This window comes from Onychostoma macrolepis, chromosome 20, assembly GCF_012432095.1.
Source record: "Onychostoma macrolepis isolate SWU-2019 chromosome 20, ASM1243209v1, whole genome shotgun sequence".
Lineage (NCBI taxonomy): Eukaryota > Metazoa > Chordata > Actinopteri > Cypriniformes > Cyprinidae > Onychostoma > Onychostoma macrolepis.
Window position 1 is genome coordinate 28396586 of NC_081174.1, and position 233926 is coordinate 28630511.

Sequence of the window (233926 nt, forward strand, 5' to 3'; positions counted from 1 at the left end):
TGTGTGTGTGTGTGTGTGTGTGGCCTGACAGCGGTCTGAAGTTTTGCCGCGCTCCCAGGGATGGCGAGTGTAAAGTGGGTTGCCGGGGGCGACGGCGATATGAAAGGTGGCTAATGAAGCACTTAGCATTTGAAGGCTAGCAGCGGACCGCGCCCGAGTTCCGTCAGTCCTGATTGGCCGACGGGAGGGCTAACGCGAGCTGAGTGGTCTTTTGTTGCTCGGCGACGAGCCCTGAGGCGACGCCCCAACCCTGACCCCTCCCCCCCATCAGCGCGGATGCGATGTGACAAGTTTAGCGGGAGGAGAGAGCCGCTCTTTTCTTTCTGTCTGTACAGCCGGAGAGGTCGCGTGTGTGTTTATCAGATCTGCTCTGAATGAATGAGAATGAGAGAATATCTGTCTCTCTACCTGCTCCCCGTCTGTCTCACCTCATGTTTCATACGCTTGCTCTTTGCCAGCACCTGTCTCCCTGCATTTCACTTCTCCCACGCTTCTCCTCGTTCTCTTAAACGCAATAACCGTTTTAAGACAGACAACGCCAGCTCCTCTTATTATACCGAACCGATGCAAACACGCTCATCCGGATAATGAGGACTAACCATAGGCTTGCATTGTTATTAATGCAGGGGAACTGGGGCTAGCTGTCACGTGTGGATTTCCTAGTGTGGGTTTATTGTTGAAAACCAGTTTCTGTATAGACTGAAAACCCTTTTCATCGTTTTGCTCAAGAAAAACATACAGTTCTTCTTTTAACATGCTAAATTACTATTAATAGTAAAAACCATTCTGAAAAAAGATCAAATTAAAAGGAAAAACATACAAAAAATATATTGTTTTGGCCAACATAAATTAACATACAAATATTTAGAAAGTATTTATACATGCAAAATATATGGGGGAAAAAAGACAAAACAAATTAATACTTATTATTCACGAAGGATGCATTAAATTGATCATTAACATTTGTAATGTTACAAAACATTTCTATTTCAAATAAATGCTGGTGTTTTGAACTTTCTATCCATCTAAGAATCCTTGTTTCCACAAAAATATGAGGCAGCACAAATGTTTTCAACATTGATCATGAGCTGAAATATTTCTTGAGCAGCAAATCAGAATGATTTCTGAAGATCATGTGACACTGAAGACTGGAGTAATGATGCTGAAAATTCAGCTTTGCATCACATTAATTTCTTATATTTTTAAATATATTCAAATAGAAGACAGTTCTGTAAAACTGTAATAATATTTCACAATATTACTGTTTTTACCGTATTTTATTTTATTTTTTTAAATAAAATAAATGCAGCTTTGAGACGTCTTTCAGAAACATCTTACCAACCCCAAACTTGAATGGCAGTTGACTTTTGTCTGAATATATGCCAGTGTGGTTTTACTGTGTTCATTTGTTAGTTTGCAAAAATATTAATATTTTAATTCTGAATTCTGAAAAATATATATATATTTCAGCAAAACATGGATTTGAAATACTGACTTCTGACTCAAAACAGCCACTGTGACAGCTTCCTCGTGTGACAACTAGCCCCGGTCTCTCATAAAGCCAATTATGACCCGAGACAAACCCTATGTTATTATTTAACATTTTTGCCTTGAAGGCCAGTTTTGTGAGATTTAATATAGCGAAGTAAGCCCAAACTTAAATAAACTCACATTTTATGTGCAGTTGCATGTGTTTGTTTTGTCAGACAGGCAGTGACAGTGAAGCCCAGTGCAGGTCCTTCACTGTGTGTCAGGGCAGAGGAGTGGAAAATTAAAGCCATTGACAGAAGGAGTAATGAACCACGAAAACAAACGAGTGTGATGGACAAACAACAGTAAAAATAAAGAGAATGGCCCGTTCCTCCCGCGTGAGGCACTTATTTATCTGAAGACTTTCTGTTTTATTGTTATTGAGCTGAAAAAGAGAGCATTCACAATGTCTTGAGACACTGCAGACTAGCAAAGAGCAATCAATTTCTGCACACACACACACACAGGACATAGAGTTGTGTGTTTTTTTAGGTTACGTCCCTTACCCTAAAACACTTTCTCTGTCTTTTATGTTTATTTGTTTCTCTTGTACTCGTGTTTTATTGAGTTTGTTATCGTCGCGTCTTTATTTCCACGACAGAGCAGAGCACCGTCCCAGCAGAGTCGACTTCATTTGAACGTCACAGTGAATTTGTTTGCATGTGTGTCTGAACCACTCTGATGTCTGTTTCCATTTGAAATCAGTTTCACACTCATTTCACTTTAGGTCTGAGATTTTTAAAAAAAACAACATTTTATCGATCAAGATCCCGCTCGAGCCTTGATTTCGGTCTAATTTGTAGTCTAATTGGTCAGCTACACATTTCAGGCGATGCACAAACACACACATGCTGAAGAGGCACTTTTGTGAAGTTTGCTGCTCCTCCCGTTTGTTTAGATTTGTGGATATTGATGTCGTCAGCCAGTTCTGTTTATACTTAAGGGCAAAAATCATCAGTGCTTTCATCTTTATGATTACAAAAAATTACAGACATTGAGAAGAGAGCAAGAGGATAAGAGAAGTTATAAATTAAACATAAAGATCTCTCCTCATCTATAAATCTATACATCTGCATTAGAATGGACAGTGACAGGAGTCGACGTAATGACAAGTCGATCCGTTGGCAAAACAAACACATTCATTGACCTAAATGACCTTCAAACTCTAGCCATTATACAGTCACAAAAATGACTAAATATGATAAACTACAGTGATTTTAGCATGTTTAAAAATGATCTTAATCACTATGGAAAGCTTTAGATTAGGTGTTTTGGCCAGTTTATTTTTCCTAAAAATGCTAATATTATGACATTGAACTTACTGACTTGCCCCCAAAATTATGATTTTTATACTTTTTTTCCCCCCCGGACCTTGTTACACATGTGCTGTTTCCAATCAAAAATGACTGGCCAAAAAATTGCTTGTTATGCTATATCGTTAACAAATATTTGTATAATAGTAATACAAATATAATAATACAAATATCGTATAATATTTGTATTAAATCTTTTTGTCAGCTTATTTTCTTTCAATGAAACGAAGCAGCACAGGTTTTGTATTTGTATTTATTTTTTTTTATACCTGGTTATAGGCCTCACTGATCTGACTTCATGCACCTCAGTTTTTGAGTTTTTGAACATTGCAAAAAATAAAAAATAATAATTTCACTTAAAAACTGAGGTGCATAAGCTCAGATCAATGAGGCCTACAATCAATCAGTTCCAAAAAGAAAGCATTGCAAGCATTTCTTTTTAAAATGCTGGTCATTTTTTTTTTTACTTGGAAAACCACAGTACAAGGGTTAAAATTGTTTTATGCAAATGTACTTTTTGTGCACATATTGTTGAATAAACCGTTAAATGCATTATTAATAATAATCAAAATAAATCATTTTCACTAATATAGTTGGTTGTTTATCATTTAACATGCATGGTGCATCAATACAGAATTAATATAGAATCTCTGATTCATCTAATTTTTCTGGTTTTCTTAAAGTGTTTTTAAGATTCCGTATGTGTTCAGCATGATGCATGTGTTGAGAATAATAAAGGTTTGTGCGAGCGTGTCTGAACGTATTTGTGAGTGTGTGTTTGTGTTTACTGAGGAGCAATGGCACAGCGATGTCTCCTCAGCAGATGAGATCGGAGATGACAGGCCAACACTGCTCTTTGTCAGAACATGAGAGGGAGAGAGTGTGTAAAATTTTAATCTGTAGTTATTTAGGGTATGGAGGCGTAGTGAGTTTGTCTCTGGGGTCACGGGGGCTTATGGAAGAAAGTTGTTGCAGCAAACGGCACGAAAGTAAACGTCTGTGACAGCTTCCTGTAGCAAAACGAGTCTTAAAACTCTCGCTCGCTCGCTCGCTCCTTCTCATTTGGGGCATTCTGGATTAATAGTCCCTGTTTTATCCATCCCGTCATGCTTTGCTGTGTGCAACGCAACTCTCTCCACAGAAATCGCAGACTGCAGCGTCTCTCAAGAGCAAGTTTAATCATATTACAATGATACTGATTAGAGTACATGAGTATAATAACGTCTACGGATTCATGCTGTAAAACAAGGTACAGCAGTAGGGTTTAAAATAACTTTTTCTTGTTCAGTCAGTGTGTAAAAATGAATTTTTAAGAAAGGATTTAAAAATAAAAATTCAAAAATGAAAACACAAATTGGACCTCACTGAATTTCATTGTATGGATACACACAAAAAAGATACATTTTTCAAAACCTGAAAAAAAATTAAAGAATTAAAAGACAAAAAATTATAAATTGAATTATATAGAAACGATAAAATTGTGTAAATTATAAAAACATACCCAATATTTAATCACATCGATGTTTAATTGCAGATGTCCCCCCAAAAATAAATAAATATATATATATATATATATATATAAACATATATATATATATATATAAACATATATATATAAACTATTAAAAAATAATATAATCACGTTTAATAATCACTTTTAATTTACTTTTTAATTTAATTTTACATATATAAAAAAAAAAAAAAAAAAAAATATATATATATATATATATATATATATATATATATATATAGGCAACAATATAATGACAAAACTCGAATAACACACACACACAAATACATACATTTTTGGAATGTAAAATCAAATAGTTGTTTATTTTGTATTTTATTCTATTCTAATGCTTCCATTATTTGAATGGCTAATTGACTTTGGATGATTTTGGAATTTAAGGGAGTTTGGAATGTTTGGAATGAGGGTCATGTGAAGATCAGACACTGCATTTCCCCTCGGTGACCTTTGAACTTTAAAGGAAAAATTAGAAAACAACAATGATTGGAACGATGACAAATCTGTGATATATTTTGGCAGGTAGATGGCGAGTTAAACTGGTTTGTTAGTACTAATGGGTGAGTTAAAGGTGATGAACCAAATGTTTTGATGATACAATACATTTTCCAACAAGCAGATAGGGACTGAGACACAAACAAACACACACACATATCAGTGATGGATTATTTTACGGGTCGGGGAACAAACCTTTCAAACACCGCTGAGGTTTATGGGTAATCACTAATTAGATTCACCCAATTAGCAGCTGTTCAGAGCGGGAAACAGGTGCAAAGCGAGAGGAGAGAGAGAGAGACCAGAAAATATGGAGGAGGGAGAGAAAAAGAGAGTTACAGACTATAAAGGAAGGAGAGGAACAGAATCTGGGAGCATTTCAAATACAAACTCCAGAGGGACGGAAACAATTCAAAGAAACCTGAGATAACAGACATGCAAATTAGGAAATGTGCACACACACACACACACACACACAACAAAGATATGCACACATGCTTTTATGAACATTTTTCAGTGTCTAATTAATAATTGTGATTTTAAACTAGAAATAGTGTAAATTATACCAGTGAGTACACTGAAAATCAGATGTTACTGAATAAATGGTCATATAGCCACATAATTCATTCTCAAAGTAATCCTTAGTATCCATATTCACTGAAATCATCAACATGTTGAGTGATAAACAACACCCGTGGTTACCTGTGGACACCTGTGTGAACTTGACTTCATGTGTGTGTGTATATATATAAATATATATAAATTGCCTCTTGTACATTGTAAGCTGTAAATAAAAAGGTAAGTGGACTAAATTAAAAAAAATATATTATTTCATTTTTTTACTTAAAAAATTCACAATTAATTCAATGCATTACTTGTCATTTCTTTGTAATTGCTAAATTTACTAGCAATTTCTGAGTGAAAATCATTTCTACACCTTTTTCAATACTATATTAGTTTATTATATATATATATATATATATATATATGTATGAATATATATATGTGTGTGTGTGTGTGTGTGTGTAAATATACTAATGCTTTAATAATACTATTGCCAATAATACTATAACTCCAATCGAGAAGACAGACTGACAGACAGACAGTAAAAGGGTAAAGAGGGGTAAAGCAAGAATGTAAAAGAAAGAGAAAAGGCAGAAAAACAGAAAAAGGACAGCGCAGGATGACAGCAGGTATCAGGTGGGGGGAATTATCCTCCATCCTCTAATTGAGGCCCCCTGAGTGTGTCCATCCCAGTGTGTGTGTGTGTGTGACCCTCTGCTCTTTGCCTGAGGCAGTGGCTGACCCCGCCCACCCTGGCCACACCCCCTCATTAAAACACTAATCCCTCTATAACACCACATGCTCTCCTCACAATACACACACACACACACACACACACTCATTCATACTTCAGTGAGTGTGAGTTATGAATGTTAACAGCAGCATATACCTCAGTCTATCAGATCAAAATACACAACCATTCAAAACACATTTCAATGATTGTCTGTTTAACACAATAAGCAAATAAATACATAAACTCCAAGAGTCTGAAAAGTGAGTTTCAAAAAAAGGCTGAATTACTTTTGTTATCACTGTTCAATGCATTTTGTTTTACTAGTATATATACGTATATATATTCCCCCAAAGCATCTTATGCCTGTTGCATTGGATTATTTATCAATCTTCTTATTAAATGTATTAATTTTTTATTATTATTAATTATTAATAATTACTATTATAACACCAAAATAATAAAACAATAGATTTAATAATAATAAAAATACATTAATACATCAATTTATCATTAATAATAATCATCATCACCATCAGTCATCATAAATTTGCATACATTTACAATAAACAAATATACTGTTATGCATATATTTATTTAAAAAATACATAGAATTAATAATTTAAATGATACATTTACATTTATGTATTTAGCAGAAACTTTTATCCAAAATGACTGATTACAGAGGAACATATATTTATTTATATTTTTTAAATAATTTGTAATATAATTATAACAAATTTGTAATAGAATTTGTAAATGACATGCAACAGGCATAAAATGCTTTTAAATTGATATAAATAGTGAATCATGAATTAGATTTTAAATGTTTGTATATAATGTAATTATTTGCCAATTTACTGGGGTTTTTTTACCATGTCAATAAAGGTACTTTTATCTTGAGAGAGATTGAGAGTTAGATCATGTAAGACCTATGGAAAAACTCAGACCTAAGATCTAAGATGGCCGAGCAAATCGATTACACACGACAATAACCAGCACCAGATTGTCCGTGTCTCCTAAATGACTCGTGCGTGCGTGTGTGTGTATGTGTGTGTGTGTACACTGGGCTGGATATCACTATAGTTCTCTTAGTTTTAATATTCTTGCTCGCAGGCATATGCCGCAGCCTCTCTCCTCTCATCGCCATATATATTAATAGCTTTATCTCCCCAACCGAAGAGCGCAAATAAAACACAAATGAAAGAATCCTCATGCATATAAAACACATGCACACACACACAGGAGCAAATGCCAGTCAAGGTTATTGGTCTCATTTCCTATTTGCTGCTTCAGATGGAAATTCAAATCTCTGTTTGCAATAACACCTTCAAATTCAATCCAAACTCCTGCAAACTCAATCAGTGTGTGTTCATGTGTGTTTGTTAGCCGAAACCTGTAAGAATTTCACATGGAGATGGCGATCCATTTCACAAGCTCAAACACTGATGTATTATCAAGTTTGTGTTTGCAACATTGTTATGATGGTTGTTATATTAGTGTTGTTTGCTACTGTGATTAGATACACAGTTTTTGCTAGGTGGGTGATAAAATGGCAAAAGAAATTCCTTGAGGGAAAAAATATTTTGACTTGGGCCAGTAAACAACGACATAGCAACACCCTAGCAACCACTCAGAACACCTCAGAAACTACATAGCAACCCCTATGTGATGATTCACATAGCAACACCCTAGCAACCACTCAGAACACCTCAGACATTACATAGCAACGCCCAGGTAAAGATTCAGATAGCAACACCCTAGCAACCACTCAGAACACCTCAGAAACTACATAGCAACACTCTGGCAACAATTCACATAGTAACATGCAAGCAACCACTCAGAACACCTCAGAAACTACATAGCATCACCCTGACAACCACTCAGAACACCTCAGAAACTACATGGCAATACTCTAGCAACAATTCAGCTAGCAACACCCTAGCAACCACTCAGAACACCTCAGAAACTACATAGCAACACCCAGGTAAAGATTCAGATAGCAACACCCTAGCAACCACTCAGAACACATCCAAAACTACATAGCAACACTCCTGGCAACAATTCACATTGTAACACCGTAGCAACCACTCAGAACACCTTAGAAACTACATAGGAACACCCTAGTTACGATTCATATAGCAACACCATAGCAACCACTCAGAACACCTCAGAAACTGCATAGCAACACCCTGGTAACTAATCAGAACACCTCAGAAACCACATAGCAACACCATGGCAACAATTCAGATAGCAACACCCTAGCAACCATTCAGAACACCTCAGAAACTACATAGTAACAACACCCTGAAAACCACCCATAAGCATCATTGCAGTGAAATTTGCATCCAAACACCACTTATGTTTTTTTTTTTCAGAAAACAAAGTTCCAAAAAATATATTCCAAATCTCTCTCTCACACACACACACACACACACACACACCTAAATACAAGCACACAGAGAAGAAAAACTGCCTCATTCTCTTTGGTGCAGATACACACACGTTCCATGTTTATTTGAGCACGGTGTTTGTGTGTGTGTGTGTGTGTGTGTGTGCGCTGAGTATTTGGTATCCCACAGTGCATCTGTCTTTGTTCTGTTGCCCTACTGCAGTGCTGCCCAGAGCAGCAGCCCAGCTAATTGAGAATCTGCACAACAAACCTTCACAACACCTGATCTACAGCTTTCACAGGGTCTGCTAAGAAAGATCAGTCACACACAAGCTTTATATCTCGAATACCTCGACTGTTGCCACTCAACAGCAATATTTAATGGAGAGCAATTTAATTTTCCTCAGGAGAAACTGAAGATCTCTTGAAGAGTTTCACAAGAGATCTCAACAGTGTCTCAAACTGTGCTCAGATTTGCTCGGATACCAATGCCTGCAATTTCAATATGAACTCAAAGATTTCTCCTCACATTCTAAAATGATCAAATGAGCGATTCAAATCAAATTCATTTTTATGCCTCTGTAATCTTACTGCATGTCATACCGCATCATGTTTATTAAATTATGAGAAACATCTGAGACAAAATTGATACTGAAATTAAACATAATGGAAATAAAACACAAATTCACTGAGTCTACATCAAAAAGCAAATTCTAAACATTAAAAATGTTATGTGGAAAAGACTGCAGCTAAATGGCATAGGTCTCAATATAACCTCAAATATTTCTCATCAACATCTACCAAGACCAAATTCACATTAATTTCATCCTCTCTATACTCATGCAGTACACCAAAATGTCATCAAAAAAGTAAGCTGAATTTCCAGCATCATTACTCCAGTCTTCAGTGTCACATGATCCTTCAGAAATCATTCTAATATGCTGATTTGCTGCACAAGAAACATTTCTGATTATTATCAATGTTGAAAACGGTTGTTGTGCTGCTGCTTTTTTTTTTTTGGAAACTGATACATCCATGCAAAAATAAAATGTTTTAAGAACAGTTTGCTACATATGTTATGGAAACATATGGAAATATTCCATCTGATCATTTTGCAAACATTTCTGGAATGTTATTTTTGAATGTTCTCTGAAAAACATTAACAATTAAACAATTTAAATGTCTCATGAACAATGTATAGATCATTTTTTGTGCTAATGTTTTAAGAACATTGAACAAATGCTCTATTAAGGTTACTGGAATAACGTTTCTTCATAACTTGGAGAGAGATGTTCTGAAACTTGCCAGAATGTTCTGAAAACAATCCTTGTTGCTGGGATTTTTACTCAGGATTCTTAAATTAATAGAAATTTGACGAAGAGCACTTATTTGAAACAGAAATCGTAACATTATAAATGCCTTTATTGTCAATTTAATGCACCCTTTCGGGATATTAACTTCTTTAAAAGAAAAATGACATTGTCATGTCAACATTTGACTAATCTGCATTTGTCCTAAGTAACTTTAAGCGAACAATCTGAGACTAAATTTGATACTTAAGAACTCCATTAAATCTCCCAATCAATAAAAACACAACCGCTGCTCAATTCCACAGCACAACGAATCACTGATTCACACACTCAATTAAAGGGTCAACCATGTTGGACTCGTTATGGACTTAAATATTTCTGCTCCTCTCCTCTTCTCTGGCTGGCCGGTTCTCTCTGAAGTGTTAGATGAAGGCATTTGTCTGGAGGGTGGGTGAGGTACAGCCGGCGTGTGTGTATGAGTCAGTCACAGAGATCTCTTCTCAGGCATTCTGACAGGTACAGACGCTCCGTCCGGCTTTAAAGGGAATTCCAAACGAGCCTCTGACAGGAGGCCTATTCCGTCTGTGAGCATGTGTGTATGTGTGTGTGTGTGTGTGTGTGCGGTTTGCACACTACTGTGAGGGAGGGGGGACCTGCAGGGCAACACAAATACTGACAGCCAGATCAACCAATCAAGTCAGACCCCCCCGAATCCACCCAGCCAACCCACGAGCACGATGCCACGCAAAGGCCCGCCTCCACTGCTGATTTATGCAAAAGAGAACACTGATTAATCCACCGATGCATGCTGGGTAACTGCAGCATAAATTGGCCGTCTGTCAGCACAAACGGGAGAGGAACTCGCACACACACACACACACACACACACACACATATAAATTCTCTCCATGACACACCATCAAGGCCTGGCCGATCAACAAGAAACAATGGAGGAAGCAGTAATTGGAGACCAGTGCTGTGTGTGTGTGTGTGTGTGTGTGAGACTAACTATGGCAGCGAGGATGTAACCCGGACCGTGTGTGTGTGTCTCTTCAAAGCTCAGGCATGTTGTTGAGCAGCATTAGCTGCCTCTCAGAGCGCTTTTAACACAGAGCGAGGGATGACAGGCCTGCCACAGGAGGAGGGAGAGGAAAACGAGTAAACATGCGTATGCAGCAAAACAACAGTTACCTGAACAGCGAGATCTGAGCGAGCGCACGCACACACACAAACAGGAGAGCGGCAGAGGAACATGTCGCTTACTGCCAGGTGTGTGTGTGTGTTTGTGAGTAGTTTGGTGGCGGTTTTTAAACGCAGACATTTAGTGCATTTCTGTTCTAGTGTGTGTGTGTTTTATCTGGTATTTTTGATAACTAATCACACATAGAAGAGAGATAACATCATTTAAACAGGCCAAATCAAAGATCATACATGCAATAGTGATAGTTATGGTTGGGTTAGTTTTATTATGATTTTTTATTATTGAATTCATTTTTATTTTCCTTTATAATTTTCAATTTAATTTTCAGTTTGTCAATTTTTTTTTATTTTTTTTTTTATATATATATGTCTGTATAGTTTTTATTTAATTTTTATTTGAGTTTTAGTTTCAGTCATTTTTAGTACAAAAATGAAAATGAGAAATGTTGCTTTGGCATATTTTGTTTTATCTCAGTTAATGTTTTTTCATTTTAAGTACCTTTTTTTAAGGTTTAGATTTAAGTTTTAGGTTTAGCTAACTATAATAACCCTGGTTGGGAATTGAGATAATTAAAAAATCAGTCAAATTTGCAATCAAATGATTCTCATGAACTGGTTCTTTTAAATCATTCAGTCAAAATGACTCACAATTGAGCATCAATCTTTTCAAAACATTTACTTATTTATACCAGAGCAATAGTTCTATGAAAACATATACATACACATGCATGCGCGCGCACATACACACACACACACAATTGTTATTCTTATTTAGGAAAATATTTATATATAATTAAAAAATTAAAATGTAAACAAAAACTTAATGTCACAAAATATTTTTTTTTATTTGTATTTTTGCCTGTGAAGTATCTAAATAAAATCTAGAATTATTTGGTATTATGTGCAATCAGTTGTTCAGAATCAAGAGTAGTCCTATGTCGTGCACTTGGATGTTACACATCATGTCCCAAATGATGATGTGCATGCTGGATGCGGTTTGGGTCTAGTTTGTAAACATCTGATTTCATGTGGTTTATTGCTGTTCAAGCTACAACCAACTAAAGAGATTTTAATCAGATATGTCAGAAAAAAGAATCTGCCTGTCTGAACAAGGGGCCTCATTCGAAACTTTCAAAGACTTGATGTCGTGAACCCCCCAAACTTTGGCAAATCCAGCAAGTAGGTCTTCCTCAGAAGGCTCATTTTAGCAACCTGGGAACTTGCGCAGACAACTTTTCCAGACGGACTGATGTAAACCAGCACACCCTGCCTTGTGTAAATCAGCCAATCGGCTTCAAGCGTGTGATTGCGAAAAGCGCTTGCCATTTTTACATGCAACACACATCAGACGACACATAGGCAACTCCGTACCATGTGACACAGCAGGTGGATCAGATATATGCCATCACTGTCCTCCCTTGAACGTGCACACACAGAAACACACACACACACACACACACACTCCTGTGAGGCCGCTGGCAGTGTGCTTGGGTTGGATTAACCGCAGGATTTGTTCCCTGTAGCTGAAGTCAAACAGAGGAAACTCTCCTACATTACACTTTTAATTAGAATCATCGTCTTACACGGCTCAGAGACAAACCGGCTCACACACTAATAACCCACACACAGGCACAGAGCATTAAGTAATATCACACTAAACAATTAAACGTTAATATTGACATTTTAGACAGTCTTAAATATGGGGGTTTTCCCAGCGATTCCATAGAAGAACTATTTTCCCATAGAATCTTTCAGTGAACAGTTCTTAAAAAGAAAAGAATCATTTTTTTCTTAATGCATTTCAAACATTTCAAAATCTTAAGAATACTTTGATGCAATAGAAGAACCATTTTGGGTTCCTCACAGAACCTTTCAGAGACCAGTTAACAGAATAAAGAATCTTTATTTTGAAGTGAAGTCGTCACCTTTATTTATATAGTGCTTTGTACAAAAGCGGTGCAGTTTCACAGTAATCAAATCGTTGATGAAAAATTCATCAAATATCAGGCAAATCCAAATTCTGCTATAAAGCAGCTCTACAGAATGTGTCAACATCGTGTTTCAACTCAATTCAGCTCAATATTTGTTCTCATGCGATAGTGCTGTCAAATTCTGAAAACAGCAGTCAAATGCAACTCGAGTCAGTTCAATGTTGTCGATGTTGCAAAATTTGTCAATTATGAATGAATTCGATTTAAAGCATGCAGCTCTAAAGAAGACAATAGTGTCGATATTCAACTCAGTTCAGTTCAAGTTTTGTTTTCACCCGATAGTGTCAGTACAGTCAAATCGTAAATATTACTGAATATAAAGTGTCTTTGAGAGTGTATGGCCAGATATTTGATTTGTATTTGTTCCGCCAAAGAAAATAGTTCCAAAAGAAGTGAAGTTTATGAAATATCCATGCTCTCAGAATGCCGCTCATCCCATCAAATGAACGGAGCGGAACTAACTAGCATCAGCCAAACCTTGCTCATTTCTTGACTCTTCCCTAACAATGTTTTTTTGCTAAAACAGGTGAAATCCAAAATGTGGCCATTGTGTCTGTCGTGTGACCCATTGTGTGGGTTTGGTGGGTTCCTGTGGCTTTCAGATGGGAGTGCGCCTGCCATTCCAAACTCTCCTCTGGAACAACGCATTCCGTTTGAAGTGCTGATCCCTGCTTCACCTGTGAGATCAATACGCTCCCGTTCAAAGCCAGATCGGCTTCATACAGCACCAGATCTTTATTAATTTATAGAAACTTCTTGAAACTTTCTCTAAAGGGAAGCTGGAAAAAAACACAGAGAAGGAAGAGAAAGAGAGAGAGAAAAAAAGAAGAAACCAGCATGGAGAGGGTGATTAACTCAGAGATGCCTTTGACGGACAGCGAGGTCACATGATCGGCCTGCTGCAGCCATTAATGAGAATGTGTGGATATTTAAATGAGCAATATGTAAATGAGAAGACATGCGATTGAATTTGCGACTGATTTGTGTTGGAATTTTTGGATCAGAAATGAATTGAATTATTTTTGCAATATGGGTGCAACAGTTGCCTCCTAAACTATTAAACATGAAGGTTCTTAATTGACATCGATGCTTCCATGAAGAACCTTTTAAAATCTATGGAATCTTTCCATTCCACACATTTTTTAGGTCCTTTGAGGAACCAAATATGGCTCCTCTATGAAATCACTGCCAAAAAAAAAAAAAAAAAACCCTGTATAAGATTTCCAGGGACATTTTACTTTTACATAAGAATTATTTTCAGATGGGCCAATTTCTTCATGTAAACACGGACTGTAATTGTTGTACATAGACACATGATTTAAGCATTTGCAGATGATAATCTACAATTCTGAGTTTTTGCCATTGTAATGGGAATCAGTCTATGTTTTTCTCCACCAGCCAGGAGAAAATTCCCAGCTGAATTATCTACTGTTTGGTAATTGAATTTCTGCCCGAATCGCCATCTCTGTGTTAACATGGAGGAATTGGCCCAAAAGTCATTTTAAAAATCTTTATTTGACCACTACTAAACGCCGTAGGGCTGCTCTCTGACATTTTTGCACGTAATGAGCATTTGGGAAATGAAATACTGGCCTACTTCCCTAAATGATCATTCCCATATGGAATCACTCCTGAAACCATTATGGTTGACCGTGATAACCAAGAAATATAGATGACAAGCAGATTTTACAGACACCCTAACAAACAAGCACAAGAGCATATTTTAATACAATTATATTGAAACCTATAACATTATGAAGTATTACAAATGTTAAGAAATGTTTCCTTAGCAGCAAATCAAAATATCAGAATGATTTCTGAAGGATCATGTGACACTGAAGACTGGAGTAATGATGCTGAAAAATCAGCTTTGCATCACAGGAATAAATGACATTTTACAATATATTCAAATAGAAAAGAGTTATTTTAAATTGTTATAATATTTGACAATTTTACAGTTTTACAAAAAAATGCAGACTTGGTGAGCATAATTTTACAGAATTTTATAATTTACTCACTCCACATGCCTTTCTTTTTTTCTGAGAAACAAACAAGAAAATATATTTAAATGTCTCTGTTTTTTTTTTTTTAATGTCCAAACAATGAAAGTCAGTGTTGTTTCATTCCAAACATTCTTCAAAATATCTTTTGTCTTGTGCAGCAGAGAGCAAATCATACAGGGTGGGAAAGACATGAGGCTTTTTGGGTGACGCATCTCTCTAATTTCTGACCCTAATTTTCAGAGCTGTGATTTTAGAGCCCAATTTGGAAGCGTTTTAAGGCCTCTGTGAATGTTTGAGTGTGTGCGAGAGAGAGAAAAGTGTAACTGTGAAAGAGAGAGAGAGAGAAACCCGTATGCGCAGCGCTGGAGATCTTCATTTCTTTGTTGTCAGATTTGATGATTTTAGAGAAATTACCATCCCTGCATTCAAAGGAAATCTACCTCACACTTCCATGGCCTGCGGCACGGAGGGAAATAGAAGGTTTATATTTATTTTTAATTATATCAGTTTATCAGGAGGCGTAACATCAGAGCCACATCTGATTTTATCTCTTCTCTTTCACACCTGAGGGAATATTAATACAAACAGCCATTCCAGCTCTGATCGTTGCCTCACACACTCACACACACACCGGCACTTTTATGATATAATTTCATCATCCCAGTCGTTCTCGCAAATAAAAACAAACCGCAAGATCTGTGTTTATATTCGGAGCTTATAAAACACACTGATGTAAACAAAACAGCACACCTCAAGACAGAATGTGTGTATGTGTGTGCAAAGGAAAGAAATATCACAGACGAGATCTCTTTAGTGTCTCACTTGTTGCTCCTCAACAGCAATGAGATTTTATGGAGAGCAAGTTTCTCCTAAAAGGCCACAGTAATCTCACATGCATCTCCTCGAGCATTTCAAAAGAGATCTTTTTAATGTCTCAACTGTTGCTCAACAGATTTTTTGGAGAGCCAACTGAGACATGAAATCAAAATCTCCTGCTTTTTAGATGTTTCGCCTAACAGACTGAAATTTTTAAAATACAGCAAGAGTATAGCACTATAAAATGTTTTATCTGGTGTCATTTAATGTTATGAGAAATGTTTGAATTCATACTCAACTTTGATTTCAGGATTTAAGTCTGAGTATGCGTTTTTTTCATATTCGTCATCCTAAAAATGTGTCATGCACAGAAACCTTGCACACTGAGTCTGATGCATATTAATTAATCCGTTGTGAAAAAATTCGCAAAACAGTACTAAATGGAGTCTTCGAGCAGTGAGGATGATTTTGTTGTCCTCTCACTTTTAAAAAGAGAAAAAGAAAGGAATTATCGGGTCCATTCAATCCTGAGATATAGAGAGGAAGGAGCAGAGGGATTATCCCGGCGATTCAAAGTTTTCTTCAGGATGTCAGTGGCTCAGTTTGATGCTTTGCTAGCGATACTACAGCCACATATTAAAAAGAAGACCACCAATTTCAGGGAACTCAGTGTACAAGGATCTTTACGGTGCTTTGTGCTGCGAGACGAAGTGGATGAACCTCTCAAAACGCAGAAAATCGAACCCGATCCAAATTTTTTAATGACAGACAAAAGTTTCGGAGGCAGTGTGTAAACGTGATTGACACAACGTGAGGTCGTATTTATTTTTCAACGTCCGAAAATTTTGGCAACAGGCAACAGCATTCAAGCACCATTCACACATCAGTTTTAAATTACCGGTAAATTCTGTGACATCATAAAACGGAAATGACCTCTAAACGGCTGCGCCTCACGGTGTTGTGTTTGTAAACATGGAGGGGTAAACGCAATCAGTGTTTTTGTTGATGTTTTCATTTTTGTGCCAAATGTTCACGTTCATGCTGCTTCTTTTGGCCCAGAGACATCGCACGACTTCAAACACAGCGCGGAGTAAATGCGTCATCTGCATCAGAATGTTATGATTGGCCCAGAGCTGTTTAATTTTGAATTTCAACTCGTACGTGCTCATACCGGTAATTTTCCTTCTGCGTTCACACACAGCAGAATTCCGGCAATTTACTGGTAATGTTACAACCTCTCATACCGCTAAATTGCCGGAACGAATTTACCGGTATTTTTGAAAAGGTCCTGTTCACACATGATCTCTTTACGGCAATTTACCGGTAATTTTCCGCAAAAGTCTGTATGTGTGAAAGGGCTTAATGTCTCAATTGCTGCTCCACGACAACAATGTGATTTTATGGAGAGCAAATCAAGACTTGAAATCTTTTACTTCTCAAATATTTCTCCTAAGAAAAATACCACAGTAATCTCACATATATCTCCTCTACAGTTTCAAAAAAAGACCTCAACAATGTCTCAATTGTTGCTCCTCAACAGCAATGAGATTTTATAGAGAGCAAACTGAGGCTTGAAATTAAAACCACCTGCTTCTCAGAAATTTCTCCTGAGAAAATAACTCACATACATCAATTGTTGCTCCTCGACAGAAATGAGATTTCATGGAGAGCAAATGGAGACTTGCGATCTCCAACTTTACAGATGTTTCTCCTAAGAAAAAGACCACACTAATCTCACTTGCATCTCCTCCAGAGTTTCGAAAGAGATCTCAACAATGTCTCAGACTGAAATCAAAGCTCATTATGAACTCAAACATTTCTTGTCAAGGTAAATCACAAGATTTTCCATGTTATAGCTCACACTCCTACTGTATTTCAACAGTTTGAGTCTGTTAGGAGAAACATCTGAGACAAAGCTGATCCCTAAAATCTAATACCTTAAAGTCTCCTGAGTTATAAAAGAGCAACCTCTGAGCAATAACACTTTCCTGTGGGTGCTTTTCGAGGTTTGTACTGCTACATTCAGTATTCTGGATGGCCACAACACCCACAATCCCTTGCTGAAGAGGATCCCTGTGAAGATGATTTTCCCAGATGAGATGAAGGTGACCTCTGTGTCAAACGCTCGCTCTTTCTCTCTCCATCTCCAGCCTCAGTGTATAAAATAACTTATGCACACAGACACAGTGTCTTTATGTCTGTTACAGCAGTGCATTCACATGCTAGCAGTGTCTCATGATTTCCTGCATTCCCTCTCTCTCATTGCTTTCATCTCTGTGGCCATGTATCTCTTTTCCACAGGCTTAAGAGTTACACAGATTACAACATAACTGACCATTTCTCCATAACCTGCCCACAAACAAACATGGTGTACTGTGCCCTGTTAAAAAAACAGCATACACTGGTTAGGTATGTTTTAAAGCAGGCATCCTCAAATCTGGCCCACTCCTGCAGAGTTCAGCTGTAACCCTAGTCAAACACACCTGAGCATGCTAATCAGTGTCTTCAAGATCATCAGAAAATCACAGGTAGGTGAGTTTGATCAGGGTTGGAGCTAAACTATGCAGCAGATTGGCCCTCCAGGGAAAGATTAGAGGAACCCTGTTTTAAAGCATGGCAGCTGGTTTGGTCCTTAGTTGGTCATGAGCTGGTTATGAGCTAGTCCTGAGCAGGAGCTACCAGCACATGACCAGCTTAAACCAGCTCAAACCAGCTGCCATGCTTCACAAAATAACTACCATGCTGTTTTTTTCAACAGGGTGGTCTGTGATTACATGTCTTATTCAAAGTTTTGAGAACATCTTTATGCCATCATGAGCTGCTATTGAGTCAGAAGTCAAATATAAAACAAATATGATTCACAGCAATCAATTCACACACATTTGTAAATATATATTTCAGTTAGCGAAGGTAAATAACGTGACTGGAATCGATCGAGGTGTGCGTCCTTCTGAACTGAATTAAGAATGACTTTTAAAGTTAAGTTTAGTTCCTGAATTTGAATTGAAGTAGCAAACAAGATGCAGAATTGCTAATTGAAATTAAATGTAAGGAAGTATAATTAAAATGAATTTAATTCATTCAAAGAAATTCATGTAAATGTATTGGCTGTAATGTATTTTATAAAGAGAAATGTAAAGTTTGTCAAAAACCTCAGATGTTGATTTGACAAAACCTTGTTTGAAGTTAGAATCATAGAGCGATAGACATGATAGATAGATAAATATATAGGTAGAATGAACGATAGATAGATAGATAGATAGACAGACAGACAGACAGACAGACAGACAGACAGACAGACAGACAGACAGACAGACAGATAGACAGATAGACAGATAGATAGATAGATAGATAGATAGATAGATAGATAGATAGATAGATAGATAGATAGATAGATCGATAGAACGATAGAACGATAGATAGATAGATAGATAGATAGATAGATAGATAGATAGATAGAACGATAGATAGATAGATAGATAGATAGATAGATAGATAGATAGATAGATAGATAGATAGATAGATAGAACGATAGAACGATAGATAGATAGATAGATAGATAGATAGATAGATAGATAGATAGATAGATAGATAGATAGATAGAACGATAGAATGATAGATAGATAGATAGATAGATAGATAGATAGACAGATAGATAGATAGATAGATAGATAGATAGATAGATAGATAGATAGATAGATGAAATGTAGATTAGTTTGTTGGGTTTGTGTGTTTTGGGCCTCACAGAATGATCCCGTAGAAGAAAGTTATTTCTCAACACATCAAGGAAAATCCAGCAATTTGATTTCTGGGTAAAATTCACCTTTAAAGCCCCAGCGTCCGTCCGTCTGTCCATCCGTCTGTCTGTCTGTCTGTCTGATGAAGGCTCTCTCGGCTCACTCCAGTGCTCCCAGAATGCCGAGCGCAGTGACATGGCTTTGCTATTCCACACGTCGCCGCGACCCGGCACCGACGCTTCTTGGCTTTTTCTTGGTTTTCCCCGCGGCGCTTTTCTGGGGGGCGGTGAAACGGGGCAAAGAGCGTGAACCGGCGTGTGTTTGTGTCTGTGGGGAGAGCGGGTGACATTTAGAAGCTGCTTGGGGTTTCGTCCCGTTAATATCCAAACTAATTAGCCTCAAAACGCAGCGGCGTGGAAATCGCTACCCAGCCTAGCGGCTAAAGCACTCCCGTACAGACCAGCACACCCCCACAAGCTCCACAAGAACCACAGTCCACAGGATCCGTGTGTGTGTGTGTGTGTGCGCTTAGATTACAAATGTCAGAGAGAGATCGTAATTATAACTTCTCAGCTGGTATATCAGTCAAAACGCTGACACCCTCTCGCTGTCTCTCTCTGGCCTGTCTGCTGTGCGGTGAGGGACGATTGTCATGATGTTTTGACAGGCTGGTCAGAGCTGCAGTCCCTGCGGTTTCACAATTATGCAGCAGATCTCAGCTCACACCCCACTGCCAGCAGATACAGGCCAAGAATCTCAATGCAGCTCACACTCGTTCCCTTCTCCACCCCGTGGCCTCTGCTCACATTATCAATTTTGCAATTTTCTCATCTGTCTTTTATTGTTTCTTTCACACTGTTCTGTTTCACACAATCTCTTTTATATTTATCACCCATTCGCTTTTTCATAATTCTGTCTGAGCCTCTTTGGATGTGCATTTTCACCATTTAAGGTGAAATAGGTTTGCCTATCTATCTATCTATCTATCTATCTATCTATCTATCTATCTATCTATCGTAAACTAAAATAAACTATTCATTTTAATTAACAAAAATATTTTCATATAATCTATTATATATATTATATATTAGATGAATTAGATGAATACACACTCTCAAGAAAAAAACCTGAACACAAAATTTTGAAATGTTTCCTTTGCAACTAAACTGAAAGTACTAAAATAACTAAAACAGAAATAAATTATTTTTAGAAGTTAATGTAAATATGAAATAAAAACATAAAATATTAAATAATTATATAAAACATTACATATTTATAAAAATATAAAATAGTAAATAATTACATTCATAAAATATTAAATAATTCTATAAAAAAGACAAAAATTGGAAATTAAATTACTAAACTACTTAAACTAAAACTAAAATTAAAATGAAATGAAAATTTAAAATAGCATTGAAAGTCACACTAAAATGTCTGAAAGTCACTGTTTGATACAAAATATAAATTATTTAATATTTCATAAGAAAGCAGTTTGTTAGGTTTTTCAGTCTAAAAAGTTTATTTTGCTTGTCAAATACTGACTAAAGTTTTATGACAAACTACAGAATATAATACTATTAAACCCAGGAGAATATGACAGGTTAATAGGAATATTATTGTCCTGTAAGCCCAAAGTTTAAAATACGATTGGTTAGAAATCAGAAAAACCAGTCACTGGGAAATTGAGGGGAACTTCACACATTCGCTTAAAACGATTGTGAGAGGAGCTGTAAAAACAGCTCAAAAAGTGAAATTAGTTCTAAAAGAAAAAACCCTCCTTCTGAGTTTGAGCGCTGATGACACTTGCTTTGATATTTTGTTATTTAATGCAATGATATCCAAACATTTTATCTGTAAAATCGCAGCTGTGTTCTTAAGTAAAAACATCTACATTTTGGCGTGAGTCTGAACAGCTCTGAAGTTTAACAACAGCCAGTGAAGCCGGTTCTGCTGAGACGTTCCTCTACCATGTGCTGTATTAAGCATAGATGGTTATGAAGGCAGATGCCCTACGAACAGAAGTGTGTGTGTGTGTGTGTGTGTGTGTGTTTTAGAGGGTGGGGGAAGAAAGCGAGAGACAGTGAAAGAGAGAGCAGGGTAGAACCTTGCCTCAAGCAAAAGCCACTGAACAGTTAAGAACTTCCTGTTTCACTTCAGGCTACGAAGAAAACGCTAACCACACATGATGGAATGATGGCCTTTCATCCGTCCGAAGAAAAGAGGGAGAGAAAGCGAGGGAGCCGACGGAAGAGAGATGTTCTAAGACAGATCCTATTTTCTTGCTGTCTGTGTCAATTAGTCCGGCGCTTTTGTGTTAAGCGCAGGTAACCGTTTAAATGCCTCAGTGCAGCGTTTGGACTCAATCTGTCCGGCTCGCTTTGGGTGGTTTGAGAGAGACGCAGGAGAACAAAAGGAACGTACATGCGTGTCGATCTGCGCAGCGCCGCAGCTGATCACAGACGTTCAGATGACTGCATGCGGTCGGGTTTTGGTTTGATTGATTGCTGGATGATGATCATTTTGCAAATACTAGAGACTCAGGCTGTATCCGTATATTGTGAACAAATTTAGCCACTAGCAAGGGCCTTGATTCACTGAACATTGGGACACTGACGATTCTGTTACGGTTGCACAATACAGATCATGCATCTTAACTGGTAAGCTGTTAAAAGCACAATATGCACTTAAATAAATACACACTACCATTCAAAAGTTTGGGGTCTGTAAGATTTTATAAGTCTCTGATGCTCATCGAGGCTGCAATTATTTGTGCAAATATACACTACAATTAAAAACAGTAATATTGTGAAATATTATTACATTTTAAAATAAAGTTTTCTATTTCAATACTGTATATATTAGAAGATCATTTTTTCCTGTGATGCGCAGCTGAATTTTCAGCATCATTACTCCAGTCTTCAGTGTCACATGATCCTTCAGAAATCATTCTAATATGCTGATTTGCTGCTCAAGAAACATTTCTGATTATTATCAGTCAGCATTTCTTTGAAATAGAAACACTTAATAACATTATAAATGTCTTTACTCCCACTTTAGATCAATTTAATGCATCTTTGCGGAATAAAATTTACTGTGTAACTACTTCACTTGCATATTTATACTTCAAAATACATAAATGCACAAACAACTTTCATTTTCCTCTAAAAACTCTATAAAATGCATGCAGGTATTAATAATGTGCAGGGCAACTACTATGGAAACAATGTTTACAAAAAAAAAAAAAAATGAAAGACAGAAGACTAGCAACATTCATCTAAAATGAAAATGTAGCCTATTTTTATTTTTCATTTCATTGATTCACCCTCATGTAGTATATTTCTCCTGCCAAACACAAAATGAAAAAAAAAATTGACTGCTTTCCATGCAGTTAAACTGAAAGGGGGCTGAAGTTTTCATGCATCAGAAAGGACTCAAAAGCACCATAAACATGAAGTAAAAGTAGTTCAAATAACTTATTATACTATCAGAAAACTGTCTGAAACGAATGATGTTATTCACTGATAATCTTTCTCTCCAGTGAGCCAGTGAGTTGAACTCCAGAACTGAATCAGTTCAATTCATGAACAAATCAATCAGACTGCTTTTTTGAACTGCACCAACTGATTCACAGAAAATATTTGACTCAAAAGAATGATTCATTCATGATTTAGATCTAGTGCAGATGTTAAAGTGCCCCTATTATGGGTTATGAAAGGTTCATATTTTGGTTTTGGGAGTCCCCAACAACAGGTTGACATGCATGCAAGGTCAAAAAAGACTTTCATTTTCTTATAATATGCATTTATTTTCATAGAAATGTATAAGTAGATGCCTCATTTGCGACTGTTTCTATGGCCCGCTATATGTAAGCCGTCCGCCATATTGTAATGGTCAACTTGACGTCATTCACCATAGTAATCACTGAATATTCGAAAGATGCCACAATCCTGCACAGAACGGCTCAACGGCTCTGTGCGAACGTACAGTATGGTGAATGACGTCAAGGTGACTGTTCCAAGATGGCGGAAACGTCTACATTCTTGGAGCAGTCGAATGGGGCGTTTATACATTTCTATATTTATTTTTACCTTATTTGCTCAACGACTCCCAAACGATTCGCTCAACGATTCATTTTTCCAAACCCCTCCTTTGTGTGATTCTAATCTGCGGTGATTGGTCGATTTCATTTAAAGCCGTGTTTGTGAGCGCAGTGCTGCTTTGTGTACAGCCGTTACCAGGAAACAGTTATTTTTAACGCTCCAAAAGCGGCATCTAGTGGCAAAGAATAAATTAGCATTTTCATTCAGACCAACGCGAAAATCACGTTTTCCCAGGTCTGCGCACGCAACTAGTGGGCGGGCAAAATGCTAATGTTTCATGTTGATGTCAACATGAAACGGCTTGGGATTCGTTTTAAAAACGACTCTTTTCAATGATTCAGAGTCGACTCTTTCTTTTGAGAGACGATAACTTTATACACGGTGCACTTTCAGATTTAAAACATTGCAGGATGTTTTCATTCACTTAGAGCTCTGTTACACACTTCATGAAAGGTACTTTTCAAAAATCCATAATAGGGGCACTTTAAGATTTTTAGCCAATACATTTTGGTCTGTTCCTCCCTTTAAAATTCCTGCATGACTAGGAATATGGTGCACGATTCATATAAACCATTTATGATTCTTTTATGCTGCTTTTGCATCTTTTTGATGTCTGAAATCTTTAATACACATTCATTGTAAATGCGTAGAAAAAAGCATGCTAGCGAGTAAATGATGAGTAAATGTTCATTTGGGGTGAACTTTTGCTTTAATTTAGCATTAAACAGCTGTGAAGGGTGCGATGCGCTGCTGCTTTAAGCAGTCGTGTAATACATGTTTGTCTGTACGGCCTCTAATAAAGCAGCAGCTGATATCTGAATCCAGACCCTACGATAGCTGTTCACTCGCATTTCAGAAGCTAAATGTTTAGCTATTAGTGGAGCGCTTTGATGTGTCAAACAGGTTAACAGGTACATTTTCTGCTTCATGAAATGGTGTTTAAAAATACGCACACACACACACACACACACACAGTGGTTTAAGGCAGATGCTTAGAAGTGCAAATTGGCCGCGTCTGTGTCTCTGATCAGCGGATTGCGCGAGTGTGTGTGTTTGCCGTGTATTTCCCAGTGATGCTGTGACAGGGCTTTTACACGATGCCTCCAACCCGGCTCAGGGACGAGTTTCAGGCACTACATGCAACCTCTGCCTCTCTCTCTTTTCATTTAAAGGTGCTGTATGTCATTTTTTCACTGTATTAAGCATAAAATACCATGTTTGCAGACTAGGAAACATGATAAGTTCACATACTTGTTCCCCCGAAAAAAAAATCAGACAGCCAATATTAATATTAATTTTGTGTTGGAATGTCTGTTTTTGTTTTGGTCCGTGTGACTCCGCCCACTGCCAGTTTACCCAATAGTATTTTAACAATTTATTTATTTATTTAGTTTCTGTACACATGTTCCAGGTCTTTTTTTAAATTATTCATCAGTGCACCTTATTTCAAAGAAAAAAGGTATTTGTAACCTTAAATCACAATATAATTGTATAAACTTGCTCTTCTGAATCAACTTCAATTAGGTCTTTTACTGTTTCACTCTCAATAAAGAAATAAAATAAGTCCCAAATGACAATTCATGTGGATCTCATAAGCAAGTCTAAAGTCCTATAAGATCCCACTGCTATAGTTCTTAGATACAGTGTGTCAGTGGGCGGGTCTAAGTGAGGCACCTCCCTCTCAGCATACAGTGTGTTGGTGGGCGGGTCTAAGTGAGGCCCCTCCCTTCAAGCATTACAGTGTGCTGATGGGCGGTGCCAGATCAGGCTCAGGCTCCTCCCTCTCCCCGACAGCAGTGTCAGGTTTCATTATGTGGTTTTTTGGTGCGGTGGCGAATCCTCCCACTCGACACACACAATCGCCCACAGTCAGGCTGAGCGTGTTGTATGTGTGTGTGATGTCAGTGCCACAGGCGACTACTGCTTATGGGCCAATCTACCCAACCTGTCACTCCACATCTGTCTCCCACACACACGCGCACAGCGATTCTGCCTGAAGCGTCTGGGCGGACACATGGAAAGTGGATTTTTGTACAACACTTAACAATATTAGCAGACTCAAGACGGGTCGTGTTTGTGTGTGTGTTTTTGGGGGTGCATCTGAATTGTCATGAATTGGCAATATGAGCTAAAAGTACATGTGTGTGGGTATTTCACTTACCTGCTTCCCTTAAAGCTGAAATGCGTCATTTTTTGCTGTTTCATTCCAGGTTAATATGCAGAATATGCCAGTGGGGTGAGATTATCTGTTTTGTTGGCCAGTAAATGAAGGAGGGAAGTTTCTGTAAACCTGTTTGAAAACAATCCCATTATTTTTACAATTCAGTTTAGTGATAATAAATGACACACTTTGGCTTTAAATACATTTACATTGTTTACTAAAAACAGTAGAGACCTACTAAAATTGACAAATGAACCCTCTCTGTATAGATCAATATATTTGACTAAACCCAAGGTTTTTTGGATCACGGTAGTCAAGTATTATCTCCTCATGTTTAAACACTGATGTGAATAACACATCATTATCAGTGCTTACAAGTTTAAATACTATATATTAACAAAATATAAATATAATATAAGTAGATTTTCTACTGAAGACTGACATAACATTAACATTGAAATAAAACTAAGTATTAAAAATATTTAAAACATATTCATTTTTTTAGCCCATAAACTGATTAAAATTAAACTCTCTCTCTCTCTCTCTCTCTCTATATATATTATTTGATAAAAATAATTGGATCCCCTGCTGATTTTGTACGTTTGCCCACTAACAAAGAAATGATCAGTCTATAATTTTAATGTTATGTTTATTTGAACAGTGAGAGACAGAATAACAACAAAATAACTGTCCGCAAATGGAAGAAACACAAAATAACTGTCAATCTGCCTCAGACTGGGGCTCCATGCAAGATCTCACCTCGTGGAGTTTCAATGATCGTGAGAACGGTGAGGAATCAGCCCAGAACTACACGAGAGGATCTTGTCAATGATCTCAAGGCAGCTGGGACCATAGTCACCAAGAAAACAATTGGTAACACACTACGCCGTGAAGGACTGAAATCCTGCAGCGCCCGCAAGGTCCCCCTGCTCAAGAAAGCACATGTACAGCCCGTCTGAAGTTTGCCAGTGATTCAGAGGAGAACTGGGTGAAAGTGTTGTGGTCAGATGAGACCAAACTCGAGCTCTTTGGCATCAACTCAACTGGGCATGTTTGGAGGAGGAGGAATGCTGCCTGTGACCCCAAGAACACCATCATCGTCAAACATGGAGATGAAAACATTATGCTTTGGGGGTGTTTTCCTGCTAAGGGGACAGGACAACTGCACCGCATTAAAGGGACGATGGACGGGGCCATGTACCGTCAGGGCCAGGGCATTGAAAAAGGGTCGTGGATGGGTATTCCAGCATGACAATGACCCAAAACACACGGCCAAGGCAACAAAGGAGTGGCTCAAGAAGAAGCACATTAAGGTCCTGGAGTGGCCGAGCTAGTCTCCAGTCCTTAATCCCATAGAACATCTGTGGAGGAGCTGAAGGTTCGAGTTGCCAAACGTCAGCCTCGAAACCTTAATGACTTGGAGAGGATCTGCAAAGAATCCCTCCTGAGATGTGTGCCTGGTGTGTACCTGGTGGCCAACTACAAGAAACGACTGACCTCTGTGATTGCCAACAAGGGTTTTGCCACCAAGTACTAAATCATGTTTTGCGAAGGGGTCAAATACTTATTTGACTCATTAAAATGCAAATCAATTTATAACTTTTTTGAAATGCGTTTTTCTGGATTTTTTTGTTGTTATTCTGTCTCTCACTGTTGAAATAAACCTACCATTAAAATCCTTTTGATCTTTTATTTAAAAAAATTTAAAAAATTTTTTAAATCACAAAAATCTAACCTTTCATTGGATAATAAGAATTTAAAATGGGGGGAAATTTCATTATGAAATAAATGTTTTTCTCTAATACACATTGGACACAATTAACGGCACCCTTTTATTCAATACTTTTTGAAACCTCCATTTGCCAGTTGAACAGCTCTAAATTTTCCCCTATAAGGCCTGATGAGGTTAGAGACACCTGACAAGAGATCAGAGACCATTCCTTCATCCAGAATCACTCCAGACCCTTTAGATTCCCAGCTCCATGTTGCTGCTTCTTCTCTTCAGTTCACTCATTTTCTACAGGGTTCAGGTCAGAGGACTGGAATGGCCAGCAGAAGCTTGGTTTTGTGCTCAGTGACCCATTTCTGTGTTGTTTTTGAAGTTTGTGTTTGGATTATTGTCCGGTTGGAAGATCCAAACATGACCCATTATAAGATTTCTAACAGAGTCAGTCACTTATTGATTTTTTATCTGATGGTATTTGATAGAATCCATGATGCCATGTGTCTAAACAAGATGTCCAGGACCTCCAGCAGAAATATAGGCCCACAACATCAAAAATACAGCAGTATATTTCATTGTTCACATGGGGTACATTTTATCCCTGTGTTCACCAAACCCATCTTGAGTGTTTGCTGCTAAAAAGCTAATTTTTTAGTTTCATCTGACCATAGAAGCCAGTCCCATTTGAAGTTCCAGTCGTGTCTGATAACTGAATATGCTGGAGTTTGTTTTTGGATGAGCAAGGAGAATTTTTCTTGAAACCCTCCCAAACAACATGTGCTGATGTAGGTGCTGTTTGACAATTTATTTTAAAGGTTTTCTGACACCGAAACTTAACTATTTACTACAATTCTCCAGCTGTGGTCCTTGGAGAGTCTTTAGCCACTCAAACTCTCCTTCTCACCGTGCATTAGGACGATATAGACACATGTCCTCTTCTAGGCAGTTTCGTAACATTTTCTGTTGATTGGAAATTCTTAATTATTGCCCTGACGGTGTAAATAGAATTTTCACTGCTCTAGCTCTTTTCTTAAAGCCACTTCACTAATTTGTGAAGCTCAATTATCTTTTGCTGCACATCACAAATATATTCTTTGGTTTTTCTCATTGTGATGGATGATTAAGGGAATTTGGACTTTTGGACTCAAAATTGTAAATATGAATGGGAATATACTTCAGAGATATTTAACTCATAATAATTTCTAGGGGTGTCAATAATTGTGTCCAACGTGTGAAAAAACATTTCTTTCAAAATGAGATTTCCTCCCATTTTCAATTGTTTTAGTTCAATGAAAGGTTACATTTTTGTGAATTTTTTTAATGAAAGATCAAAAGGATTAATGATGCAGATTAATTTTTACAGGCTTTTTTGTTCACATTTATCAAGGGTGTCAATAATTATGTCCACCACTGTATATATAAAATATTATTTTTAATTTGAGAAAATTTTTATATAAAAGAGATATTCTTAAAAAAAACAATTCTATATAGCCAATAAGCAAAAATGTGCTCATAAAAAAGTATATTCCAAAAATATTAAAACGTGTTTTATACTTAAAAAGTATTCTACTTAAGATGCTTTTTTATAGCCAATAAACCAAGAACTGAATAAAAATGTAATTCAATTAAAAGTATTAAATATATTTAAAATAAAATACATATAAAATAATTTAAAAAGTGTTTTTCTATAATGGGGTCATCGGATGCCTGAAAAGTCTATAACATACTTTGGTGAAAATTTCTCAATGGTAGTGTAAAAAACACCCTTTTTACCCTGTCAAAATCTGCTCTGTTTTCATCAAGCCATTATAGTCCATGTTGCTTTAAATGCTAATGAGCTATGCTGACCCCGCCCCTCTCTTCCGTGGAGTGACGAGCAGACTGTAAACTTCAGCCGCAAAACTGGCTAACTAGCATGTTATTAGGAAAGGCGATTTGCAAAGATTCCCAAAGATTAAAACTCTTATACTCACTTCTGTAGATGAAGCTGGATCATGATTGATTCACACGAACATAGATGCATTTAGGCAGATCGGGGATCGGCGCATTCCCTTCAAAACGAAAGTATCATTAATCTTCTGTGTCTTCAGCGGCTCAGATGTCGGGAGTAAATGACGACTGCTATATTCATTATTACATCCAACAACTAAACACTTAAAGCGCTTAATCGGAGACATTCTTGTCTTCCCCTGCACTGGAGTCGACACAATGGCAGACAGATGACAGCTCATTCAGGGCGGGTCTAAGGTAAGACGGTCTTGTCAATCAACTATCGTGGGAGTGGCCTGTACAGAACTACGTCATTCTGACAGGAACCTCAGAACAGCCTGATTTGAGAAAGGGGATTTTAAAACAGGGATTTTTATCATTGTAGGATGGATGTGTACACACACTTCCGACACACATTTATGTTCAAACAACTTATAAAGTGAATTTAGCATCCGATGACCCCTTTAAGATCTTTTTCCTCTGGCCAAGAAACAAATGACTGAACAAAACCAAAATAAAATGAAAGTATTAAACTTATTTCTAAAATGCGGATAAATATTTGTAAAATATGAAAACATAAAAAATAAAAATTAACTAATACATACATTTAAAAATCATTTAGTGTTTCTCTTTAAAAAGTATTGTTTTTCCCTGGCCATAAACTAAGGATTGAATTCTAATAATGCACACTGTTGAAAACTGGAACTCTCATTACCAGGAGGTAAGGACACACACACACACACACACACACACACACAGCACATTAATTTAAGCCAAGACTCTACCTGAGTTTAACTACTCACCACCAGTCATTCCCAAAACTACAGCTCGACCTCATTGCCCCAGGATATATATCTCACACACATACACACACAGGAGAGCAGCTCCTCTCACACTCCCATTAATTAACCACATTAACATACGAGCACAATGACCCAGTCAAATGACCCGGGGCGAGAGCCGTTCAACTTCATTAAATGTGAAGCCGTCACCCTCCGCGGTCTCTCAGCGGCGCTATCATCTCATTCTCACCGCCACATAACTTCACACGTCACTCTCAGTTTCAGTGCGAGACATAAACAGGCCAGCTAATTAGAAGCGGTTTAATAATGACCTGCAATAAACCAAAGACTGTTCATAACAGTTTCTAAAGAGCTGACATGGGTTTATTGTAAGTTTTTTTGGTTGTTTTCAGTTCTACGCCTCCCTGACCTTCATATCACATGCCTGAAGGCGATTCAGAGCACTTTAAACTGATTTCAAAGCAAGAAAGAAAACAACTAAATTTGTGGTTGAACTCTGATAGTTTTCGTGAACTCTCAGATAGATGCTCGTTCAACATCTTCCTCACATCTGAACACTTACACATAACTGAAACTTTTGCACGACGTGTCATTATTAGCACTTCAGACCAGCTTCTGTACGAAAACTAAAAACATGATGCACTGTCAACATTAAGAAGTTGGAAATGAATGCAATATAGCCCACAAATACATGCTAAACAAAGAAATGAATTAGTCCAAATCACGTGAGCTTGTGGGCCCAATGTCATAATTCAGAGCAAACAATCTGAACAATTACTGTAATACTAAAAAGTGCAATTTTCATTTACTTAATGTGAAAAAAAAATCTCATTGTCATTAATGTAATGGGGAAAAAAGATGTATTATTTAATTTATCTGTTGTACTGCCCTAAATTATGCTGATTTTTAATGTAAATGTGTCCAAACAGGATATTTTTTAATACTGTATTACAGAAATGAAAATGAGAGCTTTGCATTACAATAATGAGAATTTAATTTATTTAACTGTCATGAAAATAATATCAGTGCAAAAAACTGAATTGTCCTACAAATAGGCCTAGTTTTCTTTATGCAAAATCTAATTTCTAATTGCTTCAATTCGATTTTTTGGGTGAACTATGACCCAGATATTTATAAGATTCACCTACAAATATACACGGCTGTGCAAAAGTTTGGGGTTCGTAAGATTTTTAATGTTTTTTTAAAGAAGTCTCTTCTGCTCACCAAGGCTGCATTTATTGAATCAAAAATGCAGTAAAATTGTGAAATATTATTGCAATTTAAAATAAAAGTTTTCTATTGTACTATATTTTTAAATGTAATTTATTCCTTGGATCAAAGCTGAATTTTCAGCATCATTACTCCAGTCTTCAGTGTCACATGATCCTTCAGAAATCATTATAATATGCTGATTTGATGCTCATGAAACATGTATTATCATCCATGTTGAAAACTGTTTTGCTGCTTTTCTTTTTCTTTTTTTCAGGATTCTCTGATTAATAAAAAGTTAATAAGAACAGCATTTATTTCAAATAAAATGTATTTTGAAATTTGGAAACCCCAAACTTTTACACTTTACAATGCATTGCCGCTAAAGCCTTTTTCTACAACAAACTAAATTGTTTTTTTTACAAAATCACAACCAAGTAGACTTGATTAAAAAAAATAAAAAATTCAAGACAAAACAAAGTGGGGTTTTTGTTGTTGTTTTTTTTGATAAAAGCTATTGGGCAGTGATTAATTTATAGGAGGTTTCTGAATCACTTTACTGGTTTTAGTAGCTGTTCCTTCTCAACTGCTTCATGTGAACTCTCATTTAGTTGCCACACCTCATCACCATTATTTGCTTAAAGTTAAACTCTGTTCAACTTTGTTGTCACTAACAGTTGCTGTCGCTCACGTCGCCTCAAACCGCCAGCTCTCAGAAAACAAATGACTTCTGGTGGTTTTGCCGCTGCAAATCGCTGTCAGTATGAATGACCCTAAAGCCTTTTCATGACATAACAAATGCGATATTCAGTATACTGTGATATACAATATGTGACCCTGGACCACAAAACCAGTCTTAAGTCGCTGGGGTATATTTGTAGCAATAGCCAAAAATACATTGTATGGGTCAAAATTATAATTTTTTCTTTTATGCCAAAAATCATTAGGATATTAAGTAAAGATCATGTTCCATGAAGATATTTTATAAATTTCTTACCGTAAATACATCAAAACTTAATTTTTGATTAGTAACATGCATTGCCAAGAACTTCATTTGGATAACTTTAAAGGCCATTTTCTCAATATTTAGAGATTTTTGCACCCTCAGATTCCAGATTTTCAAATAGTTGTATCTCGGCCAAGACTGGTTTTGTGGTCCAGGGTCACATATTGCTCTCCATCACAAATAAACATCACCTCAAAAGTGATTCCTATCACTCTGCAAATGTGTTTGAGTATCATATTGGATACATCAGGCTTTTATGTTTTATATAGTATGATACTGTATAGTGAAAATATGGTGATCATATATAGTACAAAGTGGAAAAGCACCTCAGTTTTAATTCAGAGGCCCGAACTGAGCAAAAATATGCAGTTTGGTGCATATGCTGATATTTATGGCCAAAAAGTGAGATGAAATTCTAATATCTTGTAATGTAAATCAGTGAGACCTTCATAAGAGTATAGCAGATACTTACAGATAAAATGATAGAAATATGAGTTTTCAATCTATATCTCCCAATAATAGGTCTTAGTAAGATGATATTTAGATGTATGATCAAAGCTCTGTAGATTCAAAACATATAATGCAAGGCAATACAATGATAATTGAGAGATGAACAAATAAACGTTCCTCAAAAGCCTGATGATCATATTTGATACTCACATTTAAACATGATTTTTCAAAAAAATTATGCATGGATAATCAAGTAAACTTAAGTTGCTTCATTCCATTGAGTGTTCATAATGAAATATTACTGACAATATAAAAGTTATTCCTATGCTTACTCACATGGAGACTTGTGAACCACAACCTAAAAGGCATGAATTATTAGGGACGTTTACTTGCTAAAAAGTATAAACTATCAATCAGATGACAAAAGGCATGTAACAGATTGTGTACAACAGGTTTTTCAGCAAAGATTTGATCATGTTGATCATTTAGAGCCCTTCGCAATGTGCGCATCAAATTTGACACAAGCTTTATTGGGTTAATATTTTTGTGGAACCTGTGATGCATTCTTTCATGAATCAAATATTTTAGAACATTCTAAATGTCTTTACTGTCACTTTTGATCAATTAAAGAAATGCATTATTTGATTTCTATTGATTTCTTGCACTCGGTCAATCAAAAACAGTGTGTGTGTGTATTAGTAAGGCAGTATGATGTGTATGCATCTGTTAGTGGTCACTGCGGTGGCCGTTAACGCTAACCATACGATTAACAGCGCGGTCATGACACACACACACACACACACACACACACTGAGTTTTGGAGTGGTCTGCTGCGGTCACTGCTCATTTCCTGCCCCCCAGCTCTGTTCCCAGGGTTCCTTGGGGCAACCTGTCTGGCCAATTACCTGCTGAGCTGTAATGAGCTGCCAAGAGCCAAACACACACACACAAGCACACATTCCTACTGTATCCACATGAATTATTTTCTCAATCCTCACATAAATGCAAACACTAATTCAGTGTTCCTCACACACAGCAGAAAGCGCTTGACTCTAATTCTCCAGTGGTCCGGTTTAATGAAGCCGAGTTGAATTAATGCAGGCAAGCTGTGCTCCACGGACGGATATAGAGTGAACGTATAGAGCTGAGGAGATGTATAGAGAATGACAGAGAGACAGGATGAGCTGAGAATGATGCTGGCAGAGAGACGAGAGCCGTGTATAAACAGAGCCGCTGAAACGGAGCGGTGCCTCGATCAGCTCCAAATCTGACATTATTGACAACTCGAGACCCCCGCACACACACACACTCTCATACATACATGTATCTAGACCCGTGAATCTCATGAAACCATATCCAGGTCACATTTCAGCTCGACATCAAAATGCTAAGAAATTACATTTTTTTATAAATTAAATGAAGCCTGTTTTTAGGACATTTTTAGTAAAATAAGGCATCTGGGTATTTTACTTTTGACTTTCTGGTCACATTTTTGTCAGTGATTTCATTAGATTCTGTTACACAATATACATATATTTTTTTATTTTAAAATCGCATACAGCAATTACAACAAACACTACCATGGTGTATAAACACTCGATAATCACATTTTTGTTTCTGAAGTACAGTAATAAGATTTTATTTTGCATTAAAATGTAAAAATGTATTTAAAATTTAAAGTGTGCTTACAATTAAAAGTAAACAGGCTTCATATTTGTATTACCAAATTCTCATTTCCATAATTTAAAAACTTTGCTTCCATTAATCTCATGATGATTGTAATCAGATTTTTTTACTATATAGTCCAAAATATATAAAGAAAAATCATTATAATTATAGTTTAATACATATAATATATATCATTAATGTAATGAGTATGGAAATGGTGTAACTCTCATAAATAATTATTAATTATTTAATTAATTTCATTAATCACATAATTTCTTTCTCTCTTGCTATCTCTCTATATATTTGTATGTATGTGTGTGTGTGTGTGTGTGTGTGCGTCTATATATATATATATATATATATATATAAAAACGATATAACTCATGAAAATACTTACCTGAATTACAGTCCAATCTTGTATATTAATAATACTATTACTACTAATAATATAAAAATATTAATTATAAAAATATTAATATATATATATATATATATATATATATATATATATATATATATATATATGTTTAACTCTTATGTAAATATGGACCTGAATGGTCCTTAAAATAATCAAATCTTTTATCATTTCTTTGGATTTTGGGGAAACATGAGCTGGACATGATCTTGACACGACAGCCTTCAAGAGATTCACCAATACATCAAACACACATATAGAGACAGACTTTTTTCCCAGACAGACATTGACACATTTACATGATGATTCACAACTACTTACACAAATATCGTTCGCTATGTGAAATGTCACACAAACACTCTTCGAGACACACTAAAAACACTGAACTCGTGCAAAGGATGATGGGTACGCTCTGACAGACAGCAGGCCATTTAGCATCCAGCTCACCCAGACAACACACACACACGCACACACACACACACACACACCCCCACTGCTACAGTGCCTGGGGGGGTTTCCACGGTGACGGGCCGTGTCAGCGTCAGCCGCTCAAATCTGCCAGTCTGCGCTACGGCCCTGCCATCTGATTGGCCGCTGCATGCTGCTATGGAAACTCAGGCGGAAGGAAGCAGGAAAAGGGGAGCATTGACGCCGAGCGGAGTGTGTGTGTAAATGTGTGTGTTCTGGTCTTTCCTGGACGTCCCTGCCCTCGTGGGACCCCTGATGCAGATGTTTATAAAAACCTGAAAACTGGTGAAGTTTGAAAAATGCACGACAGAGACTAAGATCAGCTTGTACGGTCTGTTTATGTCTAAGAGAATCAGTGTCTAATCAGCTACTGTAATGCTTCAGTCGGCTGAGATACAGCAGCTAGTGACCAGCCTAAATGACCAGTTAAATCCATCATGTCGCTGGATAACAGCATACGGTATGTTTTAGGTACTTTTATGCTGGCCTACATGTAATAACCATCTAAAAAAAAGACAAACTTGTGCCAGTAACAGACCAACATTGCACATCTAAACCAGTTGGGACATTCATTTCATTTCATAAAACATATATACTTATATAAATAAAATTACTTCGTCAGCTAACCTAATTTGAGTTACACAGTTCATTTTGTACAATAAATGTTTTAAAAATGTTTAAAAATCTTATGTAGTGAAAATCTGAATCAAACACAATAAAGTCAATAAATCCTAGATAGCAATGGCACATTTTAAACATAACTTTTTCTCAATATATGAAATGCATGGGATGAATAACTGTAACAGCGCGAGCACAAAAACTCATCTAAATCTCCACCATAACATGGACTCTAAATCTCTGAACAATAAACACTGACAAGCCTTATACTCAAAAACACATAAAACACTTTATATTTCTATAAATGTAAATATTATTTGTTTTGCTGATCTGTTTTACAGATACAAGTAGAATAAACATAATGAAATTGTGAGAAAATGTTCATAAATTCTGTTGAATCAGCTCATTTTAACAAAGTAAATTAAGTAGCAAAAATACTTAAAAATAATTGACTTTATTAATTAAAACTAATTGACTAATATAAGTAAAGTTAGTCCACTGAAAACTAATACACTTTCTAAATTAATAATTGACTAATATAACTAAAGCTAATGCAAACGTCAACTTATTTTTAACCAGCTTTTGAAATTTTGATAGTGCCAAACAGTATTGCAAGTGAGACAAACCAAATATCAAAAAAAAAGAAAAGAAAATACATATAATATATATCATATATATATATGTATTTTCAAAGTTGTTCAAAGTTGATTTCCCTCCAGAATGACGTCAAATTTGTTTTGGTTTGTTGAAGAAATTTTACAGAAGACTGGAAAGAGAAAACGGAATGAAAAGTGATATTGAGGGCATAGGAAAATTACTTGTAATCTAAATTCTAAAATTATATAAATTCTATTCAATTTAATATGTTTAAATATTTAATTTATAAATCAATTTTTTTTTCTATTAAAGAGGAAAAAAGAAGAAACAAACATTTAGTAAATTACATCTAAGAAGTACTGAAATCATTTAAAATTCATGACCTTTTTATTATAAAAGAAAACAATATGATTGCAATTGTAATTTTTATATTTTATTTTGCCTATTAAGATAACGTGGAATGAAAATGTACTTAATAGTAGAAAACACCCAAACTTTTCTAAACTGAATTTTTTCCCCACACAGCCAATCACAGTATCATCTGTCCCTTTACTACAATAAATACAGCTTTACACGAGTAACCACAAATTCACCCAGTCTTAATTCATCCGTGAAGGCTTGGGTTATGGAGACTGTGGTTGAGAACGGGTGAAATTTCCTAACCGATATCCAATCCAGGGAAAACTGACCTAAGGAAGCTACAGGGGTCAATTTGTGTCTAAAGGAGTTTGTGTGTGTGTGTGTGTGTGTGTGTGTGTGTGTATTTCTGGGCTGATGCGGGCTGGTTAACCCTTAAGTGTTTTGCCCTGAGGACGTCATTAAATGTTCAGCAGCACACCTGGGAGGAGCTGCAGCTAATATGAGCGAGAGAGAGTGTCTAAATGCTACACACACATATATATAACTCCAGTCGGGAAGGAGGGTCATATCCATAATTGATGGTTGCTTTTTATTTGAGGTGCTGTGGGACACAGGACTGCAGCCTAATTTGATGAGAAATCGTTTTTTAAGGTTGTTACTTTGGTTTGACACGTCTGCTTTGAGCCTCCTGCCTCCCTCTCAACTCAAACAGCACTCCGCTCTGATGGACGAATTAAAGATACATGTGAGAATAAATCTTACATGCAGGAGAGAACAGTGCACTGTAGCACATAAAGGTGCATGTGAGTGTGCATTTTGCCGGACGGGACCAAAAAAATGGTAAACTGATGAAAAAGTCAAAGCAAGAGAAAAAACAGGAAATTAAATTCAAAGCAGTTATTTATTATTCATATTATTATTTGTGGTCGTGTTAATTAAAGTTAAAGAAACTGTAAATTATGCGTGCATGCTCATTATGATAATGACATATGCAGTGCGAGCGGCTGTCGAGGGAGGGTTCAGACCTTGACTCCACAATCGCAGCATCTGAATGTCTAATATCACGCTTCATATAGTGCATAAAAACACACTTTTAAAATTTGTGCTTGGCCCTACAAAGCTGAGCTGTGTTTTGAGTGGTTGCTAAGTTTCTTTCTTGGAACACAAGAAAAATGTCTTAGTGTTTAGTTTTGTTTAACATGAAGATGAGTAAATGACAAAATTTTCATTTTTAAGTCTCTATAACCATTTTTTGCAGGTAAAATCCAATTAAATTACAATAAAAACGCCCAAAATATTCTACATTTTACAACATGCAACAACAGTCTGATCTCTTTGAAAAGTAAAAGCACACCTCACCTCAAGAAGTTGCATAGTTTAAGGCATCAATTCTGTTGCACAAATGCAAAAAAAGTGCAATGGTACAGCATTTCTGTAGCTCAAACAGAAAAACCTCACACTAATAACAGCAAGGTCATGGGTTCGATTGCCAGAGGATGGATGAAATAAAAAAAAAAGCTTATTTTTTGAATGCTTTGCATGAAAATGTCTGCTAATGTAAATGCATTTGTCAAAAGCTGAACAATTTAGAATCATTTACACAGTAGAAAATGATTTTTGAAATTAAACATAAAACAAAGATTGTAAGTATCTTTTACAAGAAACACTATTTCAGTATTTAACTTCAAACTTCATTTAATTCAAGGCATTGTTTGCTGTTTGTTTGTAATTGGTTGTGAAATTAGCTAGCAATGAAAAATGTTTCTACACAACTTTTTTTTCAGTGTAGGAGGTTGTTCAAACTACTTAACCTAATTAGGAACAATAGATGCTCTTAACAAGCCCTACTAATTACTTAATAATGAGTGCATGTGTTCATTGGATGGATTTACTGCCAAATCAATTTTTTCACATCTACAGAACATGCTTTGTGCCTCAGTTTTTCTTTAAATTAAATACATTCAGATTTCAGAGACAGTCTATCTAAAGAAATTAGAGGATTTCTTTAGTGCTGAGGTTTCCTCACAGACACTTTGACATTGTCCATCAATATTTAAGATCTCTGTAATCGGCATTCAGAAAGATTTTTTTTAAATCAGCCCTTTCAGGTTTGAGGAAATCCTGTGTTTATCTTGTAAAAACTACCTGCTTAAGTTCACAATCCAGTGCGTTCCTCAAACAACGCTCTCCTAAAGCTCACAGACGAATCGGTAGATAAACAAGCATCTCTCATGCATGTCAGGGGATTGGATATGCTCACCTCATGGGTTTACCAGCTCAACCACAGCACAAACCCAAGCCGCAGAGCTCATCCTGTGGAGAAACATGCATTTATGAGCCACATGACCGTGTCAGCTAACAAATTTCATAGAGTGAATTTAATGAGATCTCTGTAATATTGTTTTCCTTATACTGCAATGAAATTCAATAGACAGCAATTGGAGAGCAGTGTTGTTGTTAACTAAAAATAAAATACATTTTTGATAATTGAAATAAAGCTGAAATAAAATATAAATATCAGTAAAAAATGTAAAATAAAAAACGTTCCATTAAGTTTTGTGTAAAAAAATAATAATAATAATAAATAAATAAATAAATATATATATATATATATATTTTTTTTTTTTTTTTTGTGTACTATATCCATATTATAATTATAAATGTTGCCTTGGCAAATAACGTCTCAGGTTACATATGTAACCATGGTTCCCTGAGTAGGAACGAGACACTGCGTCCTCTAGGGGTCGCTATGGGGAACGCCGTCAGCGTGACCCGTGTCTGAAGCATATATACAACAACACCACATGTTGGCGGCGACAGCCTATGACGCCACTACCGGCACGACCACAGTATAAAGGCGCCGGAAAATACGTCATTCACTTCTTCGCCTGAAGCTTGCGTCCGAAGCATGGCACCGAGCCTAGAGGACGCGGTGGCTCGTTCCTACTCAGGGAACCATGGTTACATATGTAACCTGAGACGTTCCCTTTCGAACTGCGTCCTCTAGGGGTCGCTATGGGGAATGGAATACCCACGCCACCATGCTGAGGGGAGTGCAAGCCAGCACAAAAAGGCGAGCACTAAGTATCAACTCTACCCGGCTAAGGAGTTGCCCTGGGACGGTTCGGACGGCTTTCAGTGATATTATCCCCTTCGGCCAAAAACCTGAGCTGCATACCCCAGAACTTACCTGTTAGGGGCCAGGCCTCCTGGACCCAGGGTAGAGCTCAAAGGCTTGGAATCAGAAAATAAAGATTCCTTTAAGGGGATACGACCAAGTGCCTAGGATAGTAACTAGGCCTTGGCCTGTCACCCAGGGGCTACTGCTTGCTCTGCATGAGCTCGCTGAAGGAATCGTCTCAACAGATCCTTGGTAGCAACACCCTGTTCAAGTCAGTATCACTGGGGATACATAGGTAGAGTGGGGCCCAAGGTGAAAACCGGGACCTGACCGACTCAAAGAAAGGGCACGAAGCCGCAGCGCCGTAACCCATACCATACAGGATTTTAGAAAGATCGCAAAACACTTGGTGTGCGATCTTACCACAACGTGGCTTTCAGAAAGTGCACAGAGACTAGCGTGCGCACTTACCATAACATGGATTTGAAACACCGCTCTGGAGAGCGGAGAACCCAACTCTCATCATGAGAGGGAACTCAGACGCTCAGAAGGGAGCGGCATGCTCATAGGTGACCCTCTAAGGTGAGGGGAGCAATGCTAGCTCGACCAACAACATAGCTCTGGAGGCGGCGAACCCAACTCTCAGCATGAGAGGGAACTCAGGACGCTCAGAAGGGAGCGGCATGCTCATAGGTGACCCTCTAAGGTGAGGGGAGCAATGCTAGCTCAACCAACAACATAGCTCTGGAGGCGGAGAACCCAACTCTCAGCATGAGAGGGAACTCAGGCAGCTCAGAAGGGAGCGGCATGCTCATAGGTGACCCTCTAAGGTGAGGGGAGCAATGCCAGCTCGACCAACAACATAGCTCTGGAGGCGGAGAACCCAACTCTCAGCATGAGAGGGAACTCAGACGCTCAGGAGGGAGCGGCATGCTCATAGGTGACCCTCTAAGGTGAGGGGAGCAATGCTAGCTCGACCAACAACATAGCTCTGGAGGCGGAGAACCCAACTCTCAGCATGAGAGGGAACTCAGGCAGCTCAGAAGGGAGCTGCATGCTCATAGGTGACCCTCTAAGGTGAGGGGAGCAATGCTAGCTCGACCAACAACATAGCTCTGGAGAGCGGAGAACCCAACTCTCAGCATGAGAGGGAACTCAGACGCTCAGAAGTGAGCGGCATGCTCATAGGTGACCCTCATGGTGAGGGGAGCAATGCTAACTCTACCAACAAGGAGAGCAACCCAACAGGGAGGCATAGAGACCTAACAACCTGAAGCTGCTGATGACAGAGCTCTGGAGGCGGAGAACTCAACTCTCAGCCTGAGAGGAATCTCAGACGCTCAGATGGGAGCAGCATGCTCATAGGTGACCCTCAATGGTGAGGGGAGCGATGCCAGCTCAACCAACAACATAGCTCTGGAGAGGAGAACCCAACTCTCAGCATGAGAGGGAACTCAGACGCTCAGAAGGGAGCGGCATACTCATAGGTGACCCTCTAAGGTGAGGGGAGCAATGCCAGCTCGACCAACAAGGAGAGCATATGGGACACAGAGCTCTAGGGGAGCGGAGAACCCAACTCTCATCATGAGAGGGAACTCAGACGCTCAGGAGGGAGCGGCATGCTCATAGGTGACCCTCTAAGGTGAGGGGAGCAACGCTAGCTCGACCAACAACATAGCTCTGGAGAGCGGAGAACCCAACTCTCAGCATGAGAGGGAACTCAGACGCTCAGAAGGGAGCTGCATGCTCATAGGTGACCCTCTAAGGTGAGGGGAGCAATGTTAGCTCGACCAACAACATAGCTCTGGAGAGCGGAGAACCCAACTCTCAGCATGAGAGGGAACTCAGACGCTCAGAAGTGAGCGGCATGCTCATAGGTGACCCTCATGGTGAGGGGAGCAATGCTAACTCTACCAACAAGGAGAGCAACCCAACAGGGAGGCATAGAGAGACCTAACAACCTGAAGCTGCTGATGACAGAGCTCTGGAGAGCGGAGAACTCAACTCTCAGCCTGAGAGGAATCTCAGACGCTCAGATGGGAGCAGCATGCTCATAGGTGACCCTCAATGGTGAGGGGAGCGATGCCAGCTCAACCAACAACATAGCTCTGGAGAGCGGAGAACCCAACTCTCAGCATGAGAGGAATCTCAGACGCTCAGATAGGAGCAGCATGCTCATAGGTGACCCTCAATGGTGAGGGGAGCAATGCCAGCTCGTACTTAAACCCTAACAGGGGAGACGCACACTCTAGGCAAAGGCTCAGGGAGATTGCTACTTAAAAACCCTCGGAAGGAGAGCAGTCCCTAAGCTAGCACATGGATATCCTCAGATAGCCATGCACCTTCTCCAAAGAAACTGAAGTAAAAAAGACCCGCAGGTCCTGGAACTGCAGTGTTGCCAGTGTGGAACACATAAATACCAGTGAACAGTAGAACTGGATCGTACTCACCCATCCATGGTTCCTGCGCATGAGATCAGTCCCGGAGGTGAAATCCGAAGAGTCGGGTCCGGACCATCAGTAAGGTAGTTTCTATGAAGCATAGAACTTAACCAAAACATCATAAGTCCAGCATGGAGACTGCAATGATTTTAAAGCGCAGGTTTCTATCTTGGTCCCCACCCAACCTCGGTCAGGTGGAATAAAAGCGGTGGTTGCAGGGGAATTAGAGAGGGAAGATAAGGGCAGATGACACGCCCCTCGAGGAAAGGGAGTAGATGTTCAATTTTTACTCTGGTCCGGACGAGGCGTTGAGAACGCTTTGTCTGAATCACCTCCCTCAGATCTTGCCTACCTCTGTCTGACCCGCGCCTCCTCTAGCCCTACCCGCAGGCGGGGAGGGGCACGAGTCGCGACACTAGCCTTCTGTGCCCATCTCTGATCCCCAGATGGAGATGGGCCAGGACCCCGTTGTTCGGGCTCAGACCTGGACCTTCTTGGAATGAAGGTTTTGAAGGCCGCTGAGCACGTCTTCGCCTCCTAAATTTCTCGACCACCGTCTCGACGGAGGTACCAGCTCGGAAGGCGAGACTGGAGCATCGAGAAGAAAGCCCTTCTCTTTCTTCCCAACATCTGCCAGATTCACCCACAGATGTCTCTCCGTTACCACCATGGCCGCCATAGACCTGCCCATAGCAGTGGCGGCCTGCTTAGCGGCACGGAGAGCCAAATCCGTGGTGCGGCGCAGCTCAGCTACTTCATCAGGTGACAAGCCCTGACCCTTATCCAGGTCCTTCAGCAGATCAGCCTGGTGTGCCTGAAGCACCGCCATCGTGTGCAACGAAGCGACAGCCTGACCTGCTGCTGCGTATGCCCTGCCATTTAAGCGAGATGTTTCCTGAAGGGGCTTAGATGGCAAGGAGGGAGCCTTGAGAGAGGATGTCTCGCCCACAGAGAGATAGCTGGCCAGCGTCTCTTCCACAGGGGGCATCCCCTCATAGCCGTTTTCACGCATCCCCTCAATGTCAGCATAACTAGTATGCTGAAACCTATGAATGCGAGAGGAAAACGGCTTTTTCCATTCCCTCTCAACCTCCGCATGGAGATCAGGAAGAAATGGAAGGCTCACTCGAGCTGGGGGGCTATGGCCAGAAAGATAACGCTCATCGAGACGACCCCTCGGCGCCACCATCTTGGCACGCTTCCACGGCAAGTCAAGCCTCGCCGTGGCACGTTCCATAACCTCCAACAGTTCGTCATACGCAGGGCAGGAGGATTGAGAGAGCTCAGTCTCAACTTCTTCGCCCTAAAACATCTCCTGCTCTTCCTGGGCATAACCCAGCAGAGCACTAGCTGCTGGATCAGATGATGTCAGAGAGATCACATCATCGTCATCCCGCGACTCACTCTCGTTCGCGGCCGACGAGCGCGAGAGGGAAAGCCCCCTCTCTAACTCATGAGCCAGCTCCGCCTGCGAGCCCCACGAGCTCATCCTCCTCCGTGCCTCAGCAGCAGTGGGTCTCGAGCCGCGGGAAGCAGACGGCTGTCCCTCCTTCCTCGAAAAGAGAGACAGACGAGAGCAGAGCTTTCTCATAGAAAAAAGCTCACAGTGCACGCAGATTGCCTCCTCGATGACATTGCGTGTGTGCTCCTTGCCCAAACAAAAGACGCAAAGATCGTGTGTGTCATCAGGTGTCAAATAACGAGGACACGGATGCACACATCTCTTAAACGCCTTGCTAGTGCTCACCATAGTAGAAAAATAGTTTCTTACCTGTAGAATACACGCTTCAAACAAAACAGTCACTGAAGACGAAGAAGAGAATGACGTATTTTCCGGCGCCTTTATACTGTGGTCGTGCGGTAGTGACGTCATAGGCTGTCGCCGGCCAACATGTGGTGTTTTTGTATATATGCTTCAGACACGGGTCACGCTGACGGCGTTCCCCATAGCGACCCCTAGAGGACGCAGTTCGAAGTTCCCTCGAAAGGGAACTAAAATGAGTCAATTTAAAATTTTAAGGCAACCAGCTTCAGCAGATTTCTCAACTTTTCTCAACTTGTCGTTTTAAGTTCATACAACAAAAATTTGAGAATTTTTGCTCCAGGAAAACTTTGTAAACTGCTATTGACAATTTAAAAAATGGCTCTTCGACATGTTTTACCAAAATATCCTGTTTAAACACAAAATACATTAACAGAGAAATAGGGAATCGAAACAACTATCTTGGTGATGCTTGATTTTAATTTTTTGCTCTGTTGTTGAATTTCCTGTTAAAACAACATTTCTCAAAGTGCTTTTTAACTACCAGTCTTTACATAATTTCACATATTTGCATGCTCGAAACTACAACCTGAGACTACTACCATATTCCAATAATCTACAGACAACACACACAAAAAAAAAAAAACAATTTTACAGTGTAGCCTTTCTGAAGTTATCGTGTCACACAAAAAGTCAGTATAATGCTTATATGAGCTGCTCATAAGGCTTCATGAAAGATGGAGATATTTAGCATCTTGTAAATACTTCTGAAGCCAGCGCTAAGGGTGTATAATGATGTTTATAGCAGCCGTATTAAAACTGCATGCGCTCACCTGTGTTAGCAGAGGCTAGTCCCTCTTCCCTTAGGCAGGTTACGGTTCTCGCTCTCAGAATGGCCCGAGGCCTCGGTTCTAACACACTCATCCAGACATATCTCCTATCCCTTAGTTCAGCTCTCCCTCTACTGCTGTCTGCCGCTCTTCATCTGCCTCTTTCTTTTGCTTTGTTTTCTTTATAACCAATTATACCTTCCTTTCAAGCTATTACCGCTTGTTGTCTCATCCCTTGACCACGGTGATCCCCTCAGGTTGTGGTTTCCAGCATGCTAATGGTGCTATGATTACGTAAAGACTGATAGTTACTCACATTTTTGTTTCTTGTATTGCTGTATTTCCTATTTAAAAAAGAAGATGGGGTTGGAATGTCAAAAAGGCCTTTTTTTGTTAAATGCACAACAGCCTTTTTAGTTCATATCAAAGCCATTTACCAAGACTTGCTATTGCTAGTGAAAGCACATTCTCATTTTAGAGCAAACAAATTAGATGCATTAGTGCAAGATGAGCCATCAGCACTTAAATATTGTACAGTATAAATGTGTTTATCAGCCTGATTAGTGTTATTTTATATACTATCATTTTTATTTATTAGCTTTTATTTTTATATTTTCACATTTCATTTTCATCTTAGTTTAAGTTTCAGTAAATTTGTTGTGCATTTGTCATTTTATTCGTTTTTAAATATTTCTATTTCTATTTAAATTTAATTTATTTTCATTTCAGTTTTAGTTTTAGCAATTTTAGTACTTAAATGTATTTTATTTCAATTAGCTGATGAAGCAACTATTTTGTAATTTCAATATTTCTATTTATTTATATATATATATATATATATATATATATATATATATATTTTTTTTTTTTTTTTTTTTTTGGATTTCTTTTAAAGTTTAAGTACTTAAACGTATTTTATTTCAATTAGCCGCCAAGTCAACATTTCTCATTTTTCTTTAAGTTTAAGCATTTCAGTAGAATCAAACATGGACAAACATTTTTTTGCACATATGCACTTTACTGTAGCTTAATCTAGAAGGTGTAAATTCTGGAGCATTTGCTAATCTGCAAAACATTGCTTAAATGTTTCCTGTCAAACGTTTGAACAACGTTCAGCAGATGTAATGCTAATGAATAAGGTGTCTGCTCTCTGTAAGACATTTATCAGAACACAAATATAATGCTTAAAACATGTAATGCTTTTCAGATGATGCACTCTTTCACAGACATGTTAGGACGTAGACGTGTCATTGGAGAAATAAATACATGACAAGTTTTGAAAAATAAGAGAGAAACCAAACCCTGTTCACTTTTTAAAAACATCAAATGCAAGTGTTACTGAGAGAGGGCATTTGTGCATCTGTTGCAGCCAAATTCATTTCAGAGTGGCTCGCCCTCAGAGAGCTTTGATCATCATATTCAAGAGTTGTTTGCACAACAAAATAATATAGAATTTTTAATGTCTTCTTAAATATTCAGTTTATTTACATTATTCTGTTCTTCTTTTATTTGTTTACATGTATTTTATTTTTATTAGTGCTGGCAACCAATTTAAATACTTCAAGTTAAAAGGGCAAATTCACCCATAAATAAAAATTCTGTCATTATTTATAGGTAGGCCGCATGTTGTTCCAAACCTATATGACTGACTTTCTTCTGTGGAAAAATATTAATAAATTATAACAGTCTCTCAATACTAAAATAACACTGAATTGAATGCATTAAAAAATGAAAAGCATTTCATTAAATCATATGTTAACCTTCATTATTTAAAAAAATATATTTTATTACTAATTTTGACACTTTATTCGTGCATGCGTATAGATTTTTTGGCAATACAGTATGCAAAAACAATCATGCCTAAATGAAGTACTTTGAAATGTTGAAGCTGTGACAGAATTCCAGGCGTTAGTGCTATCAGTGACAGAAGCGCCGCACAGACCCGTGTTTATGTTACGATCATACGCGGCTTTAGGGAGCAGGGCCTGACGGGTCACGATCCCGACGTCCCGCTCGTGGCGATCCGAGATAGAGCAACACACTCACTTCAGACGCTAGTCTTGTCTCTTGCCTCGCACTGGCGTATGATGCTAAAGGGCTAATCCACATATTAAAGCTAATTTATGGAGATCCGGTAAGCACTGCCTTTAAACATGCAGTCAAATTAATATTCAAATGTAATTCCTCACCTAAAGAAATAAAACATGCTAATGGCATACTAATTTAGTTGCAGCTGCTGTTGCTCAGAGGCTGATGGTCTGATTTCTCAAGGCCGGGTATTTAACACCGCAGCCAGAGAGTAAAGAGAGAAATTTTCTTGCCGCAAATGAATTAGTAAACAGCGAGTACGTGTTTGTAGAAGCGTGTGTCGGCGGTTGTAAACGTACGCTGCTGGATGTATCGTGTCAAATAGTTTGTTCGTAACCACGTACGTCCTCTCGGGCCAGAAAAGGGTCATGTTTTAACTTCAACCTCGTCTCATGCAGGGAAACTATTTTTTATGCGAACCTGATTTAATTACGACTTATAGATGAGAGGGAAAAAGCACAAAAGCGTTGGATCGTTCGGATTGGCGGGGAAGTTGCGCATTAGCCATCACCACCTGTGGCTGTTTTCGGTATCGGCTATGTCTACGGGGGATGAATAAAACAAATGAAAATATGAAAATATAGACATTGGTTTGTCATTGTGTGCTGTCCTCCAGGGGTTGCATTTGCATATTCATATTTTCGACCGGATACATGAATAATTTCCCTCTCTCCAAAGGTTAGGGCTCATTAATTAAAGCCCAACAATTAGAGAGAATATTTTCTATTATTAATTGTTTTGGTGTGTGTATGTGGCGCCACATGGAGCTGTTATAATTTATAACTGACCTGAACTCGTCTTTCTAGTTTCCACCCGGTTACCACTGAAAGCCAGTTCACCTTGGGCAATGACAATCTCCAGCTTAACCTCTCAAAGAGCCGCCACAGGGCAGTTCCTCCAGCCCAACAAACAGCTCCTCTAGATCTTCCACAGGGAATTGACTCTGCACAAATGAATCGGACCAGAGAACGAGTGCTTACTGAGAGCAGCCGCTTAAACAAACCGTTTAGGTGAACTAGAAACAGACTGAGGTGGACAAATCGCGAGTGTTTGTGATCAAGAACGGATTTAAAGGTGAAGACTGCTAACGTCAGCAAACAGAAAGCCCCGCCCCCAAACTCACGCCATTGGTTGAGCCAGTGTCACTGCATATAATTCAAATTAGAAAAGGATGCACTTCAGGCAGCTTTAAAAATAAAGAAGAAAAATTTAAAGTCACCAACCTGTAGTTTTCCAAGTTGAGGCCTGCATTATCAAACAAACTGAATGAAAATTAGCTTAAAGCTCTCATATTAATGCATGCTATTGTAATGGGGTTGGTACAATTTTTTAATATTTCTGGAAGATGTCTATTCTGCTCACCAAGGCTGCATTTATTGGACCAGAAATGCAGTGAAACAGTAATATTGTGAAATATTATTACAATTTAAATTACCGTTTCCATTTGAATATATTGTAAAATGTAATTTATTCCTGTGATCAAAGCTGAAATTTCAGCATCATTTCTCCAGTCTTCAGTGTCACATTATTCTTCAGAAATTATTTTAATATGCTGATTTGCTGCTCAAGAAACATTTATTATTATTATCAATGTTAAAACCAGTTGTGCTGCTTCGTATGTTTGTGTAAACCATGAAAACGAAAAAAAGAATTTTTTTTTCCCCCATTGGATTCTTTAATGTCTAGAAAGTTCAAAAGAACAACATTTATTTGAAATAGAAATATTTTCTAACACTGTAAATCTTTTACTGTTACTTTTGGTCAATTTAATCTGCATATTTAATATGCATATGTATTTAATAATTGAATATATTTATATGTATTAAAAATTATTAAAATAAAATATATTTAAATATATTTAGTTGAATATATTTGTATATATAATATTAAATGTTAGTGTAAAAATAAAATAAATTATATATAGTAAATTATATATATATATATATATATATATATATATACATACATATATACATTATTTATTTCTATATACATTATTCAACATTTCTGATTATTATCAATGTTGAAAATATTTTTTTCATGATTATTTGATAAATAGTATGTTCAAAAGAACAGTGTTTATTTGAAATATAATTTTAAAGGTGAATAAATATTAAAATATTATTACATTATTACCACAATAACAGACCGATCATGATGGTTCACATGGTTATGGGAGCCTGAAGTTTTGGCAATGTGGAAATATCTGAGAGAGAGAAAAAAAAGTGCCTGGTCAATTCCATGAGATTTTTAATCAGCTGATTCAAAAACATTTTTACAAAGGCACATTAGTGTTTTAGTTCACTGAAAACAGCATTAAAAACAAGTAACTGTTTCTAAAGCCACGACAAAAAGCAAATCACCAAACAAACATCAAATCCACTTTAGCAAGATTACTTCTACACCATGCCGCCAAATAAAGATTAAGTCATTTGGTGGCACTAATGCACAGAAAGATGTTTTGCAAACCGGCATGAAAACACCAAAGAATGAAGCATCTAGAACAAACTTGACAGCTTGAAATAAGATGTTCAATTAATTTTGAAGGGTACAAATTCAGTTTGTGTTGAGTGAAATAACATCTGGCATGCGAGTGTGTGGGCAACAAGTTTCTGGATGTGTGCGTCTGAATATTTGTCCATTTCTGTCTCCACGTTTTGAATATATTTGTTGATTTCGGGGCGAATAATGACGGTAAATCAACTCGGTCCAGACTGCTTTAATCGTAATTAATTACCTCCCAGTTTCTCTGTCTGGAATAAAAAGTTGTGCAATATTTATTAAATCACACCAAAAAATTTTGAATGTTGAGGGGGGGGAAAAATCCTTGAAATTTTCATCAAACGTATTCTAATCAGGCAGTCGTCAGGTCAACTAATGAGATGGCAGGAGTGAGGGCCTGACACTGCAGGCTCTGCCAGATGACTACCTCCCTCTCTCTCGTTCTATCAGTCCGTATCCCTCGCTCTCTCTCACGCATGCTTTCATCATCGCTGAAGCTCATTAGTCCATCTTTCAGGCTTCCATTTGATTATAGTTTCACTTTTTAAAAGTGAAAAATATTTCACTCATTTACTCTCATTAGTCCTCAAGGTCATCGTTTGAAGCCGCTCCTGTCAATATAAGATAAATCGACCCTTCGCTTCCTCTCCCTCTCTCGTGCGCGTATCTCCTTCAACGCTTCAGAAACGTCTCTCGCTGTCCTTTTGCTCCAAAGTTACTCTGCTGTAATCATCTCTTCCTCCCATCCCTCCGTTTCGCTCACACCATCCTGACAGAAACTAACAGAAAGGCAAAGTGGAAGACAAAGACGCAGAAAGAGAGATGAAGTGAGAGAGACTGGCTAAGCATACTACTATTCCTGCAATATCTTTATATGGCATAGATGGTAAGAGTAGCATGCTAGTATGCAGGATACAAACTGAGCCAGAGACTCAACATTTAGTGTCTAGTCTTACAGGCAGCATCCTAAATGAAATAAAACCTCATAAGTGAGTATGTATACTTTCTATGTATAGGAACTCTGTCATACAAATAGTCCAAAAATAGAGAGCACACAAAAATATATTGCATAAATGTCATCTTGAATAGATTTTATTGCTACGTATAAATATATACACACATATACGCTACAGTTCAAAATATTTTTTTCTGAAACAACTCTCTTCTGCTCACCAAGGCTGCATATAGTTGATCAAAAATGCAGTAATATTATGAAATATTATTACAATTTAAAATAATTGTTTTCTGATTTGAATATATTTCAAAATGTAATTTATTGCTGTGATCAAAGCTGAATTTTCAGCATCATTACTCCAGTCCTCAGTGTCACATGGTCCTTCAGAAATCATTCTAATGTTCTGATTTGCCGATCAAAAACATTTATTTTTATCAATGATCATATTTATTATCTTCATATTTTTGTCAGGATCATTTGATGAATAACAGTATTTGAAACTGAAATCTTTTGTAACATTATAAATGTCTTTACTCTCTCTTTTGATCAATTTTATGTGTCCTTGGTGAATAAAAGTATTAAATTATTTCAAAAAGAAACCCCAAACATGTATACAGTAGCAATAAACAAATCATCATGATAAAAGCCACTCACTTTAAAGGTGCACGGTGACATACTAATAGCAGTGATAAATAATGAATTAAATAATTATTATATTACTACCTACTAAAAGTTTGGTTTTAAAGAAATTTATTTTTCACATTTATTTTTAAAAATTTATTTCAAATAAATGCTTTCTTTTAAACTTTCTATTCGTCAATGAATTCTAAAAAATGTTTTTGTCAGTTCCTTTCAACATTAAAACAAAACAAAAAGAAACTAATGCACTGAATAATGGTAATAATCTGACACATCACATGAGTGTGTGTTTCTGCTAAGCTCCTGTGTAAATGTAGTGTGTTTGTGTGTCTTTAGTTGTAAACGTGGTGTGTGATTGAGGCCTAAGGCTGACTGCAGAAATTAAAGCACAATCGATACTGACTGATGTTTCTTCCTCTGACGAGTCTCCACCAGTCACACTGTCTGTGTGTGTGTGTGTGTGTGTGTGTGCTGTCACACACTCATTAGTACGCCTGTTTCATGGATTACCAACTTCTGTATTAATTGCTCTTAATGACATTAATGACTGTCAGTCGGTCCAAGTCCCGCCCCCTCAACCTGTCAATCAAACTCTCCCAGGTGAATTACTGCAGCACAAACACAGGTTTGCTTTTCTTTTCTATTGGCTTCTACTGTTTTTACCCTGAGCTATGAAGTTTTCTATTTTCACTCTGCACAAACTGTCCCTTAGTGGAACAAACTACCAGCCTTCACCTGCTCGGTAGAGAAATCATCAAAAAAAAAAAAAGTATAATATAATATACCAGACATACAATTTTTCTTGGGTAAAAAAAAGAAAAAGAAGAAGAAAAACAAAATAGGAAAATAAAGAAATATTGCACTTACATTTGTTATATTTTCATTTAGACGATATTATTTTGAATAATAATACATTTAATTTGTTTATTGAGCCATTTACCTCAAAGGTGCTGTTGGCGCTAAAAATAAAACCAACATTAAACTAATCCCAAGCAATATAAAATAATATATATATATATATATATATATATATATATATATATATATATATATATATGTGTGTGTGTGTGTGTGTGTGTATATATATGCAGAGATAATTTATATAAATATATAGATATTGACTATATCAATGTATAAATGTATAGATATGTAGTATAAATGTATAATAATATAAAATATAATGTCAAATAATGTATTTTTTTTAAAAACTAGTCAATAAATATCAAAGTTGATTTTATTTATAGTACTGCCATTTTTGACTCAATCACATCATTCACAGTCCTAATATGGGATGAGTATTGAATTGCATCTTTAAATATGTTTTCCCTATGATTTTCAAATACTTTTTGCATCAAATCAAAGTATGTAATGTCAGTTTCTGAGCTTGTTGATCTGGTTTATTATTTTGAATCCTCATGGAGAAAATGAATGTGAAAAATACTTCTGGAGCCAAAGCCACTAAAAAATGGGTGGTTACAATTGCGCTCTGTAGTCTCTTATTTATATGTGTGTGTTTGTTCTGAGGCTCCGCCCCTGACCGGGGTCTCAACCTCATATTTAAAATATCAGACAAAGTGCTGTGATGTCACAAAGCATCAGTGTCCAGCAAACCCGCTCTGTGTGAGTGTGTGTGTGTGTATTAGAGAAAGAGCTTAACTGAACACTTTTTCCTGTTATGCACTCTTTTCTTTTCTTCCTCCATCTTCCTGTCACTCTTTGCTGTGTCCCTTCCTTTCCAGCCTCGCTGTCTCTCCCGGTGTCTTTAAGCTATTGAATGCAGGATGCTCTACACAATCTATAGGCCTCAGGGATACAGCAGAGAAGAGAGAGACAGAGAGAGAGAGAGAGAGACAGGACACTCCGTCAGTGTCTGCAGATGAACATGGTGCCCAGAGCGAGACAAACAGGAAGCTCATTGAGCATCTCGAACCCTGACAGCACAATCAGCCTGACACTGCAGCCATGCACACACATGCTCACATATAACATGCTGCTTTTTTTCATTTGAAGTCCATGCCATGTGAGGACACACACAAAGTGTCCGTTTACTAAACCTTAGCCAACCCATAAACTTAATTTTCATTTTTAAAAAAGAATGCTATTTAAAATGATTTGTGAATATTTTTCCAAATAAAGATTCCCAAAGCGAGCTCAGAATAGATTTTTTTTTCTCAAAATTTTAAATAAAGATTATTGGAATATGTAGAAAATACTATTTTCATCTTTCTACAACAAAACTTGACATTTTATTCAAGGTGTTACAAGCCAAATACAATAACTACCGACTAACTCAAATCCTAAAGGAATAAACCCACCAACGCAAAAATATTTAGGCCTAAATTGAACTGTATATAAAATTTTCATAACACAATTTTAACAAACAATTTATAAATCTTAATATGATGCATATTTGTCAAGTCATACATGAATGAAATGGGTTAAGAAACAATGCATAAAATTAAATCCAGTTGCATTTATTGATGATACATACGTAAACCTGTTATATTAAATATGTATTTAATATAATTCTGTTTATTACTATTATTACAAAATTCTGACCTGTATCACATTTAGTATAATAGTTTGTTCATGTGAAAACGGTGTAATTTTAATCATCTTAAATTTAGGCCTAAATATTTTTTTTTTTTTACAGACACACTCTAATCCATCAAAACACATTAACACAGTTATAGTTAAACTGATCCTGTCTGAGATGTTCAGAAACAGATACACACTGAAATAACGACCCTGACTCTCACACACACACACACACACACACACACGGGCCTCAGAATAAGAGCGAGGACTGCAGTGTGGCAGAAATTTCAGAGGGATGAGTGAGTGTGTGTGTGTACATTTGGAGGTGGGGTCTGAGGGGAGTGTGTGTGTGTGTGTGTGTGTGTCTTTGGGGTGGGGGGGGGAATGGTGTCAGCTGCACAGGCAGCAGAAAGCAACATCTTAATAAAACAGCCCGAGGCAAAATCCCATTAAAGACTTCACAGAGCAGCCAGGTATACACACACATACACACACACTCACAATATACAATACATCTGTCTGTCTTTGTGTATGACAGTGTGTGAATTCATTTGGACTGTGTAAGTCTGTGTGTGTGTGTGTGTGTGTGTGTGTGTGTGTGTGTGTGTGTGTGTGAGGGGTTACAGACCTCACTGCGACCTCAGTACCTTCAGAGACGTTCAGAGAATACCAATAAGAAAGAGCAATACTTTGATGTATTTTGTGTGTTGGTGAGAGATAGAAAACTTTTTTTCAGTGTGCGTGTATTTTTTGTGCTGCTGGATTGTTCAATATTTCACTATATTTACCTTTACAACAAGTCATAGAAGGAGACAGTTCTGTGAAAGCAACCCGAATCAATCTGGCCAAATAAACACGCGTGGCATTTACAAATAACAATCGCAGTATTAGCATTTTATGTATGGAGGCAGATGAGATCACGGAGCATTAGCACACATAAAAACACCCGCAACTGTCAGAGCGCAAATGGGATGTCGCGAGAGGGAGAGAGAGAAAAAAGAGACAGACGCAGAAGTTAAAACTCCCTGGCTTTTTCTGCCCAAACGCAGAACTTCACGTTTTTGTAAACTATTGTTATGACAGCATGTCACTTCGGTTTGAGCGTCAGCGGTTAGCGCGCCGAGCGCAGCGGTGCGGGCTGAGCAGGGCGGTGCAGCGATCTTTAGCGAGACCCTAAGGCTATTGTCATAAAGCTCAACGGCGCTAACAGCCAACTCTAATTCACTTGTCAACTGCCTGATAAAATACTGCACAAATGCCATTTTAACTGAAGCAGCTAATAGGGAAGTTTATAGGTCTTCTAGTGCGGCGTGTGCGTGAGAGCGAGAGTCTTCACACCAGTCGTCATCTAAAGCATATTAGAATAATCAGGCGGAAATAAATCCTCTGCATTATCTGGTTAAGTTGATTTGGTTAAGTCGCCTGTTAACCCTTGTAATCCAGACAGCCAGCGAGTCCTGACCTGCGCGTTAGACTTTGAATGCTAAACTAACCCTTTAATCTGAGTCGAGATGCGTTAAGAGCTGCTATTGACTCCGGCGCTAATGAACACGGCTCTGCTGCCAAGACAAACAAGTACAGAATTGACTTCACTGGATTTCAAACTAACAACAAAAAGATTGGTAAAAAGGTTTCAGTCATGTGATGTGATGATGAGAGGTGTTTAATTAAAATGAAAGTATCGTACGCACGCAGGATGTTCAGGTGTTTGTCTGCACCTGGAGGCAGGAAGCGAAGGATGAAGCTTGACTTGTTATTTCAATCACTAAAATATATGAACGCTTATGCTTAACACATAAAACTGTGATTTGTGAATGCTGAACTCACTTGTAACCCATTTCAGATTTTACAGATTGTAAAGACACCGAGGTGTAACGGAAGCCCATGGCTGCTGAAACGTAGAGTATGGTATTTTATGATTACTATATTCATATAACATTTTTGTAGGCTGTGATAAATTCACAGAAACAGTCATAATGTTAATGTGAGTTACATTCAACAGAAACATTTCGAAGAAATAAGGACACTTGGGTTTGTAATATGTGACCCTGGACCACAAAACCAGTCATAAGGGTCAATTGAATAAATAAGCTTTCCATCAAAATAAAAAATAAAAATATTGAGAAAATCGCCTTTAAAGTTGTCCGAATGAAGTTCTTAGCACTGCATATTACTAATCAAAAATTACATTTTGATATATTTATGGTAGGAAATTTACAAAATATCTTAATGCACATGATCTTTACTTAATATCCTGATAGTTTTTGGCATAAAAGAAAATTCGATAATTTTGACCCATACAATGTATTGTTGCTACTTAAGACTGGTTTTGTGGTCCATGATGTATTATATCAAAATAAAATGTTTTTAATGTGATATCATCCCTTGGTGGTTCTATGTCTTTTTTTTTTTTTTTTGCCAAGTTTCTTAAAGAATACCATGGTAATACCATCATGCCACTGTCAAAAGTATAGAACAAAACAATAATGGCATTATCATGGTACATATCAACAAAAACAAAGTCATTCACCAGCCAATATGAACGATAAAAACACTATTTGCATATACATGTTAAGTCTAAATTTACTTACAGAATACCATGGTAATACCACAGTACTTTTTTGTTAGTGTCAAGTTGGGTTGTTCACGGTGTGCTCGTAACGCCCCCTGCTGGCGCGAGCCGCTGCAGCTTCAGAAGAGCGCGGCGGCTCGAGACAGGTGAGGCCTGGTGAAGCTCACGGTGGCGCGAAGCCCGCGGAAGCGCCTCTGCGCTGCACTGATACTGTCTCTATCGTTCAGAACGTCTGTTTACAATCGTTTTACCGGGAAATCTACCAGCAGAACCAGTAAAAAATTTAATATACGTGGAGAAAAAAAAAGAGCGTGCGTTCAATATTACTATGGCAACAGCGACATCTGCTGAGAACTCACGATCACTCTCCCTTTGCCACAGTGCCCACAGTTCCCGCCAAAACACCAGTTACCTTTATTACAACACAACTGTGGTGATTTTGCATGATTTAACACTATAATAAGATGTTGTGTTAAATAAAATGACAAAGATTCTAAAAGCTTCTTATCTGTTGAAAGGAGATCCCATATTAATTCATTATTAAGCAGACTTATCAATACAGCATTTTAGGCATGCTAAATTACACCATACAGGGAAAATGAGGTAGAGAACATAACTATGCTCTGCTCATTACTGTCATGCCCTACAGGCATATGTGTAAACACCATACATGAAGGCATAATGCCTTGTTTTGGGATGCTACCTTGATAATATAACAGCAAAATTTAAAAATATTGTTGCAAATTTTCATTAATGTAGACTGTACTGTACAGGCCTACATATTTAAATATAGCCTATTTCTTGAGTACTGTCTGGTGCAGTTCCTGTTGGGTTTAAATCCCATAGGCTAAATTTCTTCAAATTGTATAACAAGAATGTGCCACCCAGGATCACGTGATCATAAACAGTAATATTTTTTTTAAATTATGATAGCACTCGTAACAGTGAAAGTGCTATCTGAAGGGATTCAGTTGCTCTTTGTTTACGACAACCCTTTGAAAAGCATAAAGCTGCCTAAAACTACCACAATGCAAAATAAAACCACTGATTATCTGCTGCTCACTATAATAACTAATAATAGAGGAAACTAATATTTACTGTAAAGCTGCTTTGAAGCCATTTGAATTGTATAAAGTGTTATAGTAATAAAATTAACTTGGACTGATACTATTTCATCATGACACTCTTAACAGTTACAACAAAAATGAACATCATAATCAAAAACAAAACATGACAAATGGATATCGGTGGCGCAATGATAACGATTTCGCTGGAAAGTCATCAGAATCCCAATTCAAAGTTTTGCTGTTATGGAGAACCTGTCATTAATACAGTCAGAAGAAAAATAAATTATCATGATTGCAGTTCATTATAGTTAACAAAGCCTACAAAAACCAATAATCATTCACAGAGAGCCACTAAAAAGATCAATTTGATAAAATGTTGTGTTCATGAAGTTGTGAAGTCAATCACATTATTTACATCTGAGATGTGTGTGAGGTGATTTACACATATGCATTTCTGCGTGTGTGTATGTGTGTGTAACATACATGTAAGGTGTTGTTTTGATTGTGAGAGATGCTAAAGAGCGACTTCGTTGTGTGTTCATGTGCACATTCTGGCTGGTGTGTGTGTGTGTTTGAGTAATGGTACCTGTCTGGAATGATTGACTCTCAGGAGACAGATGAGTGGTGTCAGGCTGTCAGCGTGAACTCTATCACACCAGCGCGTCTCTTTCAGACGCAGAGAACAGAGAGGAGAGACAGACAGACTGAAGGAGTGCAGCTCTGTCTCTCTGTTTGCTTTTCGCTCTGCTCGCGATCTTTTCCCTCCAGCCTTGCACATTAAACAATTTACCCAAACTTTCCTCGCAGTGCCGGAGCGAACACAGGCGCTAAATGTTTTAGCTCGACAGTAAACAGGATCTCAGATCAGATTTTAAACTCATTTAAATTCACATTCTGCACTTGCTCTGTACGGCAGGCACTAATAATATGCTAAAAACATCAGATATTCAAAACAGCTCAAAACACTTTCAAAATTATTCATTTCTGACAGCGAGAAAACAAAGGCTGTGAAGAGCTATGACAGCGGATGGAGGGATGAACTCGAGAGATGGTGGAGTGAGGTGGAGGCCGGGCGATGAGGGGTGAACGGTCAGACGGCCCGGAGCAGACGATGCTCCGAATGAACAGAACCGTCTCAACAGAGGGTACGGACGGGTCAGAACCACAGGGACACATGGAGAGACAGAGAGAGAGAATGTTATCTCTAATACTGCTACTTCTGGCACCTAATTATTTTTGGTCATTGTTTTTTCTGTAATGATGCTTTGCCAAAACAGTATGTAAAACAATCATGCCAGTAAAGAGAATAGAGAGTGAGAGTCAGGACCACCCATCAGAAAATGACAAAAATAGATAGATAGATAGATAGATAGAGAGAGAGAGATAGAGATAGAGAGATAGATAGAGAGAGAGAGAGAGAGAGGTGAGAAAACGCTTTTATTTTCAATGTGTTATTTACGTGAAAAATTATTTTGAAAAATTTCTGACTGTCTAAAAATGATCATGTTCTCCAGCATGATTTGAGATGTTCAAAAGAGCATCTTGAGCTTCAAAGGAAAGAAAAACATCTGTCCAACTAAAGAGTCACGTGATCAATCATGACACTTGTTTACTTACATTTATATCTAAAAAATAGCAGCCAATCTTAAATATTGCTTCTCTAATTTTGTCATAACTTGTCTTTGTTTAAAATCTTAGGATTTGAAATCCTAAATCTGTTCATTTCCAGGTTCATATAAAAAAAAAATCCCTGATTTCTAACGTGGTCTCAGACCTTTGGATCCCACTGTATAATGTGACTTTTTAAGGGAGACAGAGAAATGGAGAAAATGTGGGGAACATAGGAAGGGTTTTGACTTAACAGAGTACGGCAAGGTTACAGGAGTGATGGAGAAGTGTATTTGAGAGCTAAAGTGTGTGTGAGTGAGACAGAGAGCAGCTCTGAGACTAATTAAACGAGCAGAAGGCAGAGAGTGTTCTGAAGAGAAGCCATCGCTGGGCCGGGACTGAGGTAATGATGGAAAAAAGGATTTAGTCTATCCACCATCGCTCCATCCTCTCCTCCCTTTCCCTCGTTATTGAGCAGGTGTCCGTGTCCCAGCGCAGTGTGTATGTGCGTGTGCATGTCCCGACGGAGGCTTTCACAGCTCTTGGCTCTTGTGACTGTATCTTCTTCACCGGGGCTCAAACTCCCATTTACTGACAGATATCGTATGTACAACATAAACCACAACCAACCGGCAGTTCACACATAAAATCATCTCAAGCAATGCTGGGGAAACTACTTTGAGGATGATTTCACACTAGAGCTTTAGGACTTGAGGTCAGCTCGTTTGGTTTGAAGTGAAAGTGCTTTTTTGTTTCATCTGAGCTTGCATAAAAACTTTTGAAGTTTGGTATGGTTTACAGTTGGCTTAAATGCAATCCATCCTCAAGTATAGAAATGCACCGCTATGTACGACTGTTTGCTTAATTGCATGTTCCAGGTCACGTTTATTATAGCAAAAATACACATTTTACTATAATATTTTTCTATAATAAGGCATTTCTGAAAGCTGCATGTCAAATAAATTGCCCTCCTGCAATACATCAGCAGCAGACAAATGCTAGTGCGCGTAAAGTTCCGGTGGTAAATCCAAAGCTACAAAACATGAATAAAACAGTGATGCTGACATCTCGTCCTGAGGGGTTACCTAGTTACAGTGGTAAAAAGCCTGTACTAGTATTCGGCAATATACCCAATAGTACAATGGGGACAGAGAAGTGAAATAAAGCTGAGGAAGAAACTGCCTGAAACTAGTTTTTCCAGGCCACAAGCTACTCATACTTTAACTAAACCTATCAGATATTTAAGATCTGGGAGCAAAAGCTTAAGAATTGGTAACTGAACATGCCTTGATCTGAATAATCATTCAATCTGGGATGTGTTCAACTAAACATCTATAGTGGTTACGGCCTTTAAGTTTAGCAAAAATGAAGCTAGACTTCAGGAAAAATATAAGCAACTACACTACTGACACAAAGGAGTCTTACTACAATGAAGCTACATATAGGATAGATAATAGATAATAATACTATAAATAAAAGGTATTAAAATAATACATATAACACTGAATGTACAATATACACAACTCATAAAACTACAAACCGAACTGAAAAAGTTCTGAATTAAAAACAAAATATTTACACTACTATTTAAAGGTTTGGGGTCAGTAAGATATTAGGGTTATTACAAGGTTAAATAAAATTTAAAAAAAGTCACAGTAAAGACATTTATAATGTTACAAAAGATTTGTTACAAATAATCAGAAGTGAGAGCAGCAAATCAGCATATTAGAATGATTTCTGAAGGATCATGTGACACTAAAGACTGGAGTAATGATGCTGAAAATTCAGGTTTGCATCACTGGAATAAAATACAATTTAAAATCATTCAAATATTAAACAGTTATTTTGAATTGTAAATAATATTTCATAATGTTACTGTATTTTTGATCCAATAAATGCAGCCTTGGTGAGCAGAAGAGATCTCTTTAAAAAAATCTTACTGACCGCAAACGTTTGTTATGTTGCTACCAAAAAAAGTCAAATGGTACACTGGTACCAAAATAAACCATTTCACTAAAACAAACTGAAATGAATAAGATTTCCCAACACTTCTTAAGAATAAAAGGAACATTCAACAAGAGTATGTTTCATATAATGTGACACTGAAGACAAACAACAATAAAAACTGTGAGTTTTGTCAAGTTACATCACTACTAAAATTAGCATGTTTCTAAAAAAGAAAAGAGCTGTCACACCACAAATTTAAGACAGTAGCATGGTTACTTTTATTTGACTATACTCCAAACGCTGGCCTCAACATATTCAGCAACAAACAATGCCCAGTTATTTCTTACTGGCCTTATACTTCTGTTGCTGAAAACAAATTTTATACTTGTATAACAGTGTCACCGTCCTCCTGACAGGTGTCGTTGTGCTATCTAAAATCCTTTTACATTCTCTACAGACAGGGAAGGACTAGACTGGCACAGGCATCTCATTCAGGCCAGATAAGGCTTGAAACAAATCAAGTGTTTTTAGTATTGCCATCTTTCAGTTGTGTTCTGCAGTCACAGAGCAAATAAACCCTGCTGTCTGTCCGTTTCCTCTTGTTAATCACTCAGCAGAGCTCCTCATGACGGCTGCTCCTCCGTCTACTTCTGCTTTTCATAAAATCTTATTAACAGCAAACCTGCTTTCATTCGTTCATTCTCCTGGCGCAGACGGGCTGCCCTTCTCAAATATACCGAACGGTATTGTGTGTATAATAGCCCCAGAGGGCCACAAAACCCAGTGCTCATTCACATACACCACCTTCTCTGTGCATGCTGCCTGATAATGTCTAGATGGTAAACTTCATTTGAAGGTGCTGTAAAATCTTTCACAAATGAGGGTCTACGACCCGATGCCTGTGTTAGGCCACAAACATAGTCTCAAGTCAACAACTGCCCATTTTATTTTAAAAGCCACATGATTGACATTTAAAGTGTCCAACAACCTCCCCCCCCCAAAAAATCACATATGTGGGTAAATCAAAAAAATCAGATATAGTCTACATTGCTGTTCAAAAGGTCAGTAAGATTTTTAATGCTTTTGAAAGAAATCTCTTCTGCTCACCAAAGCTGCGTTTATTTGATCAAAAATAAAGTAAAATCAGTAATATTGAGAAATATTATTACAATTCAAAATAACACTTTTCTATGTGAATATATTTTAAAATGTAATTTATTCCTGTGATCAAAGCTGAATTTTCAGCATCATTACTCCAGTCCTCAGTGTCACATGATCCTTCAGAAATCATTCTAATATGCAGATTTGCTGCTCAAGAAACATTTCTGATTAGGGATGCTCATTTCAGTTAATTTTCCTGACCGACAACTGCTGCTCGTTATCCGAACATTAACCGTTAACTGATAAAATTAGAATAATAAATTAGCATTTAATAAAAATACAACCCGAATTCCAGAAATGTTGGGATGTTTTTAAATTGGAATAAAATGAACTAAACTAAAAGAATTTCAAATCACATGAGCCAATATTTTATTCACAATAGAACATAAATAACATAAATGTTTAAACTGAGAAATTTTACAATTTCATGCACAAAATGAGCTCATTTTAAATTTGATGCCTGCTACAGGTCTCAAAATTGGGACGGGGACGTTTACCATGGTGTAGCATCTCCTCTTTTTTTCAAAACAGTTTGAAGACGTCTGGGCATCGAGGTTATGAGTTTCTGGAGGTTTGGTGTTGGAATTTGGTCCCATTCTTGCCTGATATAGGTTTCCAGCTGCTGAAGAGTTCGTGGTCATCTTTGACGTATTTTTCATTTAATGATGCACCAAATGTTCTCTATAAGTGAAAGATCTGGACTGCAGGCACTCTTCCACTATGAAACCATGCTGTTGTAATAGCTGCAGTATGTGGTTTTGAATCGTTAGGGTTAGGGATAGGCCTTCCCTGAAACAGACTTCGTCTGGACGGGAGCATATGTTGCTCTAAAACCTTTACATACTTTTCAGCATTCATAGTGCCTTCCAAAACATGCAAGCTGCCCATCTTTACTTCTGAGAGACTCTGTCCTCTCTAAGACATCTCTTTTATAGCTAATCGTGTTACAGACCTGATGTCAATTAACTTAATTAGTTGCTAGTTGTTCTCCCAGCTGAATATTTTCAAAATGTCTTGCTTTTTCAGCCCTTTGTTGCCCCTTGCCAACTTTTTTGAGCCATGTAGCAGGCATCAAATTTGGAATGAGCTCATTTAGTGGATAAAAGTGTAAAATTTCTCCGTTTAAACATTTATGTTATCTATGTTCTATTCTCTGTTCACCAGCAGCGCTTCTGAGAACAGAGAAAAACAGAATAAAATAATATAAATAAAGTAACGTGTTGACATGCTTTACGGATAGACTGGAACACTGCCTGCTAACTGTTAGACCCACAGCAAAAACACCATCACAAAACTATACTGTGTGTATAGCATTATTTTTTCTTTTACCATGCAGCAAACGTAAAAATATTTGTCAAAAAAAAAAACGTAGCCAAAAAAATATTAATCGGTTAAAATTCTTACTTTCGGGTTAATGGTTAAACGGTCAATATGAGCATCCCTATTTCTGATTATTATCAGTGTTGAAAACAGTTGTGCTGCCTAATATTTTTGTGGAAACTGTGATGCATAAATTTTTCAGGATTTTTAGATGAGCAGAAAGTTCAAAAGCTTCTTTATATATCGCTTACTTTAGTTGGGAGGCAAAACAAATACAGGTTACCATAGTAGCCCATCAATTTATATATGAAAAATAACAGAAATGTTTTATAGATTTGGCTTTTTAAAAAATAGAAACATGCCTAAACATTGTTATGCATTTTTCACAATGAATAAAATAAGCTCTAATAAGACAGTGGAATCAAGGATTTCAGTGACAACATGATAAGAGAAGCCTGTGGAAAGCAACATCTAAACATGCGTACGTCTGGAGCAGATCTTGTTTTGCAGATTATATTACAGGTAAAATAATAAATAAGAAAATTCAGTCTCTTATCACCTTGTCAGTGATCTGCTTGCATTCACAGTCTTCTTTTAGCATATTTTATTCAACTGACTGCTGAAGTAAAAAAGCAGTTGTTGCTTTTTTAGCCTTATTTGAGCTATAAAAAACAGACATAACTTTTTGTTTGTCTTTTTAAAAATAGCTAAATCAGTATGTTTTCATTTCCTCAACTTTCCCGCTTTTAAAAAATAGGGAAAGTTGGTGAAATGAAGAAAACTTAATCTGAAAGCAAAATGCATCAAGACAAACAGACACACTGTACCTTCCAGCTCAAATGTGCAGCGTTTTCCGTTTGGCTTGTTTTGTCACATTTTGGCTTCCAGTACAGAAACTGAGGAGGAATCATTACTGAAAGAGATAAATTGGCATACATGACTTCAAATTTCTATAACAAAAGTAAATGCATACAAAATTAACCAGCTAAAAACCTCTGAAGTATAGTTCTTCCTCAGACAAACTCATTGAAGCAGCCTGGAAACTTTACTTTGCTTTCTGGTGGACTGATAAAAATCTAAAAAATAAATGTAAAATCAAGTGTTTTTTATATTATTGAAATACCATTGTAGTTTTATCTTTATAGTTTAATTTGAATTTTATTTACATTTTTAGTAATTTTTCTAGTTTTCCGTATAATACATGAAGTTAAACTAAATAAAAATGAGAAATGTTTCTGAGGAAGATGTCATTTGCATGTTCTGGCAATGTACCCACACACGGAAATTTTGGTCAGATGTTTTTTTTATGTTCATCTAATCTCATTTTGTAAATGACTTTTCTCTCTGTGTTGAAGACATCTTCTTTGCATTGGTACGCTAACCACAAATTAACCATGGTTTAAGCATGATTAATTTTCTTAAGGGATTTGTATTTGTATTCTTTCTTTGTTTTGTTTTTTATAACTACTGCCTTATGGTTTGATGCTTTGTACTGTTTAAGAAGAAAATAAGAAAAAAGATTAGCGATAGAAAGATCTGTGCGCACACTTGAAGAATCAAATGATTCGTGATCCGCAATGCAGTTTGCAGCGCTTCGAAACAGTGAATCATTTTGATACGCGATGGTTGAACTGTTTCGAAGTTTAGAAAAGCTCTGTTTCGCCCATCATGTACTTTTTAAAATTAAAAGCAACTGATGTCAAAATTTAAAAATGAACGGCTCTTTTGATCTGGTTTTTGCTAGTGAATCACTTGAACTGAATGATCAAAGTCACAAGTTTGAATCAGTCGGAGCATTTCCAGCGTACATTACTCACTCATTGAATCAGTTTGTCTGCTCCTTTGGTTTTCGCATCTTCAGCCATGTTTATACGACACTGTCAGTACTACTACTACTGTCTTAGCTCGCTAGTTTTACATTAACTGAATTACAAGAAAAAAAGTATGATGATTACAAATAAAATATCAATATTTCCAGTCCAAAGATTACATCCAACATAAATTAACTAATGAAACCACTCTATTAATATGATGAGCCGCACCTCAAAAGTTAATGTTCATTTTATTACAAGTAATGAAAATGTTTTTTTGTCTATAGTATTAATTTTAACTATAATAACCCTGGTAAAGTCATACTGGCACTTAAGCTCTTGCCATTTTAGTGTGCAGCACAGCTCAGACAGCCTGTCAGGGTCAAAGGTCACGACGGTATACTCTACTCAGGTCTATTCTACAGGGGATTTCTCTCCCTCATACCGTAGTGCTTCATTTATTCAAATCAGCCTCTAAAAACCCAGTCAAAAGCACACAGAAAAAGACTTGTTAGAGCTCCAAAGTCTGTCGATGGCCGAACTGTCTGCCAGCAGCCCAGCGAAGTATTGCAGCTTTGAGTATCTCCTGTGCTGGTGATGCTCTCTCACCAAACACACCGGCCCTCTCAATGTTCCCTTCATCTTGTCAGCTCACAGAGACTGCCGGTGTTTTGATGCTGCTAGCAGTATGACGCCACCGCCAGTAAAATGCCAGAGGGAAAAATGCCCTTAAGGTGTAGTATCCGCACTCCTCCCTCCGTTCACTAGCTTAACGTCTATAAACAGACACTAAACGCTGGGTCTCCCTGTCTGACAGCCATTTTGAACCAGACCTCACACGGACCTGCGCTCTGTCAGTTCTGCTGACACGCTTCACTGTGCTCAGCAAAAATGCTCTTTTGAAGTAATTGCCTCATTCTTGTGCGAAACTTCACATTCAGAAGGGATGCTTAGAAATGTCTTGTTTGAAAACATGGTGTACATAATGTAACACATTTATTGATCAAAACTAGGGCTGTCAAAGTTGTATGATTTGTTAAATACTGTTAATGCATTTAATCAGTTTCACACTATAACTATTCTGCTGTATGTGATTTCTAACTTTCAGAGATGATGGCAGCTGAACGGTACATCAACACACAAACCTTTTTAGCGGTAAATTATAGAGAAAAACCCTTTTTATAGGTTGCTTATTTATAAATCAAATCCAGATGGCATGTTTCCCACAAGAAAGTTATTTCATCATTCACTGACTTCCATGTTTGCATTTACAGTGCATTTTAATGACATTGAATAGGAGTATAAACTAAAAACAATTTGTCCAAGTGAGACAAATTACATGCACTGTAGATTCACGCAAATTGCAGAAGCTAATAATACCACATGGGCCTTTTTTTAGTTTTCTTCGAATCATTAACTTGTTAAAAAAATGACAAAAGTGGAAATTAAACATGTTTTTTTAATCAATTAATGAAGTGCAAATTAAAACCTATTACTTTTAATCGCAATTGTTTCTGGGCATCCATCAGTCTTGGGTTACAAATCAAGCCTCAGGTAGACGCTCTCTTTAATTTAACATGAATGAACACATGGGACTTACTGTCTGTTCAATGGGCTGTACTGTTTTCTTAGTGCCAGTCATGCAGCTGATCCATCATTAGGTATGTTTCATTACTAATTTTCATCAATCTGAATGAATCCAATCTGATTTCAGATTTCAACTTTGTAATCCGTTTCAAATATTCATTTACTGTACATGTATTCTGAACAAATCTTAAGTGCATGAGCAGCGCCTTGTCGCCACTTTCAGTACTGGAGAGAGCCACCACAATAATGTCAGCAGATGACATATCTTTAAAGAAAGCTGACATAAATGTCAGAAGAGATTTTTTAGCAAATATTCAGTAAAAACTTTGTCTGACCAGCTCGTATTATGTGAGAAATAAATGAATATACGCATGTTTATAAGATGTAAACTGCATTTAAACATATGCATTACTGTGCACGTGTGCGAGCTGTATTTGAATCTGACTGAAAAAAAATAGTCGGATTCAAGCATTTACACGCTTAATTTTTTCTTATTGATTGGATTATTTCAGGTCTACGCTGCCCTTTTCAATCGTATTGAAATTCAACTCAGATCGAGCTCAGTTAGATCGATTTCTGATTAAATGAATGCTTTTCAATCAAATTGAGTCATTCATCTGATTACTACTTAATTCGATTAGCAGATTATTTGGTTGCATGTAAACGTAGCTATCGAAAACAGTTCTGAAAGCCAAAAATTAGATGTGACATGAGACCTTAATACAGCACAACCTATTACACAGACTGTTGTTTTCATATGTGCCAGTTCCTACACTCAGAAACAAAAGTACAAAAGCTGTCACTGGGGTGGTATCTTTTTCAAAAGGTACACTTTTGTACCTTATTTACCCCAGGGTGAATATTAGTACCTTAAAGGTACATCATATTACCTAAAGTGTACATATTAGTACCTTTTGAAAAGGTACCGGCCCAGTGACAAATTTTGTACCTTTTTTCCTGAAAATGTATAGATATTTATTTTCATTCTAACCATATTAGGACTGGAGTCATACGATATGTATGTGGCTGAAATGATCTCTTGGATGGTACAGCCAGAGACACATTATGATTTATCGTATCACACCGAACTCTGCAGGACATCTGCGGTTCAGTGAAAGTTTACGCTCGCGCCAGGATTTGATCTCGACGTGAATTCTGCCCAAAAGAGTACATCTGACCTATTGAAGAATCAGAATCATTATTTAACAGTTCCAACTGTTGAGAGACGTCTCCTTGCGTCGATTCGGTCAAGACCTTTTGTCAGTTCACAGGCGCAAACCATGCACTCACATGATTGTTACACGGCCCTCGGCATCCTAAATGATGCCTACAAACAGATCCGGGGAAACACTTAATGTAGCTGCTACGCCAGTTCGCTCTCATCCTTCGAGGGCGGAGGAGAGAGGGGAAGGTACAAAAGAAGACTCGGACTCGCCACAAAGGGTTTGGATGAGAGCAAGACAGACAGGATGGGAAGTGCACAAAGCCGCGACGGCGCAGGACGATCTCGGGCCCGCGCATGCATGGGAACGGGCGCGTGTTTGAGGCCGAGCCGAGCACAGCGGCATTAATGTAGAGTGGGACTCAGGTAGCAGCCTGCTGTCAATCATTCATCCATCCACCTGACTAATTGGCTTCTTACCCTCTCTCCACCCGGCTCCTGTGCTAACCGCTCGCCTCTGGCAAAAATGCAGATGAGCGCTGGAGAAGGCGTCTGGCGGAGGGAGGGAGAGGAGAGGAGGAAAACTGCAGCTTTAGTTAATTATCTCTCTGAGTCAGTCTGTCCGACAGCAGCCCACACAGCGCACTTATGCTAAACAGCAAAGCATCCTGGGAATTGGAGTGACAGCTCATTTTCCTCCTGCAATTTTATATGAAAGGTGCACCAGAGACCTGCACCCCTCCTTCTATCCATCCATCCATCCATCTATCTATCTCTCCCTCTTCTCCTCCTCCATCCGTTCTTGTCTTTCTCCCTTCGCACTCTTTCTGGGTGGCGAGGACTCATGGGATGTTGGTGTGGTAGCTGTCAGTGACACTGTGTATGCCTTCTCTCTCCTGCTCGCTCTTTCTCTCTCTCCGCGCTGACAGCGGCTTGTTGACAAACGCCAGCAGTCATCTCGGCACCCTGGGAAATCTCTGCTACCATTTTGTCAGCAGAATGACAGAAGCTGTTAATGTCTCAAATTCTCCCCGTGACAGAGAGCCATCTTGTTGACAGTGTTTGACATTCGGCGCTCAATTCATGTCGTCCATTTTAATTTATTATATTTTTTTTTTCACACCAGATCCAACCCCCCCTTTTCACTTTCCCTCTCTCTCTCTCACACATACACATGGATCCCATGGCTCCTTGGCGGAAAAATTAACAGTTACTCGATTTGTCTGAATGTAGCTGTGGAGCTGCTAATGATTTTTGTCCAGTAATGAGAATTGTGTCAGTGCCCTGTTAAAAATGAAATAAATCCTTCGCTCCGTATGAATCCACCGGCATATCTCCTGCCAGCCAGGATCGATGCAATTTACAAATTAGAGTCGGGGAAAAAAAAATCGTTTATTCCCTCTCTGGGGTGTTTAAGGCAAACATGCCAAAGACAGGAAGTTCCAAAGTAAGAGCAAAACGAAACAATGCGCAAAACACGGCGGTATGTCAAACATATAAACCATACAGGACTACTTCTGGATAAAATGCACAATCGACTGCAAATAAATGTGCATGAGATGCAGTACATGTCACAGACTTTGAAAAGTGGTATAAACAATATTAATATCATAACAGTACTGTAAATACTGTCAGAAACAGCAAAACTAGATTTTTAATGACTAGGAAGTTCATCAGCATTCTGGTTAAGCCTAGTGTTGCTTATACGTTAAATCTGAACGTTTATTGCATTTTCTGTGCAGATTTGGACATAAAATTTAAATCTAAACGTTGCTTTTAACCAAATTAGCCAAAAAAAACAAAATAATAATTACGGCCTAGTTAAAATAATTATGGTAACAAGAAGGAGCTGATCTTGTTCTAATAGTTTGAGAGGATACAAATAAACCAAGCGAGTGAGTTGAGTGTCAAAGTGCTGCTCTTGTAGTGTAATAAAAAACTGATTAGGATAACAAACTGATCTGAGTTCACACTAACCCATCTTGTTGAACAAAAGACCCGTCCATTTAAGACTCGAATCCCTGCAAGGAAAGTGAAAACAATTTGGAGGTGTTAAAATTAAGCATATTTTTGCAAACATACACATAAATAGTATATATGTGACCACAAAACCAGTCATAAGGGTCAATTTTTCGAAACATCACCTGAAAGCTGAATAAATCAGCTTTCCATTGATGTATGGTTTGTTAGGATCGGACAATATTTGGCCGAGATGCAACTGTTTGAAAATCTGGAATCTGAGAGTGCAAAAAAATCTAAATATTGAGAAAATCACCTTTAAAGTTGTCCAAATGAAGCTCTTAGCAATGCATATTACTAATCAAAAATTAGGTTTTGATATATTTACAGTAGAAAATTTACAAAATATCTTCATGGAACATGATCTTTACTTAATGTCCTAATGATTTTTGGCATAAAAGAAAAATCAATAATTTTGACCCATACAGTGTATTTTTGGCTATTGCTACAAATATACCCCAGTGACTTAAGACTGGTTTTGTGGTCCAGGGTCACATATATACTATATACTATAAGTATATACACATTTCAATATGTTGTCAAACGTTTCAGTAACAACAAAAGTTATAGGCTATTAAAATCAAGTGAAAAGAAGTTAGCAAAAAGAAGGTTATAATAACAACAGTAGTTGCTGTTAAGTATTTCTGTTAGAATTAGCAACAACTTTCACAATCAATGTCATAAAAACTTGTCTTGAACAAAAATGTCTTGAGACAGTTGTACCAAAAGGCTTATTGGGTTGTGTGAGACAAACCTCAATGAATGACTCTAGGGGAAAACACTGAAAAATGACTTTTAAGGGTCAAAGACCACTAATTCACACATTGTAGCCAGGCTGTGGACATATGCGTGACCCTGGACCACAAAACCAGTCATAAGTCGCCCGGGTAAACTTGTAGCAATAGCCAAAAATACACTGTATGGGTCAAAATTATCGATTTTTCTTTTATGCCAAAAATCTGGATATTAAGTAAAGATCATGTTCCATGAAGATATTTTGTAAATTTTCTACCGTAAATATATCAAAACTTAATTTTGATTAGTGCATTATAAGAACTTCATTTAGACAACTTTAAAGGCGATTATCTCAATATTTATTTATTTATTTTTGCACCCTTGGATTCCACATCTTCAAATAGTTGTATCTCAGCCAAATATTGTCCTATCCTAACAAACCATACATTATTTATCTAAATTTTTTTTTTTAAATTGACCCTTATGACTGATTTTGTGGTCCAGGGTCACATGTGTTGGCCTATAAAATCACTTGTTTACAAAGGCTAGTTGACTTTAAGTAATTACTTGACAGAATACCATAGTACATTTTGTTAAAACCCTGCCAAAACAAATGAAAACAAAATATTGAGAAAGTGAGTCATGAAACTACAAAATCAGCATCTGAGCCTAACAATTTTCTTTATATTCTCCGCCAGTTCACTATCGGAAAATTCCCCCAAAACGTTTAGAATACAGATTTATCCTATATGAACAATTACCTTCGGTTCCCAAGAGCCTGAGCAGGAGGCTTTTAAAATGGTATAATATTCTCTTCACAGCTTGTGTTTGTTATTATGGCCTCGCAGCGGCAGCCGGTAACCGGGCGCGTTAAACTCGTGGAGGCGCGCGGGGGCCGCACGCGCACCTCTTTCAAGCGCGCGAGAGAGGTTCTGCAGGTGCGAGCGCGAGCAGAAGGACGAGATTAAAGTGTCTCCCTCCACCTGTCTCTCTCTCTCTCTCTCTTTCACCTCCATCTCTCCGTTTGACGGGGTGAGGAGTGTGAGGCAGATTTGTACCGACAGCACCGCGCGCATTCTCCAGTCAAACGGCATAAAAGGCGCGCGGTTGATCAAAGCGCGCGCTGCGGCGCCCGTCTCGCGGGTTCACGACGTTTGAAGGTTAAAACAAAAAACCGACACGCAACCGCTATTTACATTTTACTCCGTTTTGCATCTGGATAAAAACATTTTTTTTCTCTCCATCTCACTCCTGTTCAAAATCTCTGAAGCGCTCCAAAAAACTTTTCTGCACAAATAACAACATTAATACGCAAATATAGAAGTAGGCTAGAGGCGTGACGCTTGTTTGGAATAATATTGGAATTAATTCGTTTAAAAATATTTTAATGAAGCCGACGTTTTACGGAATGTGAAATGATGGCAAACGAGCAATTTGAGGGAAAACAACTTGCGTCGTGAAGGGGGCGGGATGAAACGGAGCCGCGCGGCGCGGTTGTGAGGGGGCGTTCAGATGGGATCGTGGCACCGTTGCGGTTCAGTCCAACGGCGATATTTGTAGTTCATCTTCTGAGGAGTTGAAACGCTCCTATTTACACACCAAGGGATTCGCGACGGAGTAGGATGATCCTCTGGGTGCTTATGAATACAATTACACACTCGGTAAACAGCGCGCGCGCCGCTTATGAATGTGCGCAAAACTTGCGCTACGCGTGACGTAACGCTGCGCCAATACGAGGCAATCCGTCGCTAGAGCGCCTTTTATTCTGCTTATGACTGAGGGCTATGTTATTATTTCTAGAATATAATATAACAATAGCATTACTAATAAAAAATAGGCTACTGTTATTTTATATTCATAGAAACAAAGTGCCTCAAATAGAATAAAATAATTATATATATATATATATATATATATATATATATATATATATATATATATATATATATATATATATATATATATATATATATATATATATATATATATTTACACATACATATACATGTGAAAGTTTAAAATTTTTAAACTGAAAAATGGAAAAAGCTCCCATTTTGTGGAATTATACCATTCATTTTTTACAAGAAACTAAGGAAAAACAATGTATAACAAAAGGCATTTCATACAACTTATGCCGATTTCAAATAATATTTATTTGTACAAACTGCTAGAAAATGGAGAAAGCGATCACAGAGTTCTCCCGAGGTTCACTTGCTTGAATCTGAGGCACACATGTGTTTAAGTGCGTAACCTTTGTCTATATGGTTAATACAGAATCAGTCCTTCTTTCAATACAATCCTTAAGAGCTACCGGCATAAACTGTCAATGGATCAGCTAATGTTGCCGTATGAAACAATACCAGCGAGAAGAAATCCCAGTTGCTTAACTTCATAGATGAAAAAAAAGCATTATCTGGAGATTAGAATGCTTAGAATTAGGACAAAAAAATCTAGAATTATCGATTTAAAAATCAAATGTGAATTTTACCCTTCTGTAAAATCAGAATCTAACTGGCCTGTTTTAAGTGCTATATTTAGCATGGAAAAATACCATATTTTTACCTTGTAGAGCATCTTCTGATCTTTCTCAAGTAAAGCTACGTTAACATTTACATCCACATCTCAAGCATCATTTCAAATCAAGAACCTCCATATAATGAATAGATAATGAGCATTTCAAGGCATTACGGCACGTTAGTATTTACAGAATCTATGTGTGTGCGTGTGCGATGTGTTACAGTCTGTGGAAGTATGAAGGTTACTGAGGATAAGCTTCGATCACCATAGCATGACCCTGCAACACACATACAAGAGAGTGTTATAAGGATAACTCCACATGAGCAAATGTTTTGTTGGTTCTGTAGTGTCACACACCTGTCCTCCAGCGGCACACGCTGCCACCAGGCCGTACTGACCACCCTCCTTCTGCAGTCTGTGTGCGACGGTGGTCACCAGTCTACAGCCGGTGGCCGCAAACGGATGTCCAAGAGACAGAGAACCTCCCCATGAGTTAAACTTCTCCATCGGAGGGGCACCAACCTGAGAAAACAGGAAAGTAATGTACATGAGCTTTCATTATCATGAGCTATCTTCACCATCATCAGCATTACAAGATTTCCTACCAAATATTTCACAGGCTTACATCTTGAAAAAATTCTGGTCTTTTCAAAAAATGGCCTAATGCCTAATTTTAAAAGTACCAATAAAAACTTTCCATCACGTACAGTTCCCCCAGTTAGGGTCATGTTTGCATATTCTTCTGTCACTGGCCATAATTATATACTTGAAATCAGGATTAGGCATAAAATAATGTTTTCATAATCATTCATAAACTTGAAAATGGGCTGAAAATTTTAAATATAGTTGTAACCTGTTTCAAAGAAAGACAGGAATCATGGTCTTTGTGGCAGTTATTCTGCTGATCAAGGGATAATACAAGACTTCTTCACCTTACAAATGGTTGTTGGAAGCAAAAATGCTACGAAATGCATCATATTTTGTGAGGAATTGTGACATGCTTGAGCAAAACAGGCACTATTTTTTAAATCAGATCCCCAAAATTAGTAAGAAACAAGTTTTGGATTTCATTTAGCAAATACGACAAAGGGCAACTCATATTTTCTTCGTTAAAACCTAGTTTTTGTAATTATGTTTTGTTTAGTTGATGATTTCTTACCCAGTGGGACATGTAGTATATTTATTACCACTCAAATCCCCTTGGAGTATCCTGAGGTTTAGTGTTTTGCTCAAGGGCAATATGGTGATAGGTCATGAATCAAGCCCTCCTGAATTTTGAACACACAACCTTGGGGTTGATCATTAAGCACTATTTCACACCCACCTTCGTTTTTCTGCCCATATATGTTTGGGCGAACCAGTCAGATTCCATTGCCTTCAGGTTTGCCATGATCTGACCCTGTAAAAAAATAAATAGGTAGACAACTAAAGTATTTGCACACACAATCACTACTAAATGTAGTAAGTGTTCCGCATAGGATTTTTAACGCCATATCAGTGGAAAACTGGAAGGTGATGCTTACAGCAAAAGCTTCATGGAACTCAAACACATCAATGTCATTAAAGGTCAGACCGCTCTTCTCCAGGACCTTTGGAGTGGCATACGTCGGCCTGAGAGAGAAAACAACCCAGACATGAGTGTGTGTCATGAGAGAGATAGATATAAAAGAGAGAGAGAGAGAAAATGCACGTTTACACATTTAAATCTCACTTAATATTAGATATTGAATGATGAGAGATTATTATGTCTGATAGCTGATTTGGACAAAGTATAATTTTAGTTTTGTTTCTGCCTTTAGACACCATAATAATCAATCATAAATTTAGAACAGCAAAACATATTTCAACAACAATAACAATAATTAAAATAATATGTAGGGCATTACGTAAAATTGTTTTATGATGTAACGGTTTACCTTAAAATTATATGCATTTATCATGAATGAATACTGAAATTAATACTTTTATTTAGCAAGGATGTGCTTAAATTAAAAATTTATATTTCAAATAAATGCTGTATTTTTAAACTTTCTATTCATCAAGGAATCCTGAAAAACATGATCAAGGTTTCTACAAAAACAGTTTTAACATTGATAATAATAATAATAATAATAATAATAATGTAAGAAATGTTTCTCGAGCAGCAAATCAGCTGGTTGGACTGATTTCTGAAGGATCATGTGACACTGAAGACTGGAGTAATGATGCTGAAAGGAATAAATTAAATTTTAATTACATTACATTAGAAAACATCTATTTTATTTTGTAATCATTTTTCACAATATTACTGTTTTATTGTATTTTTGGTTAAATTAATGCAGTCGTGGTGAGCACAAGAGGCTTCTTTCAAAAAGATTTGAAAAACTTTACCCCTGTTTTGAATTCTTTGTATTAAGAATGACAACTAGGGAACAGTGTATATCTTTATATGAGTTAAAGAAGATGAAGCATATAAAAAGAGGACAGAAAATGTTTCAAACAGGAATCTAAACCACAGTGTCTCATTTTTCTGCAGTCTATATGAATGCGAGTCACAAACTCACACGCCACAACACAACCAAACCACAACAAAAACAAAACCCACGGCACAAAACCTCACAGGCCTGAAAGAGAAAGACAAGAAGAAAAGAGGCAGGAACTCACCCGAGAAGGAGCTGGTCTTTTGGGTCTTGAGACACGTAGACAAAATCTCTGAAGGTAAAAACACACAGACGTAATATCAACATCAGCATCAGCAGCATGAGCCGCTGTTTGCTGTAGAAATGATGTCTGTCTGCTGTAATGGGACACTATAAACTACACATGACACCAACAGCTTCAGGAAACTGTAAGCTTGATTAGCTGGAAAATGGAAAGACTTTACTATAATTTGTTAAACAACTACATTTACTGAAATGCAAGTTGCATCTTTTTTAAATGTGAAAATACTTCATCCTTGACGAATATAATGTGCAGCAACAGTTCTGTGGTAAACACTGATGTTTTTTAAAAAATGATTTGGTTTTCAGAGCCGTTTTTGCAGCCTAAATTCAATACATTCATGGGTAAATTTTGACAGATCAGCTAAATTGTTTAGGAAAACACAGATGATGTTGTCAGTGAGATGCTGCTGGTGGTAGTTTTTAATGTAAGGCATTATTTTTGTTTTGTACCTGAGATACGCTTTAGGCTTGTAACCCATAGCAAGAGCTTTCTCCTCTGACATGATCAAAACCGCAGACGCTCCATCAGTCTGAATGAACAAACACACACACACAGAGCAAAGCTCATGACAAATCTGACAGATATTCCTTAAATTAAAAGTCTGGTAAAAACAAATTGGATAAACCAGAAACTCAAATAAACTGACCAGGAAGGAGGAGTTTGCGGCCGTCACTGTGCCGTGAGGCTTGATGAAGGCAGGTTTCAGTTTGGCCATCTGTTCCATGGTGGAAGGACGGATCCCGTTGTCTTTAGACACAATATCCCTCCCTGTGACAATCACATCACCACATTTAAACAACAATCTGAACTGCTCAAAAAACAATTAGACTTTTACTCATTTGTAACATTTGAATGCAATACTGTTGCTTGGTCCATACAGTCTTGAGTGTGAAAGCACCCCAGAAGTGTTAATAAAAGTCTTATTTTTGTTCAAATCATTTGCTTACTGCACTTTCATAATTTGCCTGCAAGCTGAATCAATAAAATAATCTAAACTATGGAAGACTGTTTCCACCACAGGATAAAAAAAAAACAAACAGGGTAATTGCGACTCTCTCTTTCCCCCCATCACAATTTTGAGTTTATCTCTCACAATTCTGCCTTGTTTCATTCAGAAAAGTCATATGTTATATGCCTAAACGTAGAATTGTGAGACATAAAGTCACCATTCTGATAAAAGAGAATAGAATAGAATTATGCAATGTAATCTCAAAAATGCGAAAAGGAAATTCTGCCCTTTTTTCCAGTCATAAAAGTCAGAATTGAGAGATATAAACTCAGAAAAGTGAGAATTCTGAGAAAAAATATCTGGTCACAATTTCAAAATATAAACTTAAAACTTTAATAAGAAAAACTCTAAACTGTAAGATATAAACTCAAAATTGCGAGATTGTGTGAACTGTGAGATGCTAAGTCGCAATTATATATATTTCTTTATTCCACAGCAATTGTGAGATGTAAACTCAGAATTCTGAAAAAAGGTCCCAATTCTGAGTTTATATCCTAGAATTCTGCCTTTTTCCCACAAATCGAGATATAAACTTGATGAAAAAATAGATGAAAAGTTCCAATTGTAAGATGTGAACACACAATTCACAGAAAAAAACCTGAATTATGAGAATTGCGAGAAAAAAAGTTGAAACCTCTTTCTGGCAGAGGCTGAAATACTGTGGATTTGCTGATGTGATTGTGTTAATTGTTCACCTGGCACTTTAAAGCTGATGACGTCACTGAGCAGTCCGCTGTCTTGAGCTTTCTTTGCGAGCGTGTGAGATCGCAGAGCAAATTCATCCTGCTCTAAACGTGTCACACCGAATGCAGCCGCCAGACGGTCCGCGGAGTGTCCCATTGTCTCGGCTGTGGAGAACTCGGCCACAGCTGGCAGCTAAACACACACACACACAGAGACATTTAATAGCTTTTAAAGAAGGGAACCAACAATACCATATGGACTGTAGTTAAATAGAGTAAAACACTGAAATATAGATGTTCTAGTGATATATTACATTTTATTAAACAAATAGCTCTGGCTATAATGTCTGACCAGACATGTGATTGACTTGTGACAGCATCAGTAAGAATGGGTTGAGAATTATAAACAATCAGTGATGTTGTGTCATATACTGTATGTCAATTTTTCCCTCAAAATTGTTTTTGAATTTATAGCTATATGTTTTCCGGATAATATCCAGCTATTTTGCTAATAACCTTTGTAAATAATAACAATAATATTTATATAATGATATAAATAATAATGACATTGATAATAATATTATGTGTTTATATATATTAATATTTTTAGTAAGCGTTTTTGATTAGTTAATTTATAGCTGTCTATATAGGTATTAGGTGTTATAGATGTTTTCTGTATTTTCAGATATTTTTGCTAGATATTTTCAGATATTTTATCCGTGTAAAGAATAAATAATAATGGTATTTATATAGTAATGATAACCACAACAACAATAACTATTATTATTATTATTATTATTATTATATAAAAATAATGTAAAATGCCTAATAATAATAATAATAATATATAAATATTTATTAATAAATGTGTAAGGATCTTTTTCTTTTTTACAATTTAGAAATGCTAAATTTGCATAACAAAATGCTGATATACTGCTGCATACCTCAGCAGTTACAAGGGTGTTCTCAATGTCTCTAAAATATTCAGTTTCTAGATATGACGTGAGTCCTTTTGCACAAAGATTGCTTTATGCCGAGTTCACACTGAACGGTTTTCAAAGTCATCGGATCACCGTTGTTTTCGCACTGCACGATTATCTGGGGTAGCATTCAGTCGCTGCTGTGTTCACACTGCACGATGGATCGGCGACAGGAGGTTACACACTGCATGACTTTACCATAGGAAGAATCGTCAACAACTCTGTCTGGTCCGCAAACTACAGCCAAACGCATGCGAGAAGTGATAAGGTAATAACGCAAGATCACGCTGATATCATGGTCTATAAGTCCTCCTCGAACACACAATAATTAACAAAGATGACTTGTTAACAAACATACTTCTGCTGGGAAATTGTTATATACACAAATCTAAGTAGCCTACTTGAAAATGAAACCAACATGTTGTGCATTTTATAACGAGTTTATTTCTTATAGCCTGTAAAAGCCCTCAAAGTGATGAAAAATAAAAAATGCAATAAATCTCTTGTACTTTATAGAAGAATATTATTTACAGGAAAAACCCTAGCCCTTCTTCATCTTCATGTAGCCTACCTGTTCTGTATATTCTAATGCAAAAATGTAGGCACATTGTTTGTAAATGGCTGGCCTTGTTAAAAAAAAAAAAAAAAATTATAAAAAAAAAAAAAGTCCTCCCCGAACTTCCCGCTGCCCTGCATCTTGCTCTCTCATTGGCTGCAGGTCATCACCGAGTCATATTTTTCAGTCAGAACTCATTCACACAGCAAGATTTTGAATCGCAGACAGCTCCAGATATTTAGCATGCCAAATATTTCACGGGCGCCGGCGACGCATCTGCGATTCCCTCAGATCGCATCTTTGATAATTCACACTGCACGATTGTCACTCTCGTGAACGAGCACCGATTTGCCTCCGATTTCGGGCATTTGTCGGCGATTTATCAAAACCTGTCGGCGAGTGAAAAATCGAGCTGAAATCGTGCAGTGTGCACTTGACATTAATAATACGTCTTTCGGAGTAATATGTCATTTGGAGTGATAAATGCACTATGCATAAATTGGTTTCTGTGATTTGGGCAATGTACCTAGAAATTCAAACTGAGGTACGCTGGGGGCAATAAGTGGGGTGTATTTTGGGTAGTGTAGTACCTCAGGTGAAAGGTGAGCGAGGCGGATGGAGCCCAGCAGAGAGAGCCGAGCCCCGAGGGTCTTTGCCTTGTTGAGTGACAGCATCGTCTTCCTCATCTTGCGGCTGTGACGAATGGGAACGTCGGACATAAACTCAACCCCACCGGCGACAACGGCATCACACTGACCGGCAGCGATTAAACCAACAGCTAGAAAACAAATTAATAATCAATAATTCAGTGTATTAACTACCTTCTGTTTTAGTGCCTTCTGCTGAAGAATGTTAGAGTATAATCCAATTACATTCTGTTAATGTGCTAAGGGAAAGTGATTAGTTGTATAGAATGTTGTGTTTGCATATATATATATATATATATATATATATATATATATGTATATGTATGTATATGTATGTATGTGTGTGTGTGTGTGTTTTGTATTTAATAACCACCATCATCACAAGTATTCAGTACCTGTGGTCATTGCTTGGTTGGAGGAAATACACGCCATAGTCACAGTGTGAGCGGGAGTCTTATCTGAGAATCCAGCACCAAGTGCTGCCTACAAAAAACATAAAAAAAATAATTATTTCCAAATTAACATCATAAATAATTGTATAATCAAAAACCATGTAGCAAATGCAACGCTTCTAAGAAATGGTCCTTTCACTAATGATGGGACCAGAGTTATTATAGTTAACTGAAAAAACATACAACAAAACACTTCAGTTACATTAAATAAAATAAACCTAAACTAAAACGAAAAAAAATATATAAAACATTTTTTTTTAGTTAGTTAAGGCATCATATTTTTTTTTCCATTTAATTTTAATTTGATGTACTAACATAACTAAAATATGAATAAAAACTAGACATATTTGAAAAAAAGATAAAAACAAAAATGCTAAAATTTTAAATAAAAATAAAATGAAAACTGCAAAATATAAAAATAAGAACCAATTCAAAATATTTATAAAAACTATAAATGTCTTTTTCACAAATATAAAATTGCATAGGAAAAACTAAATAAAAAAATATATTTACAAAAACAGAAATGGATATCTATATAAAATAATGCACATAATTTATAGTTTGATTTCAATGTGTGATTTAAATGTTTCAATGTCAAGTCTGATGTGAACCAATGTGAATATATAAAGTACAAAGCAAAATCATTTTTGTGGCCACAAAAGAGATAATTACTACCAAAAAAAACCCAGTAAAGTTCCTTTGAAATATTTACATATTTAAACCTTTTAATTACATTTTGAATTTATGTTGTGAATAAGTTCCTGATTCAGAAAAAAAAGCCATTGCATTAAATTGAACTGATAGACAGGTGTGGAAAAAGGTTAATTCAACATCCTGCTGTACCCAATTTACAAACAAACACCGTCACTGCAGTAATACTTTGCGGTCAGATGAAATCTCTATGCAGATGCCTGACCTCTCATTGGTCAGCATGTTTCTCAGCAGCCAATCATTATACACAGATCAGACAAACTAAAAATAGCTTCAACATCCAAATTCTATTTTAGAAATCATAGACTAGAGGACAGACTGACCTCTCTGGCCACATTACTGGTCTTCACTTCCTGAATAACAGATCCATACACAATATAATCAACAGCATCTTTAGGGAGACCGGTTCTGTTCAGCAGACCTCTGATAAAAACACAGACAGACAGTTAGTCCTGAACATTACAGTAACGAGTGAATCTTTATGCGTGTGTGTGTGGGGTGACTTACTGTAATGCAGCTCTGGCCAGATCGTGGGGCATCAGATCCGCATATCTAATAACAAAGACAGAGAGAGCACAGACACAAAGAAAGATTTCTTCAGTTTTTCGCAAGGCAGCACTGCATTTATATTCCTAAAATTTTCTGGTTAGAGTTTGTCTTAAATCTGCAATTAATTCAGCCTAAAACTTTCATTTGTAAATAATTTCAGCATAATGCGTGCCATAGAGTTTTAATATACTTTAATATACAAAAATGTCCTGTTGTCTTAAATGTTTTGTTGTTTGGCATTTACCAACAGGTAAAAAACTATCAGCATAATCCATAATAACGCTTCCTCCAGTGAAAAAGTTTCTGCACTCAACAAACTATTGTGTTATTTAAACAATTGCTTTTATTTCAGTTCACAAAGTCTGATGTGAATTTCACATAAGCAATGAGTGCAACTTGTCAGGCCACGTCTCTGACTTCATGCTCATCTGAATCCCAGAATCCCAAACACATTCTCACTTACGTTGTGCCAGACAGGAGGAAAGGAGTTCGGACGCCATCAACCAGAACAATGTTCTTTACCCCTGGTTTGGCCAGAGTCTTCTTGCTCTTTGCTGTGTGATTACAAAACACAACAGAAAGGACAAGATCAACAAACATTATTTACAGTTTTATTGGGAAAATGGAATGCGCATTTTCCTTTTTTACTCTAAATCAACATCAATGTATTTATTTATTATGATAGATATTACTCAACAGAGATTTGTAGAATATAGCAAAATGGATAATAACTGGTAAGCATTACACCAGACACATTACCTTGAGCTTGCAGATGAACAGATGTGCTGAAAGAACGAGCAGCTAAAGAGAAAGAGAATGCAGTTAGTCATACAGTTATAATACGTGATGGTGACATGTTAAACGTTCAGTGATCTGTATAATGTGAAGTATTCTGTAGCTCTGCTGAGACCCAGGACGCCTTACCGAACTGAGCAGCCTGCACAGATGTCAATGGGCTGCTCCTCAGTGAAGTCAACAGCATGGATGCCATCTTTGATTATCTGGAAGACTTGAACCAAAAGTATGAATGATTATTCAAAACCATCAATCATTTCTCTGTCTAACAAAGCAGGTGCGCTCATAATCTGGATGAAAATACAAAGGAATAAAGTAAAGGAATAATACTTTTAGTTTCCATTCATGAGGTAATTAAAGATCAGCGAAAATAAATCTTGGAAGAAATTAGTTAAGCATAACAAAAGAATGTTTTATTGTCATACTGAATGGACTGTTATCACACAGTGATTTAAGTGTTGCATACTAAAATATATATAGGACTGATTTATATATTTATATTTGATCTGGAGTGTATGAGTGGCCTTCAAAAGTGTTAAACATTAAGTAACAAAATATCAAAAAACTAAGTGTCATCTGCACTCAAATGCTGCAGGTTATTTTCTGTTCACTAGCTTCACATTTCTTCATTATTTTTAAGGCCCAATATATTTGAATCAGCAGTTTTGGTGATTTTTAGTGGATGTACAAACTACGAAGGTGTCCTAGCATTGGAAGCACAGGTGTATATCATTACATTAACTATAAACACGCTGCACTAACCACAAACAAACAGTCAAGCAACACTGATTGTCTTCATGTTTAAAATCATATCTACTGCTGTGCTGTATCATTAAAGCCCTATCTTTCTTTGAAATAATTACACTTGCTTTTGATATTTCGCATTTTATAGGTAGTAGTTTTTAAATGCTCTTAATGTTGCTATCCATTTTTGACATTAATATGTTAAGTATGTAGTAATGATAATACAGTAACATAGATCATAACACTGATCTGGTTAGTGTTAGTGTTAGTGTGTGTGTGTGTGTGTGTGTGTGTGTGTGTGTGTGTGTTAGTGTGTGTGTGTGTGTTAGTGTGTGTGTGTGACCCTTTACCTACTTCTGTCACTAGACAGGACAAGGACAAATATGCAAAGGTATTAAACAGCAACTTGCGATCTTGACATCATTATAAAAGAACACTAATCATGATATAACCACACATGACAGTGAAATCACAGTAATGAGACGTAATAAAACACTTTAACGCACATGAACGAGCAGACGGATTCATTCTTCCGCATATCTAAAAACACGGTTTAAGACATTCATCAAGAATCATCATATAAACACAATGTGTGTTATAATATAAGCGGATAAATCATATTTTACCTGTTATTGTTGTGAATGTAGAGCGAGTGTGATGTTTAACGTCTCGCTTCTGTCTAATGACTACAGCAGTGCACGATCCGCAGGACCCCGCGTCCCTGGCAACCCAAATCACTGCCTGAGCGAAAAAAGAAAAAAATACCCGCGGCGGATTCTTACATTATTTATTAAAAAGTGACTTTGTGTTAACATATATACACATACATACATAAATAAATCTACAAGTGTGTTACATACACTAAGTGAGATAAGATTTTTTACTTTTATTTAAAGGCGCTAAGTTGGCTGCCATAATGGCTGCTGCACCGGCTCGCGCTTGTCTGTGTGTGCGCGCGTTCACAGTAAAGTTTTGAGAAGGATGGCGAGCACGAGATTGCTGTTGACGCGGAGCGGCTGCACAGCTTTAAAAACTATCACAGGTGACAAACTTATTTATAAACTTCATGAAGTTGGTGTACATATATATTTTATTAAATTATACTGTACTTGTATATATCCGCTTTTGAGTAAGATTAGGAGAGGTTGAATGAGGTGACCTGCAGGAATGAACTTTCACCTAGTTTTGACAGTTCAGCTCAGTGAGCCTCAGGTGAGTCAGTACAGGTATAATAATAACAGTGTAAATTATACCATGTTTAATTATAATTATATATACATGATTAATAATATAAAATCACTAGTAATACAGGTCCAATGGCAACTGCAGTATCCAAAATATTACTGTTGTGAGTGACTGTAAAATCATAAAAAGTGATACTTTTTAATTTATACAGTGTAAGATATTTCTACTTATTTGCTTTATTTTTGTTTTATTTACAATTAAGTTTAATGTCAAGTTAGCATAGTATAGCATAGCATAGTAAACCATACACAGATCTTTGTCTGCTGGTTCAAAACATGATACAAAAAATATAAATATCAGTGTGTAGCAACAGTAAAAGTTACTATGGTACTTAGCACGATTTACCACGTAGCATAATTACTGTTTCTCATATTCTTCTACAGAACATTTCGAATTTGTAGTATATATATATATATATATATAATGTTTTCTTTTATAATTTTATTTTTAATTTTATAATGTAATTGCTATGTTCATTGTTATACTATATTATATTATATTTAGTGCTGTCAAACGATTAATCGCAAAAGTTTTGTTTACATAATATCTGTGTACTGTGTATATTTATTATGTATATATAAATACACACACATGCATGTATATATTTAAGAAAAATTTATATTTGTATATTACATATGTTTATATATAATATAAATGATATACATGTAATACATGTAAATATTTTCAAAATATGTACTGTATGTGTGTGTTTATATATACATAATAAATATACACAGTACACACAGATATATTACGTAAACAAAAGCGTTTATTTTGGATGTGATTAATCATTTGACAGCACTGATTATATTATATTATGCATCATTCCATGAATCTTGATGTATTTAGGTTCAATATTTGTTGTAAGTTTATGATTTCTTGTATTATTTTAACTTCCTGTGACCTGCTGACCTCTGATTGGACACTGGCAGACACGTGTACTCACACGCAGTGTGTGTTTGGTCATGTGAATGTGACAGGTGGGGTTGAATGGGGCGACTGGGGCAGACAACAGGATTCTGGGCCAAAAGTCACTGTGTCACCTGTTACATGCATTTCAAAAGAGATCCAAAATTTGATAAAGTATATTAGATTTAAAACTGCTGTGTGATGTGCAACATAGCGATGTTATCATTTATTCTGTAATATACAGTCTGTTTGGGCTGAAATGAGCTTATTCAGAGGTATTAACATAACACAGGTTGTGTTTATTATTAACTTGGATTATTTCATATTTACAGCTGCATTTTGCAAGATAAGATACAGATTAAGAGTTAATAAATCGCTTATTTAATCATAAACATAAACCAGGCTTGTGAATTACAATATTCATAAGTATTACTTTGTTAAAAGAAAATTACCTCTGTGTATGAAGGACTGTTTGACTTTGCATTAAAGGTTCACATGGAACTGTAGACGTGTGTGATCGTGTTTATTTTTGTATTGGGTCAAAGGTCATGGACAGAGGAGTCTTTCCGTATCATCTGCTGTGCTGGGTAACTATTAAAATTAGAATAGATGAATAGAGACATGTTTAATGTTTTCTTTTTAATCACTTCTTCGTCTCTCTCTGTCTGCAGCTCGCACTCATGTCAGTTATGAGGTCAAGGATAATGTTGCTGTGGTACGAATCAATGATCCGACCTCAAAGGTGTGTTGTGTTCTTCCCTTGATTCCTCTGATGTAATAATGTCAATGTTTATTGATTTAAAATAAATACTTTTATTCAGCAAGGATGCATGTGAAGACATGTATAATGTTGCAAAAAAAGTTACATTTCAAATAAATGCTGTTCTTTTGAACTTTCTATTCATGATCCTGAAAAATGTGTCACGGTTTCCACAAAAATATTAATTAGCACAATTGTTTTCAACATTGATAATAATAAGAAATGTTTCTTGAATGGCAAATCAGCATATTAGAATGTAGGGCTGCCAAACGATTAATTGCATTCAAAATAAAACTTTATGTTTACATACTGTATGTGTGTGTACTGTGTTTATTTATTATGTATATATAAATACACACATATGTATATATTTTAAAAGAATATTTCTATGTGTATATATATTTATACTTATATATTATATATAAATATTTTATATGTAAATCTAACATATTTTTCCTTAATATATACATGTATGTGTGTGTATTTATATATACATAATAAATAAACACAGTACACACACATATAATATGTAAACTTTTATTTTGAATGTGATTAATCGTTTTGCAGCCCTTTTAGAATGATTTCTGAAGGATCATGTGACACTGAAGACTGAAGTAATGATGCTGAAAATTCAGCTTTGCATCACAGGAATAAATTACATTTCAAAGTACATTCAAATAGAATGCAGTTCTTTAAATTGTAATACATTTTCATAATATTACTGCTTTTACTGTTACTTTTTTTAAACAAATGCGGCCTTGGTGAGCATAAAATACTTTTTTCACAAAAAAAAAAGAACACATTGTACTTTTAAATGATATTATTATATGGATGTTATATGTAATTTTGTGTGTTGCAGGTGAATACTCTTGGCAGGCACATGCAGGCAGAGCTGGTGGAGGTGATCAATGAGATTTGGGGGAATTCGGCGGTAAAGAGCGCCGTCCTCATCTCCAGTAAACCAGGAAGCTTCATCGCAGGAGCCGATCTCAAGTAACACACACTCTCACACACACACACACACAGATTGTTCAAACCATTTATAGAGACTCGCGTTCATCGTCATCTCCATCTTTAAGTATGTTTCAGGCCTGCAAGACAGCAGAGGAAGTGACAAAAATGTTACAGGCAGGACAGAAGATGTTTGAGCAGATAGAGAAATCTCCCATCCCTTTTGTGGCTGCTATTAACGGCTCCTGCCTTGGCGGTGGACTAGAGGTGATCATATTATCTTTAATTATTCACTTTTATTATTTCTCTCTTATTTGTTTTTAATTCATCATTAAATCCCTTCTGAGATGTCTTTTCAACTACTGTGAACTGCAGTGCTGTTACTGTTAACTACAACTATAAACATTTTTCCAAAATTGAAGGAAAGCTTAAATAAAAGAAAGGAAAATATAAATAATAAAATATTAGAGGAAAACATATAAAGCTGAAATAAGTTTAGGTTGAAGTACTCAAATTACTACAGCTAAAACTGAAATAAAAATAAAGCTAAATAGAAATGTGCAAAACATAGAAAAATGATTAAAAGTAAAAAAATTATTAATACATAAACTAAAATTTTAAATTAAACCTGAAGATGAAAAAGTTGAAAAATAAAAAACTAATTCAAAATATTATAATAATATATAAATAATAGTGATAAAAAAATAAAAAGTGTATAAATGATGAAAAACAATAATAATAAAAAGGTATTACAATTAACTATAATTTCTCTCTGTTGTCTCACAATTTCCTTTATGGTTATATTTAGGGTAACAGTTTAGATTAGGGAACACATACTGACTATTAACTAGTTGCTTATTAGCATGCATTTTTACTAGCATACTGGTTGTTTATTAATACTAATACACCCCATATTAATGCCTTATACTGCATGACCATATTTTAGATCCTGTAACTCTACCGCATACCTGAACATTACTACAACAACAACTACCTTACTTACTATCAATAAGCAGTAATTAAGAGTTTATTAAGAGGAGAAGTCTTAAGGTGTTCTCTATTTAAATTTTAATTTCTATCTAAGGTGTTACCATATTTAATAAAACAGAACAATGCAATATGATACATGCATTATATGAGACAGTAAACCCTTTAAATTCCCCCATGGTTCTCATTTCTTCTGTTCTTTCAGTTTGCTATTGCATGTCAGTACCGTATTGCCACTAAGAATAAGAAGACGATTCTGGGGACCCCAGAGGTGATGCTGGGACTGCTGCCCGGGGCCGGAGGGACTCAAAGACTGCCTAAAATGGTGAGTAGTTTACTGGCTCAGATGGTCAGGGATATGTAGACACTCCCTAAATCTAAACAGAATTTTTCATCAGTATTTTTCATAATGTGTGTCTTAGGTTGGCCTTCCCGCTGCGTTTGATATGATGCTGACCGGCAGGAACATAAAGGCAGAGAAAGCCAAAAAAATGGGGCTCGTCCATCAGCTGGTGGATCCTCTGGGTGACTTGATCAATTATAATAAATAATAAATAGTCCCTCGATCTCAAGCAAATCATGTAACTAGATTAAAGAGGCTTATCTTGGAAAACCGGATTTTTCCTGCTTTTTAAAAAAATTATTATAAAGTTTAAAATAGTATCTACTCTGATGTTCATAGTGCAAAACTCCCTTTCCAAAATTAAATTAAATTAAAATAAATTACTATAACATTTTAATTAAATTAAAAATATTTGATGAAAAAACTGAAATAAGTTTAAGTGAAAGTATTAAAATAAATAAAACTAAAATTTAAATAAAATATATTAACACTAAATCGTAATATTTTTTAAAAACTAATAGAAATAACAAAACACAAATTACTAGTAAAACTAAAATTATTACAGTTAAAAATATAAAAATAAAAGCCAATTCAAAATTAAAACAGCACTGCTCCAGACCATTTATTGAGACCAAATTGCATAAACAGCTTGGCAAAGGCATTGCTACTCATTTAGCATGCACATAAAAAAATAAAATAAAATAAAATGTTGTCATGAAAATAAGAGAAATCATAACATTTACTTACAGAAGTCTTAAAGGTTTCAGTAGCAACAGGCCAGTTAATAAAAAAAGAGAAAAAATGATCACGAAAATGTTTTTGATGCAAGAAACCTTTACTAGCATTTTAAGTGGACTTTCGAGGAAAGATTAAAATTCTACACAGGTGCAGATTTGGACCCCTATAACTAATAGGTTTTTGTGTTTTGTGTGATAAGGTCCAGGACTAAAGAGTCCAGAAGAGAGGACCATCGAGTATCTGGAGGAAGTGGCTGTTGATTTTGCTAAAGGTCTTGCTGGTAAAAAAGTCACAGTGGAAAAGAAGAAAGGACTCATGCAGAGTAAGACAAGCACATTAGTGTCAAGATAAGACAGACTGTTGACTTGTCTGTTTATTAAAGGATTTAAATGTTTTATAATCTGTTTTTCCAGAGGTGCAGGATTTCGTAATGGGTCTGCCGCCGGTCAGGAAACAGATCTACAAAACTGTCCACAGTAAAGTCATGAAACAAAGTAAAGGGCTTTATCCTGCGCCACTGAAGATTATAGAGGTAAACACACACACGAACAGGACACGCATATGCTCATACCCTCATGAACTCACACGTTTTTGTGTTTTTAGTGTGTTCAGACGGGCATTGAGAAAGGAAACGCTGCTGGATACCTGGCTGAATCTGAGGTTAGTATCATCACTCTCACTATATGTTTAACCCTATAAAGCCTACTGTATCATAATTGATACACACATTTCTACAAGGCATCAACTGATCAACATTATAAAATCTTTGCTGGAAAAACATTTTGTATGCAATCTTCTGTTAATTAAATAAAACCGCATATTTCAGCATTATCAGTTTGTTTGACCTACGTCTGTTTTCTAGAACTTTGGCAAGCTGGCAATGACATCAGTGTCCAGAGCTCTGATTGGCCTTTTTTATGGTCAGGTGGCCTGCAAAAAGAACCACTTTGGGCAGCCGGAGAGAGAAGTGAAGTAAGTCTGGTGGGAGGGGCTGAGTGATATGATGTCATTAGGACCTGAATGTAACAACTGATTGTGCTTTTGACTTTTTTTAGAAAGCTGGCTGTCCTGGGGGCGGGGCTTATGGGAGCAGGTATTGCTCAGGTAACGATAGACAAGGGTGTGGCCATCATCTTAAAAGACACGACAGAGGAAGGACTTGCCAGAGGCCAACAACAGGTGTTCAAAGGGTTGGTGAAGCACATGCACATATAGACATCAAAATGGTAGAAATATGCAGCAGTTTTGTTTTCCAAACCCACTTTGCAGTCTCATCAGCTGCAGGTCATAGTGTGAGACGGCAGAGGGCGCTGCCCTCTGAAGCATTAGAAAGAAACGATTAGAGCTGAGAGCCACCAGATGTCAGCGCTGTGATCTTTCTGTGCATAGACACCTGATAAAATCCAAACACAAATCAATAAAAATATCAAAATGTCCAACTGTTGAAGGTCTCCTGCTATGATTCCTACAGTCAGGGCAAGCCTCAAAATGCCAGGCCTGGAAAAATCATGGAAATTCTATTGCGAATCATTTTTTGTAGATATTTTGGCTAGATATGTTGGTTTCTTTGTAAATCCGTTTTCTATTAATTTATTTTAAAAATATAATTTTTTTTTTCAAGTTGATTTTAGTTTCAAGTATTTAAGTTAAAACTTGTTTTTATTAAATTTTTAATATATTTTATTACTCTTTTTTTTTTTTTTTTTTTTTTTTTTTTTTACTGGTTTTTAACAGTTTAAATTCAATATGGAAAAATGATAAATAATTTTTATAAATTAGTTAATTAATTTATTTGTTGTAAAATCTTTTATTTTATTTAAATTCAACCAGGGGGAAAATATTGATTTGTTATATGGTGGATATTTTTCTATACTTTAAAATAATTGTCAGCGTGGACAAAAGGTTGAATAAAAAAAAAGATTTAATATACTAAATCCATTTAAGTATATGAAATCCATGTATATATATATATAATATTTTAAATATTTAAACTTATGTTAAACCTAATAAATATATTTTACTGTTTTTTTCCTCAGCCTTAATGACAAAACAAAAAAGAAGAATCTGACAACATTTGAGAGAGATAGGATTATGTCGATGCTGTCAGGACAGCTGGACTACCGTGGCTTTGAGAATGCTGACATGGTCATTGAAGCCGTGTTTGAAGACCTGTCAATCAAACATAAAGTGATGAAGGAGGTTGAGGCCGTAAGTTCAAGTTATGTTATATACAGTACAGCCCTCCCGATATATACACTACTGATCATACTTGTCCTGTGTGCAGGTGATTCCTCCTCACTGTATCTTTGCCACCAACACATCCGCTCTGCCGATCAAAGACATCGCAGCAGCCAGTAAGAGACCTGAAAAGGTGTGTGTGTGTTTGTGTCTGTGTTTTAAATGGGTTTGATTGTTATTAGTCAGTACTGAAGGAGTGATTGATTGTGAAAGTCTTTATGCTGAACTACGTGTGTGTTATGTAGGTGATAGGGATGCACTATTTCTCTCCGGTGGATAAAATGCAACTGCTGGAAATCATCACCACCAATAAAACCTCCAAAGACACAACAGCATCTGCTGTGGCTGTTGGGCTTAAACAGGGAAAGGTCATCATAGTCGTGGGGGTACGAAGACGTTCTGCTTTTATATTTTCAGATTTTTCGGTGCGACAGCAAGTGATTATATTGTATGTGTATTTCATCAGGATGGTCCAGGGTTTTACACCACTCGTTGTCTAGGGCCTATGTTAGCCGAGGCCATTCGAGTACTGCAGGTAAATTCCTACATGTTTGAATGGCTTATGCAGGGAAAAACCATCTTTATTTGTTCCAATTAAAGATTGAATGCTTGTTTATGGTTAAAATGTGTATTTGTGAAGAACCACACAACTTGGACTGTTTGTTCAAAACTGTTTTTATTATATGAGCCAAATCTTTTTTCTTTTTTTTTCTGTCTCATAACAAATTTTCAGAAAACATTCTAATATACTGATTTGCTGCTTAAATCAATTTTTCTTGTTATTATCATCATCAGTGTTCTTTGAGGAATAGAAAGTTCAAAAGAAGAGCATTTATATGATACAGAAATTGTTTTTAACATTTATAAAAGGTACAATTTAGGTACAATTTATTTAAACTTGGACTGCTTGTTCACAACTATTTTTATTACATGAGACAACTCTAATCTTCCTATCTCATCACTTTGGCTAAAGGAAGGAGTTGGGCCCAAGAAACTGGATTCCCTGACAACAGGATTCGGGTTTCCTGTCGGCACGGCGACACTTGCTGACGAGGTCGGTATTGACGTGGCGGCTCATGTTGCAGAGGATCTTGGCAAGGCTTTTGGAACGCGATTCGGAGGAGGAAATGTTGAGGTCTTGAAGATGATGATCCAAAAAGGGTTCAAAGGTGCATCTGTTAAACCACATACAGCGTTGTGTTCATAAAATGTCAGTTCGGTCTTACAGAACATTCAATGGCAAGTTAAAGGGATAGTTCACCCAAACATAAATGTGCATTTGACTTTTCAGAGAATAATGCCTTAAATTTCAGAAACTGTATCATCACTTTAACAAAAAAGGCAGAGCTATTCTTGTCATATTTGAATTCAGTAGTCAGATTGTTATTGCATATGTATATATGCACTTCAGGACGCAAGTCTGGAAAGGGTTGTTACGTGTACGGAGCAAAGTCGAAAGAAAAGAAGGTGAACTCGGGAGCTGAAGATATTCTCAAGAGCTTCAAGCTAACAGCACCCCCTGCTGTGTAAGTTGATTTTCATGATTTACAAGCATCTTAAACCCTCAGAAGAAACCCTTAATATTTCTCCTATTTGTCTCTTTAGCTCTGCCGATGAGGACATTCAGTACAGACTCGTGTCCCGTTTCGTAAATGAGGCCATACTGTGTCTACAGGAAGGCATCCTGCCCGACCCCGTGCAGGGAGACATCGGAGCTGTGTTTGGACTTGGCTTCCCACCATGCTTGGGAGGTAACAAACACATTACACACCTTGTAATTAAAGTGATTTATCATAACTGATGCAGGCCTAGCACTTAACCCTGAGGCACACCACATTGTGCCTGGGGATAATTAAGGATTTGCAAAGTAAACTTTCACAGCCCACTTTTTCCCCACATTTCAGGCCCATTCCGTTTTGTTGATTCATACGGAGCTGACAAACTTGTCCAGAAAATGAAGCGCTTTGAGGAGGCATATGGTAATCAGTTCACTCCCTGCCAGCTGCTCCTTGACCACGCCAAAGACTCCAGCAAGAGGTTCCACAAGTAAAAATTTGCCGCTGTTATAATTTTCTGACCTCAATGTTTGGGATCTTATAAAATGTCACATTCACTCACTTAAAATAGTGCATTATTTGCAAATACTCGATTTTATGTTTTATCATTTGTGGGTTACAAAGCAGATATTTTCTAACTTGGCCTGTACATAATTTGTCCGTTTATTTATGTGATTAAAGAAAGGGTATCTATGTAAAATCCCTGTAAAGATGAGGTTTGCGCTCTCTCAACAACATAAACTCTTTTTTAAAAGAATTTAACGGTAGCATATTTATTGGCATTATTCATAACATCACTTCCCTGTAGAAACATTTCTGAATGGTGCAGCTTCATTTTTGTTCTAACCAACGTGCCTCTGATTATGTCCAGGTTGAGCTGAGACACAGACTTTTGCAGTTATTATTTGATTTAATTTTTGTATAGCATTGTAGTTTGTATGTTTGCATATGGTTCTGCTATAATAAACTTGCAACCTTTTGTTCTGAGTATTATCTCAAAGGATTTAATTCTCACTATATATTTAATTCACAATATTTTATTGCTTCTGTGAGCAAACGAGATAGCATTAAAGTATAATTGTTCCTTCATCTCATTTTTTTCTATCATCCTGTCCCTTTAGAGCAGGGGTCATCAAACTTGGTCCTGGAGGGCCGGTGTCCTACAGAGTTTAGCTCCAACTTGCCTCAACACACCTGCCTGGAAGTTTCAAGTATACCTAATAAGACCTTGATTAGCTGGTTCAGGTGTGTTTGATTAGGGTTGGAGCTAAACTCTGCAGGACACCGGCCCTTGGTGACCCCTGCTTTAGAGCCACCGTAATTCTGTTAAAAACAGTATTCAAACAAATTTGCAGCTATTTGTCAAGCCTAATATGCATTAGCAAGAACAAGTACCGTTCAAAATTTAAAACTTCAAATGGAAGAACTTCGATTGTTTCTGACATCACTACAACCGTCTTCTCTCTGCAGCAACGAAACCAATGCACACCGCTCACTAAGGTATGGATATAACTATGTGGGCATATTAGTCGAAGTATTTATATTTTAGCTTTGTTAGGTTTTTTTTTTATCCTGACTGTTTGACTGGGATAAAGTTATGGTTAGCCAATGGTCAAAAATAATGTGCGTTTAGGGCAAATACACTTGTAAATATCGACAAAAAAAAATTTTTTTTCTATTAAAAATATATATTTAATCAATCTTATATGGTCAAGAGTGCTGTTCTTCCAAATATCAGCAAGACTGCAAATTTGATTCAACAATATGAAGTTAATATTAAGACAAAATATTGTCTTTTTTATCTGTTTCGCCAACGAAAATAGTCCCAAACAATAACTTACAACTATTTTTAAATGGAGTATGCAGTAAGCAAATTCTAGTATTCCAGAAATGATTTAGGCCTACCTAACAAACAAAAAAGACGCTTCGTTCAGTTGAGCACTATTGATTTATTCTTTTCTGTAGTTGATCCATCAGGATTAAATCATACATGGTGAAATTACAGTACAAATGAAACACACTACCATTGTTAAATATTATTCAAAGTACAAATGCACCTACAGAGGGGGAAGCTGTTAAATAAGCATTCCAGAAACGTTCCCGAAATGCTGATAAAATATTTTTTTAAACAGTGAGATAAGGCTAAAACCTCATTTCAGCAGCTCTGACTCACCTCACACACATCCTCCATCAGCGTGGGCTGTAGTAGTTAGTAAACTCTTAATTACTGTCACCTAATTACAGCGTGTTCTTTAGACTGTAAACTCTTGCTGCTCTTATTAGCGTGTACATCACAAACTAAACTCTTTATTTTTAAGTCCCTAAAAAGTCTCACTTCCTGTGTGCATAATATGAGCTCCATATGAGAGCAGAAGGAAAGAACATTGTGCTCTACATGAGTGAATCTCATCAAACCTGTCAAGGAAAATATATTTATCTATATTTTTCCCTCAGAATTCTTTCATGAACATTTTGCCAAAATTCTTGAAACAATGTTTTCACAAGTTTTACTTTTACTTGAGATTTGTTTGTTTTTGTTTATTCTGATTATTCTCAATTATCCTCTTTAGATCCTGTTTTATTAAGAAAAATAAAACACATTGTTTTATTTAAAATTATTTTCCACATTACAGTAATGAGAATGAGTATTAAATTCAAACATTAATAATGTTTAGGGCTTAAATATCAAGAAAATAATGACACAATCCAAAATAATAATAATAATAATGATCTTAATGTAATTACTGGTCTTAATTACTTTAAAATTAGAATTTTCTTTAAGCTAAATTTGATGATTAATTAATTCATTTTTATTTATTTTATTTTATTTTTTTGTGAAATATGACCTGTTTCATGAGATTCATCCAAGTCCCAAATCCAACTGACAAACATGTCAGGTTACCAGAAAACAGACAAAAGAGGTCAAAACACAGTCAGTAAACCCTTGAAAGACAGCAGAACAGCCACACCATAAGTTCTGACTTTCTACTGAAGGCACACAAAATCATCCCACCCCAGAAATTAAAATATTCATAACAAAAACATCAAATAGTGCTCCATAATATATTAGTCACGATCTGTCAGTCCTTCGATTAGAGAGGTGTATTTCAAACACACACACACACACACACACACATTTATAAAACATCTGAAATGGTCTGAGCAGAAGCACTCATTGTGGCTGGAGTGCTCTTGTGTCTCTCAAACAAAAACATTCCTTCAATTCACAAGGATGCTGCCCTCATATCTTGGGTCTCCATCCCTTGATGAACTGCATGATTTTTTTGACCTGTAGTTTGGTGAGTTTAAAGTCCTCCGACAAGATTTCCTCCGTCAGCTGAGTGAAAATAGAGCCGTCGATCCTCTCTCGGCTGAAAAGACCAATCACGTCGTCCGAAAGGCCGATGAACCGCAGACTGGATGAAACCTCCTCCACAGAGAGCCAGCACAGCTCTGCTGGGGGTCGCCAAGATGATCCGGCCCCGCCCTCTGCTCCCTTCGCCATGGCAACCGATCCGGAGGCGGGATCTGTGACGACCGCGTCCTCCTCTAAACTCTTGACTGGTCTGGGCGGAGTCTCAGGGCCGCCTTCTGAACCTCCATGATTGGCTTGAGGCTCCTTGGGGGTGGAGCTAATGAGGTCAGGTATCAGAGTGGGAGAGTTCCTACCAGTGGTGAGCCAATCGGAGGAGGCGTGGGCGTGTCCTGGATTGGCAAAGGGGTTTAGGGCACCAAACGGTGCAAAGCGGTTTTGCGCCACCGGCCGCGGTCTAGGGCAGGTGGAGTAGTTCTTTTGGGCGGAGTCTGTACTGAGAAGAGGTGTATTGAGGATGCTGGAGGTGTAGGCCCCGCCTCCTCGTGGGTGGGACCAACAGGCCTGCGCAGGTTGAGCAGGATCAGGGCTCACGCTGGGGTCGGAGGTCACGCAGTCGGCCCAGGTGCAGGGGTAACAATACAGAGAATAAGAGTCTGGCGATGGAGAGTTGCTGCCACTACGAGGAGCAGAACTGATAGAGAGAGAGAGGTGTGTTATAATGAAGAAATCACCAAAAACTCAAAAAAAGATACAGCCACAATAATCAAAACAGCCGAAAAGTTGCAAAAAAGCATGCTAGAAAGGTGAAAATGCAGAATAAAAAAGCGAATACGAGTGTTTAGCGTGTTGAAGAAGGTCATGTCGAGCTGTGGTTTTTATCTCGCATTTGCTTTTTTGTTGTCTTTTTTTACCTTTAGTGTGTGGGCCTTTTTGCAACTTTAATAATAAATGAATGCAAAAATAATATTGTTTTTGTTCTTTAGGTATTTTGTTTCGTAGTTTTTGTTGTAGTTCAATTATCAGTGCTGCCAAGGGGGAATATTTCCTCAAAAGCACTAAAAAAAATATTAATGGATTAATTAACTTACTCTTGATTCCCATTCCAACTTAATCCCAACCAATAAGTATTTAAAACGGCTCTATTTAAATCCCTCCAACAGTCATGTTTACCTTTCTTGCAGTCCAGACGAATAAAATGAGAGGTTTGGGTTGAGTGTCTGTGTGGGTGGGGTTTTAGGCAAGCGGGTGGGGACTGGAGGGCTGGGGGCGGGGCCTTTAGCACAGCGGGGCGGAACAGGTGGAGCGTTTAAGAAACGACACTCCTCTTTCACCTAGACAGAGAGAACAAATGCAAATGATCAAGAAAGAACAGTTACTGCATTACAGTGTAAGTGACATCTTCTATATTATGGCCTCGCTATTGTCTCCCTCACAACTCAAGACCTGCTTTTTAAGTAAATGTCATTTTCTGTCCAGCAGAACGTTAAACACCATTTTCTTGTATCATTAATTCTGAACATAGAAAATCAAACAATAAATACAGAATATTGAACAATTAATATTAAACAGAATATGAAATAAATGGAACACTAAACTTTAAATACTGAAAACTAAATACAGAACATTGTTAATTTGTTGAGAAAAAAATTAAACTGAGGTAAAAATCATACGTGACAGAATACAATACTACAAAAATTCAAATTAAGATCACTAACAGTTTTAATATCCGTTATTAATTTATCTCGGGTGTCAGTTGAATTAATTACATGATATGCACCCAATGAATTAATCAAATTAATCACAAATAATTGCATATAATAAAAGACAAAGATAATTCAAATACATTACTGTGGCAGATGTGTAGATTACTGAACAAAGTCTTGTTATAAGTCAGTAAACTGTCTGTTTTATGGAAATTGTTTTAATGGATTTAATATATATATATATATATATATATATATATATACATACATATAATTATTATTTATATAATAATGTATATAATATTTTATATAACCTATTTTATTTATATAAATAGGTTTAATTCTGATATCCACAAAGCTTTAATTCAGAGATCAATATATGTGCATCTTTTTCATAACTTTTTTAATAACAATATGCAGAAAAAAAATCACAAACTGAAATTCTTGATTTAAAAAAAGTTTCAGACATATTCTGCAGTAAACCAGTGCTTACGAGTGCTTATTTCCTAATCATCATCAGGATGATAAACTCCTTTAATATCTGTTATCGCTGTCTAAATTTCCTCTGCTGGGAGGAACAACTGTGGGATTCTGGGATACAGTTCACTTCCTCCACAAATACACCAGGGACTGTGTGTGTGTGTGTGTGTGTGTGTGTGTGTGTGTGTGTGTGCGTGTGTGTTTGGGAAGCTAAATTACAGGCCAGGCCTGAACCCTCTGTGTGTGGGAGAGAGAGAGAAGAGGGTAAAAGAGAAAGGCTGTAATTCCAGTCAACTGCATCAAAGAGACTTTAATTCCAGCTCTACATCCTGATGAGACTAGATGTTTGTTTCTCTGTTTGTTTTACACTGTAAAACATGTCAGTAATTTTAACAGAAAAGGTCCACTAAAAACAGTTTTACCACCTGTATTGTTAGTATAAAACATTCAGGTATCTCCTCATATTAATATTATATCAGTTAACAATACACTTAGTTATGGCACTCAAATGGCTCCTGACCTGTAATGTCTGAAACATTGTCACTGTGTTCTTGCAATGTACAATATTAAGCACACAATGAATGACTCCAAACACACCTAAAAAGACACTGGCTAAGATGATATGTGATTATGTTTCTGTGAGTGTGTGTGCTGTGTATATGCTCTGTTCCAGTAAACGTATGCTCATTATTCAGCCTTTAAAAGCAACAGTATCAATAATTTAGTCTTTAGTCTAGGGCAGCAGTGCTGCGTGATACTGTATGGGCTATAAAGCACATATGAATGTGTGTGTTTGTGTGTGGGACCGTGGCAAAAGAACTGAGGAAGACAAGTGAATCTCATGAGAATAAAGAGGATCACTGAACTACAGTACAGCTGAGCTCAGGGTCAAGAGCACAATAATGCTAGAAAACTGTCTAAAAGAGTGAATCTCATGAAACTGGTCAAGAACATGTCTAGAATATTTCACCCCAAATCAACAGTAAGAAACTTAATTTATATATATATATATACAGTATCTCACAGAAGTGAGTACACCCCTCACATTTTTGTAAATATTTTATTATATCTTTTCATGTGACAACACTTAAGAAATGACACTTTGCTACAATGTAAAGTAGTGAGTGTACAGCTTGTATAACAGTGTAAATTTGCTGTCCCCTCAAAATAACTCAACACACAGCCATTAATGTCTAAACCGCTGGCCACAAAGGTGAGTACACCCCTAAGTGAAAATGTCAAAATTAGCCATTTTCTCTCCCCGGTGTCATGTGACTCATTAGTGTTACAAGGTCTCAGGTATGTTAAATTTGGTGTTATCGCTCTCACTCTCTCCTACTGGTCACTGGAAGTTCAACATGGCACCTCATGGCAAAGAACTCTCTGAGGATTGTTGCTCTACATAAAGATGGCGTAGGCTATAAGAAGATTGCCAAGACCCTGAAACTGAGCTGCAGCACGGTGGCCAAGACCATACAGCGGTTTAACAGGACAGGTTCCACTCAGAACAGGCCTCGCCATGGTCGCCCAAAGAAGTTGAGTGCATGTGCTCAGCGTCATATCCAGAGGTTGTGTTTGGGAAATAGACATATGAGTGCTGCCAGCATTGCTGCAGAGGTCGAAGGGGTGGGGGGTCAGCCTGTCAGTGCTCAGACCATACGCCGCACACTGCATCAAATTGGTCTGCATGGCTGTCGTCCCAGAAGGAAGCCTCTTCTAAAGATGATGCACAAGAAAGCCCACAAACAGTTTGCTGAAGACAAGCAGACTAAGGACATGGATTACTAGAACCTATTCAGATGGTGTCAAGCGTGTGTAGCGGCAACCAGGTGAGGAGTACAAAGACAAGTGTGTCTTGCCTACAGTCAAGCATGGTGGTCGGAGTGTCATGGTCTGGGGCTGCATGAGTGCTGCCAGCACTGAGGAGCTACAGTTCATTGAGGGAACCATGAATGCCAGCATGTACTGTGACATACTGAAGCAGAGCATGATCCCCTCCCTTCGGAGACTGGGCCGCAGGGCAGTATTCCAACATGATAACGACCCCAAACACTGGCCAAGCATGTCTCCATGTCTCTGATGGACTGGCCAAGCATGTCTCCAGACCTAAACCCTATTGAGCATCTGTGGGGCATCCTCAAATGGAAGGTGGAGGAGCGCAAAGTCTCTAACATCCACCAGCTCCGTGATGTCGTCATGGAGGAGTGGAAGAGGACTCCAGTGGCAACCTGTGAAGCTCTGGTGAACTCCATGCCCAAGAGGGTTAAGGCAGTGCTGGAAAATAATGGTGGCCACACAAAATATTGACACTTTGGGCCCAATTTGGACATTTTCATTTGTGGCCAGCGGTTTAGACATTAATGGCTGTGTGTTGAGTTATTTTGAGGGGACAGCAAATTTACACTGTTATACAAGCTGTACACTCACTACTTTACATTGTAGCAAAGTGTCATTTCTTCAGTGTTGTCACATGAAAAGATATAATAAAATATTTACAAAAATGTGAGGGAGGTACTCACTTCTGTGAGATACTGTATATGTATATAATTCCCTCAAGTGTCATTATCATAATGAAAATCTTACTCCAAAAGACTGATGTCTGACACAAATATTGATTATTGATATTATCTCAACCAGCCCAACACAGCAATTATTATTTTTTATTTAATTATTGTTATTATTTAATTGTTGTTTATTTATTGAGAATCACCACCGAAAATAACGAGAATTGCAAAAATGTAAAATAATAATTCAAATGTAAAAATAACAAGAATTTCGGGGAAAACTGGCTTACTGTCATAATACAAAAAAAGTAATAGTCCTAAAAACAGTATTCACTTTCTTCATGCAAAATACAATATAATAAATTTTGGGGGTAAAATTTGGCCTGGGTATTTAATTTTTTTTTTACGTTGAATAAAAAAAGCGGTCCCACTTTATATTAGGTGGCCTTAACTACTATGTACTTACATTTAAATTAATTATTTGGTACAATGCACTTATTGTGTACATACATGTTTTTACATTGTACTTATATTTAAAAAAATACCTATATGTAATTACATCTGTAATTAATTTCTGTAATTACATTTATAATTACACTGTTGACCCATCCCTTACACCTTAACCTACCCTTAAACCTACCCATACCACCAAACTTGTCCCTAACCTTACCCGTATCCCACCTCAATAGCAGCAAAAGTGAACACAATAACTACATTCTACTTTTTTTTTTTGATGTAAGTACATAGTAGTTAAGGCCACCTAATATAAAGTGTGACCAAAAAAGCAATATGAGGCAAAAACTTTACATTTTAATGGACAATCTGTGTAATATGGCTGCTTACAGCTTCAGATTTGGGTGGGACAGGAGGTGGAGTCGGTACTCTCGACACTCTTCCTGCTTCCATCTGCACCATGGCGACGTGGGTGGAGCCCACTGTACCATCCAATGACGTGGTAGTGGAGTGGAAGGATATGAGGTTATGCTCCGCCTTCACTGCACTCTCAGACGTCACCCCAAAACTTCCAGAACTCTGATTGGTCCAGAGCTCCTCGTACGGAATCTCCTGCGTCTCCGTCGACCAATCGGGCGTGACGTATTCTCGCTCCTCTCCATCACTAGAGGGCAGCATGTGTGAGTCGACGAGCGAGTCTCTGCAGCCGTGTGAGATCGTGTGTGTGACAGCTCCACCTCCGTACACACACAGAGACAGTCTCTGCAGGGACGTCCCGAGCTCGTCGCGCCCGTAACCCTGAACGCACACCCGAATCCGCCGTGGACTAAGACACTCCTCTGAGAAATCTGTCTTTACCTCACGCACAGCACGCGAGTAATCGTCCGGATCGAAGCTTTCCTGGCAACGCAGAGCACACTGTAGCACCACCTGCTGGTAGGAAGCGTCCGCGCGCAATAAACCCTCCGGCAGACTGAAGCGCGGCATGTCCGTTAATAACAGGAAGTGAGACGGCGTGACTTCCTCTTTGCGAAGTATGCAGCAGAGAACAACAGTTTTGCTGATGATGCTGAGGAGTTTATATCGATGGCCCTCGCGGATCACGTGCAGATCGTACAGGTTGCGAGGAGGTCGCGACGGCACGGACACGTTCACGGGCAAACGCACACGCTCGATGATGCTGCGCACGGTGTGTTCACCTCCCTGCATCTGCAGCTCCTGCGGCGAACGCGTGCAGAACCGCCCACGGCACTGGAACGGGAGACTGACACTTTCGTTGGTCCGATGGTTCATGCATATCAAACAAGGCATCTTCGTGCGGGCGGGACGTCCCAGAGCTCCGCCTGCTTTGCCAAGTCGCCGTAGCAGCGCAGTCAGGCGGGATTTCTCACGAGTCGATTGGACGCAGAGCAGTTCTGCCTGGCCCATGAGGGTTAATTCATCCCCCGCCTGCAGAGAGAAATTATACAACTCACTGTCCTCTGTAAACTCCCCAGAAACCACCTACAGCGAGAAAGAGAGCGACAGATGTTTTAGCATTTAACGAAAAACACATTACTGATGTCATAAGGTTAAAGACCAGGATAAACACAATCTACAATCTATTCAAAATTTACAGCAGTTAAACTATATTCACTTCTAAAATCACTTGGTCAAGGTCCATTCACACCGAGAACGATAACTGTAAAAATAACTACAACGATAACTATATTAGCGTCCACACCAACAGATGATAACATTCTGATTATTATAAGTGCATGCTGCAGTTTTGTCAACTACCGCTTTAGATGCTCAAACTTGGGATCAAGCAGGATGGATTTTGACTGGCTGTCCATGATTTTATCATTCATCAGCCGGAAAAAAAAATTGTTTTAAAAGTGATTACAACAATACCGTTCATCTGTGCCGTTATTATTTTAGTTTTGGTGCAGCTATTCTCATATTATTATTCTCATATATCAGATATATGAGAATAATGGTGTGAACAGCCTTTACACTAGAATCAATTATAAAAATCTGCTAACTAAATTTAATTGCCTGTTAAATTACCAATTGAATTGCCAAGGATTGCCAGCGAGTTTGATTGACAGGCAATCTGACCAATCATTTGCCACCGCCATTTTTGCCCGACAAACAAACCAGACAGGAGAGTAGATTAACGTCGGTGGACTTGAACTTAAAAAATGGTGTTTATTGACGTCCTTCTGCGCTTGAAACAATATACCTAATGATCATTAATGTTTATTTCATGCTTTAAGTAAATATGAATAGATGATCGATTTATGTGCCCCTTGAACTAAGGCGCTACAGTGATCTGTCACGACACATTAAAGAGCCACAAAACAGTATTTATTGTTTGAATTTCTTTTTAAAAAAGGACAAAATTTGAAGGCTGAGACTGTTTAATACCAAAAGTAACCTGCTCTGTCTTGTCTGTTGACATGTTATCAGTTTCCTCTTTGCTCTGCCATGTATTTATCACTATGGTGTGTGGTGTGAGAGCACCATGGCTTGTCAGACACAGCAACAGTAACTAAGGTTGGCAGGTCTTTGCAAAGTGTCAATTAAGGGGAAAATAATAATTTAAATATGTAACTACTAGAGTAATTTATCACTTACTCGCACTCAAATCCTAACTCAGAAACATTTAGGGGTTTTAATTGAATCAGTGAATCATTTCTTTTGTACAGTGACCGGGAGGGGACATGTTCAGTTCATTTAGTTTTGTCGTGGCCATGACTTACTAACTCGTGGAAACGTAATAATATGTCGTGCCCACGAGATGTGAAGTTGTGGCCTCAAGATCCTACACTGAACAAAATTATAAACGCAACACTTTTGTTTTTGCTCCCATTTTTCATGAGCTGAACTCAAAGATCTAAGACTTTTTCTATGTACACAAAAGGCCTATTTCTCTCAAGTATTGTTCACAAATCTGTCTAAATCTGTGTTAGTGAGCACTTCTCCTTTGCCAAGATACTCCATCCACCTCACAGGTATGGCATATCAAGATGCTGATTAGACAGAATGATTATTGCACAGGGTGTGCCTTAGGCCGGCCACAATAAAAGGCCACTCTAAAATGTGCAGTTTTAATGTATTGGGGGGGTCCGAAAACCAGTCAGTATCTGGTGTGACCACCATTTGCCTCACGCAGTGCAACACATCTCCTTTGCATAGAGTTGATCAGTTTGTTGATTGTGGCCTGTGGAATGTTGGTCCACTCCTCTTCAATGGCTGTGCGAAGTTGCTGGATATTTGCAGGAACTGGAACACACTGTCGTATACGCCGATCCAGAGCATCCCAAACATGCTCAATGGGTGACATGTCCGGTGAGTATGCTGGCCATGCAAGAACTGGGATGTTTTCAGCTTCCAGGAATTGTGTACAGATCCTTGCAACATGGGGCCGTGCATTATCATGCTGCAACATGAGGTGATGGTCGTGGATGAATGGCACAACAATGGGCCTCAGGATCTCGTCACGGTATCTCTGTGCATTCAAAATGCCATCACTAAAATGCACCTGTGTTCATTGTCCATAACATACGCCTACCCATACCATAACCCCACCGCCACCATGGGCCACTCGATCCACAACGTTGACATCAGCAAACCGCTCACCCACATGACGCCATACACGCTGTCTGCCATCTGCCCTGTACAGTGAAAACTGGGATTCATCCGTGAAGAGAACACCCCTCCAAAGTGCCAGGCGCCATCGAATGTGAGCATTTGCCCACTCAAGTCTGTTACGACGACGAACTGCAGTCAGGTCGAGACCTCGATGAGGACGACGAGCATGCAGATGAGCTTCCCTGAGACGGTTTCTGACAGTTTGTGCAAAAATTCTTTGGTTATGCAAACCGATTGTTGCAGCAGCTGTCCGGGGTGGCTGGTCTCAAGATGATCTTGGAGGTGAAGATGCTGGATGTGGAGGTCCTGGGCTGGTGTGGTTACACGTGGTCTGCGGTTGTGAGGCCGGTTGGATGTACTGCGAAATGAACATTCAATTCACGGTCAACAGCTCTGGTGGACATTCCTGCAGTCAGCATGCCAATTGCACGCTCCCTCAAAACTTGTGACAAAACTGCACATTTTAGAATGGCCTTTTATTGTGGCCAGCCTAAGGCACACCTGTGCAATAATCATGCTGTCTAATCAGCATCTTGATATGCCACACCTGTGAGGTGGATGGAGTATCTCGGCAAAGGAGAAGTGCACACTAACACAGATTTAGACAGATTTGTGAAAAATATTTGAGAGAAATAGGCCTTTTGTGTACATAGAAAAAGTCTTAGATTTTTGAGTTCAGCTCATGAAAAATGGGGGCAAAAACAAAAGTGTTGCGTTTATAATTTTGTTCAGTGTATGTTGAGGGAACGACATGTTTTTCTTGTGGCCACAAGTTTAATAGTAACCTGGGAGTGTAAATCCGATGACTGATCGTGCCTTTTTATTTAATATTTGTATATTATTATTATTATCTGGTTAGGGCTAAATTTTATATGTATTGTTATATATGCTTATTCCCTTTCAGTTCGTGTATCTACCTAATTAACGTTCTGGATAATTATGCTAGTATTAATATGCTACCATATATTTTGCAAATACAGTAAACGCCTGACAATTATGCCAATAAAGTTTTGACTTTATAATTTACGCTCGTGTTTGACAATAAATGAGCGTGTTGTGTTTTCATTTACAAATGAAACAACATAGGCTACACGAATGATTCATTCCTCAACAAAACACTATTTATAGTCCATTAATTAGCCGAAATAAAATAAAATATATGTTAAATTCATCCTTTAAACTGCACCTCCAGTAAAATATTCAGTAATGTAGAATAATCAAAGCTTTATTGGTATGTCGAGTATTACAGTAGAATATTTACAAAACTATTCAGACCGTTAAAGAGATCGAAATGAAGAGGGAAAAATCAAATACATAACGAATAATAATAATAAGCTACTAATAATAATAGCTTAATAATAATAAAAATATACAAAATATTATGGAAAAAAAACAATCAGTTAATGGACCTACAAGATTGTGAGATGGATAAAAATGTTCTCTTGTAGGCCTGTTTTATTTGATGTATTTCATGCAACATTGTCAGTCCTCTGTCGTGTGTCTTGTGTTTCCCGCCCTCATGTTTCTATATTTGGTCATGTTCCTGTCCTTGTTCAGTGTGATTATTAGTTTATTCAGTTCAGGTGTGTGTGTGTGTGTAATTATCTGTTATTGTCATGTGTATTTAGTTCATGCCTGTTTAGTTAGATTTCGTCTGGTCTACTCATTACTCCCCGGTGTTCCAGTGTGTCCCAGCCTTGCCTCGTCTTGTCCTGTCTGTTTTGGATTTATTAAAGACTGTATTTTGAGTTCATCCTCATCTCCTCGTTCCTCCCTGCTGTGTGCACCGTGACAAACATTTATTCATGATAAACTTTTATTTTAACTTAAGTTTTAGTTTGCAGTTTTTGCAGTACTTTTTTAATGTCTATTTAGTTTGCATTCATTTTTATTTCAGTTTTAGTTTTTGCAACTTTAGTACTTCAACCAAGCGAAAATTGGCAATGAACTGAAATAAGTTTATGTTTTTTATACAGTATTTCATTTAATTTCAGTTCATGTTTATTTCAGTTAACGTGTTTTTTAATAGTTTTAGTTAGTTTTAGATAACACTACTGGTAGATTCACGTGAGAAGTTTTGATGCTGTTGTTACCTTAACGCTAAATGTGATGGGCTCCATAACGAACACGCGATCAGGAAAGATTCCTGCGATTTCCTCCACGCTTCCAAAGTACTGCACCGGCTCGCGAACATCCCGATCCTGATCCAATAACTTAAACTTCCCTGAGGACAGAGGAAAACAGAGTGAAAGAACGAAACATAGAAAGTGTTCTGCAAAGTTTCCCCAGAAGTGAGCTAAAAGTGTTCATTAGTGACATCCTGAAAGGTATTTTAAAAATGCAAAATGTTTTTTTTAGGGTTTAAAATTTAGTCTGTAGAGATTATAATTAGCCTTGTATAAAAACCAGCAGAAGTCTATGGTATGTCTCATTTAAGCGTAAGTGTGTGATCTTATAGGTCGTTTTCACACACACAGATAAAGCGTGAGAGAGCGTATCTTTCTTTGTCTTTCTGTCTCCTGGCAACAGCTTTTCTTTCTTTCTGCAGTTCTATACGACCCTCAGAGCTGAACGGGTTTCTTTCTCTTCTGGAGTTTCACTTTTGTCGGTGCAATCATACAAAATCTCTTCATTGTAAATATCAGTTGAAGTATCTTCATCCAATCACAGCAAGGTTGAATTTAAACACATCAATCACATTTCATTGGCACACATGTACCAAACAATCTAACCAGAGACTTTCCATAGACTTCCTGTGTATTAACTACAGTGTTTGTGCTACGAACATGAATGATTCCTAAAATGTGTGAAAGAGGTAAGCTTTTACTGTATTAAGTGATCATGCTGACTTATTTCCACCTGACAGACTATGGGGTAAAAACTCAAAATTGTAGACCTGAGTATCTAGCAACACCCTAGAAACCACATAGCAACTCAATAAATGCAATCAAAACACATTGGCAACTGCATAGCAACACCATAGCAACAGTATGGGAACACACAAATAAAATACTCAAAATACCCTAGTAACTGTGTAGCAACACTCTAGCAACTGCATAGCAACAGACAAATAAAATACTCAAAACATCCTAGCAACTGCATAACAACACCCAAATAAACTACTCAAAACACTCTAGTACCTGCATAGCAACACCATAGCAACTGAATAGGAACACCTTAAACACCTTAGCAACACCCTGGCAACCACTCACATCAGTCTAGCCTCATAGTAGTGAGTTCTGATTGGTCAAGCAATTCTAAACCTACAGTATTAGTCTAATCTTAACCCAACACCTAAAACACAGTATTTTTAGTAGGGATGCTGGATGTTGGATTTTTGCCGATACCGATATATTTATTTTTGTTTGGAAACAACACCAAGTCTCTGCTGTGCAGAAATTATAAGCAAAATATTTTAATTTTGGTTAGTTTTTAACAAGAAATTATTTATTAGAATTAAATAAAAAATAATGAAGGTTTTTTTGACAGTACATTGAAGCTTTGAAAATAACTATAAATATCAATCGCTGCATTTTTCCCCCTAGAAAGATGCAGTGTTAACCCTAACATTTTATTTTAAGATTTAACATTTGTAGATGGTCTAAAACAAAAGAGTTGTAAAAATTCTGAAAATCTTTTAGAGCTCATGATTTGTTTAAAAAAATAAAACATATTACACATTAATGAATAAATCAGTATTAAATGATTTAATTTACAAGTGTGATTTGTGATTTTTTTCCCATGTAAGCTATAGCTTCTGACCATTAAATCAAAACATACTCATTATTTTAATACATCAATTACTGCTTTATTTAATCAGAAACACAGTCTAAATGTTATTTGTTATTATTTTACTTTTAATTGAATTAGAAGTAGGCCAACAGCGCCCCCTACAGATTAAAACTCCTTACCGTACGGGCATTAGGACCTGGGGGAGGCTGACACTGCTGCCGCTGCACGTGCTATTACTGTTTATTCTATCACACACCTAACACCTCATTCTGTTCGTGCTTTCACAGATTAAATGCAGCGATCCAAAACAGTGAATCTAATCATCAGACAAAACTTTGCTTCAAGAATGAGACACACTGCTGACGTGATCTAATCACTAGCACACCCTGAACACATGCGAGTTAACCCATTCCTCTTATCAGCAAGACAAATCGGCATAATTTTTCATATCGGGCCAATGCCGATATTTACATTTAAAGCCATTATCGGCCATTCCGATATCAGTCCGATAATATTGTGCATCCCTAATTTTTAGAAGTGAATCAAGAACATTTTGTGTTTTAGAAACCATTTTTCCTTCTGAGGATCAACCCAGAACAGTTTCTTTTGCATTTTTGTTTAAGAAGGCACTCTGCAGCAAGTTTGTCCCCAAATGTATATCTAAGATGTTGTTTTTGCATAGAGCACAAAACTGACCAGTGATCAGCAACTCTTTCAGCTGCTTTGGTTCTCAAAGTATTTTTGCTCCATTTTTCCATAGAGTGTAAACACAATATGTTTGTTATTGTTATAGGTTATCATAAAAAATGAATTTCTCTATGGAGTTTATTATTGCTAAGTTTATTATTCCGAGAACCCTACAGTAGCTCAGTCAGAAACACACACACAAATATAATGTGTTTATATTATGCAGATCTTCTATTTTAAGAGTCATCAAAAGCAACCTTCTTCCACATCATTAAAATCAGAGCAAATCTAAAATATCAACATGGTCTCATCTTCTGCATCTCTCAGCTGTCTAAAAATCATTCTTCTGTAATTCCATCTTCCTTATTAGCACTCTATCTGTCTATCTGAGAGACGTTAGACCCGGCCGCGGAGACACAAATGACCTCATCCATCCCTCTCAGCATCTTACTGCCTCCGGAAACCCCAGCAGATGATCTCATTGGTCACCTGACCTAATGGTGCGGGTGGCGGGTATATTAGGTAACGGTCGTCCCATGAGAGGAAGTCCAGCGCAGTAATGTCTGCGATTCCGGAAGCTCAGAAAAACGGGCTCCTCCGCATCTCCCATGGGAATGACGTCAGGATGAAGTAATGATGAGTTTGACTTTATGAATGAAATCGCAAACCGAACGACACCATTCTTTGAGCTAAAAGCATAGTTCTCTATTGACAGCCATTCATAAGAAGTAGTGTGTTCGAATCAAAATCTGATTTATTATAAATTTATGGTAACACTTTATTTTAAGATATCCTTGTTACATATTACATGTACTTATAAATTATGCATAATTACATGCAAGTAACCATAAACCAAACCCTAATCCTAACCCTAACCATACAGAAAGTGCATGTAGTTAATTAATATTACTCGGTACTTAAATCATTGGTCTAAAACTCAATTCCTGGAGGGCCACTGCTCTGCACAGTTTAGCTCCAACCCTAATCAAACACACCTGATCCAGCTAATCAAGGTCTTCAGGATTACTAGAAATTTCCAAGCAGAGGTATTTGGAGCTGGTTAGAGCTAAACTCTGCAGAGCTGTGGCCCTCCTGGAATTGAGTTTGAGACCACTGACTTAAATAATGTATAATTACACTGTAACAAGTACACCTTAAAATAAAGTGTATTAAATAATTTGATATATGTATTAGATTTTTCACATTAATTTTAATATTAATCTAGATAGATAGATTACACATTTTATATAGGCCTGTATGGAAAACCTTTTGTATAAACAGTAATTAGTGCTGCCAATCGATTAATAAAAAATGAACTAATTGCAAATTTTTTCTGAAATGAATCGTGATTAATCCCACCTAACATTAAAGTCTTTAAATATACTTTTGTGTTGCAATAATTTCACATCAAATTAATGTAAAAACAACATTAAAAAAAAGACATTTAAGTGTTTAATGGCATCCTTTTTATGACTGAAGGAAATTATCACTGATACCAATTCTACTGATGTCTCTGTGAAATTTTTTTCCCCCCTAATATTTAACCATTTACTATAGCCATTCAACATTACAATATAATTAAGAGCTATCAATTTTAACATTTATTAGACTTTAAAAAATAACAACTTCTAATTTAAGTAAACTTAAAACAATCTTCACATAAACCCATTATAATAAATGTCATATTTACCTGTGCCCTTCAGCAAGTAGGAAATATACAGAAATTGAATAAAGTTATCAAGCAATAAATTCTAAATTAAATATAGATGAATCCTTAAAGCTACAAAAGTTACTTATTTCCTCTTTTGTTCTTTGATTAATAGACATCAAAGCAGCTGGGTTATTAGGTTATTTGGCTGCTGTTACTTTAAGAGCTGCCGCTGCTCAACGTGATGCGGATCTAACACATGCTCGTAGTTTCATTCACACTTTAATATGAAATGATACATGCTACAGTGTGCGCCGCCGTATTTGTGTGTGCAATTGAAGAGCGCGTGCTATGAGCACAGTATGAAGGCTGACAGGACAGGAAAATTAGTTTTTACTGACATATGGCCTGCAACATCTCATCTGACCGCAGTTCACTGATGTTCTACTGAAGCTCCTCGTCACCTGTACCGTTTCCGCACTCGTTTGACTCGCGCCTGGTGCTGAAGTGAAGTGGAGTGCACGTCTCAAAAGTCTCTTGTTTGATGTGCTCGTAAAGACGTTCTGTGTTTAAATAAACCCAATTCTTGTCAAGAAAAAAGAGACAGAGGCAGCAGTTGTGAGTGGGGTGACCAACCCTAGCCCCGCCCCAGCATTAACAGCGTTAATATTTTTAACGCTGTTAAACTGGAAAAATTAATAGCCTGCATTAACGCACTAATTTTAACAGCACTAGTAGTAATATTTAAAAAATATATATCTTCACTTTGATATTTTTGTCTTTATTCTCCACAAGAAATATACAATCTTCCGCATTCATTTTCATGGGTGCGTTCATTTGTTGAATACTTTGCCCATATTGTATGAAAACACTCACTGCAATAAAACAGTGAATTGAATTGAGACTGACTGTATGTGTGTGTATGTATGTGTGTGTGTGTGTGTGTGTGTGTGTGTGAGTGTGTGAGTGTGTGCGCGCGTAATGGAGAAAACATCTGAACATGTGTGAAGTTAAGTGCTTGAATACAACAATCAATATACTGTTAACAACCAATCATCTCCCTCGCTCTTTCTCTCGGCTCTGAGTGTTTTTTTAATAGCTTGTATACTCTCAATGAGAAATCAGCTTTGTTTGGGTCAGTTTCATTGCTTATTTTCTTAAAACTGAACCTTTACAAACTGGCTGTGGAAGAAAATGTACAAGCATGCCTGTGCGAACATTTTCAACATGATGCAAGGATGCTGCATCCAATGAGTCCACCCCAAAGTCTCTGTAATATTCTGGCCTCTAGATAAGGCACTTTTGACTATTTTATCATCCACCTGGAGTAAATAAGTTATGTTTAAATGTAATAACACCTCTAGTCAACTGCAAAATAATTGGCAATATCATTCATGTACATAGAACAAACTAAAACTAAAGAAAGAATGCTAGAAAAAGTGACTCATCAATCACCACTAATGAATTAAAATTATTCCCTGAATATCAGTACCCCTATTTTGAATTAGATTTTAATTTCATATTTTCTTTTTCATTTGAGTTTTAGTAAAAGTTTAGTAATCTGTTTGTGTCATTTTTATTTATTTATTATTTTTAAATATATCTAAATAGTTTTTAATTTTAGTTTATTTGGTTTTAGTCATTTTAGTACTTAAACTAAACGAAAATGAGAAATGTTGCCCTGACAACTAGCTGAAAATAAGTTTGGGTTTTTATTGTTTATTAAATTTTAATGTTTATTTCAATTTTTTTTTTTTTTAGGTTTTAGTTTTAGTTAACGATAAGAACCCTGTATGGTACCTTGATACTGCAGTGGGATGTCTATTTTGGGTCCGATCACATAATGACCCTCCTCCAGGCTGTGGGCAGTGACGGTGGTCCACTGTCTGCAGGAGTGAAGTAAAATCACATCCTCCTCCGACAGACCCTCCACATTCTCACCTGCACACACACAAAAACATACAACTGATAAGCACGATAATTCATCTTTTACAGGTTCAGCATTTATTGGCCGACACTTGGCTTTTTTGGAGATGCTCATCATTGGTAATACTTGTCTGATGTATTAAATGTTAAAAAGAACAGCATTTATTTAAAATATAGATATTTTGCAACAATAACTACCGTTCAGAAGTTTGGGGTCAGTACATTTTTTTTTTTTTTGAAAGAATTAACACTTTTAATACTGTAAAAGTGATAGAAAGTTATCATAGTAGTAAAGACTTAAATTGTCAGAAAAGATTTCTATTTTAAATAAATGCTGTTCTTTATAACCTTTTATTCATCAAAGAATCCTGCTAAAAGTATCACAGGTTCCAAAAAAAAAATTAAGCGGCACAACTGTTTCCAACATTGATTATAAATCAGCATATTAGAATGATTTCTGAAGGATCGTGTGACACTGAAGACTGGAGTAATGATGCTGAAAATTCAGCTTTACATCACTGAATTAAATTGCATTTTAAAGTGTATTAAAATAGAAAACCATCATTTTAGATTGTAAATATATTTCACAATATTACTGTTTTTTCTGTATTTTTGATCAAATAAATGCAGCCTTGATCAGCAGAACAGCCTTCTTTAAAAAGCATTAAAAATCCTACTGATCCCAAACTTTTGAATGCCAGTGTAGAAAATCTCAACTGCTTGATTGTTTCATCACAAAAAATGTAAATTACATTATCGGCCAGCAATATATTAAAAGTTGGATATACAGTACCAGTATCCTACTTTACCTGCATACATTCAGTACACTCATGTAAAGCAATACATACAGTACAATATAGCAAATCTCAGCTGTGTGATTTATGTTGTCGCAAAATGCAAACTATTATCGCTATATCAAGTAAATCAATATATACTATATTATATACTATATAGCAAATCCCAAAAGCCTGATTTTTTTATCTTTTTTAAAATCTGTTTTAAACTTTAATATAAGTATGTCCAGGTTTATCCACATACGTACAGTATACTCACATAGGGTGATATATAGTATATAGCAAATCTCAACTGCTTGTTTGCTTGTATAATGACAAAATGTAAACAAAATGTATTCACACAGCTCTAACATGCTAAATGTGACTAAAAGGCATGAAGATATTAAAATATCATAAACATTAACATCATAATTTCCTATTATACAGTGAAACAGTGTATTGTGAAAAGTGTTATACGAGTAAATTTGACTAGACTTTAATATTATTTTTTACACAGACACAACTTGTTCTGTAGATATCAGCCACTGGAAAATCCAAAACTGCAAATCACAACGCGTCTGACCGTGAAACTGACATAATTTGTCACTTTAAAACACACACACACACACACACACAGCCAAAGATACAGTCAGTCTCTCTCTCACACACACATCAGAGCTCAACCACAAGCATCAAATGAGTTCTTTGAACTTCCGCACATGGGGCTTATGGGAGAGAACTGAGGTCAGCAATCAGACACAAACAGCATCACTTCACAAACACCAGACTGATCTCTCTGCTGAAGAATGGATGAATGGACAGAGAGCGAGAGAGAGGTGGACTGTATTGATCTGGTATTAAAAGAATTCTTCATTCAGACGAGTCTCAGAACAGATGCTTTACACAGGGAACAAGTCCAGCACACACACAGACACGTTCTGTGCAGATCGTCTGTTGTGTATAATTACTGCTGTCTGTGCTGATACAGTGAGAAACTCCTACACACAAACACTGAAACACATCACAGCAGCATCTAATCAAACAGATGATCTGAAGGTTCAAAATCAACACTGCAGTCAAAAGGAACAAGAGAAATATTCATAAACCATACCAACTTTAACCAACTTAAAAGTTAAGGTTCCAAAAGAGTTTGTTTTTCAGTGATGCCATATTAGAAGCATTTTGGGTTCCTCAAAGAACCTTTCAGTGAACAGTTCTTAAAAGGACCATTTTTAGTGTGAGAACATTTTAACACACTACAAAGAACCTTTTGAGTAATGGTTAAGGTTCATGGATGTTAAAGGTTCTTCATGGACCCATCAATGCCAATAAAGAACCTTTATTTTTTAAGAGTGTACGTTTATTATCATTTGTTGTCATTCTACCATATTTATACTTTATACCATATAATAGTGTACTTATTGTACTTTGAAGGGCCATTCACACCAGATAATAATAAGTTAACTGTAAGCTTAAAGTTTTAAAAATCGTTCTGTAGGTGCAGAATATTTCAGCCAGTTTTTGCGGGCAATAGTGTGTTATTTATAAAGCAAAGCTCCAACAAGAGTCACTTTCAAACCAAGCAGCTGAATGCAATGTATTTACGTGATCAATTTGAACATGAGCAAAATATGAATAGGAATTCCAATTGAAATGACTACAGAGAGTTAACGACAAAAAGAAACAATAGCCTATCATTTGAATCACATTTAGAGCATTTCTTTGCCCAAATGATGAACAATAAAAACATTGCCATCCAATAAGAATCCATCTGACTTTAAAGAGATGGAGAATTTAAAGTGGCAGACAACATTACGACAGAATAAAGTGATGTTAATGTTATTGTTCGTTGGTATGGAAACTAATATAGTTATAATTATCGTCATTGTTCTTTGGGTGATCAGGCATTGTAAATATTTATGCGGTACATGGACATTAAATAAGCAATAATCCATTGCATTGTTAATACAAATGCAGAAGTCTTGTCACTTAAGTGTCTGAAGTTCAGTCTTCTTTTAACTTCTTTATTAAAAATTAGTTACAGACTGTTAAATAACAATCTTTTATAAAAATAACCAAATCTATTGGAACTTTATTTCTCAATCTGATTCAATCATCTTTATGAGCTTCTGAGACCATTTAATGTTTAAAGAGTTTAAATTAATGTTTAATTTACCCAAAACAGTAAATGCATGATAACAGAGTATGCATTTATGGGTGCAAACTATTTCTTTAAATGCTCTTACCAGAGAATATGGAGTCTAACTGATGCAAACACACACAAAAATCCTATTTTTTGTCCAATTCAGAAGCTTTTTCCCACCACAGAAAGTTAATCTGGAATGTGTCAACATCGATGGCAGTTTAATTCTGTCTTCTTTAGTTGTGATTGTTGAGTAAATGTTGGAGTTTCTCCTGCAGGAGGTTGTTTAGTATTCAACACACACTACAGCACATTACAACATTAACATATGAAAAGAGCTGCAGCTCTTTAACACACAACACACACTCTGTCACCTTTAGCCAAAAGACAAATCAACTACACACTTCACTGAGGATTCTGTGTTACAAACATTGACACAACGTTTCATTAAAGTGTGCATCATTTTATACGATAAAAATTGTGCTTTTATCAGCGTTTGTTAAACTATATCGAGTGTTTCCAGACTTAATTTGCATAATAAGACTCTAATGTTCATTTATAAACCCGCGAAATGTGATGTTTCTTATCCTGCTAACTTTGACTCAGCAAGAAGCTGAAGAATCTTTGACGCGACGCGGCGCAACAACGTCAAACAAACCGATCCTAATTCGCTCATGTTATAACAGCGTTCACCGACTCTGACGGTCTCTTACCGTGGCTCAGCCGCACGAGTGTCGGTAAGCGGAATTTGCTCACGATCACGTCCAGCGGCAGCGACACGGAGCTCCACGAGAGTCCGTTAATGCTCGCGGATAGTTTCTCCATCTTTCATCCGTCACCATCATCATCATCACGCGCATCACGGGAACGGAACGGAACCGGTGTCAGGAGCGCATCGCGCCATGATGAACTGAGAGAAACGCGTGAGAGAAACTCCGAAGTGATGTGATCTAAACCGGACCCGCCGATCGAGGCGCGCGACGCCCGCCCTCCTTCCCCCTCCCGCCCCGCGCGCACCGTAACACCGGACTGACAGCGCGTTCACTATAGAGCCCCGGTACCGGAGATTAATCACCTCAAAGTGCCAACGGGATGTTAATAAACTTTAATAAATCTCGTAAAATACAACGTTTGATTTGTGTGATTATTAATTAACTTCCTGATAATTTCATTATTTACCCACTTCCACCCTGATCTTATATGAATGGTTGTCAAAGCTGTAAATAGGTATATGCAGATTTTATAAAGAAAAAACTGACTTTGATGTAAAAATCAAATTTTTTTTTTTTTTTATTTTTTTACCAAAACTATATTTTACTTAATACTTAAACTGGTGCAGATAAAATCATATAACTTACATTAGAATAAATTATAGATTCTCAGGCAAACCCTGATGCATTTTTAAACTGCTAGTTTCAAACCATAATGCTATAATACAGCTATAGCTAAACATTGGATGAAAGGGGTGGGGTAAGTTCCTCACATAGAACTGAGAACTTTCATGTTGTCTATATGGAGCTTTTTCAGCAGCACAAAGCCAAAGGAAGTGTGGGTAAAATGTGCCCTATGCAGTTTCTGGATCCACCAAGCCTGCACTCAGGGGTTAAAAACATTGGTTTGACACCATCAGGGGCGGATCTAGAAAATAATTTTTAGGGTGGCAAAGGGGTGGCATGGAGTCTACGAGGGGTGGCAACAGCAAAGCAAGCCCCCATTCATAGTTTTTGGGGATTTATTGTCTGACATGCACAGTTGTGTTCACAAATATTGCCTTACCATTAAGTAATCATCTATACTGTTATAATAAATAAATAACAACATTTCAATATCCATCATGGCACCAAGTCAATACTATATAAAAAACTTCAACAGGTTATAAATGTTTCTGAGCATGTATCATTAAAGAAGACATGCGGTTCTATTAATATTATACATAGGCTACTTAGATATAAATCACGTTTTAGTGCAAGTTTAAGAGTAACACTTTTGAATTTACATTAGAAAGAAATACAATAATATCAAAGCATTGAAACTGGATCAGTTTTGAAAACAATGTTTCATTTTCTGTTATTACCAGAGGTGGGAATGTCTGTAATCACCCAGAACACTATCAATAGTCTAGCAACACCCCAGCAACTGCATAGCAAGAGCCTAGCAACCACCCAGAATATCCTAGCAACACTTTAGCAAACATCTAGAACATCTAACTGACCAAACTATTTATGTTTCTTAAACAAGACTTTAAGACAAGCCAGCATAAATTTGTCTTTCAAACTTTTCAATCTAGATAATACAGGTATTCTTAAATGCTTACAATTCAAATGAGATCAATAACACTTAACAAAAAACTCTTATTAGGGTTCAGGAATTATTCTTGCAGCTCAGTGTCTATTACAGTATACAACATAAATTAAATTACAGATAATAATAATAATTCTGCAATTAACTTTTGGGAACAGATCATTTTTTCATTTTACTACTATAAAGTAATCTTGCAGTAGATGAAAAACACTAGAAAAGTTCAAATACCAAAGAACTGTATATGAACTTGGTATGCACCACAGTACAGTAAAAAAAAAAAAAAAAACAAAGAAGTAAATTCAGCATCCTCTGCACATTTGGTCAAATTTCATTACGGTATACAGTACTGTAGCAGGTTCCTGGTCTCCTGACACAAGACTACAGTATATCTCTGTTGTGCAAACATGCAGTAGGCTACACATAAAAAATTGCCACATGTTTGAAGGTGTACAACATGTGCTACATTTACTGTACATATAGAATAGTGAAATTTCCATCATCTAATATACTGGTACTGTACTGTAATTATACTGAATGTGTAAGTATAAAACCCACGTATATTATTTGTTCAGCTCTCTCCTCTCTCAGTTGTTAGGATGCCGATTCTGATTGGTGTAATCAGTTTTGCTACCTAATGTTTAACTTACTGTTAAACTTTTTGAGAAATGTCTTTGTTTTGAGAACTGAATTAATGGTTTGGGAATATGGGCCACCTAAAATCAGTTATATTACGTTAACAATCGAGAAAACTGCAATACAAGATTCTTACCTAACTCTGCTATTAGTTTTCGTGATCGGCATCTGATTTCATGTCACTGTTTCGTCCGATATGGCAGAAAGGGAGATCAGAAAGGCCTCTATCTCCATGATGAAAGTGGCGCGAGCGGTCGGAGAATCAGATCACCAAACAATTACGGGATGAATCTCAGTCTCAGACATATCCGGACGGGATTATATTTCTCAGAGGACTTCTGAATAAACCGAGAAGCAGTATCTGATTCACGAACAAATGTAAAAACAATTCGTTAGTGAACAGGCTGCGCTTTGTGGTTTTGACTCAAAAAGAACCGGTTCATAAGAGTCATTTGAAGCCGTCTAGACTTTGCGCGCTGCGTGCGCGTGCAACCATCGTGCACAGTTTAGTGAAAGACTTGATTTTTTTTTCGTATTATTTTTCGTTACGCTGTCATCGCCGCAGCTGAAAAGTAGCACATGAAACACTGCTTACATTTATATTTTATTCTGTGATAATTCTGGGGTGGCACAGCTTTTTCCCCGTGGTAGATCCGCCCCTGGACACCATTGTGACTCTGATTGAGAAAATGTATACATAGTCACAATCTCACACACAAATTTACACAGTTTTTCGTTAGATCTTCATATTCTTTAACTCGGTACACTGGAGTTGAGTGTTCAATACGCATAAATATCATTAAGGAGATTTGTTCAATAGTATAATTTACACACACATGCAGAAAGTGGATTGGAGATGTGATCATTCGTTGAAATTACGACATTGGTTTGTATTGTTCTTTTAGATTGTTTCAATAAACCTGTTTTTGAACCAAATTTTATGAGGAGGCTGCTGTTTTTGCTTCTTTTGTCTGACTGTTAAAACCTACCCGGCAGTGGTGTAGATAGTAACAACGACACTCCATGTATTTGATATCAACTGATTCTCAACTACACTATATTGCCAAAAATATAGGGACACCCCCTTCTAATGAACAGGTTTGACTACTTTAGTAATTTCCAAGAGTACAAATCTTAATGTTTAAGCATATAATGATATTCTGGGAATTGTGTTTCTAATTTTAAAGCAACAGTTTGGACAGGACCCTTTTCTATTCTAACATGACAATGCCTCTGTGTATAAGGCAAGGTTCAAAAAGAAATGATTGATTGAGTCAGTGTGGAAGAACTTGAGTGGTCTGCAGAAAGCCAAGTCCTAATCCAAGCTGAACACCTCTGGTGTGACTTTAAATGCAGATCTTGAGCCAAAAACTCATCACCAAACACCAATGACTTGTACATATGGTATAGTCATTTTAGACACTTCCAAAACTGTTGCAACAGAGATGGAAACATAATTCAAGTATTTAAAAATTGTATTTCCATCTCTGTTGCAACAGTTTTGGAAGTGTCTAAAATGACTATACCATATGTACAAGTCATTGGTGTTTGGTGATGAGTTTTTGGCTCAAGATCTGCATTTAAAGTCACACCAGAGGTGTTCAGCTTGGATTAGGACTTGGCTTTCTGCAGACCACTCAAGTTCTTCCACACTGACTCAATCAATCATTTCTTTTTGAACCTTGCCTTATACACAGAGGCATTGTCATGTTAGAATAGAAAAGGGTCCTGTCCAAACTGTTGCTTTAAAATTAGAAACACAATTCCCTAGAATATCATTATATGCTTAAACATTAAGATTTGTACTCATGGAAATTACTAAAGTAGTCCAACCTGTTCATTAGAAGGGGGTGTCCCTATATTTTTGGCAATATAGTGTATGTTATAGAAGATATAACAAAATCATGCTTTTAGTCCCGGTGTCCTCTACAGTGGACATGTATGAAATTATGTCCTGGCTGTTTCATAAGAGGAAGTCCTATTTTGATTTGAAACCCCATAACATTTTCCGGAGATGTTGATTTATGACAAACAATTTGAAAATTAATCAGATTTAAATTATAATTACAAATTATCATCATATTTCCATAAGGCTGTACAATTTTATCACTAAATTAACGTCAACCATCTTTAAAGACCAAGGAGAAGGAGTGTTCATGGTGAAACTTCCAAACATTTGGTATCTCCGAAAAGCCCTGAATGTGCTCTAGGACATCCAGATTTAAAACTGTGACATGTAAGATCGAAGAGAAATTCACTATTATGTCCACTACAGAGGCAAAAACTGCATAGCTGGGTCTCAGGAGAATATAACTTTTATCCAAAGCGACTTACAAATGAGGTCAATGGAAGCAATTAAAATCAACAAAAGAGCAATGATATGCAAGTGCTGTGACAAGTCTCAATTAGCTTAGTATACGTAGCAAGGTGGGTTTTTTTTATATAGCAATAAACTTAAGATGACATAAAACTGTGGTCAAAAGTCTATCAGAAATGTGAAAATGTTGGGTAAATTAGTTGGATTAGGAGGGGGGTGTTGTCTGCTGTTATGTCCCTACCAAAAAGAAACCTTCACCCAGGGCCGGCCCAAGCCTTTATGGGGCCCTAAGCAGAATTTTATATGGGGACCCCTCAGTCAAGCCAATATGACTATAATTATTGTCAATCCTTGATTATTCGCACACTATAAATCCAAACCACACATCAATTGTTGTAGCTGTGTTGCTTACACCATATCAATGTCTGCCTGGCATGTTTTTACACTTCTATGATTTTTCATTGAAACAGTATCAAACCCAAAATGTGTCAGGTGTTACTTTGCACTTTAACATTCAAAGTTTACTAAGTGGCATACTTAATGTGGTGTACTGAAAAGTGGCTAAATAAACCAGCAGACAATGCATTTATGGAACATAATGTTATTTTAACAACATGAATTATTAAACAGCAGCAAGTCATGTGTACATCTAAAACAACAACTCTTAATCTATAACCAGGTAACTGAGGCATAATGATATTGGAATATAGCGAAGACCCCAAAGGTATAGGCCAATGTTAAGCTGTTATCAGTAGCAATTTTATGAAACAGAAGCTTAATTTATTACAAAAATATATACCCAGGAAAGTTATTTTTACACGGATGACAAAAACTTAAATCTAAAACTAGCTAAGTCAAATGTTATATTATAGAAAAACGAAATAATGTCCACATATTTGCTAATCTGAATAGGCTATATCATATAGTTTATGATATAGTTAACAAGTTTGTGGATATTCTGAAAAATAAAGGAAAAACTAAATAAAAGTGATACATCTGTCATACAGCGCTACTATGAAAATAATAATATAATATTGTGTTTTTGTATAATGTACCATTGTCAAATTACATACTATATCACAAAAATAAAAATAAATCAAGCTGTCATTTCATGCATTCTTGGGGGCCCCAAGCAGCCACTTATAGTTACTTACTTATGCCTCTGCTGGCTCTGTATAGCATACATATATTTAATTGTTTTATCAAAATTATTGCTAGGGAAGACTACCAAGTCTAACAAAATCATTATACACCACATTAAAGAATGACCCTCTACAGCTTGTTTTCAAAGTATAACACAATCTGAGCCATTTGTGACCCTGGACCACAAAACCAGTCATAAGTGTCAATTTTTCAAAATTGAGATTCCTACATCATCTGAAAGCTGCATAAATAATCTTTCCATTGATGTATGGTTTGTTAGGATCGGACAATATTTGGCTGAGATACAACTATTTGAAAATCTGAAATCTGAGGGTGCAAAAAAAATCTAAATATTGAGAAAATCACCTTTAAAGTTGTCCAAATGAAGTTCTTAGCAATGCATATTACTGATCATAAATTAAGTTTTGATATGTTTACTGTAGGAAATTCACTAAATATCTTCATGGAACATGATCTTTACTATCCTAATGATTTTTGGCATAAAATAAAAATTGATAATTTTGACCCATACAATGTATTTTTGGCTATTGCTACAAATATACTCCAGCGACTTAAGACTGGTTTTGTGGTCCAGGGTCACATTTAATGAAAGGAGATATTGCTGAACACTCCTGCTTTATTTTTGTTTCAGTGTGTAATCCTGCGACAAGCCAGCAGAGGAAGACAGCGAGACACTGCAGAGATTCCATTCACACTGAAACTGTGAGTAACACTGTGTTAGATGGATGAGGTTAATCATTTCTCTATAGTTTTTTAATAGAACAGGTAAACAAAAAAAGAGCTAAAATATTCTGAACATCTTACTGAACACACAAAACATATTCATGTTCAAATGTGTTTTATTGTACTAGGTTATTTTGTTTGCTTTTCCCTTCCAAGATAAAACAATCTGCATAAATGTGGAGGTAGAAACAGATTTCTGTCGAGAGATACAGCTCATTCACAAACACACACTGACAAACGGTGAATCTCACGTGAGCAAACATGCCCTTCTTATATTTCAACTCCAATCAAAAGAAATTATGTGAGATGTGATTTTCATGACAATTAAGTACATTCTTCCTCTCCAGTTCTCAATACTGTATGCAAAAACTAATTTATTACAGTAATGCAAAAAACGTGACATTATTGCAGAGGATTTATATAATTTATGCTGATGTAAATTTAAAAATGTATTATATTCTCCTGTTTAGTAAAAAGAATCACCTCTGAGATTAATGGGAAACATGTGCGGACAAAATCCGTTAACACTTGACGACTATTTTAAATGTGCTTAACTGCCATTAAAAACAGTGTAATAATACATCAAAATTTCTTTTAGTTTTGGGGCAAAATATGACCTGAACATGTTTTCATGAGATTCACTGGCAAACTTATTTTTTGATGAGTGCTGTACATTGAAGTGATGCAGAGATCCATAAACTGTTAATGTCTTCCCGTCGTCAAATAAATACAGTTTTAGTAAAGTGCTAGAGAGGTTATGACACTTCCCCCCGTGACCTCAGTAATTATAATATTTCCTAAGTGTATCCCGTACGCAGCCGTGACGCATGGTGAACTGATATAAAAATCAGTCATTAATGTGATTCAGTTTTCAAACAACACTGGACTGATTTTACTTGCTTGTAACATTAAATAATGAAACCGTGGAGAAGTGGGACAGACAGAGAGCAAAAAAGGTGAATATTTGAGTGAACAAGAGAGCAAACAGGCAAGAATGAAATCAAACTGTCAGAAGAAAAACCTGCAGGAGTAGAGAAACAGCTTAGAGCCTGGTAACTTTCGCTTCATTCGATCCAGCTGAGGTTCAAGCAGCGAGCGATGAAGGCATACGTGTCAGCCACCTCCTGAATGACTTTACTGGTGGGCTTTCCTGCACCGTGGCCCGACTTTGTGTCCACGTAGATAAAGAGAGGGTTTGACTGGCCAGGCCACTGACCGATCACACTCTGCAGTGTGGCGATATACTTTAGCGAGTGCAGCGGCACAACGCGGTCATCATGATCACCCGTTAACAGCAATATGGCGGGATACTGAACCCCGTCAGCATCTGGAACACGGATATTGTGAAGAGGAGAATACCTGCAGGGTCAGAACATTTACAGCTCTTTAAATTCAGAACAGATGAGCGTTTTTACAGTTGTGTTATGTTACTATGTTAGATACGCACTTATGTTTTGCTGTAGTACTACTAAAAGATCATGATCCTAATGTCTTTATCCCCATACCAAAATCTCAGTTGGCCAGACAATGATTAAACTTTTCTGAATTACTAAAATATTATATATATATATATATATTTTTTTTTTTTTTTTTTAGTTTTATTTAAGCCAGGGCAACATTCATTTAATAGCTTTATTTTAATTACTGAAAACAATTTAACAGTTTTGGTTAACAACACTGTACATTAACAATTCTAAAATAATTAATGGTTGAGAGTTCTCAATTGAAACGGCATGGAGGCTTGGAGGCGGAAACAGTTTTTGATTCATCATGACTTAACAAGTGGATAAAATGCATGGAAAATAAAATAAAACGGAAGAAAATAAAATAAAAAATACTATATTGAAAATAAGAAACATTTCAATGCAAAATATTCAGCTGGTGAATCTGAAGTATTTAAAGATTATAGGTGTATAATCAGTGTTATTTTAGGTTTAGATATTTTAGTTATATATTATTGTAGTATTTATTCATATCTGAAATTAGCTTTAACATTAATTTTAGTTAAAATTTTTGTAATTTTATGTGCTTTTGTCTTTTATTTTTTCATCCTATTTAGCTGTAATTTATTTTTATTTTAGTTTTAGTACTTCAACTTTGAGTTAGTTACCAAGGCAACATTTTTCATTTTAATTTTATTTCAGCTTTATTTTAATTACTGATAACAACTATATTATCATAAATAAATAAATGCATTAAATATTTTATCCATATTGATTATAAAATCAATAAGCCACTTGACGCTGTGCATTACAATGATTTTACCACAGTTAATAGGGTAAAATCACAGTAACAGAATGTCTAGAGTGGTTTGCTGCTTTAACTGAAATGCAATTATGTCTCAGAAGTGTCACTGGGTCTGCTGCTTCTAAAAAAGTAGTAAATGAAATGTATCTGTGCATCACTGCAGCAAGTAGAATAAAACTTACTTGAATAACCAATCAAATTGCTCTTTGATTTCCGAGCAGCCAAAATCAGTGGTCCAGGCGTGTCCGATGGTGAACTTATGAAACTTAAACATGTCCATGACGCCGACCTGAGCCACAGCACAGCCGAACAGATCAGGCCTCTGATTCACACACGCCGCTGCAGGAGAGAGTCAGGATTTAGGACCAGGAGAACACAAACCTGTGTTTGTGTGTGTGTGTGTGTGTGTGTGTGTGTGTGTGTCTGTGTGTCATACCCACGAGCAGCCCCCCGTTGGAGCCTCCATTGATGGTGAGTTTTTTGGGGGAAGTGTAACCCTCCTTTATCAGATACTCAGCTGCACACTGAAAGTCAGTGAAACAGTTCTGCTTATTGGCCAACATCCCCGCTGCACAGGAAGAGAGAAGAAAGACAGATTTCATTAAATGCAACGGAATGTTAAAAAAAAATAAAAATCTTTCAAATGCATACTACACATACAATACAACCATAATTGTAGCATATACACTACTGTTCAAATATTTGGGGGCAGTAACACTTTAAAAAAAAAGTCTCTTCTGCTCACCAAGGCTGCATTTATTTGATCAAAAATACAGCAAAAACACTAATACTGTGAAATGTTATTTCAATTTAAAATAACTTTTTTCGATTTGAGTTTATTTTAAAATGCAGTTTATTCCTGTAATTAAAGCTGAATTTTCAGCATCATTACTCACATGATCCTTCAGTAATCATTCTAATATGTTGCTTCAGAAACATTTCTGAATATTATCAATGTTGAAAACAGTTGTACTGCCTCCTATTTTGTAGAAATTGTGATGCATATTTTCAGGATTTTGCGATGAATAGAAAAAAACACAGTTCATGAGAAATTTCACTTTTAATCAATTTAATGCATCCTTGCTGACAAAAAGTGTTAATTTCTTTAAAACAAAAACAAACAAAACATCTTACTCACCCCCAAACTACTGTACTATTAAAAAAAATTGAAGCCATATATACAAGGCACACAATTTGCTAGTATTCTATTATGAACATCTGTGCAGATCAATCCCTGATTAACTCCAGAATTAAAGTCACATGCCTTTATGCCACGTCTCTCCATATTCTCCACCTCCTCTGATATTGGCAACAGCTAAAACCCCTCCCAGATGCCTGACGAATATCAGCCGAGAGACACTGAAACACAAACAGCGAGAGACAGATGTTTACAAGAACAGATGATTATTGCATCAGTGGGGTGTGTGATCAGCTGTATGGTTCTGTGTTTGGTTTGTATTGTACCTGTAGCTGGGTGTGATGGAAATGTTGAAACCTCCGTATCCGTACAGGAAGGCAGGATGGGAACCGTCCAGCTTGATTCCTTTCTTATGGACAATAAACATTGGGATCTGGGTGCCGTCTTTACTGGGATAAAAGACCTGTAAGAAACAAGCAGACACAAAGTGAAGGCGATCGTATTGCAGACAGACAGATGAAGCGTCTGCTAGCATGTTGCTGTACCTGAGTGGTCTGATAGTCAGCAGTACTGAAGCCCTTCACCGTGACCTCTCTGAAGATGTGCGGCTGCAGCGGCTCTTTAGTCAGATCGCAGTGATAGATGATCGCTGCAGGAAAACACAACACACGTCATTCAAGACAAACCTGTTACAACATTAACCTGATTGCTGTATATGAGTTATTAAAGGAATAGTACACCCAAAAATGAAAATTCTGTCATCATTTATTCACCCTCATGTTGTTCCAAACCTGTATGAGTTTTTTTCTTCTGCTGAACACAAAAGAAGATATTCTGAATATTGTTGGTAACCAAACAGTGGACTGTACCCATTGACTTCCATAGTATGTTTTCCATACTATGCAAGTCAATGGCTACCGTCAACTGTTTACCAGACTTCTTCAAAATATATTCTTTCAGAAGAAAGAAACTAATTTGGAACAACTTGAAGGTGAATAAACAATAGCAGAATTCTCATTTTTGGTCGAACTGTCCCTTTAAGGACCAACGTTCTTCATTTCAGAAGCTTCTGAATCTTAACTGACCTGGAGAGAGAAACGAGGTGAAGCTGTAAAAGATCTCAGAGTCTTTCTTCCTCCCAGTGAAGCCCACAACTGAGCCGACGTCGAGCGGAAACGTGCGTATCTCCTCCCCCGAGGACAGTTGGAACATCTTCAGCACGTTCTTCACGTCATGGAGGAAACACACAAACAGGAACCTGGAGTATGTACAGGTAGCAAACACTGAAAGAGATAAAGAGAAAATATGGTTCAGTTTTTTCAATATTTAAATTATTTGTTTTTATTTGAATTATTTAAAAGTATAAAAATTAACCCACATTTATTTATTTATATATACAGTGGGGCAAAAAAGTATTTAGTCAGCCACCAATTGTGCAAGTTCTCCCACTTAAAAAGATGAGAGAGGCCTGTAATTTTCATCATAGGTATACCTCAACTATGAGAGACAAAATGAGAAAAAAAAAATCCAGAAAATCACATTGTAGGATTTTTAAAAAATTAATTGGTAAATTCCTCGGTAAAATAAGTATTTGGTCACCTACAAACAAGCAAGATTTCTGGCTCTCACAGACCTGTAACTTCTTCTTTAAGGGTGCTTTCACACCTGCCTCATTTAGTTCGGTTGAATCGTACCAGAGTTCGTTTTCCCTCTTGGTGCGGTTCGTTTGAGCAGATGAGAATGCAGCGGGTGCGCACCAAAAGCGGACCAAACAAGCGTACCGAGACCCAGCTGAAGAGGTGGTCTCGGTCCGCTTCCAAACGAACTCTGGTACGGTTCGTTTAAGGTGTGAATATGAACCGGCCTCGATCCGATCCAATTGCAGAAAGCACGCTCAGAAAACACACAGCTCGCGCATATAGTGCTGTTGTTTGCATTTCAATCGCTTAAATCACTTGTTTTCAAACCGCAATGCTTAAAAACGCTTGCCAATTATGAGTTTTCGTGACCATAGCGCCCACAGCAACGTGACATGAGCGCACTAAATAGGCTAAAGCTTGCCGCAAACCCCGGCAAAAGTTACAATGAATGTGTCTGGGGGAAATAGTAAGGAGATATTTGAATTATTTATTAATAAACTAGTGTTTTCTGAGTCAGTGTCACAAAGATGAAGTTAAAAATCCTGACTCGCCGTCTCCTCATTGGACGCGCCTTTAGAAAGAAATGCATCTTTACGGATTATAATGAAAGAGTTTTTGTTTTGGATATGATTTATTTCGTTTTGTAGTAATTCAAAGCTTTCTATAGATATATTCATCATGTCTGTAAGTTACAGTTCATTTTTGACGGGAAGCGCATCCTATTAGTTTTCTTTATTTTAGAAGAGCACGTTTTCTTGATATTGTGAGTGCACAAATAAAAATATACCCTTTACAGTTCGAACGATGTATTATTATTACCTTTATGAGCAACAATTACGGCGTATATGATGTTCTGAAGCGCTTCAGCTTCCACTCTCCGCACAAACGATCGGATATGCGCCTAGCGCACATTTATCTAGGTTAAATGTTTAAACTAACATTTTGATATGCTTTGAGTATTTAATATCTATAGATTTTATTTTTGGCAAGTCGTAATTACAACATTGTATGACATTGTCTCATATATGATGTTCATAAGTTGCTTCATATTGCGTTTTAGCTCATGACAGCAAATCAGTAAAATAATAAAAATTGCACTACGAAAGATCTCCATGATTAGCCTGTTTTTGCACTTCCTGTTTTTCCCTGCTTGAGAATTTCTGTCCAATGAACGGATGACCTTAGCACACGTGTGGTTTTGTTTACAATTTCTGGTTCATTTGCAAAAAGGGCAGTGTGAAAGCGAACCGCACCAAAAAAAAAAAAAAAAAATTCTATTTGGTCCGGACCAAAGCAAGTGAACTATCGGACTTTCCTGGTGTGAATACACCCTAAGAGGCTCCTCTGTCCTCCACTCGTTACCTGTATTAATGGCATCTGTTTGAACTCGTTATCAGTATAAAAGACACCTGTCCACAACCTCAAACAGTCCACAAACTCCAAACTCCACCATGGCCAAGACCAAAGAGCTGTCAAAGGACACCAGAAACAAAATTGTAGACCTGCACCAGGCTGGGAAGACTGAATCTGCAATAGGTAAGCAGCTTGGTGTGAAGAAATCAACTGTGGGAGCAATTATTAGAAAATGGAAGACATACAAGACCACTGATAATCTCCCTCGATCTGGGGCTCCACATGAATTTCACCCGTGGGGTCAAAATGATCACAAGAACTGTGAGCAAAATCCCAGAACCACACGGGGGACCTAGTGAATGACCTGCAGAGAGCTGGGACCAAAGTAACAAAGGCTACCATCAGTAACACACTGCGCCGCCAGGGACTCAAATCCTGCAGTGCCAGACGTGTCCCTCTGCTTAAGCCAGTACATGTCCGGCCCGTCTGAAGTTTGCCAGAGAGCATTTGGATGATCCAGAAGAGGATTGGGAGAATGTCATATGGTCAGATGAAACCAAAATAGAACTTTTTGGTAAAAACTCAACTTGTCGTGTTTGGAGGAGAAAGAATGCTGAGTTGCATCCAAAGAACACCATACCTACTGTGAAGCATGGGGGTGGAAACATCATGCTTTGGGGCTGTTTTTCTGCAAAGGGACCAGGACGACTGATCCGTGTAAACGAGAGGATGAATGGGGCCATGTATCGTGAGATTTTGAGTGAAAACCTCCTTCCATCAGCAAGGGCATTGAAGATGAAACGTGGCTGGGTCTTTCAGCATGACAATGATCCCAAACACACCGCCCGGGCAACGAAGGAGTGGCTTCGTAAGAAGCATTTCAAGGTCCTGGAGTGGCCTAGCCAGTCTCCAGATCTCAACCCCATCGAAAATCTTTGGAGGGAGTTGAAAGTCCGTGTTGCCCAGCGACAGCCCCAAAACATTACTGCTCTAGAGGAGATCTGCATGGAGGAATGGGCCAAAATACCAGCAACAGTGTGTGAAGACTTACAGAAAACGTTTGACCTCTGTCATTGCCAACAAAGGGTATATAACAAAGTATGAAATTTTGTTATTGACCAAATACTTATTTTCCACCATAATTTGCAAATAAATTCTTTAAAAATCCTACAATGTGATTTTCTGGATTTATTTTTTCTCATTTTGTCTCTCATAGTTGAGGAATACCTATGATGAAAATTACAGGCCTCTCTCATCTTTTTAAGTGGGAGAACTTGCACAATTGGTGGCTGACTAAATACTTTTTTGCCCCACTGTACATTCATGGCCAAAAATATCGACACCCTTGGTAAATATGATCAAAGAAGGCTGTGAAAATTAATCTGCATTGTTAATCCTTTTGATCTTTTATTTAAAAAATTCACAAAAATCTAACCTTTCATTGGATAATAAGAATTTAAAATGGGGGGGAAATATCATTATGAAATAAATGTTTTTCTCTAATACACATTGGCCATAATTAACGGCACCCTTTTATTCAATACTTTTTGAAACCTCCATTTGCCAGTTGAACAGCTCTAAATGTTCTCCTATAATGCCTGATGAGGTTAGAAAACACCTGACAAGAGATCAGAGACCATTCCTTCATCCAGAATCACTCCAGACCCTTTAGATTCCCAGCTCCATGTTGCTGCTTCTTCTCTTCAGTTCACTCATTGTCTACAGGGTTCAGGTCAGAGGACTGGAATGGCCAGCAGAAGCTTGGTTTTGTGCTCAGTGACCCATTTTTGTGTTGTTTTTGAGGTTTGTGTTTGGATTATTGTGCGGTTGGAAGATCCAAACATGGCCCATTATAAGATTTCTAACAGAGTCAGTCACTTATTGATTTTTTATCTGTTGGTATTTGATAGAATCCATGATGCCATGTGTCTAAACAAGATGTCCAGGACCTCCAGCAGAAATATAGGCCCACAACATCAAAAATACAGCAGCATTGTTCACATGGGGTACATTTTATCCCTGTGTTCACCAAACCCATCTTGAGTATTTTTTAGTTTCATCTGACCATAGAAGCCAGTCCCATTTGAAGTTCCTGTCGTGTCTGATAACTGAATATGCTGGAGTTTGTTTTTGGATGAGCGAGGAGGATTCTTCTTGAAACCCTCCCAAACAACATGTGGTGATGTAGGTGCTGTTTGACCATTTTTTTTTTAAGGTTTTCTGACCCCAAGACTCAACTATTTTCTGCAAATCTCCAGCTGTGGTCCTTGGAGAGTCTTTAGCCGCTCAAACTCTCCTCCTCACCGTGCATTAGGACGATATAGACTCACGTCCTCTTCCAGGCAGTTTCATAACATTTTATGTTGATTGGAAATTCTTAATTATTGCCCTGATGGTGGAAATGGGAATTTTCATTGCTCGAGCTCTTTTCTTAAAGTCACTTCACTAATTTGTGAAGCTCAATTATCTTTTGCTACACATCAGAAATATATTCTTTGGTTTTTCTCATTGTGATGGATGATTAAGGGAATTTGGGCTTTGTTTTCCTCCTATTTATATTTCTGTGAAACAGGAAGCCATGGCTGGATAATTTCATGTTCATAATTACTCTGGAGTGCTCAAAATAGTGAATATGAATGGGAATATACTTTTACTCATAAGAATTTCTAAGGGTGGCAATAATTGTGTCCAACGTCTATTTGAGAAAAACATTTATTTCATAATGATATTTCCCCCCATTTCAAATTCTTATTATCCAATGAAAGATTAGATTTTTGTGATGTTTTTTAATAAAAGATCAAAAGGATTAACAATGCAGATTAATTTTCACAGCCTTCTTTGATCATATTTACCAAGGGTGTCGATATTTTTGGCCATGACTGTATATAAAAAGTATTGGTTAAGTGTAAAAAAAAAAGTTAAAGTTAAAATGTATTTAGCAAGGATGCATTCAAGCGATCCAAATTGACACTAAATACATTACAAATGATTTCTATTTCAAATTAAAGCTGAATTTTGCAGTAATCAAAGAATTGTGAAAACACTGATATTAAAAAGAACCATTATTAATAATTGAGTACCAATGACCAATGAGCAGCAAATCAGTATATTAGAATGATTTCTGAAGGATCATGTGACACTGAAGACTGGAGTAATGATGCTGAAAATTCAGCTTTGATCCCAGGAATAAAATAATAAAACTCTTATGTTCTTCCTTTTAAATCAACAAATTGAAATAAATTAAACAGAATAAAAAAATAAAAAAAGATGATTAAATTCCATAATGTGACATACTTCTGCGGGAAAAGTAAATGGAAAAAGTAATAACATTTTGATTATGAGATCATGAAAATATAGATTTTTTTTTCTTACAATAACTTGCAGATGAATTAGGCACAATAACACCAGGGACATTAATTGAGAAAGTAAATACAGTGAATTTTGATTTGACGTGATCTGCTCACCGATGACGTCTTTGTCGTGTTGGGGAATGAGCTCTTTCCATTGGCTGACGGATGGCTGGGCAAAGTCGATGTTAATGAGTCGATACTGAGGAGCGTCCAGGTTGGTTTTGAAAGTGAAAACGGTTCCTTCATTTGTGACGTATTCATACTCCGCATCAAAGTTATCGATCAGCTTCACCCACGGCAACAAACCTGTCATCATTAAGATATACATGAGATCCTGGCAGCGGAAACCAAGCATTTTCGTCTGAATACTAATGTTTCTGTGCATCTGTACCAGTGATTCCCTGCGGCACGGCGTTCAGATCACAGTACCACAGTCTGTTGACAGGGTCACAGCCCTCTCGAATGGACAACAGCACATAACGGCCGTCATCAGACACCTGAAAACACACACACACACACACGCGTTATTCACCTCATAACACAATCAGAAATGAAGCACCATCTGTGTGTTTGTTTCTTACCTCGGCACCACTCATCCATTTCGACTGATCAGGAAATTCGGCACACAGGACGTCCTGAGACTGAGGGGTTCCCAACACGTGATAGTACAGCTTCTGGTGCAGGTTAGTGGACGTCTCGGTGCCTGAGAGACAGACAGAGAGACGTCAGTCAAGATCTCTTACTGGTGTTGAAACTAATGCAGAAACACTTTACAATAAGGTTCCATATGTTAACAGTAGTTAACTACATTAGTTAACATGAACTAACAATGAAAATTACCTCTAAAGCATTTATTAATCTCAGTAAATGTTAATTTCAACATTTACTAGTACATCAATAAAAGTAAAAGTTGTATCTTTTAATTTTATTTAACAGACCTCTTATTTATTTTTTTTAAATACCTTATAAATACTTATTATATGAATAATTTATTTATTTATTTATTTATTTATTAGTTTATTTAACAGGGACAATGCAGTATAACATTGCTACAATTTCAAGCAGCCGATGCTCCACATATAGCCCCAGTCCCTGGTTAGGCTTTTTTAACAACAACAAAACAATAATCACACAAAAAACCAAGCAAAAAAAAAAAAAAAACCTGAGACTGTGTACGACCATCAGTGTTCACAAACCTGCTTTTGTTTGAACCACTTTTTCAAATTTCTTTGAAAAATGTTCAACTCTGTTTGCATTTTTAGTTCAGCTGGCAGGCTGTTCCAAAGCAGTATACCTTGAACTGAAAATGTGGATTGCGCAAATTTAGTATTTCTCTTTGGTACTGTACAATTCTGATTAGTTGCACCTCTTGTAGTGATCCCCTTACTACTCTGTTTTGATATTAATTGGCATATAATTTCTGGAGCAAGATTATTTACACATTTAAAAACCATTTTAAGAGACAAATTTATAAAATTTCAAAACTAAGCAAACTATATTTTTGTAAAATATTACAATGATGCCATCTATTTGGTTTCTTATCCATAATTTTTAGTGTTTGTTTATATAGAGATTTAACAGGTTTGATAGTCAGTTGAGAAACCTGACTCCAAACAGTCACACAATAAGATAAATGCGAAAAGACCATTGCATGCATGTATAACTTTGCTGCTTTTAGAGATATATAGATATATAATCATGTAAAAACAATTCAAATTTGTTCTGATTGTACTACACAGCCTCTTTACATGCATATCAAATTTCAAATGAGAATCTAAAATAACACCTAAATATTTAAAATAGTTAACTGTCTCTATTGCCTTTTGATTGATCTTAATTATTTAAATACCTGTGCCTCACTGCAAGGATTTCAATGCACAATTTGTCACATGACTTTTGTGCACATGACTAATAAACTAGGACCTGAGCTGACATGAAATAACAATGAACAGTTGTATTTTTATTAACTAACACTATCAAAGTAATAAATACTGTAATAAATGAATGCTCATTGTTAGTAAATGTTACTTTGCATTAACTAATGTTAGCAAATGGGACGTTATTGTAAACTGTTACCATTAAAACGATTAAAAATCATTTTTTGGTGATTGAAATAAAATGAAATATAAATATTAGGTGAAATAAATTAAAGATTAATAGAAATATTTAAAACAAAAGAATATTAATTACAAAATATTAATAAATACCGATATGATATTGAATAATACTACAAAAGCTATTAAAAATTGAAATAAAATTTAAAAGCTAAAATATTATATAGAAATATTAGATGAAAAACATGAACCAAAACTTATTTTATTTTAAATTTTTGATTAAGTCTTTAAATTACTACAATTTTAATAAAAATAAAGCTAAATGGAAATATATATAATATAATTATATATATCTATGTATATATAATTACAAAATATTATTGAATACCAATATAGCATTGAATAATACTACTAAAGCTATTAAATATTGAAATTATAATTTATTTCAGCTTTTAAATTTTATATAGAAATATTAGATGAAAAATGTAAACAAAAATTTAGGTTAAAGTGCTAAAATCATTAACACAAAATTGAAATAAAAATAAAAATAAATTAAAGCTAAAAGCAATAAATATATTTTTTTAACTAAATAAAAAAGTAATTAAAAAAACTAATAAAAATGACAAAAGCACATAAAAATACCAAAGCTTAAAATGAAATTGAAAACCGAAAATATAAAAATATGTGCTAATACAAAACATTAATAAATACTAATATAGTATGTAAATGCCAAACATAACACTGTCTCTTTAACCTGCATGTGTGCATGTTTGTGTGCGTTTACCGTCACTCTTGCCCTCCTGCTCAGGATAAGAGTTATAGAAGAGTCCCTTCCCGTCGTGAGTCCAGGACATGCAGGTGAATTTGACCCTCTCCAGTCGGTCCTCCAGAAGTACAGCGCCGTCCACGCGCAAGAACTGGATCTCAACCCAGTCAGAGCCACTCGAGCTGGTGCCGTACGCCAGGTACTCGCCATCCTCAGAGAACGCGTAACCTGAGAATAAACTGCAAGCCTTAGATGACGGTCAATACAGCGATACATACTGCATCAAACAAACACAGATACATCCAGCACCTCGTAAAGCAACCGTCCCGTCCTCTGAGAAGGTGTTTGGGTCCAGGAACACACTGGGCTCAGCTTCAAGGTTCTCCTGCATGTACAAAACACTCTGGTTCTGCAGACCAGTGTTGTAAAAGTGAAAATACCTTCAGGAGAGGGTTTAAAAAAAAAAGTGCTTAATAGGGCAGTACTTCAGAAAACATACACACATACACTTCCTGTCAACAGTTTGGAATAATAACGATTTTTTTTAAATTTATGTTTTCAAAAGACATCTCTGCTGCTCACCAAGGCAGCATTTATTTTATTTGTTTGAAAAAAAACTGTAATATTGTGAAATATTATTGCACTTTTAAAATAACTGTTTTCAACTTGAATATATTGTAAAATGCAATTGATTCCTGTGATCAAAGCTGAATTTTCAGCATCATTATTAATAATTGAGAATCAATAATAATCGATAACTAAGCAGCAAATCAGCATATCAGAATGAGTTCTGAAGGATCATGTGACACTGAAGACTGGAGTAATGATGCTGAAAATTCAGCTTTACATCACAGGAATAAATTACATTTTAAAACATATTCAAATAGAAAAGAGTTATTTTAAATTGTAAAAATATTTTACAATCAGTGTTGGGTAAGTTACTCTAAAAAAGTAATTCATTACTAGTTACTAATTACATCTTCAACAGTGTAATTAGATTACTGTACAAATTACTCTCTCCAAAAAGTATTTAATTACTATCTAAATCCTATATCAAAGTTGACAAGTTAATAATACAAGGATAGACATGAAACGGTTCTTTTAATTCTTTTAAGTAACTTCATAAATTATTCTAGTCACACTTTAGATTAGGGTCAAATTCTCACTATTAACTAACTATTAACTATGACTTTCGCCTCAATATACTCCTAATTACTGCTTATTAAGACTTAGTAAAGTAGTTGTTAAATTTAAGAATTGGGTAGGATTAAGGATTTAGAATAAGGTCTTGCAGAATAAGACATTAATAGATGCTTTTTAAGTAATGATAAACAGTCAATATCCAGTAATATTCATGTTAATAACCAACAAGTTAATAGTGAGAATTGGACACTAAAGTTGTTACCAATATTCTCACTAAAGTGAGAAGGGTGCATAAAAAGCATGCATTTTAAGGTTAGACTTTAAATTTTGATGTTAAATCCACTATTGTATTGTATATAAATGTTCTACAGTCTATACACAGTATTAAGTTCAATTACATAAGAAGTAACTGTAATTAAATTACAGAAAAAATAAGAGTAATCCCTTACTTTATTTTTCAAGGGAAAAGTAATTAAATTACTGTTATTATTCTGTTGCAGTGCATAGTCTCCCATTCTAAGCGCATTACTCTAAACACTAATTTCACTCATTATAATCAGTGTTTATTCGCGTCTCACCTGTTCCCGCGTTTGAAGGGGCAGCTGTATTTGGGGTAGTCATAGAGTTCAGTCATTCGGTCCTTAAAGATATCTCTGATCTCACACTGCTCCAGGAACGGCAGGGTCAGCTGATTCTGAGCGTTCACAAACGCCTGATGGACACAAAAACATCACACATACAGAGTCATATCTCAGGTATACAGAATCATAACTCACATGCTCTTTCAGAGGAACTGTCGTGTGGAGATCACCTGTGTTTTTTCACTGTCAGGATCCTCCAGCCAGCTGTATGGGTCAGGAACTTTACAGCCATGATAGGTGTCCACCTGATAACACACATACACATGCACCACGTGAGCAGTGAGGACACTATCGCAACATGATCACATCATAGTACATAGGGGTGCTCCGATTGATCGGCTGTCGCTACCTGATTGCCTAATCCTAACCCCTCCCCCACACCTAACCTAAACCTACCAATACTAGGGGGGTAATAATTGGGCAATAAACACTGGCAGTGCGTTCCAGGAGCAGTGCGTCTGCAGCAGTGCAGAACTCGTTTTCCGCTGCACGCGCTGAATTAAAGTGACAGCGCATTATTCTTTATGAACTGCAGGATTGCTTGTAAAAGATTTAAATGCCAAAGAAAAGGCAGTAGAGTTGACTTTCTGTCAATGGTAAGTTTTAATTTAGAATATTTGTGATAATGTAAGAAAAGTAGTTTAAATGTTTTGTCACTTGCTTGAGCAACTTAATATATAAATCTAGAAGTTAATGCAAAAGTAAAAAACATTGAATAATGTGTTTCTTATATTTATTGCATTTAAACACATCTATGAAAGATTGTATTACTGTACTGTGTAAAAAGAATCATAATGCTGAAAAAGCATTTTAAGTAAAAATGTTTGGATTTGAAATCAAAATAATGGATAAATGTTGTGTTTGTAGTAAACAGCCACGGATCAGGAGCAGACTCCCATGTGAAAGCACACACTGTAAAAAAAATAAATAAATAATAAATAAAAGTTGACCTAACTCAAAAAAATACGTTAACTCAACTAGCAACCGACAACAAATCTGTCAGAGCAACCAAAGATTTTTTTCCATTTAGCAATGCTTATCTTTTTTAACAATCCTCTTTCTTTTGGATTTATGCATATTTTCAAAGCCTTCTACATAAAAGGGGTAGTATTTGCCTCTTAAATCTAAAGGCAAACATTTATGCTGATAGACAAATGTATTAAACAAGTTGCAATGAGATGCACATATACAGTACCTAAGCACACGATTCTCAAACATGGTGAGGATCATCAAATTTTAAATCAGTAAAAATATGAACTCTGATCCACATGACAGCTAACTGACAGTAACAACAGCAGCAGCAGCGTAAATTAAGCCAGTAAAATTTTAAACAATGATAATATTTTAATAACAAATAACATAAAATGTTTTTAGAGTATTTTTGTTCAGTTCACACAAAAAAAATCATATATATATATATATACACACATATATATACACACACATATATATATATATATATATATATATATATATATACACATACACATATATACACACAGACTCTCACACACACACCATTTTTAGTTTTATATATATGTATATATATAGATTTATATAATAATTAGTGCTTTGTTTGTTTACATAATATATGTGTGTACTGTTTATATTTATTATGTATATATAAACAAGAAAAATGTTGTGTTGTCTTTTATATATTAAATATATTTATATATGATATAATTTATATGAATATAAATATATACATGTAAATATTTTCTAAATATATGCTGTATGTGTGTGTCTTTATATATACACAATAAATATACACAGTACACACATATATATTATGTAAACAAAAACTTTTATTTTGGATGCGATTAATCGTTTGACAGCATTTATATACACACACACACACACACACACACACACACACACACACACACACACACACACACGTATATGTATGTATGTATATATATATATATATATATATATATATATATATATATATATATATATATATATATATATATATATAAAACACTTTCATTTATTCTTTCAGCCATTTAGTCATACATTCATCTGTTCACTTATTTCATCATTCCTTCCTTCATCTATCTGCTCTCATTCATCCTTCCATCTATTCATTCATGTCCTTTTTCTCTCTATTATTCAGTTATTCTGTCACTCACCACTGCTTCGTCCTTATAGACGTTTGGATACTGGAAAGCCATTATTCAGAGATCTTCCAAGCTGTTGAACAGATGAAATAATGTTATGATAAAATAAACTGAGACGAGTGTTGGAGAGTTTAGTGTGTTCGAGAGCCGCAGCACAATGTCCGGAATCAACAGTCAAAGACTCCGTACAAAGACAAACGCTCCTGCTGGAAAGAGCGCTGGAATCCGCACAGCGCCCTCTGCTGTTCACTCAAAAACACGCCGGGCCGTGCCGCGACGTTCATTCTGAATATTAATAAGCCAGTCCTTCACTGACTGCACTGTAAGTGGTGATCAGTATCTTGTTAATTATGTGAATTGCAATCCATAGGCCTACAATTGGATTTTATTGCATTTTCATTTTATTCAATGTCACTTTTTTGCGCACTTTTCTTCTCTTTTATGTAGGCCTACTTCATGGAGCTCATTGCGCAGCGCCTGTATAATCAAACGACGTGAATACGACATAATTACTAGTCTGTTTATCACGTGAAAATGCAAATTAATTCGAAAGACTTGAAATAACGCACAAGAAATATTATCTGCTTATTTTATGGTACTTTTATGTGCTGTTTGGAGCTTGACAATCACCATCCCCTCATCCTTCTCATTAAGGTGAGTAAATTACCTCTTTTTTATTTATTTATCACTATCATTTATTTTTTTAGCCTATTTATTTATTTATTTATCCATCCATTCATTCGTGCGTTTATTCGTTCATTCATTTATTTGTAAGCCATATTTGTGTACTTAAAATATTTAAGACTTAATAATGTAAGTCTGCTTACAAAAGTTAATTCAGTTTATATGTCTCCTTCATCAGAAAATAAAAACAAAAAACTTAACATAACTGCCAATACAGGATCCTGGTTTTGTTTCATTTGAAAGTATTAGCTGAATAAATAAAATTAAATGAGTTTTTTTTTTTTTTTTTATTCAGCATTGATTATATGAACAGATATCAAAACTGACATTTCTGAGCTGTAACATATAGAGACCATGTGAGATTCTGCGAAATGCACATTCAAATAGAGAAAAAGAGAAAGACTCAGAGGGGTGGAGGAAGACATCAGGGTGGAGTTTGTCTTCAGATGATGTTTGAATGAAAACGCAAGTTTCTACACATTCAAGAGAAACCGAGACGGAGAGCCTGACTGCAACGTCCTCCTACAGACGGCTAAACAGAAGCTCACACTGACTCAACATAAGCCACAGTAAGTGATTTTTACTCTATTTGAACATGCATTTGGTCTGTTTGGTGTGGTGCGTGTGAATCAGCTGAAGCTCAGACTGATGGAAACCTCTTCAGGTCAGATGTTGAGTGTGTGTTGTGGTTGCAGCTCTGTGTGTCAGCGACAACTGCTCTGGTGTTAAGTTTCATTCTTAGTGCTTCTTACTTTGAATTCCCACATCTGTCTGACATGTCCTGGACCTGTCAAACATGTGCTTTTGGTCTTACTGCAATAAAAAAAAAAGAATAAGAGATCAATAAGAGATCAAAAAGAATCATTGCATTAATTATATTGTTCAGTAGTTTCTCATTTGTAGCTAAGGTTTCATATAATTATCAACTTTGTCTCAGATGCCTGTAAAACTCCTTAGGAAAATAAAATATACAAATAAAACAACTGGTGACATATGGTACAATAAAAGCATAGAGCCATAAAAATGAATGCAAATGAGTTCATGTTTTTTTTTTTGGTTTTGATTGCAAATGTTTGCAAAGTTTGAGATGTTGAAAAATGTGCATTTGATTTCATTTTGCTAAAGAGATCTCGTTTGTGTTTTGTCTTTTCGGTTGCACATTTTCTCAATTGATTCCTCAGTTAATTATAATTAATAATTAAAGGAATAGTCCACCCAAAAATTAAAATTTGCTGAAAATGTATCCCCCCTCAGGCCTTCTAAGATGTAGATTCGTTTGTTTCTTCATCAGATTTGGAGAAATTTTGCATTACATCACTTGCTCACCAACGGATCCTCTGCAGTGAATGGGTGCCGTCAGATTGAGACTCCAAAAAAGCTGATTAAAATTTTTTTACAATTAAAAAATTCCACACACCTCCAGTCCATCAACATCTTTTGAAGTGAAAAGCTGCATGTTTGTAAGAAACAAATCCAATATTAAGGTGTTTTAACTACAAAATGTTGCTTCTAGCCAAAATATGAATCCATAATCAATAATAAGGCTTCCTTCAGTCAAATAGTAATCTCATTTTAATTAGTAGAGAAATATGCACAGATCAAGCACTGCAGCCAAAACACTTCTTAACATATTGTGGTGCATTTTGATGTGAGTGGAAAAAATTTTCACTGAAGGAAGCGTTTAAGCCAGAAGCAATGGTTTAAAGTTACAAATGTCTTTATGATGGATTTGTTTGAAACAGACATGCAGATTTTTGCTTCACAAGACATTACCTGATGAACTGGAGTGGTGTGGATTACTGTGATGTTTTTTATCAGCTGTTTGGACGCTCATTCTGGCGGCACCCATTCACTGCAGAGCATCCATTGGTGAGCAAGTGATGGAATGCAAAATTTCTCCAAATCTGTTCCCATGAAGAAACAAACTCATCTACATATTAGATGGCCTGCAAGTAATTTTTCAGATTTTTATTTTTGGTGAACTATTCCATTAAATCAAGTAGCAACCAGAACACAACTGCATAGGAAATACAGAATGTTTTATCTTACATTGATCATCATGTGTAACATTTTCTGTCTTTCACAGGTGTAATCTCCACTCGGTTTGATTATGCCATCAAAAGCACGCACAACCACAGCAAACGAGAGCATCATTGCACAAACTGAGGAGCAGAAAGTGAATGTGAGACACAACCGTCATGATAAAGATCGTTGTGAGCCAGACTTTGATGGGTGGAAGGAAACCATTGCCCAGACATCATTACCCAGAAACCTCAGATTTGCATATCACAATCGGGTAAATACATGCATACATGTACAGTGGCACAAAAACCTATTTGGACACTTAAATCACACTTAAAAGTTAAAGGGTTATTATAGTTAAATAAAAAAAAATTGTTACTTGAAATACAGTAAATGTAAAATGCACTTAGGCAACATTTCTCATTTTTATTTAGTATTAATTATAAATATTGTGTATAGTGTGTGTGTGTGTGTGTGTGTGTGTGTGTGTGTATGTGTGTATGTATATATATGGCAAAAACACAAAACTAAATTACTAAAACTAGTAAATAGTACCTTAATTATACTAAAATAACACTGGCATGTCACAAGCACACTTTTCAATCATAATATATTTCACAAATAGTGTTTGATGGATTTAAAAAAGATCAAATTACAGATACTCTGTGTAGTAATGTGACGAACTACTCGAACTAATGCTAAGATTAATGTGTGAACCTGAGGTGAACTGACTTCAAACATCCACTAAAAATCACAAAAAATAAATTCATTAAAAGTTACACTTAAATGCTCATGCACAAAATTTCTTCATATTTCAAAGTGCTCACACCTCACATCACATACTTCTAATGCTGTTTCATCAGAAGGTGCTGGGTGTTTTCACCACAGAGGTCATTCCTGCAGGGACCCACTTCGGCCCGCTGCTCGGAGAACATCTTCACCCTGAACATTTGCCTGCAGACATTCACGGAAAACACATCTGGATGGTACGTCAGCAGATGTGAGAAAGATAAGAAGCGTGTTTGTGCATGTGTGTGTGTGTGTGTGTGTGTGAGAGAGAGAGAGATCGAAAACCATTCTGAGTCATTGGGGTTCATACTTACCAGTCATGCTTCAGGGGTGTGTGCGCTCGTGTTGGGTTTCTCTGACGCACTGCTCCTCGCTTACATGTGCCAGTAAAGCTACACACTCGTGTCTCACACACTGACTCAGCAAGGAAGTGGCTGACAGGAGCGCGCGCACACACACACACACACACACACACACAAAGAGAGAGCAGTGTTTCCAGAAAATCTTAATAGATCATTCTGATGCATTTGCAGTACCGTTGAATTTTACACGTCACATTCAGTCGATATTTTCTCAGGGTATGAAGTTTGTGGGGGGGAAATGGACTCTAAATTCATACTGTATTATTATAGGTATGACTTATACAATAAAAAAAAATTAAAAAGTATTTTTACAGGTGTATACAATAGGAAATATGCAATAAATACTTATTTAGACTGAGAATTTGCACTACCATTTAAAAGTTTGGAGTTAAGAATTGAATACTTTTATTCAGCAAGGATGCATTAAATTGATCAAAAGTGAGAGTAAATACATGTATAATGTTACCAAATATTTCTATTTTAAATAAATGCTCTTCTTTTGAACTTTACATTCATCAAAGTATCCTGATTTACACAAAAATATGAAGCAGCACATACACAGTTACAACACTGACAATAATCAGAAATGTTTCTTGAGCTGCAAATCAGCATATTAGAATGATTTCTGAAGGATCATGTGACACTGAAGACTGCAGTAGTGATGCTGAAAATTCAGCTTTGCATCACAGAAATAACTTACATTTTAACACATATTCAAATAGAAAATAGTTATTTTAAATTGCAATAATATTTCACAATATTACTGGGGTTTTTGTTTTTGGTGATCAAATGAATACAGCCTCAGTGAGCATAAAATATGGCCTGAAACTTTTGAACAGTAGTGAAATCATGTAGTATGTTTAATATACTAAATCTAGAGGGGTAAATATTGCTTTAAATGGAAATGAATTTGCTCTCTCTGTATGACCACATCAAACACAAAGCGTGCAAGTGCAGTCTCTTAAGTTCAATATTAGACTGAAAGATTTAAACAGAAAAAAGAAAGAGAGAGAAACAGGTGTTGTAAGGTCAATCAGTCGCACTGTTCTAAAGGACTGAATCAACAACTAAACCACAAACTCTCACTTTCACACATCGCTCGCACAAACAGATGTGCACTTTAAATCTGAGAACAAAACACTAATCTAATGCGGTTTCATTTCCTAAACCCGTCGAGATGCTTATTAGTGCTTGATAAGCATAACTATTGCTATTGCTCATACTGACACTGGTGGATGATTAATATAAAGTAAGAAAAAGTGCCATTTTTAATCTTCTGATTCTGTTTTTATTTTCTTACGAAGATCTTCTCAGAGGGGCGATTGCATCACTTCCTTTCTTGTGAGGATGAGAGTGGCAGCAACTGGATGCGCTTTGTAAACTATGCCCCGTCTCCTTGGCAACAGAATCTTGCCACATTCCAAATTGCAATGCAGATTTACTTCTATGTCATGAAGGTTCTAATGCCAGGGGAGCAGCTGCTGGTGGGGCGGAGCCTAGAACACAAGCAGCCAATGAGCACCAGCCTCAGAACTGCCTGTCTAAAACAGCCACTTCCCACACACTGTGAGTGACAGCCACATCAATTTCGTGCTTTTCTGAGCCATTCACCTGGAATGATTTGAAATGTAAAAAATACAAAATAAATTAATACATTTATTTTATTAGTAATATATTTTGCTGTTTCATGGGATTACAGCTTCTAAGCTTCAAATTAGCTTCATTTACTAAATTTGACACTTTTAATTTCATTGCAAGACTGTGATGGTCTTTTATTATGAGATTTTGTGTTATTTTGCTTCCATAGCATGTCATCTTTCGGGCTAGTGTGGAAGAAAACATCAAAAATACACATTTAAGAGTTGATTTTATTGCACTTTATCTATCTGCATTTGTTGATTTCAATAACAACACATATCAAAATGTGTTCTCTCTCAAAATGACTTTTCCTCCTGCAATGAGTCAGACATCTTCATTTCAGTAGCACTTACGTAAACCACAGTTTATAGTCTTATTCGTATCTATATCCTGAGGGTTTACAGAAGGGTTTGTTCATATATATTTCACCAGTTTTTAAACTTTTTATCCCTGAAAACATGTTGATTTATTTATTTTTTTTCTGGCTGTTGACAGTATTTTCTGATTTATGGAGTGATAAAAAGAGAAATCCAAAATCCCCTCTATAAAACCTTTAACTCTAATATGTTGACAAAATAATAGAAAGATATCAAAGAATTTTGAACCTGACACATTTCTGTAAATGTATACAAATTAGTGCATACTGTACATTATTGTTGCTCCTCTAAGCCCCGACTTTCTGTAACGCGTCGATTTTTACAAAGCTCATCGTTCTGAGAAGCGAGGCGTGCTCTGATTGGCCAGCTATCCAGTGCGTTGTGATTGGCCGATTACCTCAAGCGTGTGACGGAAGAATATCTCTTTGGTTTTGTGACAACTTCAGGGATCTTATCTATGCACAAACAGCTTGTAACTCTCCAAAGAGAAAGGAAAACTTGAAATCGCATCATATGACCTCTTTAAACATAACATTTTAGAAAACTTGATAATAATAAAAAAATTTTGCAATTCTTAATGTAATCAATCACTGGAGATATGTCAATTAGTAAATTTTTTTGCCAATTCGCTAGCTCAAATGTTTTGTGAATATTTTGTGTGTTTTCCTGCTTCAGCTCATTCTCAGGGTAAAGATCAAGTGAGGAGGAGAAAGCGAGGTCACACGGTCACTGAAATCCTGGATCTGGATCGCTGGACTGATCATCACACAGAAACTCCTCCAAACAAACCGTTTAACTCCATCACACAAACGAAATATGGGGTAAAAGTGACCAGAGACCTGCAGAATCCAAAATTACCTCCATTTTTAATGACTAATGCCGTCTCTGAGGTCTCTTTAAACCTGAAAATGCCATCTAGTGTGGGAAAGCATGTATACATCTCTGCAATCCCACAATCCTCTATGCCAATGTATATTTGGCCTGTTATTCAATACATGCCGTCACATCAGCCAGTGGGATTTGGACGAACAACACCACACATGTCCCATAATATTCCACCAATCCACATGTATCCACCTCTCTTGCATCCAACATCCAATGAGAATCATCTTTCATTAGCGTTGATCAATAGAGGCGACCCCAAAATTAAAGTAACAGACTCTGCAAAGAGAGAAATGAATCCTAAAGACAATAGTAAAGCAACCGATCCGTCTCTGGCTGAAGTGTCCAGTGCTGATGACATCACAGTCCAGAGAGACTCACCTGAGATGGGCGTGGCTTCCTTGGGTGGCTCCGCCTCCGCCTGTTACGGCACAGAGTCTCAGGCTGGCCAAAAGCGACAGATTGTAGGTTACAAGGCTTTACCGTATCCATTACAGAGACAGAATGGAAAGATCCAGTATAAGTGTAACGTGTGCGGAAAGAACTTCGGTCAACTGTCCAATCTGAAGGTACGTGGGTTCTTACCTTTTATGGATCTCTGATTTATTAATTGTAGTTTTAGTGTTTCAGTGAAGAATGTCCGAGATGATGATATACAGTGGGTACGGAAAATATTCAGACCCCCTTAAATTTTTCACTCTTTGATATATTGCAGCCATTTGCTAAAATCATTTAAGTTCATTTTTTTTCCTCATTAATGTACACACAGCACCCCATATTGACAGAAAAACACAGAATTGTTGACATTTTTGCAGATTTATTAAAAAAGAAAAACTGAAATATCACATGGTCCTAAGTATTCAGACCCTTTGCTCAGTATTTAGTAGAAGCACCCTTTTGATCTAATACAGCCATGAGTCTTTTGGGAAAGATGCAACAAGTTTTTCACACCTGGATTTGGGGATCCTCTGCCATTCCTCCTTGCAGATCCTCTCCAGTTCTGTCAGGTTGGATGGTAGCGTTGGTGGACAGCCATTTTAGGTCTCTCCAGAGATGCTCAATTGGGTTTAAGTCAGGGCTCTGGCTGGGCCATTCAAGAACAGTCACGGAGTTGTTGTGAAGCCACTCCTTCGTTATTTTAGCTGTGTGCTTAGGGTCATTGTCTTGTTGGAAGCTAAACCTTCGGCCCAGTCTGAGGTCCTGAGCACTCTGGAGAAGGTTTTCGTCCAGGATATCCCTGTACTTGGCCGCATTCATCTTTCCTCGATTGCAAACAGTCGTCCTGTCCCTGCAGCTGAAAAACACCCCACAGCATGATGCTGCCACCACCATGCTTCACTGTTGGGACTGTATTGGACAGGTGATGAGCAGTGCCTGGTTTTCTCCACACATACCGCTTAGAATTAAGGCCAAAAAGTTCTATCTTGGTCTCATCAGACCAGAGAATCTTATTCAGGTGTTTTTAGCAAACTCCATGCGGGCTTTCATGTGTCTTGCACTGAGGAGAGGCTTCCGTCGGGCCACTCTGCCATAAAGCCCCGACTGGTGGAGGGCTGCAGTGATGGTTGACTTTCTACAACTTTCTCCCATCTCCGACTGCATCTCTGGAGCTCAGCCACAGTGATCTTTGGGTTCTTCTTTACCTCTCTCACCAAGGCTCTTCTCCCCGATAGCTCAGTTTGGCGGACGGCCAGCTCTAGGAAGGGTTCTGGTCGTCCCAAACGTCTTCCATTTAAGGATTATGGAGGCCACTGTGCTCTTAGGAACCTTAAGTGCAGCAGAAATTTTTGTAACCTTGGCCAGATCTGTGCCTTGCCACAATTCTGTCTCTGAGCTCTTCAGGCAGTTCCTTTGACCTCATGATTCTCATTTGCTCTGACATGCACTGTGAGCTGTAAGGTCTTATATAGACAGGTGTGTGGCTTTCCTAATCAAGTCCAATCAGTATAATCAAACACAGCTGGACTCAAATGAAGGTGTAGAACCATCTCAAGGATGATCAGAAGAAATGGACAGCACCTGAGTTAAATATATGAGTGTCACAGTAAAGGGTCTGAATACTTAGGACCATGTGATATTTCAGTTTTTCTTTTTTAATAAATCTGCAAAAATGTCAACAATTCTGTGTTTTTCTGTCAATATGGGGTGCTGTGTGTACATTAATGAGGAAAAAACTGAACTTAAATGATTTTAGCGAATGGCTGCAATATAACAAAGAGTGAAAAATTTAAGGGGGTCTGAATATTTCCGTACCCACTGTATAAGGAATTTTATTATTTTTATTTCACATTTTTAGATTTTTTAAAATTAGAACTCATTGACAATATATAAAAAATATATCAGGGTTATTATAATGAACTAAAAGTGAAACCACTTTCTTACTTAAAATAAAATAACATAATCTGAAATAAAATATAAAAATCTTACAATTATTGTTTTTTTTTATTTCCACTAGTTGCCAAGGCATCAGTCCTCATTTCATTTTAGTTCAATTTTAAGTACGAAAATAACTAAAACTATAAAACAAAAAATTTTTAACTACTAAAAATTACAAATGAATAACAAAATTTGTAAAACTGTAACAAAATTGAAAATGGAAAATATAAAAAAATGAATTCAAAATATTAAAAACTATTATAGTATATCAATTGTACATAAAAATAAAAATGATAATATAACAAAAAAGTTTTTGAAAATGTTTTTGAAAGAAATCTGTCTCAAGGCTGCATTTATTTGATCAAAAACTGTAAAAACAGTAATATTGTGAAATATTATTACAATTTAAAATAGCTCCTTTTTATTCGAATATATCGTAAAATGCAATTTATTCCTGTGATGCAAAGCTGAATTTTTTCAGTGATCCTTCAGAAATCATTCTAATGTTCTGATTTGCTGCTCGAAAAACATTTCTGATTATTATCAATGTTAAAAAATATGTGCTACTTAATTTTTTATTTATTAATTTTATTATTATTATTATTATTGGAAACTAATACTTTTTTCAGGATTTTTTGAGTAGTAAGTTCAAAGGAAAAGCAGTAAATCTTTTGTAACATTATGAATGTCTTTATTGTCATTTTGAACAATTTAATATGTCCTTGCTAAATATATATACATTTCTTTTTGAATGGCAGTGCATGAATTTAAAATTTACTTATTTATTTTTAACTAAATCTCTCTCGGTTCTCGGCTCTCTGTTCTCCAGGTGCATCTGAGGGTTCACAGCGGTGAGAAACCATACAAGTGCAATATCTGCTGGAGGAACTTTTCCCAGCTGGCTCATCTTCAAAAGCACATCCAGGTTCATACGGGAGAGAAACCACATGAATGCCATGTAAGAACACACAGAGGAAAATCTCACTGCTCTCTAGCAGAGTCAATGGAGATCTCCTGTGCTCATATGATGTGTCTTGTGTGCAGGTGTGTAACAGGTGCTTCAGCAGCTGCAGTAACCTGAAGACTCACCTGCGGCTGCACTCGGGCGAACGGCCGTATGTCTGCAAGCAGTGCCCCGCCAGCTTCACCCAGCACAAGCACCTGCGGCTTCACAGACGCCTGCACGCCGCCCCGCGCTCACACCGCTGCCCGCACTGCTCTCGCAGCTACGCACATCTGAGCAGCCTGCAGATCCACCTGCACCAGTTCTGCCCCGCCTCCAGCCTCACAGGCTCCGCCTCTCAGCTGTGCCGAGCCAATGACGAGATCCAGAGGTTTGATCTGAGTGAAGGTGCAGGGAAGCTTGAGGCTGGCATGGAGGCGGAGTCTATAAAGAAGATGTGTCGGGTGATCTGGGCGGTTGCAGCTCCACCTGTCGTCCAGCAGGGAGCAGCACAGGCCCAAACAATGACACCTGATTCATCCAGCACTCTTTCTCCAGAGGTTTCCTTTAGACAGGAAGAAGATGATCAGTAAATTGTCTGATATGTTATTTTCGAATTAAATTAACACTTTTATTCAGCAAGAATGCATTTAGATGATCTAAAAATAACAGTAAAGACATTTATAATGTAAAAAAATATATATTTCAAATAAATGCTGTTTTTTTTAAACTTTCTATTCATCAAAGAATCCTAAAAAAACAGTTTCCACAAATATTTGAAGCAGCACAACTGTTTTCAACATTGATAATAATCAGAAATGTTTCTTGAGCAGCAAATTAGCATATTAGAATGATTTCTGAAGGATCACGTGACACTGAAGACTGGAGTAATGATGCTGAAAATTCAGCTTTGATCACAGGAATAAATTGCATTTTACAATATATTCAAACAGAAAACAGTTATTTTAAATTGCAATAATATTTCACAGTATTGTTGTTTTTATTGTATTTCTGATCAAATAAATGCCTCGGTGAGCTTAAAGACTTAAAAATATTACTGACCCAAAAACTTTTGAATGATAGTGTGTGCTAATATATTATGTTATATGAATAACATCTAAGTGCACAGTACTAAATGTTGCACATTGGTTTTATTTGTTATTATTAAAGTACTGACAAAGACATCTTATATAGTTTTAAGGGGAGATCGGGGCTTGTTGTCACACTGGGTTTTATTTGTGTTTTTATCCAATATCATCATTTTTGTGTAATATCATATTTGTATAATAACAGCTGAGCACAGTCAATCCAAGCAAACAAGCATTCAGACAAGAGTCAGCTGCTGAAGTTAGAATTAAGTTTGATTTTAACTGAAACTGTAGTCTCAGAGCAAGAGTATTTTCATAAATGTCAAATAGCTGAAAGCTGGCATGTGTTTTATAAGTTATAATTGTACATAATTTATTAATGCCTAAAAGAGTGGTTTAATAGTTTTGATGCTTTTTCTATTTGTGCTATTTCATGATTTTTTGTTTAATAATTCTTACTGTTTTTTTTAGAATATTTTGCTATTTAAACAACCATTAAATAGACTATAACACATTTCAATACATATGTGGCTTTTTTTTTTAAACATTAGGTGTGTGTGTGTGTGTGTGTGTTAGAGAGGCGTCCAGCTGATATCACATTTCTCTTTTGTTGACCTACAGAGCAGCATCGTGTGTGTGTGTGTGTGTGTGTGTGTGTGTGTGTGTGTGTGTGTGTTAGAGGCGTCCAGCTGATATCACATTTCTCTTGTGTTGTCCTACAGAGCAGCATCTGTTTGTAAACATCCGGGTCACAGTAACACACACACACACACACACACACAGAGAGAGAGAGAGAGAGAGAGAGAGAGAGAGAGAAATAGGTAAGCCTACACATAATGTAACATAATTACAGAAATACAATAAAACAAATCCATCCATTTATTTAAAAAATTATATATATATATATATATATATATATATATATATATATATATATATATATATTATACAATTTTTATTATCGGATGCGCGTTACTGTCTCTTTAAAAATCCAGAAGCGTGACGTCAGATATTTTGACAGGACGACGGAGAAACCGGATCCGCCGCTGACAACAACAACAAACACAAGATGTCTCGCGGAGCGCCGAGCCCCGGTCGGTGAGATGCCGGTAACGGAGCGGAGAGGATGCGGCGCGTGCTCGAGCTGCTGGCGCGTGCTGCTGCTCACTGCGTCCGCGCTCGTGCTGCTGGCGGAGAGAGCGGCGTGTGAGTGACCTTATACCGCATCACAGGTGCATCCGATGCACCCCATTTATCACAACATGACGACCGTTACTGTGTTTATACCACGATATTTTCACGGTACTCCAAAGAATACCATAGTACTACTACTGTAGATCCATAATACGTCCAAAACATGATATCACAACGGTGTAAAATATCATGGTGTAACCATGGTACCTGTTCAAAACCATGGTACATTTCTATAGACTTTTTGTGTGGTTGCATTTTAAATGAGACCGTTGATGACCTCTGGTTGGTTTACGTGATGCAGCTGTGGCTTGTCAAATAATACTTTAAAAATTACCATGGTACTATAATGGATTTTTTGGTAGTACCAGGGTATTTTTGGGCGCATCATGTAAATACCCTGACATCTGATTTTATGTACATATGAAGCAATAATAAAAATCGAATATAATGTTTTGTATAAAATATAATTTATATTATAATTTAAATTTATATATTTACTTATATTTAATTTGTCAAATTATAAAATTATATATAGGCCTATATATATATATATTTATTTATAATTAGCCATGTATATGTATAAATTTAGTATATATATATATATATATATATATATATATATATATATATGATATTATATTATAAATGTATGTATGTTTGTGCGTGTGTGTGTGTGTGTATATATATATATATATATATATATATATATACATGGCTAATTTATTATACTAAAGCCAAAATATTATTAATGTTTTTAAATATAATATTTTATATACATATTATTTTTATTATTAGTAGTAGTAGTAGTATTTTTCATCTGGAAAATATTTACAATTTAAATCTGCTTTTAGAGTATTGTTGCATAGATGTAGATGTATAAAACTAAACAGAAACATTTTCAATATAATTACATTTCTTTTGAAATGCTCTTTTCAAAATAAATATTGTTCCAAAGTAGCTTTAGAAATTTAGGGATCCATGAAAACATCTGATCTACTTTGACTTTTCTGTCAGAAATGACAGGTTACAGAATTGTTTTGATCATATCATTTTTTCACCTGTATTTACTGTGATATAATCTCATCCCATTTCACTGCTGTTTTGTTATGTTGAATATTGTAGCGATAATCTCATACAGCACAAATTTTTGATGGTAACACGTGTTCTCTATGGTTCATCAGTGGTCTGCTGTGTGGGCTTCTACCTGTGGAAGGAGGAGCTGTGTTTGGCCGGACTGACCTTTGCCCTTTTGTTGCCGGGGTCACTGGTGCAGGTGTTCAGTTTCAGGTGGTACAGGGCCGACGGAGACAAACGGACATGCCACAATTTCATCATACACACACTTCACCTGGGCATCTTCAAAAGGTGTGTGTGCGCATCAGTTTAAAGAAATCATTCATTCAGAAATTACAATTCTGTTAATTTACTTCACGGGTTGTCAGTCAAATCCTTTAGATGTCAAATATTTATCCCCTGAGAACTGAAGTTATTATTCCAATAATGTAATGACTCATTTGCATGTTTGCACCTGATGTTGGCTAATGGTCACATGACATGCAAGTAAACAGATAATGAAAAAAAAAATCTGCTGAAAATGCACTCACCTCAGGCCATTCAAGATCTAGATGAGTTTGTTTCTTCATGGGAGCAGATTTGTAGAACTGTAGCCTTACATCACTTGCTCAGCAATGGATCCTCTGCAGTGAATGGATGCCGTCAGAATGAGAGTCCAAACGGCTGATAAAAACATCACAATAATCCACAAAGCTGTGTGTTTGTAAGAAACAAAATTAATATTAAGATATTAATGCTTTCTCCAGTTAAAAGGTCATCTTGTCGGAATCAGGAGAGAAATATGCACAGATTAAGCACCGTTTACAAGTGAAAACAGTCCAAAACAGCTCTAAACAAATATATTAATGGATTTTGATGTGAAAAGACAACAGGGGATGGAAATTTTTACTGGAGGAAGCGGTACTTGTATTTTGGCCAGAAGCAACAGTTTAAAGTTAAAAACATCTTAGTGATGGATTTGTTTCTTAAAAACATGCAGCTTTTTACTTCACAAGACATTAATTGATGGACTGGAGTGGTGTGGATTACGGTGATGTTTTTGTTTGGACTCTCATTCTGACGGCACCCATTCACTGCTAAAGCTTAATTTCTCCAAATCTGTTCCTGTGGAGAAACAAACTCATCTACATCTTGGATGGCCTGAGGGTGAGTAAATTTTCAGCTGATTTCCATTTTTGGGTGAACTATTCTTTTAATTTTCATCAGCTGATGAATCCCCTGCAGTTCCCTCACACACTGTGTCTCGTGAGCTTCACTGTAATGTGTGTGTCGTGTGTCAGGTTTTGGGATTGCAGTGTGTGTGAATGGACGGCTCAGGGCTCGTCGCAGTCGCATGCGCAGGAGGTGATGCAGCATGCAGATGTGTCTGCTCTGCGTCTGTTGGAGGTTTTGCTGATGACTCTACCGCAGACGCTCCTGCAGACGTACGCTCTCACCGTTACTGACTACGGCCTCTCATCTCCAGGTCAGTCCTGAGACAGAAAGCTGTTCGAAAACAATCATTGTTTGTGCAATTTTGTTTGGTGATGCTAAGGGTAACATTCATACTGCAGATAAAAACATTGCACTCTCCATGTGTGTGTTTTTGCAGTTGCTCTATGTGGTGCCGTGTGTTTGCTCTCGCTGTCCTGGGCACTGGTGCTCTACAGCCGGGCCTGTTGTCTGATCCGTCCTGGGCATTTGCAGATGCCGCCGGCGGCTCTCCTGTGTCAGCTGCTGTGGAGGATGGGCATGTTAGCCGCCCGCTTCACCAGCCTCGCCCTGTTCACCCGCACCTTCGGCTGCTGGGTCATCGGGGTCCTGGGTGAGTCTGAGGCAAATCAGCTCTATAGATGTGCATGCCCAGGTTTTGTTTTTGAATCTCATGAGGAAATGACTCGCTTAAGAGTCAGTAAGATTTTTTTTTTCTTTTTAAGAAATTATTACTTTTATTCAGCAAAGACACTAATTTTTTTTCAAAAGTCACAGTAAACTTTTGAATGGTTATGTATGATTTCATGTTACAATCAAAAGAAAAAAAATGTGCACCAAAAAATTTTGAAATCCCAAAATAATATTGAAAAACATACTGAGAAAATACATAAATATTTTGCACTCTGTATTTAGGATTGTTTTTTTGCATTATTGTTTTTGCATTGTTTGTAAAATTCAGTAAGATTTTTTTTTTTTTAATTAAATAATACTTCAAATAAGTAGGATGCATTAATTTTATAAAAAAAATACCATAAAGACATTTATAATCTTACAAATAATTTCTATTTCAAATACATGCTCTTCTTTTGAACTTTCTATTCATCAAAGAATCTTAAAAAAAAATGTATCACGGTTTTTCACAAAAATAGCATAGCTATTTTCAGCATTGATGATAATAATAAGACATTTTTCTTGAGCACCAAGCTTTACCATCACTTGAATAAATTACATTTTAAAATAGAAGAAAATTAAAAAAAAATAATGTTATATTGAATTGTAATAATATTTCACAATATTATTTCAAACTATAATCAAAATAAAGAAAACTGCACCAAATTATAAAACTAAAAAAAGTTTGCACAAAAAAGGGGATCAAATCAAATATTTTGCACATCATGCGATTATTTTATTGACAATTAAGTGCATTCTCCCCCAAATGTATAGCCTGTGAACAGTTTTTATAGCATAATGTTAGTTGACACACACAATAATATTATGAGTTTGTATAAGACGTCTCTTAATCTTTGTGCATCTCATTTTCTCCCAGCGTCCCATTGGTTGATGGCTGCGCTGTGGTTGGTCTCGCAGCAGACTGACATATATGTGGGTCAGTGGTCATGGCGCGTGTTTAACTTCATTCTGGGAGGCGTGCATGTGTTTCTGTTTCTCAACGTGAAGGACGGCCCGTCCCGCTTCCGGATGGCGGGATTCTACACGGTACAAACACACACAATCTCCAGTCCTTATGAGAGCATGAGATATATTTGTAGTATTTGTTGAATATTTGTGCTTACAGTGTTTTGGTCCGTGTCAGTTACTGTTTTTCTGGTCTGTTTACACCATTAAAAACACTTTGTCATACTCTTAAATGGCTAATATAACTTGCACAATGTATATTAGAATATGGATGTAAAGGAATAGATCCTGCAAAAATTGGTGGAGTTATTACTTTAAGCAATAGAGTGAAAGCTGTGTTGTTTCTGTGCTGTGTAGGTGATGCTGCTAGAAAATGCTACTCTGCTATTGGCTGCATCTGACATCCTGACTGATGCATCATGGGATAGCCTGACCGTCCCTACTGCTGTGCTGTGCAGCTTTCTGCTTGGTGAGAGTTTGTGTGTGTGAGTGCATGATAGAAAGACAGATCTCCATTAGAGAGGTGTCAAATTATGAAAAATAATGAAGACACCCATAAAAAAGAATGTATTTTTATGACCATTTTCATTGTTAATTTGCACAGAAATTAAATGTGTTTGGGGAAAAGTCTTTTATTTAATAGAAATAGGGGATGTATTTAACTTGGTGTGTAAAATAACTGATATGACACAAAAATGCTATTTTATATTAATAAATTGGTATGATCCTTCAGAAATCATTCTAACATGCTGATTTGCTGCTTAAAAACATTTCTTGTTATTATCAATGTTTTGCTGCTTAATATATTTGTGGAAGCCATAATAAATTTGATAAATAGAAAGTTCAAAGAACTGCATTTATTTGAAATAGAAGTCATTTGTAACATTATAAATATCTTTACTGTCACTTCTGATCAAATTAATGTGTATTTGTGTTCTTTTTTAAAAAAAAAGAAGACCTCAAACTTTTAAATGGAAGTGTTTAAATAAAAATAAATATTTTCTTAAAAATTATTACCCTTTCATTACCCTTTCATATTTTTTGTTATGCAGTTGTTTGGATCTATTCAGCAAGCCTTTGAAACTATGTTATTATATTACATGAAAATATTCCTGTCTCTGAAAGATTCACAAAAATTATAAGTGATTTATAATATATAAAGTAACATTTATATTGATAAAAATACAAAATAAATAAATTACACAGACAATTCTTTAAAAAACTCTAACCAAAGTAATTCATTTCTGAACGTGCAGTTCAAATATGAATGTAGTTGCTATAGATTCATAACTGCCCTCCTCTAGTAACATTTGCATTTGATCTCTTTCAGCTAAATTAAATGAATTGCTCTCTTATCTCTCTCAGGTTTGACGTCCCTGATGTTGTACTATCGTTTCCTGCATCCCAAGTCCACTGAAATCTCTCTGGGTTTGCATCAGCATGCACACATGGGCCGAGAGTGTCTTCAGCATGGAGATTCGTCCTTCTCTCTGGGGGACAAAAGTCTTCCTCTGGCCCCTCTTCCCGTCCTCTTCCCGTCTTCTCATCCTTCCTTCTCCCTCTCTGGGATCCCCGGCTCTCTTCTGGAGCATCCTGGGAGCTGCGGCGTGAAGCCGGACGGAGAGTGTCGCCACCATCACTGGCTGCTCATCCGCCTCGCCCTGAAAACCGGCGACCCGGTTAAGATCAACGGGGCTTATGGGGCGGGGGGCGTGTCCGAGATACTGGTGGTAGATCGGAAGGGAGCGATCATGGAGGACGGGTGCGTGTCCACTTCGGAAAGCCGGGACGATACGATGGCGCCGCTGTCCGACTGCAGGGAGGAGTTTGAGAGCGTGAGTGAAGCCAGAGAGGAAGACGACGCGGAAGACAGCCTCGAAATGGAGAGCCCGTTAGAGTCGCCCGCATCCGAGTGCAAGCGGAGCTCGCCGGAGGGAAAGTCTGTTTTTGGGGACAGTCCTGAACCCAATTATTGCCCCACCGAATCCAGCTCCACTTTATACTTCAGCGCTGACCCACAATCCCCCAGCAGCTCCAGTAACCCGCGTCTGGACCGCGAGACGCCCTTCGGTTTCGGTTCTGGAAGCGGGTTGGAAACTCTAGACGAGTTGAGCCCTATTTCCACAGACGGCGGGCTGCACAGGGATCTCGTCCGGGGGCTTCTGGGCCGAGCGGGACCCTGCTACACCTCCGCGCCCGGACTGAGCGGGCAAGGGCTTCCGGAGGGTTCTGGGATGCACCTCAGGGGCCCCCGCAGGCAGGTGGTTCTGTCCCGCAGGGGTCCGGAAGAGGACGGGGGCTTTTAACAGCATATGAACAGCAGCTTTAAGTGGCGTTCACACCGGTTTCCAGCACGAAAGTTGTTGCAATGTGGGCGTGTCTTTAATGTCATGCAAATGAGCTTCAATGGCAACTACCAATGAGAGTGAAGATGATCTAAATGAAGCAAGAAGGAGAAGCAGTTAATGTCTATGTGAGCGTTTCACTGTTTTGTGTAATTTGTCTTTGCCCACATTCAGGGATGTAATTTAAAAAATGATTCGTGGAAAACTTTATCAGAAATTGTCGGCAATGAGTTTCATTCATGCAATCAAATGATCTGATGCAATTTCAATACTGTATCCCTTCCAGAATGTGAATTTTTAGTGGCAGAAAAACACATTTTATATATATATATATATGCATATATACACTACTGTTCAGAAGCTTATGGTTGGTTTTTTGGGGTTAGATTTTTTTCTAAAAGGAGTCTCTTCTGCCCACCAAGACTGAATTTTGTTTGATCAAAAATACAGTAAAAACAGTAAAATTGTGAAATATTATTACTATAATTACTATATATAATTATTATTATAGTCAAAGCTGAATTTTCAGCATCATTACTCCAGTCTTCAGCGTCACATGATCCTTCAGAAATCACTCTAATATGCTGATTTGCTGCTCAAGAAACATTTCTCATTATTATCAATGTGGAAAACAGTTTTGCTGCTTTTTTCATGGAAACTGTGATACACTTTTTTTAAGTATTCTTTGATGAATAGAAAGTTCAAAAGAACAGCATTTATTTGAAATAGAAATCTTCTGTAACATTATTAATGTCTTTACTGTTACTTTTGATCAATTTAATGTGTTCTTGCTGAATAGTACAAACTCCAAAATCGTACCGACTCCAAACTTTGATATATGTATATAAACACATATAAATAATAGTTTTACAGCCTGCATACAACCGCTTTTTGACTGTCAGTGTAAACGGGGCATTAATTAATGAAATACAAGCAGCTGAAACTTGAACCCGGTTATATGATATTTAAGACAATAGAATGGAGTAAAATATTTAAACATACTGTCTGAAGGAACAAAAACTTTTTTTGAATGTTTATTATTCTGTTGTTCTGTTTTTAGTTCTCTCTCCGTTTATGTTCAGAATGGAATACTGCACAGTATATACTGTCTACTTTTTAATAAGTATGTGAAATAGTATGAAGTGAGCAATGATAAATAAGCTACAGTATCACATGATTAAACAAATTAAACAAGCGGCATCTAGTTATCATCTAAAAAATAACAATGGTTATTTTATAGTTTTAATCCAGTTATCTGACAAAATGGTTGCCAGTACAAACAAATACTGACAAAAAAAAGTAATGTGTGTATTTCATGCATATAGAAAATTAGCCTACTTTGTACTGTATAATCTACTGCATGTATGGAAGTAAGCCATTCTGAACATAACCAATAAAAATCCACATGCTGTTGGTTTGAGCCGAAAGCACAATCTTATCCTCTCAGACTGTGATGTAAATCACTCTTATGAAGGGCTGTAGTCTGGATTATCAGTCTTTGGCATACAGTGCCTGATACAGACACAAAACTCACCTTAGAACATAATCGGACTCTGAATATGTAGATTACCATATAATTAATAAGGGTTTTGTAATGGCAGATGCCATTGGACTGCTCCATATCCTTGCATATGAATATCTGCTCTCTGAAGTTTTCTGCTAGTACTTCAGTCATTTGTATCTTGGATATTTCTCGCTTTGTCTGATCCACAAATCTTTGGATTTGCCTTTCAAAGGATAGGTCAGGTTTGTTTTTTCATAATTTTGTATTTTTCAGGTTTCAAAAATTAACCTTAACCCTACGGTAATATTAATTATTTCCCCTGGTCATTTGGGGTATTTCAAGTGTTACAATTGCACCCTAATTTTAAATGTTCTGTATTTAATTTAAATTAATTTATTTATTTAAAGGATTTTTTTTATTTAATTTAAATTTAAGTTTATATATATTACTTTTTTTTATTAGTTTTTTTTTTTGTTTTATTATGCATTGATTTGTTCATGAATTTATCAAATATTTATAAAGCTGATACATGGTTTGTGCTCATCTTTACAATTCTGTACAAATGACATTTAAAAAAAAATAAAAATAAAATAATAATAATAAAGATATATTTGATGCATTTGCCTTGGACAGGAGCTCAAGGGTCATACTATGTTTCAGTGAATATCTACTGGAGTGGTTTTTCACTGTTTGAAGTGTTCACTGTGTGTGTTTTCCATTGTTTTTCATGAAGGCATTTTGAGAGTGTGTATACTATCTAATAACTGTTATTATTTGGCATGCATTATTCTGAAGGATGTCTGTGCTCAAACAGTAGTGCAGGGTTATGTCCCCTAACAGGTCAATATTTGCAATAATTTCAATGCAAATTCAGCCATAAGATTATAGAGGTTTGCAGATAATGTGAATGAAAGTTTGTTTGGTTTTCCTGGATGTGGATTGTTTGCTCTTCTGGTGAATTCCATTTACTCATTAAATTAATTTCACAGGAATTATGAACTTGTTTTAATATGTCTCTCACATATGTCTCCACTTTTGAAATGTCATTGTCATCAAGCTTATTTTTATCTCCGCTGTGCACAGAAAAAATAGCCATCATAAATAAAATTGTAGGAAATTGCTGAATATACCAAATATACAGTGGAAACTATAATTAATAGAATGAAGTATCAGATTAAACAGAAAAAGGAAGGCACTGAACTAAAAATAATCATGAACAATGATTTATGTTACATACAGTGCACAGTAAACAGACACGATGTTTTGTGGAATGGTAGTGAAATACGCGTGGATTAACGCGTTAGGTCTACAATTTAATATTAAAGGTTTTCATTGTCATTATTCAGTTGTAAATGATCAACAAACACCTTCTGTGGCGGCACACAGTCGATGATGCGCTGTCACGTAGTACGCGTTACTTTTCTCAGCGCTGGTCAGGATAGACCAATCATAGCCCTTTACGATTGTGGATAAAGAATACTAATATTACATTTTTTACAGCGATTGTTGCTGTGAATTTTACAAGATTCGATTTATTAATTAATGTATAATTTCATTATTATAATATTATAATAATATTAAATTAAATAGCTTTTATTTATTTGTACTTTTGTGAAAATTAAGTTTAGTTTACATGTTGTTACACGACTAAATTTACTGTTTAATAAACACGATAAAATTGTAATAATAATTATATAATTGTTATGTTTGGAATGCTAAATCATTTATGAAAAAAAAAAAAAGAAATACGATTTCCTACATTTTTCGCTAGCTTCTTACTGCGCATGTGCGCTAAATTTGGTTCGTGGCTAAAGCGCGCATGCGCAGTGCGCTTGCTGAAGTTTGGAGTGATTCGTGGAAGTTTTAGATTTGGAGGAAAAAAAGCCCAGCTGAAAGTAGGGAACTTGTAAAATGGCTTTTCGCAGGAGAAACAAGAGTTATCCTTTCTTCAGCCAAGAGTTTCTCATTCAGAATCACGCGGACATTGTGTTTAGTTTGGTGATTTTCATTTTGATTGGACTGATGTTTGAGGTGAGTTCAAGAGTTTTGGATTCTCGTTTTTTTCTTCTTTCTTGTCTGCGTCTCAGCCAGCTGTTTTTCTTTCTCTCTTTCTGTCTTCTGACTTTTACATCGAGATGAAACGTGCAACTTTAAAACAGACCAACAGACTTTACTTTTAATTTGAATGTTTAAAGCCTTTGAAATCATCGTCTAAGTTACTTGGCTGGTTGTAAAAGTAAGTTCAGACACTCCTTTTATTTATGCGTTTCATCTACATTAAAAGTATGCATTAAACATCTCTCAGGTTGAATTCAGTGCATTAAAAGAAATCCATATTTCACGACTTTATTCAAAACATTGTCACCATCACCTGGGCCCAGATGTCTTGAGTATGAAGATGATGAAGATACGTAAAGCTCGTAATGCATTTAATGTGTAATTTGTTAGATATGAAAACATAAACCAGGTGTTATGATGGTTTATTTAAATGTTATGGTCATGTTGCTCACGTTTCTGCTGAAGTGCCACGTCAAATCTCTCACGCGCTCTCAGTTTGATTGACATTCCTGAAGAATCCAGTTTAAATCTGTTTTAAAAACACTTCATATTCAAATGCATCGTGATCTGTCGCTTATAAATCAGTCATCTAAAGCAGAAAATGTGCGTTTGAAGTTTCTACATAAACAGTCTTCTCAGGTTTGTCGTGTTAGCCTGTTGAGTGCTTGCAAACGTTCATAAAACTGAATGAAAAGATTTTATTTCATGCATCTTTTCTGTCATGCAAGCATCATATCTGTATTCAGACGGGGGTTTCCCATTCACATCTGCTGTTTCACACACCTGCTGCTCTCAACATCTGTGTGTTTCATTCAAACGCCTCTGTGTGTGTGTGTGTGTGTGTGTGTGTGACTTTAAGAAACAAATCAGTGGAAAGTCATTCAGTTTGTTTTGCAATTTTTCATGGATCAAACTGCTAAAATGCATCATATGAAATGTCAATCCTCTAATCAGTATTTATACAGTGTTCATGAATCCACTAGATTTATTATAAGAAGCTATTATTTTGGCAAAGTTTTATTAGTCAAATGTCCAACAATATAGCAGGCAGCAATACTTGTTGAACATTGAACTTTTTTTTCAATTTTTTTTCAACCCCTACAAGATCCAATTTTGAGAAATATTTAAAATAAACTAAACAAATACATTATATTATGATGTAGTAAATAAAGAGTAAGTACCAATTGCAAAGTATAACGGGTTATAATAAATTATTTTATAATGCATTTGACTTTCATTTCAATATTATTATATTGCTCCCTGTTGCATATTATTTTTATTATCATTGAGATACTGATATTATTTTTATTAACACTATAATAGTTATTAATACATTTATCTTAAATTAGTTCATCTTTCTATCATTTTAAAAATTTTCATTCAATTGTTTTTTTATTAATTTTTGTTTTGGTTAATCAAACCAAATGAAACTGATAAATGTTCCCTCGGCAACTAACTAAATACTTACTAAAGATTTCAGTTAACATTTATTTTATTTGACATAAAATAAATGTATGGTTTTAGTTAACCTGGTTTGTTGTCTTTGTATTGGAATGTCATCTTCCTATTAAATACAACATGAGTAAAATACACATTCAGGTCTCAACAATGTTTTTAAGTGTTTAAGAGCTAAAGAACACTTTCTTTAATTCGAGCTGTAACTGTATGAAAGCACATGAGAGTTTATTATAGATCATGTGATCCGTGTGTGTGTGCGTTTGGGTCAAGGGTCACATCTGTGTGTTTTACTCATCATTGTGCAGGAAAGCTGAATTGTAGTGAACCTCAGTTTCTCTCTTTTCTCTTTCAGACAACAGCAAAAACGGCCATTTTATTCATCCAGCCTCAGTATAACATCAGCACCATGAATGCAGGTTTGACACACACACATTCACGACAGTCTCTCAGATCTGCTGCGGTCTGATGCATCAGTAACATGAGCTGACGTGTGTGTTTCAGATGGAGAGGTGACTCTGTATCATTATGGATGGAAAGACTGTGCCACTGTCCTCTTCTATCTTTGTATCACCATCATTCTTCACGCGGTGGTGCAGGAGTATGTGCTAGATGTAAGTGCTGCAATGGTTTTTGGGTAATGTAGTTTTAATGTAATTAGAACATTTTTTTGCAAGCAACAGTTGAAGTCCTTTAAAGCTTTCCCTGCCAACGTTTTTGAAAAAAGTTGCCAGCCACCACCAGTGTTTTTATACATCAAAATAAAGATCAGACCCTCTACTTTCTAAAAAAAAAAAATTTTTATTCTAGTTTCAAGCATTGTTTTTTTTTTTTTTTTTTTAATCGACACCTAAATATTCCATAAAAAAAACATTTTGAGCAAAAAGCTGAGAAAATTGCATTTTCATCAAAGACTACATCTGGATCATATTCAGTAATATTATCAAAGCAAAGATGCAGTAGATGGCTTCCATCAGTACTCCCGAAGCTTGCACAGGCCTTTACAACTTTCTGGATTGACATATGTGACCCTGGACCACAAAACCAGTCTTAAGTCGCTGGGGTATATTTGTAGCAATAGCCAAAAATACATTGTATGGGTCAAAATTATCAATTTTTATTTTATGCCAAAAATCATTAGGATATTAAGTAAAGATCATGTTCCACAAAGATATTTTGTAAATTTCCTACTGTAAATATATCAAAACTTAATTTTTGATTAGTAACATGTATTGCCAAGAATTCATTTGGACAACTTTAAAGGAGATTTTTCTCAATATTTAGATTTTTTTTTGCACCCTCAGATTCCAGATTTTCAAATAGTTGTATCTCGGCCAAATATTGTCCTATCATAACAAACCATACATCAATGGAACGCTTATTTATTCAGCTTTCAGATGTATAAATCTCAATTTCGAAAAATTGACACTTAAGACTGGTTTTGTGGTCCAGGGTCACATATCACTCTGTAACATTAGGCAGTTTTCATTTATATGATCGCATTATTTTTCATATGAATATGCTTGCATATGAGATCGCTCATTTCTGCATCTTCCTGGTCTGTGTTTTTGATCGGCACTTTCTAGACTCCTTCAGGAGATGTGTAATGGTGTATAACAGTGAAAACACCGAAATCCGAATAATTCCGTGTTTGGCAGGGAAAGAGTTAATGTGCATGCCATGTTATTTGTTAATTTGCATTTTATTGGCTGTTGTGTGCTCCATTTCAGAAAGTAAACCGGCGTCTGCACCTGTCGAAGAGTAAAAACACAAAGTTTAATGAATCCGGGCAGCTGTGTGTGTTTTACCTGGTGTCAAGTTTATGGAGTCTCTACGTCATCGCCACAGTAAGAGCCACCAGATCATACACGCATAAAACATTACACTTTCTGTTTATGTCACCTAATTGTTTGTGATTGGCAGGAGGGATACATTCTGCGTCCCAGCAGCCTTTGGGAGAATTATCCTCATGTTCACCTGAGGTAAATGCACACAATCATAAAGCACGCAATGTGTGCATGAGATCATTTTGGTCACGTTATGCTTCCAAATTCTTAATACTGCAGTGTAAAAAAAAATGTATGTAGAAATTGTAAATTACCTAATTTTTTTTCTGTTGTATTGTTGTTGCAGGTTTGAGAAATAATTTTTTTTTTTTTAAACGATAATAATCGAATTTTTGAAGGAAAAATAATGTCATACAAAATATAAGTTAAGAGCAGAATAATATATATTTTTTTCTTGTAGTCAAGCATCCAAAATAATGTTTTATTTACATAATATATGTGTGTACTGTGTATATTTATTATGTATTTATAAATACACACGCATACAGTATATATTTTGAAAATATTTATGTGTATATTTATATAATTTTTTTTTTAGATATATTTAATATATAAACGTAACATTTTAAAAATATATATGCGTGCATGGTTGTGTATTTTTTTTTTTATATATATATATATATATATATATATATATATATATATATATATATATATATATATATATATATATATATATATAATAAATATACACAGTACACACATACTATGTGAACAAAATCTTTTATATTGGATGCGATTAATTGTTTGACGGTACTAATTTTTTTTACTTTCTCTTATTGATATTATTTTTTGCAATTTAAGAATTTCTTTATTTTTGAGAAATTCACTTGTGGATGTTTGCAGCTCAATGCAAGTTTCCATGTTTTATTTGTCATGTTCTATTCAGTATGTCAGTATCAGTGGTTGTTTTGATTGTGATTGGTTCTGTCAGATTGTCATGTGACCGTAATATGGTCTTTCTGTCAGGTTTCAGGTGAAGTTCTTCTACCTCACACAGCTGGCGTACTGGTTTCACGCACTACCTGAGCTTTACTTCCAGAAAGTAAGAAAGGTAAGAGAAGATGAAAGGAAAACAGAAACATTGATGCAGGGAGAGATATATATGTATATACATAGTAATTATTCTGTATAACAATAGAATTGTGTTGCTTTTTTATGCTTTCAGGAGGAAATCCCGCGTCAGCTGCAGTATATCAGTCTTTATCTGTTACACGTTCTGGCTGCATATCTGTTAAAGTAAGACCAATGAATCAAAACTATTTTATAATATCAGATATTTGTACTGAGTGTTTCATTTTAATATGTATTTGTCATCTCTCTTCAGTTTGACGCGGGTTGGGCTGATTTTGTTGTTTCTGCAGTATCTTTCTGAGATGGGTTTCCATCTGTCTCGACTGTTTTACTTCATTGATGAAAACCACCACAAAATGTGAGCCCTACTTCCTCACATACATACATTTTTAAGAACAAATTCAGCAAGGAAGCAATTGATCAAAAGTGACAGTAAAGACATTTGAAATATAATTTTTTGTAACATTATAAATCAGTTTTGTTCCTTTGAACTTTCTATTCATCAAAGAATCCTTAATAATATAATATAATATAATATTAAAAGAATATAATATTACGGTTTCCACAAAAATATGAAGCACCACAACTGTTTTCAACATTAATAATAAGAAAAAAATGTTTCTTGCACAGCAAATCAGCATATTAGAATGATTTCTAAAGGATCATGTGAATCTGAAGACTGGAGAAATGAGGCTGAAAATTCAGCTTCGATCACAGGAATAAATTACATTTTAAAATATTCAAATAGGGAACAGTTATTTTAAACTAATAATTAGGGATATAACCATTCACTCAACTCACGATTCGAATCATGATTTATTTTTTATTTTATTTTTTACAAAATGAGATTTAAGACAAATTATAAATGAAATGTCCTTTTATTATTGCTTGGAAAAAATGCTGCATGTTTCTTTGTGAAATTGAAATATAACACTATAATAATAATATACAAATATAGTACTTGCATATCATTGCTCTTTTTGTTGGTTTTGATTGCTTCTACTGTCCTCATTTGTAAGTCGCTTTGGATAAAAGCGTCTGCTAAATGACTAAATGTAAATTTTAAAACAAACCCCCAAGTCAAATAAATAACACCCAAAATAAATCTCTTAATATAAACAAAATAAGGCTTTGTCTGTGCATTTTCCACTTCAAATTAGAGGCAACCACTGCATTTTAATCATGATCCAAACAAAGATGCTGCATACATGCAGCATGAGCAGTTTTTAATCTAAATTAGATTGTATAATTTTGGAATTTGAAGCAAAAACAGAATGGTCTGACTTCAGTTTTGTGAAAATATACATAAAAAATATCTGCATGAAACCGAAACAGCAGAGGAGCTGAATGAGATGCAGATTCACTCTCTGCCAGCAGGTGGCGCTTTAAGTGTTTCCATGGTTTCCGCTGTAAACAAAGCAGCGCTGCACTTATGGACTTTAATATGCATTATACAGAGGCAAGATGAAAAGAAAAAATACCATCTAAACTTTTCTAAAGACAGTAAGTTCCTCTCAGACATATATTCATATAAACTCCTTCCCCTAATTGAATCGCGATTTGAATCGTCACACATTTGAATCGATTTTCAACCGGCTCGCGGTTAATCGTTACATCCCTAGCAATAATATTTCACAATATTACTGTTTTTACTGCATTTTGAACAAATGAAAGCAGCTTTGGTGAGCAAAAGAGACTTCTTTAAAAAACATAACCCGTCTCTTTTGATGGTAGCATATATCATAACATCTCTGTATACCAGCAAACATGCTTGTGTTGTGTTTGTAGGTTTGAGATGTGGTCCGTCGGGTTCGTCCTGACCCGGATGATCACTCTGACTCTGATGTTCCTGGCTGTGGGCTTCGGTTTGGCTCGTTCTGAAAACCAGATGCTTGATTTGGAGACGGGAAACTTCAACACTCTTTCTATCAGGTGAGACAGACGTTCACACTTGTTGTTGTTTTTGTTGTAGTACTTCATCGGAGACCTGGGCATGAGGATGACCCTGTGTGTTTGATGCTCAGGCTGCTGGTGTTGTTCGTGGTGTGTTTCACTCAATCGTGGCTGCTCTGGAAGTTCTTCCGTTTCCAGCTGAGCCGAACGCGCGAGCTGAGACTGGAGCAGGCGGCTCGGAAGAGAGCAGCCGCAAAACAACAGATGCAGCGTACGCTCAAACGTGATTCAGGTACATACTGTAAAAATCTTTTTTTTTTTTTTTTTTTGTAAAAAAAGATTATTGAAGTATGTTTTGTGAGAAAGTAAACCATTTTAGTATTTTTACTTCAGAATTTCATGTTTAATTAATTTTTGGAGAGAGAAATTTAACAAAATTAAGTGTTTATGCTTAAAACAAGAACAAACGTCTGTCTATGGGAAATGAAAACTTGTTTTCCCTTTGAATTTAGTAGATTTTTCTGAGTCCATTGGCAGATATTTCTTTCTTTCACTTAATTTTGATCAATTTATTAAGAACTCTTTATCATGGGTCATTTTTGCTTCTATCTTTTAAGAATCTTTAGACATTTGCGTTGGAAAACAACCACAAAAATACTAATGAAGAACATCACTTTAGTGCAGTGTCAGTGTGATTAGAAGGTGCAGTAAAACTAGTATTTCCATATTCTAGTTAGCTATTTTTGTAAAATGAATTAAAAGGTAATGGAGATTGGTTGGAAGTTGTATTTTTTTAAATTTGAAGTGTGGTTGGTTTAAATCATTATTCTCCTTAAAACATTTACATTTAGAGAACATTGATGTATTATGTTCCCTTTAATTTATTCCTTACATTTTCTTTAATTGGTCTTAAAAATGAAAACCTTTTTCATTACAGCAGTTTCTTTTAAGACTAAATTTAAAAGTTGGCTTTTCCGTTTTTTCCCTACATAAAAAAAATAAAGGGGATTTAATATTGATAATAACATTGAAGACATTGTATGATTATTATTAGTAGCCTGTTACGTTCTGCCCAATGTCTGTTTCTCAAGTGAAACCGAACTTTTATTTTGACGGGTTGCCGTGAATACCTTTGCATTTCTGTATATGATATGAGGATAGTTTTTCTCAAATGAAACGCTCGAGTGCTCATGAAGTGACTCTCAGAGCAGTTCTGGAGATGTTGTTCATGTATTTATGTCCTCATTTAGTGAGACGACAAACGTTAATATCACCGCAAGCGTCACGCGGGCTTCTGTATGAGTAAACAAACCCGCGCGTCTGCGCCATACATTAACACAGAGACACGCAGAAGTCATATTTAAATAGACGTTTTGCGGCTTAATATTTACAAATAGGAGTGGGAGTGTGCTCACTTGTGTGTACGCTTACACGTGTGTGTGTGTGTGTGTGTGTGTGTGTGAACCGGGGCGGAACTCCGCTGTGAGCGCGGTACAGAGAGCGCGACCATGTAACGTAGAGACAGAAATGACACGCCGTCGTGTAAATAAGATAAATAACATCAGGCTATTTAGTTTGTTTAATAAAAGAACAAGGTATACACCTGTTCTATAGGGAAGGTAACATTGAATTACTTCTGTTGTGGTCTGGCGCTATAGAGAAAATAAAATTAACTTGACCTTCAAGGGGGGCGGGGGCGGGCCCCTAAGTTAGTATCTTACTTTATTTGTACTTTGTGTAAATCGTATTTATTGCTATTTGTACTACTTCTGTCTTAGCTTTTTCTCAAACCATTGTGGGGTTGAAATGGTTTCTCACACTTGTTTTTCAGTGCTTTCAGTCAATTGAGATTCACAAAACTAACAACCAAAAACAACTTTTTTTAAAAAAAAATGTTTTTTTATTATTATTATTATAATAAAATTAGTAAAACTCAACTAGACAATGAAACGGTCAATTTGACCCCAACACAAAAGTCCTTTTTTTTTTTTCGTGTGTCAAAGCTGCATGCACATTCATGACCCTTACATTTTGTTGTTTTCCTCACACAGAGCTATTGTGAATAGCTGAAAGGAAAAAATGTCATACAGGTTTTGTAAACATGTTTTTAGGTGAACTTTCCCTGCCCTCTAGGCAATCGTATTCTTTTATTGTGTGTGTGTGTGTGTGTGTGTGTGTGAGCCAAAATGTGACACTCTGGTTTGTAGGTCTGATGTCTTGGGTAACATGTTGTTTGGTGTTCATTGAGTTTTCCTCTAACACGAGCTGTTGGTGTGTTCTGCAGTTGGTCACCATGAGAATGGACTGATTAAAGCAGAGAACGGAACATCTCCTCGTCTCAAGAAGATCAAAGCGCCGTAAACTTCAGCCCCATTCCAGCGCATGGCCTCCACACATCGAGGGCACAGGAACAGGAAACAGTTCATCTGCCTGCTGCTTCCTGTTTCCACATCAAGAGAAGTGCATATGGCATTTCTCAGCGGAAGTGACAAGGGCACCCTCAACGGGCTCTGGTCAACGTACTAAACTTCTCTTTCCAGTTTCAGTATTCATGTTATTTCTTCTGCATATGTTTCTAAACTTCACTCAGTCTTTCTTTATTAAAGCGCTGTTTTGAGGTTAGTTTGTATTTCTGTATCTGCGTGCCTTGAGGTACAAAAGTGGCGACTATGGTGGCCTAGGCATGACACTCAACCTATTGGGATGATTTGAATCTGAGGTGTTATTTTGAGACTTCACACGTTCTGGGTTTGTAATGAACAAAAGATTTACATGACAATCCAAAAGAAACCCCCCGGCAAAATCATGTTTGAGGTAGGAACAAGTGTTGTAGTAGTGAAATGACCCTGAACTCTGTCTTGCTTTGTACATTTTATGCAGTTTGATATTTGATTGTATATGACAATGCTTTATAAATATTGAACCTTTTTGAATAGTTAAATTGTTTTGAGCTTTCTGTCTTTGCAGAAACATTTCAACATTTGTTTATTTCATCATATAAACTGATAATAGATGGGAATCTAATGAAAATACTGTAAAAGTTTTATTTTGTATGACGAAAAAGAAGCCTATTATGAACTTTTTTTTTTTTTTTTTATTAAAACGAGCATGAACTGAAAATAGCGTATTTAAAACTGATTTACAAATTTTCCATTGGTGTAATGAGCTTTTATTTTTGTATGGGGGCAGTGAGCTTAATTTCCAGTGCAAAAAAAAAAAAAAAATCTAGTTCTCATCAGTAATCCAAATAATTATCAATAAAATCATGCATGGACAACTTGTTAAAAATAGAAAGTTAAATTCAATACAACTACCACCATGGGATATACAATTACACAACTGAAATTTACTTAACATGGAATAGATCACTAGTGCAAAAAATACTGATACTGAGAATAAGGGGTTGGATTTACTAAATATTTTAGGAATACATTTCTTTTGAACTGTCACTTTATTTTCTAAAAATATTTTTTACCTCATTCCGAAAAATCTTAAGAAAAAAGTGTTTCTAAAAATTAACATTCTTCTAGATGAGTCTAGTCTAAGCGTTTTATGCATCTGGGATCTGATGTATATCACACATATTCAAAAATTTCTCCCTTTCAAGGTTTTTAGTTTGTGTTAGACGAGGCATCTTTATGTAGAATACAATCTAATCAGACATCTAAACCTGTAATTTTACAGAAAAACAAAACAGGGGTAGTTAAACTTTCCAGAGTTGCACATAGGATCATACAAACCAAGATTTTATAACTTTTTTCATGAGATGAATCCAGCCCAAGGTTCATAAGCAAAAATATTTTTTCTTCTAACTTTGTGGTGAAACAGGACTTGGACATGTTCTTGAATAGTCAAATAATACATAAACGAGCCTCAAAAATGATTATTCATTTTGATGTTGCATTTTACATTTAATCTCTGTCTTTATTGCACATTCATATCACAATACTTGGGAAATCTCAACATCAAAAAGCACAAACATGAAAAAAAGGACTTTAATGATCTTTTGGTGTCTTGTGATGATGGGTAACATTATAGAGTAGATTTCAGCTCTGGAGGATGACCGCAGCTCCATCAGTCGCACCTGTGAAGAGAAACATTCAGCAAGATTTCAACTGAATATCAGCTACTCAAACATGTTGTGAGCTCAAATAAATAAATTATTGAAATAATAATTAAAAAAAACTATTTACTCTCAACCTTCATATACCAAAATATATTTCAAGTGCAAGAAAATACATTACATTAAATGCAAATATGGGTGGATATTTTATATTTATTTAAATATTTCTATTTTTTAAATATACTTTCAAAAATATATTGGTAGAAAAATATTTGCATATATTTTGAAATATATTTGACCAAATATATATATTTTGCCATAAGTCGAAAACAGGGTTTACGTAGTGATGACTTTGATTCCCCAAACAATTTTTTGTGAACAGTTTTCATCTTCAAATGAAGAATATTTTAATAATCTAAAGAACCTTTTGTGAAATGGAGAGATTCCATGTATGTTAAAAGATCTTCATGGAACCATCAAAGCCAATAATGAACCTTTTATTTGTATGATTATAGGTTGCATAGACCACAACCAAACAAACATTTTTTACCTTCATGTTGTTCCTCCTGGTCTGAGGTCTGACTGACCCCAAACTTCTGTCTCAGGGAAGAGAGAGTGTGTTCAGGGATGTGATTGTACAGTGACTCCAGGTACCTCAACACGTAACGGTCGGCATCCATCAGGACAAACCGATGACCGAACACTGCAGAGAAAAGAACAGAACAGCATGAGAGAGAAACAAGAGCGCGATGATTCCCAGGATGTGATGTCACTGGTCAATACCCTCCACAGTCGCTCCAATGGAGAAGTCTGCAGGTGTGTAGTATTCAGGGTTTTCCACGGAGCTTCCTGGTTTTGGGACACGAGTCTTCTCTAGGAATTTTCCTCCGATGATGCCGGAATTACGTGTTGATCTCTCAAAGACGCTGATCATGTCATCTGACAGGTAGTAAGACAGAATGAAGCGTCGGCCCTCATCCAGGGGATTCTGGGAATCCTGTGGCAGACGAGACTGCTGTAAGAACTAATGTAGACATTGGAAAATAAACCTACATTTTGAAAAGAACCGGACAATACACGAACATTATCTATTATGTAATAAAGTTTTTTTTTGTTGTTTTTTTTTTACTTGTATATTAAATAAAGATGTACAAAACATGTACAAAACAATAAAGCACTGCAGGGATGATGTATTATAGGCCAAACCCCAGAAATTAGTTCACATTTTACCACATCGACTGAATTGTGACCCTGGACCACAAAACCAGTCATAAGGGTCAATTTTTCGAAACTGAGATTTATACATCATCTGAAAGCTGAATAATTAAGCTTTCCATTGATGTATGGTTTGTTAGGATAGGAAAATATCTGGCCGAGACACAAGTATTTGAATATCTGGAATCTGAAGGTGCAAAAAAATCTAAGTATTGAGAAAATTGCCTTTAAAGTTGTCCAAATGAAGTCCTTAAAGTGTATTATTAATCAAAAATTAAGTTTTAATATATTTACAGTAGGAAATTTACAAAATATCTTCAAGGAACATGATCTTTACTTAATATCCTAATGATTTTTGGCATAATGTATTGGCATAACCGATACAATGTATTGTTGGCTACTGCTACAAATATACCCGTGTTACTTACTTATGACTGGTTTTGTGGTCCAGGGTCACAATTGGTCTTGGTTAAACGCCTAAAACAGATAAACTTTAATTTCATGCCGAACTTTAATACTTAAATTCTCTGAGGTCGTTTTCGCTAAAATCGATTGCGTTTAAATGAACCGTCCGCCGCGAATCCGCGGAGTGATACAATTACAACACATGAAAGTAGCGCCGGTTTCAGTGTGGCGACTGACCAATCAGAATCGAGTATTCCAGACCACTCAGGAATGAATTCACACCGTTTCCCTGCTTGCGCTGTGGTAATATTCAGTCAGGAAATGATCCAAATGAGCTGTACTCTCACCAGCCGTGCGACGTAACGCAGGACTTTGTTGTCGTTCTCCAGGAGTTTGATCACGTCTTTCTTGGGCGGTTCAGGAATCAGGGACAGGCAGTTCTGCATCGAGTCCTCCAGCGAACCGAAGCCGTTATACGGAGGAATCACCTGCGGTACAAATAGGGTACAACATTGGCTTTTCGTTTCTTTTTCAGTAAATCAAAGTGGAGATTTGATAGAAAATGTTATTAGCATTAAAAAAAATGTATTTAAAATGTAACACTTAGGCCTATTTTATATAAATATTGCCATTTTTCCAACCCTGTTAGTAACATTTGGAACATTTAGTTCTTTTCTAGAAATTAACATTTTAATAACATTCGTTATTAACATTTAAAAATTGTATTAACAATGTAACATTTATTTTATATATGGCTTGCCAGAGTCCGAATGGTGCATTTCTACAATGGCATCGCTAATTAAACACATTTGCGTGATGCTTCATTCACACCGCTAGATGTCAGTGTCACAACATAAAACATCTCTAGAGAACATAAGTTTGTGGAAAGTGGCAGATAGATCACTTATAATGTACCATTTGCATACAACTATAAATAACATTCATTTTTAACCAAGATGAGATGTGATATTAGCCCAGTTAACAGTACGTATCTGACCCTCTTGATGTCTTGCTGTGTTCTGGTGTCTACAGTAAGTGGTTTGAGCAAGATGTCGGGGTGATTCTGTTCATAGTATTTCCTGGTGAAGTCGTCACAGTCATACAGCAGGAAGCGCCTCCCCATCAGCGTGACCTCCTCACCGACCCTGAAGTCTTCAGGAGAGAAATACTCCTTCACGTCTTGTGTAGAAACTTCCAGAACACAGGTGGGGAACGGCTCTGAGTCGAGAAACAGAGAGAAGTTTAAGGCTTCTGGGTTAATATATTGATTGTGTCCTTTGATTATGCTCAAATTAAATATAAATTTAGTCTATGGGGGACCAACCCTGAAGAAATGAAAAATAAATAAATAAATATATTAATAGGAAAATAAGTAAAGCAAATTGAAAGAATTTATTTTTGTATTACTTTTTCCTCCTTTATTTATTATTTTGTTCCTTTATGTATTTTTTTTAAATATTTTTAAATATTTTATTTAGCTTTTTTTTCAAACAACAACAACAGTGTTGTCAGATAAAATGCAAAAGAAAAACACATTAAGTAATATTGTTCCTTTATTTTTAACTGTATTTTATATTATTTCATTCATTTTTATTTTTATATATTTATTTATTTATGGCTGCAAAATGAGTCAAAATAAAATTGCGATATAGCTTAGTGCCATTATCTAAACAAAGGCTGAAATTTAATGAAATAAATATAGTCTGTTGAATTTAAGTCATAAATATTGGTAACTTGTAGTGTAAAATAATATTATTTTATCAAATATTTTAAACTTACTTTTGGTCAGGTTGTGCAGCCCTATATATATATAATTTTAAAATAAAAACGTCAAAAACATTTACTGAAAAAAAATTATTATATTATACACCACCAGTCAAACGTTTTTGAACAGTAAGATTTTTAACGTTTTTTAAAGAATTGTCTTCTGCTCACCAAGCCTGCATATATTTGATCCAAAATTCAGCAAAAGCAGTAATATTGTGAAATATTTTTACTATTTAAAATAACTGTTATCTATTTGAATATATTTATTTATACATTTATTATTATTATTAGCAAATCAGAATATTAGAAAGATTTCTGAAGGATCATGTGACTGGAGTAATGATCCTAATGATTTTAAAATATATTCAAATAGAAAACAGTTATTTTAAATAGTAAAAATATTTCAAAATGTTACTGTTTCACTGTACTTTGGATAAATTAAAAAAAAAAAAAGCAGGCTTGGTGAGCAGAAGTGAATTCTTTAAAAAACATAAAAAATCTTACTGTTCAAAAACTTTTGACTGGTAGTGTATATAAAAATGTATCTGTTTACCTGCATGTCATTTTAACATTAACAAAATCAGAGAACTATGCTAATGTACTGTCAGATTACTGAAATATGAACTATTATTAAGTAAATATTTCATGTCTAAGAGGTTTGGCTAACAAAAAAGTTTGGGATCCCCTGATTTAGTTTATCCAAGCTTCTATAAACACAAAAAGCAACACAATTGAAGCAGTTTTTTTCCTGTGTTGAAATCTGTGCGTTTATGGTCTCACCGCAGGTTGATTTGATGTGTTTGGGAATCTTCTGTCTGCTGAGCAGCACTGGGAATGGGTCCCGGCCGCTGTTGGCCTCGTGATGTTCGCAGATGTCAACAGAATCATCCACCAGATAGTAATGCAGTGTTACGGGACGCTTCTCCCCGTAGAGAGAGTCTGTGTCATCCCAGAGCGCATAGAAACGCAGCACCTGGAGACAGCAGAGAAATGATGAGTGAGAAAGAATGTATTCATTTGTGTGTAAACATACAGGAGTGTATGTATGTGTGTGTGTGTGTGTGTGTACCTGTCGATCCAGAGCAAGGAAGCGCTCCAGCTGATGGTTGTGGTCATAGGGTATGAAGTGGGTTTGTTGTGCTTGAATGCGGCGGATGGTGTACGGATCACTGGGAATGGACTCCGACTCGTTTAACACTATTCCCTGACTCTCCATGAAGTCCTACACACACACACTCAGTTAAACCAAACCCCTTAGAAGCAGCAGTCCAGTTGAGTCAGTGTGTGTGTTTGTGTGTACCTGTGTGAAGGCATCGCAGTGTGTTATCCTGTAGACCGTTCCAAACAAACTCATGTCCATCCTGACGTTGAGGTCTTTCCAGTGGTACAGATCTCCGTGCTGGTTTTTGGTCAGCCTCTGACGTTTGATCAGCTTTCCCTGAGGAATTCCAGAGTTTTCCACCGGTGGCTCGGTCACACACATGCTGTCGTCCTCCAGGTGATAATAGATCACCACCGGACGAATGCGGAAGTGCTCATCCGGGGAGTGCAACACTTCCTGCCGGAAGTAACCGTAGAAACGGAGCACCTGAAGGTCAAAGGGTAAAGGTGAAAGTTAGGTTCTGATTCAATGAGATAGAGAGAGAAAGAGAGAAATATATTGATAAAGAGACAGACAGAACGATAGATGTAGATAGAATGATGATGGATAGACAGATAAAAGGTGGTGTGAACATTGTGGTATGAAATGTTCCCACGTTCTAATTTGTTACACTGTTTATTTAAGTTTAAAGCTGCAGTCCGTAAGTTTTTTGCTTGCGTGGGGTTGTGAGTCGGCACGGCTGCAGCGCAGATGAATCTCATGTTTTGAGGTGAATGTGTGGATGTTTACTGTACTTCGCAATCACAGATTAGTCTACGTCTTGGAATATATGACCCAAATAAGAATTTTCACCGTATATTGCCATCTGAACAAGTACGTAACAAGTCTGCCACGTTTGTTCTGACCAACTGAGGAAAAAACACTATAAATCGCGCTACCAATGGTGATTTAATCTAAAGATCGGTTAGCTCATATCCCATCAAACCGTGCAAATTATTATTATTGTTATACTTTAATTTCAAATTATTAATGTTAACAACATCAGCATTGCGTGACTATGACTATAGTGTGTATTAGCGTGTAGATTTCAATTTCTGTACAGTCTAATCTAATTGTCATGCCATTCGAATTTCATATTAAGAAATTCTTTTAACCCAAAAAGCAAATTATGCTCCCTTCGTACTGGTTTTCTTTAAAATACAAATCTTGTGTAATCTCAGGCTATCTGTAATCAGAAGCACATTTAAAACTGGAATATAATTGAATTTCATTTACATGTGTTTCATAAACACATAATCCTTTCTGGATCACAATCCGCCATCAAAATGATACATTTAATTATTCTAGCTCCTGTGACAAAAGCTATAAATGATCCTCCACCTGTAGGATCCTCACATGCGATAGCCTAGCAGCCGGGACAACTTCTTTATGTTTACAGACTTGACGTAATGACGCAGCGCCATGCGCGAATTTCCCGCGAAAACCTACCCGTACCACTCAAATTGGAAAACATTATTGTAAGCTAACCGTTGTGAATCGGGCTAAAGTAAGGCGATAGTTTTGAACACTGGCTGGTTATGTTCTTGCTCAAATATTGATTTCAGATCATTTTTAAACCAAAAAAGTTAAGGACTGCAGCTTTAAATTTGTTATAATGTTGGGTTTTTTTCTATTATTTTGACCTTTTCATTGTTATTATTATATTTCTCCACATATATTTCAAGCTTTGGCAATATTGTATCTTTGCAGTCATGCAAATAAAGACTGCCTAAAAAATTGGATAAAATGATAGAAGGATAGATTGGTGGATGGACAGGCATATACAGGTGCTGGTCATATAATTAGAATATCATCAAAAAGTTGATTTATTTCACTAATTCCATTCAAAAAGTGAAACTTGTATATTATATTCATTCATTACACACAGACTGATATATTTCAAATGTTTATTTCTTTTAATTTTGATGATTAGAGCTTACAGCTCATGAAAGTCAAAAATCAGTATCTCAAAATATTAGAATATTACTTAAGACCAATACAAAGAAAGGATTTTTAGAAATCTCGGCCAACTGAAAAGTATGAAAATGAAAAGTATGAGCATGTACAGCACTCAATACTTAGTCGGGGCTCCTTTTTCCTGAATTACTGCAGCAATGCGGCGTGGCATGGAGTCGATCAGTCTGTGGCACTGCTCAGGTGTTATGAGAGCCCAGGTTGCTCTGATAGTGGCCTTCAGCTCATCTGCTTTGTTGGGTCTGGTGTCTCTCATCTTCCTCTTCACAATACCCCACAGATTCTCTATGGGGTTCAGGTCAGGCGAGTTTGCTGGCCAATCAAGCACAGTAACACTATGGTCATTGAACCAGCTTTTGGTACCTTTGGCAGTGTGGGCAGGTGCCAAGTCCTGCTGGAAAATGAAATCATTATCTCCATAAAGCTTGTCAACAGAAGGAAGCATGAAGTGCTCTAAAATTTCCTGGTAGATGGCTGCGTTGACTGTGGACTTCAGAAAACACAGTGGACCAACACCAGCAGATGACATGGCAGCCCAAATCATCACTGACTGTGGAAACTTCACACTGGACTTCAAGCAACATGGATTCTGTGCCTCTCCACTCTTCCTTCAGACTCTGGGACCTTGATTTCCAAATGAAATGTAAAATTTACTTTCATCTGAAAAGAGGACTTTGGACCACTGAGCAACAGTCCAGTTCTTTTTCTCCACAGCCCAGGTTAAGATGCTTCTGACGTTGTCTCTGGTTCAGAAGTGGCTTGGTAGCCCTTTTCCTGAAGACGTCTGAGCGTGGTGACTCTTGACTCCAGCTTCAGTTCTCTCCTTGTGAAGCTCTCACAAGTGTTTGAATCAGCTTTGCTTGACTGTATTCTCAAGCTTGCGGTCATCCCTGTTGCTTGTGCACCTTTTCCTACCCAAATTCTTCCTTCCAGTCAACTTTGCATTTAATATGCTTTGATACAGCACTCTGTAAACAGCCACACCTTTCAGTAATGACCTTCTGTGACTTACCCTCTTTGTGGAGGGTGTCAATGTTCGTCTTCTGGATCATTGCCAAGTCAGCAGTCTTCCCCATTATTGTGGTTTCAAAGAACAAGAGATACCCAGAATTTATACTGTAGGGATGGTCATTTATTCAAACTCAAATGTAAATATTCTAATATTTTGAGATACTGATTTTTGACTTTCATGAGCTGTAAGCTCTAATCATCAAAATGAAAAGAAATAAACATTTGAAATATATCAGTCTGTGTGTAATGAATGAATATAATATACAAGTTTCACTTTTTGAATGGAATTAGTGAAATAAATCAACTTTTTGATGATATTCTAATTATATGACCAGCACCTGTAGATAGAATGATAGATAGAGACATAATGATAGAACGATAGAGAGACAGATAGAACAAATAGATAGACAGAATGCTTCATCAATAGATACATTAATAGAAATAGATTTATAAAGACAATTATAGACAGATAGAACAATAGATAGATATAGGTAGATAGAGACAGACAGACAGACACAATGATAGATTTATGGACAGACACAGAACACTATATAGATAGATTGACAGAATGCTAGATCAATGGATAGATAAAACAGACAGATTAGATAGAAAAATACATTTATATAGAGAAATAGACAGAACGTTAGATCAGTGGATAGACAGATCAGATAGATAGATACATAGACAGAAATAGATTTATAGAGATGGAATGATAGACTGAACGCTATATCAATAGATTGATTAATAGAAAGATAGACAGAATGCAAGATCAATGGATAGATAGAGACAGATTAGATAAATAGACAGCAAGACAAATAGATTGATAGATACATGCATAGAAATAGATCTGGCATATTGACATAAATGTTTATTAATATGCATTGTCTCTGTAATAAATAAATAAATAAATTGAGATACAATGACAGACCCAACGCTACATCAATGGATGGATGGATAGATAGATGGACAGACAGGCAAAAATAGATTGATAGAGAGAGATAGACTTGTAGACAGAATGCTAGATCGATGGATACGTTAGATTTGATAGATAGAGACAGATGAGATAAATAGAAAGATGGACAGACAGAGATACCTTTTTGTCATAAGCAGCGTGTGCCGGGCTGAAGTCTAGCGGCGGGGGTCGGTGTGTGTCGGTGCCGTAGGTCAGGTTCGGGATGTCTCTGATCAGCTGGTTCCTCTCGCCGTGACTGATGTTCACCGACAGCAGCGGATCTTGTCCGGTACCGACCGCGGGCCGCCGGGGCAGAGCGTAACCGTTCTTAAAATCCAGAGTCTGAGCTCTGTGGAAAGCGGATTTCTGGATCACAGCACACAGAAATGATTTAAAACAATATAATATAATTGTTTTTCATAATCTGTAAAATGATCTGTAAAATGAATGAAAGAATACATAAAATAATCATTGGTTAATTCGCAGCAAAAATCTAAAATGTGCTTTTAAAAACATTTCTGAAAAGTTAATAATCCAGATTTTCATGTTACAAAAAGCATGTGGAAAAACAACTAAATTCAAAACGAAGATGAACGGGGCCTAACGTTAGAGTTTAATGTTTCTCACCGTTAAATCCCGAAATGAGTTTCCTGGCAGGAAAGGAAGCCCGTGTCTTGTATTTATAGACATAATGGCTTATTACCGTAATCTAGATTCAAATAATTGAAAGGTTTAAGTAAATAAAATAAGTTACGTCGTTCTCTCATGGGACTGCTGTGCTTCCCTGAGGAGGTTTATTTATAACGGTCTCCATGGAGACCACAAACACTGGCTGTTGTCATGGTGATGTAAACAATTCCTTTCATGTGTCTTGTGGATCAATTCACCAACAGGCGGCGCTACACGTTCAGTTTATTCAATGCAGTTTATTTAATGCTCCATAACAACCAAAACAAAACCTCCCACAGCCTCTGCTCTGTACACGAGCTGATTCTCCAATAAAAACCATGCTGAAATATTACTGGAAAATAAAACAAGTTTGAGAGCGCTTACAACACAAACATCCTTCTGTTTCACAAACAAACATTCACATGCATACAAATGTCCAGTCACTTCATGTTTTGGCTTGCTTTGAAAAAAACAAAAACAACAACAACAACAACTTAATTATTACATACTAAATGATCTCTGTGTGGGAATGGGCTCTTAAAAATAAAGGCTTCAGGTACAGGTATAATACTTCCCGCAATAGTAATACTTTGTTTGGCATATGCATATGCATATATATATATATATATATATATATATTCCATTAAAGTTGTTATTTTTGTAATGCTTAAATTACTAAAATTACTTTTGATATAATATTAAATATTTAGGCATATTAAGTAAGATGATGGCTAGCCTACTTAAATTTTTCACTTTAATTTTACTTTAAAGGAAAAATGTTCCAAAACACAGATCTGAAGAACCTAAACATCAAAAACATCTCATTTAAAAAATATATTATATTTATATAGCCAACTCAGGAACCTTATAGCCATAAATAGTTCTTAATAAGAAGAAGCTCTTTGCTGAATATAAGCAGCACCATTGAAAACCTTTATTTTTAAGAATGGAAAGTATATGTTATTTATGGTTTCGTATCAACGACATTAATTCTGAGCCCTCATTATCATGTAACAGAAAGTGAAACACATTAACCAGAGTTGTAACAATCAGAAAGCGCTGCATGAAGACATTGAGTGATTAGCTGTGTTGGCAGATGTGTCTTGTGTTTAAGGCACGGCGCAGATGTGCATCATCATCCTATAAGAACCTCTTTGAGGTCACAGTCTATGCAGGAACATTTGAATCTCATTTGTCTCTCATCCCCTTAAAGAATATAAGATTATACACAGAACACTTTGATTGCATCCCTGAGCAATCAGGCAAGCTTTGCCAGAGTATAAAAAATATTTCATCCAAAAAAAATAGTGGTATCAAAAGCTATTTAAATATCAAAATAGATTTCACAAAGGCTGAGATGATTTTACAGCATATCTATATATATATATATATATATATATATATATATATATATATATATATATATATATATATATATATATATATAAAATATCCAAAAATATTTGGATACTTAAGTCACCCTTAAAAATACACGAATGTCATTGCATGAAAAAAATTAAAAAGGTAATTACCAAAGTCAGAATTGATCAAATAAAATTGCAGTTGCTTTTCTCATTTTTCATCGACAACTGCAAGATATTAAATTATGAGGAAAAAAAGTCTTTCAATGAAGATTTTTTTTATATCTCACAAGTCTACCTTTTTCAGAATTGTGAGCTAAAAAGTCACAATTACCAGCAACCATTTTTCACAATTATTTTTCAGATTTTATTCTGTGGTGGAGGGGAGGGGATTGCAAGATGTAAAGAATTTTGAGAAGAAAAAAAAAAGAATAATTTATTTAGAACTGCAAGAAAAATTGTGATTAAAAGAAAGAAAAGAAAAAATGCACAAATTACCTTTATTTATTTATTTATTGATTGATTTTTTTTTCTATCCCATGGCGGAAACAGGCTTGTATACCTCAGGTCCATTAAATACAAACACAGAACTTTTGATTTTACTAATGCTTTAAAAGCATTTTTTTATTGTTAGTTCATGTTAACTAATGTAGTTAACAAATGGAACCTCATTGTAAAGTGTTACCAAAAAATTCAATGTGGCATTGTGGATGAGATTAAAGGTCATTAAGCAGAAAAGTCAAGCTCCAGCATCATTTTCTTGCAGTTGCAGCTTGGTTTGTTATATTTGTTTCCTAATGCAATGACATTCAGATATTTATAAGTGTCCAAATATGTTTTAGTCCTACTGTACTGTATATGTGTATTTGTCAGATCAAACCAGAAGGCACTTAATTTGCTCAGGTCTCTCCCTACAGAAGGCGGTCCTCACTGTTTGACAGGCGGAGTGAAGGACCAATCACAGTGCTTAGAGCTTATCACACCTCTCAGAGCTGCCTATAGACTCCTAGAGCCAGCTTTCAACTGAACCACACATATCCCATGAGCCTTAGCTTCAGCCGCACGCTGCAGAAAATGTCCAACTTCAAGACATCAAGTAGGAATATTCCCAAATCCAATTTGTCAGCATTTGACCTTTCACCTCTGCTTGTTGAAGCTCATGGATAAAGCGCGCCTCAATGAAGAGCTTATTTCCACTGCAAATACGCCATTTAATGCCACACTAGGCGATGACTCCAGCCGCTTTAGCGTCCTGTTAGTAGCTTCCCGTCTGGATGTGTCCGATCGGAGGCGGTGCTTTAGTAGTAGCGATTCAGGCTGCGGGTTCCTGGGACGTCCGGCTGTCCGTTCATCCAGATTTCCCGTATGATCCGCTCTCTCTCCTCCAGCCGCTGCGCTCGCTCCAGCTCCTCCGCTGACGTGAAGACGTTTGTGTTGAGCGTGCGCTCGAAGCGCCGGTGCCGTCGGGCCGAGAGGTCCGAGCTCGAGTCCCAGTCTGATTCCGAGTCGCTGGAGTCGCTGTCGGAGTCGGTGGGTCTCGGACGCTTCTTAGCGGTGGCGTGGCGAGGTTTACAGTCCGTACGGCAGGAAATCTGAACCACCAGCGCGAAGAGCGTGAGGAACAGACCGGCACAGATGCCGCACATGAAATACAGCGCACAGCGCTCCGGGTGCTCTGGGATGGAGACACAAAACAGAAAACCATTTACTTTCCTAACCTTTATATTATGTTCCGGGTCAGTTTGAGCCGAAAGCATTTTTGAGAAATACTGGTTAACATAGTATGTTTTCCTTGAAATTGTGTGAGCATTTCTCATTTAGGGTCATGAACCTGCCTGCAAAGCTGTGGAATCTGCAGTGCATGTGTTATTTTAGTATGATGGTGATGTTAGCGGGTCAATTTGACTTCATGGTTAAAATGGGTGTACAGACACAAAATCATTTTTTTAATGTATCTCATGTCAGTTTTTTAAGATATTTACATTTACAATATGCATTTGGCAGACACTTTTATTTGAAGAAATGCATTTGCAGTTTTGCCGTGAATAAAAAAAAAAATCTAATTAAAGTAAAAAAATAAAAAAATAAATAAAAAGATATTTAAAATACTATATAAAACATTAATATTCAATAATATAGACTATTTTATAAAATTCATATTTTGTGAAAAATGGATTAAATTTAGAAAAACATACTTTTTTTTTTTGTTGTTGTTTGGAAATGTGTGAGAACTATTCATGTTTAAGATTGACCTATTCTATTTTTATTTTTTTATTTTTTTACAATATTGTGATTTTTGCTAAATTGTTCTGACTTCACTTTGACTCCAACTGAAGTTATTCCAGGCACTGTTTTAGCAAACTTGTGTTCAGGATTTTTTTGCATGAACTGCCCACTTTTTATGATTAAATTAATTCCAACCATATAGTTACCCTATTCAATATCTTGTTGAACATAATGAGAAAGATATGCCAACATCATTCAGAAATATGCTACCGTTCAAAAGTTTGGGGTCAGAAGATCTTTTTTGTAAGAAATTAATTTTTGTTTTCGGCAAGGATGCATTAAATTGATACACAGGGACAGAAAATACATTTATAATGTTACAAAAGCTTTTTTTGTTTAAAAGGAATCTTGTTCTTTTGAACTTTCTATTCAAAGAATCCTGAAAAATAAAATGCATCACTGTTTCCACAAAAATATTCAGCAGCACAACTGTTTTCAACACTGATAATAATCAGAAATGTTTCTTGCACAGCAAATCAGCATATTAGAATGATTTCTGAAGGATCATGTGACACTGAAGACTGCAGTAATGATGCTGGAAATTAAGCTTTGATCACAGGAATAAATGACATTTTACAATATGTTCAAAAACAGCAATTTTAAATTGTAATAATTTTTCACGATATTAGTGTTTTCACTGTATTTTTGATCAAATAAATGCAGCCTTGGTGAGCAGAAGAGACTCCTTCAAAACACAAACGTCTGGACAGTAATCCACGTCACAGATTCAAAGTCAAACCTGAACAGCTGTGGGTTGCAGATGTTGTGGTGTTACCTGTGATGTAGGTGTAGGCCGCCAGCATGCTGCTGATGAGAGCCATGGCTGGTCTGATTACGGTGGAGATGGTTGGGTTCGGATCGCTTTCTCCAGACTGCTCCGTCTGTTCTGAATATGGACCAGAACTCCGTCCTCGCGTCGACCTCCCTGCGATCAAACGCACACAATTGTCATGCCCTCGTTTGAACCAACATTCATCGTGAGATCTTTATAAAACAAAAAGTATATACAAGCTTCCATGTCTGGCAATAAACAAAAGAATAAACTGGATTCACATCAATAATTCATCAACAGGTCATCATTGTGTGTGTGTGTGTGTGTGTGTGTGTGTGTGTGTGGTGTCAAAGGAAAAGTTCACTCAAAAAGGAAAATGCTGTCATCATCATGTTGTGGCATGACAAATATACATTTTTTCTACTTTAAAACAAAAGTATACAATATACAATAATTGTGAATGGGTATGGTGCTGTCTAGCTCCAAAAAGAATTAAAATGCACGCAATTCATTCACTACATTACTATATATCTTTAAGTATCAAAGACATCAAATGTCATTCTTGTGACCGATTTCATTGAGATTGTACTATATTTCAGTGTATATGCATCCATTATATGATTTCATATGGTACTTTTATGGTCCTTTTCCTATAATTTTTGGAGCTTGACGACTGTAAAATTATCTGCGGATAATTTTAGCTGAAAGTATAACGGTAACATGTTCCAGGATTCTGGTTTCAGTATATCTGCTGTGATTCTTACATAGTCAGAACAATGAGAAAATAGTTTTTTTTTTTTTTTTGCATCAAAAATACTAAAATATCTACTTCTCTTGTTTTCAATTTAAGTCAATCTAAAAACTAATAAAATTATAAAAAATAATATAAAATAATAAATTATAATTATAATTAAATGTGAAGTTTTTCTTATACTTTAACTCAAGTATTATTATTGTGTTTTATTTTTTTGGCTAGGTACTTTTAATGGAGTAAAAAATTTTACGTAGTATACTTTAACTTAAGTACAATTTCTCAGTACGTTTTACATCACTGTGAATATGAATATGGAAGCCTGTTTCTGCCATGGAATAATGTTGAATTGAGAGATATAAACACAATTCTAAGAAAAATGTTAAAATTCTGTAAAAAGAAAAAGGAATTGTAAGTTTAAATCTAAGTTTTTTCCACTACAGCATAAAAAAATTCAAATTCAATTCGGACTGTTGTTCTCAGAATTGTGATTTCAGGATTCTTTTTTCTCAGAATCGTTATAACCTATTCTTTATTCCATAGACAGAAGCTGGCTTCCAAATGAATGGCGCTGCATGGAAGGTTCATTAAAAATTCATGTATTCTACAAAGTGGAATAAAAATGACTAAATTATCATTTTGTGTGTGTGTGAGAACTATTAATATATTAATAGACTGTTTGGCCTAATTTATGTTCAGGAAAGAAACAAAGGGTCATCTAAACAGAGCTTACATTAAAAGCTTCTTAAACGTATCTGTTTGTACGATCTCTGCTCACACGAAATGAATTATGGGTGTTTTTCAGTCAGATTCTGTTATACAGGCTGTAGCTACAGCACAGAGAGTGTGAATGGTTTCAAATTCATGACTTCAGATCAGGGTTTCCCATCATTGCCCTGATAAAAGCAATTATTTGGACAGGGAAAATTTCTGCTGAGGTTGTGTTTGGGTGCTCAGTTTCTTACCTGGCGCAGAGTCCGAGGTCAGAAATGGGGTCCCGTCAGGAGGAGCGCTGTCTCCCACCACGTTGGGGTCATGAGGCACAGATGGGGGAGAGGGGAACGATGGATGCCTGGAAACCGACTCCTGCACGAGTTTCTTTGGGACTGAACAGAGACACATATTTCAGTAATTCACCAAAAATTATACTTCTACTTGAATTACCTTTCTACTCCCTCACACACGCTCACAATGCATTAGAGACGATCGCGAGCCGTCCAACATACACACCGAAAACGAGACTGTCTTTGTGCTTTATAAACAGTGAAACAAAAGGGAAACATAGTGGCAATGATCAGGATCCAAGCAGATTGGAAGAAAGGAGAAAATGACCACAAATTGCCAGATTTGAAAGATAAGATCCCTTAGATACTGTGGAGACTATTAAACGTAAACTTCCCCAAATCACAGTCGTGTAGTTTTAAGGATTTGTTTAAGTTACTGTGATTTTATCATTGGTATTTGATTATATTTGGCACATGTCCTCAGAGTGAGTTTTGTGATGTTTTACTTTCATAAGACAATAATCAATTAGTCGTTATGACCATGTCAGATGTACTGCCAAACCTAACAAAACAAAACACATTTGATAACTATCTACAAACAGGACAATTTTAGTGCATATCGCCCTAGGAGGAGTTTAAGAAATAAAAATATCCCTCCTAATACTGAATAAATCATAAAAGAGGTAAAATAAAATAACATAAAATGCTACAGTACACGCTCACCCAGGCTGCATATGATAGATAGATAGATAATTCATTATTTTGCTGCTTAACCCCTTAAATGGACTGCCAATAGCCCAGCTATTGCTCTCTCTCTCTCTCTTACACACACACAGCATTTGTTTTAAACTCTCTCTGAATAAACATGGCACCAAATTTAGCGAAACAGATTTCAGTTAAACTATAGAGTCTGGAAACAGCCTGAGGACGGACGGACGGACGGACACACACAGAGTTACTCTGAGGGAGGTCAAGTTAAAGACTGACACAATCACTGTGTGTGTGTGATTGTAAAGCCCCTGGAGCAATTACAGCCCACTGATTGGGGGTAATTGGAGGCACATGTGAGCTTATGTATATTTATATGTGTGTGTGTGTGTGTGTGTGTGTGTGTGCGCCTGTGTGTCTATTTTTATATATGTGTGTGTTCATTTTCAACCAATCATTTTCAATTTTGTACAAAATCCTCAAAAACTCACTGAGAATTTAAAAAAAGAGAATAACCCGTTTAAAGGAAAATTAATCACAAATCCTGAAATATGAGTCAAGAGTTTCAGAAGAAAATGTGCTTAGATTTGCCAAGACATCAAAGTCTGCGATCAAAGTCACAGATCTCAACAAGATCTCATTTCTCATCAAATTCTCTCAAGATTAAATATAGTTTTGCGTTCATTTTATAGCTCTATGTCAACTATTGACTCGTTTGTGTGTATTTTTATTTTAGACAAGTGTGAGGCAAAGTTGATGCCTAACTAAGATCTCTAGGGGGCTGTTAACACAGAACGTATTATTTTCCATTCCAATGCACTACTTTTCCATTGTTATTCCATGTAAACATGCTAGAAGTGTATGACTGTTGCAGTGTCTCACACATGAGTGCCACATTTTTTAAGACGCTGTGTCACGTTAAAATAATTTAAACTTTTAAAATCAGTGCCTCTCAATGTCAGTTCCAAAACAGCAAGCTTTTGTTTATAGTAGCAATTTGGTATGGCAACTATTTTATTTGACGGCAAATGTGTGGCGGAGGCGGCATTCTGTGATGTGTTGCACTTTTTTAAAAACCATTCCTGAGCACTGCGTCTCACATTTTTAGACGCAAAGATATACTATGTGAACAGCCCCTATAAAATGTTTTGTGAGCTTTGAAAGAGCAACAGCTGATCTATCAGAGCTAACAAAATCTGTTTGAGCATCTTAACCAGCACAATACAGCAACCAATGGTGTGAGTTTGGAGGCGAGGCTATCTGTTGTTTACAACCAATGTAAGACAAGCGAGCGTTAAGGAAACCTGTCTGAAAACAGTCTATTGTACAGTCTATAGTCTAACAGTCTAACTATTTTTGCAATTCTGTTCAGAAACGAGTTGCACAGAAAAGACCCACTTTGTGATTAAACACAAGAACAGAGAACAGCACAAGAATCAACATGGAAATATTCCTGTCATCAGAGTCAAACTAAACCATTCCAGACCTCAAAACGTGTGTGTGTGTGTTTTCTCTGGCATAGTACAGCTCTATTATGTGCCGTATGCTGATCTGTGCAGGAAACAGACACACTTAACTCACTGAAGTGTGGCATTCTGGGACAGCTGGAGTCCTTGCTGCTCAAATAAAGACCTACTAATATCTACAGCAATCTGTCTGTGTGTGTGATTCTAATTCAATACAACAATGAACAGAACACCAGCCAAACCACACACACACAAACACACCCCCTGAAACACACTATCCTCTAAACCACAGAAAGTGCTATTGAGATTCAATATCAGTTTGCAAACAAAGTACAAATAGTAAAAGTTCATGGAGGAGTGAGTCGTGTGTATGTGTCTCTCTCAGTGGGGTTTTTTTTTTTTGTTTCACCTGAAACACTGTGGCAACTGCACAACTGTAGTTTGAATGTGAGTGAGTGAGAAAAGCACATGCTTTTGTGTGTGTGTGGCCGGTGAGTCCATGAAAACACACACACATCTGCTGACCTTTAGAACCACAATGGCATTTCCACGACAGGCACTGATGAGAGAATGATGGTGTAACTTCTCATATGCCACTAAAAGACACGGCCAGCAACACTTGATGGCCAGTGCGTGTGTGTGTGTGTTTAGAGAAACACAGTTTGCCTCAATGTCTTTCATTAGAGCAGCTGTAGGAGGGCTATCGGGCAGTGTTGTGTTGGTTGTTGTGTAATGGTGTTTAGTCTCAGTCAGCGTTGTGATGTTTATTCTCTTGTACACTATCAAACTCCCTGTGCAGGACAGGCACATTCCTGATCCGTACCTCAATGCGGAAGCATTTCTGAAGTCGTCATCGCAAAAATACACCCCTCACATTTTTGTAAATATTTTATTATATCTTTTCATGTGACAACACTGAAGAAATGACACTTTGCTACAATGTAAAGTAGTGAGTGTACAGCTTGTATAACAGTGTAAATTTGCTGTCCCCTCAAAATTACTCAACACACAGCCATTAATGCCTAAACTGCTGGCCACAAAAGTGAGTACAGCCCTAAGTGAAAATGTCCAAATTGGGCCCAAAGTGTCAATATTTTGTGTGGCCACCATTATTTTCCAGCACTGCCTTAACCCTCTAGAGTCTAGGGCATGGAGTTCACCAGAGCTTCACAGGTTGCCACTGGAGTCCTCTTCCACTCCTCCATGACAACATCACCTTGCGCTCCTCCACCTTCCGTTTGAGGATGCCCTACAGATGCTCAATAGGGTTTAGGTCTGGAGACATGCTTGGCCAGTCCATCAAAGACATGGAGACATGCTTGGCCAGTGTTTGGGGTCGTTATCATGTTGGAATACTGCCCTGCGGCCCAGTCTCCGAAGGGAGGGGATCATGCTCTGCTTCAGTATGTCACAGTACATGTTGGCATTCATGGTTCCCTCAATGAACTGTAGCTCCCCAGCGCCGGCAGCACTCATGCAGCCCCAGACCATGACACTCCGACCACCATGCTTGACTGTAGGCAAGACACACTTGTCTTTGCACTCCTCACCTGGTTGCCGCCACACACGCTTGACACCATCTGAATAAGTTCCAGTAATCCATGTCCTTAGTCTGCTTGTCTTCAGCAAACTGTTTGCGGGCTTTCTTGTGCATCATCTTTAGAAGAGGCTTCCTTCTGGCGCGACAGCCATGCAGACCAATTTGATGCAGTGTGCGGCGTATGGTCTGAGCACTGACAGGCTGACCCCCCACCCCTTCGACCTCTGCAGCAATGCTGGCAGCACTCATACGTCTATTTCCCAAACACAACCTCTGGATATGACGCTGAGCATGTGCACTCAACTTCTTTGGGCGACCATGGCGAGGCCTGTTCTGAGTGGAACCTGTCCTGTTAAACCGCTGTATGGTCTTGGCCACCGTGCTGCAGCTCAGTTTCAGGGTCTTGGCAATCTTCTTATAGCCTACGCCATCTTTATGTAGAGCAACAATTCTTTTTTTTCAGATCCTCAGAGAGTTCTTTGCCATGAGGTGCCATGTTGAACTTCCAGTGACCAGTATGAGACAGTGAGAGCGATAACACCAAATTTAACACACCTGCTTCCCCATTCACACCTGAGACCTTGTAACACTAACGAGTCACATGACACCGGGGAGAGAAAATGGCTAATTGGACCCAATTTGGACATTTTCACTTAGGGCTGTACTCACTTTTGTGGCCAGCGGTTTAGACATTAATGGCTGTGTGTTGAGTTATTTTGAGGGGACAGCAAATTTACACTGTTATACAAGCTGTACACTCACTACTTTACATTGTAGCAAAGTGTAATTTCTTCAGTGTTGTCACATGAAAAGATATAATAAAATATTTACAAAAATGTGAGGGCTGTACTCACTGTGAGATACTAATATATATACACATATATACACACACACACACACACACACACACACACACACACACACACACACACACACAGGGTACGGAAAGTATTCAGACCCCCCCTTACATTTTTCACTCTTTGTTATATTGCAGCCATTTGCTAAAATCATTTAAGTTCATTTTTTTCCTCATTAAATGTACACACAGCACCCCATATTGACAGAAAAACACAGAATTGTTGACATTTTTGCAGATTTATTAAAAAAGAAAAACTGAAATATCACATGGTCCTAAGTATTCAGACCCTTTGCTCAGTATTTAGTAGAAGCACCCTTTTGATCTAATACAGCCATGAGTCTTTTTGGGAAAGATGCAACAAGTTTTTCGCACCTGGATTTGGGGATCCTCTGCCATTCCTCCTTGCAGATCCTCTCCAGTTCTGTCAGGTTGGATGGTAAACGTTGGTGGACAGCCATTTTTAGGTCTCTCCAGAGATGCTCAATTGGGTTTAAGTCAGGGCTCTGGGGTCCTGAGCACTCTGGAGAAGGTTTTCGTCCAGGATATCCCTGTACTTGGCCGCATTCATCTTTCCCACGATTGCAAACAGTCGTCCTTTCCCTGCAGCTGAAAAACACCCCCACAGCATGATGCTGCCACCACCATGCTTCACTGTTGGGACTGTATTGGACAGGTGATGAGCAGTGCCTGGTTTTCTCCACACATACCGCTTAGAATTAAGGCCAAAACTGTCTCATCAGACCAGAGAATCTTATTTCTCACCATCTTGGAGTCCTTCAGGTGTTTTTTAGCAAACTCCATGCAGGCTTTCATGTGTCTTGCACTGAGGAGAGGTTTCCGTCGGGCCACTCTGCCATAAAGCCCCGACTGGTGGAGGGCTGCAGTGATGGTTGACTTTCTACAACTTTCTCCCATCTCCCGACTGCATCTCTGGAGCTCAGCCACAGTGATCTTTGGGTTCTTCTTTACCTCTCTCACCAAGGCTCTTCTACCCCGATAGCTCAGTTTGGCCGGATGGCCAGCTCTAGGAAGGGTTCTGGTCGTCCCAAACGTCTTACATTTAAGGATTATGGAGGCCACTGTGCTCTTAGGAACCTTAAGTGCAGCAGAAATGTTTTTGTAACCTTGGCCAGATCTGTGCCTTGCCACAATTCTGTCTCTGAGCTCTTCAGGCAGTTCCTTTGACCTCATGATTCTCATTTGCTCTGACATGCACTGTGAGCTGTAAGGTCTTATATAGACAGGTGTGTGGCTTTCCTAATCAAGTCCAATCAGTATAATCAAACACAGCTGGACTCAAATGAAGGTGTAGAACCATCTCAAGGATGATCAGAAGAAATGGACAGCACCTGAGTTAAATATATGAGTGTCACAGTAAAGGGTCTGAATACTTAGGACCATGTGATAGTTCAGTTTTTCTTTTGAATAAATCTGCAAAAATTTAAGGGGGTCTGAATACTTTCCGTACCCACTGTATAGATAGATAGATAGACATTTAAAATAACAATATTAAAAATATTGTTAAACATAATACAAATAATACAATTCATTGTTAATATGAAATAATATTAATACAAATTAATATAACATATGTATATTTATAGAATAGAATAGATGTTTCTTATAATACTTTTTTATGAATAAATACATATATGGAGCCCAAAATAACCTTTTTTATTCATTCATTCATTCATTCATTCACATTACATTCATTCACTGATAAGCTGTGAAACTCAAATCTCTTGATGTTAGAGTGTGATCCAAATGCACAATGACGTCAAGTGAACTTCTACAGAAATTTACTCTGTGTTTATGGAGCAGGCAAAACTTTTGTGTGGCGTGTGCCATTTGTGTAGATATAAAGAAAGAGAGACAGCTGTTATCATTACAGAGCTAATATTAGACCCTCACATGAAAACTCTCGGCTCTTTCTCTGTCTCTCAGATGCAATGGAAAGACAGAGAGTCTAAGATAAAAAGTCAAGATGAAAGTCATACGCTGTATAACTGAGGGTGGTCAGTGTTTGTTTGTATGTAAATGTGTCTTCCTACAGTTAACGAACTCAACACAAAAGCCATTATTTAACATCAAAGGATTTGAGAGAAACCCATTTCCCACGATGCCTCACTGGAAAAGGGTAAAAGCATGCAGCAGATTTTATGAGCCTTTAAAATAATCAGGCACTAACACGACACATTAAGACTCACGTTTCACTGTACTGACCCACAGCTTTACCCGCACTCTGTCTGGCAGGAATACATTCTGGGAATTGCCTGAATTCCAGCCTGATCCCTGCCACAGAACTGCCTCTCTACTGCGTATGAAACAGACGTGGAAAACCCTGTTTGAGCACGTGTGAGCACATGCATGTACACTGACTGAACACAAACCACAGACTCCAGTCAAGCACACTAAAGCCACTGAGGAGTCGACACATGAAGACAGGAAGGACATCAGGATGTAAATGTTGCAACACTGAAGTCAAAGGTCAACAAAGACAATCTCATCCCTAAAGTAAACACATATGTACAAATACACTTCAAGTTTCTTCAGGCACTTTTAGGGTTCTTAACATTAGATAAACTGTCCTGGAAAGTGCGGCCTTTATCAACATCTCAAACTGTATATCATGCTATTTTCATGACTTTTATGTGCAAAATGTCACATATCTCAAATTTCATGCTATTTTTCATGACTATTATGTATTAAATCATCACATATCTCATATTTCAAGCTATTTTTCTAGACTTTTACATATAAAATTGACATCTCATATTTCATGCTATTATTGTCTTTTACATATAAAATCATCACATCTCACATTTCATTATATTTTCCATGTCTTTTACATGTAAAATCATCATGTATCTCATATTACATGCTATTTTACGTTTTCTGTATATAAAATCATTACATATTTTATATTCATCTCAAGCTTTTCATTGAAATGAAACAGTTTGATCATTTAACTCCTTGTTTATATTTGTAAAACTTTAAGATCATTTTAATCTTGTCCCAGATCCTATGTAAAATATGGAAAGCTGTAAAAAAAAGTAAATAAAATGTATTAACTTGTTAAAGCTCTGAAAATCTAAACAAAGAGTAAAATGAACATGAACCATTTAATTTCCTTGAGAAGTTTGAGATGTGACGTGATGTCGAGAAGAAAAATATAACTTAAAACTAATTATTTATATTAGATTTTTAAATATTTGTTATAGTATTAACATTTATTATTATCTACAATAATTATATTTATAATAATTTTATACTTTTTATAATTATATAATTGTTATAATTACTTCATTTATATTTGATAATAATTTCTATAATATTTTATTGTGTTTTCCCACTGAAGCTGTAATTGCGTCAAAAATTTGTTAAAATAATTAATTGTGTGCATTTATGATTCATAAATTTAGCTAGATAAAAGAGTTGCCATTTTATTCAAAAAAATGTGTAAAATGTAATTTCCACCTCAAAATGGTATAAACACATTACATCATTTGAGATGTGGAGGAAATGACATTTGATGGATCAAGAGAAAAATGGCAGAATTCTCCTGTGACGCACATATAAACACTGCTGGACATGGTTAGTACACAAATTCAATAAACTAGGCCTAAAAGTGTCCTTTAAAGGAGTTTCTAAAAGTGCACAGGGCCAAACGTGCCCAGAAACGCACACAAACACACACACACACACACTCATAAATGACAGAACAGTAAAACATCCAAGGAATGTTTTTCTACACACCATGTAGAAACAGAGCGAGAGAGAAAGAGAAAGTAAGAGTGAGAGAGATGGATAGTATTTTCTCTGTGTAGATCCACCTGGACAAACACACAGTCACGTTACAGCATTGTTACTGAACTCAAAGCCTGGCACGCGCGCACACGCACACACACACACACACACGGCGCTGGCTCTGTGTTTATGCTGACATGGCGGACAGACCCACGCTTCCCCAAACACACGGGCCTGTCCCACACACACAGAGCCAGGGAACAGCATGTGAAAATCACGGCAGGCCAACAGATCTACATACGCTCAAACTACAGTCACACATTAACTGCAGCAAATCACACAAGATTTTGGACAAATTCCTGAAAGAATCATGCCAGAAAACTGTTGATCTTCCTGTGGGTGACTCAGAGCTACCCGGTCCTGCTTTACTCTGCTTTTTTTTTTTTTTTTTGGTCGTTTCAGCCTCAAAAGGCCTCAAATGATGCATACTACAAACTCACAGAAAAAAATTGTATACGTTTTTTTTTTAAATCACAAGAGCTCTCCAAACCAGTGAGTGTCATACTGATTGGCTGGTTTTACATCTTAGTTTCATTAATATGCTAATTACATTTTTTGTTCATATTTAGAATTTGTTCAAATGTTTTGTTTTGTCATTTTTATTAGTTTTTGTGTTAATTATTATACTTCAGCTTAAACAATTAAATTTAGAAATGCAACTAACTGATATAAAATAAGTTTGTTTTTTATATTTATATTTTAAATCACAGATATTAGAAATGGTGTCTTGGCAACTAACTGAATTAAAATAAGTTTACATTTTTAATTTTTTTCAGTTAACATTTTAATTTTTAAATAACAGAAATGAGAAAAGTTGTCTTGCCAATGAACTGAAATAAAATAATTTTTTATAATATATACACGCATACATACATATATATACATACATACAGTCATGGCCAAAAATATCGGCACCCTTGGTAAATATGATAATTAATCTGCATTGTTAATCCTTTTGATCTTTTATTTTAAAAATACACAAAAATCTAATCTTTCATTTGATAATAAGAATTTAAAATGGGGGGAAATATTTTGAAATAAATGTTTCACTCAAATATACGTTGGACACAATTATTGGCACCTCTAGAAATTCTTATGAGTAAAATATCTCTGAAGTATATTCCCATTCATTCACAATTTTGAGCACTCCAGGGTGATTATGAACATGAAATTATCCAGCCATGGCTTCCTGTTTCACAGAAATATAAATAGGAGGGAAAACAAAGCCCAAATTCCCTTAATCATCCATCACAATGAGAAAAACCAAAGAATATATTTCTGATGTGCAGCAAAAGATAATTGAGCTTCACAAATTAGTGAAGTGGCTTTAAGAAAAGAGCTCGAGCAATGAAAATTGCCACCATCAGGGCAATAATTAATAATTTCCAATCAACATAAAATGTTAGGAAACTGCCTGGAAGAGGACGCGAGTCTATATCGTCCTAATGCACGGTGAGGAGGAGAGTTTGAGTGGCTAAAGACTCTCCAAGGACCACAGCTGGAGAATTGCAGAAAATAGTTGAGTCTCGGGGTCAGAAAACCTTAAAACAAATTGTCAAACAGCACCTACATCAGCACATGTTGTTCGGGAGGGTTTCAAGAAAAATTCTCCTCGCTCATCCAAAAACAAACTCCAGCATATTCAGTTATCAGACACGACTGGAACTTCAAATGGGACTGACTTCTATGGTCAGATGAAACAAAAAAAAAAAAAAGAGCTTTTTAGCAGCAAACACTCAAAATATTTTCGGCCATGACTGTGTATATACACAAACACATACATACATATACATATACATATATATATATATATATACACACACATACACATATATACACATAAACTAATATATATATATTAGTTAAAATTTATTTTAATTTTTAAATAACAGAAATTAGAAATGTTTCTGTGGCAACTAACTATGTACATTCTTACATTTTATTTTTATTTCAGTTAAATTTTATTTTATTTTAAGTAACAAAAATATATATTTTTAATGGCTTTAGTATAGTTTTAGTTTAAGATAATAACCCTGGTGGGTGGATCCTGGGCAGATTAATCTGCAAGTCAAAAGTCACTGAGTTAAACTAGTTCAAGGTTAAAACAGCAGCGTTCAGAGGAAATTCCTCCAGAGAGATTTAAACTATTGTCTTCCGGTCTACAAATAAAACGCTGAATATGCAATAAAACATATATAAAGAATATCTATTAAGTAGTAAGAATGTAAAATGAGTATGAGTAAGTTATTTATTTATATAGTGCTTTATAAGATTGATTGTTTCATAGCAGCTTTGTTAATGTTAAACATCAATTATGAAACAAAGACAATTTCAGCTGTAAAGCAGCTCTACAGAAGACAATAGTGTCATTATTCAGCTCAATTAAATGTTGATTCAGTTCACTAATAGTATCAAAGATGTATCATTAATCAGCATAATTCAGTTTTGCTCTCATCTGAAAGTATCAGGGCCATTAAATCAGTAATATGTAACCCTTTAAACAGAGAAACTTGACCTGTTTCACTGACCGGCTGACTGACTGATTGGGCCATTTTTACACTACAACTGGCTTCAGTGGCTCAAAAATAACCTGGCTCCAACAAATCTAAACTGGTTCGGTCTAGTTTATAAATGTACCTGGCTGTAGAACAGAAGACTAGTTTACTCCTGAAGTAAACCTTCAGAAATAACACACACATTATCAAGTGATTCTTAGTTTGTGTGTCTTGACTGCATCACAGACCCTTGTAAAATTAAATGCAAATGAAACACGTGTGAGCTGAAGGTTATAAAAGCAGATTGATCTCGTAACACGGTTTACAGTGAGCAGTTTTAATAAGCGCACACCCCGCTGCGCTCGCATCTCGCATGATTAAAAAATAAAGCTGCGAATTCAATCGCTCTGTTTGGTGAAAACCAGTGCCAAACTCTCACTCTGTCCCGACAAATTAGTGTTAACAGGCATGAGTCTGGCCAATAAATCCACATATGCTACAAATATTCTCTCTGTGTCTCTAAACAGGCCTGAAAGTCTCACAAATGCACACTGTACACATAAATACACACACATGCTCTGGATATTAATGGTCTTGAGGGCCATTTAAAGCTCAGTGGCACAGAGAGAGCAACTGTTTTAATAGATGATCATAATACAGTTCTACAACAACACACAAATATAGACAAACAGTCAGTATAATCAGATGGACTTCAGTTTTAAATAAGTTTTTGGTAACACTTTATTTTAAGGTGTCCTTGTTACATGTACTTACTATTATAACAACAATTAATTATGCATAATTACATGCAAGCTACCCTAAGACAAAACCTAATCCTAACCCTAACCATATAGTAAGTACATGTAGTTAATTAATATTACTCGGTACTTAAATGTATAATTGCACTGTAACAAGGACACCTTCAAATAAAGTTCTTTAATGTGCAACAAGGCTGTATTTAAGTGATCAAAAATACAGTAAAAACAGTAATATATATTAATTTAAACTGATTTCTTTTTGAATATATTTTAAAATGTCATTTATTCCTGTGATCAAAGCTGAATTTTCAGCATCATTACTCCAGTCTTCAGTGTCACATGATCTTCAGAAATCATTCTAAAACACTTTCTAACATGTTTTCTGTCGAAAAACCAATTATTTCACAGATAAAACCCTAAAAAGAAGCAGAATGTACTGTTATGTATGGTACTGTATTTATCTCATCGCATACCATTCAGCTAGTCAAATCCAGCAAATGGTTCTTCCTCATAAGAACTCACTGTAAACGCTGTAAATGCACATTTGTTTCCTGGTGGACTGAGATAAACCTATGCACACTGATTCCTGGAAAACATCTAAACCCAGGCAATCAGAGCTTGGCATTTCGAGAAACTGTAGCCATTCAGGAGGTTGTTGAACGTCTACGATGGAGTGAAAGCGAAAGACCTAAAATAAAACATTGTGTAGCTACAACTAACTTCATCTGCTCAATCCGTTATTCTTTCAGGACACAGAGAGTTAACAAAGCCCGAGGTGTGTAGAGAGAGAGAGAGAGAGAGAGAGAGAGAGAGAGAGAGAGAGAGAGAGAGAGAGAGAGAGAGAGAGAGAGAGAGAGAGAGAGAGAGAGAGAGAGAGATGAGGGCATGTTTAAAAGGAGGAAAACGTGAAGAAAAGCAAAAGAAAACAGAAAATCACAAGGAAACTGAAGGCAGAATTTCATTTAGAAACACAGAGACTTAAAGAGAACAACACACACACACACGTTGGTTTTTATGGTTTACAGGGACTCTCCATAGGCGTAATGGTTTTTATACTGCACAAACTGTCTTTTCTATCGCCCTACACCAACCCTACACCTAAACCTACCCCTCACAGGAAACTTTGTGCATTTTTAGATTTTCAAAACATCTCATTCTTTATGATTTGCACGAACAACACACACACTCGCACACAGACTCTATGAAATCACACAATGCATGTAAAAAGTGTGTGTAGTAAATCTTTAACTAATCACAGACACACACCTTCTAACAACTTCGTGTATCTTTAACCTGCATGTTATATTCTGAAATATTATTGCAATTTAAAATAACTGTCTTCTATTTTAATATATTTTAAAATGTAATTTATTCCTGTGATCAAAGCTGAATTTTCAGCATCGTTCCTCCAGTCTTCAGTGTCACATGATCCTTCAGAAATCATTCTAATATTCTGCTTTGCTGCTCAAGAAACATTTCTGAATATTATCAATGTTGAAAACAATTGTGCTGCCTCATATTTTTGAGGAAAGTGTGATGCATTTTTCTTGGTTTCTTTGATGAATAGAAAGTTTGTAATTATTTCAAATAAATATATTTATACTATATAGTTTATATTTTATATGATAAATATATTTCTATATAAAATACATTATAATTTAATGTTCAATTTAAATTAATCTTATAGAATAAAAGTATTGACTTCCTTAAAAAAATAAAATAATAATAATAATAATTATTATTATTATTATTATTATTATTATATATATATATATATATATATATATATATATATATATATATATATATATATATATAGTTATATATAATAATTTTAGTTTTCTTTTGGGATTACTGTAAGGGTTTGGCTCATATAACTAGCTTTATAAAACAATAAAAGTCAAATAAATGTGCATCAAAGTAGTGTTTACTAAAGCCAAGTAAACATGTGCGTGTGTCATGGCTATAATGTTGGAACATGTTGCTATGTGGTTGCTAAGTGGTTGTTTACATAAGAGTTCACGATCATCACTCACGTCTGTAGTAAGACCAGCATAGGCACCAAAACACAACGGCTCATTTTAACTTCTAGAAATAATAGTACTAGTGATGCTTTAGTGAACACGTGAACATTCAAATCCTCTCAAACAGTCACTTTATAAAGAAAAATCCCCCACACACACGCAGTATAAAAATCAGAAGCTCACTTACAAACACATGATGGAAATCTGTTGCTCACACTGTTTTCTCTTTCTGTCTGTCCTCCGGTCAGCGTCTACCTGTGCTCAAGTCTGCTCAGAGCCGCATACAGACGCTCGAGCCGTGAAACAAAACTCCACAACACTCCTCCAACTCCAAACACACAGCCAAACTCCTCAAGAGTCTCATGTGACCTCCTGCCTTTCTTTCTCCAGCTCGTGTCTCCTGATTCACGGCTTTCTCTCCGGCGAGAGAGCAGCACTGAGCACCTCTGTGAACACGGACACACACACACACACACACACACACACAGCGAGAGGGGCTGGAGTTGCGCTGGACGGGGCGTGTAGGTTTGAGTCAGTGTGTGTGAGACAAAGTCAGACAAAAAGAAGCAGGAAGTGACATTAGAGATTCATTCAGTGGAGATTGTGGCTTTGGATCTTTGATCTCTCTCTCTCTCTCGCTCACGCTGACTTTACTTTGACTTTAATCCAAAAAGGAAAAAACACAGCCAATTTATGATTAAAGGGACAGTTCACCTAAAAATGAAAAGTAACTCACCCTCATGTCGTTCCAAACCTGTATGACTTTCTTTTCATGCAGAGAACACAAAAGAAAACTCTTTTCCATGCAATTACAATATATGGTGACAGAAGCATTTACGGTGTAAAAGGCACTATAAAACGAGAACAAAAGTGGTCCATACAATTTGTGCTCTATATTTCAAGTCATCTGCAGTCATATGATAGTTTTGTGCAAGAAACAGACCAATATTTAGTTTCTGAACATCAGTTCTAGCTCTTTTTAAAGACTTAATGAGAGAACAGTGTTGTTATTGTTAATTAAAAATAAATCTATAAAAAAGCATAACATTTTTTTATTTTATTGAAATATAGCTGAAATGAAATACAATATAAATATTAAATGAATCATTTGTAAACAAAATGGGAAATATTGGCTTGGCAACTAAATTAAATAAAATGAATAATAAAGTAATAAAAAAATTTACACCTGAAATAAAAATGTTAAAAGCTTAAAATAAATAAATGGTAAGAGCACAAAATAAAATGCCTGAGACTTAAACCAAAATTAAAATGAAAATTGAAAATATAAAAATAAAAGCTCATTCAAAATATTAAATACTATAATAGCACAGAAATTAAGTACTAAACTTATCAAAAATTAAATTAAAATAAATTAAAGTTATATAGAAATATAAAAAAACTAATAAAATGACAAAAGTACATTACAAAATTGCTAAAACTTAATTTAAAATAAAAACAAAAACAAGCCCATTCAAAATTGTAAATAATATAATAGTGAATAATACTAAAATAACACTGCGAGAGAAGCATTTGTGAACAAATCATTCTTTTGAGTGATGAATCAGCTGATTCGGTTCACAAGTGAGATGAATGGAATTAACGATGCTTTGACGAATCAGACTGAATCGTGGAAGGGGAAGATTTGTTCATCATAAGAACTTGAAGACTTGAAATACTCATATGGACCACTTTTGCGACCATATTTGCAAAAGTGACCAATGCATTCTCCAAACTTTCTTCATGATGGACCAGCTTTAAAGCAGTAAAGTGCGTGTAAAAAGCTTCTAAATGACATCATGAATAGTTCAGACCCAAGAAAAACAATCAGCAGGCCAAAAACCACCACACGAGAGCCGATCGGCGCGCAAACATTCACACAATCCTCCTGTGTGGCGTTTGACACGCTCGGTGCTGGACTGAAGCCGGCTGGCCTCCTATTGGCTGATCCGCAGCTATGCAGATGACCTCTGACCTCAACCGCACCCCGACTAACCCACCGATCGAGCGGCACTTCACATGTGTGAACATGCTGCCCACACACTGCCGATATCCCAGCATGCCGTGCTCTCTCTCAAACACTCAAACAGTGAATAAATCACTTCAGCTCCTCCAAGTGTCTTGTAACTTCCAAACGATCAAACACAGAAAGTGAGGACTGAACTGGGCATGTGCAAACAGAGCTGGCACCGTATGTTTGGATCGTAAAGCCAATCAAATTCACTGCCTTTTAAGGGCAATGGTATGCTGCAATAGACCAAAACACCTCCGCTCACTCTCTTGGGTCACATGATCCGACTCGTTTCTGTCCATTTCTCCTGAGCTGAATGCTGTCAGTGGTTTTGAAGACATTAGTCATGCTCATTTAATTCAAATTCTCCGTCAGTCACACTGATGGAGCCTCGAATATGAACTTCATAACCTCAAATCCATCCACATTTCATCACAATCATCACATTTCTTGGTTTTCATTTCTGAAGAAAAATGCTTTATTTAGTGGTACTCATACGCTTTTTGCTTTTATAAGTTTACAAATAAAATATAAAAATGGTATTTTACAAAATACCTTTTATACATAAAATACATAAATATACATAAAATATATAAATAATATTTCTTAAATAATTTTGTAAATAAATAATTTCAAAATATATAATAAGTGAATAAATGCATAAATAATATTTATAAGTAATTTATAAATAGTATTTTTAATTATAAATAAAGTCTATAAATGAACATTCTTATAAAATACATTTTAAAAGTAAAGAAAAAATGCATTAATTAATTACACAATCGTAATATATCAAATACATAAATGAATGCAAATATTTATATACATATCAATATTTTATAATCATTTATAAATATTATTCATTCAGATATTTGTCATTACAATTACAAGAAATTAGACAGTAAACAGGTCAAAAACCCATTCTTAAAACTTTCTTTAATAAAAATTAGTAATGATATAATATTTAAATTAATATTTACATTTATTATATTAATATATTTATTTATTAAATAAATATCACAAATTTACAAAATATATATAAGTAAATACATACACTATTTTAATATATAAAACAAATGAATAAATATACACATATTTATGTTATAATAATAATAATAATAATTCATACAAATTTCTAACAAAATGTAGAATTAATCAATAAATAAAATGTATAATTTCATAAAGCTTTGTGATTTGTAATGATTTATTTAATGGCTAAAATAACAGAAATACACTAAAAATTGTTTATTAATATATTAATTATTATAAATAAATATTTTATAAATAAATAAATATTTTATCCTTTTTATTGAGCTTCGACTCCTCAAGGGAGGCTTAGAGTTTCATCAGATTTCTGGGGCAGGAAATAGTTGGAGTACAAGGAAAGTTTCGGTCGGGCCTGACTGACATTCAATCTCCTAGAAAACCTACATTCAATCTTATTTGAAGCATAGCGCAAACTCAGACGCACAGGAAGACGAGAAACTTGTTTTTATCTCACTGCAGCATCCTACCAAAAAACTAGATTCCATGATTATACGTTCGATCGACATCATTAAATCATCACAATCACTCACACGTGAACATATGAGTCTGGTTTTACATCTGAAATCACAGCCCAGCTGATATCTGCTCTTAAACAAACACACCGCACTCTGTCTGTTTTCACAACCAAACCACACGCTTCCCAAACACGATAACCATGATTGCAGTAATAACAATTTGTGAAAGTACAGAGACATGACTCTTTATATAGTCCGTGACATGTATTTGGACAGACAGATGAGTGGCTCTGATGTCTGGTCTGGAGGTGGCTTTCGGACTGACAGGAACCAGATTAAAAGTCAAAAAGAAATCCTGAAACCCTGCAGAACCATCAACACACACAGAATGACTGCAACTGATCATACTGACACACTTAGTGAGGGTTAGTGATCTGAACAAACCTCTAATTTAATTCGTTACATTTATATAGCGCTTTTCTGGGTACTCAAAGCGCTTTACATGGAAGGGGAGGAATCTCCTCAACCACCACTAACTTGAAGTTATAAACTAGATTTTATATAGAGTTTTTACCTGGTTTCTAATAATTAACACACACACACACACACACACACACACACACACACAAACAAGAGAAATCATGAATGCTCCAGCTGTAAAGGTTCAGACGAGTGATCACTGCCCTCTAGTGTTCAAACACAATGTCTCACAGCTCTGTTGATTTATTCATGTGCTTTACTGTAATTACATAAAATCATATTCAAGCAACACAGAACAGGTCATTTAAGAATAGTCTGTGTTTGAGTAATTCTAAGAAACTGATACAAAATAGCTGGGAAAATTCACAATAGATCAATTTAATGATACAATATTTAGCTGCATTTTACTATTATTCCGTCATACATTTTAATGCATTGAAATTCAAAATGTGACATGACTGAAATTATCATTATTTAGGGAAGATTACAAAAAATATTAAAAGCTGTCAGATATATGTTTTCATTTATTTATATGTATATATATATATATACATACATATATACATATTTACATATAAAGGCTGGGCGATAATTCGATAACGATAAGTATCGCGATATAATTTTTCCTCGATAAAACGATATGAAGAGGTCGATAAATGTTCGATATAATGTTTACGCGCCAAAAGCGGAACGAAACATGAAACACGAACGACTCATTTGAATCGTGCCACACGGACCGTTTATCTGCTCGGATCAAAGTCAAACTGCCGCGCGGCGCGAGCTCACTAGAGCAGATGCGTTTACTCGTGGATGAGACGGTCACGCGAGCAGTAAACAGCGCTGTGAGATCGAAGCGATTGCATTCAGCGATGAACACAAATTATTCTCTGATTTAAACTAGTTTAGAGCCAAACAGGAGAAACACTGTGTGCAACAAGACAGTCAGAAGGCTTTCAAGTCTACACATCGCCGCCATTTACCATGGATTTACTGTAGTAACACTCACTGCACCATGGTATTGTGGCAGAAATGTGGAATATCCACATTGAATTTTATTACAGGAGTAATGGTGTAAAATTATAGTATGTATTTGTGATTAAGCTATAGCATGTGTGCATTATACTGAATGTTTTTAGACTACTGTTTTTCATACAGGCTACCTAAAAACCACATAGTTATATATATTTTTTTACCATGGTTATATGTGTGGTTTTAACTGTGTTTATCATGATTTAAATGTATGCTACTATGGGAGACCAATGCTTAATAAAAATAAAAAAAAAAACTTGGTCAGAATAAATTTAACCATATAAAACTGAGGTTGCTACAATTTGTACAGATGTTACTGATTTTGATAATGAACAAAAATTTACCTCTGCATCCTAATTCAAGCTACTATCAAATGTGAATTTCTAAGAGACAAAAAAAGTGATTATTATTATTATATTATTATTATTAATATTATCAGGCAAACCAAACCTGTTTCTTGATTTGAAACAATATCACTCATTAGAACATGCAGCACCTAAGAAATACATTTTTCTAGTTAGATATTTATTTTGTTAAGGAAAATTAATGGTCTGGTTTCTACAACTTTCACTTTGGAGCAAAATTCTGGCTTTAAACTTCAAAGAAATAAAGATTTGACATTTATCGTGATAATTATCGATATCGACTGATATGAAAAAATTATCATGATAATTTTTTTGGCCATATCGTCCAGCCCTAATATATATATATATATATATATATATATATATATATATATATATATATATATATATATATATATATATATATATATATATATATATATATATATAAAAAATAGTTAATAGGTAGCATAAGAGTAAACAATACTCTTGTTTACAATGTTTTCTGTTATTTTAGCCATAAAATTTTAAAAGCAAAACAAAAACCTTTATGATATAATACATTTTAAATATGTTTTGATCTATATAAAAATTATTTAATTAATTTATTTAAAGATATGAGTAAACAATACATTCAGTGTTTTCTGTTATTTTAGCCATAAAATAAAACATTAACAGCAACAAACAAAAAGGGTTTATTATATATATATATATATATATATATATATATATATATATATATATATATATATATATATATATATATATATATATATATATATATATATATATATATATATATATATATATTATATATATATATATATATATATATATATATATATATATATATATATATATATATATATATATATACACACACACACATTTTTAAATTTGTTTGGTTTAATTAAAATATACAGAATTTGACTTTTTTTTAAATTTATTAATATTTAGATTTATTTTATAGTGTGTTATATGTATGTCCTATTTTATTTATTAATTTAGATATTAATAAACAATACTTTTAGTATATTTCTGTTTCTGTAGTCATAAAATAAATTAGAAGCAACACATGAAAAGCTTTATTATTATCCAATTTTAAATTTTTTTTGGTTGTAAAATATTTTGTTTCTAATTTTTATTTATTAATAAACAACATGAGCAATAATACTTTCAATGTTTACTGTCATTTTAGCCATAAATAAAAATATATATTATACTTATAATTTTAAATAATTCATATATATATTTTTGTAATTCATAAAATAAATTTTTATATATTTTTGGTAAATATTATATAATACATTTTAAATGCCAAATCAATTAAACAAACAAAAATATATCCATCACTTTATAATAACACCTTTATATTTTATTCTGAATTATGAGTGCTCAGACATGGATTGAGTGACGCAGAGTGAGCCGTTGCTCAGTGTAGTATAGTCACTGAAGGGAGTGGAGGTGTGTGAGGATGATGTGTTGAGGTGTGTAACTCACCGCAGGTGTGTATGACGCTGAGGTATTTGCGGGTGCCGTGGTAACAGGGGTCACCGAACTCTTGTGTCGAGGCGCGGACCACACAGGAGCGTTTCCCCTGACAACGTGATGTCATCACCTGCAGAGCCACATCTGACGAGCAGTCTGGAATCACATGACACGTCAGGTGAGATCTCAGCACACACACACGTATACACTGTATACAGCTAATTATAATGACTGACAAAAAAAAAAAAAAAAAAGGTGCTTGCTTCATTTAGAAATCATTGTTCCAATTAAAGATGTTCCTGGATGTTATCAACTGGAAAATTTGTTATTTCAAGACAATTTTTGTATGAAAAATATGAACCAATGTTATTTTAGTACTGAGTTGAATAGTTTGAATTTTTGGTTCTGAAAAAAAAAAATTATTTAGAAAATAAAATTAAAAATTTAAATGACAAAAGCACATAACATTACTAAAACAAATTAATATGAAATACTAATGTAGTTTGAATTAGTTTTTATTTTTCTATTCTTTCTATTTTTAATTTCATTTAAATTTTTCTTGAAGTTTTAGTAATTGTCATTTTATTAGATTTTTTAGTTTTAGTTTTTTTTTAGTCTATATAGTCTTGAATTTTTTATTTGAGTTTTAGTTGTAGTTATTTTAGTATCACGTTAAACTGTGTAGTTATCGATAACTAAAACTTTAGCTAAAACTAAACAAAATCAATGAAGTCATGCATTGAAATAAAGCTGAAATATTAGATAAGTATATTAGATAAAATACTTAAAGAAAATCACAAATGAATAAAATTACTAACTGAAATAAAACCAAAATTAACTGAAATAAACAACAAATGACTGAAAAAACTGAAAAAAAGTGAAAAATGCACTGAAATGAACAAATTAGAACTATTTTGAAATATAAAAAAATGAATAAAAATGACAAGAGCACAGCACAAAATTACAAAAAAAGTTAGTATCATTGAATATATTATTATAGTTTTACTAATATTGCTATTACTATTTTCCAATTTCATTTTAAATTTAAGTTTTAGTAATTTTGCTGTATCATTTTTTTTTTTTTTTTAAATATATGTATACAGTTTTTAATTTTTTTTTTAATTTTAGTTGAAGTTACTTTAATACATCACGTGAAATAAAATAGATTTTTTAATTTTAATTTTATTTCAGTTAAAGTTTATTTTGGTTATTAGTTATTTTATTTTGCCTTTTTTTTTTTTCAGCTCTAGTTTACTATATTAACCCTAGTATGAACGAGTGGTACCGTCACAGCTCTGAATAAAGGGTTTGAATTCTCTGAACATGTTTTACTTTCACACACACACAGAACAATGAAGCCACACAGATGAACATCAAACAGATTCTGCAGACAGATACGAGACGTGTGTGTGTGTTCATGTTTGGGCTTGTCGTCCGCCCGTCATTGTGTCTCTAACACTTGATTTCATGGATTCTGCGAGGAAAGATGAAACTGCAGCCGCCGCTCAGAACAGCAGATGGCAAAATGATCACATAAACACACAGCGTGCTCTCTTAAAACATACTTGACTTTAAAAATACCCTATAATTATATCATTTAGTGAAAGTACTTCTAAGACTAACCCTGTTTTATATTTAACATGTTGCTATTTCAGTGCTGCTTTTCTTCTGAATTTGAGAGGTTTGAAGCTGCTAGTTATGTGATTCTCAAAAGCATTCGCTGTGTCTTGTTTACACCACTTCATTTCCCACTGGACTAATCATGCTTTTATCTCAGGAAACTGCACAAAGTCAGCCAATCAGATTAGAGCTGGCAGGACGGAGAAGGTGTGTAATATGAATCAGGCGGTCAGTGAAGGGACGTCTGAGGATAAGACTAACAGACTGCTAGCTAACATGTTCAAGTCACCAAAAAGTGGAAAATATCATTACAACATTATCATACAATATTGCTGTTCCTTTAACTGGTGTTGTTAACTAAAACTAAAGAAAAATAAAACTATTAAAAACATTTTTGCTCTGAAATAAAATAAATATAAATGTATAAATTAAATATTTGATGAAAAACTAAAAATGAAAATATAAGAATATAAGAAAAAGAAAATATAAGAAAATTTGAAATTGTTGTCTTGCAATTACCTGACATAAGTTTAAAGCTCTAAAATTACTAACTGAATAAACTAAAACTAAGACTCAAATAAAATTAAACAAATTAAAACTATTTAGAAATATATAAAAACATTTGTAAAAAGTACATGACAAAATTACAAAAAATTAAGGTAAAATTAATTAAAATTCAAATTAAGGACTTCTAGTGTTCAATAAATTCTAGAATATATTTTTATGATAGTTTATTTAAACTTTCTGGATTACTTGGAATAAATATATAATAAATATATTTAATATTTAATCGTGATTAATCGCATCCAAATTAAAAGTATTGTGTATATTTATTATGTATATATAAATACACACACATACAGCATATATTTTGAAAATATTTACACGTATATTTATATTCATATAATTTATATCATATATAAACATATTTAATATATAAACAACTTTTTCTTAAATATATACATGCATGTGTGTGTATTTACATAAATACACAGTACACACACACATATTATTTAAACAAAAACTTTTATTTTGGATGCGATTAATCATTTGACAGCACTAATATATATATGTATTAGGTTAAATTCAATTATTATAATGTAATCAATTGTAATGTAACTATATATATATATATATATATAACAGTCTGGATCACAAATAAATTTGTTCTAGAATTAAAATAAACTATAAACTTTTAATCATAAAATGTAGATTTTCTGTATGTAATCTGCGCTCATAAACACAATGACATATAAAGTCACACAGAATAATGAGAAAGGTCAAAGTTCATCACCTACAGCCCCTCATTGGTAAAAATGCATCTGTCCACTAGTTAGGGGTTAATAAAGAGTGTCTGAATGGGTCAGAATTAGACCAGGGCTGTGTCTCCCAAAAGCATCGTAAGCTTAAGTTGATCGTAGCACCATTGGTTTCAGTGTGTTTACGATGTACTTAAGCTTATGATGCTTTTGGGAAATGCAGCCCTGAACCAGTGAGAGAAACGCAGAAGTGACACAGAACACCCAGAGAGAGAGAGAGACGGCATATTTACAGATCCATCAACACCAAGCATGAGTTCAGCTCGAAGCATCAGTCACTGAAGATCTGAGGAGCGGAGACATGTTGTCACCTCACGACTAATGGCTTGAACAAATGTCAGAGGTCAAAGGTCACGGAGTCATGTTAGTAAACAGAGAGCGGCTCGCTGATAGAGATCTGATTTATGAACAGCATAACCAGCCGATGCTGTCAAAGTTAAAGCTGAAGAAACTATTTATTGGGCCGCTGGGATACATCGCCTCTCTTATGACAGACGCGGATCTAGCGGTTCTTCTGACGCTGCACTGTAGATCTAGTTCTGGTTGAGAGCGTCCAGAAACTGGATCCACGTGAGAGAAAAACCCCAGGGTCACTTTCAGTCCTCCATCACAGACAAATCTGAGTTTACAGCTCTGGATGGGGTAAATATGAGGCTTGGGAACTGTACAGAAACACATGGAGAACGTGAACTTTGTGTTTCTTCAAAAGAAATTAGCACTTTCATTAAACATGGATGCATTAAACTGATCAAAAGTAACAGTAAAGACATTTATAATGTTACAAAATATTTTCATTTCAAATAAACGCTGTTCTTTTGAACTATATATTCATCAAAGAATCCCGTTTCCACAAAAATATGAAGCAGCACAACTGTTTTCAACATTGCTAATAATCAGAAATGTTTCTTGAGCAGCAAATCAGTATATTAGAGTGATTTCTGAAGGATCACGTGACACTGAAGACTGGAGTAATGATGCTGAAAATACAGCTTTGATCACAGGAATAAATTACATTTTAAACCATACTAAAATAGGAAACAGTTATTTTAAATTGTAATAATATTTCACAATTTTACTGCATTTTTGATTAAAGAAATGCAGCCTTGGTGAGCAGAAGAGACTTCTTTCAAAAACATTGAAAAAATCTTACCGACCCCAAACGTTTGAACAGTAGTTTATATATAGTGTTAAGATGGAGATATTAAATTCATAACATAATGAGTAAAATTATTGTCATTGATTACTATTCTATATTTATAATTATTCTCAGAAAAAAAATGTAAGCGATTAAAATTAAGGACTGAAACATTTAGTTTCCTAAGAAAAATATTAGGAAAAATTATGAAAAAAAGAGAAAAATATTGCGTAGTATAATACACAATAATAACAAACAAATGGTGATTTTTTTTTTCAAAATTGATAATAATAATAATAATATTATTGTGTACATTATTCTAAATAAAATAAAAATAGTCAGGAAGTAATTCTATAGAAAATGCAACAAAGTGTAATAAAGGCTATGTGTGGATGATGAAAAATATTATCAATATTATCATAGCTCAGGTTTTATATTCCAATCAAATTCTGATGTATAACAAAAAAAATTTTTTCCTGCTGAATATTCTGTTTCACTCAAATCAAATCAAATTTTAAAGTCTATCAGTCTGTAGGTTCTGACTGATTTAGTTTTAATGGCTTTAATGACCTTTAACTCTCACAGATGGAGGTTCTTGAGCAGCTCTCAGTGTTCACCTGACAGGACGTCCAGAGAGAAAAACAGACCCCATTAACCCCGTCATTGAGTCCAGTGTCAGAGTGATTAGTCAAGCGCTGCTTAAGAGGCTGGTGTTTTCTCTCGCCCGCCCGCCCACACACACACGCGCACACACGCGCACACGCACACACACACGCACAAATACACAAAAAGCTCTTATTTATTGCTGAATTTTGCCAAGCAAAGACAAAAGGGAAAAAACAACCAGATTAAACTGTATATGATGGTGAATGTCATAATAACACTTTACCTATAATATAATACAACTTTACCTATAATAACAGCCTATGATTAAAAGTCCCTTTTGTGCCAAATTCACTGTACTTTAACAAACTAATGCCTCACACGACACAATAACAGCAAATCAGAACATCAAACCTGTCACTAAATGGTGTAAATGCAGGTCTCAACCTCATTATCTACTAACAAAACACATTTACTGTAACACACCCACAAAAACAACTATAACCACATCACAAACACTGAGAAAAGAGTCGACCTGGAGCCAAACGTGTCCACCTCAGCTGTGTGGGTGTGCAGAGAATTGATATGAACACACACACACACAGCCTCCAGGAGTGTAAGAGGAGATGAGATTAGCTGCTACTCATCTCAAGACAAAAAGAGAGTGACGTTCTTCTGACCGAAATTCCTCCCACACATCCCAGAAGTTTCCTTGAATTCAAACATTTTCCCGGTGAAGCAGAACCCCTCAGATACACACACCCATGCCACAAAACAGCCACAAACAGCACGGCTTTCAGCTTTGATGCTGGAACAGTAACAATGAGACATATTACACACACACACACACACACACACACACACACAGAGATACAAACAGAAACATGTAGAAACAGGAGAAATGAAGCAGTGAAACCAAACACCTGACATGACGTGACGTCATTCACATTTACACAGGTGCTGTAGGATCTGTGTTTCTGTGTGTGTTGAAGACGCTTGGGTAATTGCATAAGAGGTCGTTTATTAATCCAAACAGGCTGACTTCAAAAGATTTTCGTTAAAAAAAAAATCACATTCTGTCTTGTAAAATGATAAAACATCTCGCAAAATGATCAACTTCAGCTTTTCAAAAAAATAAAAAGATATATAGATAGATATTTACAGTTGAAGTCAAAAGTTCACATACGCCTTGCAGAATCTGCAAAATGTTAATTATTTTACCAAAATAAGAGGGATCATACAAAATGCATGTTATTGTTTATTTAGTACTGACCTGAATAAGATATTTCACATAAAAGATGTTTACATATAGTCCACAAGAGAAAATAATAGTTGAATTTATAAAAATGACCCCGTTCAAAAGTTTACATCCCCTTGATTCTTAATACTGTGTTGTTAGCTGAATGATCCACAGCTGTTTTTTTTGTTTAGTGATAGTTGTTCATGAATCCCTTGTTTGTCCTGAACAGTTAAACTGCCTGCTGTTTACACATTTTTTCCCCAATTTTTTACAAATGTGTACATTTGTCTTATTTTGCCTAAAGACGACAAAATGAGATACATTTACCCTGATCTTCAAATTCAAAAAGTTTTCACACCCAGGCTCTTAATGCATCGTTTTTCCTTTTGGAGCATCAGTGAGCGTTTGGAACCTTCTGTAATTTAAATACTTATGAATTTTAATACATAATACTATTTATATTAATGTATTTAATAATTCACTTATATTATATTACTTATATATAACTGCTTGATATGTTAGATGTACCAATTCTGAAATGTAAATAATATAATACAAATAAATAAATAAATATAAGTAAGTACATACGTGCATTTATTTTTATTACATTCAAATTTCTGACTCTTGAAAACAGCACAAAATCCAGTCAGATTGGAGCAGTTGATCAGATCTAGTCTTTTAATGATTGCCATCTTTGTGTAGCCTAACCTTCATTAGAAAGTCAATAAACAGTCCATGAGCAGTTTGAGACTGGAACTAGCCTAAACCCAAATCCAACAGGGATTTCCCACAGTGATAGAGCTGATAGAGATAAAGACGTTTAAAAAGAAATCTCACGCGAGGTCTTGATAGTGTAAAGTAGCATAATTGTCATTGTTTTACAGCTGAACCTGGTGAAGTCTGAGCTCTTACCGACAGACGGTGCCCTCCGGTGGTGTGGAGGACACTCCAGCGCTCCCTGCTGCGTGCGGCCAAACATGGCCGAATAAACCGCGATTTGCATCCCTGTCTTACAGCCCAGCCGCAAGCGCTCGCCTTCACACACCACTTTACTCTTATACTCACCTACAGAGAGAAAACACATAGTCATAACAAAACACCCGTTTTACTTTGGAATCAAAGTTTAAAAAGTTTGGAATCAAAAGATTTTTGTTGATTTTGAAAGAGGCCTATTAAAGCTCACCAAAGCTGCATTTATTTGATCACTGTTTTTACTGTATTTGTAATCAATAAATGCATTCTTGGCAACTGTAATTTGATGCATTCGTATGCGAAACAGTTTATATTGAAAAATACATAGGGCTGGACCAGGGTTATTATAGTTAGCTAAACATATTAACTGAAATAAAATATTTTTTAAAACTTAAATGTATTTTATTTCAGCAAGTTGCCAAAGCAACATTTCTAATTTTCATTAACTTTATGTATTAAAATAGCTAAAACTGAAAAAACTATAGTGTCATAATTAAAATAAATAAATAAAAAACTAATAAAATGACAAAAGCACAAAACAAAATGAAAAACTAAATTTAATAGAAAAAAACTTAATATAAATATTAAAAAACAATATCTAAACAAATGACTAAAATTTAAAAACTGAATAACTAATAAAAACAATAACTAATAAAATAAACTAAAACTGAAAAAAAACTATATAGTCATAAAAAACAACAACAATTAATAAAAATGAGAAAAGCACACAAGACAATTACTAAAATGAAAATGAAATGGAAAACCATTCAAAATGTCTTTTTAAAAAACCATAATAGTATTTCAGTGATACTAAAACAACACTGGGCAGAACCTCTTAATAATATGGTGACATCAGCCGAAAAGGAACATGTATTAACAAAGAAAATAAAAGTCCATTTTCATTTCAACTCGACTTTAAACCGAGTCCATGTGTGTCTGTAGAGCTTTAACAGACACAGTGACACGTAACTGAAGTGCACAGCTTTATTTCTCAGACCTGCATGAGCGGAAGGACAGAAGTGGACAGATTTCTCTCTGCTCAGCTACCAGAACACAATAACCTGTGTGTGTGTGTGTGTGTGTGAGAGAGACTCACTCGGCCTGCACTTGTACTGCACACTGAGGTATTTGCTGATGGTGGGACAGGGGTCCGTCCCAAACAAACGACTGTTGACAAGAACCTGACATCTCCGCCTGTCCTCACATTCATCCAGCATCTTCTGCAGAGAGACAGACAGATCCAGACAGACAGACAGACAGCATGCTTTCATTCAGGTACATGCATTCCATGGCTTTCATTTTTCCCGCAGTAGATTCCTTCCCTCCGGGCAGAAAAACACACAGAGTGTAATTTTACTCCGGCACACAGTGCTGTACATGTGTGTGTTTATAGCGTGTGGTTTTAGCGAGCGTGCAAGTGTAAATCATGCGTGTGTGTGCTGTCAGAGACGCCGCAGTTCAAAAGAGCTACTGTCACATAAATCAGAGTCACACACACCTTCATCAGCTATGTTTGGATATTAAACACATTTAACACACAAAAATAAAATACAGCCTTATTATTAATATACTGTGCCACACAGAGTGAAACATATGAAGAACTTCATAAGAAACCTTTTACTTCTTTAATGTGATGTATTTTTGTATGACACACAAAAATATTCAATAACATTTTTTATAAAATAAAAAATGTAGGGCAGAACTTTCATTCATCTGGAATCAGTGTTGTTACTGGTAATTAAAGCTAAAATTAAAAACCATTTTCATTCATTGAAATAAAGCTAAAATTAGATAAAATTATTAATATTTGATGAAAACTGCAACTGAAATAAAATAAATGTAAGTTTTACTTAAGTTACCAAAACTAAAACTGAAATGAAAATAGAATTATTTAAAAAACTATTACTAATAAAATGACAAAAGCACAAAACTAAATTACTACAATTAAAAAACTGAAATAAAAAAATACAGCTAAACAGAGGGAAAAAAAAAAAAAAAAATCACCAATAAAATGACAAAGCACAAAACAAACTGAAATAAAAGTAAATTAAAGCTAAACAGAAATATTTATAAAAACAATAACAAAAAAAATTAATTACAAAAACTTAAATAAAATAAGAAATAAATGAAAGCTAAATAGACATATTAAAAATAATAAAATGACAAAAGCACATAATAAAATTACTATTCTTAAAATTTGAAATAAAAAAATGAAAGATAAATAGAAATATTGAAGAAAAAAATAATAGAACGACAAAAGCACATAAAATTACTAACCATAAAAACTGAAATAAAAAATTTAAGCTAAAAGACAAGAAAAAATGTAAACTAAAATTAATATGAAAACTAAAATATAAAAAATAAATATTAATAAATAGTATAACAGTATATAAATGATAGTAAATTAACACTGGAATTGACTGGATGGTGTAAAGATTTAATTTCTGTATTTCTATAATCAATATTTACCTGCAAGGATGTGGACACATGGCAGGAAGTGATGTCATGCACTGAGCGTGGTCCAGAACTGCTATAAGGGTTTGGGCACTGAGGTGAGTGGGCGGGGTCTGTTCTGCCGTAGAAAGCTGATTGGACAGTGATGGAGGTTCTGGGGGGGCAGCGAACAATCAGGAATTCTCCATCACACGCCTGTTCAGTGTGATTCCTCAGAACACGTGACAGATAACCTTCCACAGAGAGAAAAACACACATCCGTGAGATAATCCATCCACAGACATCAGCATCTTCTCACAAATCTCACCAGCAAATTCTGAAGAAAACTCTTTGTCAGTCAATGATATGTCTTGCTATGTGGTTGCTAAGGTGTATATTAAATGATCTAATATGAGGGGAAAAAACAGCACGGTTCAATGTTTGCTTTCACTTTCTGTTTATGCAGCTGTGTTTTATCCCGACAGTTCAACTCCAGAGCGGAAAGAGGCGATTCACACGCGTTTCCGTGCTGAGTGAGTGATGTCAGCGATGTTTGCCAAAGGAATAATGGAAACACACACACACACAAAGCACTACACATTACCTCAATATACACACAACCAGCCCAGACCTGTGGGGATCGGACCACCAAAGCCTCTAAAACACACACACACACACACACACAACTTAGCTATCAAAATGAGGACATGTTATAGACTTCTATTTATATCTAAAATAATGTTTTCATGAGGTCAAAACATTATTTGGGTGATTTATGAAGTTTTTTTGTTGTTGTTGTTGTTTTTACCTATGAAGAGTAATAATTAAAATAGTAAAAGAAAAAGTAAGAATTTTTATGAACTATTTATACAGAATTTTCTTCTGTTATTTTGTTTTATGAATGAGGTCTGAATGTGTGAATGGATAATTGACCTTTTTAAGTAATTTTAATACATAAATATCAAAAGAAACACTATACTGTTCAAAAGTTTGGGGTCAGTAAGATTTTTTTTATGTTTTTGAAAGTCTCTTCTGCTCACCAAGGCTGCATTTGTTTGATCAAAAATACAGTAAAATTAGTAGTAATTGTGAAATATTTTTACAATTTACAATAACTCTTTTCTATTTGAATATATTTTGAAATATAATTTATTCCTGTGATGCGAAGCTGAATTTTCAGCTTCATTACTCCAGTCTTCAGTGTCACATGATCCTTCAGAAATCATTCTAATATTCTGAATTGTTGCTGTGAGTTTATAGCTCACAATTAAGATTTTATTCAGAATTTATTTTTTCTGAATAAATACTTTTTTACTTGCAATTATGTTTTTTTTTTTCTTCTCAGAATTGCAAATTTACGTCTTGAAATTCGGAGAAAATAAGTCAGAATTGCGAGTTTATATCATCATTCATCTATGGAAGTTTATTTCCACCACAGAATAAAAAAGAAAAAAAAGGTAATTGCAATTCCCAGAAAAAAGTGTGAATTGTGAGAAAACAAGCTTGTTTCCAACACGGAATCAGTAAAATCAAGGCAATTGCAAGTTTATCTCTCACAATTGAGACTTTTTTCTCTCAGAAATGTGAGATATGTATACTCAGAATTGAAAAAGAAAACAGTCAAAATTCTGAGATTTAATTGCATGATATATGAACTCGCAATTCTAACTGCATTATGCGATGTCAGAGTGATAAAGTCCACCTGAAAAATTCATTGCGTTAATCTCAAACAGAGATGCTAATCATAAATGTGAGCTTAAGATGAAAAAGTGTTTTGAAAAGCACAATAAAGTTGCATTGCACTACAATATTTAAAATAGGCAAATAAACATGGTCAGTTAATGTTGTGGTGTTGTAATCGGCCTCAGATAAATGTCACAAAAAGCTACTCAAATGCATTCATAACGAATGAATGAATAATGAAATAATCATGTAATACAGAAGGCCTGTTCTCCTGCTCATGAAAGGAATGCTGTACAATCCACCCAGGATTCCTCCGAGAGCTTTAGGCTTTCCGAACACAATCCCTCCTGCTATTGTTCTCGGACAGAAGCCAACATTCCAGCCGCTGATTGACAGCTCCTTTCACCAATCACAGCTCAAATGACAGACAACACCTGCGTGGGATCTCCAATCAGAGAGCGGCCTCTAGGCCAGCGATCACACCAATATGAAGCGCTCTGAAGCAGCTCAGGTGGAGGTTTACCTGAACGCAACACAATAAAACCAGGTCAAAACACACAGACAGAGCCACTGCTGCAGGGATCATATCAATGTGGAGAGAGGGTGTTTGAAATAGCATACTCAATGAATTAAACAACATTTATGATCATTAAATATTACAGTTTGAAATGTTTAGAATATAGTTTGTAATATATTGCAGTAAGACATTCTCTAGTATTCCATTCGGAAAACTGGAATGAAATGGAATACTATGGTATACTTTTTAATGCAAACAACACAATAAATAGCTTTTATTTCTATATTTTAAATTTAGGTTTTAGCAATTTTGTGGCGCTTTTGTCATTTTTTAGCTTTAATTTAAATTTATATTTATATTTATATAATTTTAGTCATTTAACGTAAACATTTTACTACACTTTGTTACCAAGGTAATTTTTTTTTTAAGTTTTTGTGTTAGTTTGAATATCACAATTCAGACATTTCAAATAAAATAAAAAATGTACAATTCAAAATGACAAGAAACAGCATAGTATAACAGTATATTATATAATTATATATATTATTATATTATATAATTAATAGTTCACCATAGTTACAGTACCAATAACAACACAGATACTGCCTATTGTTTAGTAACTGGGTGGAACCCAATTATTATAATAATGTAGCTATTGTTCAGCTTTTTTAAATAATTGCATTTAATCCAAATTTTGTGATTCGTGTCAAACAATGAGTCAAGAGGACATTACATATCACAGTGGAAGCAGATCTAGGTCAAGTTGAGAGCATTGCATTGTGGGATAAAGGGCTAAACGTTGTATACTGAAAACTTTGGCAAATAAAGGCATGCATATGGAATACTGCAAAAATAGTATGAAAAGCAGGGAAAGCTATTCAGATCAGAGCCTAAAAAGGGGACGAAGTGGAAAAAGTAGAAGTGACAAGTCATGTGCTCAATCATGTGATCATCTGAGGGGGTGAAAAGGGGGTAATTTACCACCTTTCCAGTCTCCTAAAACACAGGAGCTGGATGAGAGATGGTCAGAAAGAAAAGTGAAAACAGTGTGTGTGTGTGTGTGTGTGAGTTGTGCTGGAGTTTCCCCTATGTTTAAATGATGCTGTGCTGTGATTGGTGGGGAGAGTGATGACGGCTGAATTCCATACATCTGCAGAGTAACGTGAAGCAAAACACAAACACAGCGACACATGCACACACACGCACCCTCACACACAATCCAGCGGTCTATCTGATCACTGTTCAGTGTTATTTGTGAAAGGTGAGCTGTCTGTCTGTGTGTCTGTCTGTGTGTCTGTGTGTCTGTGTGTCTGTGTGTGTCTATCCAGCATATCTCATTCTCTGATCATTTAACATTTACCAGGAGCGGAAACTACAATCAGAAACCCACCATATATAAACAAAGGTTTGGGGTCAGTAAGATTTTTTTTAAATAATTATGAAAAAAAGTGTCACCAAGGCGCCATTTATTTGATCATAAAGTATGTTAAAAACAGTAATATTGTGAAATATTCCTACAATTATTTAAAAAAAACAAAAAACTGTTTCCTATTTGAATATATTGTAAAATGCAGCGCTGAATTTTCAGCATCATTACTGCAGTCTTCAGCGTCACATGATCTTCAGAAATCATTCTAATATACTGATTTGCTCCTCAAGAAACATTTCTGATTATTATCAATGTTGACAATAGTTGTGCTGCTTCTTTTCCCCCCCAGAATTCTTTGATGAATAGAAAGTTATAAAACAGCATTTATTTGAAGTACAAAACTTTTGTGACATTTTAGATCAATTCTGATCCTTACTGAATGAAAGGATTAATTTAATTTAAAAAGAAATGTATACATTTATTAAAAAACAAGATGCATTGGTCATAATCTAATAAAGAGAATATTTTGCCCTTTTAAATAAAAATGTTTTTTGAAAGTCTGATTACATAATGAGTGAAGAAAAAAGTAGTAACATGTCCAGAGCCAAAGCGGTGCAGCTAATCGTTTTGAGTCCTCAGAAAGTATTTAGCTTTGACTCACTGGAGCGGCACTAAAGAGCCTCTACTACCGCCGGTGATATTTTTGGAAAATTATAGAGCGGAGTTGAACATGAGAGAGCGGATATTGAGGAGGAATTCCCTCAAAACCCGAACGCAGCTGTGAGGAGAAGCTCTCCAGCCATCAGGAAGCTCAAACACACCCTAAACCACACAGCGAACGCTCGCGGGAAAACACTGCACAAATAAATGGACAGCGGTCACACCAAAGCTCAAAACAAGTAGATGCTTTCGTTTAAAAACTGTCATTAACCTCGGGTGACCTCACGTGACCTCAGAGAACAGGAAAACACTACTGTGTGTGTGTGTGTGTGTGTGTGTGTGTGTGGAGAGAGAGAGAGAGAGAGAGAGTGTCAACATGGCACTACAATAGAGATTAGTAGCTGCTAATAAATTAAACACAGAGATCAGCTGAAGGAGCTTAGATTAGATATTAGCGTTTTCAAGGAATACAGTGGGGCAAAAAAGTATTTAGTCAGCCACCAATTGTGCAAGTTCTCCCACTTAAAAAGATGAGAGAGGCCTGTAATTTTCATCATAGGTATACCTCAACTATGAGAGACAAAATGAGAAAAAAAAAATCCAGAAAATCACATTGTAGGATTTTTAAAGAATTAATTGGTAAATTCCTCGTTAAAATAAGTATTTGGTCACCTGCAAACAAGCAAGATTTCTGGCTCTCACAGACCTGTAACTTCTTCTTTAAGAGGCTCCTCTGTCCTCCACTGTTACCTGTATTAATGGCATCTGTTTGAACTCGTTATCAGTATAAAAGACACCTGTCCACAACCTCAAACAGTCCAACTCCAAACTCCACCATGGCTAAGACCAAAGAGCTGTCAAAGGACACCAGAAACAAAATTGTAGACCTGCACCAGGCTGGGAAGACTGAATCTGCAATAGGTAAGCAGCTTGGTGTGAAGAAATCAACTGTGGGAGCAATTATTAGAAAATGGAAGACAAAATGATCACAAGAACTGTGAGCACAAATCCCAGAACCACACGGGGGACCTAGTGAATGACCTGCAGAGAGCTGGGACCAAAGTAACAAAGGCTACCATCAGTAACACACTGCGCCGCCAGGGACTCAAATCCTGCAGTGCCAGACGTGTCCCCCTGCTTAAGCCAGTACATGTCCGGCCCGTCTGAAGTTTGCTAGAGAGCATTTGGATGATCCAGAAGAGGATTGGGAGAATGTCATATGGTCAGATGAAACCAAAATAGAACTTTTTGGTAAAAACTCAACTTGTCGTGTTTGGAGGAGAAAGAATGCTGAGTTGCATCCAAAGAACACCATACCTACTGTGAAGCATGGGGGTGGAAACATCATGCTTTGGGGCTGTTTTTCTGCAAAGGGACCAGGACGACTGATCCGTGTAAATGAAAGAATGAATGGGGCCATGTATCGTGAGATTTTGAGTGAAAACCTCCTTCCATCAGCAAGGGCATTGAAGATGAAACGTGGCTGGGTCTTTCAGCATGACAATGATCCCAAACACACCGCCTGGCAACGAAGGAGTGGCTTCGTAAGAAGCATTTCAAGGTCCTGGAGTGGCCTAGCCAGTCTCCAGATCTCAACCCCATCGAAAATCTTTGGAGGGAGTTGAAAGTCCGTGTTGCCCAGCGACAGCCCCAAAACATTACTGCTCTAGAGGAGATCTGCATGGAGGAATGGGCCAAAATACCAGCAACAGTGTGTGAAAACCTTGTGAAGACTTACAGAAAACGTTTGACTTCTGTCATTGCCAACAAAGGGTATATAACATAGTATTGAGATGAAATTTTGTTATTGACCAAATACTTATTTTCCACCATAATTTGCAAATAAATTCTTTAAAAATCCTACAATGTGATTTTCTGGATTCTTTTTTCTCATTTTGTCTCTCATAGTTGAGGTCTACCTATGATGAAAATTACAGGCCTCTCTCATCTTTTTAAGTGGGAGAACTTGCACAATTGGTGGCTGACTAAATACTTTTTTGCCCCACTGTAGTTCACCCAAAAATAATGTCAAAATTCTGTTGTTATTGATTCACTCTCATATGGTTTCAAACCTGCAGGAATTGTCATGCAGCAGTGAGTAAATGATGATTTGTATTTTTTGGGCCAAATCAACCTTAAAGCGACAATTCACCCAAAAATGAGTTGTGTCTTCATTTATGTTGATTATGTCTTTCCAAACCTGTAAGACATTATTTCTTCTGCTGAACACAGAAGAAGATATTCTGAAGATGAAGAACCAAACAGAATGTTTGTAACTATACTGAACCAACACAATACCAACATTCTTTAAAATATTGTTTATGAAATGATTTCTCTCATTCATTTGATTTGATGCTCAGCTGAATAACAAACAGCAGAAAGCCCCAAAACAGGTTGTTCCTGTAGTTTTAGCAATACACATGTACCTTTTACACTGCAATGATTTCTGAACAATCTATTTTTTGCTGTGTCCTTTAATCATCTGGCTGAACTGGAAAGGAAAATGTGTAAAATAATAAAAGAAGATCCAAAAAGATCATAAACACGCAAAACAAATCCATACGAATGGAATTGTTTAATCCAAGGCTTGTGAAGAGATAAAATGGCTTTACGTGATGAACTGATTTAATTTAGGCTTTTTTTTTTTTTTTTGGCGCATCTAAACAATGATTGACACCCATACATATACATATGGCAAACATGGAAAATTATGATCTATATGTGTGTGTGTACTGTAGGCCTACATGTGAATAAAAGTCAAAATTAAATATTTCAATGGAGAGACAAAAAGTCTTAGGTTTAATTAAAAATATCTTAATTTTGTTTAGAATATTAACAAAAGTCAAACAGGTTTGGAATGACATGAGTGTAAGTAAATGATTAATGAAATGAAACTTTCACTTTTGGGTGCACTGTCCCTTTAAGAGAAAATACTAAATGACAATGTAAAGCAGCCAGTTGAGTTTTTTGTATGTGCAGTTTAAATGCAGGTAAATCTGAAACAACACAAAATAATAAACCAGAGTGTAGTAAAGTATATAAGTGAAGAAAAAAAAAAAAAAAAAAAGAGCGATTTTATGACTACTTTTCGCGAGTGATCGAGAGCGTTTTAAAGGATCAGGATGTGATCAGCTGGACAAAAGCTCCTTGTTCTTCTCTGCTCCTCTTTCTACTTCTGCTTTCTGTCACTGCTCATTTATGCATCCATCTATAGATATCATATATTTTCCTTTGTCAAAAATGTGAATCTGTAGATATGTAACAGCTGATAGAGCCGTTCATTAGCATTCCCATGCACTCATCTCAGCTGCTCTGCTCCAATAAAACATCATATAATAAACATGAGCAATAATATAATGCACAAATATTTATCTAATCAGAATACACTGCAACATTTAAAACACATGCTGTAGTTACACCTAGCAAAGGCTAACTGGGCCATGCTAACCAGTCAAACCTTAACATCTTGTGTGCTTCACTTGCAGGTTAAATGATGTTGGATAGTGAGAGAAACAGATAAAGCTGATCTATATATATTATTTCTGCAGCACTATATAGCGTCACCACACGGATTTGCTAAAACAATGACTGAACACACACCCCAAATAGTCCAGAAAAGTCACCACAAAAAGCTCTAATGACATACATAAATAAAATAATGAACATGATTAATGAGGTTTTAAAATCAAGGACAACACTCCGTATTAAAGCACATTTGCTTCATTATCTGAATGAGGTCACTCTGTAACGCTAAAGCTGATAATTATGACTTAGAAAAAACTAAAACACTTCATTACACTACAACTATTCAGTACAGTTTCAAAGTTTGGGGTCAGTGAGATTTTGATTAAAGAATTAAAACTTTTATTCAGCAAGGATGCATTAAATTGATCAAAAGTGACAGTAAAGACATTTATAATGTTATTTCTATTTTAAAATAGATGCTGTTCTTTTGAACTTTCTTATCATAAAAGAATCCTTTAAAAAAATGTATCACAGTTTCCATAAAAATATGAAGCAGCACAACTGTTTTCAACACTGATAATAATCAGAAATGTTTCTTGAGCAGCAAATCAGCATATTAGAATGATTTCTGAAGGATCATGAGACACTGAAGACTGGAGTAATGATGCTGAAAATACAGCTGCGCATCACAGGAATAAATTACATTTTAAAATGTATTCAAATAGAAAACCGTTATTCAGATAACAGTTATATGTAAAAATAACTTCACAATATTACCGTTTTAACAGTTTTTTGATCAAATAAATGCAGCCATTAGTGTACTGAAAAGATTATATAATACTAAACACAGTTAAAACAGTAATATTGTGAAGTTATTTCTGAAACGTTTCTGAAAATTTGCTCTGATACATATTGCATGCTTAAAACACTATTTTAAGCATGCAATATGTATCAGAGCAAATTTTCAGAAACGTTTCAGAAGAGAACTCACAAGTGTCTCAAACTGTGCTCAGACTGGCCAAGATCTTTGCAATCAAAAGTCTCTTATCAAATTCTTACAAAATCCGATGATCTGAGGAATATACTATTCTCTACACATCAACACTTGTCTTATTTTGTCCTATTTTAAATCTCCTCAGGGCTTTGAGGTGCTATATGACACACACACAGACACATAGACAGACACAGACACATACTTGAATTTGTGGTTTACGGGGACTCTCCATAGGCGTAATGGTTTTTGTACTGTACAAACCGTATTTTCTATTCCCCTAGACCAAGCCTACACCTAACCCTACCCCTCACAGGTACTACTGGCAATTTTTGAATTTCATAAAACACCGTTTTTAAGTTTTTTAAGCTTTTTGTTTTACGGGGACACAGGAGGTGTCCTCATAAACCATGTTTACGTTGTAGTGCCCATGTTATTATACATATTTGTGTCCTTGTAAACCATGTATACCAGTACACACACACACACACACACACACACGCAGGCACAGACACACACACACACACACACACACACACACACACGTTTGTTTTTGTGAAAAGTGGGTACATCCCATAATGGTTTTTATACTGTACAAACTGTATGTGCTATTGTCCTACACCAACCCTACACCTAAACCTACCCCTTACAGGAGACTGTGTGCTATTTCAGATTTTCAATACACTCCATTCTGTGTGATTTATAAGCGTTTTGAAAAGTGGGGACATGGGGTAATGTCCTGAAAAGTCACCTTCTCCTTGTAATACCTGTCATACCCTTGTCTTTATACAAATTTATGTCCTCATTTGTCACAAAAACACATGCACAGACGCAGACACACGCAGACACACACACACACACAGGGTTCTGACATAGACATAACAGCCCAACCACAGGATCTGCACAGACACAGCTCACCTCTGTGTGTGTGTGAGGTGTTTTGATAAAGAACTCCTGCACAACATACGGTATGTGTCTGCACAAGACAATTATCAAAACTAGATCATTTCATTTTCTGAAGAAAATGTGTACGGTGCTCACCTGAGCAAACCCCGCTGCCACCATGCTAAGTATTTTGGGAGGTTAATACGCAGTTGCTAGAGTGTTCTGTGTGGTTGCCGGTGCATTGCTACGTGGTTTCTATACTGTTGTTGGGCTTTTCTAGCTGGTTTCTAAGCGACTGCTTACTGGTCAAAAGAGTCCCTTCTCAAGTCAATATTCTGGTCTCTAGATACGGCTTTGGTTCCTTCTTCAGTGTAAGTCTGGGTTTTTTCACCTGTTTTCCAGCACACCTCTCCTCAACAAGACACATGATTTTAGGAATCATTCATATACAGGATGATTTAAGGCTTTGGGGTTTATTCCAACTCCACAGTCATAAATCAAACCCTATATGAACAATAGTAATAGTGATGCTTGATTTAGAGAACATTGCTAATTAACAGCACAGAAAAGAGAAACGCTTGGGTCCGGATGGGAAAAAGGGTCTTGGAGTTTGGGGAAGGGGGTCTTTTCTACAAACAGAAGGCAGCGGTTTCAAGTTCCACCTCCAGAACAAAGTGCCTGAGAATGAACACACACACACACACACACAACACAGACACAGCTCTAACCTCTTGGCTTTCTGGATTATAAAGGTTATTAGAGCGCCTCTCACCTCAGCTAAACTCTCTCTGATTTCAAGCATTACTCTCTTCCGGCAGCAAGATTTGTCCATCTTGGCAGTAATGGGATGCAAAGAGATGGAGTGAGATTAGACTTGTAATGTGACTACAGTCATGAGCATTTGGTAACAGATGAATTTATAAAGAAAAACAGGTCCTGTGATTAATAAAATCTTCACTTTTGCCAAAAAATTTTTTACACGTTCACAGATGGTCCAAATCTGAAGCAAGGTTACTATAGCTAATTAAATTAAAATAAAACGTTAAAAAATGGAAACTAAAATTATTTGAAATAAAACAAATGTTAACTGAAATGAAAAAAATAAAAAATAAATTATATCAGATAGTTGCCAAGGCAACATTTATCATTGTAATTTAGTTCAAGTAAATATTAAACTAAGTACAAGTTTTACTAAGTAGTAAAATAATTAAACTTAATTAAATTAAAATGAAAACAAATGAAATGAAAATAAATATAGGAAAGAAGAAAAAACTGATTCAAAATATTATTAAAAACTATAAAATTATTATTAATATATTAAAATGAAGTGAACACTACTTTCTTAATTTATATTCCTTGTCTTTAACTAGTGCACATTATTTAATAATATTATTAAATAATATTTAATAAAATTAAAATAAATGTATTAAAAATTCAATAATTTTACAATTATATAATAATATAAACTAAATTATATAAATAATTTAATATTATAGTATAATAAACTATAACAATATATACATTGTTATTGTTAATTTATTATTAATTCACAACCCAATCTAATTCAGATGCATAAAATTAAGTCACGCTCTGTACTTGCAGCTAAGTTTTCTGTTTCACTCAGAAGTGAACTTTTTTATTCTGATATAGCTACATTTTTCATTTTACTTTACGTCTATTAAAAACTCTGCTCATTCCTTTCATACAACATTTTTACAGTGAAAAAAAATTACTTAGTGCACCTTTAAATGCCATTTTCTGCTGACATTAAGGCAGTACGACTGACAGACAGACATTCCTCTAGTCTTAATAGTGTATTGGGATCATCAAACGGTTTGACCTCAGTTGACCTCCTGACCCTTTAACAGCCACACATCCCATTCAGCGCCTCACTAAGCCCCGCCCACAGCTTTATGAGCACTTTCACTGTAGTGAACACACACACACACACAATGAATCTAAATGCGCGTGTGTGTGAAGCTAATTAACCAAGGTAAAACACAGCACACACAAAGGCACAAGGTTCCTGTAGGACAGATGTACAGGTCTGTTGCCCGGCAACAGATGCTCCGTCTCCATCGACAACTTCTGTCAGCCTCTTCAAGCACCTGTCAATCAAACGGACATTCCAGAGTGTGTGAGCGGACGGTCCTGTGCGACCCGACAGAACAACAACTCTCAACTGTGTGTCCAGCTGAAAATAACCAACAATCTTCCACTGACGTGTTTTTCTTTGACAAGTCGATTCTCAAAACACAAGTCTGGCTCATATTTCACCTAAAAACTTTTTTTTTTCTTTTCTGTTTTGTTGCACTCTATTTAAACACATGTCCTGTTATTGTCGTTATTCTCATTGATATTTACTGTCTTGTTACTTTAATATGGATGTGAACCATTCTGTGCATATTTTATTTTTACTTAAATCAGCAGAAATGAAAAGGCAGAGCAGGAAATACTACCATGAAATGTAGATATTTTACAAATTAAATAAATATTATTTTCACATGACAGTAATTACACATGAAAATAATGTCACAGGGCAAAAACAGGCTTTGTTTTTATTTTAAATTCTATAAATAATTAAAAACAACTATAGTAAATAAATAAATTAATTAATTAATTTTCACCACTTTAAATCAACAAGATTTGTTGTGTTTTTTTTAGTTTTTTGGCATTTTATTTATGTATGTATGTATGTATGCATGCATGCATGCATGTATGTATGTATGTATGTATGTATCTATCTATCTATCTATGTATGTATGTATGTATGTATGTATGTATTTATTTATTTATATGAAGTTTTCGTTAAATTTTAGTTTTTGGTTATTTTAGTACGTAAACCTAAACTAAACAAAAATGAAATGTTGTAGCTGAAATAAAATAAGATTATATTATTTTATTATCACATTTTATTTCAGTTAATGTTTATTTCAAGTAATGAAAATATTTTAGTTTTCCAATAACCCTGACATACATAACACGCATACATATATACACACACACTTTTTTTTAAATACCCTGACATGGCTTAACAGGTTTCGTGAGACTCACCCAGTACGTCTCTATCTTCTATAAACCCGCTTTGAATCCGTATTGTGTAAAGCACTACACAAATAAACCTGACTGTCAATGAAAGTTCAGCTGTGGTACTCAAACAAAAAACATGATGTTGATTTTTCAGCCAAAGCAAAGCTTTGCACATCTAAGTGGTTTAAGAAGAGAAATGCTAACAAAATTCTATTAAAACAAACACTGATTGCCATCACACACTGAGATCTGCCTTCACTCACCACATCACAGCTGTTTCTGATCAATTCATCTCTGTTGTGTCCTTCAAGTCTTCACTGACCAAACACTCAGCCTTCATAAACTACAGGGAAGCTACACAAACAGTGCTGAGGATGTAGCTCTTCTCATCACGCCTTAAAAGATACAACAGCCTAATATACGCACAACAATCAGGGTTCATGAAATCAATACTTCATGCATTTATCTCATATAAATATATTTGAATATATATAATATGAAGAGTTCAGATGCAAAAGCCTCCAAGCCTCCGTTTGAAATTTTCTGCTAAAATGAACAGTAATGGCAATAAATAGTTTTTTTTTATTGCCATTAAAGTGAAATAACTGAACATAAACATAGGAGCCTGAGAACAATACTCATTTGAGAAGAAAACTTCAGATGGCACTAAACTCTTCATATACAGAGGGGCTCAAAAAACATTGTTTCATGTTGCTTCAATTCAACGCCTCACTCAAATTCCAGATCGCTACTCCGATAATACAGCCTAATTATGCAATAACAATGTGCAATAGCCTTATATTTATTTGCTACCACCTTCATCCTAGTACATCCCTGCATCTCTGATTATGTAATGAAAATATTATATTCATTTTTAAAATGCAAAACAGAAGCATTTTCACTGATTACTCAGACGTTTGGACCCCAGTGTATATATTAAGTGCATATGAAGATGATATGTATCACTGTAACCCAATGGGCGCGCGCACACACGCGCACTTTCTCTTTGATCGCGTCGGTCACGGAAGTTCCCGCGAAACAATCTGTTACAATGTTTCATACATTTAATCCGGGATGAAATAAACTCGCGCATGTCACATTAATACCTCAATAATGCATAAAAAGAAAAAAATACAGCTGGAACGTTTAAAAAAAAAAAAGAAAGTGTTGAAATGCAAAGCTGAAAAATTCCACTAAACGCGTGTTAAACAATTACATTTTAAAAAGGATAATAGCCTACAACATATATGATAAAGTGTCAATACACAAACTCATGTAGGTGATGATGGTAGTGATGATGATGATGATGGTGTCCAGTACCTGAGAACTCCTGTGAAGTCTTAGTGAAGCCAGTCAGACACGAGATTCCCAACAACAGCAGTGAATATGAGACATCAGGGAAAAACATCCTTAAGTGTCCCATCAGATCCGATGATTCCTGACAGAATCAGATCGCAGAACCTATAGTGATGTCTGATTCCATGACTTCAGTCCGGAGACACCGGAGACAGAGTCAGAAGACCACCAGAGAGAGAGAGAGAGAGAGAGAGAGAGAGATCCCCCTGGTCCCAAAGTCCCTGAATTTCACGCTCACTGCTGATGATTTAATTCATTGAATCTTTATCGGTATGATTGTCAATACACTATAGTGTTAGAGTTTATATAAAGTACATATACAAAAAATACAAAATATTTAGATAACACCATAATAACAACAAACACAAAAGCAAAAGATTAAAATCAAAACGCTTTAACAGTTCACCTAAAAAAAACCCGTCATGATTTGCCAAAGACTATAGAACTAGATTTACTCACCGTCAGGATGATTTTCTTCAGATTTAGAAGAAATTAGAAGTATTCTAGTAGGCTACTATTTTTATTTTTTTTGGTCGGTTTGATTCAGTCAAGTTTCAGTTTGGGTATTATTTCGTAAACTGTAATCTCCTCTAACTATAATTGGACCATACCCACAGATCCGGTTCTCTACACATCATGCAGTGTTTAAACCGGACATACAGGTGTTATGTTGTCTTTAATGGTGTCAGTGGGTCATTGTATTAATGCACTGTTTAAAGTAATTATTTTACGTAACGATAAACAACTGCAATCTTACTGAAAGGTGTAGAATAGATTATAGAAGACAGCTGCCATTTGTCCTTCATATACATATGCAGAAACCATGACTTTACATATAGCTTAGCTATATAATGCTGTAAACATCGTCTACTAAAATGGTGTTTCCATCATTTACAGTAATCATTTATAATAATTTAATATTCTATAAATAATAGCATCCCAACCTATATTTAAATCTGATATTTTACCATTGCAGTTTATTTCCTAATATTAAGCTAGTGTCTGCGATGACTTCAAGGTCATGTAAAGAAAATAAAGCTGATTAAATAAGTACATGAATTAAAAAAAAAAAAAAACATTTTACCCGACTACTACTTTCAATCTCATGACAAACTCTCGATGAGCTGAGAAGAGCTGTAGAGACATCTGCTGGTCAATATGAAGAACTGCAGTAACTCCCCTTCTTCAAATAAAACGGCATGGATTCATCAGTTCACTGCAGTTTATATTATTTTTCAGGGTATCTGTTTGGTTTTGATCTGTTAACATTTGTACTGTTTCATGAATTGCTTGTTCCTTATAACTGTTTTACAGTTTAATACAGCAGAAAAGCCTGCAATGGGGCATGTTGTCACAAAGGACAACGTATTAACTTTATTTCCGCGTGCAATAATAGTCTAACAGTCGGTATGTCTAACAGCTTTTTTTCTTGCAGTCAAGATTAAGGTTCGAGTCCATACAGTAACTGACTTTAGAAAATAAGCAACCTGAGAAATATTCACTGCAGTAAAAATGACAAAAAACGTTTGTGTAGCCCAAGAACATGGGCTTGAATGAACACTGCACACTCCAAAACTGACCTGAAGAGCTTGTGGTTTGGTCTTCTTGTGATGAGCATTAACACCTTCATTCATGCAAACAGACCACAGAACCCAGAGCTGCCATCTCAGATGTATTTAATAAATTAAAACAAGGTACAAAAAAAGAAAAAGAAAAGAAAAAACCTAATGTACATTTGACTCCTCTGTCTCTGTCTCTCCCTTTGTTCTCACTCTGTGATTCGCTAGTAAACAAACACGATAGAACAGCCCTCGTCCACTGATTACGACACATTCTGGGTCCGTATGTAACGCAACACACATGCTACATGTCGGCAAGCAACTGGGCGGGAAACGAAAACGAGAGAGAGGCATGCGGTAAGTTTAAAGGGATTATTTGCCCTAAAATTTAAATTTGATGAAAATTTACTCACCCTCGGGCCATCCAAGATGTACATAAGTTTGATTTTTCATAAGAACAGATTTGGAGAAATGTAGCATTACATTATTTGCTCACCAATGGATCCTCTGCAAAAACATCACAATAATCCACACCACTCCAGTCCATCAGTTAACGCCTTGTGAAGAAAAAAGTAGCATGTTTATAAGAAACAAATCCATCATTAAGAGGGTTTAACTTTACACTGCCACTTCTGGCCAAAATATGAATCCATAATCCTTAATAATGCTTCCTCCAGTGGAATAGTCCATCTCCTGTTATCCTACTACATTAAAATCCACCCACATATTTGCTTAGAACCGTTTTTTTTTTTTTTTATGTTTTCACTTGTAAATGGTGTTTGATCTTCTCATATTTTTCTCCCGATTCCGATGAGACAGATAGAGGAAACAACAGCTTAAAGTTAAAAATGCCTTAATGATGGACTGGAGTGGTGTGGATTATCGTGATGTTTTTATCAGCTGTTTGAACTCTCATTCTGACGGCACCCATTCACTGCAAAGCATCCATTGGTGAGTAAGTGATGTAATGCTACATTTCTCCAAATCTATTCCTATGAAGAATGAAATTCATCTACATTTTGGATGGCCTGAGGGTGAGTAGAATTTCAGCAAATTTTCAGCAATTCTGGG

The 233926-nt window shown here is 36.1% G+C and overlaps 10 protein-coding genes and 1 long non-coding RNA gene across 25 annotated transcripts in view; 4 read left to right on the top strand and 7 right to left on the bottom strand.

Moving 5' to 3' along the window:
• Positions 1-19759, bottom strand: part of tfap2d (transcription factor AP-2 delta (activating enhancer binding protein 2 delta)) — a 49306-nt gene extending 29547 nt beyond the window's left edge. For 4 of the 7 annotated variants that reach the window (XM_058754866.1, XM_058754862.1, XM_058754863.1 and 1 more), the window contains exon 1: positions 1-87. This exon is cut by the window's left edge and continues 261 nt beyond it. The gene's annotated coding sequence lies outside the window, so the exon portion shown is untranslated. Of the gene's footprint in view, positions 90-19692 lie in introns of those variants that run through there. The other 3 variants (XM_058754861.1, XM_058754859.1, XM_058754860.1) reach the window with 3 other exon arrangements.
• Positions 19760-49677: 29918 nt separating this feature from the next.
• On the bottom strand, positions 49678-72113 carry LOC131527313 (uncharacterized). The gene is made up of 4 exons (XR_009267631.1): positions 71800-72113; positions 70262-70305; positions 53169-53306; positions 49678-50696 (listed from the first exon to the last, which is right to left on the bottom strand). It is a non-coding gene; the product is annotated as an uncharacterized LOC131527313 (long non-coding RNA).
• Positions 72114-73167: 1054 nt separating this feature from the next.
• hadhb (hydroxyacyl-CoA dehydrogenase trifunctional multienzyme complex subunit beta) lies at positions 73168-84125 on the bottom strand. The gene is made up of 16 exons (XM_058755625.1): positions 84011-84125; positions 82770-82854; positions 82605-82646; positions 82309-82399; positions 81804-81848; positions 81620-81719; positions 80529-80616; positions 80077-80264; positions 77963-78143; positions 76905-77026; positions 76708-76787; positions 76199-76246; positions 75079-75166; positions 74880-74954; positions 73913-74077; positions 73168-73832 (listed from the first exon to the last, which is right to left on the bottom strand). Exons 2-16 carry the CDS (start codon positions 82834-82836, stop codon positions 73797-73799), a joined length of 1416 nt encoding a protein of 471 aa, XP_058611608.1. The 5' UTR covers positions 82837-82854; positions 84011-84125; the 3' UTR covers positions 73168-73796.
• A 183-nt stretch (positions 84126-84308) lies between these two features.
• On the top strand, positions 84309-94099 carry hadhaa (hydroxyacyl-CoA dehydrogenase trifunctional multienzyme complex subunit alpha a). Its single transcript, XM_058755624.1, has 20 exons — positions 84309-84426; positions 86084-86125; positions 86210-86280; positions 87158-87291; positions 87378-87516; positions 88442-88561; positions 88659-88761; positions 89517-89639; positions 89731-89849; positions 89921-89977; positions 90180-90289; positions 90373-90507; positions 91354-91525; positions 91602-91688; positions 91801-91941; positions 92022-92090; positions 92529-92724; positions 92967-93081; positions 93161-93306; positions 93460-94099. Exons 1-20 carry the CDS (start codon positions 84366-84368, stop codon positions 93603-93605), a joined length of 2286 nt encoding a protein of 761 aa, XP_058611607.1. The 5' UTR covers positions 84309-84365; the 3' UTR covers positions 93606-94099.
• Positions 94100-94221: 122 nt separating this feature from the next.
• gareml (GRB2 associated, regulator of MAPK1-like) lies at positions 94222-119258 on the bottom strand. Of its 4 annotated transcripts, none has more exons than XM_058755622.1 (6): positions 119183-119258; positions 113071-113211; positions 107297-107427; positions 101958-103070; positions 97598-97758; positions 94222-97118 (listed from the first exon to the last, which is right to left on the bottom strand). In XM_058755622.1, exons 3-6 carry the CDS (start codon positions 107321-107323, stop codon positions 96353-96355), a joined length of 2067 nt encoding a protein of 688 aa, XP_058611605.1. In that variant the 5' UTR covers positions 107324-107427; positions 113071-113211; positions 119183-119258; the 3' UTR covers positions 94222-96352. The 4 variants fall into 4 exon arrangements, with proteins under 4 accessions (XP_058611605.1, XP_058611604.1, XP_058611603.1 ...); XM_058755621.1 differs by lacking the exon at positions 119183-119258 and adding an exon at positions 116826-117083 and having other exon boundaries at positions 101958-103016; XM_058755620.1 differs by lacking the exon at positions 119183-119258 and adding an exon at positions 116826-117083.
• A 2710-nt stretch (positions 119259-121968) lies between these two features.
• Positions 121969-139899, bottom strand: prep (prolyl endopeptidase). The gene is made up of 15 exons (XM_058756619.1): positions 139718-139899; positions 137753-137827; positions 137520-137653; positions 136108-136238; positions 135817-136026; positions 133560-133681; positions 133370-133475; positions 133093-133284; positions 127721-127918; positions 127181-127284; positions 126962-127098; positions 126762-126856; positions 125934-126065; positions 125680-125836; positions 121969-124609 (listed from the first exon to the last, which is right to left on the bottom strand). The coding sequence occupies exons 1-15, from the start codon at positions 139757-139759 to the stop codon at positions 124315-124317; spliced, it is 2130 nt and encodes a 709-aa protein (XP_058612602.1). The 5' UTR covers positions 139760-139899; the 3' UTR covers positions 121969-124314.
• A 45-nt stretch (positions 139900-139944) lies between these two features.
• prdm1c (PR domain containing 1c, with ZNF domain) lies at positions 139945-151420 on the top strand. 4 transcript variants are annotated; one of them, XM_058756620.1, is made up of 9 exons: positions 139945-140027; positions 140153-140359; positions 140685-140958; positions 142476-142685; positions 143275-143397; positions 144867-145128; positions 146253-147028; positions 149665-149793; positions 149880-151420. In XM_058756620.1, exons 4-9 carry the CDS (start codon positions 142500-142502, stop codon positions 150369-150371), a joined length of 1968 nt encoding a protein of 655 aa, XP_058612603.1. In that variant the 5' UTR covers positions 139945-140027; positions 140153-140359; positions 140685-140958; positions 142476-142499; the 3' UTR covers positions 150372-151420. The 4 variants fall into 4 exon arrangements, with proteins under 4 accessions (XP_058612603.1, XP_058612604.1, XP_058612605.1 ...); XM_058756621.1 differs by having other exon boundaries at positions 140739-140958; XM_058756622.1 differs by having other exon boundaries at positions 140777-140958.
• Positions 151421-151876: 456 nt separating this feature from the next.
• Positions 151877-160793, top strand: xkr5a (XK related 5a). 2 transcript variants are annotated; one of them, XM_058755841.1, is made up of 7 exons: positions 151877-152072; positions 153242-153425; positions 154415-154599; positions 154726-154938; positions 155875-156044; positions 156321-156432; positions 157329-160793. In XM_058755841.1, exons 1-7 carry the CDS (start codon positions 151970-151972, stop codon positions 158267-158269), a joined length of 1908 nt encoding a protein of 635 aa, XP_058611824.1. In that variant the 5' UTR covers positions 151877-151969; the 3' UTR covers positions 158270-160793. The 2 variants fall into 2 exon arrangements, with proteins under 2 accessions (XP_058611824.1, XP_058611823.1); XM_058755840.1 differs by having other exon boundaries at positions 151974-152098.
• An 832-nt stretch (positions 160794-161625) lies between these two features.
• On the top strand, positions 161626-171074 carry tram2 (translocation associated membrane protein 2). The gene is made up of 11 exons (XM_058755855.1): positions 161626-161843; positions 163681-163744; positions 163830-163939; positions 165056-165172; positions 165249-165307; positions 166142-166226; positions 166341-166411; positions 166500-166604; positions 168035-168178; positions 168271-168431; positions 170424-171074. The coding sequence occupies exons 1-11, from the start codon at positions 161724-161726 to the stop codon at positions 170498-170500; spliced, it is 1113 nt and encodes a 370-aa protein (XP_058611838.1). The 5' UTR covers positions 161626-161723; the 3' UTR covers positions 170501-171074.
• Positions 171075-171299: 225 nt separating this feature from the next.
• efhc1 (EF-hand domain (C-terminal) containing 1) lies at positions 171300-182708 on the bottom strand. Its single transcript, XM_058755852.1, has 10 exons — positions 181295-182708; positions 180809-181033; positions 176890-177177; positions 176659-176811; positions 176370-176562; positions 174820-175040; positions 174170-174310; positions 172986-173199; positions 172753-172905; positions 171300-172223 (listed from the first exon to the last, which is right to left on the bottom strand). The coding sequence occupies exons 1-10, from the start codon at positions 181355-181357 to the stop codon at positions 172186-172188; spliced, it is 1689 nt and encodes a 562-aa protein (XP_058611835.1). The 5' UTR covers positions 181358-182708; the 3' UTR covers positions 171300-172185.
• A 371-nt stretch (positions 182709-183079) lies between these two features.
• Positions 183080-231439, bottom strand: LOC131527034 (protein eva-1 homolog A). Of its 2 annotated transcripts, XM_058755853.1 has the most exons (8): positions 231261-231439; positions 217377-217594; positions 216004-216127; positions 214848-215000; positions 208031-208174; positions 187472-187612; positions 185759-185908; positions 183080-184372 (listed from the first exon to the last, which is right to left on the bottom strand). In XM_058755853.1, exons 1-8 carry the CDS (start codon positions 231361-231363, stop codon positions 183996-183998), a joined length of 1410 nt encoding a protein of 469 aa, XP_058611836.1. In that variant the 5' UTR covers positions 231364-231439; the 3' UTR covers positions 183080-183995. The 2 variants fall into 2 exon arrangements, with proteins under 2 accessions (XP_058611836.1, XP_058611837.1); XM_058755854.1 differs by lacking the exons at positions 208031-208174; positions 214848-215000; positions 216004-216127; positions 217377-217594; positions 231261-231439 and adding an exon at positions 201355-201643.
• Positions 231440-233926: the final 2487 nt, after the last annotated feature.

What these genes read in the sequence shown, in the direction of transcription:
- hadhb (XM_058755625.1), bottom strand. Translation starts at nt 82,836, where the DNA reads ATGGCATCCATGCTGTTGACTTCACTGAGGAGCAGCCCATTGACATCT. An exon ending in CATCAGCTTTAAAGTGCCAG is followed by an intron (nt 77,027 to 77,962) that starts GTGAACAATTAA and finishes TGATTGTCACAG; the next exon opens with GGAGGGATATTGTGTCTAAA. An exon ending in ATATGGGCAGAAAAACGAAG is followed by an intron (nt 74,078 to 74,879) that starts GTGGGTGTGAAA and finishes CTGTTTTCTCAG; the next exon opens with GTTGGTGCCCCTCCGATGGA.
- efhc1 (XM_058755852.1), bottom strand. Translation starts at nt 181,357, where the DNA reads ATGTCTATAAATACAAGACACGGGCTTCCTTTCCTGCCAGGAAACTCA. An exon ending in TCCTTGCTCTGGATCGACAG is followed by an intron (nt 176,563 to 176,658) that starts GTACACACACAC and finishes TGCTGTCTCCAG; the next exon opens with GTGCTGCGTTTCTATGCGCT. An exon ending in CATTGGAGCGACTGTGGAGG is followed by an intron (nt 172,906 to 172,985) that starts GTATTGACCAGT and finishes TTTTCTCTGCAG; the next exon opens with TGTTCGGTCATCGGTTTGTC.
- hadhaa (XM_058755624.1), top strand. Translation starts at nt 84,366, where the DNA reads ATGGCGAGCACGAGATTGCTGTTGACGCGGAGCGGCTGCACAGCTTTA. An exon ending in CGTATCATCTGCTGTGCTGG is followed by an intron (nt 86,126 to 86,209) that starts GTAACTATTAAA and finishes CTCTGTCTGCAG; the next exon opens with CTCGCACTCATGTCAGTTAT. An exon ending in GCCTTGGCGGTGGACTAGAG is followed by an intron (nt 87,517 to 88,441) that starts GTGATCATATTA and finishes CTGTTCTTTCAG; the next exon opens with TTTGCTATTGCATGTCAGTA.
- tram2 (XM_058755855.1), top strand. Translation starts at nt 161,724, where the DNA reads ATGGCTTTTCGCAGGAGAAACAAGAGTTATCCTTTCTTCAGCCAAGAG. An exon ending in GTCTCTACGTCATCGCCACA is followed by an intron (nt 165,173 to 165,248) that starts GTAAGAGCCACC and finishes TGTGATTGGCAG; the next exon opens with GAGGGATACATTCTGCGTCC. An exon ending in TATCCTCATGTTCACCTGAG is followed by an intron (nt 165,308 to 166,141) that starts GTAAATGCACAC and finishes TCTTTCTGTCAG; the next exon opens with GTTTCAGGTGAAGTTCTTCT.
- prep (XM_058756619.1), bottom strand. Translation starts at nt 139,759, where the DNA reads ATGGCTTTCCAGTATCCAAACGTCTATAAGGACGAAGCAGTG. An exon ending in AATGGATGAGTGGTGCCGAG is followed by an intron (nt 133,476 to 133,559) that starts GTAAGAAACAAA and finishes GTGTGTTTTCAG; the next exon opens with GTGTCTGATGACGGCCGTTA. An exon ending in CGTGCCGCAGGGAATCACTG is followed by an intron (nt 133,285 to 133,369) that starts GTACAGATGCAC and finishes TAATGATGACAG; the next exon opens with GTTTGTTGCCGTGGGTGAAG.
- xkr5a (XM_058755841.1), top strand. Translation starts at nt 151,970, where the DNA reads ATGCCGGTAACGGAGCGGAGAGGATGCGGCGCGTGCTCGAGCTGCTGG. An exon ending in CACCTGGGCATCTTCAAAAG is followed by an intron (nt 153,426 to 154,414) that starts GTGTGTGTGCGC and finishes GTCGTGTGTCAG; the next exon opens with GTTTTGGGATTGCAGTGTGT. An exon ending in CTACGGCCTCTCATCTCCAG is followed by an intron (nt 154,600 to 154,725) that starts GTCAGTCCTGAG and finishes GTGTTTTTGCAG; the next exon opens with TTGCTCTATGTGGTGCCGTG.
- prdm1c (XM_058756620.1), top strand. Translation starts at nt 142,500, where the DNA reads ATGCCATCAAAAGCACGCACAACCACAGCAAACGAGAGCATCATTGCA. An exon ending in GATTTGCATATCACAATCGG is followed by an intron (nt 142,686 to 143,274) that starts GTAAATACATGC and finishes CTGTTTCATCAG; the next exon opens with AAGGTGCTGGGTGTTTTCAC. An exon ending in ACGGAAAACACATCTGGATG is followed by an intron (nt 143,398 to 144,866) that starts GTACGTCAGCAG and finishes TTTCTTACGAAG; the next exon opens with ATCTTCTCAGAGGGGCGATT.
- LOC131527034 (XM_058755853.1), bottom strand. Translation starts at nt 231,363, where the DNA reads ATGGGACACTTAAGGATGTTTTTCCCTGATGTCTCATATTCACTGCTG. An exon ending in GACTTCACAGGAGTTCTCAG is followed by an intron (nt 217,595 to 231,260) that starts GTACTGGACACC and finishes TCTCTGTGGAAG; the next exon opens with GTTATCTGTCACGTGTTCTG. An exon ending in CCGGAGGGCACCGTCTGTCG is followed by an intron (nt 208,175 to 214,847) that starts GTAAGAGCTCAG and finishes ATGTGATTCCAG; the next exon opens with ACTGCTCGTCAGATGTGGCT.
- gareml (XM_058755620.1), bottom strand. Translation starts at nt 116,937, where the DNA reads ATGGAGAAACTATCCGCGAGCATTAACGGACTCTCGTGGAGCTCCGTG. An exon ending in CATCCCACTGCAGTATCAAG is followed by an intron (nt 107,428 to 113,070) that starts GTACCATACAGG and finishes CTCTGTCCTCAG; the next exon opens with GGAAGTTTAAGTTATTGGAT. An exon ending in TCCCACCCAAATCTGAAGCT is followed by an intron (nt 97,759 to 101,957) that starts GTAAGCAGCCAT and finishes CTCTCTGTCTAG; the next exon opens with GTGAAAGAGGAGTGTCGTTT.